The 282,011-nt window shown below is 37.8% G+C and overlaps 3 protein-coding genes across 10 annotated transcripts; all 3 read right to left on the reverse strand.

Annotated features, from left to right (window-relative positions):
* Positions 1–4,589: 4,589 nt before the first annotated feature.
* Positions 4,590–13,716, reverse strand: slc25a6 (solute carrier family 25 member 6). The gene is made up of 4 exons (XM_039744758.1): positions 13,468–13,716; positions 11,564–12,050; positions 9,913–10,053; positions 4,590–5,039 (listed from the first exon to the last, which is right to left on the reverse strand). The coding sequence occupies exons 1-4, from the start codon at positions 13,576–13,578 to the stop codon at positions 4,882–4,884; spliced, it is 897 nt and encodes a 298-aa protein (XP_039600692.1). The 5' UTR covers positions 13,579–13,716; the 3' UTR covers positions 4,590–4,881.
* A 24,571-nt stretch (positions 13,717–38,287) lies between these two features.
* asmtl (acetylserotonin O-methyltransferase-like) lies at positions 38,288–170,424 on the reverse strand. Of its 2 annotated transcripts, XM_039744760.1 has the most exons (14): positions 170,211–170,424; positions 168,355–168,454; positions 163,917–164,048; positions 159,609–159,656; positions 153,197–153,261; positions 140,750–140,814; positions 122,243–122,351; positions 115,118–115,526; positions 112,246–112,420; positions 80,844–81,031; positions 58,818–58,950; positions 56,367–56,507; positions 47,675–47,797; positions 38,288–39,018 (listed from the first exon to the last, which is right to left on the reverse strand). In XM_039744760.1, exons 2-14 carry the CDS (start codon positions 168,445–168,447, stop codon positions 38,822–38,824), a joined length of 1,878 nt encoding a protein of 625 aa, XP_039600694.1. In that variant the 5' UTR covers positions 168,448–168,454; positions 170,211–170,424; the 3' UTR covers positions 38,288–38,821. The 2 variants fall into 2 exon arrangements, with proteins under 2 accessions (XP_039600694.1, XP_039600693.1); XM_039744759.1 differs by lacking the exons at positions 153,197–153,261; positions 159,609–159,656; positions 163,917–164,048; positions 168,355–168,454; positions 170,211–170,424 and adding an exon at positions 146,956–147,031.
* A 39,358-nt stretch (positions 170,425–209,782) lies between these two features.
* p2ry8 (P2Y receptor family member 8) lies at positions 209,783–258,589 on the reverse strand. 7 transcript variants are annotated; one of them, XM_039744761.1, is made up of 2 exons: positions 258,424–258,589; positions 209,783–211,423 (listed from the first exon to the last, which is right to left on the reverse strand). In XM_039744761.1, exon 2 carries the CDS (start codon positions 211,379–211,381, stop codon positions 210,320–210,322), a length of 1,062 nt encoding a protein of 353 aa, XP_039600695.1. In that variant the 5' UTR covers positions 211,382–211,423; positions 258,424–258,589; the 3' UTR covers positions 209,783–210,319. The 7 variants fall into 7 exon arrangements, with proteins under 7 accessions (XP_039600695.1, XP_039600700.1, XP_039600696.1 ...); XM_039744766.1 differs by lacking the exon at positions 258,424–258,589 and adding an exon at positions 256,974–257,090; XM_039744762.1 differs by lacking the exon at positions 258,424–258,589 and adding an exon at positions 256,865–256,951.
* Between the last annotated feature and the right edge of the window lie 23,422 nt (positions 258,590–282,011).

Below are 282,011 nucleotides of genomic sequence, written 5' to 3' on the forward strand. Positions count from 1 at the left end.
AGAGATAAGGCGCAAGGTGAAGTGAGAGGTGGCGGAGCCTAAAGAAAAGGCGTATGATGAGTTGTATGAGAGGTTGGATACTAAGGAGGGAGAAAAGGACCTGTACCGATTGGCTAGAAAGAGGGACCGAGCTGGGAAAGATATACAGCAGGTTAGGGTGATAAAGGATAAAGATGGAAATGTACTCACAAGCAAGGAGGGTGTGTTGAGCAGATGGAAAGCTCTGAGCCCTTTCTTGTTTGCAATGGTGATGGACAGGTTAACAGACGTGATTAGACAGGAGTCCCCATGAACTATGATATTTGCTGGTAAAATTGTGATCTGTAGGAAGAGTAGGGAGAAGGTTGATGAGACCTTGGAGAGGTGGAGATATGTTCTAGAGAAAAGTGGAATGAAGAGTAGTAGGAACAAGACAGAATACATATGTGTAAATGAGAGGAAGGTCAGTGGAATGGTGAAGATACAGGGAGTAGAGTTGGCGAAGGTGGATGAGTTTAAATAATTGGGAAAGGGACGGTGTATAGGATGATAATGAGACCAGCTGTATTATATGGGTTGGAGACGGTGGTACTCTGGAGATGGCAGAAATTAGGGTTAGGGCTTGTTTGTACTTCACTCTCAGAACATGTACGTGCATGCATCATGGCTGCCATGCGTTCCCAGCATTCATTTGACGCATCCTTTGAGCAGGTCCTCAGAATTCAACGTGACACGTGCGCGAGTTGCTGTACCAGCAAAAAGGCAGGGGGCGCAATGTGATAAAAGGAATGCGGCATCAGAGTCTGTTTACTATCTACACGTGACAGAAAGTCGCCATGCAGATCCTACGGGATCGATGTGCGCGCTTTGATGTTTGATCAATGGTTCAATGGAGTGAAGCAAAATGCCGAAATACAGATGCATCTGTGGTGCTTTTATATTCAAGAGTTGCATATTCCCGATCGTAATGACACAATACATTTTAAAAGTCTCACATACCATCTTCTGTGCCATCTTTTTTTCTGGGGCTTCCTCCTGATCTGACAGAAGCAGCAAACAGCAATAGATCACCACACAGAACACATTAAATGTATGATATTTCTACTCTCTGCACATTTAGAATCCTTAGATTTATACTTGATATCACTTTCATGATGGAATGCATTAAAGTATGTTACATTTTACAGATAAATTGTTAATTTCATTTAAATAATGAATACTGTTAATAATTACACACATGGGGGTGACACAGTGGTTCAGCGGTAGCACAGCTGTCTCGCTGGGAGTCATGTCACTGGTGTTCCCTGCCTGGAGTTTGCATGTTTTCCTGCTGGGTTTCCATCCAAAGATGTGCAGATTTAGGGATTTGGTGCCGCTAAAATGACAACAGTGTATGTGTGCGCTTGTATTCACCTTGCGATGAGCTGAGGCCCCGTCTAGGATATTTACCTTCCTTGTGCCCAGTGCTAGCTGGAATGGGCACATCCCTGGATTTAATCATTAAACATCCTTTTTAGGGATATTGCGATAAGGTTTCATCAGAATTTAATGGGTGTCCAATGCAATTCACAACACAGCAAAGCCGAATCTATTCTCACCATAATATCTCGCACTGACACCTGCTGGATTCCTCCACATTTACATAAAGTAAGCACACAAGTATAAACAGTAAAACACATAGAAGGAACGTCTGCTGGAACATGTGTCACATGAAGTATAAACCTGGCCTTAGGATGTGATGAGAATGGACAGGATTAGAGAGAAGTATATTAGAGAGTCAGCTCAAGGAGGATGGTATGGAGACAAAGCTAGAGGTGAGATTGCGTTGGTTTGGACAGGTGCAGAGGAGAAATGCCGAGTATATTGTGAAAAGGATGCAAAGAACAGAGCTTCTAGGCAAGAGGAAGGCCCAAGAGGTTTATGGATTTGGCGAGAGAGGACTTGCAGGTGATGGGTGTTAACAGAGCAAGATACAGAGGACAGGAAAATATGGAAAAAGATAATCTGTTGTGGCAACCCCTAATGGGAGCAGCCAAAAGATGAGGAAATGAATAACGATGTTGCTACCAGATATAAGCAGCAGCTTCTAGTTCCCATCTGTTTGAACTGATTAACTGCATAGGTGTATGGTATTTACCATGGACCTTTACTGTGAACTTTCACTTTTATTCCTGACTGGCCCCCAAAATCAAAACGAAGTGGTGCTGGTTTATTTGAAGCAGGATCAATAGAATTTCAAACGTGAGCGTGTCTTTTGGATTCATCAGAATCACTTTAGTTTCACTGTTGCGTTTCAATTTCACTGCCCGAAGACAGATTCACTTCCATCACTGTAGCAGTGTGCCAACATCTGGAGTGCTGAAAAATATTTCTTACCAGACACCAGTTATTACAAAGACACTCCTACACTATTACCAAGGTTTAACGATCAGGCGTAATGCTTATGTGAGACATCTATATGGCTGCCCGATTGACACTAGGGACAAATGTTTTTAGGACTGTTTTCTGAGCCCGAATTGTGCGGAGGTCCAATGCTAGAGAGGTTTGTTACCCAACTACAAACCTAGATTTTTAGATCTGCAAAGTATTCCGAAGCAGCGAGCAGATCAATTCATATGCCTCTATTGTAGGAAAGATGACCACTGTAAAGCCCAATGAGCGAAGGACATTTGTGGCTATTAAAGCTGTATTTCCTACATAAAGCTGTGTTTTCTTTTAAACTGGCTTTTATATGCACAACATAACACTTATCGCTGAACAGCAAAATCTACTGGGTTGATTTTGTTCAAATAAGAGGCGGCTTCCACCATTTCACAATGCTGATAACTTCCAGTAACTCACAGCATCCACAGACTTGCTTCCCACTGCCCAGATAACATACTGAAGGTGATCACATCATGCTCAGAAATACTCAAACAAGGAGGAAATAAGTAACATTTTTTTTTACCCTTTTCAATACTGGCAAAAACTGAAATGTATTAGGGATGTGCAATATAAATCTATTAATTAGCGAACTGTAGAGAATAAAGCACCAATCACAGGCACCCAGTCAAATAGTCAATTTAACTTTCATTCTTCAGAAAAGCAAAGAAAAAAAAAATTATCCTACAGGCTTGTGGCATATAACTAGTACTAAAGTAATCAATTCAATTCTCTCAAGCACATATTCAAACAATAGTTTACACATTTTTTCCAAATTGATATTTAGTATGGCACCAAATATCTAATTTAGCTAACTTTACACTTATGTAGAGTGTTTTTGATGGTGAGACGTTCACTGTTGCTTTTGATATAAACACACAAATGTATCCCTTCTCTGAACCCTTCCACTGGTCCACACACAAGTCAGAGCTTATGCTCAACATAAATAGGATATAAACAACCTTGGAGAGAGAGACAAAGAGGAAAAAAAAAAAAAAGTCTATTGCAGTGCACACAGTATCACGACAATCAAGACATCAACCAATTTATAATATATGTTTAATCTAAATGTTAGAGCAGAGGACCAAAGTAAATCTAGGCAAAGAGCAGGTGGAAAATTTGCATGCTTTAAGACAGAGACAATAACCAATGAATGAGTGTATACTGGCTAGGTAAAGTTCAAATGTCCGTACCATGAAGTGATTCCAACAGTACGTCATACTAAAATTCAGTATGCAAAATGTACAGAGGAGTATTTTGTTTGACACACTTGCTTAAACTAAGAATTATTACATGCAGCAAAACACAAACTGACAAACAATACATTTAATATCCCTTCAGAAAATGATAGCCCATCAGGTCAGACAAATGTAACCTCTTGTCTAAACATACTATACATGCTAAAGATCACAGATTAATACCTTATCAGGTTCAGGCAGCTGGGTAACGCAACGAAGGCTCACAGCATTTTTTCTGCCAGTATTGTGTTTTTTTTTTTGAGTCAAAGAAAAAAAAATATATGTACATGCACTTACATAAAAGTAGACATGCCTTATACTTTCTTAATTTCCAAATGGTCTTAAATGTGCAAGTGAATATTTTGGCACCAACAAATAAACATCAAAAAAAGTTTGACAGAAGAATATTTTAATTCAAATGAGTGACATACATTTGGAGGCATCAATACAGAAAACTATTATTCTACTCTTAAGACAACATTGATGGATGGGTTTCAATGTGTCAAAAATGGACTTGCAAGTGCAGCAATAAAGAAGTTCAAATATATACAGCTTAAACTGTACCTTCAGAGTCATTTAACTTATTTAAAAAATAACCTGAAAATTCTCTATTTATCCATGTCCTAAGTGGAAGATTAACTGAAGTTTCCCATGACAACTTAAAAATTTCTTCAAAAGCATAGAACTCTAAACATATATTCTAAATCTGAACCCTAAAAGCAAGACATACTGAAGCTAAAATTATGAAAGAAAAAAAAAATGCTTTACTGGGTAAATTATGACCGTTCTGAGATTATTCATATAGTAATAACATTAGCAGCAGCATAACATCCATATAATTCCATAAGAGTAAAGTTTTTCTAAAATACTGCAGATTAAATATTTAGAAAACTAATTTTACCAATCAGCAACAAAACCGGGTTTAAAAAAAAAAAAAAAACCGACAAAACAGAACATGTTAAATTCCTTTATTTTTAAGGAGAATGTCCCAATTTAAAACAAAACCGCTACACACACAGCTGTGCAAAAACAGTACATAATGTTTAAGTGGAAAAAATACATGATTCATTAAGTTAAGATATCTTGGACACTATATTTCAAGTGATAGACATGTTCTGGACCCGGCACACATCAGGCAGGAAGGAATCTGAACACGATTAATGGTCCTTATTTTATATTCTAAATGGTCGAATTTCTTTTAAATTGTTCCCACCTTCTACTGGAATGATGTAATCACTGAAATTTACACATACTTCTTAAACTCATCATAAAGGACAAGCACAAAAGCACCCCCCATGCCTCTGAGAACATTGGACCATGCACCCTTAAAGAAAGCCTTGCCACCTTCATCTCTTGCAATTTTCCTCCAGCAGTCAATTGTTCCAGAATACATAATATCAGCTGCGGAGAAAAAGAGACAAGACAGAAGATTAAAAAATTTAAATCTTCAAATAATGCCTAAACAAAAAACAATGCAACATACTATGAATGTTAATATCACATCAGCGTTTTAAAATATTTGGAGCCTACTCTGAACTACAAAAAGTGTTCAGAATGAGATAAGAATATTGTTGTAAAAGGCATATGTTCATTAAAAAAAAAAAAACCTGACACTAGAAAATGTTAAATCAAAAAAAGTCAATGGAACTTAAGTGCTAGCCAATTTAATACTTGCTTAGTTATCACAAACAAAAAAGTCAACTGGAAAAACTTTTCAACCATTACATGTTTGTGATCAATGTAATTCTGCCTTGATGTACTATTTCTATTGCCAACACTGGTGGACAAATCTGTTACAGGAACTGATCTCAAGCATGCTAGAGAAAAATAGTTGCTAAGGCAAAAATGCAACTTTTGTAAGTGAATGGCAAAAAAAATAAATGAATAATGCAAATAATCCATTTACAAGTCTCCATTAGTTCAGATGAAAATCAAAACACTACTAACCCCAAAAAGTCTTCATGTGATTTAGGAACAAACCCAAACGATTCAGTGTAACAAAAGAATCAATGCTGTGAGGTCTATTTTGGCACTTTTTAAAATTAAATTAAAAAAAGTGGATGGTTTTGGGGGAGACAAAATGGCATGTATTTTTCCTCAGGCTTTTTTAGAACCACTCATGCCATTATACTTCACAATTTTCTGAGGAGGAGACCATAAATAAGGTCACTACAAGCAGAAACAAGTGAAATTCACAAAAACATGTGCAAAAAAAATGTAAAAAAAAAAAATAAGCTCTGTTCAGCCAAAAAACCGCAGGGTCTCTTTTGGTTTGCATCTATGTTTGTTCAACCAGTTTAATATGACAAATTTGGATTCTTACTAATCAGTCAGTCTTCAACAGTATATGAACTGTAGACTGGTATACCAATGCTAAATGGAAAGTGACAGGATAATAGCTAGCTCAAAAAAAAAAAAATCTAGAAAGTTCCAAAAAGCTATTTGCCATGTGCCAACCATCTACTCTCACCTCTTAAGGTTCAGTAATGATTCTTCCAATGTTTCACCTACATAAACCTTTTTACTATTTTCACTTCCTTTATAGTCAAGATTGTCCTCTTGGGATTCTGCCACAGGTCACAAATCATTTAGGCAGGTCCAGTCTAATGACCTCTATAAACTATTTAATCAGTAGTAGCAATGAGAGGTGTGTACAAAGTGCAGGAATTTAATCACTGCCAGCTCAAAGGCTAACGGCCTGTTTATGCTGGACACATCCATGTTGCCACAAGAGTCCACTAAGCCAGGGAGGGCATCACGTAAATTCTGTTACTAGTCCTGGTGCACGGACCCTTGCATCAGCAATCACGTGCCTGTAGAATTTTGTAACTGCACAGTCCTGTGCATGTTGACTAAACAAGAAAACATGCACTATTTGGAGGAAGGGTGGAGAGGTGGCTCTGAGGCTAGGGATCTGCGCCAGCAATCCGAAGATTGAATATGTAAACATAAGAAGTGACTGACTCTACTCCATTCAGACTTTGAGCAGGTCCTTGAGCAAGGGCCTTAACCTGCAATTAAATGAAGTTGCAGGTCCTCCAATTTAACAGGGAAAATTTGGAGATTTATGACAGGATTGACACTCCAGCTACATAGTTGTTGCACACTGAACAGATACAGATGAACTGTTGGCATCATCTGTGCATGACTTGGTCTGCAGCGGTCTGTGCCAGAGAATAAATGTGCCTTAATGGGCCTCAAGGATTTTAAAAAATAACTGAGCACTTGCACAAAGCAAAAAGTTGATATTTGTGGAAGTGACAGTTCTGCTAGTGCTATAAGTAAAAAGAAGTGACGCCAAGTACACAGGAGGATGTGTGCAGCTAAATGCAAATACGTTACAAGACATAAAAGAAAGACCTGTATATGTATGGGGCAGACCGCTTTGCTCAACCACAGATATAGGAATTGGTGTGAATTATCCAATTGTGAATTTAACTTGGTGAGATGGTGCACGCACCCTAGCAGACAAACTGAGCCGTGTGGTACATGCTCATTGTACGTTCACACAGCAAGGTTCCACTCAATTCCCCCGAGACCAGTTCCAGCCTGTCCTGCTCAATACGTGCTAAAGCTGCATTTGACTACACATCCTTCTCACCCAAGATACAATAATAAATACATATTATTTGTAGGCATTTTTCTAAAAATTCAAGGACAATGAACAATAGATAACAGATTATAAACAAAACTAAAATACAAAAATTAAAATCAGTCAGAGCAATTGTAATTAAAGTGAAAAAGCAGTCTTAAACAAATGAGTTTTAAGTTTAGATTTGAAAAGTGAAAATGATTCAATATTTCTAAGCTCAGATGGTAGCGAGCTCCAGATCTGTCCCAGTTGCAGAGAAGGGTCCATATCCTCTGCTCTGGATAACTCTTAACAGTTGGCAGACAACTCTGCAAGTTCACCAATATAGTAAAACTGCTAAGAAATGTTTGGGTTGTTTTTTGGTCCCGAAGACCACACTCAGTTAGTTTACATAAAAGACTACAGCATGTGAAGATTTTGGTATCTGTGGGAGTCCTGGAACCAAACCTCAGCAGACGCCAAGGCCCAACTGTACTCAGAGTAGGAGTTTCATGCATTTGTGTACAAAACCTTCAGCATACTGGAATTAGAAATTCAACTGAAAAAAAAAAATGTCATGCAAGCTGGTAAAGGTTCTTAAAAGTTTAAAGTGTGAGAGGTGTATTTGCTTACATAGCTGTCTCAAAAAATGTCAAGCAAAATACACTCCTCTCTGTGCTCTTGCACCATCTTGTTTGCCCTTGGGCACAATAGTACAAGAAAGTGTGACAGTCCTCATGTTTGCAAAATATATAGCATGTATAATTTCCCAGTATTACTTGCTGTCAAGCATTGATGTCAACTGCCCAAGTGCCATCTTTGTAAAACAAAGCACCATCTACATTGAACTGAAACACTGTCTGCTTTAGATGCAATTAATGCATGGAGCTCAAATTGCCTACAAATTAATACTGTACATGGGTATGCTACATTAAAGCCACTGATGCGTTATTACTGATGTACATATATGACACTGTGAAACCTATCCTTTGCCCGAGACTAGGCTTTCCTCTATATTAAAGGGCAGAGGAATAAATATACAGCATGACAGTCGCTGGTACCAAGTTTTGGCAACTGAACATAACCAAAAACCCCACCTCTTAATAAAACTTCCAGCTATAAGTCAATAATCATGAGTTTAACCATATGGTTTCCCTATGGAAAAAAAAATTCAGAACATCAATTAAAAAATGGTTGTTTCTTCATTAAAAAACACTTTACAAACCTAATTTTTTACCTTTAAGAATTGGGTTTATCATTAGAAAGTTAAAAGTGATTCTACAAACAAGGGAAATTGCTACCGATTGCAGATCTATGCTAGCAATTTAGTCATCTACTATATTTGGGATTTCATTTATTCATTCTCGTTCAGTTTTTTCTATGCAACTGACATCTTGTAAATCACATTCTTTTTATGAAAATGTACGATAGAAATAAATGTTATGGTTAAAGCCTAACGAATGCTTTCAAATGGGGAGGCGAGAGATAAAGAGTATGAACAAAAATGACTGTGTGCGCCATGGACAAAGCACAAACTGAATCTTACAAATTACTGTAGGTAATTTATTATTACACTGAACTCCAATGCACATTGAGTCACATCTGTGTAGAGATGCATTAACACAGGTATACAATCCAAGCATTTTGTGTTCAAGTTCCTTAATTGTGGTGAAAATACTAGAATTGTTTTCACACATGTATTTGATTAAGCCTTGTACAGTGCAGTTTTTATAATGCCCCCTTTACCAATTATGTTGGTGCTTGCAATGACATAACTACAGAGGAGACAAATGATAAATGTCGAGTGTGCACATGCTCAACATCATTTGAAGGATTCAGAAAACCAGAAAAGTGGTTGCTAAAGAGCAAAGTGTGGACTATCATGATGTGCACTTTCCTGCAAGAAAGGAGAGGGAAAAAAAAAAAACCTTAACGTGCACAATTGTTCACTTTGGTACAACTTTGCACAAAACATATGAAGGATGTCATAAAAATGCACTGATCTCCACTGTGGTAATCTGAACAGTGTCCATTAATAGGTTTTGTTGGTGTGTGTCAGTTTACATGCATTATGCCAATGGGGTCAATAACCCATTATGTGAATTTCCCCTTGGGATTAATAAAGTATCTATCTAGAATAAAGCCTACCATACACCTGAAAATGTTAAAAGCAGCCACACCAAACTAACAAGACACACAAACCTTGTTTTGTGCCCACAACTACTAAGACATAATAAAGTACAGTCTTTATGGAAACAGATCACCAAAAATTAATACTTAAAAAAAACTAAGTCTAAGCTTTATGACAAATTAGTGACAATTTGGACTTCTGGAACCTGGCGTAAAAAGTAAACAATGGAATAGAGTTGATAGACATTATCAGAAAGATTTTTTCAATGTAATATATTCTGGCTACACCTAGTAGCTGGTATTTTCCAAATTGGAAAAACAAAATGTGTTAGCAGACAAAGTATGGCAGAAATGTCCACATCTTTGAATAGTTTTCAAGTATGACTACATCCTTAAACTTTACTATCTTGGCACTCTATTCCAATATAAACAATTAGTTACTTCAAACTATACTAATAATTAAAACTAAACCTTTCTAAAACACTACTGATAAAAAAAAGCGACTTTAAGCAAAAATTACAATTTAACTAGGACACCAGTATGCTCTACAAATATATCAAAACCAAACCTTACCTCCTTTACGCCCAGACTGCATCATCATACGCCGACGAACGGTATCAAAGGGATAGGAGACTACACCAGCCACTGCAGTGACAGTCTGTGCAATCATCCAGCTGATCACAATATGGGTGTTCTTAGGATCTGGAAGCATACCTAATAAAAGGGAAAAAGAAATGCAAACACTTGAGATATTAGAAGAAAACTTTAATCCCCAGCATGTTACTTTATATTGACAGCCATGTGAAGACATTACATGCTTTCAGCTCAACTGTACCAAACCTTCAAAACATGACAAATTTAGATCCAAACTTCAACTCAATGTTAATAACTAAAAGTTTCTCCACACTTTACTAAAACCAAAACAAAGTGGTTATTCACTGTAATATGCATCTATTCCTTATGCCAATAAGAAGTGCAATGTCACCCCGTTTTCAGGTCAAGGACCATGCACAGATACAGCTTGCTGCCACACAACGAAACAGCTTGGGATTTTGGTTGGCAACACAACCCCACCCCCGACACGGTTTAGTCCCACCCTCCAAAAAATGACTATCTACCTGCCACAGACAGGTGCGACATGGGCATCCCCTTGGCCTGGTACAGCCACTCAGATCTTCAACAGTGAGGATCCTGTGAGCCGGTTCACTCTCAGGGAATCGCACCCCATGTCCATAGTGCTGTAAACGATGCCCCTTCACAATGCAGGTAATGTTCCACATTTGGAATTCCATGAGCAACCGCAAGTTTGACACAAAGTAGAACCAATGATACCCAGGGATGCTCAGAACAGTACTGAAGGAGTCCAGTCTTCATCTCAAGTCACTGCATAATGTCCATGTCTCACAACCATATAGCAAAACGGACACCTTAAAAAGCCCTCAATCACTACTCTGCCAATAAAGATCTATACATTTTCCCCCCTATTATGTGTTCAAGATAAACATTTCTTTTACACACAATAATTTGTTGTACTACATGTGCGTAAAAATTAAGAATAACTATGCTACTCAAGTCTTCACACTACCGAATCAACTAAACTTCTAGTAACTAACAGAGGAAGGAATTATCTATTGGCCATCTTGTCACTTGAAAGAACAAGTCAGAGTCAGCACTTTCATTTAACAGGAGTCCAAAGTCTGCTTAGAAACAAATCACAAATGATCAGAGTTCATACAACTCAAGAAAAACACCCATAATATATAAGATGCTGAAATGCAAAGGTTTTCTGTGTGTCATACTCACAGAATATAGAGCATAAAACCCTTACATTTTCTCTGCAAAAAAATGCCAAATTTTTAATGGCTCCATGTGGGCCAAGGCACATTATAAATACAAATATCGTTACAAATTATGTGAGAAGATGTGCTTAAAATTTGAAGAACTCCTAAATGTTAATACCATGAAAGGATCATGAATCAGTTTAACCTAATAGCTAATCAGAGCTAGAACACGTTCAAATTCCTACCATCAATTCTATATTCAACTCTGTCCAAAGTCTGTTATGACCACATAATCTGAAATCAGATTTGAAATAGTGTCTTCAATAAAATGTTTGCTTGCTGCATGAGACATTCTGCATAAAGCCTGGGAAAACTTAAACATTAAGGTTCACTTCTTTGAATATTTTTTTTTGTTAAATCACAACATATATTTTACCACTTACCTTTTGCTGTATCATAGATGCCAAAGTAGGCTGCTCTGTAGATGATGATTCCCTGCACAGATACATTGAAGCCCTGGTACAAGCCTCGAATGCCATCAGATTTGGTAATTTTCACTAGGCAGTCACCTAGACCATTGAATTCTCTAGTTGCACCTGCTTTGCCCACATCAGCTGCTAAACGGGTTCGGGCAAAATCAAGGGGATATACAAAACACAAAGATGTTGCTCCAGCAGCACCGCCAGATGCCAAGTTACCAGCGAAGTAACGCCAGAACTGAGTGTGCTTGTCAACACCTCCTAAGAAAACCTGCTTATATTTGTCCTTAAAGGCAAAGTTTAGGGCCTGTGTAGGGAAGTATCTGATGACATTTGCTAGATTTCCACGCCAGAATGAAAGAAAGCCCTGCTCCTTGGGAATTCGAACGACACAGTCAATGATTCCTTTGTACTGTTTGTCTGCTGCAATCTGTTTGCTGGCATGTTGCACCTAAAAGGAGAGAGGAGGGTGGATAAAAGAGAGGAAAAAACAGAAAATAATATTTAGGGCTTGACAGCAGATTGTGTGTCTGCTCCAACAGCTTTAACGCAAGGGCTTCTCATTTTACCTAAGGGGCATCACTCGTGATCTTAACTTAATCTTTTCAATATGTTAGGTAAAGCCCAAAAACTGAATAAACCTAGCATTACCCGGGTAAAGATCGAGTTATCCAACAAGAGCTGGATTTAGAAATAACATTTTGTTAAAATCAGGCTCTATCCGAATGGATAAAATTATGATTACCCAGGTAAAATTAGAAAGTCATTTTATTCCAGCTTTACCCGGGTCTTTTAGATATTGTGCGCTTTGCTCCAGTAATGCTAGGTTTATCCAATTTTCGAGCTTTAGCCCTAACATATGCATACACACACATTACCACAATTGTAAGTGTTTTTCAGTGGACAGTGTACATCATATAAGGAACCACATAAATCGCCTTGGCTTATAATAACTAACGTATCCTGGATACACGCGTTTGGAATTTTCCATTAAACCTAGATGAACAGTTTCTTCTGGAGAAGTACCATACTGGTAAATTCTAGTCTATCAGAAAGTAGTATCATACTGGTAAATTCTAGTCTATCAGAATCACTGATACCCACAATATGAATATTAAAAAACCATTTAACACCGTTTAAAAAAGGAATATATCGAATAATTAACATTTCGCATTAGGCATATGTCAATTATGTTCCTATCAATATTACCCATAATTTTAAATAAAATTCAACAAGCAAGGTAACGCTTCAGGAATTGCCTAAATTACTTGGTTACGTAATGTACTACTTTTCGGATTATCGACCATAATACAAGTAACAATTGTTTTTTAAGGTCATACGCGTAAAATGAAAATCAGTCGAGTCGCAAATAGACGTAAACCGCAATGCTGATCACAAGCAAAGCCTTCTGGTCGAAGAGTAGGTTTGAACGTACGACACTGCGGGTTACCGCTTCAGAAGCCGTAAAGCAGTGTACCAACATGGCTGGGCCATTATGAAAAAAATGATTTTAAAGCCTGAGCAGGTCGATTTATAAAAGTGTTTACCAGTTTCTTAATTAACTGATAACCTAGATTTTGCAAGTAATTCAAAACACATTAAAACGACAGCAATCCAAAAGTAACGTATTATACGACAGAAGGCATACAGTAAAACACACACAAGACGTAGGAACAAATAGCCGGGAGACTCTCGTCAAGATCAATATGGCTGCTTCAGGAGGATACTCAAGGTTGCATCAGAAGACACAAAGGCGTGCATTCCTTAAAACAGCAAATTCAATATTTAGAAGCGTTCTAAACACGAAAACACAGAAAACCCACCCCCTCCGATCCACGCTCAAATACTCTTTAAAACGTTTAAGTTACCTGTAACAACAATTTGACTCTCTCTATAGGAGCCACTGCGGTTTTCGATATTGCTGCAGCAACACCACCTGCCATAAAGTCCTTTAGGAATGAAATTGCTTGGTCTGCCATAGTAATACTTATCGATGTCAAATAGAGCCAAAAAGTTTACAAAGAAAAACAGAGAACAGGGTAAAGAGAACAGAATACGGCTTGTTTCTGTGAGAGGACGATTTTCCGCCCACCACGACTTAGGACAAAATGGACGAACACTTAGCCGCGCCGGGGATAAATTTGCCTGCGTATTATCGCGAGAACTGCGTGGTTTGCTCAGCAAATGGTTGCCCCATAGAGAGTTCCTATAGAATCAACTGCTTATTCAAATACGCAAACTTTCAATCTGATTGGATGTTGTTGTTTGCCAACCAATAGAGCAGAGGCACTGCGCAGATGAGCGCAGTTAGTTTTCGAGGAACACCGCAACCTTCACGAACTACTCAAAGGACACTTTGGAAACGTGTCAATGAATGATTTACAGGGTCATGTGCGGAATATTTGTAATTGTATGACCGGATACTTTCTGTTGTTACGGTACACCTAGTTTTCTTATAAGCTTGCATCGGAAATTACCGCATTGCTTCGTAAAATGCACTTTACAGTGAAAATGTCTTTCAGAAACTGTAAGAACCACACTTTGCAGCTTTCTAAGTAATTTATCTTGCTTTTTAAAATATAACGAGCATAAATGTTTTATTATATTATTTAACGTTGATTGGCTGATTTTTACTATGCTTTTGATTGTTATATCTCAAGCATTCATTTAGATTTTCTTATACAACAGTATGATTTTTCCTGGGCCTACCATTTTATTAATAAAGCATAACCCAAAGCAGAGAATGAACGTACACTTTTCTGTGCCATCTTTTAATGAAGCGGGATAGAGATAAGAGCATTGGACACATGACCTTGTACTGGGCATCAATCCTTCATGGTGTGCACACGTCACAAACACTCAGTATCGGGGTTGCCAGATTAGGAGGAATTTCCCCATTTTTAGGAGGACATTGAGGTCATGGGGGAAGATTAGGAGGATCAGTTTCTTGGTAAGAAAAAATGGGGCAACAAAAATATAACATGGGGAGTATGTTTTATATGACTTATTTTCCTATGGACATAGACTTCTACAGTGCATCCGGAAAGTATTCAAAGCGCATCACTTTTTCCACATTTTGTTATGTTACAGTAAGGTGACCATCCGTCCCCGTTTTCCGGGGACAGTCCCAGTTTTCGGACAACTATCCCCACTCAGAAACATGTCCCCGTTTTGTCCCCGGTTTAAGATTTCGTCCCCGGATTCAGCTGGTTCACTTTTTGTACTGTATCTCATCACCACGATAATTTGAACTCGGCGCGCGTGCACGGTGTTTTGACGGAGGTTATGCTTTACCACATCCTGCAACTTTGTTGAGAAATCACGTGATAAGCTTTCGCTTTGTACTCTGTAGTGTTTAGAGTCCCTATTCGTGATCTGTTGATTCCTCTAGCCCCCATCCATGTCCCCGGATTGGCCCAAAAAATTCTGGTCACCTTAGTTACAGCCTTATTCCAAAATTGCTTCAATTCATTTTTTTCCTCAGAATTCTACACACAACACCCCATAATGACAATGTGAAAAAAGTTTACTTGAGGTTTTTGCAAATTTATTAAAAATAAAAAAACTAAGAAATCACATGTACATAAGTATTCACAGCCTTTGCTAAATACTTTGTCGATGCACCTTTGGCAGCAATTACAGCCTCAAGTCTTTTTGAATATGATGCCACAAGCTTGGCACACCTATCCTTGGCCAGTTTCGCCCATTCCTCTTTGCAGCACCTTTCAAGCTCCATCAGGTTGGATGGGAAGCGTCAGTGCACAGCCATTTTAAGATCTCTCCAGAGATGTTCAATCGGATTCAAGTCTGGGCTCTGGCTGGACCACTCAAGGACATTCACAGAGTTATCCTGAAGTCATTCCTTTGATATCTTGGCTGTGTGCTTAGGGTTGTTGTCCTGCTGAAAGATGAACCGTCACCCCAGTCTGAGGTCAAGAGCGCTCTGAAGCAGGTTTTCATCCAGGATGTCTCTGTACATTGCTGCAGTCATATTTCCCTTTATTCTGACTAGTCTCCCAGTTCCTGCCGCTGAAAAACATCCCCACAGCATGATGCTGCCACCACCATGCTCCACTGTAGGGATGGTATTGGCCTTGTGATGAGCGGTGCCTGGTTCCCTCTAAACGTGACGCCTGGCATTCAAACCAAAGAGTTCAATCTTTGTCTCATCAAACCAGAGAATTTTGTTTCTAATCGTCTGAGAGTCCTTCAGGTGCGTTTTGGCAAACTCCAGGCGGGCTGCCATGTGCCTTTTACTAAGGAGTGGCTTCCGTCTGGCCACTCTACCATACAGACCTGATTGGTGGATTGTTGCAGAGATGGTTGTCCTTCTGGAAGGTTCTCCTCTCTCTACAGAGGACCTCTGGAGCTCTGACAGAGTGACCATCAGGTTCTTGGTCACCTCCCTGACTAAGGCCCTTCTCCTCCATTCGCTCAGTTTAGATGGCCGACCAGCTCTAGGAAGAGTCCTGGTGGTTTCGAACTTCTTCCAATTACGGATGATGGAGGCCACTGTGCTCACGGGGACCTTCAAAGCAGCAGAAACTTGTCTGTAACCTTCCCCAGATTTGTGCCTCGAGACAATTCCTTTGACTTCATGCTTGGTTTGTGCTCTGACATTAACTGTCAATTGTGGGACCTTATATAGACAGGTGTGTGCCTTTCCAAATCATGTCCAATCAACTGAATTTACCACAGGTGGACTCCAATTAAACATCTCATATCAGAGCACTGCCTTTACATATTCAGAGTGGCAAATAAATTTATAAATTCAATTTTAAAAGAGATTTATATGCAGAAAGTTCATTACATGTTAATGTCATTAAAGAATACATTCACTATTTTTTATTAGTGTTATTTTTTTTATCAAGTGAAATGTTTTAACCTGTTTTAGATAACAGAAGGTGCCCATCATTTCCTACTATCCTTCACGTACTGCAAAATATGTCATTCTTTTGCAGATGTTATACAGCAGTGGTTCCCAGCCTTTTTCATGCCCCACACCCCTAGACAATGTTTGATTTATAGTCACACCCAATACAAAAGAAATATCATATTTGAAGATAAAGTCAAATTTCAAATTTTTGAATCACAAACTGAACCACATAAAGTACTGAATGAACAAACTGAGCTCAAAAGATAAAATTTAGCATAACATTGAAATATAAATTGAGCAATTTACCTTCATAAATCTCAATAATGTTGTAAATGTGTCCCCTGTGAAGCCTAGTCATCCGATTGATGATCAAGGAGTTGAGATATACCGCAAAGTATCAAGCTCCTAAAGGAAATGACACATGGTCAGCGATTGATGGGTTTTGGGTATTGCAAACTCCCATGAAGTAATGGGTTCTGGCAATCCACTAAACAATGAAACACAGTCAACAAGCTTTGTCCCCTGATAACACCTGCATTGCAGTTCAGAAACAGATGTGCTGCACAGTTAGAATTCTTGCGCTACTGCCAGGATCGCCAGTAGGAGAGATGGGCTGAATGTGAGCATTTAATTCAGTCCCCCTTGCCCCCTCCAGCAAAAATGTCAATCAAACCTCGAACTCAGTAATGTTTCACGATTATGGCTGGCACAGAAATCAATACTAGACCTGAACCTTCTCTATGGATCATTGCATGGTCCAAATTCGATTCTCTTAAAAAAGCTATTCACCTTTATGAATATGAAAACACACTACAAGACACCGATTACACCACAATCAAGTTGGACAATGCACCTCAGTCAAATTTGGTGAATTGCAACGCAGTCTTTCTCTTTCTTGCATTACCCTGGGGGTGGGGGGACCTAAGGTTGGGGACCCCATTATACAAAAATGCACATTAGAAGTCGGAAGATATTTTTCATCAGAAACATTTAAAGTATTTTACTGCAACTGTAGCCAGAGTTAGTTGTACTTGTACTTGTACAAGTGAAAAAAAACGTTTTTACAATTTGACAGAATTCCATTATTTTGAAAAAGTGTTCATAAAGCATGTAAATTGCCAAACAATACTTAAGAGATTTAGTTGTTTTAGTTTTTCAGAATGAGGGAAATACTCAAAATGGGGAGATAATGGGTTGCTGATGGGACTAGAGCACCTGACAGCCCTGCTCTGTATACATTATTCCTTATTACTCAAAAAAGGGAAATCACTATGATATTGTCTCACTTCATACATAAAAATGTATAAATTTACATAAATTCTTTTGAGTGACATCTCAGTGGGCTCAACAATTTTTCTTGATAACTGTATGAATGAGTTGGGGATGATGTAGAATTTGAATTTGGAATGAAATATAGTATCATGCTGAATTGTGCAATACTATACTAATTGTAATGCAATCTTAAAGAAATAATCAGGGAGAAAAAAGATGTGTAATTTTACATTTCATATCAAAGAGTCAGTAACTTAAAACATCTATATTACGTGTTTATTTGTTTCCTTCCCACTAGTTACTAACAGTGCCATGTCCTGAATGCGTAGAGAGAAGTTTTGGGAGAGCATAGCCTTTCAGAAGAATACTTATTGAGTAGGTGTGACTCTTCATTGAACATTGTTCTTCTCGACTTATCTGCTGCTTTCGACACAATCGACCACGACATCATGATCTCCCGACTCGAATCCTGGGCTGGTGTATCTGGCTTAGCCCTCGACTGGTTCAGGTCATATTTCTGCAACAGGACTCTCAGAGTCATGCTAGACGATTTTTCATCTGAATCAGTCCCACTCCCATGTGGGGTCCCCCAGGGTTCCATTTTAGGGCCACTACTTTTTTCAATCTACATCCTGCCTTTAGGTGCAATTTTTAGAAAACATGCAATTTCATATCACCTATATGCTGACGACTGCCAAATGTATTTCTCCCTCAAGCCAACTGACTCCACCAAACCTCTCCTCGACTGCCTATCTGACATTAAGGACTGGCTGGCTGTAAACTTCCTTCACCTGAACGATTCAAAAACCGAGGTCATTGTTTTTAGTCCCGACTGCAAACAGGCTCCACCCCTTGGCCTCGTTTCTCTTCCCATTCCAGTAACTTCGTCTGTCTCCAATCTTGGAATCAAAATGGATACGTTCCTGAAAATGGATGCTCAAGTCAACAGCACAGTAAAATCCTGCTTTTTCCATCTAAGGCGAATCGCCAAACTCAAGCCTATTCTGTCTAACCACCTCCTGGAATCAGTAATCCATGCATTCATTACGTCCCGGCTTGACTACTCCAATTCCTGCCTTTTTGGTATCAGTAAAGCCACGCTTTCTAGACTCCAACTGGCTCAAAATGCGGCTGCAAGGCTTCTAACTGGAAGTAGCAGAATCCAACACATTTCACCGATTTTGAAAACCCTACACTGGCTGCCGGTTAGATTCAGAATCGATTTTAAGATTCTCCTTCTAACCTATAAGGCATTAAACGGTCTAGCCCCCGCCTATTTGAGTGTCTTGCTCCATTGTCACAATCCCCCTCGTGTTCTTAGATCCGCAGATCAGCTGCTCCTAACCGTTCCCAAGGCACGTTTTAAAGCTCGTGGTGAAAGGGCTTTCTCCGTCTGTGCACCCAGGCTCTGGAACTCCCTGCCCTTAGTGGTTAGGCAAGCCGCCTCAGTCGCCACATTCAAATCTCGCCTAAAAACGCACTTCTTCACATTGGCTTTTAATTCTTAACCTGTTTCATTTTCCACTTGCCTTTTGCTATTTTCTCTATTTTATTTGGTCCCCTGACCTGTTTTTAGTATCTCTGTTTTAATTCTCTCTTAATGTTTGTTTTTAATATTTTGCTTTTAGTCCTGTTTGTTGTAACTGTACAGTGCTTTGGTCAGTTGTAATGCTGTGTTTTTAGACGCTCAACAAATAAATATGGTATGGTATGGTATTGTTGTTTTAAAATAATGAGGCTTTATCTTTTAGACAAAATTAAATGCATGGTTTGGCAAATGTAGTGCCCAGTTGCACTGCTTACTGTACACAGAAATAATTAAGAATGTGATTTGGAGATATAAAATTGGTTTATTGTCAGTGTTATGTTATAGTGATTCCCACATGTCCTTGAACAGAAGATATTAGAATATTGTGTACAATTTATGTTAACCCTCAACGTTTTTTGACATTCTTGCTACATTTGTACTATTGAGGATCTGGTGGACCCAGAACAATATTTGGATTTTTAAATAACCCAACAATAAAATAACCATTAATTAAAAAAAACAAAACAAACATATGTTCACTTTATCTCAACAACAAATAATGTAAATAATATACATTCTTCCTTTACTCTCTGGTAGATCACATTTAACTAAAAACATGCTATTCACTTATTGTGCAGCATATTAACTTTTCCTTTTCTACACAACAGTATAACTACAACTATACATAGCTACAATTGTACACATTATACTGTAGGTGCAGCAGGCCAAGATAAGACAATAAGACATACACACACATACTCACACAGATAAATAATACCATCATGCATACTTAGTTGCGGTGCTGGTACTGGTTCCTCTTTGGATTGAGCTGGTAAGGCATTTACTCACATTTACCTCTTAATTCATTTTCATGACATCAGCAGATGTTGGGGTCCTTGGCACATGCTGTTTCAGTTGTATGTCAGGTCTCACTAATGTTTTGTCCAGCTCCTCATGAAAGAACTTCATTTTATAACACTTCTTTCGGTTCCAGTCCTGGTTCAAAGTTGTCCAGATGACAAAAGCATTGTATTCTGAGTAGTGTTTAATTTTTGCAGATGTAGCAAGTCACCAGCTTGACGAAATTGCCTACTCTTACACTTGTACCATTGTAGTCCATGATTATTTCTGGCTTTTGATGTTCCTGACTACAGTATATCCCATCTCTGTGCAGCTTACTCATCAAGATCACATTTTTGCATTTCTTTTACAAATAGAATAGCAAGAACATGTCAGCTGTATAGCCAGACTTAAATGACTTCACTGGCCTGTTCCGTGTGAGCTGAGGTGGGAGCTATGACTTATTTTTCCTTATAATGCCAAGCATTGTTAGCTGTCCTAACTTGGTTGAAGTAAAAAAGTTGTTGCGTGAGACAATGTAGCCATTCAGTCCCTGTGTCACGTCCAGAGCAGCCCACTTGCTTTGATTTCTCTCAGGAGTTCATCCATCCAGCTTCCTTACGTTGACTTGTTATGTCTCAGGCATATGATGAAGCAGCATCACAAGCAACCCAGAAGTTGATGCCATATTTTTCAGGTTTACATGGCATGTATTACCTGAATGACACAATTTGCTCGCCCACTATAATGTAGGCCCAGGGGTTGTAAAATAAGGGAAGGTGCTCCCCCCACTTGTCCTATGCTATCCTAATTGCAGCTTGCTTGTCTCTCAGCTGTTGAGCTGGTCTGGTGTCACAGTTATCAAAACAGATAACCTTGAAACTACAGTAATAATAAAGATTGTCCAAGGCATTGTTGTCCAGAAAATATCTCTGCCACTTTTTGCATCCCACTAGGATTCTGTAGATTCCCCTCAGAATCTTAAAACATCAGCAAGAATGGCAATACCAATGCATTCATGCAAAAGGGTCTGATACACCATGATCTTCAAATTCTGAAAATGTATCTTCTGAACTAGAGAGTCATCATTTAAATCCTTCGGTCTCTTCTTCAATAATTTCTCGCACCCTGGTCCAGGAAATTTGGGGGTGGCACATTTTATAACACTGCAATTACAAAGGTTTCTCTAATAACCAATTAGCATTTAAATATGACTAATTAAGGATAAGCTAAGAGAGTTTACCATTAAGACCCTTAAAGGAATGTCTACAGAACATGAGTCTTTGCAGTTACATGTGAAAATTTAAAATCAGTCATTTCAAGCAGTAATAGATATTAGCAACACTAGTAATGTCTTTGCTATATTTTTAAATCAATGTAATGATATCCTGATCAAAAAGGTTGCAACTTCTAAGACAGAAAAACAATCTAAGACAGAAAACAAACAAACTGATACCATTCAAGATATTTTAATTACCTGCAATAGTAGAGTATTAAAATTAAGAAGCAAGCTGCTTCCAATACTTTCTACTCAGTGGTGTCTGGCAATAAATACCAGAAGTCACATGATGGTTTGCTGTTACCTAGCAACTGAAAATGTGTGATTTCAAACATGACACACATTTCAGAATTTACATGGGCAAACAGGACAGGAGCTGCTTACAAAGTAAGTGGCTCCTGATTTGGTAGGAGTGCGCATCCTGCTAAGATACATCCTTCATTTTATTAATTCCCTTACTGAACTGATAGTGTCCGTTAATCTCCTTGTGTCTATTAACTTATATGTATTTTTTTAGAATAGACATGTAATTTCTGGCCTGCTATTTAAGACAGGGGTGTCAAGACAGTTGTTGTCAGGGTTTGGAGAGAGGGTTTGATTGTTAATAAACATCAGCTTGTACTCTTTTCCAGATGTCCCTCTTGTTCAGTTACAATATAAACCTGTAAAGGCAATTATTGAGCCATGTTTGTTCCTGGAAATCCATTTGCTATATTTAGATGGTGAGGAATTTGGATACTAATAATAAAAAAATTACCATTTTTTGGTTACTAATAAGCATATCCACATTATTTTATGGTGGAAAAAATCCACAACACTCAGAATAATCCTAAATATAAAACATCATAAAGAGCATTATTCCGAGTTTAGAAAAATAACTTATAACATACTATAACCTTCTCAAAACTGTCTGGTTCAGGGTCGGGTCATTTGTGGGGGCTACTCCATCTGTACTAGACCCATATCAGAAAGCACTTGTCATCAAATTCTGATACAAAATAATTATATTAATTGTCAGCGAGTATCATCTTACTACACAATAAGTTATGCATCCATCCATCCATCCATCCATCCACCTTTCAAACCTGTTTATCCAGGGCAGGGTTACATAAAAGCTGTAACCTGTCCAGCAAGCATCGGACTCAAGATAGGAACAATCCCTGAACACAATAGGCTATGACACTGGTAATAGGCTATAACAATATTTATCCTTGCGATGCTGATTAAATAAAAAATAAAATAACAAGATATGAAGATATGATATAATATACTAAGAATCAAATTCAAACAATTAAACTGTGCATTTATTATTAGTAGAACATAGCGTGGCACAAAGACTTGACAAAGCAAGAGAAGGGAGAGCTGGAAATCTGTTTGTGGAAAGTGAAAGAGAAAGAATTAGACAAAACTCAAAGTGATGAACTGCATTTATCAATTATTCTACATTTCCTTGAAAGGCTTTTCAAGATAAAATAATGTGTACAAAATCACCTTAAAAGGCAGTAATGCACAATGGCACTATATACCATGACGTTCAGGAGCATCTTCTTATTTTTGGACTATTCAGAATGATTCCCATTTGGATTTGAGACATATATGAATAGTTTGGATGTCTGGGGAGGGTGTTGTTAAACTGAAACTTAGGAAATACTGTAATTTTATTAAGATAAGTGAATATTCAGATGCCAAATGTACCTAAGGACTTGAGATTATGATTAATAATACTAGGGGGCTTTGCCCCCTGCCCGCTTTGCTCGCCAACCCCTGTTTTTGTTTTTCCGGATACACACTTTTAAGATTTTTTTTTCTTTGAATTGTTGCTATTTCATTAGTTTCACTTTTATTTCAGAACTTCGGTAAAAACAATATTTGGAATATTTCCAGTCCCAACGTGCTGAATCTTTTTAATGAGGTCAGTGAGACATGTGTTTAATGACTTTGTACCATAATTCAGAATAGCTGTCTCTATTTGGAATTTCTGCACAGACAAAACGATCTACATCATCAGCAGTTAATAATTTTTTTTTTTGCAAAGCAACCAATAAATACATGTGAGGTAAACTCTGTTTTTTTCTTGACTTAAACTTCAAAACCTTACAATATTTACATACTTCTGACATATCACCTATGTCCATATATTCGATCTCTATTCGCCATTTCGTCATTTCTCTGAGTAATAATTTCTCTTTCTTTGCGCTAATGCGATGTTTACTTTCTTTTTTTTTGACACTGTCATTTTTTTTCTGCCTTCATATTCTGTATCTTGCTCTGCATGTGTTTTGCACCTACGTTTTTTTTTTTGTCTTATGAATTCCATTTTTCATTATCTCTAACCTCCTCTGCTTGTGTTTGGCCCCCTTGTTTTTAACCTTTTTATGACGTTTTACTTTGTTTTCTACTCTGTCTTTTATTTCTGACCTATCTTTATCCTACATTTATTAATGACACCTTGGCCGTGGTGATTATTTTCCCTTTTTCAAGTAATAATTTCCTATTGTTTGTGCTCCTGCAATCTTTACTTTCTTTTTTTTTATACTTTCTAACTTTCCTACTTTCATATTCTTTAACTTTCTCCACATGTGTATCGTGCCAACTGTTTTTTTTTTTGAGCCTTTTGAATTCCACTGCTTTCATAATCTCTATCCTGCTCTGCATGTGTTTAGCGCCAACATCCGGATTGGACATCCTTTTTTTTTTAATTCCACTTGTTCCGGGATAATAATTACTTTCCTTATTTTCTAAATTGTCACCTAGATTATTCTTTTTCTTTTTTGTCTCGCCAATGCTTTTACGTCTCTTTTCTCCATGCTGCTTTCTTCTTTGCTTAGTCGTTTACATTTCATTTATAACGTATTGTCCTTATACACTTTATTTGCGCTGAGAGCCCTGGATTTGTGTGTGCTCAAAGTCAAAACACGACTGAGTGTGTTGCTGGCTGTCCTTGCTCTTATTTATTTGTAAGTAGGACATGTCTTGCAAGAATCTCATGTTCTACGTTATCGCAAGATGGTCCTGGGTCAATCTCTTGGCAAAAAGTCTCATGTTTAAGGTTTCCGTGAGACGCTCCGTGGCCAATCTCTTTAGTCTCGCGGGTCTTTTAAGTGTCTTCCATGATCATAACGTGAAGTTGATGTATCGTCGCCCTACTGTTTCTCTCCAGGTTTTTTTTTTATAATAGAGAGAAGAGATATGATTGATACATTGATGTCAGATGTACAATTTGTCTTTCAAAAATTACATTTAAAATCTGAAAAAAGTAAATTAATATACTGACATGCTAAACTGTCTTCTACAGGAAAAAAGGGAAAATAAATGTAATTTTGATCAGTTTAACAACACAAGCTTAAAAATAACATCTACTGTATTGTAACAATCTTAGTTTGAATAAAATTTGGAAAATGAATGATGGTCCATGTATTTCACCAGAGGAATTACAGTACTGTATTTACTACTGCAATGTTTATTCCAAAATATGCTGTATTCACTTTTGACAAAAGCCAATGTGCCAAATTAGCAAGGTAAAACATTGTTTTGGTTGAATAAATAAATTCATATTTATACATGTGTGTTTGGCCTTTAATTTGATCATCTGCTGCTAAGTAATAAAACAAAATAAGACAAAAATACAATATTTTGAAATTTACAGCTAGTAGGTTGTGTTAGATGTAATTTATGTTAAAGGCACTGCTCTATCACAGTGAAAACTTGCCATATTTAAAATAGTGGTTAATGTTAAGAAAAATAAAGCTTTACACATGTGTACTATGTCATAATAGTTAAGATGCAGGTAGTAGCTTCAAACATTATCAGGTTTTTCAAAGTATTGGTCTCCTAGATAATCTAAGGCAACACTAGGAACAGCAATTCGCAATTACATTTTTAGACCATGTAGGAAATCAACTATTGGAAAAAAATACACTTACGTAAATGTATGCAAAACATACTCTAATGCATTTCAGGACTGAAACATATACCTCAACTCACATTATTGAAAATGTACCCTGATCAAGACTCAAATTGTCAGTGTTATTGTTGGCACTACCTCTTTTGATCATAGAACATCTCATCACAAACCATAGGATAAAATTTTCACTTATATTTCTCATTGAATTCTCTGACCCTTTACTTTCCAAATAGGTTGGGAACAATTGTCAGATCTGACTTGAATGCACTTTCTGTCTAACTAATTTGTACACTTTATAAAACAAATAAAAAAATCTAAAAAAAAGGATCCTGATCCTTATAATAATGAGAGCTAAAAATCAGCATGTAGTATTTTCTGTAGGATTAACTTTGAATATTTTACAATTTGAAAACAACTTTTGGCAATATGTATTATTAAATCTCTACATTCATTCTCACACCTGCTTAATCCAGTTCAGGGTCAAAGGAAACAAGAGTGTGCATATCAGAGCTGTTCAACACTTCATTCAACTCACTCCAAAAATCTTCCTTCTCACCCACTGCACACCCAACTTGCGGTGCATATGCTTTAACAACATTCATCATCACACCTCTGATTTCCAGCATCATAATCATTACTCTGCCTGACACTCTTTTCACCTCCAAAACACTCTTGACATACTGTTCCACCTGCCTTACTCCCCTTCCATTTAGTCTCTTGCACGCACAATATATCAACCTTCCTTCTCTCCATCATATCTGCTAACTCTCTCCCCTTACCAGTCATACTGCCAACATTCAAAGTTCCTACCCTCAGTTCCACTCTCTTTATTTTCCTCCTCTCCTCCTGCCTCCAGACACGTCTCCCCCCTCTTCTTCTCCTTCTTCTTCTTCGGCCAACAGTAGCCCAATTTCCACCAGCACCCAGAACTACTGTAATTTAATTTCCTGCTCTGACTTAACCCACATAAAAATTGTTAGATTCGACTTGTCTGTTGTGAATGTGTTTTAAGATTAGTCCTAAGTTGTATTTATGCCTATTGCAAAACTGATTTTAAATAGGAACTTTTTAAATATGAATGGAAAGTTATAAAGCAGTGTAGTATTTCAGTTTCTGTTGCTTTAGTTTTTCATTTAAGCACACATAGAGACAGCATGAACACTTCTAAAGCAGGGGTTCTAAGTTCAGTCCTGGAAGACCACAGTAGCTGCAGGTTTTTTTATTCCAGCCCAATTGGTTCATTAAAAGCTGATATTGCTGCTGAAGCAGTTATGGCCCAATCACTGTTGTTATGGTTAATTTTAGTTAACTTTCTTATTAAGATTCCCAAACCTTAATTACTTCTTTTAGTCTTAAACAGATGTATTCTGTCTTTCAATGCCTCACTTTTTCTTAACCAGCTGCCAGATAGCAATAAGATGGAAATGACAAAGGAGTCAGCAGCTCACCTCTCTCTGTGTTGATCCCTGTTACTTGTGTGTGTGTGTGTGTGCATGTGTGAATGATGAATTATCTGATTTACTGTAATAAAATATTGGGAAATGAGCTGAGAATTACGTATCTGCTCCTTGCCTCAAACCATTTCAATAATACCCCTACAAAGGAAAAATCTACAATTTTAAGATTGACCTAACATAGGAGAATGAAAACAACTTTCATATCAGAAAGAATTGGACTGCAAGAAAAACCGGAAGCTACTGTGGTTCTTCAGGACTGAACCTGGGGACCACGGTTCTAAAGCGCTTAAAAGAACAGCAAGTGGTCTCTTCACCGTCTATCATGATATCACCTGACGTGCAGTCTTTTGAAATTCGAGGAATGTTTTCTAGATTAGCTTAAATTCAGATTTTTGCTCATTTGTACAATAGGCTAATATCATAACAAATTCATATATGAAAGATTCTTGTGAAATAAAATGTTTCAATATAAAATTGAAAAATAAAATATTAAAATATAGTATATTTTACTGGATATTAGGCTATTTTTTCTTATGATAAGAAAAATACTTTCATAAAAATATTGAGAATTTATTTCAGGTAAACATTTCAAGAAATAATCAAAACCCATTGCGTAGATCCCTATAGATTTATTATTTGCTTCATTAGAACAGAAATTCTCAGCCTTGTCCAGTTACATTTAAAAAGCAATATTTTTATCTGTTGTCTGGGTGTAAAGATAGATAGATAGATAGATAGATAGATAGATAGATAGATAGATAGATAGATAGATAGATAGATAGATTGTATTTGTACCTGAGTTGACAAATAACTGTGAAGAGCATTGTGACATTTTGAGAGAGAGGCAGAAAAATTCAAATGCAAAACAGTACAAATGTACAACATAATAATTACATTACAAGATAGCATATTATTGGATGTTACACGTATGTTATTGTACAATTTACCTATTCTAATTATGATACACATTATTGAGAAAACAGGCTGCAGGGGAGTAAAAACTGTTCTTGAACCAAGAGGTGATAGCTTTGATACTACCATACTTAATGCCTGACCTTGTTTTGTGAAACTGACTGTGCCCATGGTGAGCAGAGTCACAAAAAACTGGAGCATTTGGTATATATGGACTCTGTTGTGTAAAGAGTATAGCCAGTGATATACTCTTCCAGCTTCGCCGGCCTTTATAGTGACCTCTTTTCCTCAGCTGTGCTGTTCCCATACCAGACTGTGATCCCTCCTGTCAGTACACTCTCAACAGTGCTGCAGTAGAAGTTCACCAGTAATTGTTTCTGTATACTACACTTCCAGAATCATCTGTTGTGCTTTTTTAATGATGGCAGTGGCATTTTGTCACCAATTTCATTTTCTCTGAGATGTGCAGACCGAGAAATTTGAAACCATTCACTTTCTCTACTATTGCCCCATCAATGCAAACTGGTGAGTGGTTCACCTGTCCTCTCCAGAAGTCCAGAATCATTTCTTTAGTTTGTTTTTTTTCCACGTGAGGTTGTTGATGTTGCACCAGTCAGCTGAACTGTTAATCTCCTGACGGTATTCAGTCTCATTTTGGCTCATAATGAATACTACCTGCTAAAAAGTTCAGTATACAGTTATGGGTGGAGTTGGACAGGCACAGTTCTCTAAGTTTTGCAACCAGTTTGAAAGGAACCATGGAATTAAATGCTGAGCTGAGCATCCTAATGTACATGTTCTGACTATCCAGGTGTTGCAGAGCAGTGTGCAGGGTCTGTGATACAGCATCATATACAAATCTCTTTAGCTGGTACTGTAGAGGGTCCAGAGAAGCAGGAATAATCTTGTTGATATATGACAACATTAGCTTTTATAGATACAGAGCCCTCCACTATTATTGGCAACCCATGTAAAAATAAGTAAGAATGGTTAGAAAAATCACTTTTTGCTGAAGAACCATCGTCTTGCACTGAAAAAATGAGAAACATCTGACTTTTAATTGAAATAAGTTCATTCAAAGAAAAACAAAGCCCTCATGAAGAAATAAGTATTTTTAACAAAAACACGTGTCACAATTGTTGGCACCCCTGCATTTAGTACAATATAACTGAGTCGTCTCTTGTAACCTTTTATAAGGTTGGAGAGTGCAGCGCATGGCATCTGAGACCATTCTTCTTTACATAATCTCTCCAGATCATCCAGAATCCTCAGTCCTCTCCTCTTCAGCTCACTGCACAGGTTTTCAATAGGGTTCAGGTCAGGGTACTGAGATGGCCATGGCAGAACTTTGATTTTGTGGTCAGTTAACCATTGTAGGGTTGATTTGGACATGTGTTTCAGATCATTATCCTGCTGGAAGATCCAATGATGACTCAGTTTTAGTTTCCTGGCGGAGACAACCAGGTTTTGATTTCAAATCTTTTGATATTTCATGGAGTCCATGATGCCATGTACCCTAACAATGTTTCCAGGGCCTTTGGAGGAAACCTCCACCATATTTCACAGTTGGGACAAGGTTCTTTTCGTTATAGCCATCCTTCTTTTTACACCAAACCCACTTTACATGTTTATTCCCAAAAAGTTCAGTTTTTGTTTCATCAGACCATAGAACACGGTTGCAGTCAAAATTATAGTAACATTTTACAAACTCCAGGAGCTTACATTTGTGGATAACTGACAGAAAAGGCTTCTTTCTGGCATACCTTCCAAATTATCTGTTGGCATGGAGATGCTGTCTGATGGTGGTTCTTGAGACTTGATAACCCCAGGATTTCACTTTCTCTTGCAATTCCCCAACAGTGATCCTTGGAGATATTATTGCCTTTCTTACCATCCTTCTCACTGTACGTGGAGGTAAAATAAACTTGGCTCCTCTTCCAGGCAAGGTTGTCACAGTTCCAGTTGATGTCCACTTTTTTCATTATTGTCCTAACTGTAGAAATGGGCATTTTCAGGCGAGTAGATATTTTTTTATAACCATTCCCTGAATTATGAAGGGCAACACACGTCTCCCTCATTTTATCGAGTGTTCTCTTTTCTTTGCCATGATGATGGCGGGCTAAGGAAATTTGATTCTGTGTCTCCTTACATTTGTATCCCAGTTCATCAGGAAGTCATTGATTTCAGCTGGAAAGTTCCTATACACTCCAATCACTTAACAATGTCCAATCTAAATGGGAAACATGCTTAAGTTACATTGTTTCAAATTAGTTTTATTTTTCTTTGAATGAACTTGTTTCAATTAAAAGTCAAATGTTTCTTGTTTTTTCAGTGCAAGATGATGGTTCTTTAGCAAAAAGTGATTTTTTTCTAACCCTGCTTACTAATTTTTACAAGGGATGCCAATAATAGTGGAGGGCACTGTATTTCACAGCCACTTAGATGTGGGAAACTGTTTGGTAATAATTTAGATATACAACTCTGGGCCTTTTGGGCATGGGAACAATGGTGGTCATTTTGAAAACCTATTGGGATGGTGGACTGATTTTGGGATGAGCTGAAGATTTTAGTAAAAACTCCATATAGCTGCAATGCAAAGATATTTAGCCTCTGTAGCTGTAATTCATCAGGTCCTGAAGCTTTGCAAAGGTTAACCTCCTGGAATGCTTTACAAACTTCTCGCTCAGATCTTGAAGAGTGGAATCACCTGCAAACCTAGTAGGTGTTGGCTTTCAATAAGAGTTTAAGATAGTTGAAAGTGAGGCATCGACATTGAGAGTATCTGTCATGGAGCTGTTATAATTTGTTAAAGTCTGCAAGCCTTGCAACATGCATATGGAATCAGCACTGTTGTACTGCAGCTCAAATTTGGCATTATGGGCCCTTTTAGCTCACTTAATAGCTTTTCTTATGCATATCTTGATAATCTGTACAGTTCTGTATCACCAGATATAAAGCCATTTCTCCGCTCTCTTAGTCTATCACACATATCTCTTTTGACCTACGGTTTTTGATAGGAAAAACCACATTAGTTTAGTTGACACACAGTTACAGTTATTTGTGCAGATTGTGATACAGTCTGTCGCAGCCTCTGTGTGCTCCCTAATGTCTGTAGCTGCTCCCTCAAACAAGTCCCAAACTTTGCCTCAACAAATTCACTTTCAGCAATTTAAAATGGAAAACACGTTTCACCTTTCTCCAGATCTGTCCATTTTGCACAAACATCCATCCCGCTATATCCTAATACAGGGTCACGGGGGTCTGCTGGAGCCAAGCCCAGCCAATACAGGGCGCAAGGCAGGAAACAAAACCCGCGCAGAGCGCCAGCCCACCGTAGAGTACACACATCAAGCACACACTAGGGACAATTCAGGATCGCCAATGCACCTAACCTGCATTTCTTTGGACTGTGGGAGGAAACCGGAGTACCTGGAGAAAACCCACACAGAGAGAATATGCAAACTCCATGCAGGGAGGACCCGGGAAGGGAACTCGGGTCTCCTAACTGTGAGGCAGCAGCGCTACCCACTGCACCACCGTGCCACTGCACAAACATTAAAATCTATAACTTTATTCAATTTGGAGATATCATTGCTACAGGCCCAGTGTTTTATATTTGTATCACACCTTGTGAATATACATGGATTTGTTTGTTTTTATTTATTTATAATGATTATTTGTTTTGCATTACTACAAAATTTAGTACAAATGTTAAATATCATTTATGTGACAAAATGTATATTTGTATAAGAGGTCATGAATTGTTAAATGATTAAATTCAAGTTGTAATTTAGGGGTCTCCCCATGTATGCATGTTGAATTCTCTTTATTAATCATAGTAAGTATGAATTGATTTTAAATTTGAAAATTAGTTGATACAGGCATTGCATTTTTTTGATCACCAAATATTTTTTTCCAGTCCATTCCACTAGCACACATTTAATTATTTAATGTAAAAGATATACAGTTTAATCCATCTATCCATCTCTTCATTCATACTTTCATTTACCAAATTCACATATTCTAAGTGCAGTGTCATGGGAAGAAAAAACTCTGGTATTATATTGTACCTGAGTACCCAAAGACTCCATCTATATATATATAATTCACTAAGGGCACGCAAGACAGTGAAAGCAAGACAGAGAGCCCCGCCCGCCAACTCTAAGACCATGGGATACGCTTGACAGTGCCCCGCCCGCCAACTCTAACCCTCCTACTGCGTCATAGGATACGCACGCCAACTGTAACCGTCCTCCCCGCATCCAGTGTCGCTCTCGAGGCATGTGCACTGCCTACTCATGTGCCCACATGCAACAACTCACCAAATACAGCCTCAGTCGCTTTTGTCTGTGCAAAAGTTCACATGCACCTCTGAGCCACGTTGACTTTTCACCGCATGCAAGACAGAGAGCCACAACCGGCAACTCACAGAGCCCCGCCCATGGGTTACACACGAAAGAGCCACGAATGCCCACTGTAACCCTACTCCCACGTCATGGGGAACGCAGGACAAGGCCCCGCCCACCAACTCTCACCCTTCGGAGGCTTCCAAGATTGTTCTCGAGGCAATTATATGGCGACTTCTCATCTGTCACTCTGGAACAACTCAGTATGCGAGCTACATTAAGCATCACCAACGAAGACACACTACTGTACATCTTAATGAACAGGTGCTGAAACTTTTCCCTAACGATGAAGTAACTTTCATCAGTGTTGACTCCATCGTCACAGACGATCCTGCAGATCAACTTGCTTTCCCCGAAGAATTTCTTAATTGTCTTACTCCCACTGGCATGCCTCGGCATAAACTCAAAAGTGTTCACTTATCAATAAATAATTATATGTGGTGTATGCTACGCCGTGGGTTGGCTAGTAAAATTATAAAACAGAAGTGAAACTCTTGACGCCCAATTCTTTATACTGTATCGCTTCCTGTGTCACATATAGGGTTAGTGCAATTTTCTTCTACTGGAAGGGAACCAAGTTTCCCTTTGTAATGCTGCTGGAAAATTTTGCTTTTACAGTATGCTGAATATGACTCATAATATTTAATTTGTGTTTTATTTCAGTATTTTATTACTTTATAAATATTGCAATGACTCTTAACTTCACTCATGTGGGAAATGTCCTGTAACTGAAATAGCAAGCAGGTATAAATCTACCTCAGTAGATCATTAATATTCATGAGGTAGTTTCCAAGAGTGTCAAATTCTGGGGTGTATGCAAAATAGACATAGGAATTCTGGGAAAATAAGTATAAAATTGTTAAACGTGTGGCATTGTTTATTAGAATGTATATGTTTAAGCTTAGATAAAGTAACCAGTGTGGGGTTGCTTGTAAGAGTAGGTGAAATGGAGGCTTGAAATGAACATGTTTCAAAAATAAATGAATTAACAATTAACCAGACCATACCGGTTTTCCTTGTTTTTGACTGAATCAGTATCTTGCATAAGGCATCAAGCATGACACTATAAAATCAAAGGATTTTTTTTTATTGTTCTGGTTTTATGTTTCCATAGCTATCATTTACACCTAGTTTCAAATAAATATAAGTAATGATTGAAATAGTAAGAGTATTGCTTTGCAAAAATTGCCGTGTTGTTGACTGACATTACTGTAAGAAATGACTGATGATTTGTAATGAAACAGACTGTTTCCATTTAGGTTAAGTACTGTCAATGGTAGTGATTAGCCCTTTGCTTCTGTTAGATTGTGTAGCCCTTTCAAAAGCAGCCATCAAATGCAAAAAAATGACAGGAGTTGTGGGCCCTTTCAGGGGAAGCAATCTGAAGATTGATCAACATGTAAGCGAATTCCGGCAGAAATACCTCATGAGTGGAGCGGCTTCCAGCCCCGGTAGCTAGCCTTGGCCATTGTTGAAAGATTCTTGCTTTGTATTTGAAGTTATCTGTACTGAGTGAATGTCGAATAGGTATGTTTTACAGGACATATGTGCTCATCAAGGCTAACAGTTTAGGCATTTCCAGTATTAACTTGTCCACCAATATAAAAAGAGCCTCTGAGATTAATGTGCCTTTCCTGGACACTTTTACACCACAAAACACCCTTTTCTCCAATGGTCTACAAGGGTCAGTCTCTATAGCTACTCATCAGCTATTTACCAGTATGCTCAACGAGAAAACAGGAAAAAAAAAAAAACAATGACAAGTCTATTAGGATAAAAATATATACCATGTTTGCATTGTGAAGGATTTGATTAATTCATTTTTAGCTATCAAATCAAAAGTAAAGAGAAAATACAAATCAATTCAAAACAAAACACCCATCCCCCAGTGCCCACTCCAACCTACTGGCCACATCCTGCTTTGTACCCCACCCCACTGCCTCAAATAGCAGAAAGTAAATTAAGGAGGAGAGAAGGCACAGCTACACACAGGGCAGAACATGTGGTTACTAAGTAAATCTCCCATCCATGTAAGTATATAATAAGTTGTATGTAAGTTTGCCACAGAAATATTTGATCCAGTAACACCATTAATTCTAGCAGAAGACAGTCCAAGAAGTATAAGGCTGTAGAACGAGAATTTCCAGAAATAAGATTTCCACATTAAAATTAGGGCCAATTTTACAGTGATAGTACCCAAACAGGAAAGAGGAAAGAGAAAGAGCAGAAAGATCCAAAAGAAGGAAAACCTGAGGGCTAAATGAGATAGGACAGGACAGAAGAATGAGACTTTGACACAGCTCAGCAAAAGGCTAAACATTAGGACATTTCCAGTACATTTGTAAAAAAAGTACCTGGAGATTTAGAAGAGCAAAGAGAGCAAAAAGGATCATTAGAGGAGACAACAGCAAACCATTAACAGGGAGTGATAGACAGGTGATGCACAAATTTGAATTGTGCATTTTGATGGGATATCTGGAGGCAAAAGTATCTGATCAGAGTTAAGAGAAAAATTATGAAATAGAAAATGTGGACCTCAGCGATCAAAAATGTCCTGAGGTACCAAAAATGTCATAAAAGGTAATGGGTCTGACTGATTATCTGGAATTGACACCAGGGCTGCTCTGACATTCAGCAATCACCTTAGATGCACTGTATGAGACAGTAAGGTGGTATGAAACAAAGAAGATGTAGAAAGAGCCATATGGTTAGAGGAGCTATAGGTTACGGAGTAAAAGAAGAGAGATTCTCCATAGGTCACTAATGCTGTGGCATTAACACCAGGTAGTAAGTGTCCCCTTTATTTTTGCAGGACACCTTGGAAGTAAAGTAAGCTTTGTAAGCTTGAAGGTGACATCAAAGGATTCTCCTAGTCAGAGAGGTGCAGTCCTGACACTAATTAAATACACCCGCCAATCAAAAGTATTTAAGAGTACTTAAGGGCTGTTGTGCTTTCTTCAGTGACAGTGTTAAGGGAAGCAGATGTTCCAGGCCACTAGAGGGCACTCTGGCCTAACGGCCATGTTTGGAACAACCACAACTTTTTTTTTTTTATAGCTGGCCACCCAGGGAAATGTGTAAGAAAGTAAACTGGAACTATATTAAAGAAATAAAAGTAAGAGGCCTAGGGCTTAGCATGAGCCAGGATAGAAGTTGCAGGACATCAAAGAGTTCTCCTAGTCAGAGAGGTGTAGTCCTGACACTAATTAAATACACCCGTGCTTAAGAGTACTTAAGGGCTGTTGTGCTTTCTGCAGTGACAGTGTTAAGGAAAGCAGATGTTCCAGGCCACTAGAGGGCACTCTGGCCTAACAGCCCTTGTTTTGCAGGATTTCAAATATCAATGAAATGAAAATTTAATTTAAATACATTGATGAAGCAAGTTAGAGATATACCAAAATTCTAAAATTATAACAAAGGTTTTATTCTTGATGCCCACAGCATGCACACTGTGGCACACATCAACAGCATTTTGTTAACTTTTAAAGTATGATGTTTACACTCACCTGCCACTTTATTAGGTACACCTGTTCAACTGCATAACAACACAAACATCTAATCAGCTAATCACATGGCAGCAACTCAATGCATTTAGGCATGTAGACATTGTCAAGACAACCTGCTGAAGTTCAAACAGAGTATCAGAATGGGGAAGAAAGGTGATTTAAGTGACTTTGAACATGGCATGGTTGTTGGTGCCAGACAGGCTGGGCTGAGTATTTCAGAAACTGGTGATCTACCTGGATTTTCACACACAATCATCTGTAGAGTTTACAGAGGACGATCCAAAAAATAGAAAATATCCAGTGAGTGCCAGTTCTCTGGTCTGTCTTGTTGATGCCAGAGGTCAGAGACGAATGGTCAGACTGGTTAGAGCTGATAGAAACTGTAACTCAAACAACCACTCTTTGCAACTGAGGTATGCAGAACAGCATCTCTGAATGCATAACATGTCAAATCTTGAAGCAGGTGGGCTGCAGCAGCAGGAGACCACACCAGGTGCCACTCTGGTCAGCTAAGAACAGGCAACTTAGGCTACATTTCACACATCCATCCATCCATTATCCAACCTGCTATATCCTAACTACAGGGTCACAACGGTCTGCTGGTCTCGCAAAAATTGGACAACTGAAAATTGGAAAAACGTTGCTTGCTCTGACGAGTCCTGATTTCTGCTGCAACATTTTGATGGTAGAGACAGAATTTGACGTCAACATCATGAAAGCATGGATCCATCCTGCGTTTTATCGATGGTTCAGGCTGGTGGTGGTGGGGTAATGGTGTGGGGGATATTTATTGGCAAATTTTGGGCCACTTAGTACCAATTAAGCATTGTTTATATGCCACAGCCAACCTAAGTATTGTTGCTGGTCATGTCCATCCCTTTATGATCGCAGTGTATCCATCTTCTGATGGCTACTTCCAGCAGGATAACACACCATGTCACAAAGCTCAAATCATCTCAAACTGGTTTCTGGAACATGACAATGAGTTCACTGTACTCAAATGGCCTCCACAGTTACTAGCCCACAATCCAGTGGAGCATCTTTGGGATGTGGTTAAACAGGAGATGTTCATCATGGATGTGCAGCCAACAAATCTGTAGCAACTAGGTGATGCTCTTATGTCAATATTCGCCAGAATCCTTGATGTTTCCAGTACCTTGTTGATTCTATGCTACAAAGAATTACAGCAGTTCTGAAGGCAAAAGGGGATCCCACCCATTACTAGTAAAGTGAAAGTGTACCTAATACAGTGGTCGGCAAGTGTATAGATTAATGATGATACATTAAAGTATGTATTGCCTAACATTTAAGAAAACAGGATGGTGGGAGAAAAACTAGTAATATTCTAACTTTACAAAAAGGATCAGGGCCATATCATTTAAGAAATTTTGAAAATGTACCTACACAAAAAAAAGCGTAGGGAAAAGATGTAATTCATATTGAATCAAATAATACAGAAGCTGAACAGGCTGTTAGTATGTACAAAGGGATTTAAAGGGGAGGAAGGATCACCTTAAGCTTTTAAAGGTATATAAATTTGTGCAAATACTGTATGTATATAAAATAGTTTGGGAAATCATCCATGGCTCTTTTTAGCTGTTACAAAAATAGTATTAATGGTACTGTCATGTGCACAAACTGTAGTAAAATGTCTGGGGTTCCTTAAACGTATTTTTTTTTGTCGTGGCCCAAGCTTGGTCTTTGTAAGATTTATTCCTTTTTGAATACCCAGACTATCATTTAGTGGTTAATTAAGGATGACAGTCAGTAATCAGTATGTAAGAATTTTTGAAAATTCCTTTTAATTGACAGATCCAATATGGAAACACTTGTTTTGAACATTATTGTTTTCATTTTATTTGGGCAAGTGTGTGACAAATATATTGAATTCAAGTATTCAGACCCTTTGTATTTTTCACTTTTTGTTATGTTGCAGCCTTATTCTAAAATCATTTAAATTAAATTCCTCTCATCCAACAACACGCAATACCCCAGGATGTTCAGGACCTATATTATGACATTTGAAATCTGGTTCAGGTGCATCCCATTCTATTAATCAGCTATGAGATGTTTATATAGTTTATATGGTGTCCAAGTGTGGTCAATTCAATTGACTGCACAATTATAGAAAATAGATTACAGTTGACAATTTGTAACAGAGCAAAAACATAGCCATGAGAAAGAAGGAAATTACTGCTGAACATAGAGACAGGATCATGTTGAGGCAGGGATCTGGTTACTGCTACAAAAAAAAAAATACAAAACAATCTGCAGCATTGAAGGTTCTCAAGAGCACGGTGGCCCCCATAATTCCTAAAGAGAAAATGTTTGGAATAACCACAACTTTTTTTTTTTTTTTTATAGCTGGCCACCCAGGCAAATTTATAAAAGAAAAGTAAGAGGCATAGGGCTTAGCATAAGCCAGGATAAAAGTTGCAGTATTACCCTCAACAAGTCAAGCAAAGCATTTCACCATTCTACACACAATAAAGCACGGCATATCACCTGCTCTGGGTCTTGCTTCATTTTAATTTTATGCAGATTTTGCCTCTTTTATGTAGGTTCTCCTGCACAATATGAGTGGGGCTTTGCTATTTCTGACACATGGTAGGGGTCTTGAGATAATGTTTTACTCAAGTGATCAGATTCTTGAAAAATGGTGAGTGAATGGAGCACTGCGAAATGTAAGAAAGGACACAATCACTTGCTTTTACTCTGACAGTGGATGAACCTTTATTTAATTTTAAGTTATCATTTGTTATATGAAGCTGATGGACAGACGCTAATGCTTAAATCATGAGATGTAATTAAACCTTAAATATTTAAACTGAATGCTGAATTGAATCATCTATGACTAATGGTTGACACTAGTAGTTAAATATGGTTATATGTTACTAACAGAAAATTGTGTACTGACTTACAAAATAAAAGCAAAAACATGTTTTCTTTTAGCAAATATAGTATCAATTTCGAACATTTGCATGATCACACGCAGTCACATGATCTGCTTAACATTTGTGCCTTTTTAAATAAAAATGATACATTTTAGGTTTACTGAATGATACAAACTGACCAGAAATGAACTGTAATTTGGCATTCAGTATACGTATATTTAAAATAGGTGACTATTACTAGTGATGATGCGAAAAAATTAGCGTTGCTTGCAATTATAGCACTAAGACATTTATTACATATTCTGATTATTCAATGTCTTGTTTTAAACAAAAATATCTCACATTTCCTTACTTTTTAAAACATAGTATGAAATCAAGAAAGGTTCCATGTCTTTTAATACAGATATTGGTGAAACTATGCTTTTCTAATAGTTGCTTATATTGAGAAAAATTTCTTTTCTTCCTTTCTTGAACCAACAAGTAAGTCTTTGGAGAACAAATATCTTCTTCATCCGGAACAATTTCAGCAAGCAGAAGTCCAGAACCTAGAAAAATATAATATAGTTTATTGATTAGACTTCATACTGTATATTACCTTATGTTTTAAAAAGACATTTTTTTTCCAAGAAATCAGCCTTTTAAGTAGGCAATTCTGCAATAGTTATTACCTAAAAAATTGTTTTAGGAGTCAATGATTTGATGTGTTTTAAGAACACACGATAATACTCTACCAGGCCTGACTATTTTTGTCTCATAAAAGACAAATGAGCACATTTTTACGATTCAAACTTTTGGCACTCAGAATGTTGTGCAGTTTATTGTCTTTTAGTTTTTTTTAAATGTGTTTTGTTTCACTGTCCAATACACTGTGTCTTATAAGAAAACTCTAATAACACAAAAAATGTGCATGAGGAAAGTTATTGGGAACTAAAGAACAGAAATACCGATTTACAAAATGTACTATATTAAAGGTAAATAATGTAACAAGTCAAAGGAAACCAAGAGTTCATTACTTAACATAAAAGAGTACAAATGTACAGTGCTGTGAAAAAGTACTTGCCAAATTCCTATATTATTACAAAGTTTTGTTTTCAGGTCTTCAGTCAAAATCTAACATTAAAAAGTACCTGATTAAACAAATATTTTTTTAAATAATATAATTTATTGAATTAAGAAACTCCTACATCATCTGGCACCTTCAGCTACAATCAGACACTTACAATTCAGTATCAGTCTTTCACATCACTGTTTAGGTTTAGGTATGGAGTTTGGCTAAGCCAGTCCATAACGTTTATTTTCCATGTATTCAGCCTCTCTGATGTAAACTTATTTCTGTAGTTTAGATGTTGCTACAGTACATGATCCAACTTGGCTTCAGCTTTACTGTACCTCATGGACAGACGACCAGATGTTCTCCTTAGGAACTATCTAATGCACAGCAGAAATCACAGTTCAATTAATTATGTCAAACTGTTCTAAGTCCTGAACAACAAAGAATTCCCATTCCATTACACTATTTCCACCATGTTTGACTGGTTACTTATAGTGGAATGCGGTATTTGCTTTATATTGAACTTAATGAAACTTGTGTTATCTATCAAGTCCAACTTTTGGCTCATCTGCTCATGGAATATTTTACAAAAAGACTTGGGGATCACTGAGATTCTTCATGGCATATGAGGGTCAAGGATATATGTTTTTCTTGGTTACCACTGGTTTAAATCACGCTACTCTCTAATTAAGTCCATTTTTAACTAGTTCTGAGTGTAGAGTCATAAACACTGATCTTTGCTGATACAAGAGAAACCTAGAGATTTTTGGATTTTTTTTAATGATCTGTTGCAACTTCCAGGATAATTTTATGCTGTGCTATTGTAGTAAATTTGGCAGAGGAGCTAATTTCGGGAAAGATTCACTACTGAAAACACAAGTGTTTTCTATTTGGAGAAGGTGGCTTTCATTGCAGTTTGGTGAAGTCCCAGAGCTTCACAAATGGCTTTGTAGCCATAATTCCTTCAACACCTTTTTCCCTTATGTTTTCAGAATTTTTTGATTGTGGAATGATGTGTTTTCTGAATCTTTCTGCTGGCAACTCTCACTCTAATGGCAACAAAATAAGTGAGGTTTATATTGAGCACAGCTGGCTGTGTTCAATCAGCTGACTCTGATATTTATTTTGTATGTCATCTTTCATATTAATCAATTCTCTAATTAAGGATATATGATATGATATTCTGGATAGGATGTGATATTTTTCTTTAGCCATGGGGCAGTTCTCGTGTAATTTGTTTCACACTAATAAAACATAAAGCTGCAAGTAGAATGATAAAGAATAAACAATAAAAAGCAAAGGCACGTTTTTCATACATTATACAAGTGTGCAATGCCAAAAATTCTTAATATATACACTCACCTAAAGGATTATTAGGAGCACCATACTAATACTGGGTTTGACGTTGATGGAGATTTGTGGGATGCACATCCAGGGCACGAAGCTCCCGTTCCACCACATCCCAAAGATGCTCTATTGGGTTGAGATCTGGTGACTGTGGGGGCTGGAAGTAGCCATCAGAGGATGGGTACATGGTGGTCATGAAGGGATGGACATGGTCAGAAACAATGCTCAGGTAGCCCATGGCATTTAAACAATGCCCAATTGGCACTAAGGGGCCTAAAGTGTGCCAAGAAAACATCCCCCACACCATTACACCACCACCACCAGCCTGCACAGTGGTAACAAGGCATGATGGATCCATTTTCTCATTCTGTTTACACCAAATTCTGACTCTACCATTTGAATGTCTCAACAGAAATCGAGACTCATCAGACCAGGCAACATTTTTCCAGTCTTCAACTGTCCAATTTTGGTGAGCTCATGCAAATTGTAGCCTCTTTTTCCTATTTGGAGTGGAGATGAGTGGTACCCGGTGGGGTCTTCTGCTGTTGTAGCCCATCCGCCTCAAGGTTGTGCGTGTTGTGGCTTCACAAATGCTTTGCTGCATACCTCGGTTGTAACGAGTGGTAATTTCAGTCAAAGTTGCTCTTCTATCAGCTTGAATCAGTCGGCCCATTCTCCGCTGACCTCTAGCATCAACAAGGCATTTTCGCCCACAGGACTGCCGCATACTGGATGCTTTTCCCTTTTCACACCATTCTTTGTAAACCCTAGAAATGGTTGTGCGTGAAAATCCCAGAAACTGAGCAGATTGTGAAATACTCAGACCGGTTCATCTGGCACCAACAACCATGCCACGCTCAAAATTGCTTAAATCACCTTTCCTTCCCATTCTGACATTCAGTTTGGAGTTCAGGAGATTGTCTTGACCAGGACCACACCCCTAAATGCATTGAAGCAACTGCCATGTGATTGGTTGATTAGATAATTATATTAATGAGAAATTGAACAGGTGTTCCTAATAATCCTTTAGGTGAGTGTATAACACCAAATGTTGTTTTGATAAGTCACTTGGATGGTATAGTGGTTTTAAGGCCAGCAACACATTCTAACATAATTAATGAATAACAGCAGATGTGACAATTTACTCAAATACACCAAGGACTGGCACATACAATTTTTTGCTTTGAAAACACAAGGTGATTAGAAGACACATGGATAAACCTAAATCTAGAAGTGAAAACAATGCACATGCAGTCAAACTGCGTTAACAATGAGAAAAGTACTTATCAATCAAAAATGAAAAAATAAATCATTATCCAAACCTACTGTCTCAATTTCAGGTTTGGGAGTTATGATTTATGATTTTGACTTGGAAAATCTTAAGTTTTTTACCTTAAATAATTATCTTTTAGACTTATGGCTCTTAGAAGATTATGATGTTGGATCATAACTATACAAAACAGCAGAGGTGTTTTGTATAGTTAATTTAACTACAAAAAATTTAGAATCAATATTTATTGAGTCACCACATAACCATTTTGTAAGCTGTGCTGCACTGTTGCTATGGGCATTACTCCCAAGAAGGCACAAAGCATCACCCTTTATTGGTTCTTGTCTTTATAATCCAAACCCAACATCTTCAGTAGGAGCTCTAATGGTAAATATATTTTTATTGTTTGGTGTGTAGTAGTCCCATCTCAACTTCATTAAAGGTTATCTGTCTAGTTTTTTTGGACACAGTATGTCTTTTGTTTTTGTCTCAAGGAAGTTCACCTTTTGACTTCACTAGTGGTTTTGCTACACTGCATCTTTTAGTAATGTACAGTATTTGCTATTCTCCTAATGCTGTGGCTTTGACAATAGTTTTTCTGACCTTCGATATCGACCCTTGCTACAGCTGCTTAAACAAACATCTCCTGGTATGGCTATCCTGCCCTAGTGGCCGGTTTCCTTCCTACTTTCCAACAGACAATTCGTAAGGGTCTGCTGGAAGTAAATAAGCAGGTGGGCAGTGTACATGCTACAGTCCAGCAGATCATTGACTGGCATAACAAACTGGGAAAACAAGGTATATTATGGCAGCCTCAGGCACAAAGCAAATAGCAAAAATTAATGTGTAAAGAAATGCTACAACTAAGCCCAGAACACCAATACATAAATTATTCATTTAAAGTCAATTTAGACTCCTCAAATAACAAGACACACATAGTACAAAGCCAGAGTACCCACTAGAATTTCAAACAAGCACAAAGACAATAAGCAAATTTCACAACAAAGTGATAAGGACATGATTTACTGTTAGCACCAATTAAGTTAAGAGTAGGCATTTAGTATTTGTGTAGTATTTTACTGCCTAAACAAAAACTGAAAAATAATATTTACTATGGCTAAACTTGTATACTGTTTTAAATAGAAGTCTGCATTAAGAAAAATTCTTAAAATGCAGTTCTTCTCTTTAATGACATTACAATGCCAATGCATTTTTTTATGGACATCTATATCAAATTAGCATTATGCATATTCATCTATCCATTTATTTTTCTAGAACACAGTGACAGTAGATGTATAAATTGTTGGTGTTAAACTGGACTTATTTGTAATTTTTCTACGCTTCCCTCATACATTGGGTACAATCTTTCACCTTAATTGGGGGGTTTCATTGCTGCAGATTACAAATCTGTTGTTAGATTATTTATTTACTTTTGTCTTTGTTATTATTATTGTTACCATTGTTGCTGCCATCTTGGATGGATATGGTTAGCGCTATTTTGTGCCTTAGTTGCAAGTCAGCTCTTGGGTCTCTTTTTGCCTTGTGGTTTTGTTTTCACACAAAGAATCTGAGTGGTTCTGATCTAGTGTTTGTAGTTCTCGACTTTGATTTCTGCCAGCATTCTTGTTTTAAATCAGAATATAGGTGGTTACCTATAAATTTAGATTTCCCAGTATTTACTCCTTTTTTGCCTTTTGACTATGTCCTTTCTTTGTCTTTTTTAAACAAACCTCTTACTAGGATATCTAATATAACAGTTGGCAGACAGCAATTTTCCAGGCCAGGTCATACATTCTCAATTTGATCCAGTATCTTTCTAACAATAACTCCTTTAGTTTTAAGCTGCTCCAGAGCTCGTCTGGTAGTGTGGCTTGTGCTGAAAAGTTAATTTGCTTCTTAGTCTTAATTTTCTCTGAGGGTATGGATTGCTGATTTGAAGAGTACCTGAATTATTGTGGGAATAAGAACCGTTTCACTTACCTTATTTGTAAACTTGTAGCGTCTTACAGAGTTTTTACTGGCCTCTTGATGATGTTTCTATTTAATGCTCTTTCTAATATCTAATAAATGTGCTAACGTGGCCTGCTAAAAGCAGGCAATGATGAATAAACTCTACAACTTGATAAACTGTAATCAAACCTTAGGCCCCTGTGATATTTGTTTAATAGCCCATTTCTGATTTGTTCTTATCAAAAGTTGGTAGTAAAGTTTGGTAAACCCCATTAATAACTTTTCTTTTTTTATTTGTTTTTGTTTCCACCTCCTTACTCCATTATTTTTCCTCTCCATTCCTCTCCTTTTACAACTGATGTATGGAGATGCTTCTTGCTATATAACAGGGGTCCTCGACCCCTTTCACTGAGTGAGTCTCTGTTGCCAGCAGTTCTCTCGTGACCCGGCTATCAGATTAGCGGGCTGCGAGAGAACTGCCGGCAATGGAGACTCACTCAGTGAAGGGCTATAGCAAAATGGTTGCCCCCTTCACTGAGGACACTTCAGAATGCTAGGCAGGCGGGGCTTTCAGCGGCGCAGAGAGAAGAGAGAGTCCAAGGTGAGATAGTATTACAACAAAGTATTTTTATGGTCCCGACAGTTTCCCCATATGACAAGAGTCTATAGAAATTTTGTTACTATGAAGTACATTCAGCAGACACTTTCCTTACAACAAAGTAACCTTGAAATGCTTGAATGAATCATCCACAGAGCAGTTAGTTCTGTGATCGCAGCTCAGTTGTGCACACTTGCACAATGATCCCCAAACAGAAACATTGTAAAAAAATTTTCTTTCTTTGAACTTGTACTGTTTTTTTTGCTGTGGTTTTCAGTGATACCTTTTGCTTATTGCTCTTCAACATTTGAAAAACATCCATTGGAATTTAACTCATTGTCACCTCCTATGGAAATGGCAGACATGAAAAAATGATAACAGTGTTAATGTTTGTGATGTGCAATCTGTTGGAATGACAAATGCAATGCATATGTCTTTGTTATATGCAAAAAAAGAAGAAAAATCTCGGATTGCAAATGTATGCGAACTGCTGCATTTGAAGACAGTTTTTATGTGGTTCAGTGATGCTCGTTCAAGAAACATTCCTATTAATGTGGCACTCATTCAAGAAAATGTAAGGTTTTTAAACTCTCCTGTACTTCCATCAATGGGACAACACGCCAAAGAGCGTCCTGAAGTGCGATCACCGTGTCTGTGGAAGACTGTTTATCTGTTAACGGGGAAACAGCAGGCTCACAGCTCTGTTGCGTCTCTCTGCCAAAGCAAACTGAAAAGATCTTGATGGGTGATGCAAGGGACATTGTAAATGCAGGGAACATGATTACTTGGGACACTAATCTGGTCACAACCCTGCCTGACTGCTGTGTCTGTTTATAGGAGATTGGCAGACCCCGCTACAATAAATAACCATGCTGTTCCTATTTCAAGCTGAATAAAGATGGTTTTGCTGATGTATTGAGACTCAGTCTTGTGTTTTGGGGTGTAAGACAGGGACTTATAAAGCGACGACGATCTTTTAGGAATCATTTCTGTGGCACTTCACTGCAGTACTGTGAGCCTGCTGTTGCCCTGCCCCGGCAACGGAAAAACTATCTTACACAGACGCTGCAATTGCGCTTCAGGACGTACATCAGCGTGATGTTCCCATTGGGTGGGGGGATCCCAAAAGAGTTCAGGAACCTCACAATATGAACAGGTATACAGGCACTATTTGGCATCCCACCTTTACCCACTCTGCAGACTTGGTTTCCAGCCAGGCTGGAGGAGTGCTGGAGGAGCCTGAGGAGGAAAATCTGAGGCAGTGGTGGAGCAGCAGCACGTGGGGCAGAGGCAGAAGATACCCGTTGTTCAAGTAAGCAGATAAAGTGGCTGCCTTCAAAGCCAAATTTGATTTATGGGGCCGACGAGTGAACATTGGGATTTTTGATATGTTTCAAATGTTAGCAGAGGTTGTTAAAGATACCAAGCCAGGGCCTTCTTTCTCCCAGCTGGTGTATGATCACCTATCTCAGCTTTCAACAGAGTTTGAGCATTATTTTCAACCACAAAAGACCCCCAAAATGGGAAAGAATGGATCCGTGACCCATTTGTGAATAAGTCAGGTGAATCAACTTTGTCTGTGCTTGAAAAGGATCAACTGCTTGAGGCTGTAAATGATGGTGGCCTTAAAAGTATGTTTGAGATACCTTCAAATCTCCATACATTTTGGATTAAAGCCAAGGCAGAATACCCTGAGGTTGCCACAAAAGCAATGAAAAGTCTGCTTCCATTTCCAACATCCTATCTTTGTGAGGCAGCGTTTTCTGCAGTGACAGCAACCAAAACGAGATTACGGAGTAGACTGAACATAAGCTACACACTTCATGTGTCACTGTCTTCCATCGTCCCCAGATGGGATCATCTGGTTGCAGGAAAACAAGCTCAGGGCTCCCACTGATTGTGCATTATGGTAAGTTGTATAATTTCTATTGCGATATAACTTAATAACAATAGAAATGTAATGTAAATTGTGTATAAAACTGCCCTATGAACCCGCCCCGAATCCATCAGTAACTACCCACCACCAGTCTCTGGAAAAATTTGCTTTCAGTAAAGCGGTCCTAGGTGTCAGAAAGGCTGGGGACCACTGCTATATAAATTGCATTGAAATATATACATTTCAGACAGGAAAAAATAACGTAACAATGTCTAGAAATGGGTCCAATAGATAGTATGATTTTTGTAAAATGTACATATTTAATCAATTATGCCTTTCAGTCACAAAGAATACCATGGAATATAATTTTAAATGAATAAACTAAATACAGTCATGCGCCTGATTTACAGTCGACCGAGTTAAGGTGATTCTTACTTAAAGATGAGAGCCATAGAAAACGAATAGGGTAATAATGTTCTTGAAATGCAAAAATCAGCTGTAATAATAAATCTTTCGTTATTATTATTATTATTTCACAGGGTCTCATATTTTTTCTAACTCTAGGAGGGTCCTTTAAGGTTTGTTTTGATCCATGCTGCTTGGCAAATTCTTATGCATTTGGTCTTCATCGCTTTCGTTACGCCTATATTTCTCAACCTTTATGGACCCATGATCAGTTTTGCCTTTTTAAATTCATTAATAACCCATCAGCAGCAACTGCAACCCGTCCCGCTTTGTGAAAGAAGGATGACTGGGAATCCCCCATGGCGAAACAGGCTCACTTAGAAATGCAGAATTGGTGATTGTTTAGGACAACCCACTCCTGAACCAATGACGGCAACTTGCAACCCACTGGCGGCAACCAAGTGGTTGAGAGACACTTACATATATGGACCTGGTATACATCTGCTGAATCTCAAATGTTGGTGTGTACTATTCCATGACGGCAAATAAAAGATTTGTACCAGCTGACCTCTCCAGACCCACAGAGCCTCAACTGCAATGACCTGTACACTTTATTACTGACATACCGCCAAATTGCTGGCCCCAAAGTCAGTGGATAACTGTATTCACTAATGCAAAACATATTCATTTATACCTTCCATTACCTGATGTACATATTTGGGACAATTTGCTTAACAAACTGTGAATCTTCTCCTCAGACCAGTCATTTATAGTTCTTGAAAGAATGTAAAGGTCTGCCTTTGGAAGGTCATCCTTGAAAACGTTTCCTACCAAGAAATGAGAAAATATACACAATTAATACAGTGCAAATGTCTATGTTTATTACTTGGATATTGACATACCTTTTTCAATCTATTCCATTCAATACATTAATAGTTACAACATGCAAACTAGTGTGAATAAGATATTCTGCCAAATATTTCATGTCTCTTTCAATGTATTCCACTTATGTTAAAATATTGTTCTTTAACACAAAGGAAAAAAAATGAACACATTTGATTGGAAGTGGTGGTGATGGTGTGGGTAGGGACTTATTACCTGTTCTCTCCATAGCAATTATGTATTAGCCAAGGTTACTCTACTGGCTATGTCTGCGTTTCTTTTTTCCCGTCCCTTTTGCTTATTTTTGAATCATTTATTACAATTGTTTATGTAGTTATTTAGCTTATTATTTGGATTTTTTTATCAGCTTTGTTTATTGTTTTGTGTCTAAATGTGGATGCTTGTTTTGCCATGTCCCTTGTGTTTTGTGAGTGGGGCCCCAAAAGGAGGGGAAACCTGTCAGTCTCCCTTGAGGGACTGCTCCTAGACCTGTAAAGGTTCATGGGAAAAGCAGTCCATCTGTGGTATGCTATATGTGCTTGGAAAATGCTTCTGTTTTGCTATAGCTTTTTCTTTGTTCCTACTAACTTTTTGACTCTTTTGTTTCTCTGTCTGAGATTTTGATTTGTGGATAGTGTTTTAGGACTTGTTTGCTTAGGATTGCCTGGCTGACAAGTCCTTTTGTTGCTCTTTAGAACATTTTGTTATATGTTCTGATTTTTGTGAAATAAATCTCCTTTTTAAAGATTCTTTGTTTGACCTTTACTCCCCTAGCTGAAGGTTTATGGTCATCTTCCCTGTGGTGGGGCTGGGAATATATTTTGAAAACATTACTTATATTTTTGAACTTTTAAAACCAAAGCCCATTTATCCTGGTGTAGGCCAAAGCCAGCTATTGGAGTAGGCAGTCAGGCTGCCTGAAAGTGAGCCTTATCAGGACAGGATAGAAGGGAGTTTGGACTGTTTTTTGGCACCGTTTTAGACACTTCATAACACCTCAGAATAAATCATAGGCAAGGAACAAAGGATTTTCAAACGCCTAGCTATCTGTTCTAATAGTGGGTAACAAATATACACATTATGAGACTATGGAAGACTCAAAAATAAATCAACTTGTACCCTTTTGAGTATCCATTATTCCTCTCTGTAAGCTTTGTACTTCACACCAGTTACCATTAGTAAATATCTGCTCAGTAGAAATCTAGTTATTCACCAGTCACTTACAAAGAATGGCACCACTGCAGGAAACCCATGAATGCTAAGATGATGCAGTAAACTTTCCAGACAAACGACAATAATATATTTTTGTATCATACCTAAAGAACACAATATTTTAACAGAATAATCTCAGTACTGGGACTTTTAAAGTATTGAATATCAACATACTTGGAACTGGTGTGTCACAAATATAACCTTTCGCCAAAACATAACCATTACATATAACTTTCCTAAATTTCATTCAATAACTACTATATATTTTTATAAATTGCATCTCTAGACTGGTCTAGTACTTTCAAAAGAGTACTGAGCTAGATACTTTGGGACAGCTTTGGGAATTGGACCTGTCAATTAGATTTTCTATGGGATGAAAGTCAGAACTTATAATATACAACATTTGTGAATGTGTGAGAAACAGGGTCTAACATAAACCATAACTGTACACTAAATTAACAAAGTTGTTGGCAAACTATCCAGAATGTACCTGGGTCAACATCCTAGTTATGAGTCAACTATTTATCAGTCACCTGCTTAAGTGGATCATGTTTTGGCAATGTTCTGTGCAGACCGTATTGGAATAAAATCTTTAATTTATGTATCAGGTAATAAATCCTCTAAAAGATCCTTTTGGGTTAACACTTAATAGCTACTTCACTGCTTAATGATTAATCCACTGTAATGACTAATACTACTCTACTAGCATGCCATCTTATCTTGCTCTGCTACTATAACACAATGGGAAAAGGATACTCTATTTTACTTAAAATTATAAAACAAATTAACCCTATTTATGAAGTTTTTTTAAATAAATCCATCGTACATTTATTAATATTATTCTGACTTAAAGCATATTGAAACGCTGCTAACCTTTCTGATACTTCAGAACGTTTGAGAAATTACTTCATGCGAAAATAACACTTTTAGCTCTCTAGGGTATTAATGGAGATGTGTCTGATATAATTAAAATAAAATGTAGTAGCAAATGCTTAACTAATTTTAAGTTACTCATTGTAATGGTTTTTTATGTGTGAATATAGTTTTCTTCTTGTTTAGTCTTCAGCCAACAAGAATTAATTTTTCATTGTGGGAGATTTTAACACTCAAGCAGCCAGTCCACTTTCACTGGGCCAATTGTGAATCTCCAATTTACCTAAATGCACATCTTTGGGAATTTTAGAGTAAAACTGTAGTACCTGAGTAAAATCCCAAGCAGACATGGGAAAATGTGTAAAGTTTGCTCAGGCAATGACCATCAGCTGGATTTTAAATCCAGAATGTTCAAAATATGAGGCAGCAGCACTAACCACTACTCACTCACTCAGAGTGAGATTTGTGCTGTCAACAAGGGCAGCGGCAGGTGGTGCGTGTTGGTAGGTAGGAATTTAATTGGACTATGTATATGTGATAATAACTCTGAAATTAACTGATTGCACTACATTTTTGTCAATTTAAAACCTTACATTTTTGAAAAAGTCAGCATTATTTACACCTGCATAACATTACTGCTATAGAGATAAGCTATAACGAAACAAAATGAAATGCGATTTTTAGAGCACTTCGATTTGCTGTTTGGAATATGGTTGAAAGACAACAACTGGAAAAGGCATTAGTAATTTGTACTGTTTCTTGATGATAGGCATTTATTCATGTCCATTTTATAATGAGGCAGTTATAATTTTAGGCTTTGAAAATAATACAGTATTGTGATTTGCAGCATATTTATAGACAGAAAAAAATAATTTAATCACATGACAAGTTACTCTGTGTATACTAACCAAGACCAGGGGCCTTATGTATAAACGGTGCGTACGCACAGAAATGTTTCATAAGAACTTTTCCACATTCAAATCGCGATGTATAAAACCTACACTTGGCGTAAAGCCATGCACTTTTCCACGGTACCTCATGCCTTGTTGTACGCAAGTTCTCGGCTCGGTTTTGCAGACTGGCGGCACCCAGCGTCAAAGCAATGGTATTGTTCCTGTGTGGGTTACTCATTATTTTCCTGACGCGGCTTTATAAATACACTGAAACTAACCTCATATTGTTTATTAGTGTAACGCATCTGATTGTAATTAACTTGTAACAATATAATGGTCCAGGGAACAGCCATAGTATTCCAAATACCATAGTTGCTTTAGTTTTGTTACTCTCACTTCTCCTCCTTCTTCTTCTTCTTTCAGCTCCTCCCGTTAGGAGTTGCCACAGCGGATCATCTTTTTCCATATTACTCTCACTGCACCACCCGGAGTATTTATATCACTGTATCTGAGTGTGAATCACAGCAGCAGCTGATCGGAAAGAGAAATATCGGTATACAGCTTCAAGTACACGCTGTCTCAGCCACGGCAAAACGTTTTAAAGCCTTTCCTGTACAGACCTCGCGGTTCAGAAACAGTTTCATCCCAAGAACTTTAAATGCACTCAATCAATTGCACCTTATAGAACTGTTTGTACTTATAAGTACAATCACCCCACTGTAACTTTGCACTATAGTTATAATATCGCACAACCTGAGCCACTTTATAAAGCGCGTATTTACATATGATGACGATATCATTTTTAAGATGAAATGCAGCAAAATATGTTTATTAAATTATACAGATAAAACTTTAACTTCATTTAAATAATCTATATTTTTCACTGGGAGTGTCGTTAAGGATAGAATAATTAAACATGTACTACGAAGATATTTCAATGTTCCTTAAACGTTTTGAAGAATCTGCGCTAAGCTTACAGATGGCTTAATTCTATTACAGAGCTGATTGTGTGGCGATCAGTTACTTGGGGAAAGAAAAGCACTGACTGCAGTGACGGCTACGCCAATATATATTGAATATAAATCAGAAAGAGAAAATAACAACACAGCTAAAAACGCAGCGACAAATTTCGGCAAAAGTTAAATGCTTGTATCATGAACACGAGGCGGCTATGCAGTGTCTGCAACGGACGTGGCCATCCACCGTGCATGAGCTACCTTACTGACATTGGCGGGCAAAGGAGCCACCGATTCTTCCTCTGCCCAGTGCCACCACAAGCCTAGAGCCGCCCCTCAGTACTGCTGCAATAAATTATTTCATCGAAGTGAAACACATGTTTAATAACGTGCTTTAACTCCTATCATCATGAAAATTATATCACGTATACATCTCAGTATTTTAGTTATTCAGAGAGCTGTAATATCACGAATGTAATGGATTCTGTGTCCAGTTGGAGGGAGAGAGCCGGTTTAAGAAGCAAGTAGTGATTCACACACATAGGCACATAGAAGATCAAATACAAAACAAAGCATTTAACATGCTACTTTAATTACGATGTGATTTGAGAAACTGGTTAATTAAACGATTTTAAGATGGAGTTTATGATGTTCTACTTTAATGACAAAATAAACTACGTGATTAAAGTGGAAATGTCGAGATTGAAGTTGACATTTCGTGCTTTTTCCCCACTGTGTGCCTTTTTTTCTCTGTACCCCAATAAGCTTTCATATGACACTCAGACAGTGGGCTACAACTCGGCTTTTCATGGCGACTTTGATATGTGACTTCTTTTTTTATTTCCGGCACTGTGCGATTTTGTAAACGTGAGCTTTCAAGTTTCTCCAACACGCTATGTCACTCGATCAACTTCCTTTAGATTATTATACCACGGTTTATTCGAACAAATTGTATATTTTTCCTTTGCCTCCACTTGGTATTCGCTGAAATTCTTATATTTTACCCCGTGCTTTTCCCATTGTCTTTTCACAGAAGGCTGAGCTTACGGGCGATTTATATTGATTTGCATATTCAAAGAGGCGTAATTCTGGGAGAAGTTGGGGCGTTACATAAAGCGTGCACGAGCGTTACTTTTCACGCTGATCGGGATTTATGTAGCAGAAGAATGTGGAAGTTGGAGTATGCACAGATTCCTGCATCTGGATTTTTCTGTGCGTAAGCACATTTCGGCTTTTGTGCTTACGCCATGTTATAGTGCGAGTTCTACGCACGGCGTTATACATGAGGCCCCAGGTGCGTTTACATAGTTCTGTTCAATGACAAGGGATCTGGTATGATGTTTTCAATCAGTGCAGACTTACTAACTTAAAGATAAGCACTTGCCCTTACAAAAGCACATTCCCACATTGGCAGGACACCAAAGTTGTTCAAAGTCAAAAGACTCTTCACAGCATCAGTCTCAAGGAAAAGTGTAGATTTTACATACTTTTTTGATTTGTTGTTCTAGCTACAAATAGACATGCTACCCTGGCATACAAAAAAAAATTGGTCCTTCATCTCTTTTGATGGCTTAGTTTTTAACGTTTGTGTTTCGTCAATTGTAATTAATGCTGGGCGGTATGAGCATGTGTGCCTGTCATGGCGGCAATCCCCGAACCCGTTGATGGTGAGAGATGCCGTCAAGCTGAAGGAGGAGTCCTGTGGGACTCTGGAGGCAGTTAATAGGTACCGGCAGGCCAAGCGGATTGCAGCTTTGGTGGTTGCCGAGGCAAAAACTTGGACGTGGGAGGAGTTTGGGGAGGCCATGGAGAACAACTTTCGGACGGCTTTGAGGAGATTCTGGTCCACCATCCGGCGTCTCAGGAGGGGGAAGCAGTGCAGTGTCAACACTGTATATGGTGGGGATGGTGCTCTGCTGACTTCGACTCGGGACGTTGTGGGTCGGTGGGGGGAGTACTTCGAAGACCTCCTCAATCCCACTAACATGCCTTCAAATGAGGAAGCAGAGCCTGGGGACTCAGAGGTGGGCTCCTCCATCTCTGGGATTGAGGTCACCCCGGAGTTCCTCAAGGATCTGGATGTTGTAGGACTGTCTTGGTTGACACGGCTCTGCAACATCGCATGAACATCGGGGACTGTGCCTCTGGATTGGCAGACCGGGGTGGTGGTAACCCTCTTTAAGAAGGGGGACCGGATGGTGTGTTCCAACTACAGAGGGATCACACTCCTCAGCCTCCCTGGAAAAGTCCATTTGGGGGTCCTGGAGAGGAGGGTCCATTGGATAGTCGAACCTCAGATTCAGGAGGAACAGTGTGGTTTTCGTCCTGGAACAGTGGACCAGCTCTACACCCATAACAGGGTGCTGGAGGGTGCATGGGAGTTTGCCCAACCAGTCTACATGTGTTTTGCTGACTTGGAAAAGACGTTCGACCATGTCCCTCGGGGAATCCTGTGGGGGGGTGCTCCGGGAGTATTGGGTACCAGACCCCCTGATAAGGGCTGTTCAGTCCCTGTACTACCAGTGTCAGAGCTTGGTCCGCATTGCCGGCAGTAAGTCGAACCCGTTTCCAGTGACAGTTGGACTCCGCCATGGCAACCTTTTGTCACCAATTCTGCTTATAACTTTTATGGACAGAATTTCTAGGCGCAGCCAGGGTGTTGAGGGTATCCAGTTTGGTGGACTCAGGATTGGGTCACTGTTTTTTGCAGATGATGTTGTCCTGTTTTCCTGAGCCGTAAGGCAAAGCTCTCAATTTACCAGTTGATCTATGTTCCTACCCTCACCTATGGTCATGAGCTACTATTGGTAGTGACCGAAAGAACGAGATCGCCAATACAAGCGTCTGAAATTAGTTTCCACCACAAGGTGTCTGGGCTTTCCCTTAAAGATAAGGTGAGAAGCTCAGTCATCTGGGAGGGGCTCAGAGTAGAGCTGCTGCTGCTCCTCCGTATCGAGAGGAGTCAGATGAGGTGGCTCGGGCATCTGATCAGGATGCCTCCTGGACACCTCCCTGGTGAGGTGTTCCAGGCACGTCCAACCGGGAGAAGGCCCTGGGGTAGACACAGGACACGCTGGTGGGACTATGGGTCCCAGCTGGCCTGAGATGCCTCGGGATTCCCCCGGAAGAGCTAGAAGAAGTGGCCAAGGAAAGGGAAGTCTGGGCATCTCTGCTCAAGCTGCTGCCCCTGCGACCCGATCTCGGATAAGTGGAAGAGGATGGACAGATGGATGGATGGCATGAGTAAAATTCTATATCAAGATATTTTTCAAAATTATACTGGTATTCAACGGTATTTTTTTCCCCCATGCATGAGTGGATGTTAACCACATTTTCCATTGCAATTACTGCAGAAGACTGGCTAAGAATAACCTATTCCACTGTCATGAACATTATACATTGTACAAAAAAAACATTTTAATGTGCACACAAGTATTAATACAGGTTTGCATGGCCCCATAAAATGATAGTTTTCAATGGGGTGGCACTAATGAAGAGAAGGAATCACATTGCATGACAGTTGCAGTCAAAATATAGAACCTTTTTAATTTTGCAAACAACTTAAACTCTAATTTTGACAACATATTTTTAGCTTATCCAGTTTTACCTGAGGACGTGGAGAGGGTACTCCAAAGCATGTTTGCGGCTACGGAGGTGTAGCAATTTGCTTGTGTTGCCGCTTCCAGCGACAACTTTAGCTCGACAGCATTTGCAGTAAATAGTTGTTTGGTCCACATCTGACCTTTTAAAGCCAAAAGTATCTCCAGACAACAGACACTGCCCCTTTTTCGGCAAAAATTCTTCTGTGTCATCATGTTCAACTTTACCATCTGCTACAGCTTCAATTTCGGAATGTTCTCTGTCCATTTCCACCACTCAATACCTCCACTAATGCACGTACTCCATTGCATTTGTGTTTAGTGGTGTAGCAGTGAAAAAGGTCCCTCCTTAAACAGTTTCCCGCTGCGCCACATTCCGAATGTTGTTTAGGCAATTTAAACCGGTATTGCGGTATAAGAAAAATCCATATCATAACAATAAAAAAAAAACGGTTTTCGTTATGAACGGGTATACCTCCCAGCACTAATTATAATGCCATGGTATTCAGGATAGGATGTTTGTATTTAGAATTTATATGCAGAAGGATACTACAGAAGCTCTTATTTTGCCATCATTGCATAATTGGCAGAGCATTTACCCTATCATCAAACCTCCTGAAAGAAGAACAATGCTGTGAAGAACAGAACCATGAAAATGGCCTATTCACAATGCAAAGCTGCCATGTCAGCGTAAAGACACTCCCCTCCAGTGAGGGTCTACTACTTAAAATATATTTGACTGTGATGTTATGTTACCGTTAGGGACTTTCAAAACTCGACTTGATGTTTTCTTGGAAGAAATAAGTGGATAGGACTGGCAAGCTTTGTTGGGCTGAATCGCCTGTTCTTGTCTAGAGTGTTCTAATGTTCTGAAATTAAAAGTATGCTTATTGAAGTCCAATTTCTTAGCTACCATTCTACACTGCTTAGCAGCTGAAATATTATATAAACATTCAATATTCAGTTAAAAAAATTACATACCACTCATGAAGGTTACTCGAGGATTTTGCAGGCCTAAAACAAAGTCAGAAGTGATTTCTGCGATGGCAGGCAGATCAAAGACTGTAACTGTTAGTTTGTCATACATTTTTACAAGTTCAAAAGCCAAAGCTCCTGTAAAACCTAAGAACAGAAGCAGAATGATTAAAACCAAACATGAAGCAGACCTAACATTTTACAAATTATATGAGAAGTTAAAAGTAAAATGTAAAGGTAAAAAATAAATTCCCTCCTATTGTTGTTATCTCATTCTTATGTGAATGGTTACACTGAGTTGATGATACAGTGAACAGTATTACAATGCATGCATTAAGAAATGTGCTTTACTGTTTACCCTATATTTATGAAAGATTTCTGTCTATCATACCACTACATTTGTTATGCAAACACACATCCAGCAACACATGCCTAAAAGAGTGTTCCTTCCAATATTACTCATGAAGCATAGCCATACAACTAATTTCTGCCATGATTTCTAAACCACTCATTTCCATATGACTTTAGCCATCAGTATAAAACTGGCATAAATGGACTCTCTGGTTTTCAGTTCCATCACTATCTTGAATAGCAACTGACTCTGAAGACATCTATGATTATCCACAGTAATTTTACTTTACAACTGTTTTTTTCTCTAGTAATCTCTAAAGCACCTGTATTGTCTTGCTTGAAACCTGGAACTTTGATAGATCAAATATCCATTTACACAATGAATATGAACATTTTTTGTCGAATTAACTGGGATTCTCCCTTTGAGCTGTTAGAACTGTAAATTAAACAATTTTAACTGCATTCACCACTTATGTCTCCATTTAAGTTAGCTTGTTTACCTCTCTATTTTTCTTAGTGTCTTAAGATCTTACTTATTAAATTCAACCATTTTCTAACAACATCATTACCCAGCTTACATTTCTCGTTTATCAGCTTCTCTTTTTACTTAATTCTGATGTCCTTAATTCTATTACTATCTACACAGAATATAACTTTTCAACATTTTTCAAACAAAGGAAAAGTTACACTGCATCCTGTCGTTCTTCAACCAACTGTTTTAAGATACCGCAAAAAAACCCTCTTCACTTTCTTATTCTGCAGCCTTTGTATTACTTTTATTTGCCATTTGTGTATAATGCCTTAAATGTTTCCAAGAAAGCCTTAGTGGAAGAGTTTGAACAATGGACAGATACAAACAGTATTGTTGACACTGACGAATTAGTACACCAGTCATAAAAGACCAATAATGTAAGTCTTAAAAATACAACAGAATATTGATACCTACAAAATTAAATACAGATGAAAAAGTCCATAGTGAACAAGCTACAAAATGTATATATGATGTTATATTCAGATCTTTCCAGGACTGAGTTAATTGCTTTGAAGTTCAAGCATTTCTAATTGCTGTTCCTTTACTTTTCAAAGACAAAGATACCATGTTTTTGCTTATTATTTTTATTTCAGAAAATCATATTCAAAAATAATACTGTTAATATAATGTAATTACACCTAATAGTAGAGCACTTAAATTACATGTTTTTAAAAAGCACTTTACAATATCATGCAGTGAAAAACCGAGCTCACAACATACTTGTACTGGCAGTAATTGCTTACAAAAACATAAATTCAAACTCAAGAGATGTAAAAATTACACCAATTGATGTATTATTGTTATGTTTTGGTTGTGGAAAATCTATGGTTAACCAAAGCTCATATTTTGGAAACATGCAATTTTGAAAAAAGAAGTCCATGAAGAGTTAAAATATATGTTGCAGTGTCCCTGGCTGTGTGCAAGTAGCTTACATGGCAGTGAGTTCCTGGCAATGCATACCACTCTGCTGTCATTTCAGTAACTTGCATTGGTGATTTGTTTTGTTGTCATGTGTAGCTCTCAAGCATGTTAAAAAGGAAAATACAGCAGTTGATGTAAGCTCTCTCAAAGTAAATTTGAAAAAGTAAATTGACAAGTAATTGAGGTCACACAGAATGTTTCTGATTTAAGATAGATGATTATGAAAATTCACCAATCCTTTTCAAACCGGAGATGTTGAAATTTCAAAAGCTGTACAGAACGCTCTATTCTACATACAGTATCTCTAATTGAACTGGACTAACAAATTTCCTTGAAGAAAACGTTTACCTTACTTTACTTACTATCGGTCATGTGGACAGAATCCCTATAAATCTTATAAATATCTTATAAATATCTTTATATCTTTATAAAAATCTTATAAATATTTTAAACATTTTCAAAGTTAAAAAACTTTAAACAGCTTTACATTCCACACAAGGATATACTGTATAATACTATAAAAATTGACATTTTTATGTCAAAATACTTCATTTTGAGCTCTCACCACAAACTACAATTTATTTCAGAGAATAAGAAACATTCCATGTTTATAAATTATGCACAAATAATATGGAAAATCTATCAATACATACCTCCTATATCACATGCTGTTCTAAACTGTGAGAGATCAAATACTGCAGCAATATCTCTTCCTGTTACTCTGGCAATGCAGTGTATAGAATTCATGAAACACAGCTGGAATTCTTTGTTGTTGTAGCAAGCATCCTAAAACAAAAGTACACATATTCCCTTATTGAAAACTAAGTACACAGACAAAAAACATATACAATAATCACAATTTCTACTGTGCAGTAGGATACACTAATCAAGGCATCTGTAATTGGGAATGCTATGGGACAGTGTAGCACCAATCATGTGCATATAACAGCCTGCTTGGAGATTACCAAATGGTGTTTAAAGGACTCTTTACAGCGTGAGGGAAAAGATTCTCTAATCTGATGAAATAAAACACTCTTTGGGCAGAACTGCTATTTATATCATCATACTTTAAACATCTTAAGACATTTACAAACAAACTGGTATGATTTTACAGAAAAGAGCACATGGTAATGGTGTGGGGTGCCAACAGATCGCACATTTTTTGATTATATGTATTCTTCTAAAGACATCAGGGTGTATTGGTGCTTTAGTCATATAATTAATTTAAAATAAATCAGCACACAAAAACATTGAGAACTTTATAAAATAAAAACATTGAAAATAGACCATATAAATTAATACGATAGGTGTAAAAATTGTTAACTATAAATACCATAAATATGAAGAAAAATCAAATACAGTCGATTGAAACCCTTTTTTTCTCCATACTTTGTGTTGTAGATTTAATTATAAATTGATACTCTTGTAATGTTTTCTCATTAACCTACACTAGTAATCCTAAATGACACAGTGAAAACATGTTTTCAGAAAGGTTTGCAAATTTATTAAAAATCAACAATCTCTCATTCATGTGAGTATTCTGACGCTTTACCGTGACTGTAAAGATTGTTATCAGATGCATCCTGTTTGCATTATTCTTAAGATGTTTAAAGAACTGGATTGGAGTCCACCTGTGGCAAACTGAATTGACTGGCACAAAGCTGTGTATATAAGCTTGCATCACTATTACTGCATGTCAGGACAAAAACCACGCCATGAAATTCTAATGAAATATCTTTAGACCTCCATGACAAAAATTGGGGCGAGATGTACATCACAGCAAGGGTATATAATCATTTTAAAAGCTCAGAGTGTTTCTATAGCACAGTGGGATCAAAATTGTGAAATGGACAAAGTTGGGAACCACTAGAACTCTTTCTAGTTTTGACTGTACGACCACACTGTGTAACCTGGCAAGAAGGACCTTGGTAAAGGGAGATGACCAAGAGCCAAATGGTAATTCTGACAGAGCTTCAGAAGTCCTCTACTAAAAAGGGAGAACCAGTCAAGAGTACAACATTTTAAACTTTTGAGACTTGAAAGCTCTATTGAATAGGAAAACTAATGCCCTCAGGTCTGGTGATAAAGATGAAATAAAGCAGGAGCAGTCAGAACTGAAGAAGCAACTCTGAAAAGGGAAAGTCTGCTGCACAGACAAACCTACAACAAAACAACATGAAGGAAGTGTGGAATGGGTTGAGGACTATCACTGGCTACAAGCAGGCTGTAAAACATGGCGAGGAAGAGAACAAGAGCAGAGTGTGGAAAAATAATAAATAGTTTGAGCAGTTTGATCAATCTGGTATACATGATAGAGCCACGCAGAACCTGTCTTTACAGTGCAAGTGCAAACTTGTTTCTCCTAACGAACAAAAAACCACAAGTGACCAACTGATGAACTTAAAGGATGTGGTAAATGCTGATCCAAGCAAAATGTTGTAAGATGTAACGGTTTGAAATTCTTGTGCAACCAAAGTCATAAGACAAAGGCCCTATAAAAGATTTGGGATACCGACCCCTCGAGGCAGATGAAGGGCAGGTGTCCTAGGACTGTGCTTCTCTGTCATCTTACCCTTGCCTGGTGTGTATTTAATAAAAGATTTTTACTAACTTTAATTATATCTCTGTCTTCAGTCACAAGAAACGACACTAGAAAAAGTGTCCACAGTTTTTGGCGCCCAACGTGGGGCAGGAGACGGCCGGCTGACTCCTCGAGCGGGAAGACCTCAGCGATCTGTCTTCTTGAAGCAGACTGCCACTACAGTGTACACCGGCAGCAGAGTAAGCAGCTCCGATAAAAGTTAGGACTGCCCTGTCCTGAGACGGTTCCTGCGTGAGGAGACCCCGGTCTCCTTCTGGTACAACCACGGTGACTGAGAAGGATTTCCTGACAGAGCTGACTAACACCCAGGCTGGGGTAAGTACCATCGGGGGTTTCCGTAAAAAGATAAAACTGGAGGCGGGCTTGCTGTGGAGTATAAAAGTGACTGGGAATAGTAAACGGAAAGAAATACCTTGTTTTAAGTCACTCCTGTTGGGAAAGATAGTATAGAACACTATCCTCTGGGAATTAAAAAAGGGGGATTTAGGACGGGATCCGGTGCGTGGCACACCCATAAACCCGGACAAATCTATGGGACAGAGGATAGAGTATAGAATAGAGGAATAACAGGTTAATAAAACAAGGGAAGAATAAATAAGTGCATACTGGAAATAAATACTTGCTTTACGAGCACTGTGACAGTAACGTAGGAAAAGCTTCGGTATTCCACTTCTGGGAATATTAAGGGGAACACTAGAAACGGGTGAGTGGCACACTCAGAAAAACTAGTAGTTCATTGAAGACAGAAGTGAGAATAGGACACGACAAGAGGGAATAAATCTGTCACAGCAATCGGGAGGAAAAAGCAAGGGAAAAATGGGAACACATAACAGCAAGCCTGCCAAACAGTGCCTCGAGGATTCAAAGTCTTTTAATGCTAGAAGGATTATTTTCGGGGATCAACAGACGCCGAGAAAAAATGGGTCTCCTAGAAAATGAATAGAGAAAAAGACGGGGTTAGATTTTAAGAAGGCGTGTAAGAAATGGTATAAGCAAAGTGAGGGAGATGGACACTGGAAGGACAGGAGACGCAAGTGAAATTCAGGAAATTAGAAAAATATTATGTAGAAATGCACAAGGATGTTGTATGTAGAAATGTACGAGGATGTTGTAACAAAGGTCCGTGTTATGTATGACAGATGGGAGTTGGTTATTAAAGATCGTAATTTAAAGGCAGTACAGAAATGAATTATTGGCTGCAGAAAGTTAAAACTAGAAGGAAAAAAAATAGTTATTTATAGCTTTACAGAAAGTGCAAGCAGATTCGGGACCGCAGTCGAATGAGAAGCGGAAGAAGCGAGCGAGAAAAAAAAAAAAGACCCGTTATATCCCATACTTGTTCCCCCACCTTTCCTACACCATCCACATCCACACCCCACCTTCTCCTCCGCCACCTCCAGCCCACCGCACCAGAATTAAAAGATGATCCCTTGGGGTCTGGTTTCTTTGAAGAATATCATTATGATCCCTCATTACACACTGATCCGGGGAATGACAAAAGTAACGTAATGGGTTCGGCAGGTGGGTTTCACGATCCTAGAACCTCCATTTCACAACGCACTAGAAGTCAAACCCTATTCCTTCAGCCCCTAATCAAAACACCACCTTTCAATCCCCTTAAAGTCCCCAAACCCACAGGCCCCTTATTCGAAGTGCCCCTGATTGAGATCCCAGAACCCCCCGACATGATTCAATGCAACCTGCAGGAGCTAATAACCCCACTACTGTAATGATACATCGTAACTGGGACATTCAAGAGCTGAAGGACGTTGTGTCCGAATTGCCTGATCCCAAAGTCATCGGTGTGTTTAAAAAATTCATAGAACAATTACAGCAGCTGTATGATATGTATAAGCCTAATGCCGCAGAATGGACTCAGGTGCTGTGGAGAAAGCTTGGCACCACATGGGACACTGTCAATCATGGACAGCATAACGGAAACCCGTGGCAGTGGAGCGAGGCGTTGCCTCGGGCCAGGATGAAGGTCCCTTTATTACGCAATGGGAACATGTTAAAATAATATTAAGGACAAGTATAAGAAAGGCAGAGACTGGTCTCTTATCTGGCTATGGACATAGGAATGCAGGGACTCCCAGCCCTTCTCTTCAACTGCCTTTGCTCACCCATAATTCAGAGACTGATCCATTATTGACTTTGCTGGCTGGTGAATGGCACTGAAACTGTTTTCCTCGTGGACACAGGAGCCACGCGCTCAACCCTTTCGCTGAAGGAGGTCCCTGCCTCAAGAGATTCTTCGAGTTCAGCTGCATTCCAGTGATTCCACTTTAACACACCGATTTCTTTTAAATCAGCTCTGTCCAGTTAACCTCTTAGGAAGGGATCTCATGACAAAACTTTCTCTCTCCATTTCAATGAAATGTTTCCCCACACCATCCTTCTTAAAGCCCTTCACTCATTTCCCTCCTGCTTGTTTCCCAATCTCAAGCCCCTGACACCTTATATTGCACTGCTCAATATTTCCCAGAAGTAGACACCCCTGGCTGGAATCTTTTCTTTCTTCAGGTACCTGCCCGAAACCCTTCACATTCCTTGTATTTTCATTTCATCCACAAAGCTGCTGCTTATGTTCATCTCACATACTCACAGAATATTTTCTATCTTGGTGGTTCAGTGCCTCATATTTCTTTAGCTAAATCAAGCACTGTACATTGGGGAAATCGGACCATGGGTAGAACAATGTCTTAATAGAACAGACTGGTTACAGGTGGCATCAGGTATTTTCGAAACCTCAGACCATTTGATAACTAAAGTTGTGCTTCAAACTGATTTTTAGTGCACGTGCATTGTGCCGCACTTCCTTTTCTGTTTTTCATTGCAAACTACTACCCCTTCTTGGCTCTCTATGCTTCCTGATTCACTGTGGGCTCAGGGTAAGAATGATTATGGAAGGATAGCCCATTGTGAGCCTCTGGTGGTCTACCCGAAATCTTCCTTCCGCCGCACCGTGCTCAGTATCCTCTGTCCCCGAAGCAGAGGCTGGCATCTCCGCCGTACATTCTGATCTTGTGAACGCGTGCGATTATTCCGATTAGATATTCCCCTGTCAATTCCCCTATTTTACCTGTAAGAAAGGCTGACGGTTCATGGCGCTTTGTTCAAGACTTACGACAAGTGAATTCTGCAATCTTTCCTAGGGCCCCTATTGTTCCTAATCCTTCCACTATTCTTTCTGCAATCCCTCCCTCTGCTCGTTATTTTTCCGTGATTGATTTAGCCAATGCTTTCTTTTCTGTCCCTGTACACCCTGATTCTCAATTTTGGTTTGCCTTTACTTTCCAAAACCGCCGTTGGACATGGACTGTCATGCCTCAGGGATATACTGAAGCCCCTTGTGTGTATGGACAAGCGCTTGCTCAAAGTTTAGAAGGGTTCTGGCCAGACCGAGGTAGTACATTAATACAATATGTAGATGATATTATGTTATGCAGTACTACAGAAGACGATTGTGAGCAGGACACTAAAAAATTACTATTATTCCTGGGAGAAAATGGGCATAAAGTTTCAAAGGCTAAACTGCAATTAATTCAAACGACTGTAAAATATCTAGGTCATGACATTACAAATGGAACAAGAGCTCTCTAGCGATCCCATTAACACCATTCAAAAGCTTCCTAGACCTGTCACAAAACAACAGGTTATGTCTGTATTGGGCATTTTAGGATACTGCCGGCAATGGATTTCAATTTCACTGAAAGAGCACAGCCATTACAAAATCTAGCAAACACCCCTGACCTTCCTCTTTCTGGTCAAGTGCAATGGGACGAGCAGGCTGAGAAGGCTCTCTGTGACTTAAAACGCACTTTCCTCAGCTCCGGTGTTAGGCTTACTGGATTGTTTTACGTCCATTCACTCTGTTTGTGGACGAAAAGGGGGGATATATGAATGCAGTTTTAACACAGTTACATGGGGATAAACAAAGGCCAATAGCATATTTTTGAAAAATTGGATCCAGTGGCTGCAGCACTTCCGCCTTGCCTTAGGGCTGTGGCTGCCACAACAGAAGCTGTGCTAGCCAGTACAGATATAGTGCTCATGAGCCCCCTAACAGTAAAGGTGCCTCACGCTGTACATTCCATTTTAGTACAGGCTAAGACCTCACATCTCACTACTGCTAGGGCAATACACTATCAGAATGTACTCTGTATCAAACGTACGATTGAAAGATGCTCCACTTTAAATCCAGCCACCCTGTTGCCAACAGATAAGAAGGTGAACCGCATAATTGCCATAAAGAAATAGCAAAGGTTATAAAGCCTCGAGTAGATCTACAGGAAACACCTTTAGAAACTGGAGAAATTATTTTTGTAGACGGATGTTCTTTGCGATTGGAAAACGGAACACCCTCAACTAGTTACGCAGTGGTCCAAGGGGACCGCCTGCTGGAAGCAAATCGAATTTCATCAAGTTTGAGTGCACAAGCAGCTGAATTAATAGCGCTCACCAGAGCATGTCAGCTGTCTGAAGGAAAAATCATAACAATTTATACAGATTCTAGATATGCCTTTGGAGTCTGCCATGATCATGGGGCATTATGGAAATTGAGGGATTCAAGACCAGTACTGGCAAGCCCATCCAACATCAAAAGTTAATCGAATCCCTCTTAGAAGCCATAACTAAACCATCAAAGCTAGCGATTGTTAAATGTCAAGCTCACACAGGAAAACAGGATCCTGTCAGCAAAGGAAATGAATTAGCAGACTACTTTGCTAAAAAGGCTGCACACAGTAACACACCAATCTCTTTATTCCAACAGAGAAATGACCAGGACCCTGATAATCAAATTATTTCTTTACAGAGTGCAGCCACGGACATCGAAAAGAAAAATGGTCCAAAGAAGGGTCCCTCTCTGATGGAGTCTGGACTCATAAGCAAACTAACAAACCTTTTCTCCCAAAGGCTTCTTTTCCAGGTATGGCAAAATAGCCCATGGCCTCGACCATGCTGGGAAAGAGGCCAGGGTCCGGGATGTTGAAAAACATTGGGAAGCTGTAGGCTTCTATACATATGCACAGCAATTCTGTAGACGCTGTGCATTATGTCAAAGGTTTAATGTAGGAAAAGGCACACAGGTAAGTCCCACCGTTACTCCTAACCCGATGGGTCCATTTGAACACCTCCAAATGGAGTTACAAACAGACAATGGTACTCACTTTGTAGAATTCCATTATAACATGAATTAAAGAAATTATTCCTGGCTGCAAATCAATGTACATCATTACTGCAAATATCACCTGGCAAAGTACATCATTACTGGTCCACAAAGTGGGGTATCGAGAACGATGCAATGGCACCCTAAAGACTAAACTTGCAAAAAATTTGTGAACAAACCAATTTATCATGGCCAGACGCTCTGCCCCTGGTCCTAATGGGATTGAAGGGACGGACACACCGACAATTGGGACTATCGCCGTTTGAAATTCTGACCGGACGACCCATGCCCGTTGGCATGGTTATAGGAAATGTGAACCTGCATACCGTGGACAATGATATTCTTTCTAGTCTTACAGGTCTCCGAGCATCCCTGAAGGAAGTCCACGAGCAGGTTAATCAGGCCTGGAGAACCAGCCCTCCATCTGAAGACTCGCCGATTCCCTTGGGCACCTGGATTCTGGTTCGAGATACCCGGAGGAAACATTGGCATCAGCCTAGGTGGAGAGGACCGTTCCAAGTTCTTCTGTCTACACCACACGCCGTAAAGGTTGAAGGATTGCCTACCTGGATTCACACTTCACACTGCAAAAGATGGCACCCTTAATATACATAATCTTATTGTTTTCCATTCCATTATCCACTTCACGGGTGACACTGACTTTCCAGGTGGAAGAAACTGCCTCATTCCAGGTTGATTTTTGTGCAATTGCCCCCTGTACTGGCAGACAGGAACAATGGGAATGGCCTGACAAATATGTTTGTGTAAGCTACCCTTGGTATGACTCTGATTCAGGTTCCTCCTCAGAGGACTCTGAATGTGGATTTTGGAGCGATGTGTTTGCAAATACAGGACCAAATGACTGGGGTTATGAACCTTGGCAGGCTACACAGCATGGCCTGAAAACTCGATTCTCTATTTTAAAGGGACACGCCCCTCATGAGTGTGCCGAGAATCATTGTAATCCATTAATCATTACTCTGAAGAATCCTTCTCTGCATGATTCAGGAACTTATGTCTTAGCTGCATATGCAAGTGGTTATGATCCCCGAGGATTTTTTCAAATTAAGGTTAGGACACCTTCTCTCTCTCCCTCGTCCCCCTCTCTTACTCAGTTTCTCACCACTGTATCTCCACATGATGAATCACCCCTGGTTCAGATTTTGCATCTAAATACCTTAACCAGCACTTTCTCTGTGGAGACAGGCTATGGGGATCAAAATAGATGGTTGCAGTGGGTAATCTATTCAGCAAAACAGGTTAACCGTTCACATTGCTACGCTTGTGCAGCGACGCTCTCATTTAGCTACAGTCCCTTTCCCACTATCCAACATTTCTGACCCCACTGGGTTACCTTGTCTTCTCTACTTGTTTACTAGCCCCAAAATCCCCACTAATTCGAATGTGCTAATCTATCTTCCCTTTTTCCCCCCACCCATCATATGATTACCCCCATGTTTCAATCTCACGAAGGTAATTTCACATGCTTTAAATCAAATGGAACTGCTTGGGTAGGAGAATTACCTTCTTCCTTCTGCTCCCAGACCTTCCATGTTGACTCCTCCTCTTTTAATTCCACTCTTTCAAAGTTTTTGCTTTCCCAAACTACCCCTAGGTCTGATATTTGGTGGATGTGCCGCAGGTCAAAACTATTTGATATCTTGCCTTTCGATTGGTCTGGCACTTGTGCCCCTATACAGCTGGTCATGCCCTTCCGATTACTGACCTTACCCTCTTCACACTCTCCGTATCACCCCTCTTATTCCCAGCTCTCCACTATTTCCCGCCGAACCCGTTCTCTCCCAGATTCTTCTTCCAGTTTCTCCCTACACGGCCCAGGAGTATATATTGATTCCATAGGAGTCCCAGAGGAGTCCCAGATAAATTTAAAGCCAGGGATCAGGTAGCTGCTGGGTTTGAGTCCATAATACCTCAGATCACCATCAATAAAAATGTCGATTGGATCAATTATTTGTATTATAACCAACAACGATTCCTCAACTTCACAAAAGATGCCGTTGAAGGAATTCATGAGCAGTTGGATCGTACCTCTCTAATGACCTGGCAGAACAGGTTGGCCCTAGATATGCTTTTAGCAGAGAAAGGTGCAATGTTTGGAGACACTTGCTGCACCTACATTCCCAATAATACTGCTCCTGATGGCTCTATCACTCGTGCATTAGCCGGTCTCACTGCCCTTTCTAATGAACTTGCCGCTAACTCTGGCATCCCTAACCCTTGGGATCATTGGTTTACTTCCACTTTCGGGTCCTGGGGCCAATGGCTAAAATCAGCATTTATTTCTTTGGCAGTAGTATTTATTGTTCTTCTCCTTGTAGGCTGCTGCATTATTCCTCTTATTCGCTATATAATATCCAAATATTTCACTGCTTCTATGGCCAAGGCCTATATGCTACACGAAGAACGTATACTCTAATTTGCTTCTTCAGTTTCCTCGTCCCCTTCCCCCTTCCCCACTTTTTACCTCCGCTGTCTAACTTTCCTTTATTCCTTGTCATACCCAGATTGTTCAAAAGGGGGGAATGTGGAAAAATAATAAATAGTTTGATCAGTTTGATCAATCTGGTATACATGATAGAGCCACGCAGAACCTGTCTTTATAGTGCAAGTGCAAACTTGTTTCTCCTAACGAACAAAAAACCACAAGTGACCAACTGATGAACTTAAAGGATGTGGTAAATGCTGATCCAAGCAAAATGTTGTAAGATGTAACGGTTTGAAATTCTTGTGCAACCAAAGTCATAAGACAAAGGCCCTATAAAAGATTTGGGATACCGACCCCTCGAGGCAGATGAAGGGCAGGTGTCCTAGGACTGTGCTTCTCTGTCATCTTACCCTTGCCTGGTGTGTATTTAATAAAAGATTTTTTACTAACTTTAATTATATCTCTCTGTCTTCAGTCACAAGAAACAACACTAGAGAAAAAGTGTCCACAAGAGCTAATGAACTGAATCAGTTCTTCAACAGATTTGACTTGTTCTTGTCAGTATAATTTTCTCCCAACACTGCAAGCCCCTATGAACGAACTGTAGAAGCTCTAGAATCCCAACTGCCATCTGCACCCTGCACAACCTTCCCCCACAATAACATCACACCTGTGGTCTCCAGCTCCTCTCCACTATCTGGACTTTGTGTCTCTGCTGATGAAATAAGGAGAGAGCCGAGACAACTCTGCAGAAGCAAGGCTTCAGGGCCAGATGGAATCAGCCCCAGGGTGCTGAAAACATGTGCTAACCAGTTCTGTGGGGTTCTACAACACCTGTTGTCCCTTTCCTTGTCTTCACAGAAAGTTCCTCAGCTGTGGAAAACATCCTGTGTGTTCCCAGTGCCAAAGACATGTCATTCCAGTGATCCCAAGGACTTCAGACCAGTTTCTCTTAGATTAAACATCATGGAGATCTTTCAAAAGCTTGTCCTACAACAGCTACAGATCCTAGTTTCAGAACACCTGTATCCACTGCAGTATGTCTACCATACACATATAGGTGTGGAAGATGCTCTCATCTATATTCTCCACAGACCCTACTCCCACTTGGACAAAGCCAGCACCACAGTCAGGAAATTCTTCACAGTTAGCAATATAAAAATGCAATCACAAGGATATAAATATTATCATTGACCACAAAAATGGACTACACTAGTACTACCTTCTTTAAAAATAGTTTGCATGTTCTATGAATATATTTTTGTATTGTCCACAATTTTTTTATGTTTAATGATATTCAGATATTCAAAAGCAGAAAATTAAAAGTTTTCAGAGTATCAATCAAAAAGTAAATTGGAATTCTACTTCCAGTGACAGTAATCATATATCACGTTTTAGACCTCTTGTTTAATATTACTTTTAGGACTATCTGGCTGTCTCCTTCAGTTAGGTCCATAAGTATTTGGACAGTGATACAATTTTTGATTTAAAATAAAGCAATCAAGATGTGATTGAAGTGTAAACTTGCAGTTTTAATTTAAGGCATTTAATGCATTGTATGAGCCATTTGGAAAAGACAGCCATTTTTATACGTAGTCCCCCCAATTTTCAGGGGCCGTAAAGTATTTGAACAAATTAACATAATAAATAATATAATGATGACTTTCAATACTTGCTTCAAAAATGTTTGCAGTCAATGACTGCCTGAAGTCTAGAAGCCATGGCATTCTCCAAGTGCTGGTTTTCCATCCTACCAATAACTTGCCAAGCCTTTAACTGCAATTATCTTCAGGTGCTGCTTGTTCATTGGACTTTCTGCCATCAGGTTTGGATTTACTTTCGTGAAGTCTTTGCTTGATTGTAGACTTTGGCAATGACAGGTCTACCTCCTAGAAAGTGTTCTTGGTTTGGCTAAATGTCGTGAATTGTTTTTTCTTCACCAAGGAAAGAATTCTGTGATAATCAAGCACAGCTGTCTTCCATGGTTGTCTATGCCTTCCGGTGTTGCTGAACTTGCCACTGAATTCCTTGTCTTTAAGAATATACCAGATGGTCAATATGACAACTCCTGGGCCCTCATGTATAACGCCGTGCGTAGAACTCGCACTATAACATGGCGTAAGCACAAAAGCCGAAATGTGCTTACGCACAGAAAAATCCAGATGCAGGAATCTGTGCGTACTCCAACTTCCACGTTCTTCCGCTACATAAATCCCGATCAGCATGAAAAGTAACGCTCGTGCACGTGCTTTATGTAACGCCCAACTCCTCCCAGAATTACGCCTCTTTGAATATGCAAATCAATATAAATCGCCCTTAAGCTCAGCCTTCTGTGAAAAGACAATGGGAAAAGCACGGGGGAAAATATAAGAATTTCAGTGAATACGAAGTGGAGGCAAAGGAAAAACATACTATTTGTTCAAATAAGCCGTGGTATAATCAACAAAAGGAAGTTGATCGAGTGACATAGCGTGTTGGAGAAACTTGAAAGCTCACGTTCACAAAATCGAACAGTGCTGGAAATAAAAAAGAAATCACATATCAATGTCGCCGTGAAACGGCGAGTTGTAGCCCACTATCTGAGTGTCATATGAAAGCTTATTAGGGTACAGAGAAAAAAAAGGCACACAGTGGGGAAAAAGCACGAAATGTCAACTTCAATCTCAACATTTCCACTTTAATCACGTAGTTTATTTTGTCATTAAAGTAGAACATCATAAACTTCATCTTAAAATCGTTTAATTAACCAGTTTCTCAAATCATATCGTAATTAAAGCAGCATGTTATATGCTTTGTTTTGCATTTGATCTTCTATGTGCTCTATGTGTGTGAATCACTACACTGCAAAAAAATCTGCCAATGGGGTAAGCAAAATGTACTTGACAAGATTTCTCAAGACATGCTAAATAATTGTAAATACAAGTTTTTTGACAAGTCAATAATTCTTACAATAAGGAAAAAAAGATTTAATGTCCTGATATAAGTACATTTCACTTGCTTAAATTTCGTTTTTTGCAGTGTACTTGCTTCTTAAACCGGCTCTCTTCCTCCAACTGGACACATAATCCATTACATTCATGATATTACAGTTTTCTGAATAACTAAAATACTGAGATGTATATGATGATGATATCATGATAGGATTTAAAACACGTTATTAAACATGAGTTTCACTGCGCAGTGATTGTGTGCGACCTTCGATGAAATAATTTATTGCAGCATTACTCAGGGGTGGCTCTAGGCTTGTGGTGGCACCGAGCAGAGGAAGAATCGGTGGCTCATTAAGCCCGCCAATGTCAGTAAGGTAGCTTATGCAGGGTGGATGGCCACGTCCGTTGCAGACACTGCATAGCCGCCTCGTGCTCATGACACAAGCATTTAACTTTTGCCGAAATTTGTCGCTGCGTTTTTAGCTGTGTTGTTATTTTCCCTTTCTGTTTTATATTCAATATATATTGGCCGACACTGCAGTTATTGCTTTTCTTTCCCCAAATACCTAATCAGAATTGGGGAGCGCCGATTCTTCAAAACGTTTAAGGAACATTGAAATATCTTCGTAGTACATGTTTAATTATTCTATCCTTCACGACACTCCCAGTGAAGAATATAGATTATTTAAACGAAGTTAAAGTTGTATCTGTATAATATAATAAACATATTTTGCTGCATTTCACCTTAAAAATGATATTGTCATCATATGTAAATACGCGCTTTATAAAGTGGCTCAAGTTGTGCGATATTATAATGTAATGCAAGTTTACAGTGTGATGATTGTACTCATAAGTACAAACAGTTCTACAAGGAGCAACTGATTGAGTGCGTTTATAGTTCTTGGGATGAAACTGTTTCTGAACCGCGAGGTCTGTACAAGAAAGGCTTTGAAACGTTTTGCCGTGGCTGAGACAGCGTGTACTTGAAGCTGTATATCGATAATTCTCTTTCCGATCAGCTGCTGCTGTGATTCACACTCAGATACAGTCATATAAATACAGTGGTGCAGTGAGAGTAATATGGAAAAAGATGATCCACTGTGGCAACTCCTAACGGGAGCAGCTGAAAGAAGAAGGTGCAGTTAGAGTAACAACACTAAAGCAGTTATGGTAGTTGGTATTTGGAATACTATGGCTATTCCCTGGACTATTATATTGTTACAAGTTAATTACAATCAGATGCGTTACACTAATAAACAATATGCGGTTAGTTTCAATGTATTTATAAAGCCGCGTCAGAAAAATAAAGAGTAACCACACAGGAACAGTAGCACTGCTTTGACGCTGGGTGCCGCCAGTCTGTAAAACCGAATGGAGAACTTGCGTACGACAAGGTATGAAGTACCGTGGAAAAGTGCGTGGCTTTATGCCAAGTGTAGGTTTTATACATCGCGATTTGAAAGTGGAAAAGTTCTTACGCAACATTTCTGTGCGTATGCACCGTTTATACATGAGGCCCCTGGTGTTTCTGCTATCTCTCAGATGGGTCTGTTTTGTTTTCTCTGCCTAATTATGACCTGTTTTTACTTACATGGACAGCTCTTTGGACCTTCTATTCAGAGTTCACAGCAACAGCTTCCAAATGCAAATTCCATACTTGGAATCAGCTCCAGACCTTCTACCTGCTTAATAGTTAATGCAATAATGAGGGACCTACTCACACCTGGCTATGAAACAGCTTGTCTGTCAATTACTTTTGAGCCCCTGAAAGTGATTGTACAAATGGCTGTCATTCCTAAATGGCTCATAATATATTTCTGTTAAACCTATTGAATTAATGTTGAAAGTCTACACTTCAATCAAGTAATTATTTCTTAATTTCAAATCGACTGTGGTGGAATACTGAGGCAAAATTATGAAAACTGTGTCATTGTCCAAATACTTATGGACCTAACTGTATGAATTATTGATCAGATCTTAAATATAGTGTGTAAGGGACAACCGGCACCCCAACCCAGCCGGGACACCTAATAAATGAAAGGATAGGGAACGGCAGCTTCTTTAGGACACTACCACCCCCAGAACGCTAGATGGGAGCTCCCCTGGATTGCAGCGGTGCCCCGGATTCCCACATGGGACTTGGAGTTCTATATCTGAGCCCTGTTGGGTACTGTGGGTGCTGTGAAAATGTAGAAGCCGTATGGTATGAGGTTCTGCCTGTCCCTGAAGTTCTTGCAGATCACATGGGCGGAATAGCAGAAACACTTCCGGGTCGGCCAATATAAATGGACTTGCCGGCCTCACAGGGAAGAGCCAGAGTCAGATGTAAAGAGGATGATGCTAGCTGGAAGGAGTGGAGAAGAAAGAGACCAAGAGACAGAGAGAGAGAAAAATGCCTGGTTTGCTGTGCCAATTATATATTTGTGGCTGTGATGGTGGGAAACGCTGGTATGAAGAGTTTTACGAAATAAATAAGCTCTTTGTGCTTTTAACTTGTACCTAGTATCTGTTGTGTTGGGTTTGGGGAGGTGGAGTGCCCTCTAGTGTCCACAAGTGCTAAATTATTAAATAACTCTCAAGCAAATGTACAATAAATACAGTTATATGAAAAAGTAAGTACACCCAAAGAAATGTTTTTTCTTTTTTTAAATACAGTATGTGGACATACTGTATCAAGATGTGATCTTCTTTAAAAAGTATCTGTTGATAAAGATGATATAACAAACATTTAATCATGCCACAATTACATTTTGTAGTCCACTATATATCTATACTAATAAAAGGCAAAGCCCTGACTGACTGACTCACTCATCACTAATTCTCCAACTTCCCGTGTAGGTAGAAGGCTGAAATTTGGCAGGCTCATTCTTTACAGGTTACTTACAAAAGTTAAGCAGGTTTCATTTCGAAATTCTACGCATATCGGTCATAACTGAATCCTACTTACATATATATATATATATATATATATATATATATATATATATATATATATATATATATATATATATATATATATATACGGCCATAGCCTGCAGCTCGGTCGCCGTATGAGGCAGAGTTGCGTCCCACATCACCATGCCTCCCACTCTGTTGGGTGCCTGCCTATATCGTGTCTCCCATCCCCAAGCCTCCCACGTAATTGACTGCCTGCCCATATGAGGCCATCCATCAGCAGCAATCCAAGCTCTGAGAAAACAGTAAAAAGGAGGCGTGTCAGACATCGTGCTACATTTTCTGATGCAGTTAGACGGAAACAACTTCATGACGCTGTCGCTAAATACTCGCAGAAAAATCCACAAGTTAATAGACACGCTGCTGCTAAATACTCGCGGGCTAATCCACAACTTCATAGAGACGTTGTCGCTAAATACTCACGGGCTAATCCACAAGTTCATAGAGATGCTGTCGCTAAATACTCGTGGGCAATTTCACAAGTTCATAGACACGCTGCCGCTAAATATTCGCAGGCAAATCAAAAAGTTAATACCGGGAATGCCTGTTAAACATAGATTCATGAGTATCGATTTGGGTGGTGAGATGTCTATTGAGGTGATCACTGTAATATTTATATGTCATTGAAATGTATTATTATCAGGCATGCTTTAGGCACCTATGTCATCAGGAAGGCACCAGAAAAAGGGACCTCAAGGTTACTATTATGGAAGTTAATTTACAGCACGGATGCCGTGAATGTAAGAGGTGTAAAAAATAAAGTTCCCCTGCATACTTTAAAAGAAAGTCTCGCCATCATTTCATTTTTCACAATTTGTGAAAACAAGACATGGTGTCAGAATAGAGGACAGTCATGGATTTTGTTGGAGTTCCCTCGCCACGAATTGACTGGGATTCTCTTAACCTGCCGGGAGAATGGAAAAAGTTCTGACAGCACGTGGAGCTGATGTTTTCTAGCCCGCCAAAAGGCAAAGATGAGAGTGACAAATGCAGCTACCTGCTCCTGTGGACTGGGGAAAAAGGAAGAGACATTTTTAACACATGGACTCTCACCCAGGAGGAAGCCAAGGTACTGAAAACTTATTATGACCGTTTTGAGGTGTTTGTCATGCCTAAGACGAATACGATATTTGCGAGATACAAGTTTAATGAGAAGACGCAGGGTATAAACGAGACTTTTGATCACATTGTAACCAAGTTAAAATTGCTGGTGAAGGACTGTGCTTATGCAAACGAAGATGAGATGGTCAGGGATAGAATAGTGTTTGCCACAAACTCAGCGAAAGTGCGAGAGAAACTTTTAAGCGCCAGGTCTGAGCTAACATTAAATAAAGCCATGGACATCGCAAGATCACACGAGATAGCACTAGCACAGCTGAGAACCTTCGATGCATGGACTTCGAGCGGCTAACGTGAATGACTGTGAACGCAGTACGCAGACAACAAGCAAGAGCTCCAAAGAGCGCTGAACAAAAAACGCATTACACAATTGAGACGGCAGCAAAAGAATATGAAGCGAGTGACGTATACAAGCATATTCATAAGTGCAGCTACTGCGGAAACAAAGCACGGTGTGAACCGTAAGTTTAAATTAAGCTTATAGACATGCTGCTGCTGGCGTTTGTCTTGCCTACGATGAATACGATATTCGCGAGATACAGGTTTGATGAGAAGACACGAGGTATAAACGAGACTTTGGATCACTTTGTAACGGAGTTAAAATTGCTGTAACGGAGTTAAACTTGCGGGTGAAGGACTGTGCTTATGCAAACGAATAGGAAAGCAAGGTGTAAAGCTTAACTTTAAATTAAGTTCATAGACACGCTGCCACTGGCGTTTGTCATGCCTAAGATGAATTCGATATTCGCGAGATACAAATTTACTGAGAGGACACAGGGTATAAATGAGACTTTTGATCACTTTGTAACCGAGTTAAAATTGCTGGTGAGGGACTGTGTTTATGCAAACGAAGATGAGATGGTCAGAGATAGAATAGTGTTTGGCACAAACTCAGCAAAAGTGCGACTGAAACTTTTAAGTGCCGGGTCTGAGCTAACATTAAATAATTGTTGGTGAAGGACTGTGCTTATGCAAACAAATAGAAAGCAAATGTTACGTTATTTTTAAAATGTTTCCTTTTCTTTTTCATAACTTCTTTAACACACTTCTTCTCCGCTGCAAAGCACGGGTATTTTGCTAGTGATAAAATAAACTACGAGGTTAAAGTGGACATTTCGGGGTTAAAGCTGAAATTTCCACTTTAATCACAAAACAGACAAGTTCACCATGTCCTTAATTTTTTTCTCTGTGGCTCAAATACGCCACCGTACATTCCGATACTATTGTGAAGGTAAAAAAAAAAGATGGCACAGAAGATGGTATGTGAGATTTTTAAACTTTATTGTGTCGTTACAATTGCGATTATGCAATGCTTAAATATAAAAGCACCACAAATGCATTTGTATGTCAGCATTTTGCTTCACCACATCAAACCATTCCTCAAAACTCGAATCACGCACATTGATCCCGTAGGATCATAAAAGCGTCTGAAGTAGCAAGAAATTCAGGCTGGAATTCAGAGTTTGAATGTGGAGAGTTATGACAGTATTCCAGAAGAAGATGACATGGCTGTATTTGGATAAATGTTGTGAGATATGGCTGGCCGTTCATCCCGGCCAATAACCCCACGCTGCTAGATGGAGCCCTTCCAGCAGCATGAAGGTGCCCCAAATTCCAGCAGGGCATCATGGATATTGGAGTTTTCCTTCACAGCCCTGCTGGATACCATGGGGGCCGCAAGGGAACGGCTGCAGAGAGGCTCAGACACTTTTATGTGCCCTATAACCCGGAAATACGTCCTGGTCACAGGGACAGAGGAAATTACGTACTTCCGGGATGAAAAAGAAGAGCTTTTGATCTGACCCAGAGGTGCTGGGGAGTCACATGGACTGAGGGTTCAGAAGCACTTCTGGGTCAAGGACTATAAAGGACTCTGGGAAATCCCAGGCGGACGAGCTGAGCTGGGAGGAAGGGTGGCAACGCGTCTGGGAGTGGAGGATTGTATTGATTATTGATTTAGTATTGTGATTTGTATGAGTATTGTGGATTGTAGGGTGCTTTGTGCACATTATAATTGTAATAAATTCAATTATTGGACTTTTATCTGGTGTCTGGCATCTGGTCTGAGGGTTCGAGGGGACGAAAGCGCCCCCTACCTGTCACAATGTATATTGTTGTATATAAATAAATATAAGACATCTCCTATAAAATAAGCCCCAGTGCATCTTTTGGTGTAAAAATTAATATAAGACCTTGTCTTATTTTCCGGGAAATAGTATGTTAACTAAAAATAGCAATCTGTAATGTTGAGAAAAAAAAGGGTGCATGGGTATACTTTATAGCCCTATATAGTATACTAGCCAACCCGCGGCGTACCATACGCCGCATAATCGGGCCGGTTTTTTTAATGAATTTTAAGCACAGGGAGGAAATTAACATCTGAAAAATCGGTAATGTAATAAATCGGCAAGAAAAGCAACATTGTAACAATGCACGGAACGAACCAACACACAATCGTCCGTGACTGAAAACCGGCGGATCGTCCTCGCGCCTTCTGCTGCCAGACGGAGGGATGGGGGTTCACGGCGCGGAGAGTGGAACGGGAGGAGAGAAGGACGTCCATTCAGCTCCGTCCGTCATGCTAGTCTGCTGATTTCTCGTTCAGTATGTACTGCCCGGTCATGTGCCCACCTCCAACTTGTCACTTGAGTCATCGTCTTTACACAGTCCAGATGTACATGTGACTGACGTGGACTTTTCATTGCTCTGTGCGGTTTTGGCCGCTTTTCTATATATAATCCACCAAGACACCTGACCACGGTAGTAGCGAGGTGGGAGGGGGGTGTGTACAAAGTGCAGGAGCATCTAGAAGACGCATGTTTGTCGCGACGCAACCAGTGGGAGCGTCAGGGCCGATCCTGGGTAGACGGCCGCCTTTGTGCGAATGTGGTTTCGCCGCCCTACGTACCTATTTTCTATTATGATATGACGGATATTACTATTACATGTACTACTTCAAACAGGATTAAGACGGTGTTAGGGTTAGAGTCGGGATGTATAAATAAAATTTAATTTCAAGCGATTAATTTCAAACCAGCCTAGATTAGAAAGCGGTTTATTTAATCGTTCTAAGCGACAGGCAGCTCTGCACACAGTGACAGTCAATTCAGAGATCGCCACAGCCCCGCTGTCTTTTGCCGCTTCTCTTTACTCGCAATCCCGTTGAGGAACGAACGCGTCTCACATGAAATCTATCACCTTCGCGACGCAACTATGAAACACGCAAGTTGAACGTTGACTAAGGGACTACACACATTTAGAGAGCGTGTCGTAAACACATGGTAAGCAATGGAACCATTCAGACAGAGCGTGCGATGAGCGGCGACCATCAAAGGCTTTTGCCGCCGCTCGAGCAAATCGCTATGTATGTGGAGTCCCTAATAGGCATCAACGCATCGACTACAATACACGCCACACGCAACTTTGTCAAACTTTGCTCACTGAAAACGCCGCCGCTGCTATAGTCGTCGGCAGCTCTCAGACTTTAAAATTCAAAGGCGGACAGCCGCCCGTCGCAGCGTCGCCGGCTGCTGCGTCTCCTCAATGGCCGCCTTTGAGTTTGGCGCCCGCGTGCGGCACGCTTTTGCCCGTCGCCAGGATCGGCCCTGGGAGCGTATGAGTCGCGCAGTGGGAATTCCACGGTTTGCAGCCGAATGGGGCTCAACGGCTTACCCACACCGGGCAGACACACGGTCAATGTCATGCATAATTATTTATTGAATGCTTAACACTTCTGGAAAGACACAGTTGTCTAAAAAGGGAGGGTTTGAGGATACAACAGAAAGTGAATGAAAAGATGGAACTGTAGACTTTTCATTGCTCTGTGCGGTTTTGGCTGCCTTTCTATATATAATCCACCAAGACACCTGACCACGTTAGTAGCGAGGTGGGAGGGGGGTGTGAACAAAGTGCAGGAGCATCTAAGAAGACGCATGTTTGTCGCGGATGCGAATTGCTGTATGTAGCGTGTAAAACAGTTTGCCATGGAGCACGCGGTGGAGCGTCGTAACCGAAAACTCAGTTTTTAAAGACTGCTCACTTCATTGTGTTTTAACCTCAGTTGTAAAGGATTGTTTTAAGGATCCCATGGGATACCCTCGAAACCGTTTGACACGCTGCACCATAGAGTCGGACATATTCATGTAATCAGCGTATTGTTGAGCAGACTGTATAACAATGCCTCTGTGACTAAGAACAACGGACATCACGTTACGAAGTTATCCCAATGTTGGCAAACAAAGCTAAGAGCCATGTCACGAAGTTTGAGAGCAACAGTTTCGTCAATGACATTTCACCAAAAAAACCCGACTGACAGAAACAAACAGTTACCTGAAGCAGGAATTTCCATAACATTGAAAGAATTGTTGTTTCCATGAAATACATTTGAAGCGGCAGCCATGGAGGGCAAAAGAATAGTCAACGTGGCTCACAGCTGGGTTTGGACCGGAGCACAGACCAATGCGAGTGAGTATGTGTTTGATGAGCTGTTTGATTTGGGGGGCAGTGATCTGAGGTGCGTTCCTGAGCACGTGGGAGGAGGGGTAGAGTTTCTGGGGAGCCGTTGTTCCTTTCGCATGGTTTTTCATGGTGTCGAAACCAAAAAGAATAATGAAAAGTCAACGTGGCTTAGTCGTGCATGTGGACTCCTAGCACAAACGAAAGGGGCTAACTGGGTGGTCGGTGAGTTTTTGCGTCCGGGCACATGGGCAGGCAGTGTGAATGCCTAGAGAGCGAGGGTAGACGCGGGCGGTGAAAAGGAGTGTTGGTGGGCAGGGAAGCGTCTTCCGTGTTCCTGCAGGAGCATCTAAGAAGACGCATGTTTGTCGCGGATGCGAATTGCTGTATGTAGTGTGTAAAACAGTTTGCTATGGTGCAAGCGGTCATGCGTTGTAACCGAAAACTCGGTTTTTAAAGACTGCTTACTTCATTGTGTTTTAACCTCAGTTGTAAAGGATTGTTTTAAAGATCCCATGAGATACCCCTCACATGCTGCATATGGCAATTCACCTCCGTGAGAAACATGCCTCTATGAACAGTCAACGTAGCTCGGAGGTGCATGACATGAACATGACATTAACCTGCCCTGCACCGCATGTGGCCTCCACGACAGACGAATATAAATGACGGCACTTTTTCTGTGTCCTCGCGTCCGACTTGGTGGGCGTGGCCCTGCGAGTTGTCGTATCCAATGGAGTTGGTGGGCGTGGCTCCTTCCTTCGTGCGCCATAGGTGTCTCACTTGTCGGCGGCTTAGTGAATCCACGCCCCTTCCGGCGTGCTTTTCATGGTTGTCTTGCCTTAGTGAATTATATATATAGACAATATAGCAATGGTATACTGTATAGTCATACTAAATACATATAGACACCAGCAGAAAATAAGCTCATACAGTATAAAAATATCAAATTAGGCCCCATTTTAGCCTATACGCTCTTTGCACAGTAATTTGTTTCAGTACCTGAAGTAGATCCTCTGTTGTCTTTCCAAACACCTGCTTATGCTGACATTTGCCATCGTTAAGAGCTTTCTCCAGTTGTGTGAAAAGAGGCCAGATATAATCATTTGAAAACTTCACATATCCATGCAGGGAATATTCACTTGTTGTCAAAAGATAAGAGTTTGTATCGTCTGTATTCTTATAAACACCTGCGTCAACAAATAATATAAAACAAGACTAAAATATTATATTGTTACACTACTGTTTTCTGTCATTATGAAATATAACTAATACATTAACACCAATAAGCTAAGCAGTACTGTAAGTGAACTGATGAACGAAACACAATAATTATATAAAAGATCTCAATTTCGCTTTTGTACTGCTAAATTTGTGGAACTTATACATACAATATAGGAGCCTGCCTGGTCAGAATATGCAAAGTAAACATCTGCAGGAAAACATTAATTGAATACAACTTGTTTATAGCTCTAATACTTTTTTAACACATGCTAAAATAAGATAACTATTTGGATACTATGTGCTGATAATTTTGATTTTAAAGCTTAATATACACCCAACTTTTAGCTCACTAATTGTATTCCAGGAATGCACGTTTTTCAGCTATTCACATGGTCATTTTTACTAACATAAAAAATAACCTGAGTTACCAGCATTTTTCTATGAGGCAGTGTGTTGTGGAAAAAAAAAATTTTTCTGACAGGTATTGTAATATTTTGTCAAACAGAAGATAGAAAAAATCCATTGCATGAAATGTTGCTGCAATGATTTCTATGGCACCACACTCCAAATAATGCTGTGCTTTAACTATTTTGAATATTATCCACTTGTTTATTTGCATATCTGTAGTATTAACCATAACACTATTATCACACCTAACAGAGTAAAAATGGGTTCATTTTGGTGACAATTAATAACAGATGAACTTTAAAACAGCTGCCATAAGGTGATGTATTTGAAATTTAAATTCAGCAAATTTGTAACTTTATCCTTGTATAAAAAAATCCTTGTTAAGTAATAAATGTTTTCAACCATTTGCTGAATATCTTCCCTTAAATGTCCTTTAAATGTTTCACTTTGTTATTGTAGAAGAAATTATATGTTAAAAATAAAAAAGCTCATTTCCACTTTGAAATTTCTTTCATAACAACACTATATAAACATTCATTTATGGTTACTTCTTTTTATTCTTAACCTTCTTATTAAATGTTTAATCCATCATTTTCTAACCTGCTTAGTCCTAATCCAGGGTTGCTGGGGGATGCTCAAGCCTATCCCAGTTAACATAGGGCTCAAGGCAGGAACAAACCCTGGATAGGGTTCTAGTTCATCACAGGGCAAACAGACAGACACACACACACACCAACGACACACTCAATTTGCTATTGCCAGTTCACTTAACCTGCATGTCTTTGGACTGTGGGAGGAAACCAAAGCACCCAGAAGTAACTGATGCAGACACGGGGAGAACATGCAAACTTTTTTTTTGTTTTTTACAAGAAAAACAAAATGAAACATAAGATAGTGAGTTTATTAATATTAATCAATATGTCAATAGAAGGAGATAACCTCTAGCAAACCTTAAGTTAGGAAGCAAGGGAGAGACACTGCGTATCACAATAAAAAAAAAAATGAAAAAAAAAATCAACATCAATACAGTGTTATACATAACAAATGTTGAACAACGAAATTTGTTGAAGTGTTTTTCACTGCTAACTTGCAGTTTTCACCTTGTTCGCCATTTTTTTCCCTGGAAATTTGCCCTGTGGCCAACTTAGGCATAATTTTTTACCCAGTGCCAGATGATGTTTTGCAAGGCTAGCCTGATATCATAGATCTGTAGTAGCCAAAGCTGGATGGGGATTCTGCTACCTGATCTGCTTTACATACACTATTTGCATTGCGCATGCACATAACTTTCACTCATGCATACTTTAAGCACAGTTCACCTCAAACTTTAAGGCACTGTCCAATGTGCTTCACACATGCATGAATAATTTGAAGTGTATACAGTAATCACTTGCTATATCGCGCTTCGACTTTCGCAGCTTCACTCTATCGCGGATTTTAAATGTAAGCATATCTAAATATATATCACGGATTTTTGCTGGTGCGGATTTCTGGACAATGGGTCTTTTAAATTATGGTACATGCTTCCTCAGTTTGTTTGCCCAGTTGACTTCATACAAGGGACGCTATTGGCGGTTGGCTTAGAAGCTACCCAATCAGAGCATGTATTACATATTAACTAAAACTCCTCAATGCTATAAGATATGCTTCCCGCGCGGTGCTTGATTGTTTGCTTGTCTCTGCCTCTCTCTCACCCTCTCTGACATTCTCTGCGCCTGACGTAGGGGGTGTGAGCAGGGGTGCTGTTTGCACAGAGGCTGTTTGCTTAAAAGATACTGACGCTCCTCTAAAAAATGCAGCTTTATTGCAGTGCTTCGGCATATTTAAAAGCACAAAAGCACACGTATTGATTTTTTGATTGTTTGCTTTAATCTCGCTCTCTCTCTTTCTGACGTTCTCTGCGCCTGACGGAGGAGATGTGAGCAGAGGGGCTCTTTGCACAGAGGCTGTTTGCTTAGAAGATACTGACACTCCTCTGAAAAATGCCGCTTTATTGCGGTGCTTCGGCAAACTTAAAAGCACTGCGTATTGATTTTTTGATTGTTTGCTTTTCTTTCTTGAGCTCTCTCTCTCTGAAATTCTCTGCTCCTGATGCAGACACTCCTTTGAAGAGAAGATATATTTGCATTCTTTTAATTGTGAGAAAGAACTGTCATCTCTGTCTTGTCATGGAGCACAGTTTAAACTTTTGACTAAAGGGTGTTATTTCATGTCTAGAGGGCTCTAATAATGTTAACAGTGTGGGAGAGTTTATAAGGGCTTAAAATATATAAAAATAACTATACAAACATATGGTTTCTACTTCGTGGATTTTCATCTATCGCAGGTGGTTCTGGAACACAACCCCCGCGATCGAGGAGGGATTACTGTATATGAATGTGTGATATCACTACCCGATTGATACTCTAGCCAGATTTGAACCCCACATGTGTTTAAACCTTTTCTTTTTATTTGCCAGTTTCCCATATGGCTTTTTCCTTAAAACTCTTTTAAGGACAGCATTACAATCATACTTTCCCTGTTGCAGATGACACTAGCATGTATTTATTTGGCATATATTTAAGGAAAAAGTAAAATGAGGACCTATTAAGGCAAAACTTACAAAAATAAAAAAAAGGTTATTATCAAAAGACTAATAATTTTACAATTTACATTTGGTTGGAGTTTGAGTCAATACATTTTTACCAACCCAGACCCCAGTAACCCAATACCTGCCTCCAACTCCACAGCCCTCGGGCCTCATGTATAAACGGTGCGTACGCACAGAAATGTTGCGTAAGAACTTTTCCATGTTCAAATCGCGATGTATAAAACCTACAATTGGCGTAAAGCCATGCACTTTTCCACGGTACCTCATACCATGTCGTACGCAAGTTCTCCTCGGTTTTGCAGACTGGCAGCACCCAGCGTCAAAGCAGTGCTACTGTTCCTGTGTAGTTACTCTTTATTTTCCTGACACGGCTTTATAAATACACTGAAACTAACCGCATATTGTTTATTAGTGTAATGCATCTGATTATAATTAACTTGTAACAATATAATGGTCCAGGGAATAGCCATAGTATTCCAAATACCATAACTGCTTTAGCGTTGTTACTCTAACTGCACCTTCTTCTTTCAGCTTGCCCAGTTAGGAGTTGCCACAGCGGATCATCTTTTTCCATATTACTCTCACTGCAGCACTCGGAGTATTTATATCACTGTATCTTCAAACTGTATGCTTTGAAGAATCAGCGCTCTAAGCTTACAGATAGCTTAACGTCTTTTACAGAGCTGATTGTGTGGGGATCAGTTACTTGGAGAAAGAAAAGCAAGAACTGCAGGGGCGGCCATGCCAATACTGTATATATTGAATATAAAACAGCTAAAAACGCAGTGGCAAATTTCGACAAAAGTTAAACGCTTGTGTCATGAGCACAAGGCGGCTATGCAGTGTCCGCAACGGATGTGGCCATTCACTGTGCACAAGATACCATATTGACATTGGACTTTCTCTATTGGACAGAGCCGCCCATGAGTACTGCTGCAATAAATAATTTCATCGAAGGTCACACACAATCAATAACATGCTTTAACTATCATCCTGAAAATGATATCACGTATACATCTCATTATTTTAGTTATTCAGAGAGCTGTAATATCATGAATGTAATGGATTCTGTGTCCTGTCAGAGGAAGAGAGCCGGTTTAAGAAGCACGTAGTGATTCACACACACAGAGCACATAGAAGATCAAATACAAAACAAAGCATTTAACGTGCTACTTTAATTGCGGTGTGATTTGAGAAACTGGTTAAACGATTTTAAGATGAAGTTTATTATGTTCTATTTTAATGACAAAATAAACTACAGTGATCCCTCGCTATATCACGCTTGGACTTTCGCGGCTTCACTCTATCGCGATTTTTTTCTCATACACACTTATGTCACTACGCATGCGCTTTCATAGAACTTTTATCTAAGCCCTATGGTGGCTCCTAAACGTGCTGCTTTTTCTAAGCCTTCTGACAATAAAACTAAGCGCCGGAGGAAGATGCTTACTATCCAAGAGAAGGAGAAACTCTTGGATATGATTAAAGATGGCAATACCCTACAAAGCCTCTTCACGCATATGAAAAGACAGCGCCAGCAACTGCCTATCAAGATGTTCTTCAGCCGCGCACCCAGACACCCACTGTCTACTCCTAGTACTCCTTCAGCGGAAGAAGACAACAACGCACTTGCTGAAGATACTACACCACCCTCTGCAGACTCTCCTACTGAGGTCGTGCCTTCATAGGTTAGTGGTTGTGTGTAAGAACTGTGGGTGTTTGTGTGCAATTAAATGTACAGTACAATAATCTACTATATAAAAGCGTTCGGGATTGTTCGGTATTCCGCTTATTACAGACTTACTACTTGCGGCTTGAGGTGCAAGCGACGCGATGTGAGCAGAGTTCTGGTGCTCTCATCATTCCCTTGCTTTTGTGTGCGATGAGCTGGAAAAATAGACAAAATTATGTCTCTGGAAATATTTAATGTTGATGGAGTACAAATGCCTCACCGCGTAGTAAATATCAGGGGAGATGGTGCTTGCTTATGCTCATCTATAGCTTATTTAGTGCATGAAACTCCGTCTTTAGCGGTACAGATTCGGGCTGACATTGTACGACTTTTGACAGGCACTTGAGGGGATAAAAAAAAAACTTAGGTTTTCGGGAGATGTTATGAATGGGCACTTTGATGTTCTCATTCCCTACACTTACATGCCTGATGTACACATGGGCACAAAATTGAGGATAAAAGTCGGTTGCCTTAAAAGGTGAGTGCGCCTAGTAATATGATATTTGTAACGTCTAATATGTCTTATTTTCTCTTATTTTGTCTAATATATTGGGTAATACGAGTGTAATGGTGACTAAAGGGTGTTATTTCATGTCTAGAGGGCTCTAATAATGTTAAAAAACGTATTTAGAAGGTCATAAACAGGTTTTCTATACTCTAACTGCGAAAATATTCGATTTATAAATAAAGAATCCTACTTCGCGAAAATTCATTTATCACGGTAGAGTCTGGAACGGATTAATCGTGATAAACAAGGGTTCACTGTACGTGATTAAAGTGGAAATTTTGAGATTGAAGTTGACATTTCGTGCTTTTTACCCACGGTTTGCCTTTTTTTTTCTCTGTACCCTAATAAGCTTTCATATAACACTCAGACAGTGGTCTACAACTCGCCTTTTCATGCCGACTTTGATATGTGACTTCTTTTTAATTTCCGGCACTGTGCAATTTTGTGAACGTGAGCTTTCAAGTTTCTCCAACACGCTATGTCACTCGATCAACTTCCTTTTGTTGATTATACCACGGCTTATTTGAACAAATAGTATGTTTTTCCTTTGCCTCCACTTCGTATTCGCTGAAATTCTTATATTTTCCCCCGTGCTTTTCCCATTGTCTTTTCACAGAAGGCTGCGCTTAAGGGCGATTTATATTGATTTGCATATTCAAAGAGGCGTAATTCTGGGAGGAGTAGGGGCGTTACATAAAGCGCGTGCACGAGCGTTATTTTTCACGCTGATCAGGATTTATGTAGCGGAAGAACGTGGAAGTTGGAGTAAGCACAGATTCCTGCATCTGGATTTTTCTGTGTGTAAGCACATTTCGGCTTTTGTGCTTACGCCATGTTATAGTGCGAATTCTACGCACGGCGTTATACATGAGGCCCCTGGTGACAAAGGATATGAACTTCTAAGATTATAAATTCATTTAAAGGGGAAATTAAAGTCAGGTGTTTCAATCAATTGGATGAAAAATCAGCTGAGTGTGGGAGCCCATACAATATTCAAAGAACATAGCTGCACTAGTTTCTAGAAGTGTGTCATGCCCCAATCAAAGGTAACTTCTGAGGACCTCAGAAAAAAAAGTTAATGCGTAGTATGCTGGAAAATGTTACAAAACCTATTTAATGTGATTATTAATATCCTTTACATATTCTAAAACTCTGTGATGATCAGTGTGATTTTCTATGCTGTGGTGTACTGGGCTAGTAACATCACTTCAAAAGAGGCCTACCGAATCAACAAGCTAAATAAAAGGCAAGCTCACTATAGGATGCACTCTTGACCCCCTGGAGATAGTATCAAAGGAGAGAATGAAAACAAAACTGAGTACCATTTGGAACAATGCTGTACATCTTCTTTATGGCAAACTAACATTAAGTACTTTAAGCCAATAAATTAATCAGCAGAACTGTGTAAAGAAACACTAATAGGGCTCCTTAATACCAATGGCATTTATATTGCCTCCTTGTGATTGTGACTGCAGTTTTAATTATTGGGCAAGTCAAATGTTTTCTTTCTTTTTAGTCATTCTGGTGTGTATTTAAGAGGGGGGTTGTTGTTTGTCATAACATAATATATAATATAAATAATAATATCTCTCTATTATATAAAAAAAAATCCTGGGATGAGATGAGACTTTTTGCCAAGAGACTTTGTCAAGTCACGCCCTCCTCTCAACCATTTTCAAACATGCCTACGGTCCACTCAACTCTCATTCATAGTAATGCTTTTGTCAGACACAGTTCCTGTGCTCTCAGCTCTTATAAAGTTTTACGTTTTCCTCATTTAAAGTCATTTATGAAAAGTCCTCAGTTTCATCCTTTAAAGAAGCTTTTCTGGACAATAGTTTTAGATCTACAATCTAATTGTTTCCTTCGATTTAGTCCTTTTCTGGACAATAATTTTATACGTTTTAGATATCACGTCAACAACTAATCGAAGAAGAAAGGGCAGTTCATTGAAAAAGAGGCCCAAAAGCGTTGGAGAGAAAAGAATTCAAAAAAGAACAATAATAATCTCAGTGCAAATTCAGAAAATAAGGAAAGTAATAATCAGCCCAGACCAATTTGAACTGAAAACCTAGCAGGTCCAAGCAGGGTCAGAAATAAAAGACAAAAAGTAGAAGACAAAGTAGAATGTCATAAAGAGGTTCAAAAACGTTGGGGCGATACACATGCAGAGCGATTAGAGATTATGAAAGTCTCACTGATAGTAAAGTTATGAAAACTGTTATTAAAGATCACGTTGTACCGCTCTTAGAACCGGCACGATTATAATATGCGCTGCCCCCTTAGAGTGGCAGCAAAAGAAAAAGAAAATAAATAATCCGGGGCACGAGTGACACTACTTTCAACCTACACCACCTCAAGTATAGAGACACACCAGTAAAAGCAGGGTTAAGTAAAAAATGATTATTGTAAGAGAATACACACACTTACTGTAACAAAAAACCCTATATACATAATATTGTGCTGCAGCACTCCACCCCACACCAATACAAATCACGGCACGAAACACTTTAAAAAATACACTACTAATACAGAAATTTGAGCAAAAGAAACAAACAAAAAATTTATTTATAGTCCTTTAAATCTTATCTGTACTGAATTGTTGAGCTCAGTCTGGGGAAGGGAATGAGGCACCGACCATACTTCCTATTCCGGGAAACGAACAGATTAACAGTTCCTTGTGCGTCAGGTCCTCTCCCAAATACCTTTCACACGAAAGTAAAAATAATTCGTCTAGAAATGAACCCGGGTTCACCTAACGTTATCCATGAGGTGTCAATCCTTTCCCTCTTTCCTTTTTCTGTGATGGCGTTCACCTCTCTCTTGGCTCTGTGCATTTCTTCTTTCTTTTTTCCTGCTACCCATTTACATACTGATAGCTCCTCCCCATCTGTTGGCTCTCCAAGCTAGGTGCTCCACTCCCCCTGTACAATTGGCCGGCCTCACAAATTAAGGCATCCCCCTAAGAACAGGAATAGGAAAAGGTACAAACTCCCAGTGACTTACACATATTCTACATGACCGTTACAGCGTTAGCACTAACAAACAGAAATTATTACTTGGTGAAATAACAGAACAGCGAAAAGAGATTGTATATATGGACATAGGTGATATGACAGAAGTATGTAGATATTGCTCGGCTTTAAAGTTTAAGTTGGAGACTTTTAGATTGTGTAATTCGTGTTGCCATGAAGGAAAAGTGGTGTTTCTTCCCAATGAAGAGGCATATCCACGAGAATTAAAAGATTTGTTGTTTGGTGAAAGTGAAATCCACAAACACTACAGGTAAAATATCACAGCCTACAATAATCTGTTTGTGTTCAGATCATTCAATGCTCAAAACGTAGATTTACATGATTCTGGACCATACGCTATGAGAATCTGTGGTCCCGCAACAATTAAAGCTACTACAAGTTTATATTTCGAAGAAATCACAATTCGGTCAGGTTTATATTTATGATCACGGAGAAGCGATGCAACATAGAATCGAAAAAGTTAAACGATCAGATGTATTAGTAATTCTACAGCCAATAATGGATACAAATCCATACGTCCAAAAGTATTGCACTTTACACAAAATTTATCTGCAAAACATGGAGAAAGAAGTTTTCTTGGATTTCAATATGAATCTGAAAGATCACGGTCGCATTTATAATAAACCAACATGTGACGAATTGTCAGCGATAAAAGTTTTGAAAGACAGAAATATCAAAGACAGAAGTTTAAAGAGTATTTGCGTGTTAATTTCAAAGCCAAACAGAAAGAAAACATATAACTCAACGAATACCTCTAACGCAACATGAAACAATTTTATTTCAATTTATTACGTTTCACTATTTTTAACTATGGTTAATTACTTGCCGTAATGTAAAATAGTTAGTTCTATCATGCATATGTAACAGTTCCCATGAAAATAACAATCTGTTTAAATTGTACATCCGCTCACCCATATGTAAGCGGCAGCGGCAGAAAATTTAAATTGTATATCTGATTATCCAAGCACAGGGGTTGGCGAGTGAAGCGAGCAGGGGGCACAGCCCCCTAGTATCATATAAATATTTTTTTAGCTTACATAAGAAGCTCAAAGTCCCCAACCATCTAGCTATGATGTTTTGTCTTTCAACTGCTGTGGTCTAGAGTGTGTATGTCTGATTCATGGCATATGCTGGAAGAAGTGGCTGTATCTCTATAAGTTTATTTTTCTCTTTTTGTTAATTTTTCTACCTTTTCAATCTTATTTCTCATTGTTAAAAGTTTTTCTTTGGTTAGATAAGGCACAGCTTTGGTGTTTATGGCCATCGCTGATTCCAAAGGGTTGTTGCCTGGATTATTACCAAAATTTTATGTAAAATTTATTATTATTAATTAATAATAATAATTATTAATAAATTATTCATTTATGCTGCATTAGAGGTAAATCAATTTTAGTAGAGCCAGTGGTTTCTGGTGAAATATGGTGGTTTGGAAAGTAATTGGATATATAAATGTTCGCTCCATGTCAAGGATAAAGAAATTGGTGGCAATTTTTATAAATGAAGAAATCTTGCTGAGAAGCTGATAGGAGAAGGGTTGATTGTAAGGGCCGGTTTATACTTCACGCTCAGAACACGTATGCATCATGGCTGCCGTGCGTTCTCTGAGCAGGTCCTCAGAAATTAACGCGATGCATGCGCGAGTTGCAGTACCAGCAAAAAGTTGGGGGGGCGCAGTGTGCTAAAAGTCGGAACGTGACGTCAGAGTCTCTGTTTACTATCTACATGTGACAGAAAGCCTCTGGTATCGATTTGTGTGCTTCGCTGTTTGATGAATGGTTCAATGTAGTGAAGCAAAATGCCGGCATACAGTTGCATTCGTGGTGCTTTTATATTCAAGCGTCACATATTCCCGATCGTAATGACACGATACATTTTAAGTCTCACATACCATCTTTTGTGTCTTTTTTTTTTTTTTTGCAACTTCACAACGGCAACATAACGTATAACGCTGTATTTGAGCCACTGAGAAAAAAATAAAGGACATGGTGAAAACGCGTATTTTGTGATTAAAGTGGAAATTTCGGCTTTAATCTCGAAATGTCCAGTTTAACCTCGTATTTTACTTTATCATTAAGGCAGACCATCGTAAACGTCATCCCAGTTTTTAATCGCTGCAAGCTTCTTGGACCTGACAGCAGCGGCAAGCAGCAATAGATCACCACACAGAACACATTAACTGTATGATATTCCAACTCTCTGCAAATTTAGAATCTTTAGATTTATACTCGATATATCACTTTTACATTTTACATATACTTTCGTTTAAATAATGAATACTGTTAATAATTACACAAATGGGGGGAATAATTACACACATGGGGGTGACATGGTGGCGGAGCGGTAGCACTGCTGTCTTGCAGGGAGCTATGTTGCTGGTATTTCCTGCTTGTATTCCACACTGTGCTACGGTTTCCTTCCAAAGATATGCAGATTTGGGGATTTGGTGCCGCTAAAATGATGCTAGTGTATGTGTGTGCTTGTATTCACCTGGCAATGAGCTGAGGCCTCGTCCAGGGATTGTTTCTCACTCATGCCCAGTGCTTGCTGGAATGGACACATCCCTGGATTGATGGATTTAATCAATAAACATCCTTTTCAGAGATATTGTGGTAAGGTGTCAACGGAATTTAATAGGTGTTCTAGGCAATTCACAACACAGAGAAGCCGAACATGTTCTCACCGTGATAATATCTTGCACTGCCACCTGGTGGATTCCTCCAGATTTACATAAAGTATGCGCATAAGTATAAACACTACAATGCTTGCGCAGCAGGAGCATCCGATGCAACATGCGTCGCGTGAAGTATTCTACGGCCTAAGTGGTTCACTAGTTCCTGTTTTACCCTGATAATTTCAAAAGTTCATCCTTTTCTAAAAAAAACAATATTCAGTTGAATGAAATGAAATACTATGGACAGATTATGTTCGATATTATAATGATGCCTTTAGGATGTAAAATGCAAGAACTGAAACATGTTTTTTTTTTCTCAGAGAGTATATATGTATAGTATATATGATACTAAACAACATGAAGATTTTATTTATTTATTTTTTAAACTGGACAGCAATGACTATGCTGTTTTTGTCACTTCTGAATAAAGTAAATGTTTTATTAGTGCCACTGCGGGACAAAAGGATTCACAGTGCAAATATGAGTCAGTTATGTTTGTAGGGTGTTTTGCATGGCAGGGAGAATCTTGTTGAGGAGAACAAAGGAAACAGTGAGATGGAGTCCAAAAGTGGAGAGGAGGTTGAAAGTATGGACAATTACCAGACTGGTGCAGATGAGCCTGTGGCTGATGCAGGTGTTGTGCACGATCAGCCCCCACATCAAAGAGACAAAGATGTGTCAGCTGAGGCCTCACAGTTTATGCTCAAAGGCAATTATAGTACTTGCCTGCATAATAATTCTTGGAGTTTACGTAGGGGGAAAAAAAAGAGTCATTAAGGGCGTAAGATCATTTTTCAAATTTATACTTATTTGTAATGTCTGCACAAGGAAATGAGCAGAGCAGTTTAGTTAGGCAGGAAACAAAGGGAGACTAACAGAATAAAAAATGACAACAGTAAATTTTGCAGGTCATTTTACCAAAACTAAAGGGTCTGTTGTATTGTTTTCTCATCTACTTGGTGTGGTTTACTTTACTGTATACTCTCTTTGGCATCCTTCCATGCAGTCTTTACAGTCTTTTTGATGGGAGTATTTTTGGGAGTTTAAATGTGAATGATAGAGAGAGGGAAAACGGGCTACCATTTTTGAAGTTTTAGAACAGTAAGCTCTACATGTCAGACTGCTTTAGGCAAACCATTCACATCTTCAGAATCGACTGGACTAGTTGCAAGAATGTTGCTATCAGGTTTTTTTTTAGCCATGGTTCTCATATTAGTGCTGGATTAAATCAGGGAATTACAGGTCACTAATAATATTGAGATAGTGGCAGAGTGCTTATCAATGGTTCAGGTAAAAGATGGAGACCAGGTTCTTGTATTTATAAATGTCTAAGCTCCAACCAATAGGAAGCAGAAGGATCTCTTTGTAGCTTTTAAAGAGGGTGTTGGATTCTTGTGTTAATAGAGAGAGTCTGTTAGTGGAAGAATATCTTAACTGTACAGACAGTTAGATTATAATTGTGCTGAAACTCATATTGGGTTTCACCAAATGTTACAAGCCCTGTTAAAACAGACTGATCTAGCTGATGTTTGATGAAGTAAGTTCCCATCAGTTAGATGGTACTCCTGGGTGAAGGGATTCAAGATTAGAATGGTTTCATTGTCCAAATCACAATCTAAATACTGTCACCACAGCTTACACCTTTCCCGTTGCTTTTTCTGACCATTCTTTGGTTGGATGAAAGTCATTATTCCAAAAAACTTTCATTCAACTCTTTCTCTGCAAGAATACACTCATTTAATTGTTTTGAATACTTTCGATAGCAGTGTGCTTTTACCAAACTTAAATCTGATTTACATAAACACTGGTAGGACGTTCCCAAAACTCAGATGAAAGTGTTTTGCCAATAACATATAGAGAAAATCACCAGAAAGTGGCTACTAATTATAAAAGCAATGGAAGAGGACATTTTCAAACTACAAGATAATCTGTAAAATGGATTTCATGAAGAGACTTCTTCAAAAAAAAACACTTTCTGAACTTTTGAAATAAGATGCTCTAATGAGGCAGTTCTTTCAGAACATAATTGATTTTTATGCACACTTTAGTATTGATCATGACGATGGCTGAGACCTGTGCACTACTGAGGGCAGCAGATACTTTGCTAAAAGTCAATTATGTTAATACTTCTGCAATAGTTGATTTTGCTGGATGGATTTCCTTTGATTGTGAATGATTTAAGCTACAATTGGACTCTCAGCTAGTCTTTCTAGAGATGCCAGATTCACTTTTTGACTTAAACACTGGATAGGCTCTTCCTGTTGAATTTTACAGATAGGTCTAGCCACTGATGTTTTTAGTGTTTTTAGCAGTGTTTTTAGTGAGCTTAAAAATGGCAAATTATCTTTGAGCAGCAGAAGAGCATTGATTAATTTTCTTCCAAAAAGGGCCATCCATGCAAAATAAAGAAGTAGCATCCTACGAGTTTCCTTTATACAAACTATAAAATCTTCCCCAGAACCCTGGTAAACCATCTAAGGACTGTTATGGACTTGATTGTAAATTCCTGTCAATCTTATTGTATACCTAAAAGGTACATTTATAATAACATTTACTTATATTATTTCAGACAGCAGAATTTATGGTATCAATTTAGTGATTTATCTATTGATCAAGAAAAATCATTTGTTGATTGGATCATAGATATCAGTTCATTAGTTAGAAATGTTTTGGGCTAAACTGCTGTATACCAATGGTTTTAGTATTTTAAAGGTTAATTGCACTTTGTGTGCCCCCTTTTTGGTTAAGTGAAGGATTGGATAGGATATGCCTTATGAGGAATTCTTTATTCTTTGTCACACTTTGTTCCTTTATCAAATAAGTCAAAAATTATAGGGTGTAGAAATTCCATCTTGTCCAAACGTCACTGTTAAGTATTCAGCCTATGCTTACATGGCCATAATTTTAAAATCTAAATATATTAAAGTGTTAAGTTTCATACCAAAGAATCTTTGAATGTGGCAGATTGGTCTCATCCATTGTGAGAGATGGACGTCTGAAGTGGAGCTCCGTTAGCAGCTGTGTTATTTTTAATATTATTTCCTTATTATCCTGAGATTTCCTGCATTTATCCAACCCGAGGGTACTACTACAGTATATGCAAGCATATATAAACATGGTCGGCAAGAAAGGGGCTCAGAAAGAAATGGAAAAGAAAACTAAAGCTACATCCAAGCCCAGACCAACAAGTCCAAGTTCAAGCTCAAGGTACAACCTTTCAAATCTGGAAAAGATGGGTGAAAGCCCAGACTCCTCGGGACCACGGCATCGTCTCCAGTTGAGAGTGAAATAGGGAGTGAATGTGCGAGTGACGCAGGTCACAATAGCTCACCGATTGGAGAAGATCATTTGAACTTGGAAAAGGCCTTGCAGTCCGTGCTTTCACCTACTCCACGCAAGCCGGGAACATTGGCTGTAATAGGGCCAGCCACTTCACCCACGGTGCACGAAAGCAGAAATGATCTGTCTGAACTGAAGGTGAGGATCGCTGAGCTCAAGCAAGAGATAAAAGAATGATATAAAGAAAAGCGAGAAGGCAAGTGAGAAGCTGCGGTGGGAGCTAAGCAAGAACTGCGGCAGGATAATAAAGACTCGGAGAAACGTGTATATATTCGCCTTGAGGCAGCCTTTAAATGTATGCTGGATAAAATTGAGGAGCACATTCAGGAAAACGTGTCTAAACTGAGCACACTTGACGATCAACTGGAGGATGTTAAGCAGACATTCATGACTCAAATTAAAACAGCCGAAAATCTAGCATCCACAGCTGATGGAAAAGCAACAGTTTCCAATTCAGAATGCAAAAAACTCGGAGACAGACTTGCTGCTCATGAAGATGGAAGCAGAAGGAATAATATTAGAATCGAAGGTCTACCTGATAATCGTGAAAGTCCAAACTCAGTGAAATTCACAGCTGAAATATTCTCTATAATGATTTGAGAGGATTTTAAATCAGATACAGAGATAGCAGCAGCTTATCGCATACGCAGATCAAATACCTTTAGACCTAGGTCTTTTATTGTCCGCTTCGAGAGATTGTTATGTAAGCTAGATGTGATGGCACTACTCAGACACAAGCAAGAGATTATATTTGAAAATAACCACATTCGCATTTTCCCCGATTTCTCTCCTGCAACAGCTGCTAAAGGTGCAGCCTTCTACAACATTAAACAGCGGTTACGGCAAGCCGATATCAAATACAGCCTCTTGTATCCTGCCAAACAAAGTGGATGTTCAAGGCCAATACTACGTCTTCTCCAGCAAGGAGGAAGCAGAAAAGGAATTAAGAAAGCTGATCCCGACACTATTCTGAAACACAATAGTGAATCGCATCCTGTCATGACATGGCAAGGAGATATCACCTGCTGTCTGATCCACTTGTAATGATACGGGTATTATAATTATATATCCTTTTCATTACTTGGACGTTTTCTGTTTATGTTTTAACTAGCAAAATACCCGCGCTTTGCAGCGGAAAAGTAGTGTGTTAAAGAAGCAATGAAAAAGAAAAGGAAACATTTTAATAATAACGTAACATGATTGACAATGTATTTGAGTTGTCATTGTCATGAGTGTTGCTGGCATATATATACATATACTCACCTAAAGGATTATTAGGAACACCTGTTCAATTTCTCATTAATGCGATTATCTAATCAACCAATCACATGGCAGTTGCTTCAATGCATTTAGGGGTGTGGTCCTGGTCAAGACAATCTCCTGAACTCCAAACTGAATGTCAGAATGGGAAAGAAAGGTGATTTAAGCAATTTTGAGCGTGGCATGGCTGTTGGTGCCAGACGGGCCGGTCTGAGTATTTCACAATCTGCTCAGTTACTGGGATTTTCACGTACAACCATTTCTAGGGTTTACAACCATTTCTAGGGTTTACAAAGAATGGTGTGAAAAGGGAAAAACATCCAGTATGAAAAGGAAAAACATCCGGCATTCCTGTGGCGAAAATGCCTTGTTGATGCTAGAGGTCAGAGGAGAATGGGCCGACTGATTCAAGCTGATAGAAGAGCAACTTTGACTGAAATAACCACTCGTTACAACCGAGGTATGCAGCAAAGCATTTGTGAAACCACAACACGCACAACCTTGAGGCGGATGGGCTACAACAGCAGAAGACCCCACCGGGTACCACTCATCTCCACTACAAATAGGAAAAAGAGGCTACAATTTGCACGAGCTCACCAAAATTGGACAGTTGAAGACTGGAAAAATGTTGCCTGGTCTGATGAGTCTCGATTTCTGTTGAGACATTCAAATGGTAGAGTCAGAATTTGGCGTAAACAGAATGAGAACATGGATCCATCATGCCTTGTTACCACTGTGCAGGCTAGTGGTGGTGGTGGTGTAATGGTGTGGGGGATGTTTTCTTGGCACACTTTAGGCCCCTTAGTGCCAATTGGGCATCGCTTAAATGCCACGAGCTACCTGAGCATTGTTTCTGACCATGTCCATCCCTTCATGACCACCATGTACCCATCCTCTGATGGCTACTTCCAGCAGGATAATGCAACATGTCACAAAGCTCGAATCATTTCAAATTGGTTTCTTGAACATGACAATGAGTTCACTGTACTAAAATGGCCCCCACAGTCACCAGATCTCAACCCAATAGAGCATCTTTGGGATGTGGTGGAACTGGAGCTTTGTGCCCTGGATGTGCATCCCACAAATCTCCATCAACTGCAAGATGCTATCCTATATATATATCATGTCAATATGTCATGATATGTCAATCAGGTTCGTATTTGTAGGATGTGTTGTGTTCAAGTTACATTCCGTGTTTGTCAATCGTTGTAAAGATAACAGGTTTCATTCATAGATTCGTTTCTTACTGCATCAATAAACAGCTCGTCTTCCTCTTTATCTGAGACGTTACACACTGCATTCACGGGTTTTTTTTTTACACTGTCTTCCTTTAGCGGGACATTGACTTTTTCCACCCCACAGCTGTATTTAATGTTAGGTAAGACCCGGCACTTAAAAGTTTCTCTCGCAGTTTCGCTGAGTTTGTGCCAAACACCATCCTGACCATCTCATCTTCCTCTGCATAAGCACAGTCCTTCACCCGTGAATATTTAGCGGCAGTGTTTCTATTGGATTGCTGCTGACGGACGGAATTATAGGGGCAGGCACTAAATTACGTGGGAGGCGTAACTATGACAATTACGCGTAGAATTTCGAAATGAAACCTGCCCAACTTTTGTAAGTAAGCTGTAAGGAATGCGCCTGCCAAATTTCAGCCTTCTACCTACACGGGAAGTTGGAGAATTAGTGATGAGTCAGTGAGTGAGTGAGTCAGTGAGGGCTTTGCCTTTTATTAGTATAGATTACAGTTATAGATGTGTGTGTGGAAGAAATTAACCTTTTTTTTTCTACCCTAAAGGAGACTAACATCATACCCTTGGTTTATTGTTATTATTGCATTAAGACTTGCTATGCTTATCCAGGACCACTTTCGAACACCATTCCCTCGGTTTATGCTTATAGCTTGTTAATGATTATATTTTAGGCATATAGTATTTAGACTATATTGGAAATAGATATCTCTACTTTTTAATCCTAAAACGAGGCTGCATGGGGGGTTGTTTTGCTTTGGATGTGATCAGTCTCTAGGTATGTCAGAGGACTTTGTGAAGTGGGTTCCAGCCTCACTTGGGAAGGCAAAAAGGGGGTTGGAAAGAGAGCAGGCTATATCTAATCTATCTTTTTAATCCTTATAATTTTAATTACCAATGTAACAATAGGCTGCATGACGATAACTCTTGGGGAAATAGGAAATTAAGGTTAAAACTGTCTAACTTCCAGTTAAAACTATAAAATGACATCAAAAATTCAGAATCAATGTCTCCATGATGGGACAGTTAACTTTGTGAGCTGGAATGTTAAAGGCCTGAATCACGAATTTAAGAGAAAGAAAGTATTCTCTCACCTAACAGGTTTAAACGCTAAAATAGAATTTTTACAGGCGACCCACTTACTAAGCAAGGATAAGTTCTGCCTGCAAAAGGACTGGACTGGCCAAATGTTCCATTCTAGCTTTTCAAAGAAAACTAGTGGTGTGGGAATCCTCATACATGGGGTGGGGGTCGACTTGTTTTCAATCCTATTTTTTGTAAAAATTGATCGATTTGTATGGAATGATTACAATAAAATAAAAAAAAAATAAAAGGGATCTTTGAAATGTATATGATCTGCTAAAATCAACTAGTACAAAAACAATGCTTTTCTACTTTGCTCTTGGGCCAAAAGTCCACCACTTGATCTTCCTGCAAACCTTATATGGAACAGGATGCATCTTCGGTACTTTGGAGTGGTAACAGGTCGTGAAATGGGGGATGAAAGTAACTGGCATTTCAAATAAATTAACTGCTCAGTTGAACAAAAGGAAATTGACTGTAGTCAAGCTTTCATTAGGGTGCTGGGTAATTATTTGGTGGCACTGATGCTTTGGCATCAACTCATGAGTAGAGATCATCTTGGAATTTTACATAAGATACCAAAACTCTTGGTTGCCTTTTATCAGGACGGTTTGCATCGACTGCAACAAAGTAAGTATGCCATTTAATCATGAGCACATTCGATACTGACATTCCCTCAAAAGTTGCAGGTTTTCAACTTCGAATAATTCAAAAGCTTTTGTTTCTCGCTATCTGATTTAAATGATCAGGTACTTAGCTTTCTTTTTTTGGGCAGGAGATTTTGGATTTGACCACATTTGGTGATGGAAATAAGCAAAATGGTCCTTTTAGTTTTACCCCAATTCTATGGGGGTTCTTTATTAAAATGTACTAAAGTTTTTCTTGAAAACAAGATGTCATCAGGATGGTTGCACTATGAGCTTTTAATTTTTAACTCTTTATTCTTGTGACTGCCTTTAAAAAGTAACAGTTGATGATGAGGTTTTAACAAAATATTTCCATTGTACTCCATATCTTATCATTCCAACAGCAGTTCTCAAATAAAAATTTAATATTCCAAGTCTTATTTTACATCATTGAGGCATTTCTTTTTCTGTCTTCCTCTATTCCTACCTTCTTCCACATAGCTGTACAATGCTTTAGATCAGGGGTCGGCAACCTTTTAGTAGTATCGTGTCGAAGTAATGTTGCAAAGTCACTCAGTGTACCAACCTAAACCATAATATTTTTATATACAGCAACCATTGAAACACATTAACTTGATCTTGTATTAACAGGTTTTCAGTACATTAAATAACTGTTCTATTCTTTGTTGATTATTCAATATTTTAATATAAATAGGAACAAATACAAAATGTAAGTTCTGAACACATTACTATTATTTTATCATAAATTGTTAAATGTATATGTTGTTAAGACAGAAGGTCCAACAGTTTGAAGAACAATGAAATAAATCAAATATAAAACAGGTTATTAAACATTTTAATGAGTAATCACTGATTATTATTGATCTGAATCATTAATTAATGGGACCCTTGTCCTTGCTTCTCATTATTTAATTGTTCAATATCAGGTGTATATTTGGTCACTTTCAGCTTAACAAAGGCAACTTCTCTGTGGACTCAAAACAGCTTTCATGTGTGATTAAATTTGTTTACAGGTATAAGAGTAGTGGCTCTGAGGCTAAGGATCTGTGCTGGTATCCCGAAGGTTGCCAGTTCGAATCCCAGTCACTGCCAAAAGAGATCCTACTCTGCTGGGCCCTTGAGCAAGGCCCTTAACCTTCAATTGCTCCAGGGCGCTGGACAATGGCTGACCCTACACTCTGAGGGGTATGCGAAAAAACCAAGTAATTTCCTTAATTACTTGGATTAATAAAGTTTAAAAAAATGCTGAAAGCAGAGTAAATGCAACTTTCTTCAAACAGGTGAACAGGGATGTCCAGCAGCTGAAGATGGCAGCTGACTTTTCCAAACAGTTTCCTTCAAGTGTTTTCTGTAGTTCTACAAGCCTCTGATGACTTGAATTTGATGTGTTACATTTCAAAATTGTCAACATTCATCCACTCTAAAAGAGACAGGTCAAATGGGGTGGTAGCAAGATCAATTAAGTTGGGCTAGATGAGGTAAGAAAATATTGGCCCATTAATTTGCAAGTCTTGACCTTGTTTAGCAAACTCTCTTTTGAACACTTCAATGCAAGTTTAAGTCCTTCAGGTTGTTAAAATGACCTGCAAAATTTACTGTTGTCATTCAATTTTGGTAAATGTTATTCTTTTTCATTAAGAAACACCTGGATCGTTTTTAGACTTGATACAAATCTTTTCAAAACATTACCTTGACTAAGCCAACAAGCACTGATGTACAGCGGGAAGTCCATATATGCGCTCCCCATTACTTGTAGAAGAGACTTGAATTGCCTGTGGGTCAATGAAGAACGAGAAACTATGAAGTTAACTATCTTGATAACAGTTTCTATTACAGAGTTCAAGCACAGTGACGAAATCTACGCACACAAACTCTTCTGGTGTATAATGCAATGGAAGCGTAATATTTGACATCCAATATGATCCTGAAGAAGCTAAACAAATCCTTTTTTCTTTCTGACCATTGCAGTGGTGGCACCAGTAATAACACAGACTATATTATTTATGTTAATTTTCTGATTTTCGTGGTTGCTTACAAATGCAGTCATAATGTCCTCTCCCTTGGCTGTATGATACCTCCCTTGGAGGTATCAAGCAGCACAGTTCTTCATAAATTACGGCCATTGTCATAATACTGCGTAACTATCACTAGGCCCACCACATTATTCACATCAACATTTTCATCAAGAACGACACTAAATAAAACAGCTTGTTGTAACCCTGTTGTTTGTTTTATCATTACATTTTTAGCCATATTAGTTACGCATCATCTCACAGAAGCCGGTATTTCTTGAATCCAAGACAGGTACTGTTTTTATATTTCATAAGTCACTAAATAAAATTTCAGCACTGCTCATAAAAGATTTATTGATAATTTATCCATCTGTGTAAGGTTTGGCCTTTGAAGCCACACAGTGAGCAATTTTGTAACTACGTTGAGAAGCCTTATTTTTGGGTGCTTTTACTTGACTAAAAATACTCCTTTCTTATAGCCAGAAACAGCCCTTTTACAACTTCACTTTTCTCCTCTGAGTTTTTTAATATGAACTGATGTTTGGTTTGATATTGTCTTTGTACACTTGACATATAGCATGCAACAGTTACACATATCCTTTTGTAGAATGAAACCATATTTGTTTGTCTAAAAGAGTTGAAACGAGCGAATATTACGTTTTTGCCTTTTTTGAGTCATTTTAAGAACACCGTATTACTTAACACCACCAACTTTTGTGTTACGGTCCATGGGCTGTACTGCCATGAGTATGTAATACGAAATAGAACTCTGGGGGTGGGGGTGGGGGTGGTTGGGAGAGACAGGAAAGATAAGACTGAATTAGAACTCCATCAAGGTCAGTCATTGTCACTCCACACTCACTCAGTCTGCATCAGATTGCACTTTCTTATCTCCACTGCCCAGCAACTTTCATTTTGAAGGAATGTAAAAACAGGAATAGCTTTAAAAGAATTATATGCTTCTATTTAATTAAAAATTACATTTTTTATGGGATCATAATTACTGTAATTCAATTCACTCAGCACGCCATAGGTTGCTGAAACTATGGTGGTGCGGGTCAGCTCCTTGCTACCAGTTGTATCCCGAGAGCCTCTTGCACCTGCTTCCGCTGATAACGTACGCAAGGGATAAGTCAGCGGATGACAACAAAACACACAAACATAGGAAGGGGTAGGTGAAACAGTGCCAGTGCTTTAATTAAAACCAGCAAAAACAAATCAGTGTCCAAAACAGTGCAGTGCTCCAGTTTAATGAATAAATAATTCATAAATAAATACAAATTAATGTCTGTGGAGGTTTAAAATCTTAATAAATAAATCCATTAAAAGTGAGGTTAAAACCACAGGCAGAAAACTGTCCTTTACAATTCAGAGCCATGGTGCCTTCATTTTAAAAGTGATGACTCTCCTTCTTAACCCTGATCAGGTGCACAGCACGGAGAGACGTCCATCCAGTAAGTGCAGACAACCTTTTTTTCCAGACTGTGTCCCTGCCACCAATCACATGGCATTCCATGAGGAGCTACCAAAACCTGGCTCCTCCCAGCAAGAGCATGCAGTACTCCCACCACTGTCAATCGTTGGGTTCTCCAAGTGAGAGCGCTCCCTGAGCATAATCGTCGCTCCTGCTTCATACTCATTCAACAGGATCGATCTCGCAGCCCCCTCCCTAAGCGTCACCCACACACGCATTCGTGGGTCTCCATTCCCGTCCACCTGCTTCCTCCCATCTTGCACCAGGGCAAGAACCCATGAATTCTGTTACTGTCATTTTTGTTGGGTATTGGGACAATGATAGTCGACAAGGTTGACATTCTCTCTGCAGACAGACACACTGCTGATGGCTGTGGCTAAGAGGTCATTAAAGGCCTGGATCTTAGTTTTTATCCAGGACACTCGCATGCCCAGGTGCTCAGACTCCTTGCTCAGTCTCTCAAGAACCCAAATCAGTGCCTCCATTGATTCTGCAAAGATCATAGCATCATCAGCAAAGTCAAGATTGGCAAATCTTTCTTCACCAACAGATGCCCCATAGCCACTGGAACCCACAACCCTGCTCAACACCTATTACAGAACACCCCTGACTAGCCCCAGAACCAACTAGGTACACTGCTATGTTTTTTGGTTGTTTTTATTAACTATAAAGAGAGATAAACATCATTTATCTGTGAAGCAGGAATTTTCTGACCATATACTGTATGTGTATAAATAAATAAAATATACACACATACATACATACATACATACATACATACACTAGCAAAATACCCGCGCTTCGCAGCGGAGAAGTAGTGTGTTAAAGAAGCAATGAAAAAGAAAAGGAAACATTTTGAAAATAACGTAACATGATTGTCAATGTAATTGTTTTGTCACTGTTGTGAGTAATGAGTGTTGCTGTCATATATATATATATACTAGCAAAATACCCGCGCTTCGCAGCGGAGAAGTAGTGTGTTAAAAAAGTTATGAAAATGAAAAGCAAACATTTTAAAAATAACGTAAGATGATTGTTAATGTAATTGTTTTGTCATTGATATTGAGTGTTGTTGTCATATCTATCTATTTATATATATATATATATTTATATATCTGTATATATCTGTATATATATATTTATATATATCTGTATATATATATTTATATATATCTGTATATTGTGGCAGTAGGGGGCAGTAGTGCACCCTTGAACCCTCAGGGATGACTCCAGACACCAGGTAAAAGTCCACGACCCTTTATTGTTTAATAACAATGTGCACCAAGCACCCTCCACACTACTCATAAACCAATACTCTAAGTAACACACAATAAACTCTCCTCCTCGCCCAGACACTTGCTCCTCTACCTCCCAGCTCAGCTCAGTGTCTGGACTGAAGCACCGTCCTTTTATAGCCCCTGACCGGAGGTGTTCCTGTCCCAGCAGTCCACAGTTCCTTATTCCTTCCGGGTCAGGAAATCAGTCTTTACTTCACCCGGAGACGCCATTCCTTCCCGTCCGTGACTGTGGCGTACTCCCGGTCATAGGGCACAACAGATCCCACAAGTCCTCCCACAGCGACTCCTGGTGGTCCCCAAGGTATCCAGCAGGGCTGTGTATAAACACTACAGAGTCCATAAGGCCCTGCTGGACCTCGGGCGCGATCCTGCTGCCGGGAGAGCTCCTCCTGTCGGCCTGGGGTGCGGACCGGCCTGGGAAGCCGGCAGTCTTCCACAATATATATATATATATCTATATATATATATATATATATATATATATATATATATATATATATATATATATATAGCAAAATACCTGCGATTGGCAGCGAGAAGTAAAAGAAAAGGAAACATTTTAATAATAGCGTAACATGATTGACAATGTAATTGTTTTGTCATTGTCATGAGTGTTGCTGGCATATATATATAAATATATATATATATATACATCTATACACATATATATACACAGTTATATATATATACATATACACACATACATATATATACATACTGTATATATACATACTGTATATACACATATACATATCTACATATATACTGTATATACACATTTATATATACAAATCTACATATATATATCCACATATATATATATATTAGGGTGGGACTCGATTAAAAAATTAATCCAATTAATTAGAGGCTGTGTAAGAATTAATCTTGATTAATCGTATGTAATCGCACGTAAATTTGCCCCAAATCGCAAATGGTTTTTTTTTTTAATTTAAAAGTGTTTTAGTGGGCGACAGAATCAAATAATAGACATGTACATGAATATTGTAAACTGAAGCTGTTTTAATTTCTGAAAAAAAAGCCTTTAAACTGCATTTGAATTCAAAACAGAAACAAAAATATCATCCCTGGTTAAAATTGGGCAGACTTAAAAATAAAGTGGTAGTTTAAGTACTTTAAGTAGATTTTCAGAATAGTATTGTCTTTAAATAATAATAACCAAAATTTCAACATAAAGTGCAGTTTTTCTTCTTAAAAAATAAGTCAGAAACATAAAAGGTAATTTGACCAACTTAATCTTTAAACTCTGAGTAACCTTAGCCAAAATTATTTTGTACATTAGGCTAAAACAGTGTGATCATTGAACATTTTGTAATTAGATGTAATTAGAATTACTAACGGTCACGGAAGTCCAATGATCCCCAGTAAGAGCCACAAAGTCCGCTTTCTGTAATGCATCTAATTTTGCTTGCTTTTCATTGTGCACAAAACCATGCTTTTATCAAGGCTTCGCTGGAAGTCGAAATGATCAGTCGTAGGAACGCGCTTTATTCCGACTCTAACATTTTTGTAGCTGTGATGTGTGCATCAGTGTAATGGATGTACCAGGAAATGATGCATTGACAAAAGTTCCGTTTGCTTGGAATTGAAAGTGTGATTAAATGCGTTATTTTTTAGCGCGTTATGGAGTACATGCATCGAAGCTTCTCAGCTGTGCTTGTGCTAATAAAGGGAAACATTTTAAAAATAACGTAACATGATTCTGCGTTAACCGAATATTTTTCATACGTCCCAAACCAAGGAGATCGAAGGTAAAATGAATCAGTAGCGCGTACATACTCAGTGCATCCCTCTCGGGAATCAACCTCGAATGTCGGCATTAGAGGCGAAGACTCTACAATTGAGCCACAGCATGTGGCTTGTCTATCTGAGTATGTACTGTAGATAGGGGTATATATATACATTTAAATATATACCCGCGTATCGCAGTAGAGAAGTAGAAGTTATGAAAAAGAAAAGGGAACATTTTAAAAATAACGTAACATGATTGTCAATATACAGTAATTGTTTTGTGAGTGTTATTGAATGTTGCTGTCATCAAGGATTTGATTATCATTATTTCTTTCAATCAGGGTCGTATTTGTGCGATGTGTTGTGTTCAAGTTACATTCCGTGTTTGTCAATCGTTGTAAAGATGACAGGTTTCATTCATCGATTCGTTTCTTACTGCATCAATAAACAGCTCGTCTTCTTCTTTATCTGAGACCTGACACACTGCATGCACGGGTTTTTTGTACACTGTCTTCCTTTAGCGGGACATTGACTTTTTCCACCGTGTGCTTTGTTTCCACAGTAGCTGCATTTATGAATATGCTTATCAGGCGCTTCATATTTTTGCTGCCTTTTCAACTGTGTAATTCGGTTTTGTTCAGCTCTTTGGAACTGTTGCTTTTATCTGTGCACTGCGTCAGTTCCGTGAGCCACTCGGTGTACTTGCATCGAAGGTTCCCAGCTGTGCTGGTGCCATCTCGTGCTATGTCCATAGCTTTATTTAATGTTACCTTAGTCCTGGCACTTAAAACTTTCTCTCGCAGTTTCGCTGAGTTTGTGTCAAACACCACCCTGACCATCTCATCTTCCTCTCCATAAGCACAGTCCTTCACCCGTGAATATTTACCCGTGGCAGTTTGCTATTGGATTGCCGCTGACGGACGGCCTTCTATGGGCAGGCACTAAATTACAAACGCCAGCGGCAGCCTGTCTATGAACTTAATTTAAAGTGTAGGTTTACATCGTGCTTTGTTTCCAAGTAGCAGAACTCGCTTCTTATTGTTTAGCTGCCTTCTCAATTATATAATGCATGTTTTCTTGAGCGCTTTTTGAGGTCTTCCTGGTTTTCTATGTACTGCGTGATTACGTGGGAGGCGTGATGATGTCACACGAAACTCCGCCCCACGGCGTTGAAGCTCATCTCCATTACAGTAAATGGAGAAAAACTGCTTCCAGTTATGACCATTACGCGTAGAATTTCGATATAAAACCTGCCCAACTTTTGTAAGGAAGCTGTAAGGAATCAACCTGCCAAATTTCAGCCTTCCACCCACACGGGAAGTTGGAGAATTAGTGATGAGTCAGTGAGTGAGTGAGTGAGTGAGTGAGTCAGTGAGTGAGTGAGTGAGGGCTTTGCCTTTTATTAGTATAGATATATATATATATATACATACACACACACACATAAACATATATATATATATACATATCTATACATATACACATAAATATACACACACACATATATACATACATACAGTATATATATATACATATATACACACAAATACATATATATATATATATATACACACACACATATATAAACATATATATACATATACATACATATCTACATATATACACACACAGCTATTTCGTATCAGTGCAATACGCTGCTTGTTAAAACGGATAACTCCAGCTCTTACGTGCAAGTCTGCGTGGATATTATGAACTATCGTATTTGTTCAAGTTCTATTTAAATTTTAAATAGAAGGAATTTTTATTTAGTCGACAGAAATATCTTTGGTAGGAATGGTAAAACAGACAGGAATATTATTCTGAATAAATCAACTCAAACCTTAAACAACTTATAATATTTTGCTCTCCATAAAAATATATCCTGTCTAAATTATACAAGTTAGAAATAAAGTAAGCGTTAAAAGAACAAACATTCAAATTTCTTTACTCTTATGTAATTTTATATAAAAAATAAACTTAGATTTTAAATATCCCAAAAGATTTTGCTCTCCATAAAAATATATCCTGTCAAAATTATACAAATTCAAATATGAACATGCTGCATAACAAAACCTGGAAATATAAATAAAATGTGTTCCTTTCAGCAATAACAAATCAAATCATTCAGTTGTCTTTGCTCATATGTCATTTTAGAGCTGGACGCCTGGCATCTTTTTGGCACAGGTTCGTTTCTGTTTGGTGTGAGGTTCTGTGTTGTGGAGATTCTCAGGATGGATTGCAGGTGCTCATCAGTGAGGCGACTCCTGTGTGCTGTTTTGTTAGTCTTTATCACTGAGAAGAGCTTCTCACACAGATATGTGCTACCAAACATGCACAAGGTTCGAGCCGCATGTAGACGGACTTTTTGTTCTTCAAAGTCACCAAAGCGCCGTGCAAACTCAGTGCGCTCAGTTTATCAGCAAAGTGCGATTTGGGAACACCGTAGTGACGACTTGGTTTAACATTACTTGGCAACAGGGAAAGTGGGGCAATTGCACTGGTGCATTTGTGTCTCCCATAAAAGCAGCTTCACTTGAAATCACTTTGTGATTGTGCACGGGTAAAAACGTCCGCTGAAGTGTCAGATTCTTATTTAATTCTTCTGCATTGCATTCAGGTTACCCTGATGTTTTGTCTCATAGTGCCGTCTTAGATTAAATTCTGTAATTACAGCCACATTAGCTCCACAAATGAGACACACGGGTTCAGTAAACATATACTCAGCCTCCCATCGGTTTTAAAGGCTCTATTTTCAGAATCAACTTTTCTCTTCAGCATCGTGTGAGCTAGCTTCGCAATAACTTGCAGCATCATAAGCTAGACTTGATTAACGCGGTAAGTGTTAGGCAAGGCAGCTGAAGCGCTGCATTATGGGATCTGTAGTTTATTGTGTTACCAGCGCTTCATATACCGGGCCATTAATAACAATAATACAGTATATAAAATGATCTCGCGGGCGGATATAATTACGCCGGGCGGATGTGGCCCTGACCCTTGAGTTTGACACATATGGACTAAATAGAACTTGAAAAGATATATTTTTCAAATGTGATCGCAATTCAGATAGAGTTGACGCAGCACTACAGCCTCAATAAGTCATCCTCCCTGCTCTTACTTTTTACCGTTCATCTAATGAATACACTGAGTATGGCTTTACCAAAACAATCATTGATGGCGAATAAAGTATCCATTATTGAGTATGTAGATCGGGATATATATATATACATATATATATACCAGCGTATCGCAGGAGAAGTAGTGTGTTAAAAAGCTAGAAAAGAAAAGGGAACATTTTAAAAATAGCGTAACATGACTGTCAATATACAGTATTTGTTTTGTGAGTGTTACTGAGTGTTGCTGTCATCAAGGATTTGATTATCATTATTTCTTTCAATCAGGTTCGTATTTGTAGGATGTGTTGTGTTCAAGTTACATTCCGTGTTTGTCAATCGTTGTAAAGATGACAGGTTTCATTCATCGATTCGTTTCTTACTGCATCAATAAACAGCTCGTCTTCTTCTTTATCTGAGACCTGACACACTGCATGCACGGGTTTTTACACTGTCTTCCTTTAGCGGGACATTGACTTTTCCAACGTGTGCTTTGTTTCCGCAGTAGTTGGATTTATGAATATGCTTGTATGTATCAGGCGCTTCATATTTTTGCTGCCTTTTCAATTGTGTAATTGGTTTTGTTCAGCTCTTTGGAACTGTTGCTTTTATCTGTGCACTGCGTCAGTTCCGTGAGCCACTCGGTGTACATGCATCGAAGGTTCCCAGCTGTGCTGGTGCCATCTCGTGCTATGTCCATGGCTGTATTTAATGTTACCTTAGTCCTGGCACTTAAAACTTTCTCTCGCAGTTTAAGCTGAGTTTGTGTCAAACACCACCCTGACCATCTCATCTTCCTCTCCATAAGCACAGTCCTTCACCCGTGAATATTTAGTGGCAGTTTGCTATTGGATTGCGCTGACGGACTGACCTTATATGGGCAGGCACTAAATTACAAGCGCCAGCCTGTCTATGAACTTAATTTAAAGTGTAGGTTTACATCGTGCTTTGTTTCAGTAGCAGAACTCATGAATATGGTTGTATATGTCACTCGCTTCGCTTCTTATTGTTTAGCTGCCTTCTCAATTATATAATGCATGTTTTCTTCAGCGCTTTTTGAGGTCTTCCTGGTTTTCTATGTACTGCGTGATTACGTGGGAGGCGTGATGATGTCACACGAAACTCCCCCGGCGTTGAAGCTCATCTCCATTACAGTAAATGGAAAAACTGCTTCCAGTTATGACCATTACGCGTAGAATTTCGATATAAAACCTGCCCAACTTTTGTAAGGAAGCTGTAAGGAATGAACCTGCCAAATTTCAGCCTTCCACCCACGGGAAGTTGGAGAATTAGTGATGAGTGAGAGTGAGTGAGTGCCTTTTATTGTATATATATATTATATATATATATATATATATATATATATATATATACTGGTTTATATACATTCATTTGGATATATAGGTCGGTTCAAATTGGGCAGAACTTGAAGTTAGTAATTTGTTTTCTTTTCATCTTTGTGCAATATATGACAGAACTTGTTTACAAATGCTATAGTTTTTTTCCTGTGCAGTATTTGACAGAACTTTGGATTTTTGCATTATAGTACAGCACATTAGATTTTTCTTCTTACTGTATGCTGCACAATTAACCTTACAGAAGAACAGTTTGTTTATCCAGAATGTAATGTTCAGTTATGATTAGTATTTTATTCCATTTAGATTAATATCTTGTTTACAATGAGAAGTGAAGCAAAATTACACCTTTTATTGAGTAACTAAAACGATTACAAGCTTTTGAGGCAACTCAGACCTCTTCTTCAGGCAAGATGTAATCATCTTGCTTACTTTATATGTAAGTGTCTGTTTAAAATGACCTCGTAATATTTTTGTATAAATCCTGTTGGCTGCTTTGAAATGGTTTACTCATACTTACACTGTTTGATCTTAGTAATACTTTGACTGATGATTTTAATGTTCTTGTGTTATTTTACTTGAGTTTTAACTAAATAAGTAAGACCTGTTTTCCTTAACTGTTGTTTCCATTAATATAATTAGTAAGCTTTTAAGAAACCCTGCTCCAGATGATAACATTTTAGGATGCTTGTTTACTAAACTTCATTCATGTTTCTCCTTTCTTAATAGTTTCTAAAAAATTATTGCTTCATTATTCTAGCTAATGTGGTGTTATTAAGGTGCTGCACTACGCTTTGAAACTGTAACAGCAAGCTGGACAGTAAAGCTTGTTTCCTTTGTACACATTTCCTATTAGTCAAAAGTTTAAATTAATGAATGACTGATTGCTAATATGCCCTTGACATTTGTACAGTGCAACTTGGTCAAATTCTTTACAACATTTTTGCATGCACTCTCTTTTCTGTCTCCTCCTTACCATCTATTATTGAGGAAACTCTACTAATCTTTCGTCTCTACCTTGACACATACTGTTGATTTGGTAGCTTTGTTCAAGAAAAAACTACTTCTAAAGAATCAACCATGTCTCTGGTAAATGGAAGAACTATGAGGATTGGACTACAAATAATCATCATCTATTCTGTCTACATAATAAAATGTGGTTCTCTTGTCTTTGACTATATAGACAAGGAATTTATGCTGGTATTTCTCTGGGGATGATCAGATAGTGATCAGGGAGGGCCAAGGCAACTCTGTTCTATTATCATTGACACTCAATTACATTCTGTGGCCTGAAACAAAAAACAGACTTTGCATACTCTCTGACTTGCTATATCTTTGCCTTCTTCCACTCCCTTACTGCACCATTAATCCTGAGAATCCTATTTCTCCACCTGCTCTTGCTACCTTGTGACCATTTTCTACATCTGATATTTCTGAAGAAAAAATTCTGAAGAATTAAACTAAAATCTATTTCCATGATGAGGGAAAATTTCTTAATTTACATTTTTTTCAAAATAATATATAATGAAGAATCTTAAAATTACCTGTACAAAAAACACATTTTATTCTATATTTGCCTCATCTAATTATTAATACTAAGTTATTTAACTTTATTAATTGCACACTAACAGTTTTATTACCATTTGGTCATAAACTTACCACAACTGTCCTTCTGCTGTGATTTCTCCAACAAGCCAAGTGATACGCAGGCATCAAGAAGTCTTTCTGTTCCCGCAATTGAGTTCTGAAGTTTTTCAGCAATATCTTTTGCTGACATGCCATCACAGCTTTTCAGGATATCAAAAATCTTAAATTTTGATGCTGTTAACAAACACTGCAATTGAAAATACAAAAGTCAATGTAATATTTATAATCTGACATCAGCAACTATGTGAGGTCTTTGATCAAGTCCAACCCAGACAATAGTGCTTTCTGGCATTTCTGCATATTTTTTTTTATCTTTAACTACATATTAAACATTTTATGCAAAAGCATTTCAGAAGTTTTATGACCTTGTGTAACAAAATTTGTTATCAACCTCTCACAAGGTTAATTAATCCATTTTTTTCTGGATTACTCTGGAAATTCTAGACTCGATTTATGTTTACTGTATTGTATTACTTAGGATATAAATGCTTACATTTTTGTGTAACTATGACTCAACCATTTAACTAAAATGATCATATAAGTTTTATCTTTATAGAAACAGAGTGTTCCTCATTTTAGGGTTTAATGTTCTTTGAAACCTAACAGGCAAATAAATAAAGCCAAACTTTCTGAAACAGGAAACAAAATAGTAATGCTCCGAACAAGCACTGGCTCCCTCAAATCATGAACTGGGAGGCAAAATACAATTGAGAGCATATATGCTATCTACAGTAGGTCAACTTTTGCTTGCACATTTTTTTTAATTTATATACAGGGTGTCCCAAAAAGAATATCAGAGTTTTAAAGAGCTGTAGCTTGGCGCCCATTCATCGGAGACAGCAGAGCAGCCTAGTGGCATTTTGAGGAATTAGTCTAGTTTCATTTTGTATATAAAAAAAGAATATCAGAGTTTCAAAGAGCTATATTTATTGAATTATACAAGCATATACAAAAACTGTTATTTTCACGTGTTTCCCATGCAAAAAACATTAGTCTTGGGGGAGTCTCGTTCATGTTTGATAACTGCATGAGGGTTTTCTTCACCCCAAATTCGTACATTATGATGATTTACCTTCCCACGATTGTGAAACATGGCCTCATCACTGAAGATAATCAAGGAACAAAAACCTTCATTGGTCTCCAAATTTTGCTGGATGAAAGTTGAAAACTCAACTCGACGCGTCTTATCCCCTCGTTTAAGGGCCTGAACCAACTGCAGACGATACGGTTTCATAACCAATTCACCATACACTTGACTTTGGTGTCTGTAACTCATGACTTGCTCGTCGAACTGATTTTGATGGGCTCCGAGTGAACGCAGTTTGCAGTCGAGTGACATTCTCAGCAGAGGAGGAAGTTCGAGGTTGCCTGATGCTTTTACCTTTGTAGATACACCCAGTATCCCGAAATTGCTGGTACCATCAATGGATGTTATTGTCATTCGGTAGGTCAGTCCCATATTTTTGATGAAATGCCCGCTGCACAGTAACAACTGATTGAGTTCTGGCAAATTTGCAAACACAAAAAGCTTTTTGTTGTGGCACAGCCATAACTGCAAACGTAACTAATCGAAACAGCACACTGTTAGCTTTTTGATAAGCACTAGAACCATCTACCAGCAATGAAATGAAACTAGATTAATTCCTCAAGACGCCATTAGGTTGCTCCGCAGTATCCGATGAATGGGCGTCAAGCTACAGCTCTTTAAAACTCCAATATTCTTTTTGGGACACCTTGTACAGTAATCCCTCGCTATATCGTGCTTCGACTTTCGCGGCTTCACTCTATCGCGGATTTTAAATGTAAGCACATCTAAATATATATCACGGATTTTTCGCTGGTTCGCCGCTTTCTGCGGACAATGGGTCTTTTAATCTATGGTACATGCTTCCTCAGTTTGATTGCCTAGTTGATTTCATACAAGGGACGCTATTGGCGGATGGCTTAGAAGCTACCCAATCAGAGCATGTATTACATATTAACTAAAACTCCTCAATGCTAAAAGATATGCTTCCTGCGTGGCGCTTGTTTTGTTTGCTTCTCTCTGTCTCTCTCTGCCTGACGGAGGGAGTGTGAGCAGAGGGGGCTGTTTACACAGTGGCTGTTTGCCTAGAAGATAGGACGCTCCTCTACAAAATGCCGCTTTATCGTGGTGCTTCTGTATACTTAAAAGTACGTATTGATTTTTTGATTGTTTGCTTTTCTTAGCGCGCTCTCTCTGACATTATCTGATCTTCACGGTGCTCCTTTGAAGATAAGATATGTTTGCATTCTTTTAATTGTGAGAAAGAACTGCCATCTCTGTCTTGTAATGAAGCACAGTTTAAACGTTTGACTGAAGGGTGTTATTTCATGTCTAGAGGGCTCTAATAATGTTATCAGTGTGGGAGAGTTTATAAGGGCTTAAAATATATAAAAATAACCATACAAACATATGGTTTCTACTTCGCGGAAATTCATTTATCGCGGCAGAGTCTGGAACGGATTAACCGCGATAAACGAGGATTGACTGTATAATGTTTTAAAGGCACACAACAATAAGATTGCAAAAATTTACACAAAGGTACAAAGAGGAAATATGCATATTGTTAGCCTTAAATGGTAAATACATACAGTATACCACTCTATAAAATGCTTCTTCTTATAAAATAATGGACATGGATGACAACAAGCGTGTCTATAATAATATGACTAAAGGACTAGAACAACATTTTTATGTCACTAACAAAAATGTAAAAACACAACTTTCACATTTTAGGCAATATACAGTAAGCAATTATGTTAAATATTACAAAAAATGAAAAAACTAGTCATCTTTTAATTGTTAAGACACACACTGATAGCTGAATTTCAGTTTTATAAAATATAATTTAGAATACTGTACCTTTGAAGCTTTAAACCCATTTATAAGATCCACAATTTTTTGAGGAAATTGTTTGGATTCTTTCACAACAGAGCTTTCAATGTTAACTGATGCCAGAAATGTTTGCTGTGACTTGCCACTTTCTGATATATTTCCACTTTCTTCTGTAGTTTTTATACCATAATTAAACACATTATTGTCTTCCATATGCTCCAGGTGATTCATGCTGAAACTTTCAAAGTTTTCCACGTATGGAATGGAGTCATGCTTTACACGTTTGATTTCACTTTTACATGGCTGGCCATATATTGCTGCTAGCTTTCTGCAGAAGTGGTTCAGTGGAAATCCTACCACATTAAGAAAATCTCCATGTACGTACTCCACAAGCATTCCTCCTAAGGCCTGAATTCCATATCCTCCAGCTTTATCCCTATTCACAGAAATTCCAAAAAGGCACTAGAGGTTAAACTACATGACGAATGATAATCTATATAGAAAAAAGGCAGTATTAATAAATAAAACATATTTTCATTTAACAAAAATGCAGAATAGTCTAACAAAATAATTTCTATGATTATATTTCTTTATTTTGGACTTACTTTCATCTTCTCCATGATAACTATAGCATTTATATGAGCAACACAAGTAATCAGTCACTACATAAATTCAAACACATTATTCTTCCATTTATAATCTGATGTATTTCTCAAACTCAAAAACACAAATTCTTAAGGAAAATATTAACTGTATTTAAGAACAGACTGACAATGTCACACCTCTGTAAATTTGTTACTTTTATTATATTACCTTTTTCTTCATTTGTGTAATACTGAATGTTAGCAGAGTTTTTTCACAATCTCCTTTATTTAAGTACTAGCAAAATACCCGCGCTTCGCAGAGGAGAAGTAGTGTGTTAAAGAAGAAAAGAAAAGGAAACATTTTGACAATAACGTAACATGATTGTCAAAGTAATTGTTTTGTGTATTTGGCCGCAGCGTCACAAAGTAGTTTTCGTCTAGCTGCATCAGAAAATGTACCACAACGTCTGACACGCCTCCTTTTTACTGTTTTCTCACAGCTTGGATTGCTGCTGTTATAATCGGTTTGAGTCTACATATATATTTATATATATATATATATATATATATATATATATATATATATATATATACACACATACATACATATATATATATATATATATACACATATATATCTTCATATATATATATATATATATATATATACACATACATACATACACACACACAAATTATATATATGTGTGTGTGTGTATGTATGTGTGTGTATATATATATATATATGTATGTGTCTATATGTGTGTGTATAGCTTTGGTCACTGAGTGCAAGGGAAAAATAATAAAATGTAGTCTATAAGTTATTAAACAGTAAAACATTAACGTTTTAAGAAGTAAAGCTACATTGAGCATTACTGGAGTGGTTTCAGGTAAACTACATTTTAAAGACGGTGTAACACAACAGGTAAGTAGTACTAACAGCAGCTAAAATGTATATGGATGATCTCTCGGTAGTAGATCCCTTTTGAAAGCTACGACGGCTGTGGTATAGAAATTACATTTTCTATGTGAACGTCCAAATTTCTGCCTCTGGTAATGTGCCTTACCAGCAATTAAAGAAAATTAGTTTTGTGTCCTCTGCAGTGTTAAGAGAGAAAGGCTTTGGTTTGGGATAAAAGGAAAAAGGTGTAAAGAAAGGAAAGTTGCGTTTATCTTTTATATAGTGTAGAGAGATGTCTTCGCTGACAATATGAGCGCCTTTTGGGGACAGTCGTGGTGGGTCTTGTGTAGACTGGTGAGACGTCCCTGCCAATAATCGGCTGTGATGGCACTGTTGGTCCTCCACTCCTGTGCGTGTCGTTATAATCCGAGCTGACGACCTCATAATCGTATACATGCAAAAGAAAGTGCGAAGCGCCTTAATATTAGTTTGCCGCAGGGTGTAGAAAAGGGATCCCGTGTTTGCACTTGTCTGGACTATTGCTCAGAGGGAGGAGGGAAAAAATTAAAAGCGCTCACTTTGACTTAAGGCAGAAGCGCAGTCAACGTCTCAAAGGCCGGCACAGCTATGCGCGCGCGCCGGCTGCTCGAGTTTTGCAGGGCAGGAGATGCCACTTTTTGCAGACACGTTCAGGTGATCAAAAGTCTCCGCGGTCTTTGGAGGTCATATATATAAACATTTTAATAATAAAGTAACATGATTGATATTCTCATTGTCATGAGTGTTGCTGTCATATATATATATATATATATATATATATACACACACACACACATAAACATATATACATATACACACATATATACATATACATGCTTTTATCAAGGCTTCCGTCGGGTAGTCTTTTGAAATGAAATTTTCCTCCAATCAGTCGTAGCGCGCTTTCTTCCGACTGTTACATTTTTGTAGCTCTGATGTGTGAATCTATCTATCTATCTATCTATCTATCAATCAATGTAATCGGTGTACCAGGAAATCATGCATTGACAGAAGTTCCCCTTTGCTTGGATTGCAAAGTGTGAATAAATGCGTTATTTTTTAACGCGTTATGGAGCACATGCATCGAAGCTTCTCAGCTGTGCTTGTGCTAAGAAAAGGAAACATTTTAAAAATAATGTAACACGATTGTCAATGTAACCTTTTGTAAGTAGTGCCTGGAGGATTCAGAGTGTGGAGAAACTCTAGAGACAGCGTTTGTATTAACTTGTGGATTTTTCTGTGAGTATTTGGTGGCAGTGTCACAAAGTTGCTTCCGCAAGACTGCGTTAGCTGCGGAACTCAGCTCAGAGCGAAATCAGGTGAATGAGAGGGGAGATGATGATGTGACTCCCCCACACGCCTTAACTGTCAATCCCCCCACAAAGACAGTCTCAGAATTTGCATAAGCACAGCCCTTCACCAGCAATTTTAACTTAGTTACAAAGTGATCAAAACTCTCGTTTATATCCTGCGTCCTCTCAGTAAACTTGTATCCCGCATTAACAATGGGCATGACAAACACCAAAGGCAGCCTGTCTATGAACTTAATTTAAGCTTTAGGTTTACACCGTGCTTTTTTTCCGAAGTAGCTGCATTTATGAATATGGTTGTATGTGTCAGTCGCTCGCTTCTTATTGTTTCGCTGCCTTCTCAATTGTATAATGCATGTTTTCTTCAGCGCTTTTTGGAGCTCTTCCTTGTTTTCTACATACTGCGTTGACAGTCAGTTCACGTGATTACGTGGGAGGTGTGATGATGTCACACGAAACTCCGCCCCCCACGGCCACCGAGCTCAACTCCATTACAGTATATGGAGAAAAATAGCTTCCAGTTATGACCATTACGCGTAGAATTTCGAAATGAAACCTGCCCAACTTTTGTAAGTAAGCTGTAAGGAATGAGCCTGCCAAATTTCAGCCTTCCACCTACACGAGAAGTTGGAGAATTAGTGATGAGTGAGTGAGTGAGTCAGTGAGGGCTTTGCCTTTTATTAGTATAGATGAGCCAGAACCTTGGTCAACAAATAAACCAAGTATCAAATCAGAAATAATATACTGAAAAAATAAAATGGAACGTAACATGCTGTATACCCCTACAGAATAGACTAAGTATTGTTATTTTATCTGAACTGAAGACAAAACAGACCAGATTTCAAAACCTGACCCACCACTTTTAACACTGCCAGTAATTCAACTAATAACAAATTCATAAGATTACAATGACAACCAATAAAATAAATGCAGTCAAGCAGAAACAAGAAAGAAACATAATGAAAAACAAAAGGAAAGAGAAATTAATCACGGCAAATAAAAATATGAATATATAAAATCAATTATACAGTATATACTCAGAATACTACATGTATAAGTAGACTTAGAAGTAAAATAGTTTGTAATAATTAAGAGCACACGAGAGCAAATAGCTAAAGCAATTATACAGTGTTTCAGTGGCATGATACAGTAGCTCTGTATTTTATATCTCATGTAAATATTTTCAGTCTGATTATTGAAGAATTTGTTTTAGACGTTTGATGTTTTCCTCATTATTGCATTATGTTCGTAATAAGCAATTCACTGATAATTAAATAGATCTGTTTTCAAGGATAGAAATACATCACCTATATTAATCAGACAAAAGTATAATTTAGTTACTTTAGGAGGAAACCGTAACATACATACATACTTTAATGCATTTCACCATGAAAGAGACATCAAGCATAAATCTAAGGATTCTAAATGTGCAGAGAGCTGGAATATCATAAATTTAATGTGTTCTGTGGCGCAATTGCTGCTTGCCACTGCTGTCAGTTCAGGAGGGAGCCCCAGAAGCATGTAGAAATGAACTGGGTCGGTTTTAAGATGACGTTTACAATGGTCTACTTTAATGATAAAATAAACTATGAGGTTAGAGTGGACATTTCAAGATTAAAGCCGAAATTTCCACTTTAATCACAAAATAGACCTTTTCAATGTGTCCTTAATTTTTTGTCTCAGTGGCTCAAATACGCTGCCATACATTCTGATACTTTTGTGAAGGTGCAAAAAAAAAGTCGGCACAGAAGATGGTATGTGAGCCTTTTAAAATGAAGTTGGGGAATATAAAAGCACCACGAATGCATTTGTATGGCGGCATTTTGCTTCACCGATCAAACCACAAAGTGTACATATCTATCCTGTATGATCCGCATAGCGGCTTTCTGTCACATGTAGATAGTAAACAGAGACTCTGACATCATGTTCCAACATTATCACACTGCACCCCCCTACTTTTTCCTGGTACTGCAACTCGTGCACGTATCTCGTTAATTTCTGAAGATGTGCTCAGAGGACATGTCAAATGAACACTGGGAACATGTGACAGCCATGATGCGTGGGAGTATGTGTTCTGACCGTGACGTATAAGCCAGTCCGAAATGTGCTACATAAACTAAATATGTTCATCTTTGATTTGTATACTCCAATTTTCATTCACATTACTGACAATCAGTGAACAGATGACAGGGTCATGGGTGCCCAAGGCTTAATGATGCACATGGTGGAGCAATGGCTAGCCTGTTTGGTCTGACCCACTGAAGAGCAACTTTAGCACAAACTGCTGAAAAACTTAATACCAACCATAAGAGAATGGTGTAAGTACACAAATTGCATTGCAGACTGCTGCATATGGGGCTGCGCTGCCCCAGACTGGTTAGAGTGACCATGATGACTCTTATCCACTGCTGAAAGTGCCTACAATAGGCTTATGAGGGTCAGAACATGGAGCAATGGAAGAACGTGGCCTGGTCTGAAGAATCATGTTTTTGTTTAAATCAGGTGGAGGGCCAGGTGTGTGTTCACTGTTTACCTAGGGAAGTGATGGTAGCATTCATGTGGATGTTACTTTGACGTACCACACACCTAAACGTTGTTGAAGGCCACATACACCTCTTCGGGGTAATGGTATTCCCTGGTGAGAGTGACCTCTTTCAGCAAAAATTATTCAGGAAAGGTTTGAGGAATATTACAAAAAGTTCAAGGTGTTGAGAAGGCCTCCAAATTCCAGAGATCTCCATTTGATCAGATGTCTGTGGGATATGCTAGAAAAATAAGTCAGATCCATGGATGCCCCACCTCACACCTTGCAGAACTTAAAAAGGATCTGCTGCTAACATCTTAATGCCAGGTTTAATGTTGTGGCCGAATGGTGTATATAAGCTACCACATCTTAAACTGCATGTTAGAATAAAATCCAGACCATCAAGTCCACAGAATTCTCTGTAGACATATGTGATCAAATTGTGGTGAGGCACAGATCAGGCTAGAGATATTAAAATATTTCTAAACCTTTGATTGTTTCCATAATAGTAATGGCTTCAATGATTGTGAAATGGAAGACATTTGGAATCACCAGCAATTTTCCTAGAGTTTGTCATCCGATCCAACTGAATAACTGGGCAGGAATAGCCTTGGTCATTGTGGTGACCAAGAATCCAATAATCACTCTAACAGAGCTTTAGACATCCTCTACTAAGATGGGAGAACCTGTTGGAAGGACAACCATTTCAGCCGCTTCTATCAATCAGGTGTTTATTTATGGTAGCATGACTAGACTAAAGCTAATGTACTTCTAAGTAAAAGGCATATAACAGCTTGCTTGGAAGTTGCCAAGCAATTTAAAAGAATCTGAGAGCATGAGAAAAAAAAGATTCTCTTGACTGATGAGCCAAAATTGAAAATAAAACTGATTGGGTCAGAACTCCAAGCACTATGTCTGGCTTAGAACAGGCACTGCTCATCATTTGCCTAATGCCATACCTGCGTTGAAGCATGGTGGCAGCGGCATCATGTTATAGAGGTGCTTTTCAGTGGCACAGACAGGGAGCCTGGTCAGAATTGAGGGACGGACGAATGTTGAAAAATATAGAGAGGTTTTTGAAGAAAACCTGCTCCAGACAACACACAAACTCAGACTGTGCTCTGACTGTCCTTGAGTAGACCAGCTAAGTCCAGACTTGAACCCAATTGAAAATCTATCTGTATACCTGAAGATGGCAGTTTACAGACACTTCACAATTAGCCTAATGGAACTTGAGTGCATCTGCCAGGCAGAATGGTGTAAACTGCCCAAAACCTATGGATGTGCAAAGTCTGTAAAGACTTACCCAAGTAGATTCAAAGCTGTAACTGCAGCCAAAAGGGTCTCTACAAAGTACTGAATTAAGTTTCTGAATACTTGCATGAAATGAGAAATATCATTTTCTTGGTTTTTAATAAATTTACAAACATTTCTGAAAACAGGGTTACTGAGTTAGAGATTGATTAGCAAAAAAAAAAAAATCACACATTTATCTTTAAAAATTAAATCTACATCACAATTAAGTGTGCCGAAAGTTAAGGGTTCTGAATACACTATCCATGAAAAATAAAATAACTCTACTTTCATGACATAATGTTAATTCTATGGGTGCTGTAAATTTCTATATACAGTATAATGCATTGTATTAATATGTACTAATGCCAAGGACAGTATCAGTAGTGTTGTTTATTCAGAGTGCTTTTCAAAATAAATCAAATAGAAATTTAGAAATTCAATAAATAGTAATGTACAAATGAATATTTGACAATTTTTAATTACTGAAATTGTACTTACATTGGCTCTCCACTGTCAATATACTCCCAAAGTAGCTCTTCAGATAGTTCAGAAAACTTAACTTTGGTTGCCTCATGAAAAATATCAACTTCATATTCCACTTCATTCACTGTGGAAATAAGAAATGTATTATTATTAATTTTCTAATAAAAAATATACTACTCAATGGTTTTTTGGTGTAATTATAATTGTCTATACAAAGAAATTCTTGTTTTATATTGCAAACACTTTTACGAGTGAATAAAGCAATCATCCCTGCTCTGACATTCTTGTTTCAGGATATCACTCAAATTGCAGTTTGTGGTTAGGCTGAGGCCAGGTAAACGTACTGAATGTCTGTACGCACTAAATACTAAAATCTCCAATGACTGTATTATGTTTTGCATATTTAGAAATTAACCTTGTGAATACTAATTACATACATACTTTTTGCTTTACTTACACATACAGTACTTTATCCTGGCACATTATATATTTGACTTTTTGACACTTTCTTTATGTTAAATGAGGCATTTTACCATTTTGTAAGTTATATTTTTTGTTACAAAATTATCACTATGTCCGGTAAATATAACTCTAATGGAGGGCTTATCATCATAAAACAGTATGCTAGTAAAAATGCATTTTATTATATTAACTACTTTTTAAAAAAAATTTATGAAAATTATATAAAAAATAACATGCAATATAAATTAACAGGAATACATTTTCAAACATACATTAGTCATATGATGTTAACCAGGGTTAATGAATGGTTAAAATTCTTAAGCTCTAATTTAGCTTTTTTCATACTAAGAATATCCTGAAACCATCCTGTATAACAGCTTTACAATAAGAAATACATACACATCTTAAAATATTTACATGTAAAATACAAGAGTTATACCATCTATCCATCTATTGAAACTCCTTAATCCAAATTTATAGTTACTTGGAGCACAAGACCCGCATTTTAATATTTGCTGTGTAAATGAATAAATGGAAGGCAGACACCAGATGTGAAAAACAAAGTTCATAGTAAAGTTTATTGTCATATGCATACAGTACTTAAATTCTTCCTTTTTTGTCTACCACAAATTAGTGATAGTTATACAATATACCAACATTGTCGGTTTTGTAAAAAATACAATGAAAATACCATCACACATATGCAGATTGTGTATGTCTATAAACATATGTTTTGTATGCAAAACTAAATAAAATCAAATTTTTTTACTATAAAATTTTCTTCTATGATTATCCTACATTGTTCTAAAAATTCACATCCTTGTACTGAGGGTTCTCATCAGGGGCAAATACAAATATCAACAACAGACTTTCTTTGCAACCTTTGTCGATTTTCGTAAAGCTTTCAACTCAGTTAATCGAGCTGCCCTGTGGGACATCATGAGACTTTGTGGGATCCCCACAAAGTTGATGGATATCATGGCCGGCTGAACCGGATGAAGAATGGCGGCAGAACCTCTGCAGTTGATTCTGCAGTTTGTTAGGGGTGTGTTCTTGTTCCTACTCTGTTTATTGCTTGCATGGAATGGGTGTTGGGCAGGGCCATGGGGTCCAGTGGCTCTGGGGCATCTGTTGGTGAAGAAAGATTTACTGATCTTGACTTAACCGACAATGCTGTGATCTTTGTAGAGTCAATGTAGGTTCTGCTTGGGGCTCTTGAGAGACTGAGCAAGGAGTCTGAGGGCCTGGGCTTGTGAGTGTTCTGGATAAAAACTAAGATCCAGGCCTTTATTGACCTCTTGGGCACAGCCATCAGCAGTGTGCCTGTGGAGGGAATTATATTTATATTTTCAGTAATGTATTTTCTTGTCATTTAAACAGTCAGCCTATCTGGGAAATGTTGCTTTCTATATGACATCCACACAAAATAATCAAACCAATCCTGCATTTACCAGTATGAATGATATTTGAATAACCTCATAACCTGTGAATGCAAACTATATTAGAATCTTGCAAATCAGTTCCAGATAGTCCTCCAGAACATAGATGGATGAAAAAGTACTGTGCAGTTTCCCATTCAAAGAAAATGTGCCTTAAACTGTACAGGTGCTGGTCATAAAATTAGAATATCATGACAAAGTTGATTTATTTTAGTAATTCCATTCAAAAAGTGAAACTTGTATATTAGATTCATTCATTACACACAGACTGATGTATTTCAAATGTTTATTTCTTTTAATTTTGATGATTATAACTGACAACTAATGAAAGTCCAAAATTCAGTATCTCAGAAAATTAGAATATTGTGAAAAGGTTCAATATTGAAGACACCTGGTGCCACACTCTAATCAGCTAATTAACTCAAAACACCTGCAAAAGCCTTTAAATGGTCTCTCAGTCTAGTTCTGTAGGCTGCACAATCATGGGGAAGACTGCTGACTTGACAGTTGTCCAAAAGACGACCATTGACACCTTGCACAAGGAGGGCAAGACACAAAGGGTCATTGCTAAAGAGGCTGGCTGTTCACAGAGCTCTGTGTCCAAGCACATTAATAGAGAGGCGAAGGGAAGGACAAGATGTGGTAGAAAAAAGTGTACAAGCAATAGGGATAATTGCACCCTGGAGAGGATTGTGAAACAAAACCCATTTAAAACTGTGGGGGAGATTCACAAAGGGTGGACTGCAGCTGGAGTCAGTGCTTCAAGAAACACCACGCACAGACGTATGCAAGACATGGGTTTTAGCTGTCACATTCCTTGTGTCAAGCCACTCTTGAACAAGAGACAGCGTCAGATGCGTCTCGCCTGGGCTAAAGACAAAAAGGACTGGACTACTGCTAAGTGGTCCAAAGTTATGTTCTCTGATGAAAGTAAATTTTGCATTTCCTTTGGAAATCAAGGTCCCAGAGTCTGAAGGAAGAGAGGAGAGGCACAGAATCCACGTTGCTTGAGGTCCAGTGTAAAGTTTCCACAGTCAGTGATGGTTTGGGGTGCCATGTCATCTGCTGGTGTTGGTCCATTGTGTTTTCTGAGGTCCAAGGTCAACGCAGCCGTCTACCAGGAAGTTTTAGAGCACTTCCTGCTGCTGACGAACTTTATGGAGATGCAGATTTCATTTTCCAACAGGACCTGGCACCTGCACACAGTGCCAAAGCTACCAGTACCTGGTTTAAGGACCATGGTATCCCTGTTCTTGATTGGCCAGCAAACTCGCCTGACCTTAACCCCACAGACAATCTATGGGGTATTGTGAAGAGGAAGATGCAATATGCCAGACCCAACAATTCAGAAGAGCTGAAGGCCACTATCAGAGCAACTTGGGCTCTCATAACACCTGAGCAGTGCCACAGACTGATCGACTCCATGCCACACAGCATTGCTGCAGTAATCCAGGCCAAAGGAGCCCCAACTAAATATTGAGTGCGGTACATGCTCATACCTTTCAGTTGGCCAACATTTCTAAAAATCCTTTTTTTGCATTGGTCTTAATTGATATTCTAATTTTCCGAGATACTGAATTTGGGACTTCATTAGTTGTCAGTTATAATCATCAAAATTAAAAGAAATAAACATTTCAAATACATCAGTCTGTGTGTAATGAATTAATCTAATATACAAGTTTCACTTTTTGAATGGAATTACTGAAATAAATCAACTTTGTCATGATATTCTAATTTTATGACCAGCACCTGTATATGTTCAGGACAGAAGAGAGTTGTACATTAGTAATATCCTGTGCCAACGGTCAAAACAGTCCTTTTTGATCCTAAGCCAAGCAGGTGCTATACCATGTGGTATGGGAGTGACTGAGTATGGAATCCAGTGGGCACAAGTAGACGTTGGCGAGCATACATACTGTATTTGATGTTACCTCAGATATCTAAGGAAGTAAGAGTGTTTGTGAGCCATCTTGACTATAACCAAGATATGCTGTGTCCCAATTCACTTTGTATTATCCTCTTAAACCCAAGGTTATTTAGGTGCAAGAGGCTAAACGTTTACAGAAAGGGACATAAAATGTTTCCAAAACATGACAACTTGTGCCATACAGTATAATTGCAATGCTATGGGATATGAAATCTAAACTTGGAACAATGATAGCCAACAGATTGGGACACAAAAGAAAATTGGCAAGAGAGATATACAACATAAAATGTCTTGGTTATCTACTGTAAAATCTTTTTTGTGTTGTATCTACTTGATACTGGTGAGAAAAAACACTCTTATTTATATAAATACTTTCTTTTAAAAATGTAGTGTGTTACACTCACTACTCTTAAACTATTTGCTCCTTTATTACAGAAGCAGTATAAGTGCTATGCTTGGACCCTTTCCCAGCTGTGATGCCATAAAGGAAGGATGGTGTGGAAGGAGGCATACCCAGCCAAGATGCAACTAAAGCGGGGATAAATGAATGGATAATGTGGGGGAGTTGGTGCATCCAAGGCAGTTCCTCCCCAGTATGACAGCTGGTGGTGCTCAGCTGGCATGGACCTAGTAAGGATGCCCGCAGTCATATCTGCATTTCTTGCATACTTCTAAATCACTAATCTTATTCTATTTATTCCATAATTGCAGTACTTCATTTAATAGTTCTGCCTGCTTCTGTCTCTGCTTGTCTCTGGGTAAAATGTTGATCTAAAGTTTTAGCACCCTTGGTGGGGCAGAATTATCTCTTAAATCTGTTTGGTAAAGTATTCCATAGTGTTGTGATGTGGGATTTTGCATCTAACTTGATAAATGTTTTGTATGTCTTTATTTATAATTTAGGCAAACCAAGTGGTGAGAGGTATTTGTGTTTGCACAACCCCATTCCCAACCCCTTTTTACAACAGTCTCTTTGTAATTTTTTTGACAGGATTTGGGGGATGTGTCTTAAACCAGTTTGATCCCCCACACAAAGCCAGGTTAGCTTAACATATGGTCTGAGATATGGCCGTTTGGAATTGGCTTGTCTCAGAGGCCTTTAAGTACCATGATGTCCTATTGGTTCTAGGAATTGAAGAGAACATCTATACAGTGGTGTGAAAAACTATTTGCCCCTTTCCTGATTTCTTATTCTTTTGCATGTTTGTCACACAAAATGTTTCTGATCATCAAACATATTTAACCATTAGTCAAATATAACACAAGTAAACACAAAATGCAGTTTTTAAATGATGGTTTTTATTATTTAGGTAGAAAAAATCCAAACCTACATGGCCCTGTGTGAAAAAGTAATTGCCCCTTGTTAAAAAAGAACCTAACTGTGGTGTATCACCACGGAGTTCAATTTCCGTAGCCACCCCCTGGCCTGATTACTGCCACACCTGTTTCAATCACGAAATCACTTAAATAGGAGCTGCCTGACACAGAGAAGTAGACCAAAAGCACCTCAAAAGCTAGACATCATGCCAAGATCCAAAGAAATTCAGGAACAAATGAGAACAGAAGTAATTGAGATCTATCAGTCTGGTAAAGGTTATAAAGCCATTTCTAAAGCTATGGGACTCCAGCGAACCACAGTGAGAGCCATTATCCACAAATGGCAAAAACATGGAACAGTGGTGAACCTTCCCAGGAGTGGCCGGCCAACCAAAATTACCCCAAGAGCGCAGAGACGACTCATCCAAGAGGCCACAAAAGACCCCAGGACAACGTCTAAAGAACTGAGGTCTCACTTGCCTCAATTAAGGTCAGTGTTCACGACTCCACCATAAGAAAGAGACTGGGCAAAAATGGCCTGCATGGCAGATTTCCAAGACGCAAACCACTGTTAAGCAAAAAGAACATTAGGGCTCGTTTCAATTTTGCTAAGAAACATCTCAATGATTGCCAAGACTTGAAAATACCTTGTGGAATGATGAGACAAAAGTTGAACTTTTGGAAGGCAAATGTCCGTTACATCTGGCGTAAAAGGAACACAGCATTTCAGAAAAGAACATCATACCAACAGTAAAATATGGTGGTGGTAGTGTGATGGTCTGGGGTTGTTTTGCTGCTTCAGGACCTGGAAGGCTTGCTGTGATAGATGGAACCATGAATTCTACTGTCTACCAAAAAATCCTGAAGGAGAATGTCCGGCCATCTGTTCGTCAACTCAAGCTGAAGCGATCTTGGGTGCTGCAACAGGACAATGACCCAAAACACACCAGCAAATCCACCTCTGAATGGCTGAAGAAAAACAAAATGAAGACTTTGGAGTGGCCTAGTCAAAGTCTTGACCTGAATCCAATTGAGATGCTATGGCATGACCTTAAAAAGGCGGTTCATGCTAGAAAACCCTCAAATAAAGCTGGATTACAACAATTCTGCAAAGATGAGTGGGCCAAAATTCCTCCAGAGCGCTGTAAAAGACTCATTGCAAGTTATCGCATAAGCGCTTGATTGCAGTTATTGCTGCTAAGGGTGGCCCAACCAGTTATTAGGTTCAGGGGGCAATTACTTTTTCACACAGGGCCATGTAGGTTTGGATTTTTTTCTCCTAAATAATAAAACCATCATTTAAAAACTGCATTTTGTGTTTACTTGTGTTATATTTGACTAATGGTTAAATGTGTTTGATGATCAGAAACATTTTGTGTGACAAACATGCAAAAGAATAAGAAATCAGGAAGGGGGCAAATAGTTTTTCACACCACTGTAAATGTACTTGCTCAACCACATTCTCTCTCTCTAACCAACATATGATGAAGAAGCATTTCTCTTGCTAACCTGTGATGATGAAGACAACACCATAAAGAGCACAGCTCAGCAGACATATTGAACAGACATGTGGCTGAAAGCTGAGCACCAACGATGCCTTAACTAGAGACATTTCAAGTAACTGCAAGTCTGTGTGCCACCTGAATTACACACCACCATTTTATCAGGTTGTATGGTCGCCAATATTCAAATGTACTTTGTATTTTGTTATTATTTATGAATATTATCAGTAATACATTATTTTATGTGTAACTTAACTCCTGCTTGTCTTTTTACTACATCTAATTGCCTGAGGTTATAGATATAGAAGGGAAGGTGGGGATAAGTTATATACAGTGGTAAGTCTGTAAGATTAGGCATTCTAAGGCTACATATTAATAATATAATAGGGGAAAGTAGAGCAATATATATTACTCTACCAAGATAAAACACATAGCAACAGTAAATAATCACTCAGGATACATATGGTCATATTCCGCAGTAATGTTTTAAAGATTGCTAAGCACAGCATGGGTGTTGGCCTGCAAGGGTATACAGCAATCTGTAAAACAGTGGAGAACACTTGGAAGATAAAAGAGATTGTACTTGGTCATTAAGTACACTGTGCCAGTTTAGAAGATATTGATAAGGTTATAACATCCTTGGTTTACGGCTGGTTTACCATAAATCACACAACATCCCTCTTATTAAAAAACAAAAACAAAAAAACCAGAATGTTCCAAAAAGCAAAACCTATGCTGAATCCACACATATGAAGTGATGTGTAGGCATACCCTGCTGTAGCCTCTCACCTACCCCTACCACTGCAAAATGTGACTGATAATGCAAAGAAAAAGAAGGAACAGCTTCATATAATTCTAACTAAAGCATCAGCAATTTTGAAGCCTCAACCTTCAATGTGTAAAGATCTTCACCCTCCACAGATCTTTGATCACATGTACCAGGTGCATAGCCCATTGGACCACACACTTGGCTGCCAGTGAGTCTTGGATTTGGACCCTGAGCTTGGGTTTACTCACAGAGTTGGGAAAACAGCGACATGCGGGTTGCCTCTGACCTGCATAGTGAGGCAGCGTGTATGAGGTTACAAAGGGACAATGCAACTAGGAGTGTGTGGCACCGATTTAGACATGAGTGGCATGGCAGAAACAGCACTCTGCTGAAAAAGCCAAACTGTCCTTTATAAGGCAACTCACCAGCAATCAGTTCAGAGATGCTAATTTTATTCCTCCATCTCTCGTACCCCCATTACAGTAATATTGAGCATCTTCCAAAGAGTCAACATTTGCACTGTACACTGAATAAAATCATTACCAAATAAAATATTCTGTAGTTGAAAGCCTGAAAAGGAAACCTTAAATTATGAAAATGATAATAATCACATTTTTTTTCTTTCCTGTATTTGAAAATAGAAAATAAAAAAATACTCTTATAAAATCAATATTGTTGAAGTAAGTTTGTTTTATTGTTTCATTTGAAAAAACAAAATAAAACCAATATAGCTCATATAGATAATATTTATTATTTATTATAGGACTTCGCTCACCAACCCCTGTGCTTGGATAATCAGATATACAATTGAAATTTTTTTTCTTTGGAATTGTTTCAATTTCATTATTTGCACTTTTACTTTAAAGCTTCATTAAAAACAATATTTTTTGGAGACACATTGTGACAATGCAACGTATAACTGCCCGTGAGTGAATATTGTTTCTGTTTCTCTAATAAATAATCTGAATTTTTCTAATGCTTGTCCCTGTGATTTATTGATTGTCACAGCAAAAGTTATTCTCACAGTAAACAGTAAACATTTTAATACGAATGGCATATCACAATCTCTATTGGTGTGTAATGTTATTCGTGGAATATATACATTACCTTTCTAAAATTTGCATAGCTTCTCCGTGATCATAAATATTCACCTGACCGAATTGTGTATTCTTTGAAATTCAACTTGTCCTTCCTTTAACTGTTGCGGAACCACAGTTTCTCATAGCGTATGGTCTATTATTGTGTAAATCCACGTTTTGTGCATAAGAATGATGCAAATGCGAAAAAACTCTACTCTTTGCCTTTTATTTCTGACCTCGATTTGTCCTGCTCTTTTTTCAATTACACCTGGTTCCGATGATTAATCATCTTTTGTTTTGCAGTAAAGTGATCTTTTTTATGATACTGTAGTGACTGACATGATAAAGTGTCACAAAAGTTTTACTTGAACAATCGCTGACTTCGTAACCCCAAACACAACTTTCTAGCACCCTCTCCAATCCCTCATCCCCTGCGTCTCGCCCACCCTTACCACATCAATCAATAACCCCACTATCAGTCTTCTGAGCTGTGCTCCACCCTCCCTCAATCGGACCGAACAGTCACTTAAAACCAAAAAGGCCGCAACCTGGCTGGGACACTGCAATACTTTAGAATTTTACTGGTTTCATATTCTGTACCTTTCTCTGCATGTGTATCGCGCCATCGTTTGTTTGGGCCTTTCGAATTATACTGCTTTCATAATCTCTTATCTGCCTTTTTTTCTCTCCAACGCCTTTGGGTGTCTATTCTCTGTGTTGTCCTTATATGCTTTATATGTGTTGAGAGCACATGATGTGTGTGCATTACGTGCTTTTACACGACTAGCTGTTTTTTGATGGATGTGCTCTTATATGATATCTGTTGTAAGTAGGGCGTGTCTTGCAAGAATCTCACGTTCCCCGTCCCCGCGAGACAGCCCTGGGACAGTCTCTTGGCACCAAGTCTCATGTTTACGGTCCCCGCGAGACGCTCCGTGGCAAGTCTCTTTTGTCTTGTGGGTCTTTTAAATGTCTTTTGAGAACTTCCGAGAAAATCACGTATTGTCGCCTTGCTTTTGCATTCCAGGATTTCTTTTTATAATAGAGAGATATACACACTTTGCATGTTCCCATAAATCATCTTGGAAGGAAAGTTTAGAAGGCTTATGATGAGTAGGTCCAGAACACTTTTAGATAGAGATTAAAAAAAATTATATATATGTATGAAGAATTCTTTCAGAATTAGAGTTCCATTTTTATAAATCACTTCTTATATTACTTGAGATTTTCACTAGTTAACTGCTTAAAAACAAAAAGACATTTCCAATTATCTTTCAAAGGGACTATGCTGTTTGATGACGTTTGAGAAAGCATGAATACCTACAGAATATTATTCAACAGCTTAGAAGATGGCAAGATGCATAACAGAAAAAATCATATTATTTAACAGTTTCAGCAGTTCCCTCATATGCATAGATTGTGCCATATACCTTCAGTTATTATAGATAAATTACAAAATGTGTTATGAGGCAATTAAATGAAAACTCTAAATTAATACAGTGTATATGAATTATATTAATTAGCACCCAACATTTTTGATTTCATGAAGTTTCAGCACTGTGATCAAAACTGCTGAAAACTACACATTTGCATTTTAGGTGACTGGCTGAGAACCACTAGCCAGATACATAATTCAAAACTGCTTCAATATTACAACAAGTTACCGAGCAACAAAGTAAACTATATACTGCACTATAATTTGAAAGGTTTTGTTTTCTAAATGTATCATAAAGCATTTTGAATTAAGATGCATCTTTAATAAGAAAGAGTCAATATGTCAGATCAGTTCATGAAAATATCAACCATGTATTTGCATGAATTCTATCCTTCTGCAATAACATTTTGCTAGCACACAATGGAACTAAAAAACTATCTTTGGTCAGATACTATATGGCCACCAAGAAAATGAAGAAACGATTTACTGAATAAATAGAGCAACTGGCGCTATCACCACAGATATTTATTGTTTCTGACACAACCATTTGAAGGCAAGTTTGAAGGTAAACATATTCACTGCATTAAAAGAGTAACGTTTTAAAGACTGAGAAACCATGGAAGACAACTGTGCTGAATAATTGCAGATTTCTTTCCTTGGTGAAGGAAAGGGTAAAGAAAAACATCTTTACAACATTCAGCCAAGCCAAGAACACCTCCGGGAGGTAGGATAATCATTGCCAGAGTCAACAATCAAGAGAAGAACTCATTAAAGTAAATACAGAGAGTATACTAAAAGGTGCAAACAAATGGTAAGCCTTGAGCATAGGAAGGACAGATTAGACTGTCAGAAAACATTTTTTAAACCCCACTCCAGTTCTCAACAGTTTTTCTTGGTCAAAGGAAACTAAGATCACTATGGACCAGAATGATGGGATAGAGAAGAATATGTAGAATGGAAGGAATGGCTCATGATCTGAAGCATACCACATCATCTGTGAAACATGGTAGAGGCAGTGCAATAGCATGGGCATGCATGGCTGCCAATGGAAGTGGGTCATAGTGTTAATTAATGATATGATTGCTGAAAGAAGTAGAAGTATGAATTTTGAAGTGTACAGGGCTATACTATCTTCTCAGATTCAGACAAATGTTGCAAAACTGATAGAACGTAGCTTCATGGTACAGCTGGACAATGAGCCAAATCATACCGCGAAAGCAAATCAACTGCTTTTCAAGGCAAAGAAGTGGAATATTCTTCAATGGATAAGTCAATGAACTCACCCCAACCTAACTGAATATGCATTTCACTTGCTGAAGAAAAAACTGAAGGCTGAAACTCTAATGAACAAGTAGCACCTGAAGACAGCTTTAGTAAACTGGCCTAAACAGCTCATACAATATTTTTGTTAAAACCCTTGAATTAAAGCTGAAAGACAACACTTCAATCAAATAAGGAGTTATTCATTTCAAATTCATTGTGGTGGTGGTACAGAAACAAAATTATGAAAAATTAATCATAATATTTTTAATTCCTGGGAAATCACAATTTTTCACAATGATTTGGAAAAATTATGTTCTAGTTTATACAATACCTGCCAAACAAATTTCACAAGTAAGTCAAGTTATGCAGCAGTTGTTGCAATTCATAGTATTAGCATCATTCAATCAAGGTCATAGCAGTATATCGAGTAAGCCCTCCTCTCTTGGCAGAAACAACAAAAACAGGCAGTGATAACATCTAAGTGCTCTGAACAAATCTTATCTGATCTAGTCAGTTGTTTCCATTGACACCCAGGAAAACAAATAAACATATGACTTTATTAATTATAGGAGCGGTGTGATTCTGTCTCTATATTATATAATAAAATAATTTATAACATTGTTATTTTAGAGTGTATTTTACCAAAATTATTAAAACTATTTTTTTTAACTTTCTCTGTATTTATTCACAGTTAATGGTCAAGATTCTAATCATATTTTCTTTTTGGTCAGAATACCATGTATTATTAATTGACCAACAGGCACTACTCAGCTCAGTACTGGGAATACAGTGTATCCTCTATATACTGCATAGGAGGCACAGGACCTTATGAAAGGGCCCAATCCATCCCAAGGAGGGACAGGAAAACAGCTCTAGGAAATGGAAACACAAATCTACATTGCAATGTAGAATAAAAAAAAATGTCATTCGGTAAAAAACTCAGTTATTGTAGTGTGTGTCAGAACTGGTCCAGACTCCAAGTTGCCTCTACTGGGCTTAAAGGGGTACAAAAATCTTTAAATGGATAGTTTTATAAGCATTATGATATACACTGAATGTTTTAACGTTTTGAATATGTGTTTAAATGTCTTTAGTCATTTTATTATGACATATTGTTATTGAAACAGATTTCTACACAAATAATGAAATTGCTTAACTCTGTTCCAGTTAATGTAATATTTTACAAAAATTAACCAGAACTTTGTACTTAAACTTACTACATAAGGATATCATAATGTGAAAAATGCAAAAGCATTAAAAGGCATACACAATTCTACAACTTTTATTAACATTTTTTAGATAACCATAAACAGAGTATGTTTTTTTTGCATATTTGTGTTTTGTTTCTTTTCATTAATAACTGGGTATGTATATCATGTGATTTGTATGTCACTTCATTTTAAGATAGTGAAGGACATTGAGCTTTATTGAGAGGTGGCTTAGGGAAAAGACCACCACAGGGGAGGAGAAGTTTGGTTTTATGCCAGAAACAAGAACAACTGATGTAGTCTTTGCACTGAGACAGCTCATAGTGAAGCAAAAAAAAACAAAAAATCATATACTGTTCATTGAATAGGAGAAGGCTTATGATAAAGTCCCACGTCAAGGGGTCTGGAGGTGCATGAGAGAGAAATGAGTACCAGAGAAGTATGTGAGGATTGTCCAGTATATGCATGACTGGAGTGAGGAAGTGGTATGGATATGTAACGAGGACAGACAATGAATATGTGGGCTCAAGAGTGTTGGGAAAGGAATTACAGGGTATAAGAATGTGAGAGAGTCCAAAGAGGAGATGAATGGATAGAATAAAAGAAGATTTGAAGAAAAAGTGTCTGATTGGGGAGGAGACCGAACTGTGCAGGACCAAGCTATATGGAGAAGACTGATTAAGCACATTAACCCCACAAATAAATGGGAATACATGAAGAGAAATAAGAAGTAAACTTAAAAAGATAAAACAGAGGTATTTAGAAGTATTTCACGGGTTTCTTTACACAAAAACAATACAGTTCTATGAACATTAAAGAAATTCAAAGGATACATTTCTTGAAGTACAGTAATGTATCATTTGTCTTAGTGTTACTGAAAATGCTACTATTATTACTACAACTACTTTTTTTTATTTAGATCGGGAGTTGGCACTCAACCTTTTATTAACTGAGGGAGGCTGCACTAACTGTCAACAAGTGGGCTGCACGTTAAAGAACCAGCATGCTTCCTTGTAAAGGACACTACATGTTAGGGTACCCCATAAAACAGAACATATATATTAACCAGGTAATGACAGAGTAACAAATGATATTAGTATTAGAGTAACAATTTTTTAAGATCAAATCTTTATTAAAAATGCACAAATACAGAAGAGCACTGAACTAAGAGAAGCTGAAATACCTTTTTAGAATTAGCATGAAGAATATAGTTAAGAAAGTGTAGGGACATGGTACAACAACTTGCAAACTGTCTGTGGTGGTGTGATATGTTGCATATACTTTGACAAATATTATGTATGTCTTTATTTGTAAGCTAGACAAAGCAAATGTAAAATTAGATAGTGCTTCACCAGGCATGTTTTACTTTTTTGATGAGAATAACAGTGCTTTTCTTAGATGTTTGCCTAACCATCTCTCCCCCAATCCAGTCTTTAGGATGTACCCAAGATGTGAAATTTATGGCAAGGAGGGGATGAAGAATGTATCACACCAGTTTGGCAAGGATGACTGTGCTTGGACTTACATGAGCCTATAAGCCATCCTCTGCAGGAAAGCCATAAATTGCCATAACAAAACAACTGGTGGAAGATTTGTAATTCAATAGATGAATGGGCTAAGCAGGTGTGTTTGTCAGGAGCTACACAGGGACAATAAACAGAGAGGCTGGCAAAGATATGCTCTTTCTGCCATGTCGCATTCTGATGAAAGCAGATCAGATGATGACCTGAAGAAAGCAAGCTGCTTGGGCTTTCTTGAAAAAGATGGTGATAAGCTGACCAGGAAGAATCAAATGCAGTAAGCTACGTAAGCTACTGTGCCACCCAAAGCCACACATCTAGCATTTTCCGGTTGAATGGTCCTGGTTTAAAAGCCCCATTCCATTTTCTTGTATGGCACCCACTGGTTATAATAAAATGTCTTAACTATGATACATAGTTAAACATATAGCTCTTTCTCCTGCATGTTTTTCACTCTGTCTGAGGTTATAGATAAAGTAGAAAAAGGGGGAGGAAGTGCTGAACTTAAGTAGTGTATCTGACCACAGAGTGGCAAGTGTATGGGTTTTGATGCATTTTGGTAAAGTCTATACAATGAAGAGTATTAAACAGGAAAATTGGGTCACCAGAAGACCCTACACAACAAAACACTCTCATACAACCAAGATTATTATAGTTAACGAAAACTAAAATTGAAACAAACTATTATTAAAAAGACATTTTCGTAAACTGAAATAAAACAATTAACAAAACCGAAATGAAAAACTAAAACTAAACGAAACTATTAAAGTAGCTGGAAAGACTAACTGAAATAAAATAATAATTTACTAAAAATATTTTTAGTTTTCGTTTTTGAATGAATATTCTTGCTGTTCATCTTTAACCCTTGTAACTTTTAACTCTAAAACAGAAAGTCATCCACCACGAGCCACCCGCATATATTCATCTAGTGAACAGTGGCTGTGACGAAGGGCAAGTATCCACACAGCATTTGCGCCAACAGAACAAACTGAATACGGGCACGTAAAGCATGTGAAATAAAAAAAGATTTATGTGCCACCTATCTTTGCGCTTGTTGTATATCAAGATGCAATTCAAACGGCTGAAATCAGAATGTGCTGATCAACAAAACCTTTACCATATGGACAGAAAAATCACTAGTAATGTTCCTGTTTATTTCCCAGGTGACTGCTTTTTGTTGACAGTACTTCATCTGCCACTTCGCACAAGGATAAATCGTTTTTACTTTAGTACAGGCAGTCCCCAGGTTATGTACGAGATAGGGACTGTAGGTTTGTACTTAAGTTGAATTTGTATGTAAGTCAGAACAGGTACATTATTTTAATAAATGCTATTGTTGACCGACTGTAACCAAGTGCTCTGCCAATGAATGATGGAGTTTCACCTCTCTCTGACCTTTTTATTATTTCTACTTTATTTTCAATGGTGATGCTTTTTCTCTTCTTCACTATATCACCAGCACTTGCATCAGATTTGTGTTTCAGAGACATTCTTGAAGGGTGAAGACAAAACGTTAAGATAAGCTCTTCTGCACAGCACTGTACACGTTATCACAAAAGGAAGGCACCAGTCGTCAACACGTCTGATGTGCTGACAAGAGACAACTTCCTGCTATTTACGTAACAGAACAAGTAGGCTTGCTATTGAGAATGAATGGGGGCTGCGAGGGGCGGTTCATCACCAGCCCACCTCACAGTCACCTCCACTACAGTATGCTTCCTGCAGCCTCTGCCTACCGAGAACGAACACAGTGCGGCCAAAGGCGAGTAGTGAATCACTCACCACAGCCCCCATTCAACAGGCAGCCATCCGAGGCACACTACAATGCTACCCCGTTCACCCTTAATGGTCTATGTTCAGCCACAATCGGGTCAGTGCTTGCAGCATTACCAGCCGCCCAATGAGAATGAACGGGGCAGCCATGTGCGGTGGGAAGGCAGTGAAACCGCTTGGCGCTGGGAGCCGCCCGAAGGACACTACACTGCGCGAGCAGCGAAATCACCCCCCTCCAGTCTCTGTCCAGCCACTGCTTGCAGCGTCCCCAGGCCAAAGATAATGAAGTGGCAGTTACTGAGGCGCATGCGTCGCACCTGCGGCCCCGCTTGTAAGTTGTAGGTTGGATGTCTGTAACCTGGGGACTACCTGCATAGAAAAAGTATAGTAATCATGAAAAAATTTGACTTTGAGATTTTGATGAGATTTTACCTGAACGCATAGTTGATTTTTTTTTTTTTTTAATTCATGCAGCTGCAGAGTATAATTTATTCAACTTTAATTTTATAATAATTGTTCAATATATTATTAACTTGATTTGTTGTTGATGGTTCTTTAATGTACATAATATAAAAATATAATCATTGTCTTACAGTTTACTCCTCAAATATCCATCCTCATATCTGAGTATATGAAAAAGTCTGGGGGAAAAGTCTAGTTTTTGAAAATAAAATGGCACTGATCGAGAGACTGACTGGTCAGTAACAATATGCTGATCTTGTACTGTATGATGACCTAATCACTTTTGCTTTAAAAACATTGTTTAACAACGAAGCAATACAAACTTTGCAAAAATCCCGAGTTGGCAACATCTCTACTGAACTACAGGTAGGTAGGCGAAAAGTGTCTGCCAAGTGATGAAAAACTAAACATATTAATGTGTTTTTGTATTTATTCTAGATTTATTAATCTTTTTTCGTTCATATTCACAACACAGAATACATGATATTGAGAAAATCATCCAGTAGCAGAATTATTTTTTAAAATATTTGTCCCCCTTTTTTCAATGTTTCCTCTATCTCAAAACAGATAGTTGAAAAACCATAATCTTTTTGTTCTTAACATCAGCCATATCATACATATTGCATACCAGGGATTTTTCCTGTCTTGCATCCAAACCTGCTGGGGTAGGCTCCAGGTTTCCTGTCATCCTACTCTGAAAAACAGGTTTAGATAGTAACGTATGTATTGTTCTTAATCTCACATGCTGTCTCTGTTGTTTTGTGTCTGTTCATACTCCTATTACATGCTCATACTCTGCTCATTAAGGTTTACTGTTCATATGGTGGGCTATTTAAGTCAAAGCTATGCGGGGTCTGAACACTGATTCAAGCACAAGACCCCTGTTCTCCCTAAGTCCTCATGATTTTCATGATCACACCTGTCAGAACACAGTAGATTCTGTTTTATGATTTTTGGTATCTTTTCAGGCCTGCAGGTAGCAAAATTCTGCCTAAAAATTATATGTGCCTAAGATCAGTGTTGCTGATAGAAAATAAAAAAGCCCAATATGGCATTCAATTTAAGCACTTTGTCTTGGAGTGAGATATGTTGTGTGCTTTAGACATTTTGAGTAAAAAAAACCCTCAAGCCTTAAAATTCACCTAAATTTCATTACAAATTGCCCCATTCTGGGCAATAAAAGAAAAAGATAAAAAGTGCCAACAGTCAGCGCACATCTGTTCAGCACAAATGACATAGAAAATATTTTCCAAAATTATAAAAATTGTGTAAAATTGTTCATATTCAGTATCTGGTTTTGATTATGCTTGTTTTTATCAGACAAAAACAGATAGTAAACCAAGTAGTGTAGTAAGCTTCCACTAACATTAAACTCATATCCAAATCCGTTAAGTGTACACTGTCTGATTGTGACACAAAACTAAACTCTGCAGGAGTTCCATGGCATAATTACTAAAACTGAAACAAACAGATATAAAAATAAAATGGAAATGTCTTTGTGAAATAAAATCTAAATTAAAACTAAAAATACACGATGAAGAAAAACTAAAACTAAACTGAATTTCCAAGCAAGGTCAGAAAAAATATAGAAATAAAAAATACAAAAAGGCAAATCTATAATAACCTTGCATACAACCGCTGCACAGTGTACATAAAAACGTGGAATCATGCAAAATTTGAAATTGTATGAAATCACAACATATTACATTTTTTACTGATTTAGAGTTGCAAAAGCAAAAGAGTATTGGTTCGACAAGAGGATGGTTATCAAATTCTCAGAGCAAATAAGTGGAGTGGTTGCAAATTAATTGCCTTAACACAATTAACATTTTGCATGTAGCTTGCTTCATTGTTTAATTTTCTGACTTTTAGATTTAAAACACACATCCTCTTGATTGCTGTCATCACTCCTACTTTGCATGGCCCAATTGCTAATTGTATTCAGTTAAAAGAAAAAGATACAATTACAAGTACACACAAAGCACCATAAAATTTTCTAACAAACATATTTGACAGAGATATACATTACAAGACGATTAGGAGTTTTATGTGTATTGCACTGTGAAACACCCAATAAACATGTGGAAAAATGACAAATGCAAGTAAGATGGGCTGCATATTGCCCTTAAACCACAGACTGAGAACCGCTGCTTTAGGCATTTGTTGACTAACTTTTTATTAAGTAGTTCCAAACTGAAAAACAAATTAAAGGATGTAAGATTATAGCAAGGTTTTGTTTTAGAGTAAATATATCAGGAAAGATAAATACAACATCTATTTAGAAAGCTATAGTATACAGTATACAAAATTAACCAGTAGACATTGTTACATTTTACGTATACATAAAGAAAAAGAAAATCACATACCAGATTGACAGCTACAGTGAATTATTGCAACTCCTGTGTAGACACTGTGCTCTTTTCCACTTAGCCTAAGAAAAAAAGGGAAACAATTAGCTTAAATTAAAAAAGACAAATAATTTAAAGAAAAAATAGATTTGTAATAATAAAAGTGCTTTATTTCATAAGTAAACTGGTTGTTCCAGAGAATTTTGTACCTTTCAGTCAGATGACTCCTTTCTTTGTTGTGAATTCCATGATAGTTAATACTGTTGTGGTCTATATTCTATACTAAGACACTTCCAACCCCATTACTGTAAATAAGAACAGAATTGTAGCACAGTATAATTTAAGAAAATCTTTAAATTAGTGGACTACATCAACCAGTTTGTTCACTGCCATTTACTTCTTTAAAAAATCATTCTAGTAATGTAAATATTTTGGTAAAATTCTTAACAAGCAAAGGTACTATTGGGAGACAGATAAGGTGCCACCAGCTTATCACAACATCAACATAAACATATTTGAAGTTTTCTCAGTTATCTTTCAGTATCTTGTTATTTGTGGTAACTATGATGTTACAATCTAGTAGCCATTTTGCAATTTGAACACTGCTAGAAACAAAAATACAAAATGCATGGCAAAACATATATTTAATTATAATGATGCTAGGGAAGAAGCACTTCATAACTGTTGAAAATAACTTGTTAAAAATAACTTTTTGTAAAACATATTCTATTACATAGTTGATGCCTACAATTTTATTTTAGAAAAGGCAAAGCCTATAAAAAAATTAAAGATATTGCAGCTGATATAGATTTTGCACTACCTATGGCTGCTGTCGGATCACAATTAGCATGTAACAAACATGTTCCAGGCAAAAGTAACTGTAAAGTCTTATAAACATGAGAAGACAATTGGTTTAAGCTTTCTAGAAGCTGCTTAAATGATTAACACACAGTGAAGTTTTCCTGACCTATGGAAATGAAATACAATCTAACCTGTACTAAACAATACAAGAATATTATCTATGTTCAGTTGCTCCCAGTATTTTGAGCCGATTATAATAGAAAATCCTCTTAGATTATACTAACTTTAGACCTAAAACAATATGCATATACTGTAAAGCAGCACATTAAAAGGTGTAAATTACAAATATGTAAGACTTGCAGTATTACATTTTACTTAAATAAATCATACTCCACATCAACTACACAACTAAAGAACAAATACAGATGTAATGTCAGTAACAGTATGTTTTGATGTTATCACACAAAGAAAATCTGAACTATCCAAAAGGTTAGCAATAGCAAGCTCGATTAATTTAGGACAAATTAATAAATGTCTTTCAAACTCTAAATGACATTTTAAATTTTCCTTACTAAATGAGTTTGTTTTTTTTCTTTTAATTAAACACAATATTTTTTTCCCGAATTGTGCTTGTTTTGTTGCACTATAAAATCAAAGGATGTCCTCAACTGTAGTGACAAATGTCTTATTGTGGGAAAGGTGCTTGGGAACACCTTTACTGTTTGTTTGTTCTTACACTTACCTACCTTTTAAAATACCATACAGTACACATGTCACACCTGCAATATACTTGTATCCAGGACTATAGCCTGCTACCTTAAGATTTCTCCTAGGTATGACTGTCGCTGTAGCTTCTTTATTGACTGACCTAGGTGAGTAAAGAACTCAGTTTTTAGCCCTCAGTGATAAAATACAGACTAATGTTCAAGCAAGAAAACAGGCTTAGTAAATTTTAATCAAATAGCTAGTGCCATAAATAAAGGCAAAGAGAAATGTAGCATTTCATAGTGCATAAACTGAATTATCCCAAGTTCTTAAATCAGTTCATTTTTCTTCTTTCCCAAGTTTTTATTCCACATTACTGTACTATATTAAGTGGGTTATAATGCATCAAGTTAAACAAGATAAAACACTATGTAAGCACAATAGTTAAGACAATAGGTTATTCACTAGGCAGCAATGTCCCATCAAAGGTAACGCATACAGGATTAGGGTTTATTGTGAACCCAGGTGTATGGAGTAAAGAGTAAAGAACTGGAATTCTACTCTCTCTGCTTGAGGAGGAAATAGAGAAGGGCTCCCTCTCCATCGCCAATCAATCTGGTACAAGTTAACTTTTTTCTTATTCCTTACACACACACATATAGATCAATGCGCGTGTACAGCATTCCATGCAGTTCGTGCTCAGCGGAATACATTGGACAAACTTCAAAAAGAATCGCAACACGTATACAGGAACACTGCAACACTGTCAGAAGAAAGGACTCACTATCATTGATCTATACGCACACTAAATCAACAGGATATACATTTAACTGGGACGATGTACAAGTAAAATTTAAAGCCAATAATAAAAGTGCCAGAGAGCTGGCTGAATCCTGGTTATCAAATGAGAACGCCATCAACAGACACTTGGATGTAAATCCAGCATATGCAAACTTAAGAAGAACTTATTCATAATAAACAAGACTTTACACCCAATAACCATATATATATATATATATATATATATATATATATATATATATATATATATCTATACTAATAAAAGGCAAAGCCCTCACTGACTCACTCACTCACTCACTCATCACTAATTCTCCAACTTCCCGTGTAGGTCAAAGGCTGAAATTTGGCAGGCTCATTCCTTACAGTTTACTTACAAAATTTGGGCAGGTTTCATTTCGAAATTCTACGCATAATGGTCATAAGTGGAAGCTATTTTTCTCCATATACTGTAATAGAGTTGAGCTCAAAAGCCGTGGGGGGTGGAGTTTCGTGTGACATCATCACACCTCCCACATAATCACGTGAACTGACTGTCAACGCAGTACGTAGAAAACAAGCTCCAAAAAGCGCTGAAGAAAACATGCATTATATAATTTAGAAGGCAGCGAAACAATAAGAAGCGAGCGAGTGACATAAACAACCATATTCATGAGTGCTGCTACTTCGGAAACAAAGCATGGTGTAAACCTAAAGTTTAAATTAAGTTCATAGACAGGCTACTGCTGGCGTTTGTCATGCCCACAGGTAATATGGGATACAAGTTTAATGAGAGAACGCAGGATATAAACAAGAGTTTTGATCACTTTGTAACTAAGTTAAAATTGCAGGTGAAGGGCTGTGCTTATGCAAATTCCAAGAGACTTTGTGGGGGATTGACAGTTAAGGCGGGTGGGGGAGTCACGTCATCATCTCCACTCCCATTCACCTCATTTCGCTCTGAGCTGAGCTCCGCAGCTAACGCAGTCTTACAGAAGCGACTTTGTGACGCTGCCACCAAATACTCACCGAAAAATCCACAAGTTAATACACACGCTGTCTGTAGAGTTTCTCCACACTGAATCCTCCAGGCACTACTTACAAAAGGTTACATTGACAATCGTGTTACGTTATTTTTAAAATGTTTCCTTTTCTTGGCACAAGCACAGCTGAGAAGCTTCGATGCATGTGCTCCATAACGCATTAAAAAATAATGCATTTAATCACACTTTGCATTCCAAGCAAAGGGGAACTTCTGTCAATGCATGATTTCCTGGTACACCGATTACATTGATCAGCGCTTCCCGATTCATTTTACTCGCACCTTGGTTTGAGAAGAAGTATGAAAAAATATGAGGTTAACACAGAAAAACAGATCACCAATTGAAGCTTTATGAATAATCGATACTTTATTCGCCATCATTAATTGTTTTGGTAAAGCCATACTCAGTGTAATCCTCCTTCAATTTTATAATTTTTCCAGTAGCCACGGTAAAAAGTAAGAGCGAAGCTCTGTAAGTGGATTCATGTCCATCCTGCAAAGAAAGGAGCACTCCTGAACCTGTCCAACTGTCTTCACCATGTCAGGAACTAGCGGTAGGACTATCTTTACATTCCAATTCAATGTGCGGATCTCTGGACTATCTATTTTCATCAATACATTTGAAGTTTATTTGATGTTTGATTACCAGTTTGCTTTGTTTTTGTCTCTGTTTGTGAGTGCGTGCAGGTTGAGCCAAGGCTGGGTGCATCCCTGGACTCTTTTCTATAAAAATAAATAAATCACTGTCTTCTCAATGGTGTGAATCTTAGTGGCACCGGACCGCTACAGCGTTATTCATTTCTCCTTGCTGCTGATAGACTGTGACGCATTTCCAGCTGAGTGTTCTTGTGTTTTCCGCTTTGTTCTTCTTAACCCTTAAACCGCGCAACCGCTATAGTTGTTTCCAGTGCCATTTGCAAGTGTATTCGTGCCGCACATTCATTAAACGCCTGCAACCGATTATAGTCGGTTCCCAGTGCAACTTACTAGCTGATCAGTCAGTGCCGTACATTCGTTGAGCAGCCAGCTCATGACCACTGACACCGCCTGCAGCCTCACTGTCTCTGGGATTCAGCCACAGCACTAGACTAGCCTGCAAGCATCAGCGTTTCCCTCCGTGTACTTGCGTGCAGCCAGTTTAAATGCAGTTGGCTCAGTGATTTACTGAATTTCATCAATGGCGTCAGTTGCACCTTGTACATATTGTTCCAGTAGTTTTTTTTAAATAGTTTTTACAGTTCATTGGCAGTGTGTAAAATGATCTGTTTTGCAGTAAACGTGATGCTCCTTGCATGAAAAAATGTGTTCTATTAAAATTTCACTTTTCTTTGTAAATTATGACATTTACTTAAAAGGTGCAGCAAAAAGTATCTAGTGTCCAGGGATGCATTAACCCCAAGTATGTGGCAGTTTAAGGGTTAAAGCCTCAAGATGCATAAATTCCCTGCACCTTCTAAGACTTCTGCCAATGAAAACGCATTTGCATGAATTACAGTACATATAGCGGTAACATCGGTATTTTACATTCTAGCACTGCTGGAGACATAGCAGTACAGTATACAGGTTTACCTTTACATTTTTTTAGGTAATGTATTAAGCGGAGTTTGAAATTAAATTAAAATGTTTTGGGGCATATTTAGGGTTTAAACTGCAAAAATATGCATTTTCAATCACATCCAAAATTTGGGGTTTTTCACAATTTGAGTGCTCCAGGAACGTAACCACGCTGAACTTCGGTGTGTACTGTACTAAGTAAATAAAAAAAACCGGGAGTGGTCTCCCCTAAACTTTCTCGTATACTCAGATATGGGAATCAACATTTGAGAAGTAAACCGCAAGACAATGATTATATTTTTAAATTATGTACATTAAAGAACCATCAACAACAAATCAAATCAATAATAAATTGAACAATTATTATAAATTAAAATTTAACAATTGGACTCTGCAGCTGCATGAATAAAAATGTACCACTTCCGGTTAGCAGAAATAACTCAAAAGTTGATAGACATCTACATTTTTTTACCTAATACTTGTAATCAAAATATGCTTGACCCAACTGAAAGCGTACTCAATTTATCGTGTTCACACACACACACACACTGTCAACAGACATAATTCCAAAATTGGTATTTTTGGAATCAGGGAGGTCTAAAACATCAATATTCATCAAAATCTCAAAAATTTAACTTTTGGACGATCACAATACTTTCCCTTTGAGAAAGTAAATTGGACTCAGGGAGGTCTAATAAAGTAAATTGGACTCAGGGAGGTCTAACACATCAGGAATCGTCAAAATCAAATTTTTGGATGATTACAATACTTTCCCTATACATCATATATGAGAAAGTAAAAAGGGACCAAAGCTTGTCCTTTTATTTAGTATATATAGTATTTCATGTTAACTAAAACTGCAAGACTCCTTCAAAATTCTATCTACTACTATAATTATGTTATTATATAATTTCTCTCAAGGTTTATGTACTATAATTACGTAAAAAAAGTTATTTTTGCTGAAGAATTATACTTTCTATATTTCTTTATGTAATGTACTTGGAAATTTAACACAGGCTTTTTAAATGCCTAATCCTATTAAATCATGTGTTACTCAATATAGAAACTCAAATAACAAAAACTTCAATTCTACAAATGGTAATTTCAAGTATTTTATAACATATTAACTTAGCTTGTCCTTAATGTGGGTGATAATTATGGTTCACTTTATTATTGTTATAAAATATGTAAAAAATAAGGATTGTCAATAATCTCAATAAACAATTATGACTGACAAACTAAAAAAATAAACATTTGTTATTTTCTTCTGGAATTTAACAAGATGAATTTATGTTTTGTCTGGCAAAATAATTTAGGCTAATCATATAAATAAATCAGATCTAACCTGGAAAGCATTCTGTGAGCATCTTGTTTGTCTATTGGCTTCTCAAGAATGTCTCCATCCAAAGTCTAAAATACAAAGACAAAATGTACAACTTGTGGAAGTTTAAGGACAATTAAAATAATCTTATTAATTAGTATCAGGAAAAATAATTACTAATTAAACTAAATACAGATCCAACCTTTTTGCAGAAACACTTAATCCAAACCCATGTGCTCGAGAGGCTGACGCCTATCCCAGCAACATTAAATACAAGGAAGGAGCCATGAGTATGAGGTACTAGTATATCAAAGGACAAACTTGCATACACCCATATTCATTAATAATAGGCTAATTTAGAGTTGACAGGTAACACTAACATGCATAAATTCGGATTGTGGGACTAAAACAGAAGCTTTCAAAGTCATGCAAACACAGACAGAGATATTTAGAGTGACTATTGAATTTCCAGATTCCTGCTAAACAGATTGTTATTATGCATAGCAGTAGCATGTACGATTAGGAGAACAACTGGTTCCCTCCAAAATCTTAGATAACATTCAGTCACAGCCCAGTAATAGAAGTGGAAATTCGGTAGTGCCAAACTCTCTTTTTCCATTTAATTATAATGCATACACAGTAGTCACATATGTATGATATATAGAATGTATATATGATATAGTAGTACAGTATAGCTGTCCCCCATGGCTCCACCAACGCAGTAGTGAAACAGGACAAACTTTAAAAATCAATAAACAAACAGGTATCGCTAACAAAGCGGAGGCAACATATGCTCCAAAACGTGGCCAGAGGTAGACCAATTCGAACAGAGGCTGTCACGTGAGTGATGATGCTCCCCACTCCTATCGTCATGCTTCCACCTTCCCTCGGCCCGTAGCATTTCTCCAATTACAATGAAATTATTGCTCCTGCAAGCAAACTATGATACATCGCGCGATGAAAGAAGTCGCAAAATCAACCAGAATGTTCAAACAAATTATAGAAAAAACCCAATCTAAATTTGTTAAGTAGTTCTCTCATTCACTAGCTTAGCTGGAAGCAAGATAGGTTATATGTGTGTATATATATATATATATATATATATACAGTGCATCCAGAAAGTATTCACAGCAAGTGGTAATTTCAGTCAGCTGATAGAAGAGCAACTTTGACTGAAATTACCACTGTTACAACCGAGGTATGCAGCAAAGCATTTGTGAAGCCACAACACGCACAACCTTGAGGCGGATGGGCTACAACAGCAGAAGACCCCACGGGTACCACTCATCTCCACTACAAATAGGAAAAGAGGTTATAATTTGCACGAGCTCACCAAAATTGGACAGTTGAAGACTGGAAAAATGTTGCCTGGTCTGATGAGTCTCGATTTCTGTTGAGACATTCAAATGAGTCAGAATTTGGCGTAAACAGAATGAGAACATGGATCCATCATGCCTTGTTACCACTGTGCAGGCTGGTGGTGGTGGTGTAATGGTGTGGGGGATGTTTTCTTGGCACACTTTAGGCCCCTTAGTGCCAATTGGGCATCATGTAAATGCCACGGGCTATGAGTTCACTGTATTAAAATGGCCCCCACAGTCACCAGATCTCAACCCAATAGAGCATCTTTGGGATGTGGTGGAACGGAAGCTTCGTGCCCTGGATGTGCATCCCACAAATCTCCATCAACTGCAAGATGCTATCCTATCAATATGGGCCAACATTTCTAAAGAATGCTTTCAGCACCTTGTTGAATCAATGCCACGTATAATTAAGGCAGTTCTGAAGGCGATAGGGGTCAAACACCGTATTAGTATGGTGTTCCTAATAATCCTTTAGGTGAGTGTACATACATACATACATACACACCATATTGAAAAACTATTGTTATTTCTACACAGTTTGATGGAAATGTAAATGTAACACCCTTAATGTCTGCAATATGCACATTGATCACGTCTGGATTGGATTTCTAATTTTAAACTATGGAGCAGAGGGGAATCACGGAAAAATGTGTGTTGGTCCCAAAAATTATAGATGGCACTGTATAACCACTAACACTGCCAAAGTTACTGGGAATGCAATAGGAATTTCTGATCTGGTTCCAAAATAGAATGTTTTGAACATGTCACTACTAATCTAAGACTCAAGTGAGCCAGATCTCTCACCTCCTTGCTAAAATCAGAAAAGCTGTCACCTTCTTTCATAAAAAGCACAACAGCAGCCTATGCACTGAAGACAAAACTAGAAAAAATACTGCAGTTTTTCCTTCACAAATTTACCCAAGATTACCCAAATAGATGGATTTCAAGCCAAGGCGTGGTCGAGAGATGTCTTGAGGAATAGGCTGCAGTGTGGTCTGAACTGCCTGACAAAACACTAACGAAAAATTTGATTTCTACAGTCCTCGGTTTGAAAGGAGCTGCCAGTATGAAGTTTGCACATTTTGAGTGAATGTGATTTGTGCATGAGTGTATCCTGAAATTGACTGGTGTACCACTTAGCTGTGGCCCTGCCTTGCCCTCAACCTTTACAGAAAACAAAATGGTTCCAACATTCCGAACTGAATAAGCAGGTACAATAATAGGTGGATGTATAATATTTTGTTTGTAGTTTAATGGAGTATGTCATAACTTAAAACTAATATTTTCATAATAATGTTCACCAGATGTGGGTTAAAATACACAGCATATCCTTATATTACTTAACTTGTGTCCTCCCATGCTCGATATCAACAACGGTTGCCACAACTACTATATCCCTCCACAACAACAGCGAGGAATCTATGTTCCTGGCAGAGTTTTGGTCTTACAATTATCTTCCAAGTCTTCAATCCTTTAATGTGATCAATTATCGACTGTGGTATATGACTGTTTATTCAGTGTATACTTTGTTACTGACCGAAACTGCATTATGACTCTACCATTTACACCTCTTTTTTCATTCACTTTAACGTAAGCCTTCCAATAAAATGAAAAGGCACATACAGCCTAACTGTGACCAACAGAAGCGGTATCATCGGCCTACATACTCATACCAACGGACAGAAGCAGAAACATCTACATCACGCCAGACCAACAACAAAGACAAAATATGACAAACCACAGAGAGACATTATCCGAAGATCAGAGGCAGTCTTACACCAAGACAGTGAACGAAAAACAAATTACACATATAACTTTTCTGAAGAGCAGCGACAAACTGTCAGAAAACAAGAAACATTACCATGGAAAAACTACAGGGATTCCATAACATTGACAACTCAAAACAAGATATGACCTTTATATTATGGCGTAGGCAATTCCCCATTTGTTTAGCATATTGTACGACTATCACCAAGTCACAACTACAAACGTTTAATAACGTCAGAGTTTATTTACCAGGCCCTGTTTTTACCCATGGCCAGTTGTACACTACATTTTCCAGAGTTACATGAAACCGGGTTAAACGTACAGGCACTTGCTGGGTTACACACGGGGGAATATTTTAGCTGACAATAATGTTTATACAACAAATTGCGTTTTCTGACAATTATTATAGACGTCAATATACTACATTACCTAATGGCCACAATTCACATACTGACTTCCATGTGCCCTGCATTTCCCTTCTTATCCAATATGTTCTGTTAACCTGTTCATGTTACAACAGCATGAATATTTATAATACAAAGTGTAAGTGACTATAATAACATCCCATACTAATCATGTGACTATTCTAATACTGAGTCCTCTCACGAGTCACTATTATTAAAATGATCTCCTTTCTTAATGCAACATGTGATGTTCTTCTCTCTTTCATCATCATTTAAAAAAAAGTGGATTCATGTCCATCCTGCAAAGAAAGGAGCACTCCTGAACCTGTCCAACTGTCTTCACCATGTCAGGAACTAGCGGTAGGACTATCTTTACATTCCAATTCAATGTGCGGATCTCTGGACTATCTATTTTCATCAATACATTTGAAGTTTATTTGATGTTTGATTACCAGTTTGCTTTGTTTTTGTCTCTGTTTGTGAGTGCGTGCAGGTTGAGCCAAGGCTGGGTGCATCCCTGGACTCTTTTCTATAAAAATAAATAAATCACTGTCTTCTCAATGGTGTGAATCTTAGTGGCACCGGACCGCTACAGCGTTATTCATTTCTCCTTGCTGCTGATAGACTGTGACGCATTTCCAGCTGAGTGTTCTTGTGTTTTCCGTTTTGTTCTTCTTAACCCTTAAACCGCCGCAACCGGCTATAGTTGTTTCCCAGTGCCATTTGCAAGTGTATTCGGTGCCGCACATTCATTAAACGCCTGCAACCGATTATAGTCGGTTCCCAGTGCAACTTACTAGCTGATCAGTCAGTGCCGTACATTCGTTGAGCAGCCAGCTCATGACCACTGACACCGCCTGCAGCCTCACTGTCTCTGGGATTCAGCCACAGCACTAGACTAGCCTGCAAGCATCAGCGTTTCCCTCCGTGTACTTGCGTGCAGCCAGTTTAAATGCAGTTGGCTCAGTGATTTACTGAATTTCATCAATGGCGTCAGTTGCACCTTGTACATATTGTTCCAGTAGTTTTTTTTAAATAGTTTTTACAGTTCATTGGCAGTGTGTAAAATGATCTGTTTTGCAGTAAACGTGATGCTCCTTGCATGAAAAAAATGTGTTCTATTAAAATTTCACTTTTTCTTTGTAAATTATGACATTTACTTAAAAGGTGCAGCAAAAAAGTATCTAGTGTCCAGGGATGCATTAACCCCCAAGTATGTGGCAGTTTAAGGGTTAAAGCCTCAAGATGCCGCCGAAATTCCCTGCACCTTCTAAGACTTCTGCCAATGAAAACGCATTTGCATGAATTACAGTACATATAGCGGTAACATCGGTATTTTACATTCTAGCACTGCTGGAGACATAGCAGTACAGTATACAGGTTTACCTTTACATTTTTTTAGGTAATGTATTAAGCGGAGTTTGAAATTAAATTAAAATGTTTTGGGGGCATATTTAGGGTTTAAACTGCAAAAATATGCATTTTTCAATCACATCCAAAATTTGGGGTTTTTCACAATTCGCGAGTGCTCCAGGAACGTAACCACGGCGAACTTCGGGGGTGTACTGTACTAAGTAAATAAAAAAAACCGGGAGTGGTCTCCCCTAAACTTTCTCGTATACTCAGATATGGGAATCAACATTTGAGAAGTAAACCGCAAGACAATGATTATATTTTTAAATTATGTACATTAAAGAACCATCAACAACAAATCAAATCAATAATAAATAAAATTTTAATTTATAATAATTGTTCAACAATTGGACTCTGCAGCTGCATGAATAAAAATGTACCACTTCCGGTTAGCAGAAATAACTCAAAAGTTGATAGACATCTACATTTTTTTACCTAATACTTGTAATCAAAATATGCTTGACCCAACTGAAAGCGTACTCAATTTATCGTGTTCACACACACACACACACACACACTGTCAAACAGACATAATTCCAAAATTGGTATTTTTGGAATCAGGGAGGTCTAAAACATCAATATTCATCAAAATCTCAAAAATTTAACTTTTGGACGATCACAATACTTTCCCTTTGAGAAAGTAAATTGGACTCAGGGAGGTCTAATAAAGTAAATTGGACTCAGGGAGGTCTAACACATCAGGAATCGTCAAAATCAAATTTTTGGATGATTACAATACTTTCCCTATACATCATATATGAGAAAGTAAAAAGGGACCAAAGCTTGTCCTTTTATTTAGTATATATAGTATTTCATGTTAACTAAAACTGCAAGACTCCTTCAAAATTCTATCTACTACTATAATTATGTTATTATATAATTTCTCTCAAGGTTTATGTACTATAATTACGTAAAAAAAGTTATTTTTGCTGAAGAATTATACTTTCTATATTTCTTTATGTAATGTACTTGGAAATTTAACACAGGCTTTTCAAATGCCTAATCCTATTAAATCATGTGTTACTCAATATAGAAACTCAAATAACAAAAAAACTTCAATTCTACAAATGGTAATTTCAAGTATTTTATAACATATTAACTTAGCTTGTCCTTAATGTGGGTGATAATTATGGTTCACTTTATTATTGTTATAAAATATGTAAAAAATAAGGATTGTCAATAATCTCAATAAACAATTATGACTGACAAACTAAAAAAATAAACATTTGTTATTTTCTTCTGGAATTTAACAAGATGAATTTATGTTTTGTCTGGCAAAATAATTTAGGCTAATCATATAAATAAATCAGATCTAACCTGGAAAGCATTCTGTGAGCATCTTGTTTGTCTATTGGCTTCTCAAGAATGTCTCCATCCAAAGTCTAAAATACAAAGACAAAATGTACAACTTGTGGAAGTTTAAGGACAATTAAAATAATCTTATTAATTAGTATCAGGAAAAATAATTACTAATTAAACTAAATACAGATCCAACCTTTTTGCAGAAACACTTAATCCAAACCCATGTGCTCGAGAGGCTGACGCCTATCCCAGCAACATTAAATACAAGGAAGGAGCCATGAGTATGAGGTACTAGTATATCAAAGGACAAACTTGCATACACCCATATTCATTAATAATAGGCTAATTTAGAGTTGACAGGTAACACTAACATGCATAAATTCGGATTGTGGGACTAAAACAGAAGCTTTCAAAGTCATGCAAACACAGACAGAGATATTTAGAGTGACTATTGAATTTCCAGATTCCTGCTAAACAGATTGTTATTATGCATAGCAGTAGCATGTACGATTAGGAGAACAACTGGTTCCCTCCAAAATCTTAGATAACATTCAGTCACAGCCCAGTAATAGAAGTGGAAATTCGGTAGTGCCAAACTCTCTTTTTCCATTTAATTATAATGCATACACAGTAGTCACATATGTATGATATATAGAATGTATATATGATATAGTAGTACAGTATAGCTGTCCCCCATGGCTCCACCAACGCAGTAGTGAAACAGGACAAACTTTAAAAATCAATAAACAAACAGGTATCGCTAACAAAGCGGAGGCAACATATGCTCCAAAACGTGGCCAGAGGTAGACCAATTCGAACAGAGGCTGTCACGTGAGTGATGATGCTCCCCACTCCTATCGTCATGCTTCCACCTTCCCTCGGCCCGTAGCATTTCTCCAATTACAATGAAATTATTGCTCCTGCAAGCAAACTATGATACATCGCGCGATGAAAGAAGTCGCAAAATCAACCAGAATGTTCAAACAAATTATAGAAAAAACCCAATCTAAATTTGTTAAGTAGTTCTCTCATTCACTAGCTTAGCTGGAAGCAAGATAGGTTATATGTATATATATATATATATATATATATATATATATATATATATATATATATATATATATATACAGTGCATCCAGAAAGTATTCACAGCGCATCACTTTTTCCACATTTTGTTATATTACAGCCTTATTCCAAAATGGATTAAATTCATTTTTTTCCTCAGAATTCTACACACAACACCCCATAATGACGTGAAAAAGTTTACTTGAGGTTTTTGCAAATTTTATTAAAAAAAAACTGAGAAATCACATGTACATAAGTATTCACAGCCTTTGCTCAATACTTTGTCGATGCACCTTTGGCAGCAATTACAGCCTCAAGTCTTTTTGAATATGATGCCACAAGCTTGGCACACCTATCCTTGGCCAATTTCGCCCATTCCTCTTTGCAGGACCTCTGGTTGGATGGGAAGCGTCGGTGCACAGCCATTTTAAGATCTCTCCAGAGATATGCACTCGGATTCAAGTCTGGGCTCTGGCTGGGCCACTCAAGGACATTCACAGAATTGTCCTGAAGCCACTCCTTTGATATCTTGGCTGTGTGCTTAGGGTCGTTGTCCTGCTGAAAGATGAACCGTCATCCCAGTCTGAGGTCAAGAGCACTCTGGAGCAGGTTTTCATCCGGGATGTCTCTGTACATTGCTGCAGTCATCTTTCCCTTTATCCTGACTAGTCTCCCAGTTCCTGCCGCTGAAAAACATCCCCACAGCATGATGCTGCCACCACTATGCTTCACTGTAGGGATGGTATTGGCCTGGTGATGAGCAGTGCCTGGTTTCCTCCAAACGTGACGCCTGGCATTCACACCAAAGAGTTCAATCTTTGTCTCATCAGACCAGAGATTTTTGTTTCTCATGGTCTGAGAGTCCTTCAGGTGCCTTTTGGCAAACTCCAGGAGGGCTGCCATGTGCCTTTTACTAAGGAGTGGCTTCCATCTGGCCACTCTACCATACAGGCCTGATTGGTGGATTGCTGCAGAGATGGTTGTCCTTCTGGAACGGTTCTCCTCTCTCCAAAGAGCACCTCTGGAGCTCTGACAGAGTGACCATCGGGTTCTTGGTCACCTCCCTGACTAAGGCTCTTCTCCCCCAATCGCTCAGTTTAGATCGCCGGCCAGCTCTAGGAAGAGTCCTGGTGGTTTGGAACTTCGTCCACTTACGGATGATGGAGGCCACTGTGCTCACTGGGACCTTCAAAGCAGCAGAAAACTTTCTGTAACCTTCCCCAGATTTGTGCCTAGAGACAATCCTGTCTCGGAGGTCTATGGACAATTCCTTTGACTTCATGCTTGGTTTGTACTCTGACATGAACCGTCAACTGTGGGACCTTATATAGACAGGTGTGTGCCTTTCCAAATCATGTCCAATCAACTGAATTTACCACAGGTGGACTTCAATTAATCTGCAGAAACATCTCAAGGATGATCAGGGTAAACAGGATGCACCTGAGCTCAATTTTGAGCTTCATGGCAAAGGCTGTGAATACTTATGTAACTGTGCTTTCTCATTTTTTTTTATTTTTAATAAATTTGCAAAAATCTCAAGTACATTTTTTTCACGTTGTCATTATGGGGTGCTGTGTGTAGAAGTCTGAGAAAAAAAAATGAATTTAATCCATTTTGGAATAAGGCTGTAACATAACAAAATGTGGAAAATGTGAATCCTTTCCGGATGCACTATATATGTGTGTATATATATATATATATATATATATATATATACACACACATTATTATTTATATATATATATATATATATATATATATATATATATATATATATATATACACTCACCTAAAGGATTATTAGGAACACCATACTAATACGGTGTTTGACTCCCTTTTGCCTTCAGAACTGCCTTAATTCTACGTGGCATTGATTCAACAAAGTGCTGAAAGCATTCTTTAGAAATGTTGGCCCATATTGATAGGATAGCATCTTGCAGTTGATGGAGATTTGTGGGATGCACATCCAGGGAACGAATCTCCCGTTCCACCACATCCCAAAGATGCTCTATTGGGTTGAGATCTGGTAACTGTGGGGGCCATTTTAGTACAGTAAACTCATTGTCATGTTCAAGAAACCAATTTGAAATGATTTGAGCTTTGTGACATGGTGCATTATCCTGCTGGAAGTAGCCATCAGAGGATGGGTACATGGCGGTCATGAAGGGATGGACATGGTCAGAAACAATGCTCAGGTAGCCCGTGGCATTTAAACGATGCCCAATTGGCACTAAGGGGCCTAAAGTGTGCCAAGAAAACATCCCCCACACCATTACACTACCACCACCAGCCTGCACAGTGGTAACAAGGCATGATGGATCCATGTTCTCATTCTGTTTACGCCAAATTCTCACTCTACCATTTGAATGTCTCAACAGAAATCGAGACTCATCAGACCAGGCAACATTTTTCCAGTCTTCAACTGTCCAATTTTGGTGAGCTTGTGCAAATTGTAGCCTCTTTTTCCTATTTGTAGTGGAGATGAGTGGTACCCGGTGGGGTCTTCTGCTGTTGTAGCCCATCCGCCTCAAGGTTGTGCGTGTTGTGGCTTCACAAATGCTTTGCTGCATACCTCGGTTGTAACGAGTGGTAATTTCAGTCAGCTGATAGAAGAGCAACTTTGACTGAAATTACTTCTTCAATTCTTAGTCTTCAATCCTTTAATGTGATCAATTATCGACTGTGGTATATGACTGTTTATTCAGTGTATACTTTGTTACTGACCGAAACTGCATTATGACTCTACCATTTACACCTCTTTTTTCATTCACTTTAACGTAAGCCTTCCAATAAAATGAAAAGGCACATACAGCCTAACTGTGACCAACAGAAGCGGTATCATCGGCCTACATACTCATACCAACGGACAGAAGCAGAAACATCTACATCACGCCAGACCAACAACAAAGACAAAATATGACAAACCACAGAGAGACATTATCCGAAGATCAGAGGCAGTCTTACACCAAGACAGTGAACGAAAAACAAATTACACATATAACTTTTCTGAAGAGCAGCGACAAACTGTCAGAAAACAAGAAACATTACCATGGAAAAACTACAGGGATTCCATAACATTGACAACTCAAAACAAGATATGACCTTTATATTATGGCGTAGGCAATTCCCCATTTGTTTAGCATATTGTACGACTATCACCAAGTCACAACTACAAACGTTTAATAACGTCAGAGTTTATTTACCAGGCCCTGTTTTTACCCATGGCCAGTTGTACACTACATTTTCCAGAGTTACATCGAAACCCGGGTTAAACGTACAGGCACTTGTGGGTTATACACAGGGGAATATTTTAGCTGACAATAATGTTTATGCAACAAATTGCGTTTTCTGACAATTATTATAGACGTCAATATACTACATTACCTAATGGCCACAATTCACATACTGACTTCCATGTGCCCTGCATTTCCCTTCTTATCCAATATGTTCTGTTAACCTGTTCATGTTACAACAGCATGAATATTTATAATACAAAGTGTAAGTGACTATAATAACATCCCATACTAATCATGTGACTATTCTAATACTGAGTCCTCTCACGAGTCACTATTATTAAAATGATCTCCTTTCTTAATGCAACATGTGATGTTCTTCTCTCTTTCATCATCATTTCATTAATGCTTTTATTCTTGCAAAATTTTTGGATACACAATTTGCTAGTCCTATTTAAGCAGCAAGCAAAAAGAAATTATCTAAAGTATTGTAAAGTGCAGGTCTAGTACTTTACAAAATGAGAACTGTAATGCTCATTCAACAGTGTCAGCACTTGGCCATTACCCTTTGGCACAAATCACCTTCACCAAATAAACAAAAACACATTCAGAAACAATGTCACATTAGTTTTTATGCAACAACTGAGGTCATGTGCATAAGAAGAGGAAGTTATGAACCAAGGGTTTCTACATAGCTTCCAGCTTACATGAATCACTTATTAAGCTGCACAACGCTAAAAGGTCCACACTCCATGGCCTATGGTTCACCTTTAGCCTTAGTTTTAGTCATGTTTTCACATTTACACTGTTCGGACGCTGACATAAAAATAGAAAATTTTAATCTGTAGTTAGGATATAGCGGGTTGGATAATGGATGGACTCTTTAATGGAAAAAGTGAATATAGATCTCTGCAAAGTGAATTAAACTAATTACAAATTGTGGCAAGCGGCTGGGGGTGGCACCCAGCCGGGATGCCCGGAAGGACCGGAGGAGGGATTACACCTCCTCCAGACCACGAGGGGGCGACCGTCCTGGTGGCTTTGGGGACCATGGGAACAGAGCTTAGAAGCTCAACCCTATAGGGGCCCATGGTCACTGCCAGGGTGTGCCCCAATGCCTGAGGAGCCCTGGCCCTCAGCACTTCCGCCACCTGGATTTGCTGGGGGGAAGAAGACCAGGGACACCCGGAATTCTTCCGGGTGCGCGGCCGGTACTTCCGCCACACTTGGGAGTGCTGGAGAAAGCTAATCGGGGGGCACCTGGAGCACGTCCAGGTGTATATAAAAGGGGCCGCCTCCCTCCATTCGATGGCTTGAGTAGGGAGGAAGATAGACGGAGCTCGGGAGTATAGGAGTGGAGGCGGCCTGAAAAAAGAAAGGCATTGGAAGGGTCTAGACTTTGGGGAAGTACTGGGGTTGTGTGTGGCACTTTACTATTGTAAATATGAAAATAAAGTGTAAATAAACGTGTGTTGGGTGATGAACCATCAGTGTCCACCTGTCTGTGTTCGGGCCAGTCACCACAAAATATAAAACAAAATAAGTTATTGCATAAGTATTCACCCCCATTTAGAAGATACACCTTCTAGGCAATTCCCAACTTGAATTCCAGGCCCAGAGGCCTCATGCATAACGCTGTGTGTAGAATTCACACTATAACATGGCATAAGCACAAAAGAGGAAATGTGCTCACGCACAAAAAAATCCAGATGCATAAATCTGTGCGAATAACATCTTCCACGTTCTTATATTACATAAATCCCGGTCAGTATGAAAAGTAATGCACGTGCATGTGGTGATTTGTGAAACTTTGTTTTGAAACCAGTTAAGGTACTGTGATACTTGGGACTGTGTCCATGGTGGTTGTGTTTGGTGTTCAAGGCTTACTGGCTCCCTCTAGAGTCCACAATAGACAGAAAAAGAGAGCATAAAGAAAAATACAGTCTTCCAATTATTGGGTTGCTGAAGCACAAAAGGCATTAACTCACATCACACATATTAATATTAACAAGGTTACAAAGGTTTTATAAATATACACAAGGCTAAATACTTCTCCAAACAAAATATAGTAAAAGTTACTATAACAAATAAAAAACTGGTAGATCAAGTGGAAATTTCTAGCAGCTTACCACAATAGTGTCAGCACCAATGACAATATCTGGCATTTTCAGATGCTTCTGAAAATAATGAAAATTAAGAATGTTAGAACAATATAATTATGATTTGAAATATATGAGTTACCTTATGATGCTATATAGATGCTGAAAACCATTAACACTACCATGAGCTACAAAGAAAGCAAACAGAGAAAAAAAAATTACACTTTACTAGTTAGCTGTGCTTAACTGCAACACACCACTAAAGTAAGAAGTTAAGGAATCACTGGACATAGTCCAAAATAACCTGCAACCTCCATTGTATCATATAATTTAAACTAGGGTGATGTATAAGAGCCATTGATGTTAGTGTAATGGAGTTTATGAAAAGTACAGAATAAGAATGGAGGAAGCAGACAATAAAACCTGTGAGATCATGATGAACATTGCTTCTAAAATGGTTGTTACTGCTCATTCAGCCCTCAGTCTCCAGATTTATTTCTTATAGAACAAATTTTGTATAATAAATTCTGGCCAACAGAAAGTATATGTCTATTTTTGGAATGAAATGTAATGAGAGTTCCAGCGTTATTGAAAATATAGCTGCTGAAATGGATAGATCAAAGTGATCCCATTGGACTCCGCTAAAGACAGGCATAGAATCTTTGATGACCCCAATGAAATAATTTAAGAAGCTTTACTGTTCATAGGCTTCCTTCAGTGGTTATTAGACATTTCTGTTGAATATCTAGGAGTGATAGTTACATTTTAAAGCAATTTAAAAATATCTTTTCTTTTGTACCATAGTTCCTTGTCTTCATATCTCCACTGTGGTCACTTGGGAAGGTTATAAGTCTCTAATATGACCGCAGTTCTAAAAGAACACATTCCCAGGAAATATGCACAGCCATTGGATACATATTCCATGAAAAAAAAAATCTTTTCTGAGTACTATATGGTTGCACTAGACTTTTCATGCCATGTGCCACAGCCATGATACCGGAAAGAGAACCAGAAAATATATGGGTCAGTAACAGTTAATTAAATTTGTATTTTTAGTGCAGAAGAGTAAGAAATAAAGCTGCAAGATAAACAGCTAATCAGCAGCTCTAAGCCTGGTATGCTAGACTAAAGTTATTAGTCTTCAGCCTGAATTTAAATCCAGAAACTGATTCATCACTTACACAAGCAGGAAGTTAATTCCTTGGCTTTGTTACCCTGCAGCTCAAAGTTTACTTTGTAATATTTAATTGACTTATGTGGGCATGCTTCTAATTTCTAAATTGGGATGTCATGATACCAGAATTTTTGTTTTTGATTCCAATACCAGTTAAATTTTACAATACTTGATACCACAGCTTTTTATTAAAGTACCTCCATTATTAAAGTAAGCAATATTGTGCCTTTAAAATTATGGATGCTCTGATCGATCATCTCGATCTGTGATAGGTAAAAAGGCCAATCACAAAATCAGATATTTTCAGCCTCTGCTATGCTAAGCTTTGTGGTAATTTAGTTGCAGTGCTCATTTACACAAAGTATTACAATAGTTGAGCCAGTGCATGTCTTCTTTTTCTTTGCAGAAAACTTCTTACAGTGTAAACAAAGAGCAGCAAGTGGAAGCTTGTTTTATCAGTGAACGAGAGGTGATTGGTACTTTCAAAGTGGACTAATAAACTGAAAAAAGTAATTGGAGATGTTGTTCTATGAAACTACAAAAATGACAAGAAAAGCTAATTTAATGAATTAAAACCTTTTTTTACTTTGTCCTTTAAATTAAAACAGACACAGCTTGAATTTGGACAGCAAGCCTGTTTAAAATGCAGCAGCTTACACTTTTAATCGGGGGGAAAAAAAAAGGATAAAGACAAATTTCAAATTGCTGCTTAGTAAACAATAGGCTTTTTTTAAAGATTTGTGCTGTGTTTATTATTTGTTGTGATGTGTCATACAACATAAGCTTTGGTAAGAAACAAGTACAACTATATTTTAACAGCAAAAAGCTGTAGTGCTATTAATGATTTAAAACTATAAAAATTTGTAAGTGCATGTATATTTATATGTAAGCAGCATTTAATTGCCAATATCAGTAAATTGATTGCATGCGTATATATACATTTTTGTTGTTAAGAGAAATGGTAAAAGCTATTTTTTTTAATTAAGTCTTGTTTTAGACAGGTACATTACAGAAAAAACTAAACAATATGATAGCTTGTAATTATGAGAAGTATTTTATTTTTATGCCATATGCATAAATGATAAATATTGTTGTACATAATTTAAAGTATGTATTTTAAGATTTATTTATTTTAGTATTTAATGGTCACTGAACTATAAGTCTACAACTGTTCATTTTTTAATAACAAAATGAAATTCTAACACTTGTGGTCTATAGTTTAATTATAAAAATACACTTTAATATATGACATAAGACTTTTATTTGTCTGGTTATTCAGGAGATTAGTGTAAAAATGTATTTGAAAGAAAGAAAGATAGAATCGATATCAGAACTGGCAAATCAAGTAACATGAAATCAGTGATCGCTATTGGCCTTAAAAAGCCTGACTGGAGCATCCCAATTTAAAATATTAATATAAAATATAAAAATATTACCATTAGGAACAGTTTTAAAATACTGATAATATCCATGGAGTATTACCCGACTATCATTTAAATCAAAATTTACTGGCATTCATACATATCAAAATACAATGTAAGGTTTGAATTTTAATGTTGTACAGAAATATCAACAAATGGGTTTGTAATCTTGCGAGACATTTGTCCCAACTTTAAGGCTTCCTGTATGAAATCAAGCTTGTCAGTTTTACATGAATCCTTCGAAGAACTCCTGTAAAAACAGCCTTTGTCTGGCTGTTTTCAAGGTTTCTTATTTGAGCATTCAGACTTTGTTTTTGTGTAGGCATATGTACAAATCCTGAATTAGATAAATTAATTGAGCTGTCGTTCTGTACTCAATAAATTTATAACTGTGAGACAGCATTACATTCTTCAGTTTACCATTTAAATATATGACATGTGCTTTTATTTACTGTATGTGTTATACTAATGAACATTTTTTGCATTCAAAAGTCAAAGAAAATCACACAAATTCAGTGCTTGCAGATTCATATTTAGCAATGAACTATGCTGCTTTGGTTGCGTTTCGTCGATTATGGCAGTACAATAAGCGGTCTATGGCGAAGCGTAAATAAATAATCAAGTCCCAGAGCGTGCAGGCTCCAAAAGAATGTGAGTGTGCACATGCAGGTGCTTGTTCCTGGGTTGTTTGGGGTGCTTAGCTGTTTGCATAATTATGTGCAAATGCAAGCAGATCAGTCAGGTGTTTCATTCACACCTTGGAGTGAGTGGAAGACAACACCTGTACCAAATTAGGTAGTATAATGACAGCCTGCGCAACAGAGATGAGAAAGACAGCAAATCGAAAGATGAGAGAATCTGAACAAAAAGATCAGAAACAACAACAGTAACAAGAAAAAAAAAAATATCAATGAAAGAGGATGACAGAAACAAAGGGAGGTTAAGGAACGAGGACAGAGGCAGTGAGGAGCCTGTGTTGTCTGAAAAGGAGGCAGGTGATAAGGAGAATTCCCAGAGGAAGCAAACATAGTTTTGTGTTCGAGTGCAGTGCTGGTGTAAGGGTGCTCCTTAGAGCAACTGTGGGAAGGAGCAGGAGCAGCCCTATCGTGCAGCGTCGCCTGGGTGACGCCGATGGGCTGGCTAAGGTAGATGTCCGTGGGGTTTGGCAAAGAGTACTACCATCCTCAATGGACAACAGACCCAGAACCCAGGACAAAGGGAAGACTGCACCTGTTGGCAGACATCTCCTCATGCTTCAAAATTCTGATGGGATAAGCCGAGGAGAAACCAGACTTTAGGGACAGGCATTTTAGAAGAAGGAACTTGCTGTGATTTTAACCTTGTTTTTAGTGGATTATTTATTTGGAATATTTTTAACCTCCTTTTTGTTTGGTACAACATTTTGTAGATTATTTATTTATTTAAGATCTGTTTTTTCAAAACTGCAGTATTTGCACTTTTGTTTGGATTTTAAATAAAAGCAATGAACACTTTTGCAACAACCACTGCTGAGGGTGTGTGTCCTCATTTGCCTAGCTCATTGCAGATCATAGCTATTGACAATTCCGGGTTCAAGAAGCTCCTGAAAGCAACCAGGGAGTGTAGACTGAATTTTAGACTGCATTACTGCTAATGTTACAATAATACTTTTATGAAAGTGCTTACTCACACACACACACACACACATATATATATATATATATATATAGATAAATTGACTAATTAGTTTATATGTAAACTCACAAGCTGCATTCTTTTTGCGACTTCTAGAGCCTTTTGTTTTGCTGTCTCCACTGCATAATCATATGGGTTTTCAAACAACGACTTGTCCAACGTCTCTTTGAACCATGAGGGAACAACTTCAAAACGTAAGCCCTGTAAAAAATTAAAAGTGGAAATTGATTAGTTAAATCAATTTAATAAAATTAATGTAATTATTTTTTCTGATACATGCTAGTAAACCCTCAGGGAAAATTGTCTTTTTGCTTGAGCTTTGTGAGACAGAGTGCAGGGTCTGCCAATGTACAGTCACACAGAGCAATTTTCAGGTTAAGGGCCCTGCTCAAGGGCCCGGCAGAGTAGGATAGGATCCCTTCTGACAGTAAGGGGATTTGAACTGACAACCTTCCAGATACCACTTGAGATCCTTAGCTACAGAGCCACCACTCTGCCTTAATTATAGTAATGTTTATATGTTTATATCAAATGGATCTTTAAAATCAAATGAAATGTAAAACCTTGTACTAAGAACTATCAAAAAAGGAAACACAACAGTGCTGTTACTAACAATTATATTGATGTTATATAGATTTATTATATATTATAGTTTTATGATTTAACAAGCAATACATTAAAATCTGAAGTAACTAAATGTTATACTTGATGTACATAATTTTCTTATTAAGATGAATTATTAAACGCTTTCCTACTGCTTTTCTTTATGTCTACCCCTTGCCAAAATGTGTGCTGCACTCTCAAATCTAGGGCAGAAGAGAACAGGGAGTTTCTGCTATATAATAGATTCTTATTGACTAAAAAGGCAAGGTTTAGCTTTCAGGTCAAGGCACATTCAAGATTCAACTTCTTGTTACAAATGATGAACACAGTTCTCCAAATATCTCAAATCTAACCACAGCCTGTCAGCCTTCAAAACAACCCAAAAGTATGTAAATAATGAGCATGTTCTGTGACCAGTAAGCTCTCAGAAGATGGGTACACATGCTTCCTCATATTCACCAAAGGATTATATAACAAACCAAGCTAAATGCTGCACTTTTGCATACTGGTGTGTAAGATTACCAGAAACTTATATATATATATATATATATATATATAGTCACAAAACGAGACAAAGACAGATTAAGGTTTGGGGCAGCCATCCATATAATTTGGTATACTGGCTGCAAAAGTCATTTTTTTAAAGCAACTAGCACTGAAGTGCATACAATGGAGTCTAAAACCAGACTGCGGGAGAAGAGAAAAGGGTAGGCTTTTAAAGGGGAAGACAGGAAGTGAGGTCATAAGGATTGGGCAAGTGTTCATTATTCATTGGATCAGGCCCGGATGTGACATCAGGGGGGCCGGAGCTGGTAAGGTCTGTTTCCATTGGTTCGGTCCCAGAAGTGATGTCAAGAGAGCCAGGTGGAGCCTCCCAGGTTTGGTCTACAGGGAAGTGAGAAAGAGAGTTAGTGCACTCTGCCACATCCCAGCATGCCTCAGAACTGCCTTCACTCGAGCCCTTTAGCTGCCTCCCATGCACGCGTGCGTGACAATATATATATATATATACATACACACCTTGTACACAAAGACAAATAGATATTGTGTTACCAGCTCCATATATTGTATTCTATATAGATTAAGCACAGCAGAAGCTCTATTTACCAGTTTATAGGAAAGGGGTTCTCAAGCTTTTTTTAAATCAAGGCTCCACCAAAATATTATACAGTCAGGTCAGGGCCTCCCACTAATCTAAAGTCAATGTTGCAAAGTAGACCATGATCTTGATTACTGCTTACAATAGTGACATATCATGATTTACATAATAGGAGACCTGCTAATGTGTTGGTGCCAGATACCATAGGACACCTTCAGATGTGTTTTAGTGGGGTACCTACACATTATTAGGCAGGTAGTTTAATTGTGGCCGATTGGTATATGAAGCCAAATCAAAAGAAGCACTTATTGTTTATACGAAGCACTTGTATCCTGATTATGGGTAACCTGTAAATGAGTTGTACATGTACTGCACTTACACTCAACTTTAAAATACAACAGTCAAAATACAAATCTGATTACATTTTTTCTTTTAAAATGGAAATTATCAGTCTGTCAACCTCCTTTATTGTGGGGTTTTAAATGGTGGGTATGGCAGATTTTTTTATGCCTTCTGCATTTATACTGAGAATTGAGGCATGTGGAAGAAGCTGTCTGTAGTATATTAATTACAGAAGGCAAGAGAAAGGGGTTTTCAATGATGCTGCAATTGCTGCATGTCTTAACAAAGTCCCAAGTATGATGTGGTCAGACTAGATGCGTAGACTGATCATAACCGGTTTGAATAAAATTCTGTATAGATCATTTAACGACAGCAAGGAGCTGTCCAGTCTCTGTATGCATTGCTTCACATTTTTCTGTATTTGCAAAACACTGCAACGTCTGCTGAGATGACACGAGATTTCGATTACTGAATTTGCATTATGAAATCTTGCTACTGATGCCAGCTTTAACACCTTATCCAACTTTTATAGAATGAGCAAACCATCAGTAAGCCAGAGCATTTGGGAAGAGTGTTGACTGTACAAAATGTTTAGCTAATCTTATATATAAACGTCTGCGCATGGAAGTGTGTGTGTCCGGCACGGAAGTACGAGGCTACAGCATGAAGCTCAAAGAAAGCGACTCTATCACCAAAGTGAAATCGCCGAGAAAAGAGAGAAACTCGCTTAGCCATTAATGCACAAGCGAGACGAGCACATCGCCAAAACGGAATCCCTTTTACATTTCCTCCCACTGCTAATACACAAGCGAGGCGAGCACGTCGGCAAAACGAAACCTCTGAATAAAAAGACACTCACTTAGATGCTAATACAAAAGCGTGGCAAAGACATCGGCAAAACAAACCCTCCTAGGAAAGAGATGCCCAGAGTAGTTACTTTCAGTTGCCCGAAATATCTACATTTCAAATTTTTTTATGACAAATTCAGTAGTTTCTAGGACCCTGGGCTTTTTACAGCATGGGCTTACACAGCTAGTAGATAATAATCTTTTATAATTTATTACAAGTATATGCATGAAGCCATAATAGAATGAATTACAATACACAAGGAAAAGGACTGAGTGTCACTCGGGGTTAACTAAATGTAACTTAAAGCTAAAAGCGCAAAAGGTACTCATATCTGCCTCATCTTAGAGATGCTACAAATTAAATTTTCTATGTTTACAATGAAGTAAATGAGTAACAAACACCCCACCAGAAAGTAGCGATAAAGTGATGGGCAAGACCATACACCCTTCCTATGAAACAGTGCTACGATCAATAGGCCAGTTTGCAAAACACCCCCCTTAAAGAAGCGACATTCACAGTAATGGGAGAATCTACATGAGTCAGTGATTACTGCTAGTATTTAGTTGATTGGAAAAGGTAATAAAGTTTTGCACAGATAACGCAATGTATTAGATGAAGTGATGTAAACAGAAAAAAACTGTAAAAACAAATGCTTTGTTTAACTTGTTGCTCACTCCATGGACTGAGAGATTTGTGCATAACTCTGCGGAAATAAAAAAATGTTCTGCATTCTCATCTGGGCTTCATGACTGCCTTCTCTGAAGATGGAGGAAAGTTTTTTCAAAGACATATCCTCCATGAAACTGTGGGTGGTGTTGAAAAAGACCTGAAAAGGGATACCACTTATTTTAACTCCATGCTATATAACTCATCAACTTATGTACAAGTAAGTTTGCCATTTGGGATGAGCTGAAGGCTGATGTTATGTGGCTTAACAATTAAAAATATCCTTTAAGACTGTATTAATTGTTCCAAATTTTTAATTTTACAGTATAATTAAATATTTTTTGTCAACATAAGAGACAGGCTTTAGCTATTAATGCACATTAGAGTAAATATCTGGATAAATGGCTTTTATTTCTGAGCCAAAATGCCATAGTGAAACATTTATCTGCTTTTGTTTAACTGGAAAACACAGCACTTAAAACAGTTTTGTGCCACTTCCAAATTCTAATCACATATTGCTATGATGTGCTTGTCTGTTCAGTGCTTGTTGAAATGTTTCTACACTCTATACAGATGACAAATGAATTATAATTAATTTTTTATTCGAAGCTTTACAGGAGTTTTCACATACTTGATAATAAATATAATGAAGATATTACTTTAAATGTGGAACACAAATTACAGGAATGTAAAAAAACAAAGTACCTTCTTAATCCTGTTTTTTTTTTTATTATAAATGGAATCCTATTTTTTGCAAACTTACTTTTTTTCTGTTTAATAATTAAAAGTAAAACTGTGTATTCTGCTCTAAAGAAGCAATGTTGATTAATAAATAACTTGGTCTCTTTAAATTTAAGTCTAATAACCTTGCACAATGAACAGATTTAAAATCGAGACTTTCTTTTCTTTCCAAAACACAGATTAACATGATTAAAATGATTTTCTCACCACATTCCTTAGTATCTCTTGTCTTCTTGGAGAGGCACTTGCCAAGACAACAACCTTTCCAATGAGTTTTGATATCACAGGATGTAGTAGCATTTTAAAGCTGCAAAAACAATTAATGTAGATTAAACAATATCATAGGAGAATAAATGACATATCTGTCCATTAATAACAAAAATTTACTGAAAGGGAAGCATTCAGGATTATAAGTGGCTACAGTTAAAGTTTCACCTCCAAGACAGTACTGTTAAATTCTCACTTTAAATTAATTCACCCTACACACAAATGTTCATTAAGCTCCAGGTAGATGTTTGATGGTGTTTAATTGTGAATGATGACAATGTTACTGCATCCTCATAATGATAACATTTTAACTCTGAAGGGAATCCAATGATTTCCTCTCAAGTTGACTGGCAACTTTAACTATCCATAATGTGTGAGAAAAATCTGCAGTTTACAGGCTTCCCAATCTGTTTTCCTATCTACCTTGCTTCCTTTGCTGCTGGATCAGTGTACTTATAACCCTTTACTGGAAAAATGGATGGACTTATCAGTTTAATACCATTCACACAAATAATTAACAGCTGTATGACCAAGTACACAACAGAGAATCAATAAAGAAGAAAAGCACTATAAGAAATTTTATGTGCATCCATTTTCTAACCCACTTTCCCAGTTTGTCAGTGGTATGCCTGTCCATTTTCTAGATTGGTTTGAACTGGAGGGAGGAAGTTCCTATTATGCTAGTATTGGGTGTATAGTGGGGGAAACAATAGTGGGTCATTCCATCACAGGGCACACCAGTACAGTAGGGAAAAATATATACAAATCATTATTTGTTTGTCATACTGTAAATCCATCTATGATGATTATGAATTCTTAATGTGTTCCCAGGTGTGTCTTATTCTGTTACACATTCATTTTCACAACCCACTTAAGTTCTAGAAAGTGTCTCCTTCATTTACGACAGGAATGTCATTTTCTCCAAAGAAAATATTATACAGTGATTACATATGCAAAATGCTAATTGCCTAGAGACACAGGACACGGTTGAGATTGACTCCAAGACTCGGGAACCATTTTAACGACAAAGCACAGGCATTAAAGTCTTCAACTTTATTAATGCTTACGGTTGTAGTGAGAAGTTAAGCAAAATTACACCTTTTATTGGCTAACTAGAAGGATTACAAATATGCATGCTTTCGAGAAAACTCAGGCCCCTTCTTCACTTACCTCAAATGCTTGCATATTGTAATCTTTCTAGTTAGCCAAAAAAAGATGTAATTTTGCTTGACTTCTCACTACATCCATAATGGCTAACACGGTACAACACCCTAGTACTTAACGCTTACGGTAGGTAGGTAGGAAGGAAGACAGATAGTCTGCTACCGTATCTCGAACAATTTTTGCAGATTCCTTATTTGTACCGGGGAACCATAGGCTATGTCTAGTAACTGCCATAAATTCTATTCTACTTATATCTACAGTACGTAGCAATCAATACAAATGAAAATAACACTTTCAAGTCTTCATCCTGCAATAACAATTTACATGTAAACGTTACACTAATTGTACATCACTTCTATACGATATGTTTAATTGCTACAATGAAAATGTTAATGTAGGCGTCTAATCACAGGGATATTTCTAAACCCCACTAATTTAAACTTCTAAATAACTAATAAAGAACACGTTCCACGTGCATAACTGCAGTACACAGTTTAACGTCAGCAGGCGTTAAAAACCAAAACCCCTTAAAGTTGCGATATGCATGTTTGGTTCAACTCATGATCCTCCCTTTTAACATTTTTATATCAGTATCTCAAAATATGACAGACATAAACAAAGCTGTACTGTACCTATATCTCACCCGAGCCACTTCCGTCTGTTCAGGGTTACCGCTACGATTCAGTGGGCAGGCGCAAGCAGAAGAGTGTCACACTGCGCATGTGCATTGTGCAGCAGGTCTCTCCACGTGTCGTGATGTGTGTTGGTGAATTCAAAAGGGTTAACTAGCTGCGCAGCTCAGCTTCGCACACATTCTAAAGTTTTCAGGAGTGAAAAGTACAGCCAAACCACCGGATGCCCTCGTTGTTGCTGTTTGCCTGAAAGGCACACAAATCATTTCACTTGACACTGTAGCCCCATGCACTTGCCAAAGTCGATTCAGCGTATTTCCGAGAATTTGTCAGTAGCAAGGACAGCAGTTGAGCAGACAGTAAATTATTTGGGGTTAAATCAACATTGACAAATAGAGTAAAAATGTGCATTGCTACACGAATGTCTGAAGATTATATCATTCTGTTTATGTAAAGTGGCTACAGGGGAACTTTTGTATGAATTATTAAAACTATAAAATCCTGATGATCATTAAATAATAAATGTATGTTTCATGCCATATTTACAGGTACCTCTGTGACTTGCTTCATTTACAAGTTTCTGTGCAGCTCAGCCATATAATTGCAATCTGATATGCTTGGTACTTTTAGTCAGGCTGTATTTCTTTACTTAAAATAAAATGTGTTTACAAAGCAGTTATGTCTCCTTTCCAAACGTATCATCAGAGTCATTTTAGGATTGGAGATTGACTGGAGTTATACCAGATTATACATGGATTTGAAGTTAAAGAGACATAGGCAACTTACTTCACATTACCTACATACTTCAAATTCCTAGCAGCAGGCTATAGTAAAGTACCAAATGAGGGGATTCCTTCACTTCAGTTTTATAAATTTATGGAAAAATATGAAATAATTATGGAGATACAGAGAAATGTTTAACCACAGACTATAGAATGTTTTCTGAATGGCAGTATCGTTGAAGTGGCTACTGTATGTGTAATTCTAAGACACTGAAAGTAAAGGCAGCCAGATATCTTGAAAACTAACAGTGGATATTAATTAGACCCTATGTATGAACAGTGTGCAGGCAGCCAGAGCCTGTCCCAGCAGCATCAAACTTAGTATTGTGTAGGTCCCCCTCATGCCGCCAAAACAGCTCTGACCCATTGCGGAATGAATTCCACAACACCTCTGTAGGTGTCCTATGTTATCTGGCACCAGCAGATCCTTTAAGTCCTGTAAGATGAAATGTGAGGCCTCCACGGATCGGACTTGTTTTTATAGTACATCCCACAGATGCTTGATCGGATTGAGATCTGGGGGATTTTGAAAGCTATAAGCACATTAAACTGTTTGTCATTTTCCTCAAACCAATGATGCACGGAGCATCCTACTGCCATTTCTTTCCCAGGTAAACAACATACACACACACCCGGCTGTCAACATGATCTAAAAGAAAATGTGATTAGACCACCTTCTTCCATTGCTCCATAGTCTAATTCTGATGTTCAGGTACCCATTGTTTAGGCACCTCCAGAGATGGATATGGCTCAGCATGAGCACTCTGTCCAGTCAGTGGCTATGCAGCCCCATTTCCAACAGGTTGTGATACACTGTGCATTAAGTTTTTCAGAAATTTGTGCTACAGCAGTTCTTCTGTGGGATCAGAGAAGATGGGTTTGCTTTCACTCCCCATTTGCATCAATAATCCTTGGGCCCCATGACTCTGTCATCGGTTCACCAGTTATCCTTCCTTGGACCTGTGGTGTTATGGGTCCACAGCTCGCTTAGCAAAGGCCGTTTTTTAAATAAATAATCACCGCGCTCTTGGCTTAGTGAGGGGGCGTTGGGCCATAGCAAGCCACGGGGCAATCTGCGGTGGGCGTTTCTCACCGAGTGCACAGGTGAGGGACTGCCCACATCTGTGATTGTTCCCGTGGTTAATGTGCTGCAGCTGCTATGGCCCCTCGCTGTATAAAAGAAGCGAGAGTCGGTTGGGAGAGATCAGGAAAAGAGAGCGAAAAACAAAGAGAACAGAGGTTATAGGGAGCGAGGAAGCAAGTCGGTGAGAGAGACAAGGAAGGTGTGGGCAAGCGAACGAGCGCTCGTGGGCAGCTGCGAGGAAGCCTGGGTGTTAGGCCTACACCCAGGGGTTGTAGTTGATGTCGCTCCCGCTGAGCAAACAGGTAGCGGGAGTGACCGGACAAAGGCGACTGCCCGCAGAAGGGTGGAAAGGCAGCGGGAGTCGGGAGGCTTGGTGGTAGAGTCCCCAACGTGAGCGACCTGGCCGTTGGTGGGAACCAAGTCTCAGGACTGGGATAAGTGCCAGACCGAAGCCAGGGATCGGGAGGTCTCCAGTCTCGTGTGTGTGTGAGTTGAGGAGGGCAGCTGCAGAGAGTGTCTCACCTGCTGCTAAGCCCAAGCGGGATAAGCAGGTGAGACGCTAGCACAGAAGAAGTTTTTTTTTAAAGACTGCTTCCTAAGGAACGTTTTAACCTCGTTTTTTAAAGGATTGTTTTATCTATTGTTTTTAACCTCCACATTTCTTTTATGGATTATTTATTTATAAGACTTTGGATCACTGCACTTTTTATTTGAACACTGGTTTTGATTGTCTTTTTAATAAAAGCACTTTTGCACTTTTTTTCACCATCCCCTTGCTCAATTGTTTATTGCCTCAACTGTCTAGCTCATCGGTGACATTACCAACGGTGTTGGGATGAAGGGCTCCTGCATAGCGATGGGAGCGTGGAGCCAAATCCCGCATCGTCACAGGACCACTTTTGTTAGGGACAAACCACTGCATACAGGGAACACCTTACAAGACCTCCTGTTCTGGGGATGTTCTGACCCAATCATTTACCCATTACAATGTGGCCCTTGTCAATAGGAACACTTTGAAAACACATCAGATCTCAATGGGAAAAAATCCTGCTGGATATCTATACTGATATGGACTGGGTAATATGTTATAAACGAAAGAATGCCACATCATTTGATGGAAATAAAAATTATCAGCCTACAGAGGGATGAATTCAAAGACACCCCAAAAATAACAAAGTGAAAAAATAATGTGGAAGGCTAGTCCATTTTGCTGAAATTTCATTGTAACAACTCAAAATCATACTCAGTAGTTTGTACGGCCCCCACATGCTTGTATGCATGCCTGACAATGTTGGGGCATGCTCCTAATGAGACGACAGATGGTGTCCTGGAGGATTGCACAAGCACAGGGTCTGACAGTGGGTCCAAGGATTTCATCCTGATACCTAATGGCAGTCAAGGTGCCTGTAGAGATCTGTGCATCCCTCCATGGAAATGCCTCCCCAGACCATCACTTAACCCATCACCAAACTGGTCACACTGAATGATGTTACAGGCAGCATAACATTCTCCATGGCAGTAGTGACACTGACCATAGCCAAATGAAAAACTAGTGAAAAAACAGACCGAAAAGATGAGGAGGGAAAAATGTCAGTGGCCTCCACATGTTAAACCATTCCTGTTTTGGGGGCCATCTCATTGTCACCACACTAGTGCACCTGTTGTTAATTTCAACAGCTTAAACTGATTAGCAACCCCTTTGCTACTTAATTGACCAGATCAATACCCCAGAAGTTTCCTTGACTTGATGTTATACACTGATTAAAGTGTTCCTTTAATTTTTTTGAGCAATATATATATATATATTTATTTTTTTTTTTCAAAAACAAATTGCATCACTTTTCTACATAGTCACTTTCACTTGCGATGCAAATTTTCCAGTGTCGTACCAACTTTTTAATGCCCAATTTTGAACGCCCCTCATATAAATATATACATCTTTGGAGAATAGGATGGGTTTGGCATCTTTTTGAATCCACTATTTCAAAATGCAACATTTGCAGTCTGTGAAGTATGAGAGGAGGCATTGATAACAAAAGTGAGGCCAGCACATCAGCAATACGAAACCTCAGAAGAAAGACAAAGCCGCTTAGTTGCTAACATCGGCAAAACAGTATCCCTTTTACTTTTCCTCCCACCGCTAATACACAAGCGAGGCGAGCACATCGGCAAAAAAAATCCTCCTATGAGAGAGATGCTCAGAGTAGTTCCTTTCAATTACCCGACATCTCTAAATTTCTATTTTGTTTGTGACGATTTCAATAGTTTCTAGGACCCCAGGCATTTTACAGCACAGGTTTACACAGCTAGCATATACTCTATATATAAACACACACACACTGTACATACAGGATGTTGTAATATTACCAGAAAGAAACACCGATTGCAAAAAAGAGTCCCATCAGTACCAATGTACAGAACAGGTGACTGACACAGAAATAAAAAGGCATTGTGTAACTTTTCCTCCAGGGAGACGAATTTGCAGTATTGGTGTCATAATAACTCTTGTTACTTATTCACTCATGGTCAGAGCCATTACCCAAAAATTAATAGATGGTACCACACCCATGTAGATTCTGGAAAGAATTAGGAAGACCAAATGAATGCAAATTGACTTCAGTGAACAAGTTAAGAAAAATAATGAAGTGGTAAAGACATGAATTCTCTTTTACTGTTTCAACATTAACAAAATATAAATCACATCCTGTCCTTTTATGTGGTTTGTGTTTCTGTGTTACGATAGATAGATAGATAGATAGATAGATAGATAGATAGATAGATAGATAGATAGATAGATAGATAGATAGATAGATAGATAGGATGCATACCGGGAAGCTAAAGGCCACAGTCAAAATTATTTTATTGCTTGATCTCAAAATCCACAAATTGCATTTTATACCATTTAATCCACAAAGAATTTCTGAGTAGTCTCTAATCAGGGTTTTTGATGCAGGTGATTACACATTTATAGGGTGAAATTCTGAGAGGAGATTTTATTATTAAAAGGTATAGATACTGTAAACTTGAAAGTACACCATCTGTTTTTTAAATACAAAATTAGACCACATTCTATTTTTCCCTATCCGGTTGCTTCCACAACACCTACACTAAGTATCTATCTATCTATTGTGAACCTGGCCCGGGCACAGACAGGCAGACATCTTGTTTTGCACAAACCACCACACGTTCATTTACAATATTTACAGTTAATTGGTCACCCAGACCCCAAATAATGGTCACAAAGACCCAGTTCAGTGCACAGTACCCCAAACAGTCCTGGCCACAAATGCCTTTCTTCGGCCGCCTCCACACTCCTCTTGCTTCGTCCTCCTTCCACCCGACTCCAGCCTCAAATGAATGGAGACGGCCCCTTTTATAGATGACCCGGATGAGCACCTGGTGTTCCCGGCATTCCTCCGTTGGCCACGCCCCAGCGTGGCGGAAGTGCCGGTTGTCCTCCCGGCTGCTCTCCGGGCGCCGTTATAAATCTTCCCCCCAGCACTTCCGCCACAACAGGTCCCCAAGGCACTGGGGTGCCTCCTGGTGGTGACCACGGGCCCCTACAGGGAAAGGCTTCCATGCCCTTGACCCGTGGCCCCCAAAGCACCCGGAAGGCAAACCCACGTGATCCAGGCGGGCTCTGACTCTCTTCCGGTCCCTCCTGGCGTCCCGGCCGGGTCATGGCCCCTGGCATCCCTGACACTATCTATCTATCTATCTATCTATCTATCTATCTATCTATCTACAGCACTACTGAGAGATTAAAGATCCCAACAGCCTACACTCTGTCTTACATCTTTTATGTTATTTTATTCTTTACAGTATTTTATTTTTAATTGTAATTTTGTAAAAAAATAATTGAGATCCAATAAAACACTTCTTTTAGAAATATTTTGCAGACTGTATTTTACTGCATATTCATATAACCAAAAACATATTTGAAAGGCAAAACTAATACATTAACTACTTGGTACTGTAGTATTAACTTTGTTTTTCTTTAAATGTATGTTATTTCATATAAATGTTCTGAGGGTAAGCCTTACATACCATCAAACCACTGAAGATATTTCGGATGTTTTCACCATACCACAAGATGTTCTAGTTTTTGCTTCAGGTATGACATTTTGCACTGATTTACAGCAATGCTTAATTTGTTGTTAAGTTTGACACGAAAACCCCTTGCTTAGCTGTGACAGTGGTGCGCCTGTAGCTTGTCTTGCCTCTTACTTAATGTAGGATTGCTTTTATACTAGGTGTAGAAAGAATGCATATCAGTTGTGCTTACACTGTAAATAGTCTTAGACTGGGATAAAACGCTCATGTGTATTTCCTAACTCTTCTCATGTGTGCAGTGATTGAAGGAGTTGTGTAGGCTGGAATTTTTCTGGTGTCTTGTAATTCAAGTTACAGTGGCGGGGCATGACCAATAATTTGTAACACATCTTTGCAATCAACCATAGGATCACTAGACACTAAACAAAAGAAATATTTGATCTGGAGTGCAACATTAAAATTGTATGAGAATTTCTCATTGTGCATGATGAAAGGTGGTCAGAAAGCTTGTTGAAATGTTATGTTTTTGTATATTTTACATCACTTTAAAGATTTTAAATCTAATGTCTATGTGTCTACATATAGACACATGCTTCAAAATTTAGATCTGTGCTGCCTCAGAGGAACCTGACGAAAGAAGGTAAAATAGTGTATACTAGGAAAAAAGTATTAATTTTATTATAACTTTATTTCAGTTTGGTTCAATTAAATTTTTTCTTATAAGGTAGTTTTTCATTTAAAAATGCATTATGCTATACCAATATTACCATCTATCCATTTTCTAACTTACTAATTCAGTTCATATAGACATTGGGGAATTTACTTCACAAGCAATGGCCAGTTGCAGGATTTGAACCAGTACTCTGGAGCTGTAAGGCAACAATACACTTCTACCTACAGTCTGTAATGGTTGATACAAAGAGCATGATGAGGAGACAACACAAAACAAAGAAATCCATATTCTCAAATTGGGCAGCCATGACTGGTTGCAACTGCAGTAATTACCAAATTAGCAGAAATCTAACATAAAACTATTTGTCTGACTAAGCTGAATGGCTTATGAACATGACAATATTAAGTTACATGTCCACTATTATAAAACCCAGATGAGGCAGGTTCAGAAAATTTATGGATTGATCCTAAGAACTTCAGATTCATAACTAAGTCTAATTTGGTTCAATTTGTTGGTCATACAAATTACAGAAAAAGTCCATCTATTCCTTTTCACATCTTGCTAATCCCAACCTGAATGCAGTTCTCTTTGTCCATACAGGATACCACTTAGTCACTAAGCACACTAATATGCAAACTTCTTAAATTAATAAAAAAAAAAACTTAAAAAAAAACAAAGCAGGTCTCCAATTTTACACTCCAAAGGGTTTGTATATGCAATATTATTTTTGAAAGTACAGCTAACTTCTCCAAGAGGAAGAATCCAGACTGGTTTGAGGAGGCCATAGACAAGATTCTCCCCTTCCTGTAGGCCAAGAACGGAGCATTCCAAGCTCATCTTGAAAATCTGTCATTAGCTTCCCTCCTGTAGAAGTGGAAAAAAACTAGATCTGTGAAATCCAGAACAATTGGTGGGTTAACAAGGCCACTGAAATCCAACGCTCCACAGATGAAAACAAGACCTATGAATTCTACAATGCCATGAAAGGAATTTATGGTCCTTCATGACGTAATGTAGCTCCAGTCCCGACCGTAGATGGTGCAACACTGCTCAAAGAAAAGCAACAGATCTTGGATTGTTGGGAAGAGCACTTTCAAGAACTGTTGAACCAAATGAACCCAGTAAATCTTTCAGTACTTGAGAGGATCCCCACACTCCACCAGGTCCCTAATCTAGATGAGTGTCCAACTCTCTAAGAAGTCCAAACTGCCATCCAAGCCATTAAGAACAAGAAGGCTGCTGGTCAAGATAGTATACCTGCTGAAATATATAAATAAGGAGGACTTAATCTTCTTGCCAAATTGACTTCACTCTGTTCTGAAAGCTTTGCAAAATTCCTGATTCATGGAAACATGCTAACATTGTCACCATCTACAAGAAGAATGGGGATTGATCAGACTGTAGTAACTTCTCTTCAGAAGTGCTTTGGATGCCACTGAAGGAGTACTGACTGGATAGCAATATGTTCAGTCTCTGAATATTATCAGCCCACTCAAAAACCTCCTCGACAATCATTTATGAGCTCCTTTATGCTGAGGATGTTGCTGGTGTAGCTCTTCACCAGGAAAGCCTTCAGAGGACCATTGAGTCTTTACACTCAGCCTGTTCTTGGATGGGCCAGGAAATCAGCACCTCCAAGACACTGACACTTCAGAATGTCTTCCAGCACACAGATCCTCCAGTGGACATCAAGACTGGCTACTAGACACTGGAGAACACACAATCCTTTCCCTACCTTGGAAATATAATATCTAGTGATGCCTCTGTGACTGAAGAAATTGTGGACCGCCTCTGACTAGCCTCCTCTGCATTCAGCCACTTACGCAAGCATGTCTTCTTTAACCAAAATCTCTGCATGGCAACCAAGTTTGTTGTATATCACGCGGTATGTATATCAACACTCCTTTACGAATGTGAGTCCTGGACTCCCTACCTCAACTTAAACCACACACTAGAAGCATTCCACATACATTACCTCCAGAAGATCCTGGGAATTACTTGGGAGGACAGGGTTCCACACACTAAAATTCTGGAATGCTGCTCAAACATGTCTGTGGTGTTATGTGTCCACAGCTCGCTTAGCAAAGGCCATTTAAATAAATGATCACCGCGCTCATGGTTTCGTGAGGGGGCGTAGTGGTCATAGCAAGCCACGGGGCGATCTGCGGTGTGGGCGTTTCTCACCGAGTGCACAGGTGAGGAACTGCCGACATCCGTGATTGTTCCCGTGGCTAATGTGCTGCAGCTGCTATGGCCCCTCGCTATATAAAAGAAGAGTTAAGGGAAAAAAAAGGAAAAAACAGAAAGATTGATCAGAAAACGAAAGTAAAAGAACAGAAGTAAACGGAGGTTGGAGCAGGAAGCAGTGAGGAGGGAGAGAGCAAGTCGGTGCAACAGAAAGCAGGCGAGCAAACACTCGCAGGCAGCTGAAGGCAGCCTGGGTGTTTGGCCAACACCTGGGAGAAGTTGTGGTCACTCCCATAGAGTTAGATATGAAGGGCGGGAGTGATCGGAAGGCGCAGGACTCTCCCTGGAAGGTAGCGAGAGTCGGGACTAGGGACGTGGTATTCCCTGTATGAGAGCCTTGGTCGTGGGGAATTCCCAAGCCGCTGTCCGGAGGGGTCGACCGGAGCCATGGATCGGTAAGGCAACTGACAGCAGAAGCAGGTATAAAGAAGGTCAGCTGCAAAGTGAGCGTCTCACTTTTTGCGGGGCCCAGATGGGTGAAGCAGGAGAGACGCTGGAGTGAAAGACACCGGGCTTGCTAATGATTTTAAAGACTGTTTTCTGTTGAATGTTTTAACCTCGTTGTTTTAAGAAGATTTTCTTTTTATTGATTTTTAAACCTCCATGTTTTTCTTTTTATGGATTATTTATTGAACTATTTTTGAATCACTGCACTTGATGAACACTTTGTTTTTGGTTGACTGTTTTAATAAAAGCACTATGCACCTTTTTGAACCATCCCCTTGCTCAAATGTTGTCTCACTGTTTAGCTCGACTCGGTGACATTATCGACGGTGTTGGGTTCAAGTGCTTCCAAACAGCAATGGGAGTGTGGAGCCGAACCCGCATCGTCACAGTGTCCTCGACTGGATCGGGCACACTAACTGAATGGAGGAGTCTCAGCTTCCCTGGATGGTCCTGTATGGTGAACTCACTGAAGGATCCTGACCTCAAGGTGGACCGAAGAAATGCTGGAAGAACTACTTGAAACGTTCTCTCAAGCCCTGCTTCATTTCACACATGCAGCTTGAGAAATTTGCTGAGGACTGCATGCTTTGTAGGTGTTTAATAAATGAAGGAATCCATCACTTTGAACAACAACGAACACATTAAGAAGAAGAGACAAGACATCAAGCGATGCTTAAAACTTTTTCAACATGGGCCTTTGTCTGGGTAATTTGTTTTTTCCCATAAATAGATAAGTAGATAGATAGATACATACATACATAAATACAGATAGACAGATACAGATAGGCAAAACATTACTAATACTGAAGGAAATTTACAGCAAGAATGATATCACATAGAACATTTTCAGAAAGAAGTGTCAGTGGAAAGTCCAAGCAACACCTCAGTACACTTCAAAGAGTAAAATATCAACATTACCATGTCAATAAGGGAGTTACTGTTTTATGTATTGCTTGCTGTACTTTGCATTTACATTATTCATTGCTGAAGGTGTCCCTCAGTTGAGCCAGAGTGGCATTCAGAGGATGTTCCTTTATCAATCACCCTGTCCAGAAAGTTCAAACTGATTCTCAGAACAGAACCAGCCTTCCTTATCATTAAACTGTATTTGATGACATCACCAGCATTAATGTTGGTACCTCAGCAGACTGCAGGCTTTGAAGACTGCACAGATATCTCAGACTGATAAACATCTTTAAACATCTTATAAGCTCACATACTTTCAAGAACAAGAACAACTCTGGAGCTTCCTGAATAGAGTCTCACTATTAGTAATAGTACATTCAAACATGCTATTCATGCACCCCCATGTACTTGAAAATACTCACCCCCTCTGTGTGAACTCTACCAATATTGAAAGATGGAGGGACCATGGACCTTCTGAAATATACCAACCATCAGTATTGTTTTGCTAATGTTTAGTTTAACCTGGTTCTGCAGGAACCAACACTGGCAGGCTTAAATATCAGTTTTGTTAGATGAAAATAAGTGATCAGTATAGAAACAGTACAAAGTTACACAAGTAAACACATAATACAGTATTTCTTCACTATGGGAATTGCCCAAAATATTTACAATTTTCTGATTTGACAGTAGCGCTGCTGCCTCGCAGTTAGGTTCGCTTCCCGGGTCCTCCCTGCGTGGAGTTTGCATGTTCTCCCCGTGTCTGCGTGGGTTTCCTCCGGGCACTCCGGTTTCCTCCCACAATCCAAAGACATGCAGGTTAGGTGGATTGGCGATTCTAAATTGGCCCTAGTGTGTGGGTGTGTTTGTGTGTGTCCTGCGGTGGGTTGGAACCCTGCCCAGGATTGGTTCCTGCCTTGTGCCCTGTGTTGGCTGGGATTGGCTCCGGCAGACCCCCGTGACCCTGTGTTCGGATTCAGCGGGTTGGTAAATGGATGGATTGATGGATGGATGATTTGTCAGTAAAAAGATCAAGTTATCTGGATCTATCCATTGTTCAATATTCTGAAGATTTCTCAGCTGATCCAGTTCTTATGAAGTCTGGTAGTATTGAATTTTCTATGCAGTTTACTGGCTGGGGTGTACACCTGCTTTCTTTTATAAAAGTGTTCAGCTACAGCACTGAAAACCCTAGAACCTTGTGAAACAAAGGAGGAAACATATTTAAATAATCACTGCAGCACCCTTTAAGATGAAAGATTCTCTCATTTAACAACTGTTAGTGCTAGGAATGCATAATATCAAAACCAAGCAGTGCTGTTTTAAGCCTTCTCAGTACATACTTGACATCAGCTTTGACAAAGGGGGAGTTCCAAATACTGGTTTATGAGAACTAACAAATACAATTCATACTTGTGTGTGTGCATGTGCACTTTTTTCATCTCTAAGCATGAATCTTTAAACGAAACAAGGTTCTTGGTTTTAACTTGATTGATTTTCAATTTTTGGTTTCATCTTGAGTGATACTGCAATATTGTTCTTTACAGTGCAGAAAGTCTGGATCCTAAGCATTTTATTATTACTTATATTTTTTCCGTAGTGTTTTAAACTTATAATGTTCATGGTAGTTTTGAATCATAATGTTAATTTAATTAAGACTTTTCCCAAAGGTACAATACACTAATCTTGCTACTTGATATTTTTAGTAAACAGTAATGCCATCTTGCCTTGAAATGACTTAGACTGCACAACTCTTTGGGGCCCTTCAATTTAATTGTGGCAATGTTCAGTTAGTAAACGTTCTTTCTGTTAGTCCATGTTATAGGCAGCCATAATACAGTGTGACATATAGACATATAGCGCAGATTAAAACGCGCCGTCAAAATCTCGCCAACAAAATCGCCCCGACAAAATCACAAAAGTTTCATTAAATATGAATTACTAGTTTAAAGCACATATAATAATGTTTATTTTAGAAGTCAATATTATGAGACGTGGCATGCCATCAGCACGGCACGCAGATAGTCCTTAAGATCACGCCCTGCATATGTAGGAAGAATTGCAGCAAGGGCGTCCCACTCTCTTGGCCTCTCTCGCGATTTTGTCGGCGCGCATTTGTCGAAAAAAACAGTTAGTGGGATTGTCAGCGCTCATTTGTCCGTCGTGGTTTTGTCGGGGCGCATATGTCTATCGTGCTTTTGTCGGTGAACCATTATACAGTATAACCTGATAGCAATAGGTTGAAGAGACGAAACAGTCATGAACACTTACAGTATATAAGCACATACTCCAAATCTGAGCTGCAAATCTTTTATCTTTATTCTCTTTTCTCTTTGTATATTCTAACAAGGGTAGCAATGGCAACACACAGAGCTGGACAGAACAAGCCATTCTACTCTAACAATTTTTCCAGCTGCTCTGAGGAATTCAAAGATGCTCTCAGATCAGATAAATAAAATAATTTGTTTTCTGTCTGAAAAAGCTTCAGTTCTATTTAGAGGTCATCTCATACTGCTATAACACACAGTGTTCACCAATGGATTCTAGGGTTGCCACTATGACAGGTACTGTATCTTAAAGGGGACACACCCTTCCTGAATATTAGGTACTTTATTCTTACACTTCTAGCACTTAACTTTTTTGCAGTGTGTCTCTGGAAGTTTGTATTTCCTAAAGGTCTTGGGCCTCACATATAACACCGTGTGTAGAATTCACACAAACATGGCATATGGACAAAACTGGAAATGTGTGTACAAAAAAATCCAGATGCATAACACTGTGCGTATGTCAAGTTCCACGCACTTCCCCTTTATAAAACCCAATGAACGTGAAATTTAACATACATGCAGCGCCTACACATATTTGAATTTGTAAATCAATATAAAAAGCCCATTTTGTTCTATGTTTTATTAAAAGGCAATGGCAAAAGCACAGATAAAACCAAATGCAAAATGGAGGCCCTACTTAATGAAATCGAGGCAAGAAGAAACATACTTTTTGGTGGCTTTTATAAGTATAACTAGTATAAGCAACAAAAGAAAACTGATGGAGTGGCACTCAAAAGTTCAAGTTCCAAAAATTGCACAGTGCATGAAATAAAAAAGTGTCAGATGTCAAAGTTGAGGTGAAAAGGCAAGTCATAGCCCACAGTCTGAGTGTCATATGGAAGTATATTAAGGCACAGAGAAAGGAAAAAAGAAATAAGGACACATTCTCAAATTCTCAAATTTCTCAAATCCCATAGTAACTAAGGTAGCACATTAAATACTTTATATTCTATGTGTTCTAAGTGTGTTAATCACTGTGTTCTTCTTAAACCTACCATTTTTTTACAAACAAGGACATGTTGGCATTGATCACCACACAGAATACATTACATTCATGATATTACATCTCTCTGAACAGTTTAGAATACTGAAATGTATACTTGATGTCATATTCATGTTCAAATGCATTAAAGCATGTATTAAACATGTGGGAGCATGGTGACGCAACAGTTATGATGAGCTGATGCTCTATTCAGGGACTGTTTCTGCCTCCTGAAAGATGCTTGCTGGGACACACACGACCCTGAATAGAATAATTTATTGCAGCAGTACTGTGTCTGTCAAATGTACCAACCCCCCGTTCCTGTCCATTCGTTTTCTTTCTCCATTTAACCAATTGCCACACAATGAGCTCTGTAATAAATGTAAAACCAGCTGTAAGCTTAGAATGCTGATTCTTCAAAACTTTTATGGAATATTGAAAAATCTTCGCTATACGTAATTAATTATTCCATCCATCTAGGGTCACGCTAGTTCCAGCAAGCATCAATTACAAGGCAGGAACAAACCCTGGACAGAATGCCAGCTCATCGTTACCGGTGCACCACCATGCTCCCAAATGTTTAATTTTCAAGAGTATACATTACTTAAATGAAGTTAACGATTTATCTGTAAAATGTAATATACATATTGTAATGGATTTCATCATAAAAATGATATCAAATATACATCCTAATATTCTAACAGCGCACAGCTCCAAGAGGATAGCTCTTGGAAATCTAAATTGACTTAGAATCCAGTCATCATCATCATCTGTAAATCAGCTCTCTCTTCAATTGAACTGAGTTGAATTCCTTTATTGTCATTGTATGAAACAATGAGATTTAATATGCAAATCCTTCATAAACTTATTTTCCTATAAAATAATAAAATAAAAATAAAAATAATACAATAAAAACAATGAAAAATATATAATATGAAAGCATAATTACAATAAACATGTACGTATAGTGCAGATAGTGCAAATGATTCATAAAGTGGCTCAGGTTGTGCAATGCTACAGTTGTAGTGCAAGTTTACAGTGAGGTAATTGTAATTATAAGTACAAGCAGTTCTACAGAGTACACTTGATTGAATGATTGAGTGTGTTTATAACTCTTGGAATGTAACTGTTTCTGAGTCTTGTGGGCCGTGCAGGAAAAGCTCTAAAGCATTTGTCGAATTGGACAAGTGCAAATAGACTGTTTGCATGGTTGAGGCAGTGTGTACTATAAATGTTCTCCAGGGTGGATACTGTATCCTCTGCTAATCCTCTGTGACACAATCCGCCATAGAGCTTTCCGATCAGGTGCTGTACAGCTGTGATTCCACACTCAGATACAATGGGTTAATATACTCTGAGTGGTGCACTGAAAGTAACAACACTAAACCAACTATGGTATTTGGAATACTCTGGTCATTATGTGCATTATTATATTGTTTCAGAATGATTACAATCAAGTGAACGGTATGCAATTCATTTCTCTCTGTGTTTGATAAATCCTGCGTCATGTGAATCTGAAAAAAGAGAGACCACACAGAAACAGTGGCACTGCTTTGTTGCTGGCTGCTGCCAGATTGTAAAACCAAGCAGAAAAGTGTGTATGCATGGTCTGAGGCTGCCGTAAAAATATGCATGGCTTTATGCAAAGTTTAGTTTTATTATATCTCAAAGTGAGTGTAGGAATGGGCTTACGCAACATTTTTGTATGTATGCACCGTTTATATATGAGGTCCTTGTCTTTAAGTTTAAAGATCAGTCGTAATGGAGTCTAAATACAAATAGAACTGTTGCACCTCTACATGACAACCACCTTTACCACCCTCTAAAACATATACAGTATTTAATGTTTGGAAAATGACTGGGATTAAAACATTTAGAGATTTGTGCATAGATAATCTTTTTACATCTGTGGTAGTTCAGCCTAGGCACAGACAGACACGGACACAATGTTTCAAAAAACACACTCTTCTATACTAATAAAAGGCAAAGCCCTCGCTGACTCACTCACTCACTGACTCACTGACTCACTCACTCACTCATCACTAATTCTCCAACTTCCCGTGTAGGTAGAAGGCTGAAATTTGGCAAGCTTATTCCTTACAGCATACTTACAAAAGTTAAGCAGGTTTCATTTCGAAATTCTACACGTAACAGTCATAACGGTCGATAACGATCGACAACGTCCACCATGTTGAACTTTCTTATTCATAACCCCCATCTTCACGAAATTTGGTAGGCGGCTTCCCTGCGCTAACCGAAACCGAGGTACATACTTATTTCGATGGTATGACGCCACTGTCGGCCACCATATTGAACTTTCCAACGTCACTAATTTTCCAACTTCCCATGTAGGTAGAAGGCTGACCCTATCTTCACGAAATTTGGTAGGTGGCTTCCCAGCGCTAACCAAAACCAATGTACATACTTATTTCGGTGGTATGACGCCACTGTCGGCCGCCATATTGAACTTTCCAACGTCACTAATTCTCCAACTACCCGTGTAGGTAGAAGGCTGAAATTTGGCAGGCTTATTCCTTACAGCTTACTTACAAAAGGTTTCATTTCGAAATTCTACGCATAACGGTCATAATGGTCAACAACGTCCGCCATGTTGAGCTTTCTTATTCATGGCCCCATCTTCACGAAATTTGGTAGGCGGCTTCCCTGCACTAATCGAAACCAATGTACGTACTTATTTCGGTGGTATAATGCCACTGTCAGCCACCATATTGAACTTTCCAGTGTCACTAATTCTCCAGCTTCCCGTGTAGGTAGAAGGCTGAAATTTGGTACTTATTTTGGTGGTATGATGCCACTGTCGGCCGCCATATTCAACTTTTCAACGGTCTTTGTTACTTATGAGCCCATCTTCAAGAAATTTGGTACACGGGTTCCCAACGCTAACTGAATCCTACTTATGTACATATATACGTCCATAGCTTGCAGCTCGGTCACCGTGTGAGGCGGCGTTGGGTCCCCCATCCCAACGCTTCCCACGTTGTTGGCTGCCTGCCTATATAAGGCCGTCCATCGCTCCAGTCTCTACATTCCCTTCCTTGCTTCGCCAAGGGAATCACGTCTCCCTGCTGATAACTACAGCCTTTTTATTTAATCCATGGCTTCTCCGCTGTTTTATTGTTCATTTATTATGATTATAGTTATTGTTTAGGTATTTTAGACTTACTTTACATTGTTCAGGTACCCACTTCCTTTATCATTCCAACCGTACCCCCATTAACATGTCTATCAAGGTGATCACCGTCGATCAAAGAACTGTCACTTACCGAGTGGTTTCCATACCCAGACATGGCACCTACCTTTTCCATTCTCTTTGTTACATATTGCACGGCCATATCAGGCTCACTCTTGATATCCGTATGAACATTGTGTCTTATGTATTGAATGACTGGGACAAGTTCAAGATGTGGACTGATGATGCTACAGGAGATAATTATACTACACAGGAGCACTATAAGAGTGAAATGCTTAAGCCCTTCACCTATGCATCTGCATGTGAGTTGATGGCTGCCGCTGAATTGTTGGGTTGTCACTTTCAAGTGTACCGAAATGGCCAAATATTTTACACCGATCGACAACTGCCAATGTAAACATCTTAGATTGACAGGTGACAATTTCAGTAGTGGACACTTTGATGTTTATGAATGTTTAAACTCTCAAAAGCTGGATGTGAAGTTATCGATGAAACCAGTTGTATACTTATAACGCTTGACAGATGCCGAATGTCTCTTCAGCACAAGTCCTACAAATACTGTCGTAATTGAAACAAACCATGAAACTCAAACCGATTATGACAGCAGCAATCCAAGCTGTGAGATTTGAAACAAGATTACTGTTCACATGGCCAACTGTACATTGCATGCTCAAGAGTAAGCTCAGTGCACAGCTTGGTAATATTATAACCAGAGGGCCGAACTCACAATGTGGTACACAAAGAGATCCTTAACAAATAATTATTGTTATCTTTTCCCTCAGTTTAAAAAAGTTTAATTTTCTTCTTAATAAAAATTTTAAGGCAGTAAGTACTTTGCCGTTGCGAAGCGCGGGTATTTTGCTAGTTTACTAATAAAAGTCCAGCACACAGCATAGTGCCCCTGCACCAAACACCCTTCTTCCGTCCTTTTCTCTACTCTCCGAACTTCTCCTTCCGCCTTTCCACCTCTCCTCCTGAGCGTTACATTCTTCCTCCTGACTTGGCTCCCTCACTTGGAGGAAGCAGCCTCTTTTATAATCACCTGGATGTGCTCCAGGTGCTCTCTGATGATTTTCCATGGTGTGGTGGAAGTGCCACATGAGCACCTGGAAGCACTCCAGGTGTCCCTGGAATCTCTTCCGCCAGCACTTCTGGATGTGGTGGAAGTGCTGACACCCAGAGTTCCACATTCCTCCGGGCACCCCATCCTATGAACAATTACACTTCAAATTTACTTCTCATCAACACAATTTTTCTAGTATTTTCAAAGCAGAAACTTTGCTAAATGGAACCTGTCCAATTTTCCTCACCTCCCACCTATTTCTGAACCAGAAGAAATATTGATTAGTCTTGAAGACAGATATAATTTCTATAAATAATAAAACATTTTAAAGTCCCTTCCTTTCAAAGATGCCATGGTATAGTGTGGAAAAGACCTTTCTCTTAAAATTTTAGAAAAGGAGTGTAAGGCAGCCATGCATAGAATACAGTACTTTCTAGCTCCATAGCCTGAAAGCACAAATCATTCAATCATTCAACTTAAAATCTTTATTCAAGCGCATTTACAGTATCTTGTTTAAAATTTGCCAAAATTTATCATGGGCCACAGATTTTGGATGTGCATGAAATGAATATTATTTTGGACAGAAATCTTTCAATGCATATCAGACAGCCTTGGTGTTACAATGACTCCTAGCTCAGTGGTTCACAACCTGTGGGACGGGCCCCCTAGGGGGTGCGAAGTAACAAAAAGGGGGATGCAAAGATGTGAAAAAAAGAAAACAAGAATCAAAAATATGAAAAAACATCTGTTGAAACCAAAACAAATTAACTTAAACTACATTCTGATTACTGGAACAATAAATGTCGATAAAAGTTAAGTAGGTATAATAAAATATACATCTACATTTCAAAAAAATGTTGGGAGGGTGCGATTAAAACTGTTATGAAAACTCGGGCCGCAAATACTTAAAGGTTGAGAAACGCTGTCCTAACTCATTAACAGCTGTGTTTGGTGTACTCTGGAAACTGGATTTTCAGCAGTCGCTTAACTGAAAACAAAGGACAGGATCTCAACATTGAGCACAACTATAGAAAGAAAGTAAACATGCGGTTGCTATTCATATTATTTCAATTTAATAAAACAAAATCTGGCCCATTTTGAAATATATATATATTGTGCCTCCTCCAGACCGCGAGGGGGCGTCCGTCCTGGTTATGTTGGGGGCCTCGGGTACAGGGCTTGGAAGCCCAGCCCTGTAGGGACCCGTGGCCACCGCCAGGCGGCGCCCAGGTGCCTGAGGAACCCTGGAGCCCAGCACTTCCGCCACACCAGGGGTGTGGCTAGGACTGATTGCCGGGAAGCAGCTGGAGCCCATCCGGGTTCCCATTTAAAGGGCCGCCTCCCTCCAGTCAGGAGCGAGAGTCGGGTGGAAAAGGAGGAGCCGGAAGTGGAGGAATGCTGGGAAGGAGGCGTGAGGGATGATGGGACTGCTAACATCAGGGAAGATGGCGGAGGAAGGGCGGAAGTGGACGTACTGCGGGAAAGTTCCTTATGGCGGAGCGTCTTTAGTCCTGGAAAACAAAGGAGAAAGGTTAGTACCCCGCCACTACCTGCCGGTGAACGTCTTTCGGTGTGGTTTAAGGTCCATCCGCGGACTCCTACTCAAGCATTCGTGACAATGTATATATATATATATATACTGTATATACAGTATATATCTATATATATATATATACAGTGTATATATTGTCACACATGTGCGCATGGGAGGCAGGTAAAGGGCTTGAGTAAGGGCAATTCCGAATCAGACCAGGATGTGGCAGAGTGTACTGACTCTTTTTTTCCCTTTCCTGCAGACCACTCACATGAGATTCCACCTGGCCCTCATGACGTCACTTCCGGGTCCGAGCCTATGGAAGAAGACCTTGCCGGCTCTGGCCCCTGTTATGTCACGTCCGGGCTTGAGCCTATGGTTGAACACCCTTATGACCCTGACCAATCTGACCTCATTTCCTGTCTTCCCCTTTAAAAGTCTCCACCTTTTCCCTTCCCTCAGTTCTGTTTTGGACTCGGTTTTGTGCACATCAGTGCGGGTGGCTGCCCCAAACCTTTTTATGACTCTGAGTAGAGTTTGTGAAAAAAATTATATATATATATATATATATATATATATATATATATATATATATATATATATATATATATATATACAGTATAGTGACAAGGAAGGACACCAGACATTGCAAAGGATTGGGGCAGCCACCCGCATAATGTATTCCTGGCTACAAAAGTAAAAGGTTTGGTAGCGAGTAATGTTTACAAGACAGAGTCCAGAACTGCCCTGCAGGGGAAGGGAGTGAGGTTTTATAGGAGGTCTGGCGGAAGTGCTGTTGTCTTCGGGGCCGGGGCCGGGACCGGAAGTGATGTTGTCCTCGGGACCGGGGCTGAAAGTGATGTCGCCCTAGGGGCTGGGACCAGAAGTTATGTCATCATTGGAGCCGGGACAGGAAGTGGCAGTGGTTCCTTGTGGGATTTCCTGGGAAAGGTCTGTAGGGTACTTAGAATGAGCACTAGTGCACCCCGCCACGCCCTAGGTGTAGTGTTACCATTATTCTCCAAGCCCTTCAGCTGCCTCCTATTCACATTCAGCCCTCTGAAGGTTGATAATTTTCATTTCCATCAAACGATGTGGCATCCTTTTGTTCCTATCACATTACCCAGTCTGTATCAGTATAGATATCCAGAATGATATCTAAACAAAACTAACTGTATTTCAAGCAATTCTCAGTTTCCCAAATCATGATAATGCTGTACTGGAAACATTTTTGGTATAAAATGTCACAAAGATGCAGTTTTGAAGTGTTCAGAAAATATTGTGACTACCTAGCTCCTAGCCACCCCTTCCCTCAATACAATAGTCCCAATACAATAATTGCAACTGAAATGAACAATTGGGAGTTTTCACAAAACAGGTACAGATGTGAAATAATCTTTTAATTGAATAAAGATATGCAGATTCACTTTCTCTAATGAAACAAAAATGTCTTTTTATTAAACATAGTTTGGGAAAAGTGTTCTTTCTATTATTGAATAAAAGTTTAAAGACAATGAACATTATCCTCATCCTTATTGAAGATGGCTCCAATTAAGTAGCAGCAGAAGTGTATGCAGAATCAGCTAACCAATGCAACTACTCAGAAATACATGACAAAACATGACAAGAACAAAATAATATAATAATAAAACACATTTACAAGAGCTGAATGATCAAAAAAGATGTCTTACCAATGCAAAATCTTGTACTGGTACTTCCTAATCATATGTCATGAATATTCCCCAAGGAGAGTGGAGACTGCAAACTAACCAGAAGAATTTGGGAGTTGGAACCTGACATTACAGAATTATGAAGAACTGTCATTCTTGGTCACAAAAAAATCAACCAGTTCCTTATTTCTAAAAGATTTTTAAGTCTATAGTGAATATGCCCTTCTACTATCTACGGTCAGCAGTGGTTCTCAACTTCAGACTTTGGTTACCCTATATGGCTGCAGATTTTCATTCCAACCAACCTCTCTTTACATTTGGGCTGCTTTCTGATTAAGAAAGCTGTTTTTTACCTGTTTCTGTGTTTTGTCTAAGTTTGGTAAATTTTTATTTAGTACTAATTGAAATACTTGGCAGTGCCTAAGCATATTTGTAAGATGGGTTAAGGTAACAAAAACAAAGTTTTATGTATTATTGAATTCCATTATTGCGGTAATTTCTTGTTAGATAACCTTCATGATCGCTACTTCTTTGTATTTTCTGGTTAACTGTGGTTTCATATATACAGTAGATGTTTAATCCCACATTAATAAACTAAAATACTTTCTGAATAACTGTATAATCTATATGGCATGTAATTTGGGCATAATTACTGGTGTTTGTAGAGTTCCCTACATTAAACCCTTATTCATGATTTAACTTTAGGAACTCCATAAGCTCTATATGTTAAGTTAGGTTAACTGTAATATATGTTCAAAAAAACATCCACTGAGCTGTTTTGGAGCAATGCACGGATTTTGTTGTGTTTTCCCTTCTATTATGACTCCCTATTGAAATTCTTGAAAAACTGTTTATGAAAGCATATGCAGATGTACTACTAACTTCAAAAATGTGAAAGGTAACATACCACAGAAGCCAGTGCCAGTGAGAGCACATGTTCCTCTGTATGAACTCTTCAAAACAAACATTTGTGGCCCCTCTTCACACATTTGTAGTTGACTTAGTTGCCACCCATGATGTAACTCTTGACTGCCATTAGTTTTTATCAGTACAGACTGGCATCAACACCATGAGACATCATAGCTACGCTGCCCTCGTCATTACCCTTGTAGGCCACCTCTGCAGTTGTTTGGTCACCATATGCATACGCGCTGTGCTAAACACCTCGGTTTAGAATTAGCCCACTTGTCTTGTGCCTGTACCACAGCTGACAAATGCAGCAGAGCTTCCGTGTTTTTTCCCAATTAGACAATACCTAAACAACAGAACCTGCTTGTTTTGAAAAGTTCACATATTTGCTCAGTATATTTCTAACTTAATAATAGTATTATATTAATTATCCCAATTAATTGAATATCCAGAATCTACACTTTAGAAGCTCAAAACTATTGCCCTTAACTGTGGTATTCCTTATGAGCTCAAAATTATTGCTCTTATTTTTGGTTTTCGTAACAGGTTTGCACAGTTTACACCTCATGGAATGTTAATTGACTGCTATTATCCTTTGTTTGAATTCCCTTTTAATGGAATACCCTAGGCCCTTAGTATACGTTTCATATCTATTACTATTCGATTAATCTCCATATTGTATGACTTGTGGACATGTTACTCACTTAAACCCCAGCAGCTATTTTTCCTTGCTCTGTGTCTTCATTTCTTTTTCCAAGTCTTTGTTCTTTTTTTTCTGGCTCTGTCTTTGTGTCTTTTCTTTGTCTTTAGTTTTTCTCTTTATCTTTCTTCCGTAATTTTGTCAAGTCTGCAAACTAGAAGGTGCTGAAGCAGTTTCTGTCCATCTCATGCTTCTCATTTGTTGATCTGGTGCCAATACTCAAACTTTGATTCTGGGCACCCATTGAAACAGCTTGGCCTCTAGTGTCACTTCACTCCAGCGCTTTAGTTGTAGTCAACTTCTATATGTACTTCACTCTGTCTGTCACCCTCACTGTTACCTGTTCCAACTCAAGATAGATAGATAGATAGATAGATAGATAGATAGATAGATAGATAGATAGATAGATAGATAGATAGATAGATAGATAGATAGATAGATAGATAGATACTTTATTATTCCCAAGGGGAAATTCACACCTGTAAAAATATAAAATAGAAGTAACATTGTTGCAAAAGGTCAGGAAAAGGAAAGAAATAATAGAATTATCCTTATTTTGTCTTTCTTGTCTTCTTGCATTATCCTTTCATTTTTCTTTCAATGCCTGTGTGTCTTTTTCTTTTTATGTCAGACTGTGGCCTGAAAATGCGGGCTACAACCTCTCCAAAATCCAAGTAACCAAATCCAGTATCTTTCCTAAACCTGACGTTTGTTCTTAGTTCAGAGTCATCTTGCTTCTCTCCCTTTTAGTTGCAGTGACTTTTACAAACTGTTCAAACATTCTTTTAGCTTGGCTATACCATTCCCTACAGCACACACTTTCAGACATGAAACAAGACCTGTTTTCCTTTTACTTTTTTGTCCTGTTTTGTTCAGACCAGACCAACTGCTAAACCAGTGCACTTTCTTTCCAACTCACTCACTCTTGCACTAATTGTTTCAAAAGTATCAGACACAAACACTTGAATTTATTATTATTTCCTTTCTGTTTGATTTCTTTCTCATAAATCAGCTAAATTAGTTGCTGTTTCTGTACTAGCAGTGGCTACCTTTCCTAACAGTAGTGAATCAGTGATTGGTATAACATATTCTTCATGAAAAATTTAGTGCAGTGGAGAATAATTGAAGGAAATGCTTTTGCCCTTTTTCCTTCCTTTCAGTCTCCTTTTGCTCACACTGAGTTCTAATCAGTCTCAGGTAAGTCACCCACCCATGTTTTAAAGTTCCAGTCAGATTCCATTACTACTACCCTAACTTTTATTATGGGCACCTTACAGTTCTTATTCCCCTGCTTTCTCTGCTTTCTGCTTTAGCAGTGGCTGTTTTATATACTACTGCCATGCATTTTTCTTGATAATCTGTCTGACACTAACTTTTCACTTTTTACTGCTTTCCTGTTTTCTGCTTCATACTGTTCTTCCTTATTTCCAATAATAGAAGCCAGTAAATCTCTGATAACAGCAGATGTCTTCTTTACATCTGATCTCCATTTTACTATTTAACCCTTCCAGCCCCTTTCCATTTTGAGGACTGCCTGGCTCAGTTTCTGCTGAGGTTTCAATTTCTTAGCTTTAGCCTGCTCACCCCTGCCACTCCACTGGAGGATGGCTGGCTTTAAAATGAATTTAGACATTTCTGAGTCTATAATGCTAATCTAATAAAATTTGTCAAATTCCTTATGGGTTGACCACTTTTACACCTATAAACACCCATACACACACTGCTCCTATCCACACAAGCACTAACTATGAATGATGCCTACACTACTAGTCATTCATTACTTTGCATAGGGTTCATTAAGATTACATACATTTAGGTACAAGTGGGTGATACCTGCCCAGCCTATTACCCCACAGTACTCCAGTTACACACATGAATATTGAGATGTTATTCAGACAAAGAGTCGAATGATGCCCAATTAACAATCAACTCACAATATTCCCCATATGATCCCCTACTCTTAAATACATATAAGAATGATACCAAATGCCTGTCACTCTTAGTACTTGTACTGTGCATAAAATATGCACATGCAAACACTAATCAAAAAAGCATTTGCAAACAGAGCACAAAATGTGGTTACACAAAAACCCTGCCGACTACGCCAAGTGTTTTATCGTGTAAGGTTCTATTGTGACCCTATTTTTCCCTTTTATACTCTTTATTGTGTGGACCTTAATAAAATGTCTAAAATCCCATACACTTACTACTCTGTGATCAGGTACCTTAGTACTTCCTCCCCCTTCCCTTCTACACCTGTAACCTCAGGCAATTAGACTGAGTAAAGAAACAGGAAGGAGCTAAGTTGCATACAATGTGAATATTGGCAAACCATCTCCTTACAATCTAAGTAGCAGTGCATCTTGCGTCCATAGGCAACTCTCCACTTATCTTCAGTCTGGCTTTCTTTGCTACCACATGGCTTTTGAATGGAGTGTTGAAAGAGACCACATACCTGTCTCAATATGGCTGCCAAGACAGAGTTATCTTTATCATGGTCTTCTCTTCATGGTCAGATGGAGTGAGATTAAGAAAGAGGTAAATTCACGGTGACCAACTTTGTACCATTCTTAATCCAGTGTGGTGTTGTAGTACAGAATGGCCTCTGATTCAAAACCAATAATAAACAGCCACAATTTAGACCAATAAAACTAGTTTACTTGTCTCTTCCTGGGTTATCTACCAATAAAAGCACTCAGGTACAACTCGTTCCCCAGTTGCTTTGTTTAGTTGTTTTATGGGATTCCTGCAGTTGATGGCATATAGGCTCTATCGCATATAGCTCTGTCAAGCTGGTGTGATGCCCCATCCCACCTCACCATAACTTAATCATCCTGCGTCAGTCCTATAGATTGGTGGGGTTGCTTAGTTAAACATCAAAGCACCTCTGTTCTCATCAAACTAATATTAAGTTTGCTTTGTCAAGTTTACAGATAAAGACATACAAAATATTTATCAACTTATATACTAGAAATCACGCCATTAAGGTATTTGGCCCTTTGAGAAAGGGACATTTTCTTTGTGAACTTTGCTATAATCTGGTTGTGCTCACTCTTTGTCTTTCCTCAGGATCTCTTCTTCCTCCTTTTCCTATGAATTGCTCTCCTCATCCAGATTAGTATTTGCTGTCTAAAGATAATTTAGCTAATGTGTTGTTATGTGTCTCTTAAAGTTAAAAAAAAGTTATGCTTCTCAATCTGCCATGATCCTAACCAATCATATTGTAATGGATTATCATGGACATAAGAGGCAGGTGCTATTAAAGAATTTAACAAAGTCCATCTATGTCTCACCTAAACAGATTCAAATATTGCACTGAGTTTAGTAATCAATATCTCCTTACTCTAGTGTTCAGTAAATTGATCATTTTCTAGTTTTTGCTCTGTAAAACATATCTCTAATATTTATGGAGTTTTAGAATTGCTGAAGATATAAAAGCTATTGAATTCCACTTCCAATTTTAATCTTTTGAAACTGACTGGACAGAAATGATAAAACACACCAAACAGAATAACTACTAACATAACTACATAATAACTACAACTATAATAATAAAAATAATAATAACTACAGAACAATTATATACATTGAGCACATTTCATTTGTTCTTTCATAAGTTTTTAATGTTTGAGTGACCAAAATAAATATATAATATATGCCTATGTAGAGTACCCATTTATTTTGTGGAACTGCTTTTATTGTACAGGTTTCCTGGGAGGTATAGCCTATTCCTGCAGCATTGGGGACGAGACAGAGATGATGCTCACTCTCATACATTCATTACTTGGTTCAAATTCAGAACCACCCATTTCAAATACAATACACAATGTGTATTCTCTCACTCACTCAGTCATTCACTTATGCCAAGGCAATGTTTAAATCACAAACCATCCTTACCTTTACACCTTTGGGATGTGAAAGAAATCCAGAGTGCCCAATTGAGACACAGGCAGACAATGACCAGGCAAAGAATGAACCAAAATTTTAGAGGAATGTAACAGCTGTTCAGTATTATGTTCAAAAGGTGAAAACCAATCAGCTTGTTCCAGTTGGACAGTTGATTAAAGGTCTGGCAAAAGAGAGAGACAAAAGATTAAGTAATAGAACAGTTGAACAAACTAACAAAAAGTCCAAAAGGGCCGGTGAACAAAAGCAATGCATAACTCAAAAATCAAAAGTTAATAGAAGCCTTTGCACAGTTCCTCACAATTATTAAATATCTTTTCCCCTAGCTAAACTAAATTCATAATCAATTGTCAAAATGTTTTGTTATTCAAAAACTTGAATGCTGCATGGTGCACACCTCAAACCAGAACAATGTGAGCCTGATGATGTCATGTGCATCAATGGTATCTAATCATTTGGCTAACAATGAATTTTGCGTTTAACAGCAACTTGATGGTGAGCAATTGCAAATACATCAAATTAGTGCTAAAACAAGACAAAATCATAACACTAAAAAACAAGACTAATTTAAGCAAAAGCTACAACAAAAAGCATGCATGATCCCTAAAATCAGATTATAGCAGTCAGGAGAAGTACACTCTTGTGAATTCATGTGTAGACTGTGGACTAGGTTCCTGTTTTTGTAGGACTGAATTTGTAATTTCTAGCATGTAATGCTACTTTTTTTAGTACAGCGTGATAGAGTGGTTCCCCCTCACCTCAGAATTATCTGCCAATTTTGCAGTGTGATCATGGGATTGTGACAAAAGCAGCTGACCTTCTAAACTGCACCCCATCTAATATATATATGAGTGTGGTATGCCTTCTTATGTTTCTTATGTTTATAACTAGGCTCAGGTATTACTGAAATTAAAGAAAAGGCAGTTGCACTGACACCAGCTTGTTAGTGATCTGGCCTACAAGGATGGTGTCATCATCAAACGTATCAACAGAGTACAGCTCTATCAGTCCACACACTCAGAGATGATCAAGGAATACAGCAGTGTACTTTAACAGTAGGTCACTACCAGATTTTAACACACGTCCTGAAATCCTGAGCTCTTTATAAATTTTAACTTATTTAAAAATGATGTGCTGCAGGAACTCACATGGGAGGAACATACCGTAGTTGTTGTGATCAAATTGGGTGCAAAAAACATTCAGCTCATATAGCAAAGAAAACATACATGTAGTCAGAGACTATAGTTTCTAATCTGTAAGAATCTTGTCATTACATATGTAAATCATAGGTGATATTATAATCATTTCTATGTTATCCTGATATTGGCTTTTAGTTAAGTGGTAAAACATGTTTATTGGGAAATAAAGGATATTTTCATAGGCAAACATTTTGTTTAAATAAATCTGGTAATTACCCATGCATACTTATCCAAATTTCATAAATTTCCAAACCTACAGGTTCAAGCAATCCTACAGTTTTTCCTCTGCTTCTTTAGTCTACTATTGTGCTGGTTTTGTTTGACTTCTTACACTTCCGTTTCTGCCTGTAAACAGGTAGCAGGAGTACTGAGAAATGACCTGATTGTGAAAGGTAAAGGTGGGGTAGAAGGCAGTGTTTTCCTCTGCATTTCTTTTTGCCAACCTGAAATGTGTTAGTGTGATCCACCAGAAAAATAATGGGTGTCATTGGTGATGTATAGTTTATTAGAAAATGAGTTTATATATATATATAATCATGTCAAAACTACTCGTTAGCTTTGAAACTCATCGAATTTGATATTCATCACATTTTGACGAGAAAAAATCGACACAGTACCCATCATTTGTTTGGCACTCATCATGCTTCCTAGAACTTGTATGAATTGAGCTGCTGTGACACCGTAACATGCATGCCCCTTTAAGGATAAACAAAGTACCATGTATTAGTCTCGGCGTAGCTCTCACTCAGTGCAGAACCCCGCATGGTCTGCTGTTCACTTTTTTGTGTTTTTACTTTGCTCTATTCCATGTGAAAGTAAGTACATTATAATCATGGGTCCTAAAAAGGTTGGTCATAACAGTGAATGGAAAAGAAAATTAGTTAGAACCACAATAGAGCAGAAAAAAGAGATAACAGAGAAATATGAGAGTGGTATCCGTGAGTCTGATTCTCGCAATAAAGTACCAAATGCCAAGCACAACCATCTCCACCACTGTGAAAAATAAAAGGGCCATCAAAGTAGCTGATGTTGCTAAAGGAGTGAAAGCTGGGATGAAGCAAAATCACCAAAGGAAGTGGAAAAATTGTTGATGTTGATTAATGAAAAACAGTTATATGGTGATATTATTTCCAAAGGCCATCATTTGTTAAAAAGCAAAAATGTTACATGCTAATTTGTTGAAAAACAAGTCTGGAAGAAATGCTGGTAGTAGTGAATTGTTTAAAGCCAGTCATGGGTGATAACTTCAAACTGAGAAGTGGCATACATAGTGCAGTGAGACATGGAGAGGCACCCAGTGGAAACAAAAAAATTGCAGATGAGTTTGTTCATGAGTTTAAGCACTATATAGAGGCTGAGGGTTTTATTCCCCAGCAAGTGTTCAATTGTGATGAGACAGGCTTGTTCTGGAACAAAATGCCCAAGAGGACCTCACTTGACAGGAGAAGGCATTACCAGGGCACAAGTCAATGAAGGACAGGATAACTCTGTTGTTGTGTACGAATGCAAGTGGGGATTTAAAACTTAAGCCTCTGCTAGTCTACTATAATGAAAACCCATAAGTTTTCAAGAAAAATAATGCAATAAAAAGCAAGTTACATGTGATGTCGAGGGCTAATAGTAAAGCTTGGGTCACCAGACATTTCTTCATGGAGTGGATGATCAAAGTGTTTGGCCCACCTGTGAAAACATATTTACAGGAGAAAGATTTCTCTCTGAGGGCTCTGCTTATTTTGGACAATGCTGTTGCTCACCCTCCAAGCTTGGAGGATGACATGTTGGAGGCATTTAACTTCATCACTTTGAGGTTCTTGCCCTCTAACACAACTTCTCTGATGCAGCCCATGGACCATCAGGTCATCTTTGATTTAAAAAAACTGTACACTAAGGCACTTTTACAGAAGTGCTTTGAAGTGACCTTAGATATAGAGTTGACCTTGCAAGAATTCTGGAAGAGCTACTTTCATACATTCCATGGCATAAATCTTATTGATATGGCCTGGAAGGATGTCTCTAAAAAGGACCATGAACTCTGCCTGGAAGAATTTGTGCCCATAAGCTGTAACTCAGAGGGACTTTGAAGGCTTTGAGACTTACCCTATAAGCCTACAAGTATTGTGGAGGATATTGTGACTTAGGGGCAGTCTATGAACCTGGAGGATAATGCTGATGTTGTGGAGGAGTTAATTGAGGAGCATAAAGAGCTCAGCAAGGAGGTGCTGCAGGAGTTTCAGAGGGAGCAGCAACAGATAGTGGCTGAGAAACTGTCTTCAGATGAGGAGGAGGTACCTGTAAGAGAGGATGTTTTGAGTTTGAAGCACAGTTCAGTGGTAATAAGAGACAGAAAACAGAAAGAGAAAGACACCCTGAAGGGTAGTTGCCCAAAGCTTTTATAAAAGGAGACTCTCCTTTCAAACAATAACATTTCTCCTCCACAGCACCTACCTCATCACCATCTATTTAGGCCATCAACTTCTCTCAGTACAGGTAACATTAAGTTAAATTTATTTAATTTAACCTAATTATTGCTTTTACTGGTAGTATCATGTCCTTCCATTCGGGTTACACGGGGCGTCTGGTGGACAAAGTGCTCCGACCCCATAACACATATAGTTCTGCCTACCTAGATGACATTGTCATCTATTCTAGCACATGGAAGACACATGTACAGCAGGTAATATCTCAATCCCAAGAAATATTTTTTTGGACTGAGAGAAGCTAAATATTTGGGCTACCTGGTGGGCCGGGGTAATGTGAAGCCACAGTGTTTAAAATTAAATGCCATTCTGACATGGCCCCATATGCGCAACAAACGTCAGGTCCGATCATTTCTCAGTTTGGCTGGGTACTACCACCAGTTTGTGCCTCGCTTCTCTGAGAGAGCGGCACACTTGACCGACTTAACGAAGAAAAAAGCTTTCAACCAAATGGTATAGTCTGACAAGACGGAAGCTGCATTTGGTGACTTGAAAGAGGCTCGGACTTCAGCACCTGTATTAATAGCCCCTAACGTTTCTCTTCCATTTGTCCTCCATACGGACGTGTCAGACACAGGCTTGGGAGCCATGTTGAGCCAAAGCGTTAATGGTGTTGAACACCCCATCATGTACCTAAGCTGGAAACTGTTGGACCAACATCACTTCCCCCAGGCCTCCTATAAAGCCTCACTCGTTTCCTCTGGAATTCAGTTCTGTTTTGGACAGATTTTACGGGTGGCTGCCCCAAACCTTTCCCATGTCTGAAGTCTCGTCTTATTACATCACCTTTGGTCTGATATGGTTGAGAACTAGTCTTCCAGTGTTTCCATAATGTTAAATATTAAGACTAAGTCTACAATCATTCAGGTTTCAGGGGTTGCAGAGGGGGTATAGAGATTAGACGTTACTGAGGCTGCAGTGTGGGTTGATTAGCTAAAAATGTTGTAGAACTGAGGAAAAGCTGATACATGCAGCTCTGAGAAAACAGTGATGACTAGCATGATCCTGGTGGAGAGAAGTAAAGAAGACTTTGTTGAAAATATTTTTCAGCACATTAAATTGTCAAGGGTTACATTAGCAGATGGTTGAAAATAATTTGCAACACATTAGCCTGCCAAGATTTTCATTTGTAGATGGTCTACCCTGGTGCTTATAGCCAGTAATCCATTCCATACACCTACTTCTGTACATACTTTAACCTCTCATCATCAGTCTCCTAATTGTCCTAGTATTCAGAGTCTAGCTGCCCTGTTAGTTTTATAATAGAACAAGCTGTGCTCTGACCCTCTTTAGGGTGGTACCACTGTTGAACATTGTGCGTTCTTAACATTAGCATGCAACAGGTCTAAAGTTTAATTACCTTTACTTGAGTGCTTAACAATATGAAAAAAAACATTGACAGAAGAGAGAGGCTGTTATTTGCTATGTCTGCAACATGTGGGGGTGACAACAACTGAATACTGCATGTGACATTACATATGACGAAACCTGAAGCTCCATTGCTCTTGGAGAGAACATATCCTTGAACTCTTCTAAAGGAATCAAGAAAAAGTGTAGCATGAGAGAGGCGTGAAGAGGTAGTGTAGTGTAATTTTTGTGTGGAGAAAACACAGTAATGTGCTTAATGGGGTGTTTTGATATGGAAAATATGCAGCATACCCCATTTTTTCACTTCTACATGGTGATAAGTGGCATACATACAGCAACAATGAGGCATACATAGAATTGACTTTACAGATGTGACACAAATTACATGCATCGTACAACAGAAGAAAAGAACTGAATTAAACATGAAAGTTTTAAAGAGGCATTAGGAAGTATTATTCCTTGTTTTCAACAGCAGAAAAAAAAACCTCAAAACGTTTCTATGCTCATATTAGTAAGTTTCGTATTTCGCAAAAGGGGAATTGCCAGCAAAATGAATTTAAGTGTCAGTTTCATCAAACTGTATGCAAATTGAAGCTCACATGAAAATCATGTGTATTGTAATGCTTCAATGTGAAGTGTCAGGAAACACATAATGGCCACAACTATTCAACAAAATATGGGTGCAAAGAAAAAAAAAAGAAAGAGAAAACAAGCAAAAATTCTAAAATCATGACAGAGGCATGTACTCCAAGTTTCACTCTGTATGTGTGCTTTTTAATTCACCAAGAATTGCAATTTTTTTTCAAATACAAATGCACCTTCAGTTTTCTGTAAGAAGATCAACTGTTCCATTGCGTAAGCAGAACATTTGTTGCCACAGAAATAAAACTAACTAATGAACAAATAATGAGCAGACCACCATGGCCAGATAAAATAAAACATACTACAGAGTTCTGCTGCATCAAGCAACCACTAAACACAGAATGATAGTCAATAATTTGTTTTTCAATTTATAATAAGAGAATTCATTAGACAAAAATCCGTCATGCCATGTAATATTAACTGGCTATGTGAAGAGTATTGATAGTCAATTTGTCTATTAAAAATATTAGAGTGGCTTTGGTAGGCAGGAGTTTGTTTCTTTTGTTATTTCAGAGTAAAACAGAGATACAGTCATGGGCTGATGGGGTTCTTTCAACTAGCTGAAGGGTATCTAAAAACAGAATTCTCAAGAATAAAGCACACATCATGTCTCACCTGAATAAGACTACCCAGCTAAAAAAGGCCAGTTCAATAGGAAAATCTAAATTTGTGGCCAGATTAAATCTTTTTTCAGAGAGCCGCCTGTAAATCACAGTTATTAATGACTACAGGTTTCAGGCTGAGTGTGCAACTCAAAATCAAACTAACCAACTCGGCAAAAACTGTGCTGTGTATAAGAAGTGACAAGAAGCCAGAAAAGGAATGAGTCACTTTGTGGAGGATGGCATAAAGAGAGAGATGGAATCCACTATGCATTTCTAAAGTGAAAGCACTGCTGGCTAAAATGGAAACTATCATACTGTGGGTTGTGGGTAGCAGTGTTCTTTTTGAAATTGAACTATTCTGCCATACTACCCATATGCTATTGACCATTGAGGATTAGGTATTACACTACACACATGTTTGGTCTAAATGCATATCCAGCTAAGTGCAACTGCTATATGGTTTTGCAGCCTTATCCATTTTGGCAAGATAGTCTGGTCAAGAGTGGTAACCATGTTTATCAACCAAAATATTAGTGAAAGAATTCCAGAAAAATAAAACACTTTACAAGTCTGAGAAAAACTAGAAACAGTGAATAATGATTCACCAATTTCTATTTGAGTTACTCAAAATAACCTAATAAATTACTGAATAGGCTATAAATGAATGTTGTTCTCCCCGTGTTTGCATGGGTTTCCTCCGGGTTCTCCGGTTCCCTCCCACAGTCCAAAGACATGCAGGTTAGGTGCATTGGTGATCCTAAATTGTCCCCAGTGTGTGCTTGGTGTGTGTGTGTGCCCTGCGGTTGGCTGGCGCCCTGCCTGGGGTTTGTTTCCTGCCTTGCGCCCTGTGTTGGCTGGGATTGGCTCCAGCAGACCCCTGTGACCCTGTAGTTAGGAGATAGCGGGTTGGATAATGGATGAATGGATGAATGTGCTATAATTTCTATTACCAAATAGGACACACAGTTTCCTGAGGACATTATGGCAAAGGACATGCACAAGCGCAAGATTAGTCAGTACCCTCCTCTGAAGATCTGATCTCCTGACTTCCTCTCTGTTAATAAACTTCCAACTAGTAAGGGTCACGACAGTAAGGTGGAGATCCAACTGCATTCAAAAAATCTCAAAATAGTGTTCCTTTTAATATAACAAGAAACATGCAAAACAGGAATCACTTTCAATTAAAGATTCTGTTTTTAGCATTCATATTGGGGATTTTAGCATGGTTTTTGTTAAACAGAAAAATGTAATAAAGGAATATGGTAAGTTTAACAGGGTAAATTGCCACCAACTGTTCTCTTGTAAACAACAGAAAGTACTTCTTGTAACTAAGGGATATCTTTTTAAACGTATTATATTCTATTCACGCAATGGGAAAACAGTAAAAATATCTTGATCTTCACTTTTGCCTGGATTGAAAGCTTCCGTCTGTCATTAAGGCCAGTACTGTTACATTGCATTGTATTATCATGCCAGAGGGTGTTGAAGCTGAACCTGTGACATAGTCTAACACATTATGAAATGCTTTCTCTCTCCCACTCTCCTTCGTACAAGGTGTGCTGGAGGCCATGTCTTTCCTCGGCCTCCCTGCTTCAATCCTAAACATCTCCTTCCATGTGAATCCAATGACCATTTCTATACCATGTCTATTGCCTGCACATTCATGTTGCTAGCTCCGCCTTACGTGAATCACTCAGGGTCAGAGGACACACCATCTGCACTCACTTTCTCCAGCTCTATGAACCGGTGCAAGCCAGGAACATTCCCAAGATTTGCCAGCGGCATATGCTCAGGTTGATGGATTTAGGCAGAGGAGCAGGGCTCATAAATTCTGTTCTATAAATTACCTCTTTCTTTTGCTCACTCATCTACACACACACACACACCGTCAGTATGACTTGTCAAGATGGCTGCGTCCCTTCTGACAACATCTTTCTCCTAGGTTCTCACCATATTCTTTATGCTAAAAACAACACTTTTTTAAACAAATATTGTTGTAGTAATAGAACTGTGCTTTGCTCTGGAACCAGACTGACAAAGACTCAGGACAGAGTAAATTGAAAGAAATAATTTAAGATGATTATTCACTAAAGTTAGGTGGATTGGCGATTCTAAATTGACCCTAGTGTGCGCTTGGTGTTTGTGTGTGTACTACGCTGGGTTGGAACCCTGCCCAGGATTGGTTCCTGCCTTGTGCCCTGTGTTGGCTGGGATTGGCTCCAGTAGACCCCCGTGACCCTGTGTTCGGATTCAGCGGGTTGGAAAATGGATGGATGGATGGATATTCACTACAGATTCTAGAATTCCCAAAAGACGTGACAATTTGGAAATTGCCTTTATAATTATAGAGCTCACATGTTCCACCTTCTTTATGTAGAGTAGTCATGTGAACATACTTATTAATTTTAGGAAGTATACCAGATTATTTTAATCAAGTGCAACATGGGATGATTGGTTCCTTACCCAGATGGGAGGCTCCATGTGGACAGACAAGCAACCTGGCCAAGACAGAGAGAGAAAGGTGCCATACCAGAACGAGACTCTGCAGGTGGATGGACAAATCCCAGCCAAAGTAGAAGATTCCTTACCTGGATAGGAAGCCTCAGGCAAATGGACAGACATCATCCCTAGACATATTTGTAGTACCTTCCTTGGGCAGGAAGAAAGAGAAGAACAGGGAGGGACTGGCTTTAAGGGATGTTCGTTCCCCCAGGACACTAGATGGTAGCAGCCCTGGATATCGGTGCCCATTTGGACACCAGCAGGGAATTCCAGGAATTGTAGTCTGATAACGCAGTCCTGATGAGGTTCGTGGGTGCACTGCAGGGAGACAAGTCTCCTGTTATTCAGAAAGTGCTTCAAATGGGCAACAGCCCTAGCACCAGAAATACTCCTGGGTCCTCAATAAAAGGCCAGCCGAGTTGTAGCTGGGAGGCAGGAAGGCAACACACGACCGGAGGAGAGCAGTGCGGTAGAGAGATGAAGTAGGGCAAGGGAAGAAGAAATGACTTGGTTTGTGCTTGTTATTACAGGGTATTTGTAATAAATATCATTTATTTGAACCCGGGAATATCTTGTGTGTTCATGTTTGGGGTTTGAGGCTCACTGGCACCCCCTAGCCATCACAATAGAAAGAATAAATATATGTTGTAAGATATTAGACATTCTACGATAAAGATGGGGCAACACCCGGTGATGCTGTATAATAAAAAAAAAAACAGAAAAAAAGAAATAATTGTTAGGACTGTCTTTTCAGAAGGGAGTTAGATATCAAGAAATTACTGAGTTTGTAATGGGCTAGAATTTAATGTTTTAAAGAACAGGAGATTTCTGTGTGATGCTTTTAGGAAAAACACATGTAAATAATAAATGTACAGTAAAAGTCAAGAGTTGAAAGGCCAATAGGCACCCTTTGTTTGAGACTGGAATGATAAGTGAACAGGCACATTTCCTGAATAATTCTGTTACAGGTTATTGTTGATAGATAGATAGATAGATAGATAGATAGATAGATAGATAGATAGATAGATAGATAGATAGATAGATAGATAGATAGATAGATAGATAGATAGATAGATAGATAGATAGATGGCGGCACAGTGGCGCAGTGGTAGCGCTGCTGCCTCGCAGTTAGGAGACCTGGGTTCGCTTCCCGGGTCCTCCCTACGTGGAGTTTGCATGTTCTCCCCGTGTCTGCGTCGGTTTCCTCCCACAATCCAAAGACATGCAGGTTAGGTGGATTGGCAATTCTAAATTGGCCCTAGTGTGTGCTTGGTGTGTGGGTGTGTTTGTGTGTGTCCTGCGGTAGGTTGGCACCCTGCCCAGGATTGGTCCCTGCCTTGTGCCCTGTGTTGGCTGGGATTGGCTCCAGCAGACCCCCGTGACCCTGTATTCGGATTCAGCGGGTTAGAAAATGGATGGATAGATAGATACTTTAGTAATCCTAAGGGGAAATTCGCATAATCCAGCAGCAGTATACTGATGGCTATTTACAAGATATAAATATTTACCTGTCCTGTAAATGAATCATTTACTTTGAAGATCAGACCATTTTTATTGGTATCTCATCAATATACAATATTGTAATACAGAACTGCCTTCTTCCTTTAAAATAACGAGTTATGGGAACATTGGTTTTTAATCAGCATACAGTTGTATATGTACTTCTTGATAGCTGACAACAATGCCATTGTTTAATCAAAGAAAATGTGTTTCACTATTTTTCAGCATAGGAAATTGGTATGTACAATTGTTTAACTGATCGTCGTATTGCTCTAGGCAGAGACTGAAGCAGTTACAGTATATACCTCTGGGTAAATCTGAATAAAGTGAAGTATGGTCCGTGATTCCTAGCTGCTGCCTTCTTCTTGTATGCTTTTGGCACCATATCACTGTGGCTACTCCCTGTAGCAACAGTGGCTTGCACATAGACCAGGTTTCCCTAAGCGTGAGGGTAGTAACAAGTTCAGTATGAAGAGGAAATAGTGATAGAAGACTTGTGGATAAAATAGTATTAACTGCTTTCCAAATTCGGACAATTCTGGATGGGCCACCCTTCCATCATATGGAATGCTCACACTTTACTCATTCACTCAGTCTTAAAATGTAATCCGTTTAGTTTATTTTAAAAGGGCAGCATGATGTGGCAGGAATTTACATGGTTACTTCATGGTACTAAGGACCCATTTTATAATCATCTTCTGGTCATCTTCTCTATGTTCTCTTTCAATATGCATTATTGTCCTTAGGAGGCCTCTTACGTCACTCTGTCACAAAATGGGAAACCACCTTAAATAGAGCATCAGTTCATCTTAAGGCACAACTGGGCATGCATACACATTTAACCTAAGAAATAAATCTATTGGACATGGAGAAAAATGGGAGTACCCAAAGGAAAAGATCAATGTGGAGAGAGGGAGCATGGGAAAAAAAAACACTTGCAGTATAACCATGCTGCCTCCTGAACTCTAGAGGAATTGCCAATATTCTAAAGCTTCTCTTTTTCATTGCTTCCTACTGGTACATTGCACCAGGTTGCCCTATACCTCCCTATGCCTTACCACATTGGCATACTGAGGTGCACTGATTACCAGTTTCTCAATCACTGTGTGACCTTGAATTAATTACTTAACCAGCCTGTGCTCCAAGTGAACCACAGTTGTGCACTTGTAAACCACCTTGAGATGATGTTTACTATAGAAAGGAGCAATAAAACATTTCAGTGGTTTGTATCTAATTTACAATAGTACAGTGGGATAGTGCTGCTGCCTCACAGTCACAGAGTCCTGGTTTCAAATCAGCGGTTGGCCTCTCTTATTTTAAAGACATGTATGTTATGTTGATCAGTAACACTAAAATGGTTCTATCTGGATTTGTCCATCAGTGTGCCTTATAATAGACTGTTGCCCCAGCTAGTCTTGTAATCAATGCAGCCAGGATGGGCAACTCAATTGAATCTAGAAAGAGGCAGGTCTAGGCAATGTCCATCCAAATTTATACTCTGCCACCCAATTGGTTCAAGATATTCTGCAGCATTTGAAAATGCCAAACACATTTATTTCCTCTGCTCTTGTCACGGTTTCCGAATTTCTAATTCGCTGAATGAAGAGAATAAATAACGATGCTGCCTTGACCCTACAATGTCATTTTGTGGAGCATTTGTTGGGGCCTGCTATTTGCAGGAGAATATTTGCACATTCTTAATAAAGCTTTTTTTGGTTAAAATGTCTGTTAATGTTGCTGTAATTCGTTTTTGTGTTCGGCTGAATATGAATATTTACTTTAAGTTTTAATGTTATTGTTAGCAATGTAGCTTACTGGGCCTCTATTTAAGTATTTAAAATTACACATTTACAAAAATTATTAGTGCTCAGTTTAAACAAAATTACCTGATTTGAGTCCATGCTGGGCATCCCTTAAAGAAGCCATAAACACCATGCACTGATTTTTGGTTGCCAAATCAAAGCTTCTTACCAGCAATTCGGGCACCGCTGCTGTTAGCTCTAACATCCAGGCTTCGGGACAGTTCAAGCAGTAATGTTACACCTTCCCTGCCCATTTTGTACCAACACAGTGCAGGCAATGGTGTACCTCTTGTAACTGGAAATTATCCAAGTGATCTGAATAATAGTGAACCATCCCGACCAATACTATTATTCACTCTCTGGTCACAAGCTGTTACTGCGCTGTTGTATAGTCAATTGTATGCAAAGGTTCCCACTCAAAATCTCTTACTGCACCCCAACGTGAGCAGTCTAGATCAGGGCTTCATGGGTGACAGTTTCCTTTGACATTCCTAGTCTTCTTACGTCTACATAAGGTTTTTTCTGGTTTACTTTCCACATTTGGTTGACAACTCCAACATTCTCTGACATTAAGAGCACGGGAACACAGTTGGAAACTTGTTAAGTTTAAATTTTGGAATAAACATTAAGAAGTTTTCCTTCACACAGGGAACCACAGACACCTGGCATAAAATAAAAAGTAGTGTGGTAAACAGTAGGACTTGACTACTACAACTAGACTTGATGTTATTCTGAAAAAATTAAGTGGACAGGACTGGCAAGTTTTGTTAGGCCGAATGAACTGTTCTTGTCTCGATTGTTCTAGTGCTCTAATTTGTTTTGTTAAAAGCTCCACCAAATTAGTTAGTTAAGGTGGACAGGCTGGTAGGAGGCTTAATCCTAATGCCAGTTTGGTTAAGAATATGTATTTTTAGATTACAGAATTTGTTTTCCTGCACAGTCAACTAATACAAAAAGACCCCAATATTAATATACAAGACACAATGTCAATAGAGCTGCTTTATTCAAAAATTGTAACTTTAAATATAATACAAATTTTGTTGCATTATTTACAAGACAAAAAATAGTTTCCTTATTTTGTATGAGTTTAAAGTCACATTTTACGTTTAACTCCTGAAGTAGATATTTGTTGTTGCATAAATGCTTTTAAAAAGTTGTTTAACTTTCACAATTTCTGTTTCACACTCCACTTAGTACATTCAGCCATGGCGACAACATGCATGCTAATAGATTGTTCTGCTTATTAGGACATCTTGCCAACAGGAACTTTTTCTTCCTTCTAAAACAGATCAAATGAAGTGCCAATTAGTTCCTGTTTTTAACAAAGTAACTGAAGTCAGAATGATAAAAGCAAAAGACACTTAAAGTAATGCAAAAACAAGACTTTTCATTTTGCACATATGGGTACATAAAGTCTCACATTGTTCTCCACAAATGTTCCAACTGGCAATTTCCAGTCCTTTCACATTTTTTTAAAAGTACAGTTCACACTGCTCTGCTCCCCAACTGAAGACATTGAGCTCCTAAATGGTGGATTCTTTTTTTTTTAATGTTGGAGACAATCCATTCTGTTCCTCATCTGCTTCTCCTTGGGAAAGTGATCTCGCTGAGAACAGGCTTTCTCGAAAGTGTTGCATTGTTATGAGGTCACTATTTGAAACTGGAAGTCCAAATAATTTTCTGAACTTCCTTCTGAAATCCTTTGATGCAAAATAGTAAATAAAGGGGTCGAGGCAACTGTTCACGCAGCTGAACGAGAGTGATAATTTGTAAGCTGCATAGTAGGACTTGTTATAGTAAATTTTGTTAATAATATGAAGCAAAAAAATGATATTATTAGGAGCAAAACAGGTAACAAAAACTAAAACCACCAATATTGCTAGCGAAATGGCTCTTCTTTTATGTATAGAACAGGTTTCCCTTTCTTTAATTAGACAGACTATAATTGCAATGTAGCAGAATACTGTTATAATAAAAGGAATCAGAAAGAGGATAAAAACTAACACAAAGAGGAAAGCTGCCCAGTGTTGCATTGTTGGTAACATATCTTTTTTGAGTACATCAAAGCAGGTGGTAATATTAAGTTCTTTAACCCTGTATGTCAAATCAGTGCTTTGAATAGGATACATAACTCCCAAGACTAAGGCCCACATCGCAAGGCATGCCCCTATGGCATAGTGGTTTCTTCTACAGTCATATTTCATCGGATGTACAATGCCAAAATAGCGCTCAGCACTGATAGCCATCATGGTCAAGATGGAGCAGTACATATTGGCATAAAACATTACTGATACTACGCTGCATAGTGTCTCCCCATAATTCCAGTCATAGCCTTTTATATGATAGTTAACTTGGAATGGTAGGAATGAGCCAAGTGCCAGATCAGTGATGCTCAGGTTGATCATAAAGATGATGGTTGGAGTTTTGGGTTTGGTATGAAACACCAGTAACACCATTGACAGGATATTGCCAGGAAAGCTTATCAGTATAACCAGAATATAGATGACAGAAAGAGTGTTGCTGAGAGTTCTGTTGGTGAACATTTCCAGAGTTGCATTATCCAGTTGTGTGACGTTGGAAATCATGGTGGAGTTCGTTTTGTATTAAATCATTCCACGGTGAGGCAACTGAAAATACAAAAAAGGATATGATATTAGTAATCTTGACAGATTTTGGTTTATTTTTAAAGGTCTGCTATGAATAAGACATACTAGCTAAACTTAAGTCCAATTACGGTTCCAAGTTCACAGTTTTATGAAGAGAAAAGAAAAATAAACATTTGATGTTAGTGCCTTGCAACCAAAACCCTAAAATTTGAAAAATCTAATCTAATCTTAATCTTTTTTTTTTTTTTTACTAGTTATTTAAATATAAAAAAACACAACCCGATAAAATAAAAATAAGATAGCAAGGAAAAGGATTTGTTTAAAAATCACTCAACACTGAACAGCCTGAGATAATCAGTCCTCTTAAAAGTGCATTCACCGTTTTCCCACAGAAATCTCTGGGGAAGAATTGGAATCTAAGCTAGCATTAATGGATTAAGTGGCCACTTGTAAGTTGCTTTTAATTAGAAAATCCATCCATCCATCCATTATCCAACCTGCTATATCCTAACTACAGGGTCACGGGGGTCTGATGGAACCAATCCCAGCCAACACAGGGCACAAGGCAGGAAACAAACCCTAGGCAGGGCGCCAACCCACCGCAGTAATTAGAAAATGACAACATTAAAAATTTTAAGATAAGAATGGGCTATAAAACTCAAAAAAGTTTGCCAATCCTAACCAGCTAATTTCCCCAAAATAATAATATGTTGATTTCTGAAGTACTATGGATAGTGCTACTGTACCGCAGCACCAGGAAATGTTACACTGGCTGATGGCATGTTCTCTCTGCATTCCAGAATTATTGAAATTGTTGCTTTAAAATTGGCCTAGGATTGGTAAGTGTCCATGTCTATACACTCCATAATGGACTGGCATTTGGTGCTTTCACATTAATGTTGAAAAAAGGGATTGAGGAAACAGCAAGAATAATAAAGACTATCTTATCCATCCATCCATCCATTATCCAACCTGCTATATCCTAACTACAGGGTCACGGGGGTCTGATGGAACCAATCCCAGCCAACACAGGGCACAAGGCAGGAAACAAACCCTGGGCAGGGAGCCAGCCTATCGCAGATGACTATCTTATAGTGTGAATATATTGCCACTTGTTTTACTGGTATCAGTCAGAAATGGACAGGTTTTGCCAGCAAATAAGAAGTTCAGGAAATATACAAGCAAGAGAAGGTCATTCAGTCCATTTGGCTTCTGGCTGGGCCCAAAGTTTCATTCAAATAATTATTGAAAAGTTGCATGAACAGCATAGCAAGGTATTTGGTAAAGCATGTATATTATGTTTTACTAACATGCAACTCTACACATTTTTATCTTAAGTGCAAATGTAAGCAATGGGCACCACATTAGAAGATTTGCAGTTGAAGGAATATCAGAGTTGACAAATGCAGATCTTGCTGCCCAAGTTTGCCAGATTACACAACTTGAAAGGGCAGAGAATAACAAACTAGGTGACTCCATGACAACATTTCCAAAGTATCACATGCTCATCCCTTTTTCTGGCAGTTAAGATGCTGCCCAACAGAGCTGGTAGTGTACAAATGCTTTCCAGATACTGTGAGTTCAATAACAAATTTTGCTATTTTTTCATCTTTTCCATTCTGTCGTGGTATTTAAGACTTGAAACATTAAACAGATAAGCCACTCTTCTATTTGTGAGATCCAAAGTATCTCCATTCCCTTGTAGCTGCATTATATGATTTGTGATTCCTGCTGAGTGCCCATTGATTCTTAACTCTCACATACACACAGCATGCCCCAGAATTTGGGGAGATTTGCAGACTTGTTGGATTGAGTAGTGGTTGTCAGACTACATGACTGTTACTAACAGGAGTGGGCTGCAACTGCCCTTCACTCTCATGATTTATGTCTGCGACTAAAGATTGATGGAAAAATCATAAAATGTAAGAATTAAGAATTTCGGTACTGTACTCTGAACATGTGATAATGAAGACCCTATAAACTAGGTTGGTTATTACTGGTATTCTCCAGTATAGTCACAAAATGAGCTTAAAACATAGATACCATAGAACAATCTGTACAGTTTGCTTAAAGTGACTTTGTGCTTTATTTTTTAACCTTAAAAGGCACCCTAAGGAGACACTGAAAATGACAGAAAAGCACTTGGTATGATTTGTATGGTAGTGTCCCTTTAACAAACAAGTGAGTTTTAGAAATCTTTTAATTTGCTGGTCAGTCACATTATGTGTCAGCAGTGGTTGGCATGAGATGACTGTTAGAGGAAACAAGGCCAACGGCAGGTCAGAACAGTCAAATCTAGAAACTAGAAACTGCACCATGGTACATGTACTTAGTTGAGTGCATGTGGGTACATTTTTGGCATTGAGAACTAACGCTGTAATCATTAAAGCAAAAAACAGCACTGAATGAGACATTTGCTGGTTTAGAAGGGATGGGCTGCAAATTGCAAATGGTTGCATACAAAACACCACAAGCATTTTTCCCTGAATAAATCATAGCTTTTACACTAATAAGAGGCATGGTATGGTGGTACAGTGGCTAGCACGGCTGGCTCATAGCTCCACTATGGTCTTAGCTTTTTGGCATGGGGTTTCTCCTGATATGTGTCAGTTTCCTTCAACATTCCAAAGGCAAGGTGGGTGGCATCTGTAAGCAGGCCTGAACGAGTGAAATGTCAGACTGTCCTGCCATGGATTGAGTGTTGAGTGTTTAATTATCATTAAGTCGACTCAGATGAACTGTCTGAATAGGAGTAACTGTCTTCTGATTACTTCATGTAGGGAATTAATTTAACAAAACACTTTCAATAATAATGTAAATGAAAACAATGGGTGAACACGGGCTATTTTTAAATGTAAAATTCAACAAAATGGCTGATTTGATTATTTGAAAAAATAGAGGTTGGAAACATGCACTGATACAGTACATTGCCATACCCACCACACGAACCACCTCAGGATCTCAAATTAGGACAACTGTGTAACAGGCGACACCTCAGGACCACATTAGTTTGAATGGAATGGAACAGCAATGTGAGTTTTTTTTAGAATGGCTAGAGTGCCTATCCTGCCACCAACCCCCCCAAGTTTTCCCTGCAATTTGGAGGACCTGCTTGTGCGGCTGGATGCAGGTTAACATCATACTGAGGACAAAGCAATTGCAGTTTAAGGGCCTTTTTGAAGGGCCCAACAGAGTGGAATCACTTCTGGCATTTACGGGATTCAAACCTACAACCTTTCCGATTACCGGGGCAGATCCCTAGGCTGAGAGCCACCACTCTGCTAAGTGGAAAGATAACAGAGGTGTTATTTTTTATATGTATTGTTCTCAATTTTAAACTTTTCTGCATCAGTAGAATGACCTTGCAAATCTAAACAAGGATATATTACAGAAGTACAGTGCAAACCATGTGTCACTATTGGAGTGATATTTAGGAAATTTAACATTTCTTTTCACTGCTATGCTGATTATACTCAGGTTTATATTCCTGTCTGCAACTCTGCAACAAATCTACTCCACAACTGTCTGTCTGAACTAAGATCCTGGATGGCTAATAATTTTCTTGATCTAAATCAAAATAAAACGAAGGTGCTTATAGTGGGTCCATCACCTAAAGCCCAAATTGGTCTTGGACTTCTCGGCTCTTTCTCTTTCTTTTCCAAACCGCAAGTCTGCAATCTTGGCGTTACCTTTGATAGTAAACTCTCTTTTGAGAAACAAGTAAATTCTGTAGTCAACAGTTGCTTATTCCAACTTCGTCTATTAGGTAAGATAAAGCCTTTTTTTATCTTCGAGGGATCTTGAGAAAGCTACGCATGCTTTTATTTTTTCTCGCCTCAATTACTGCAACTTGCTGTATTCTGGGATTAACAAATCTCTGATACACAGGTTACTGCTGGTCCAAAATGCTGACGCTCGCTTTCTGGTTGGGGCCAAAAAGTATGACTCTGTTTCTCCTATTTTATCTTCTTTACATTGGCTGCCTGTCAATTTTCAAATTGATTTTAAAATCTTGTTGCTAGTTTTTAAATCTTTACATGGGCTTGCTCCTGCCTATTTATCTGAATTGTGTGCTTTACATCAGCCTTCTAGAGTGCTTAGATCTTCTGGTCAGTTGTCTCTTGTTGCCCCTCGTACCAAGTGTAAAACCAAGGGGGACAGGGCCTTTGCAGCTGCTGCGCCACGCCTGTGGAACTCTTTACTTCATCATATAAAGGAGTCGTCTACAATTGAACTGTTCAAAACAAGAATAAAAACTCATTTCTATTAACTTGCATTCCGTGACCTTCAGTAATACTAATGGTTTCCTCTTTGTTATTATATAACATTATTTCTATTCATTATGTATCTTATTTTATGTTCATATATTTTATTTCTATTTATGTTTTTATGTTGTTTTGTTTTTCTTTTATTCTATTATTGTAAAGCACTTTGGCCACAGCATTACTATGTTGTTTTAAATGTGCTATATGAATAAATTGACATTGACATGTGTGAAATCAAATATTGCATAACTGTGCCCAAAAGTGTGACTGTGGAACTGTTCCCTGTTGTCAGGGTACAGTTCAAATAAAATCAATGGGTTAAATGTCAAGCATGCGTAGCTTGAATCTCTTAATACAAGGAGGAAGCATAACCTTTCTCTTTAATACCCTAGCCACACTATGTGAAAATGATTTGCCTTTGACAAATAATGGTGACCACACAATGACACAGTGTGTATTCACAGGTAGATCAGGCTGCATGGCAAACATTTACTGGCAATGTTTTGGCATCTCTAATCATTAAACAGTCTTCTTGTAAAATGTAGTGAAATAGAGATACTTCCCCAGTGGTGGTAGTAGACAGAAAGTATATAATTGGCTGAGAGTCTTGGGAAGTCTTTGTAAACAGTAAAAATATGCCAAAAAAGGCTTGTAGTTATCAGTTTTCTGATATACAGAATCTAGCAGTGTTCATCCCAGATAAGACACTAGAGTCTTAAAAACGTTCTAATAATAATACTGTTAATAAACATACTTATAGATAGATATACTGTAAACCCAAATCAGATTCATAGATAGATAGATAGATAGATAGATAGATAGATAGATAGATAGATAGATAGATAGATAGATAGATACTTTTATGGTGCCAAGGGGGAAATATTAACTGTTAACTAAATATTATCTATCTTACCCTCATTATAAATTCAGGAAACAGATAGTTGTGAGAGATTTTGAGGCACAGGGCGGCACAGTGGCGCAGTGGGTAGCGATGCTGCCTCGCAGTTAGGAGACTTGGGTTTGCTTCCTGCGTCCTCCCTGTGTGGAATTTCCATGTTCTCCCTGTGTCTGCGTGGGTTTCCTCCAGGTACTCAAGTTTCCTCCCATAGTCCAAAAATATGCAGGTTAGGCGCATTGGCGATTCTAAATTTCCATAGTGTGTGCTTGGTGTGTGTGTGTGGGGGCACAAAGGTTAGCTCTGTTGCCTTATAGCCCTTGGAAATGAGTTTGCTACTGTCCCTTATTAGGTTACTATGATTCAGGGACAATTTTTCCATCAAATAGTATTATTTTTTCTTCAAACACATACTTTAACAGCTGTTATCTATAGTACAACTATTTAGTATAATAAATATGCGTAAAAATAAAAACTTGTATTCTGCAAGCCATTTTGTTTTCCTTCTGGAATAGATACCCCATTTATCACAATAGTAATTTAGGAAAAAGAGAAATGTATAAAATACAAACAGTATTCTGCTCTTATGAATGAATATAATCAGTTCAAACTGCCAGCTAATTAATTCTGCAGAAGCATGTTAGACTAATAAATGTGAAATAGCAGAGAACAATGCAGGATAGACAGAGATATTGACAGTTATTATGCAATCATTTTAAATCACTAAATATAAGACAGCAATAAAAAATTACAAATTTTAAACCAAAAGATTCTATTATGATTCCAGACAATTAAACATAGCATAAATGCATATCTTAATACATAAGATATGTATTTGTGGACATGGTATGACGCATTAAGTTTTACCATTGTGTGATTTTTTTTTTAAAGAAACATACAGTATTCTTTCAACAATAAAATATTCTAAAGAGTATTTCACAAAGCTCAGTGGTGTTTTTATCTAAAAAGATGTCAATAATGAATAGGTTAATTGAATTCTTATTTCGCGGTTTGTTTCCTGCCTTGTGCCCTGTTTTGGCTGGGATCGCCTCCAGCAGACCCCCGTGACCCTGTAGTTAGGATGTAGTGGGTTGGATAATGGATGGATGGAAGGAATTCATACTTGTGATTGAATATTGTTGGAAATATATGTAATTCCTAAAACTTTGTCAGCAATGTAAGCTGAATGAGGTGAAAGAATGAGTAAGCAAATTATTTTATATATTGCTTATATAGTGCTGACTTTTTCTTTTGAATTTATAGCCATTTATCACTCATCGCTCCAAAACAACTCCACACACAAAATCTGCACCATAAAATCAAATCAACATATTACATGTAATGTGGACTGTAGTATAGTGGCTAGCACTGCCCTTGACCCCAAAGACTTATTGCCATATCTCAGCCAGGGTTCTTCCTCAGGCTGGGATTCATGTTTAATGTCTCATTCATTTTTGACTCCTTTATTTATGTACTTAATGTTTATTCTTTATTTTTGGTTTTGTCTATGTTTCTAAGCAGCTTGTGTTATGTACCATGTGTGTGAGGGGTGGTTCCCCATGAGGTGGGGCCACCTACTAATCACCACCAGGTACTGCTCTCCACCCTATAAACAGGAGAGCCTTCCATAGTTCCTGGTGGCTCATTACAAATGTGTTAGGGAGTGGAAATGTTTTTATTCGGGGATTTGATGGTAATCCACCCTAGAGAACAATTTTTTGGAAGTTATTTATGGGACGTGTGTGCTTTTGGGACTCCCAGTCTATGCCACATATTTAGTAAATGATTCATCAAATAAAAAACACAATATTAAAGTATGCCTTAGATATAATAAAAGTCTCTATTAATAAACTGTTATATGTAGGACCCGAATTTTTATTGTGGTAGACAAAGGATTTCCCTTAAAATAACAAATGGGGGAAGGGTTAGGGGATTTTATTGGTTTCAGGAACTACCTGATTCATTTTGACATGAGCATATACTGAATTTATTCACTTCCATTTTCTGACCAGTAGTTGAAAAATATGTTTAATACTTAAAATTAATACTAAAATAATAAGTGCTACATTATAGGTTTATGGGGCTATTATTGTCAGAGTATAGTGAAATTCTTACTTGTAAGAACTAATCAACATGTAACACATCTCCACTCTCTGATGATTTGATTAGTGAGTAGAACTACCTACCACCTTATCTTGATATGTGCATTTTCCTTACCTTTAAAATCTCAGAACACTCATTACACATATCCTTGGGATGGCATAGTAAGTTATGTATTTATATGAAAAGCACTGTACAATAGGTAGTAAAATACTTTGTATAAAAGATAGGCTGATAGACAGGAAAGGCACTATAAAATAACCAATGAAAGGCTTTAGATAAAAGGCAAACATGAATGAATACCAGGATAACTCAAACAATAACTAATTACACAAGCTGTTTAAAGTTGGTTCTTCTAGCACATACAAGTCAGGTTTTTCAGAAAATCTTTTTGTCAGATTTGTGATATTTGTTGTTGTGAGATTTATGTCTGCCTTGGTATACTGAGAAGACATTTGCCAGATAATAACACTTGCTGGAGAGTAATTTAATAAACCAATCAAATTCAGATTTCAAATATCACAAGCTACTGATGCTTTAACTATAAACATATCTCAATTCTTTTTAACATTTGTCCCAACTTTAGGACTCTGTGAAATGAAATTTAAGATTAACCCATTATTTTAGAACTCCTGTAAAACAACCTTTGTTTTGTTGCTTTGAAGGTACATCACGTAAGTATGAGGTCCTTTTTTAGGACTTATTAATTCTTAATAGTATGTGCACTATATACTGAAGTGCTTTCACTATATACTGAAATTTTTAAACTCTATAGTACGGTGAAATTAATTGATTATATACTGACATTTTGTCTCATACACAGTAATGCATACACTCTAGTGAGCCATAATTGACTAATGCTGAGATTTTGTCTCAATTAATCTAATGCACCGAAGGGGAAAAGGCAGAGTCAGTTTTTAAAAAAAAGATTAAAACTAAGTCTCAAAATGTGCAAAGGTCAAAACCAAAAAACGTTTTTGTCTGTCATTGCAACTAAGTCACTAAACAAAGAAACAGTCAAAATACTGTTGCACAACCAAGACTATAATAATATAGACAGTCTCAAAGTATATGGGTTTCTATCCAGTCTCAGAAATGTGCATGACCCCTGACCTTCATAACCACTATCTAGTGACATTACAGGTTGTGACCTCTGCTTGTTCTGCATAACAATGTGGCTAGCAACCATACACAAACGAAGTGCAACACGGCGACACTTACAAGAAACACAATGGCATTGTGATAAGAAGTTAACTTTTAGCAAGTTTAGTTAGTGCCTTTAGTGCAAAATAAACCTTAAATGTGAATTCTACATATTACAAACACCCCCAAAGACACAAAGGACATAAAATTAAAGAAAATAAATCCATAACACGTTAAAGAAAAAAAAAAACCAGGAATCATAACAATATATATTTTATTTTTATTGACTGGACTATAAAAGATTTGTAGCTTTCACATATTGCCTCGCCTCATAACATGCAATAGTCTGTTCGTTATTATTTTAGAGATAGGTTCCATTAAACAATTAATTTATATTCTGTTATTTTTTTTTTATATCATTGAATTTCACTCTGCAAACTAATTCCTGGTCTCCTTACTTAAGGAGACGTGGCATTTGGTGGGGTGTCTTGGAGCAAGAAACACATTTAACTACATTCTGCTTACATTCCAGCATGTTTCACTATAGAACAACACATACTTAATGTTTTCTGTTTCAATTTCTACAATGAAGTACACTGCTTCAGCAGTCTAACTGTGTGTGTGTCTCTGAGATTATGTGTGGCCAATGTAAAAAAATAATTCATTTTATTTTGGAATGAAAATATGGAGCAGACCATGTCACCACCACTGATCACTTGTACAGGTACAGAGAGTGCCACTTTGTTTGAAACTTGGCTCTATTATTACTTAATAAAAGTATTGTTTTCCGCACACTTCAAAAAGACATGCAGGTTAAATGATCTGGTTACTCTAAATTAGTAAAATATGGGTAAGTGTCAATGTGTGTGACTGCAAGTTTTGTAGCTCATCCAAGGCTGGAACCCAATGCAGCAGGGATTTTCACCCGATTCCAGCAATCCTGATCAAGATAAGCAGGTTAGACAATGGATGGATGGTTGGACGAAAACTGCAGTTACGTTCATTACAGTCACAGGATGAATGCTATATTCGTTCATTTGTCAGGAGTACGCTATATTAAAAAGGGATTAATCTAGCTATCATTTCAATTCACTTATTCAAATGCGTCATGCTACTGTTTAAAAAGATTCCAATTGGCAGATGACTATTTATATATCATCTATTTCAAAGTATGAACAAATCTTGTACTTTCATTTCTAAATTATTTCCAAAGTGGAATAAAATGTTAATAACAAAAGATTTTCCTGCTTTATTAATTTAAAATTGTTTTTAAATCAATGTTTTAAAATAGCACCAATAATTTTCTGAGTCTCACCGAGATATTCAAGTTTTGATGAGCAAACCCAATCATAACACAATATAATACTAAAGGCATAAATCTTACTTAAATAAAAAGTCTGTAAAAATCAAACCACATTTACATCTAATCTAGTCTGTTGTACAGTGGTTAGCTGTGACATTTAGATATCAGCTCACTGTGTGGAGTATACATTTCTCATTGTGTCTCTGTGGGTTTTCTCTGAGCATGACAGTTTCCTTCATTTTCTAACAATGTGCACGTTTAGTGAATTGGAAGTTCAAGGTCATTTCCACATGAGTCTCCACGTATCCTTTGAAGGACTGGCATCCCATCCAGTGCTAGTTTTTGCTTTGCTCCCTGTGACAATGTTCAGGATTAAGTGCATTTGGAAAAAGGGTTGGAAGATTTAAATGTGGTATGGCTGATTTGTTTTCTGTAAGATCCAATCCAATACCAATCCAAATTTTGGTAGCTGTTTCAATTTTCATTGCTATCTTCACAGTTTTTGGTGCACCAACAGCTAAACCTTTGTGAATTTCTTTCTCATTTCTTATAAATGTAGCAGACTATGAACTCCTTCAATTATATGTATGGCCCAAAGATGGAAAGGAATGTTTTTATAACATTCGTAAGTGACATTTTCACTGCCAAAGTCATCACCTTCCTGGACATTTTAGCTGCAGGCTTACTTGAACTTTAACTGTGAACACATTTATACCCCATACATAAAAAAGGCACAGGAAATTAAATCCCAGAAACCACAAAATGCAGAACACTACCGAATGCAGGCAGCCAGAGTGCTAATTGGATGCTATCCAGAATAATGGGGATAGTGCATGGACTTCGGAACCGGGGGCACTTGAGCCTGGGATCCTTTAAGAATTTAAGGTTATTATACATTGTGTTGGTGTATTGTAACCTATGGAGTGTGATTTGCACAGCCGAGGAGTGCAGATGTGATCGTCAATATATAAGAGTTGCACTTACAGTACATGTGACATCTAAATTGAACTAATTACACTACATGAAATATTAAGTCAGGTTTTTAAAGAACCAATGCAAATGGTCATGTGAATAGACTAAGTTTGCAGTGCCAAACAACAATAGGCATTACAGTTGGATGTGCACATTATAAGAAAAATACAGAGGTAATGAAAACCATCAGAAAGCCATAGAGGTCTTAATAACGCTGATTATACAATATATAAGCTGCTGTTGTTGAGGAAAGGTATGGAGACAGAGAGTAATAGTGGAGAGCATGTTTGAATGAGTAAATCTAATTAATAGTTTTATTTCTTGTTGATAAAATTGCATTACGTCCATACTGTATGATGTATCAATTCTACTTTTAGCTTCTTCAGTTTATACAAATGTATGATTCATTGCAATTTTAAAAGGACATTAAATGATTGCTAAATAATCTTTATAATATTACTGAATACTGATCACAAGCATCACACACTGACACTTGTGATAGCGTATCCTGCTGCAATAGCCATTTATTGTGCTATCTTTGGCAGCAGATGCTTTTTGTGGTCGATGGAATGGGGGATATTGATGCTGGGTTACCTGTGGAAATGCCAGGGATTAGCACAGATAAGAAAAATCAGAATACAGGTAACATTCAGATCAGGATCCTTCTGAGCTATAGGATGAAACAATTTGTGAAAAATATTTTACCTTCAGATAGCATTTCTTTTAATACTGTAAAATATAATACAACAAAGACATTAACATTAGAGGTTGACTGGTTATTCTTAGTGCTTGAGAGTGTGGGGAAGTGCATGCATTTGTTGAGCAACAGTGAATGTTTCTGCCTAGTACCCAAAGCTGCTGGGATTTCCTTTAACTTCAATTTAACCTGTAATGGAAAAGTATGTTCAGAAAATGAGTGGATGGTTTTATCATAGGAGAATGATGTATCTATAACAATTTAAAAATCACTACATCCATTACCTCATAACTGAATTAAAGCTCCTGTGTCTGACTTAAATACGCCACTTCTGGTACTATACATTTAAACTAGCTATCACCTGCTGTGGAAAATAACAACCAGTTTTTATAGAATGTAAATTGTGAATTATCTAGCACAGACACCTATTGTTTTGATGTAATTTAGATAAATATTAATAAATCGAATAATATTAAAAAAATAAATTTAAATAAATTTGTTTATAAAATTAAATACATAATTATGTCTGCCATAGTGTAAAGAATGAGAATTTCTTACATTTGTCTATTGAAGGCAGAGGTTTAGTCATCTAAGATATGCAGTAAATAAAGTAATAAGTCATAGCAGCTCAGGGAACCACCACAATTATATTCATATTCTCTCATTTTTTTCTGAATAGTCAATTCTGAAGGATCTTTCCTAGTTATATAAAAATGAATAAATCTGTAAAAACAGCTATTAGAAAGAAATGTCCTTGTGAGCCTAGAAAATGCTGCAAAAGTTGACATAACTTTTTACTCGTGCTGACCGCCAGGGAAAGAAGGGCGGCGGCTTGGCAAACATTTACTTGAGCCGGTTAAAATGTAAAGATGTTTATTTTGGTGAATTCAAGACCTAAAAGTAAAGGAATTCATGAAACTCCTGGACTCTTTTGATTTGAGACAGCTCGTTAATCAGCCTACACATAAAGCAGGTCATACGTTAGACTTAGTAATTACTAATGGACTAAAAGTTGATATAAAGCAGGTGATTGATACAGGTCTATCAGACCATTTACTTTTACTTTTTAGTATAGAAATAATGATAGAAAACACTCATGAGAAGCATATTGTTAAAAAACACTTCTTTGACTCATCAGCAGCTTTAAAATTTACAAACATTCTAAGCAATCAGTCCATTTATAGTGCCAACTATAATAGCGAGGATAATGTAAATAATAAGGTGGAAAGATTTAATACTAAAGTGAGAGTTGCTGTTGACATAGTTGCACCTGAAAAGACAGTTAAAAAATCTTCTAGCATTGTTATACCATGGAAGACCCAAAGAGTGTCTGATTTAAAGAGAACATGCCGTAGAGCTGAGCATAAATGGAGGAAGACTAAAAAACTAACTGTCCACTATGAAATATTAAAAGTTAAAATAACAGAATACAATAACACAGTCCGTCTTGAGTGGCGCTGCTATTTCTCTAAGATTATAAATAACAATAATAGTAATCCCAGAGTCTTATTCTCGGCGATTGATCGTCTGCTAAACCCAGATAACTCAAAGGAATGCCTCCTAAGTACTTCCAGTAAAACCTGTGAGGCTATTGCTGTATTTTTCAATCAAAAAATTAATGATATTATAAATAACATAGTATATCTCCCCAATACTACGGATCATACTAAACCCCAATCCTCTATTATAAACAAATTAAACTCTTTCTCTAGCATAGATTTACCTGATTTACATAAAATAATTTCTCAACTGAAACCCTCCACCTGTGTCCTTGACCCAATACCAACAAATTTTTTCAAAGGAGTATCAGGTGTGCTAATTGATAATATTCTTGATATAGTAAATTCGGCATTAGATACGGGAATCTCCCCAGACTGTCTTAAGACTGCTGTAGTTAAACCCCTGCTCAAGAAAAATAATCTTGACCCCTCTGCTTTTGAACATTTTAGACCCATCTCCAACCTGCCCTTCTTAAAATTCTAGAGAAGGCAGTCATTATGCAGTTAAATGACCACCTCAATAAACATGCTATTCTTGATAAATTTCAGTCAGGTTTTAGAACAAATCACAGCACAGAAACGGCACTCGTTAAAGTAGTAAATGACTTGTGGGTAAATGCAGACAGAGGCCATTTATCTATTCTCATCCTCTTAGATTTGAGTGCTGCTTTTGACACCATTGATCATAATATTCTTATAAATCGCCTTAATCAATGGGTGGGCCTCTCTGGTAGTGTCTTAAATTGGTCTGAATCCGACCTGGCAGGGATAAAATTCTTTGTTAGTTGTGGGAATCACATCTCAAAGACACATGATATTCTATATGGTGTTCCACAAAGCTCTATCCTGGGTCCGCTGCTCTTCTCAATCTACATGCTTCCGTTAGGTCAGATTATCTTGAGGCACAATGTGAGTTACCACAGCTATGCTGATGACACACAGCTGTATTTATCAATAGCACCTGATGACCCCGATTCTCTTGATTCACTAACACAATGTCTTACTTGTATTTCTGAATGGATGAATAGTAATTTTCTCAAGCTAAATAAAGAGAAAACTGAAATCTTAGTGATTGGCAATAACGGATACAATGAGGCTATTACAAATAAACTGGATACATTAGGATTAAAAGTCAAGACAGCGGTAAAAAGCTTAGAGGTAATTGTTGACTGTAATCTGAATTTTAAATCGCATATCAATCAGATCACTAGGACAGCATTTTTTCACTTAAGAAACACAGCAAAAGTTAGACCTCTTATATCACTGAGAGATGCTGAGAAATTAGTTCACACGTTTGTTTTCAGCCGACTAGATTATTGTAACGCAATCCTCTCAGGAATACCCAAAAACGACATAAATCATTTCCAACTAGTGCAGAATTCAGCTGCTAGAATCCTAACCAGGAAAAGGAAATCCGAGCACATTTCTCCAATTTTGATGTCACTACACTGGTTACCTGTGTCACTCAGGATTGACTTTAAAATTCTGCTTTTTATGGTTTTAAACACATTATTTTAACATGGCCTTCTCATAACCTCACTGTAATTTAATCCTGATACTCTGCATATCCAATTCATTATAACTATTCATGGTGGCTCTAAAATCTGTACTAACCCCTACTCTCTCTTCTGTTTCTTTTGTGCCACCACCATCTACTCAAAGTACCGTGATGTTCCAACAGTGATGGATTAAAAGCCAGAAGTCTGCATGACCATCATCATCAGGAGCGTCCGTGAGAACCCTAAATACAAAGAGGACTGTTTCATTTATGTTAGGTAGAATGCCCAGAGGGGACTGGGTGGTCTCATGGCCTGGAACCCCTGCAGATTTTATTTTTTTCTACAGCCGTCTTGAGTTTTTTTTTTTCCTGTCCTCCCTGGCCATCGGACCTTACTCTTTTTCTATGTTAACTAATGTTGTCTTATTTTAATTTCTTATTTTGTCTTTTATTTTTCTTCATTATGTAATGCACTTTGAGCTACTTTTTTGTATGAAAATGTGCTATATAAATAAATGTTGTTGTTATTATACACTGAAAAAAGTATAACATTGATGTTGTTCATTCAACGTAAATTTTCTCTTTCAAGCAATTTAAGATTAGTCATTTAATGTTGCAACTTGAAATATTTGGTTTCAGATCTCAATCAAAGTAAAAAAAATTGTTTGTACCAAATTAAGTTATGGTGGAGGGAATAAACGTAAAAATCCTATTTCATTTAACTTAATATTTTAGGTTGTTCATGTGCTGTGTTTGAGGGATCATTTGTATATTCTTTCGGTCAAACTTTCCAGTTTGATGGCTTTCCAACTGCCAAAAAAGAAGAACAACTTAAAAAATAGATTTACTTCAGTAAAAAAAACAAGTGAATTGCACACAATCACTGTAAATGATTTGCCTCAACTTAAAAATTGTGGGATCAATAAGCTACAAAGAATTATATTGAGAATTCAGATTGAAAATATTAATTGTGAATCATCACATTATTTTTTTCAGTGTAACTGAAAGTTTACTATTGGTTAAAATATAGGTTAATAAACATGAACTGAAGTAAATCATCACTTTACTGACATTCTGTCGCTAGCTGATGGTTAGCATTGGTTAGATTTTATAGGAGGTTATAAACATAGGTCCATGTGAGAGAAAGCAGAATATTTGACATACACAGCATATGACCGTGCAACATATTTGAAAATTCCATTTCAATAAACCAGTAGCATGACTACCCTTCACTTATTTGAAAAAAAAAGTTTTTGCACATTTTAAGGACTATTAAAAAAAAGAAACATTAAAATTGGTTGTATAGCTTGTATAATGTAATGATGAGTGAGGCAGTGCAACTTTTTTATATATAATACGCTACCCTGGCTGTTCATTTGTAAGTCCAGGATTTTAAATCACCTGCAACTAATGACCTGAAATTTGGTACACATATACTACGTGACATCTACTATTTGCTTTCAGGGCGATGATTGACCTCCAAGGTTATTCCTCTTTTATTTTTATTTTATTGTAGAATCAAATTTTGACAGCAGCCAGCAGGGCGGCCGTGCGGAACAAGAGTACGGGTGCTGTTCTCTTACCTACCACCTTCGGTGTGACTTCCCCTACCTCTTCATATCTTAAATCATTCATGAGGCAGATTGAAGACTTAAGTGCCAGCTTAAGTGAAAAATTAAAGAAAATGTACTAAGTAATTGCAACACAAACACTGACTTAATCAGTTTTAACGTGAAAAGATGCCAACGAAAGAAGAAAAAAAGCGGGCCGATAGGGTGGAGAAACGAAGAGCAGCTCAGGAAGCAGCAAGCACATCAACCTCGGAGCAAACAAATGCTAAACTATGAATGCTCAAGTCAAGTGCATTCACTGCACGTTATCGTGCAGTGCGATGTTACTGGTCTGTGTATATTTAAAAAAAAAATTGTCACACATGTGCAAATTGGTGGTAGCCAAAAGGCTTTAGTGATGATAATGTCTCTCCAAATTGGGGGTGGTGCTGTTTTCTAATGCCTTCTCTATTCTTCCCTCTGCAGAACAGATGATTGATAGCCATTTCACCATTGACGTCACTTCCATTGTCCGCCCTCCTAGACCCTCCCCTTCCTGTCTGGAACTTATAAAAAAAAATTGAACACGGCCATCTTTAATTCAATTCTATTCTGAACTCCTGAAAAGACACCTTCCCAGCATTGCTGATAATTGTGTTGTTTTTTTTCGTACAAATTATTTGTGGGGACCAATTCTTCATTGTAGTCTCTGCTTTTGACCTGTACCTTGGAGCAATATGATTGGTCAGTTTGGCTTTAGTGATATGATCGACACACAAGGAGAAATGGCATGGGAGCCATGTAGAGAGAGTCACCTTCAAGAACAGGAAGTATAAAACTACACAGGAGGCAAGGAAGAAACCTTGAAAATAATGACAGTCTTAGAAGCTAGCTTTACGGGAATATGTTTGGGAAAGGGGAATGCTGGTCAAGAGAGGATCAGATCCACGAGGACACTAAGGAAAGGCACTGAAGGTACACGTACAGCAAGAGATAGCACATATTTTTAAACAATTCTATTACCTGTCTTTGACAGCACAGCTATTATATGTAATAGGATGTCTGAACAACACCCCCATCTTCTGGACAATTTTATGTAGTAGACTATAGGCAATGTACAGGAAGTGACTGTATGACTTTTTTGAAACTTCTATTGTAAGGACTTATTTCGAAAATAAATTCTGATGCATCATTTGCATGTTTTAATAAGCATAAATAAAATCTAAATTGGCTGCTCTCCACCTCTTAACCTAGTAGTTTTGGGGTATCTGTTTGGTGGGGCTGGATCCTGGTTTTTCACGTCCTATGAGCTCTGCGCCTCCCTACTGCCTGAATTTGCTTAAGTTAGGCAAACAATATTAGGACACAGTGCTGAAGCAGCATGGGTGCCACTGCAGCATTCTGTATGCCTAGAATTCAAACAAGTGCAGTTTTGCATTCTTTACTACTGTTTACAAACTCATCAACTTCATATCTATTTAGTTATAAAAATTGCATAATTAAGATCTTCCAAAATTATAAATGTATTAATTTTTCAACTCATTTATGATAGCTAATTTCAATAAAATTTTTAAGAAAAGGATTTGATTTCTTGTAATTGTAAATCAAGAAAAACAAAGGAAGCTGCCTCACCTAATTCAATGAAGTAAAACTGCATTTTATACTTTTTGTTTTGTTAGTAAGTGGTGTGGAAGTTAGGCTATGTGGTACCTTTGCAGAAAATGTAGAAGAAATCACTCAAGTATAATACAAATGGGTATTGCGGTGATGGTCTAATTTCACAAATGATTACAGGTTTTTCATATCCACGAATATGTCAGGGCCACAGTAACAATGAAAAAGTTTAAAAAGGAAATTAGACATCCATAACATACTAAGCAGGGTGCACTGACATTTTTTCCATATCCAAAGTACTATAATGACTCCCTCTTCCTTCTCAGTTTCTCTCTCTCTACATGATTTTCTTGTTTCATCCAATATCTTAATTGATCTCTGTATCAAGTGAATAGTAGTTTTACTATATTTTGTGAAACTTACAAACACTGGCCTGAATCTGTTGTTCAAGCTCTGTGTGTCATCAACATTAACAGATACATAGATAATGAACAACATACTACATAAAAATAATGTCACAACATAAAAAAGAGATCTGCCCACTTATCCTGGTTGCTTATAATTGAATATGAAACTTAATTACAGGCTACACAGTGAAACCTAAATGGATTAGTTACTCTGCCCTTCAAACAGTAAAGAAACGTGATGAGAAACAGAGATTGATTTCTAAAGTCAGATTATTATTTTCAATAAATCCTATTGCTATTCTGGACCAAATGGATACTAAATAAAACCATAAAAGTACCATAAAAACATGCATAATATATTAATATATAAGTCTAGTGTTGAGATGGATTGATTGTCCAGATTGAATATCCATCCATTATCCAACCCACTATATCCTAACTACAGGATCACGGGGGTCTGCTGGAGCCAATCCCAGGGCACAAGGCAGGAAACAAACTCCAGGCAGGGCATAGACACACCAGGGACATTTTAGGATCGCCAATGCACCTAACCTGCATGTCTTTGGACTGTGGGAGGAAAGGGAGGTACCCGGAGGAAACCCACGCAGACACGGGGAGAACATGCATACTCCATGCAGGGAGGACCCGGGTAGCGAACCTGGGTCTCATAACTGCGAGGCAGCAGAGCTACCCTCTGCACCACCATGACGCCCCAGATTGAATAAATATATTTATATTAGATTGATTTAAGAATATTATTTTAACTGTTTCCACATCCCAAGCATTTTTATTAAAGCTAATAGTCTAAACCCACACTAAATGCCACAGTTCACAGGCCCCATTATGTTAGTGGCATATGAGCGGAAGTGGCAATTATGTGTCTAAATATGACCTATTTTTATAGCCTTTGTTTTTGCAAACTCATCCTGCTTGCACATGTTTTACAACAAAATGTGAAGTCCAGATAGTACAAAGTAATTAGTTTCATGAAATAATATTTTGTCATAATGTACAGTAAAAATGACTGTAAGATAGGCTTGTGGTTGAATATTTCAAAATTGGTGGGTCTGGGTGTCAAAATGATGGGAAAGCCATAATTCCTGGGCCACAAAACTAATCAATTCTTATACAGCTGTCATTAGTATACATTATTAAAGTCATGGCACCATAAATTATCAAACAGTTTACTGGGCTCATAATTGGAATAAATTACAGAAACAAACAATGGATGTTTACAACAGAGTCTCAAAAAAGAAAACAGGAAGCACCCAAAATGGTTAGCTTTAAACATCTTCAGTACAGTCTTTTAGTCACAAAAGTAAAATTAAAAGATACATGTTGCACATTCAGTAGGTCAATACCACAGACACTGTCACTAGCAGACATGAATGTAAGGGAGACAACTCATATGCATTAAGCAAATAATTCACTAAAGCAACAAAAACAGAAACAGTCACACATTTAGTATAATAAACAGTATTATAGGTATAGCATAGTACAAAAAGCCAAACAACTCAGACTAGATGGACTGACATCCCATCTGGGAATGGGGATGATGTCTTACCCGGCCATAATGGATGGAGTACAGGAATGGAGATGCAGTCTGTTCAGGATGGTCCTCGGTTTATATTCCAGTCGGGATGATGAAGTAATAGATGAACAATTTGCCCCCTAGCATGAGAGGTGCTCCCTTGGCTGGAGTCCAGTTTGGACAGCCACAGTGTTGCCTTTGAGTTGGACAACTCTGTTGGGATCTATTCAAATTGGACATCCCTGTTTCGGGGAGTTTCTGTATGAATCAGAAGAACACTCGGCAGGCAATACAGTGGCAGCGGAACTACTCCAGGGTGTAAGATAAAAGACAGCATTCTTATTACATTAGGGGGTCAGAGTTGGGAGGAAGGTGGATAACACTTACAGAGGAGACATAAAGGGAGACATAGCTGCATTATTGGTTATTTGTCTGATGCTGGACTGATCTGATAACTGTGGCAAGGTGCTGTTATAAAATAATACTTTTATTTATCTTGAAATCATGTGCAAGTAAGTTGTGTCTGGCGTTTGGGGCTCTAGGGCAGTGGTCACAATAGTATGTACTGTTTGAAGGTATTTAGTGTTGTTGGGAATAAATTGTAATAAACATTAAATTATATTTTCACATGTGTTTCTTATAATTAATCCAAAGGAAGTTTTAGCAACTTATTTTAAGGTTAAGGTTTCTTTATTTGCCATTTGTGCATAAAACCGAGCGTCAAAGCACATTGGAATTCTTGTGCAGAGCTTTTTCAGAGTCATCATAGTAAACATTTTTAAAAAAAGTAAACAATAAAACAATATAAATACATAATATGAATGATACCAACACTATACAAAATGGTGGTAATATCTACACAAAAAAAATACAATTATATCGCAGATATTGCACAATATTTCACATTTATCACTCATTTACATGACATAACAAGTGAAGTGAGGTAATGTGGGGTTATTTCACATGTTCAGTAATTTTGTTTTGCCATCAGGGAAAAAAACTATTGAAAAACCTTGTTCTGTAAGTGATGATGCTGTCCGCTCTGCTGTTTCTCAGATTGTACATACAGTTTTTGTGTCTGAGCAGAGAGTGAGCTAGATGGAATGAATCCCTGATAATTCCATCTGGTCTTTTCTGACAGCGATATGCGTACATAGAGTCCATAGAAGGACGTTTTGTCCCTATGATCCTCTCTGCAGTCTTTATGACTCTTTGCAAAGCCTTCCTCTCTGCCTGTGTGGTGTTCCCATACCAGACAGTGATGCTTGTGGTAAGAATACTCTTTATCAGTCCTCTAAAAGGCCTGAGTGAGAGGGCGATGGTTCAGGCCGGCTTCCCTGCGCAGCCTAATGAAATAAAGCCTTTGCTGGGCCTTTTTCACTGTGGCTGTGGTATTAAGAGTCCAGCTTAGCTCTGATGTAACCTGCAGTCCCAGGAATCTGTGGCTGTCGGCCCTCTCCACCTCAGTCCTTTTGATGATAAGAATCTGTAGAGGGAGAGGATTCTTTCTAAAGTCCATTATTATTTTTTTGGTCTTGTCTGTGTTGAGGTTGAGGTCATTCTCCTCTCCATACACAAGAATGTTGTTTACCAGGGTCCTGTACCCTGACTCTCCCCTCCCTTGATGAGCCCCAGGATGATGGTGTCATCAGAATATTTAATGACAATGGTATTATCCTGGGTGGAGACACAGTCATAAGTGTACAGGGTGAAGAGTTTGGGGCTTCCTGATTTTCTGTTTTATGTCCCCATTAAGCCAGGGTTTTTGGTTGGGGAACATACACATAGTCCTGGGAGGGGAACATATGTACATGCAACAACTAATGTAGTCACTCACAGTCTCTGTGTATTCATGGATATCGTTAGTGGCCTCTTTGAAAATGCTCCAGTCTGTGGCCTCTAAGCAGCCCTACAGACTAGCTTTTGCATCATCAGTCCAGGTATTAATGGTCCTGACTATGACTGGCTTTGTCTTGAGCCTTTTGTTGTAAACTGGACTGAGCCGGATCGCCAGGTGATCAGACTTTCTAAAATGAGGTTTTGGTTCAGCTGAAAAGGTGTTTCTGATGCTGCTATAGCAGTGTTTCGGTGTTTTATTTCCCCTAGTGGGGAAGGTCACAAACTGATGCAGTTTAGGCATGTTTTTCTGGAGATTGCAATGGTTTTTACTCAGTCATTTGGTGGCTAAAAATGAACTGACAAGCTTCTTTAAAACACAACACTACCTTCTATACTAATAGGTCTATACTGCTGTTCACTTATGTCATATATCCCCAAAAAGACAAAATTCTTCTTTTTGCAGCGCTATCCATTTAGCCACTGAATGAATCACTAGGTAAAAATCCTTTTGTGTTGTCTCTATTTTTTTTTTTTTTAATTTAAAGTCAATCCTTGTTTTCACTTCCAATGTCTTGCTTCACCTCTCTATCAGTAATTTCAGAAATGAGTAACAGTGCTGCTTTATTTCGCAAAGTCATATTCCTACAACTGCAGTGGGCTGGCGTCCTGCCTGGGGTTTGGTTCCTGCCTTGCGCCCTGTGTTGGCTGGGATTGGCTCCAGTAGATCCCACTGACCCTGTAGTTAGGATATAGCGGGTTGGATAATGGATGGATATTCCTACAATACTTACAGAAAGACTACACAACCTTATAAAAGTATAGTATATGTAAATAAGAGTAAAGTGTATAATACCACTAAGACTTTGTTGAGATCAGATCATTCCAACTGCATCTTCAAAGGATTCATTTGGACCTACTATTAAAAACTTATCAAAGACTGTCCATATCCCAAGCTCAATATAATACTGATATATATAGGACAACAGAAAAAAGAAACTCACTACTTAAAATGACCCATATTAAGTGTTGTTGGAGGTAAAGAGACAAAAATTTTGCAGAGTGTAAATAGATTTGTAAATGATTGCTAATACTGGCCTGAAGCTGTTATTCAAGCTCTGTGTGTCATAACTGCCACACAGATAATGAACAACACATTATATGAAAATAAAGGCACAACAAATAAAATAGATCTGGCCACTTATCCAAATGATTTTAAGATAAATAAAATATAAATTTTATAACAGCACCTTACTACAGTATCAAATCAGTCCAGCATCAAATAACAAATAAATCACCTTTTATCCTTCATCTCCTCCCTAGGTTTCACCAGTCAGGTCACACTCTACGTTTTCAGCAGAATATCATTTGAGAAAATATTTCTCTAACAAAATTACAGCATACGATTCTTACAACACACTTCCTATTAATGTAATTTTTTTACTATATGACTCTTTGCACTGTTAAAATATTTTAGTCATATCATATACATTTGCTAGGAATGTTTCCAAGTTAACTGTCACTAGTGTAGACACATCTTGTTTCTTTGTTAGTTGTACGCTTAAGTTTTATTTTTCTTACTTTTTAATAGTCTCTCAATCTTGTATTATTAATAGTGACTGAGGGTGAAAGGTCACTTATTTCTCACATTGTGAACCACTGCCTGAAAACCTTTTCTATTCATTTGAGCAAAGGTTTATGGTAAATCACTGTAGTTTCAGTACTGATTTTAATTCAAACAATTCAAATGAAGTTTTCAACAAATCTTTTTACTCAGTTCTTGTTTTGAGTAACACAAGGTTACAGTGAAATCTTTTGCTTTTTGAATAACAGGAAATCATGTTTCATGATTTACGTGAAAAGTCATTAGTTCAACAAAAGAATGAGATGTTCTCTTATACCTTTAAGTGAATAACAAATATGGCAAAGCAGGTTAATTGAGCAGATGAATTAATGGAGACTATTTCTGGTTGAAAATATCCACTTTACTATATGATCTTTTCAGACCTTACAGATGGTTATCTCAGTCTCACTTGAAAACACTGAATAGCCCTGAAAAAAGAAACATTTCCTGTGCTATATTTAAGCTTTTCGGATCCTGATTTCACAAAGTACACAACACAAGGTGAACCAAGACCACGTACTGTGCTGCACGGCATCAGTGCCATTTGATACTTTTCACAGTAATGTACAATTCTTTGTTTTTTTTTTGGCTATGCTGTTGAAAAAGTGTTACTATTACTATTTTATGTAAGGTTTACCCACTTACAATACACATATTTAAAAAAAAATAGTTCATTTGAACATAATGAGGGAAATGCTACAGCCCCTTGTGTTCATCATCATTTCATACCCATCATTCTGGGTGTAACTTTGACATAGGCCATGGCAGAAAGACCTTTGTAAATAGATAGAATAGATAGACAGATGCTCACTAAATACACAGAGATAGATAGATAGATAGATAGATAGATAGATAGATAGATAGATAGATAGATAGATAGATAGATAGATAGATAGATAGATAGATAGATAGATAGATAGATAGATAGATAGATAGATGTTATAGGAACGCAGCCTCCTTAAGAAGAAGAGTCTGCTCTTCCCTTCCTCATTACAGTTCTTCTGTATTCCAAGACCTGTCATAGACGTGAATCCCTGAATATTGATCAGACACAGAGGCCTTTTAGTGCGGCGAAAATCAATAGCCAGTCCCTTGCTTTTCCTGATGTTAAGCTGCAGACAATTCTTTCGCACCAAGAAACAAAGTTCTCCACCTGACTATATACTCTGTCTCTTGCCCCTTATCAATACACCCTATAAGCGCAGATTTGATTGAAAATTTCCACAAGTGACACAATCTTGTAGTTGTAAGTTACCATGCAAACTTTCAAAGAAAAACAACCTCAGAAATTAACACTTTCTGTTGTGGTTGTAACCATATATATTAGAAGGTGGTATTGTGCTTCTCTGTACAAATACACATATAAAATATCTGAATTATATTTATCACTGCACACTTGTGTTCAAAACAGGTAAGGACAAAATACCATAGTGGCCATGAAATGGTGATAAAAGACCATTATTTCACTTCTGTGACATTCCTAGTAACTATAGCACTTATCTATACTCTACCCACTAGAATTATAATATTTACTTGATTTTATAAGATCTAATTTATTACTGTACCTCTATGCCATCTCAAATAAAGCAGTATAAGTTATATGTAATGATTTCTATTACAAGGTTTTGTAATTTCATCTATTTTGTCTCTTTTTGTCTTATTCCATGATTTAACATGCCATGCTGGTAACTGTCATGGCAATATATTGTAGTACGTTTAAAACATAATAATGATATAGTTAGATATTAGTTTGTCTCATGTAAATAATGTTTCTAACATATTCAATCAAATTGACCTTTATAGAGATACGCAAGTTTCTTTAAGTTAAAATATACTGTAAGTACGATTTAAATGGACAGCAAGCGTACTCTGGTTTAATGAAAAGGCAATGCTCAAAGCTATTTCTGTGAAAGCATATGTAGGTGTACCAAACTCAAGAACTGAAAATGCTGAGTAATTTCAAAAAGATCTAAATTACTCTGACAACACAAGGATAACAGTTACTAGTTAGAGGGGTAATGTTACTGGACTGTGCTTTGAGCCGACCACTTTAACAATTCTGAAAATCATTAAACGAAGGAGAGCATTTCAGCTTATTACATGCAAGAAATATATGGTGTGAATCTCATAACCTAATATGATGTAAGTAAACTTTTCTCTTTAAAATTGGCTCAAAATAATTCATATTATAAAATTTCAGTGAAATGAATATCTATAATTGCTGTTGAAATTATACTCAAAATTTATAAAAACATCAAACAATGTATTTAAAATCTTTATAAAAATGGAGTTATAGACTTGCACTAAGCTTAAGTGTTAACATTTTTACAGTAAGGAATGGGGTTCAGAAAGTTGATGGATTAACAGATGAATGAATAGAGATATAAATACAGCAACTCTTAAAATCAGATATTTTTTGACCAGATTTATTCTATGTAAATCTAGGCCTATGCAACTTTTAAGACAGAATTGTATGTGTCAGGAAAATTTCCGTATAGTGTCAACATCACACATCACTGTTAATGTCTTGATAAGTGTACATTTATCTTGCAACATCCTTCCTGCATTAGAGAGAAGTAATTTGGCAACATTACTCATTAAAAATCAGTTTTAGAATTTGTTTTGAATATACATCATCACATCCATTTTCTGAAAATATGAATATTTAACTTTTTTCTAAAAACTACTCATAAAAAGTTATTTTAACTACTTAGCATTAAAACAATATGTATATATTATATTTGGCATAGAACACGTGGTACATAAGACTGCTGCCTGCAGTAAAAACTTTACTTTTATCTATTTAAAGGTTTGACAATTAAGTAAAACTGACAGAGGCTTCAAGAGAACATGTATAGAAATATCAAAGATGTGAAACCTGCAAATACTGACTTTATGAGTAAAGGTACTTTCAATAATAGAAAGATAAAAGTAAGTTCACTGAGGCATAAATTACACTCATAGAGGATCAAAAAAGACGTGCAATCTTAATAGTTTGGCAAGTTTGGTAAGTCATCCGCTAAAAATAAAAACATATTTTTTTGTACATGGTAAAAAATAAACTGATGACTTCCTCAGCTTACATTAACAGTATTACACAAATTCAGCTATTTGTTTACTCTGATATTTTCCACTTTGTGTGTTTAATTTAAATTTATTTTTCATTACAGTCCTCCCAAAAGGTTCTTTAAAGCAAAATACTTATAATACCTAATCAATGTAAAATAACATTATTACCAAATGTCTTTTCTTGCCCCATTGTCTCCCTCTGATGTTTTCATATTAATTCTTGTCTTTTTGCACATGTTAAACATTTTATACATATAAAGTGTTAAAACTTAAAAATAAGTAACAAGATAATAATAGATAGCCAATTTCCATTATTGTGTTTTACGTGCTGTTAATAAAAAGGACTGTACACCCACCTACCTAAACAGTGTAAAAACACCTTGTTTCCGATTTCACAGCTAATACATTCTTCACTTATTAAATATACCAAAGTATTAAATTGTTGATTGGTAAGGCAGAAAACCAAGTTAGTACCAATCATTTGTTTATACTATCATTTTTATACTATTAGTCATTTGGTATGCACCTATGGTGCTTAAAGATTTTTACATTGCATTGCATTTTACATTGTAACTTCATACTGAGACTGCTAATTACATGGTATTCTTGGAAGAATTTACGAATGGAGCTTTTTATGTAGCTGTGTAAGTTTTTGAAATACCATGTGTGATATAATTGCCCTGTTCTTCTTACAGTTGCAGTTGGAGCAAATAGATGTATGGTAAATGGATTTAAATCTTTTGCAAAATTGTACAACATACAGTTTTGATATACGCATCTGTTTACACTTATTGATTTGCTTGAATTAGTTACTTAATTACTATGCTACTGAAATGTGAAGTAGTAAAAACTTCAAATATTTCTTTTGTCATATTTATTATTTTCACTTAATATTAAGAATAATTCTTATCTAACTAAACAAAATACTTCTTAATTATGCATCAATTTTTTTACTAAAAACATTATTTTACCTACATTCCCCTGACTGAAGTGGCTTGAATTTAACATAAAAAATGTTACAGTAAGTTTATAAAATGCATTATAATTTTTCTGATATTTTTGTATTACTATTAAAATGTAATATTCCTTCACTTATATTTCCTGTCTTTTTGAAATATTGTTGGTGAACAGTGTACCTGTTCAGTATGTTACATAAATTTGGCTTTGGATGCGACCCATGTGCATAACTTTCATCATGTGCATTCATGTTTGGTCTGGAAGCAATAACTGATGAAGTTAACGTTTTGTTCCTTTATTTTAGTTTACTCGCTTGTTAAAATTACTAACCCTTAACTACTTCTTTAAGTCTTAATCAACCACATTCACGGCTTTTCTTGCTTGTTTTTTTTAACAAATTTTCAACTAACAATGAAAAGCAAATGCCAAAGGAGCCAGCACCTCAGCATCTAACCTGGCTCTATTTGCACCTGTTAGTCACTAAGCATCTCTTTTGATAAAATATTTAGAAAGAAATGGAAAAGAAAAAAGTAAGAAATTGATAAATGTCTAATTTGTTCATAGCCAAAAATCATTGGAATAATATCCATGGAAGATAAAAGTCAACATTATGATAATAAGCTTACTATACATGTTAGAATGAAAAGACTAACATGATTAAGTTAAACAAGTCTGTTAATGGCAGTGAACAACTTCTTATTAGGCAACTGGGCAGGAGTAAAAACTTGCAGCCACTGTGGCCTTCCACGACTGAAACTGAGCAAACTTGGTTTAAGTTATTATATTCCAGCCCAGAAGCTTCTGTTCATATAAACAATATACATTTTACTCTAAAACGCAGAATCAGACAGGACTATCCAATGTCACTGAAGCTTTATACAGTTTCTATTTAACTCATGGCCACTTGCCTCTGCATACAACTAGAGTTTAAGAAGATTATAAAGGATAGAACTGATCATCTTTAAACTGAGGATAAGGTGCTCTACATTTTGTACTAAAACTCACCACTGGCACATATAGTGAATATCTGGATACATTTTGTAAAAGAATTAACTTTTTAATGTTTCTAGTGAATGGTCTGGCATATCCCATTAAGCTTAAGCACTTTCTTTGATTGTCTCAAAAAAGTTTAAATATCTCCCTGTGTGGAGTTTGAATGTTCTCCTCGTGTCTGTGTGGGTTTCCTCCTACGGTCCCAAGACATGTAGGTTAGGTGCATTGGCGATTCTCAATTGTGCTTTGTGGGTGTGTGTGCACTCTGCCCAGTGTTTGTTCCTTTCTTGTGCCCTGTGTTGGCTGGAATTGGCTCCAACAGACCTCCATGAGCCTGTGTTGGGATATAGCGGGTTGGAAAATGACTGACTGACTGACTATTTATTATAATCTGATGGAAAGCAACAAACAAGATGTTACTGATAGTCATCTCTCCGTCTCTTATTAGCTTGGACAATTGGTATTGTTAAAACGAATATACTTTCTAAGTTTTTACTGTATATCTTTTTTAGAGTATCCATATATATAGCATCAAAGCCTTCTTCTAAAAAATAAGATATAATTGTTATCCTAATTATATGAAATGCAAAAAGGCCTAAATTAGAGATGGTAAACCAATTTTATTACTGGCTTGTGAATATATTTATTCCAATCCCTGATAGCACTATTCAGTGTAACAGCAGAAAGGACAACATTAAGTCAAAAATAATCAATTGTGATATATAAAACTATAATGCTTGCTCATTCTGTTGTCTTGTTTCAATAAAAAAATAGCCCACCATGCATAACTAAATAGAAAAATAACATTATTTCACTGAAAATTAGAAAGAAAAGGAAAAAAGGAATTAAAAGAAAAAATGGAAATGGCTGAAATGTTTCTTTAGAATAACAGTTAAAACAGTGAATTATAAACAAATAATAAAAAATGGTAGCCCTGCATATTTGTTTTACAAAACATGAATTAATAAATTAGCATTTTAATGTTTCTTGAATGTTGTATTTCAGGATTTCCATACTGTTAAAAAGATTCAAAGTAATATAAATATAAAAACTTAAAATACCATCAATTACCAGCTCAGATTAATAGATTGATTAACAAATTACAAACAAAAGAGAATTTTAAAAGTATTTAGAGTCCTGATTATTATTATATTCATATATAATATTTATTTAAAAAAGGCAGGAAAATTTTCAATGTTAGTCCTGTTAAAATGTAGTTGAATAGAACATCATGGAAGTTATTAAACTGGGGTGTATACTGTGAATGTGTGATTCATACATACACAACATAGGCAAAATAGTAGAACATAATAATAATAATAATAATAATAATAAATTATAGTATATTCTATAAAAATATTCCACATGTATGAGTGCATATATCAAAGACAGACATATCTGGTGTCACAATAAGCGTGAGTTTATGCCTGAATTTGCCCCGTGATAGGTTGGCAAGATAGCAGATAATGATGTTTCAGAAGGAGGGCTGATGGATGATATACATAATGAATTAATGTATTGATCGTAGGATTGCATTAAATATAAATAAAATAAAAATATGTTAACTTAATAATTATTTACCATCACTTAATACAGCAACATTTCGATCCATTACACAGAATAAAATAATGCTAGAGTAGCAGAATATATAAAATAAAGTGCTTTAAACAGAAACAGTTAGAAACAAACAGAAGGGCTAACAAAGGGTTAAAATGAACCGTACAAAACAAAAACACCATTTACAGCTTACCTTAACTGGTGTACAGTACCCTAACTATCTTATGTGGGTATTCTGTCTGTTTTCTCTATACAGTACACATATTTTCTCCTTCTGTCACTCTTGCCTTCCTGGCCACCTTCATTTTGGTAGGAGATGTCACCTTCTAATCTAAGTTCAACAAGCCCTGGCAAGAAGCAGCAAACAGTATCAGTGGTTTACCATCTAGTCACTTCATAGTGTTCTCTACATAAGAAGACTACATTTTTTTAAATACTGTGGTTAAGAAAAAAATGTCTAAAGTAAGCAGTAGACATTTGAATCAGAGGTGAGAATTCAGAGTGAAAATGGACATGTTTGTTATCCTCTATTCAATCTGCATAAGCAGTTAAAAATTAATAAATGTTAGTTTATTTAGTAAAAGCTGTTTAATATTAATAAAGAGACATTATGCTCAGACCACTAGTAAGACCAAATCTTCAGTATTACATGCAGTTCTGGTCTCCACGTTAGAAAGTTTGCAGAAAAGAGCATCCATTCGTGGACTAAAGAATATGTTAAACCTCATTCATCTTGAGCAAAGAAGGCTACATGGGGACCTAATTCAGATCTTCAAATTTCTCAAAGACAATGATAAAGCTAACCCAAAAGAATTCTTAAATAGTTAATCACATCCTCAAGGCCACTGGAGAAAATGAAGGAGAGGTACATTCAAGAAGGATTCATAGTTGATCATCTTTATGTAGCCTGTCATGGGAATGTGAAACAAACTACCAAATCATATAATAAATATGAAAGTATCTAGATGAAACATTGAAACAACACAGCTCTTAGCCACATAAAAAAGTTTGATGTAGTGGATGGTCTTCTTGTCAAGCTTATAATGTTTTTATTTTATTATTGTAAACATGATGTGGCCATTGACTCATAAAAATCTAGACAAATGGAAGATGCCGGGGTAGGAACTACCATTTTCTGATGATTTATCTGGATAATTGTAATTGGGTGTCAATTTAGGATTTCTGTTCACTCTCTGGACTCTCTGAGCCGCCCTGCAATTCCCTTAAAGGAGCCAATCTGCCTGTCTGGTTCTAAACAAAGCTGAGCTCCACCATTTATTTTTAGGCATTTTCCAGAGAAATGTAGTCAAGCATTTTTCTGGGTTCCAACAAACCTCCATTATTCTGCAATACTCTCGACCCTAATAACTGAGGCTAACATATAACAATAAATCAAATTGGTGATTGAACTTTAATGTAAAATATTATTTGTTCACAAGCGACAATATTTTTCATTCACTTATTTTATAATTCAGTTAAATGGAAAGAGGAAACAAAAACCTATCACTGTAGCAACAAACAAGGCAGGAACAAGTCTCCATAGACTCCAATACAAAATCTCTATTTCATTTAAGAAAAGTGTAAATAAACATATGATAATCACATTTCATATTAGCAGGTGCTGTATACATAAAATTAGAAATTGATGCACATAAAAGGAAAAAAGTTCTAAAAAAACATTGTAGCTTTTATTATTTAAGATATTTAAACTAAGTAGATAACACTGAAACGGATGAAAGGTCAGAATACAACACATACATAAGAAAACCATCAGCTGTTAGTCACTGTCTTCAGAAAAACACTAAAACTGAATTGTAAACTGTTAAGGTCAAGCTGCTATTCAAAAGCAGTAATTACTATACCAAACAAAATTTGTATCCACTCCTCTTTTTCCACTTTCACTCCTAAGTTTGTCTATTTAACAATAATCAGTGAAGTTAAGCTAGTGTAGTGGTTAACACTGCATCCTCACAGAGTCAGGGTTAAGTTCAATTAAAGTTGAAACAATCAACCCACTTGCAGTCCATGTGAAGTTCACTGTTCCTGCTTTGGTGTCCACTGGGTACTGAGCCTTCCTTTATTTGTTTATGTTAAATAAATTAGTAAATCTAAATTGGCCTGATATAACTATAAATGGTTGTGTGCATGGGTTACCCAGCAATGGACAGGTTTACCATCAACATATGGTAACTGTCTTGTGCCCAATGCAGTTGTGATAGACTTCACATTGCTCTGCAATGAAATAAGCAAGATGAAAAAAATGAGTGGTTGAAAAAACAATATAATTAAAAGGGTCTCCTTAAAAAAATCATAATCAATTGGTTTCCTTCTTTTTTGATTATTACAAGCATGCAGGAATGCCTCAAACAAAATAGAATAACAGTGTCATTAATCAGCAGACTAGAAAAGAGTACCCTTTTCAATATTCATGCCTCCCTTATTGCACTTATCCGAAGCTAAAAAAACAAACCGGATAATCATATATTATCATAATTTAGGCAGTGTATTGGTTAGTAATGCAGCCTCACAGCTCCTGAAAAAGGGTTCAAATCCGGTATGGATGCTTTCATGTTCTTCAGGTAGCTGTGTGGGCTTTTCTCCAAAGATGTGCACCTTAGGTTGTTTGGTAACACCAAACGGGTGTAGTATGAGTGAAGGAGAGTATGCTTTGGTATGGACTTGTGTCACACCAAGAGCTGGTTAATGTCTTGTGTCCAGTGTTGCTGGGACTAATTCTAGGTTTCTGCTGTCCTGAATTGATCTAAGAAGATTAGAAAATGAATAACAGGTTATAACAATTTAACTTAAGTGTGAGCCTAATGTCATAAAAATTAAAAAGCTTAGTTTTGCTGATTCACAACTCCAAATTTGTTTAGCACTGTGTAATTTCACAGTGTAAATGTGTTATGAATTTTGTTTTGTTGATTGATTTGACTAGTTTGTATTCTTTAATATTGCATTAGTCAAATGTTTACAGAAAAACATCAAACCCACTCTTATCTGTTCTATAGAGTCCAATGAAATATGTGGTCTTGTTTTAAAAATTTTACTCAGTTTATTATTAAAATAATTCATCTTTCTACAGGAGAAACTTTTTGACCCTTTCACATTCAGATGGGTATTTTACTCTAATTGTGTTGAAATTTGGTATACTTGTTACTCAATGAAGTTTGTAGGGAAAGTTCAATTTTTTTGATGAGACATAACAAATAGAGCGCACTTTACACATTTTTAAAATTTCAAATATCCAATTGCAAAACATTTGCAAATTTGTCCCTCTTGAAATGGACAAATATTCAGTGTGACTACAATTATGGATTAGTTTGCCTTGAGAGAGGTTAACTTAACTTGTACAATTTGTATATTTTCCTTTTTAACATGTTCAAAAGCCTTGCCTGATGGCAAAACAGATAAGCATATCCTCCAAACAAGTTAGGTAAACATCAGGGCAGGAGGGGTGCACACCGCAAGCCATTGGTTTACCAACTCACTTCTTCTACAGCTTGAGATAGATTAATTAGAAAAAAAATATTATAAATGAATCTAAGTGGAAAAGAATTATGTAAGCAGACAGTTAGATTTCACTAATAACAACCTCAGAACTGCATTATCTGTCCATTATAACGATTAAATATTTCTGTGACAGTACTGTATAATGATTCAACAAAGCCCCTGTCTGTATTATAGTCCAAAGCAGCCAACAATTTAAATTGAGAATTCAAAAGTGATTTATATTCTCCACCAGGGTTCCTCTTTCATAAATATTCTGTTTAAGAAGTCTGAACTAAAATTAATCATTCACCCTCCAAAACAAGAGCTAACAACAGGACATCAGTAGATTTTTCTCTTACTTGAGTTGTAATAAGCTGTGTATGAACGCAATTGCGCCACCAGAATCATGCCTGGGCTCTGTTTTTAAATATATGATATTGTAAAGTACTACTAAAATGCATGTATTTAATGTAGTCTACAAGTGCATGTAATTACATTCTATTACTTCCTAAATTATGCACTGTTACAAAAATATACAAAGTTCATAACTATTTAAAGAAGTAACAAAAAAAAATTAAATGTTTCATCTTCCAAATTAGCGAACTGACTCCCCAAATTCAACATTCTCTAATGGTTAATGTAATTGAGACTGGGTCAGAAATTACCCTAAACAGAATATTTGTAGAAAAGCAGTTTTACAAAAATATGAGATTTGACAATTTCATATTTCGCATTTATGTAAACTTTGGGTGACTGTAGGTAAAACCATCCCATTTCTGGATGTAAAGATGATATTCAGGGTGTATTTACTGTTGCTGAATTTCAAGACAAGTCAAATTTACCCTAAACTGTATTTAAGAATAATAACAGTATACTGCTGCTGGATTATGCGAATTTCCCCTTGGGATTAATAAAGTATCTATCTATCTATCTATCTATCGATCTATCTAATAAGATATTCCAGTATTACAGCCACAGTATTTTAATTGTCTTAATGTCAGCTTCCCATAATTCAACTAACTAAGCATACATCTCTAATTTGAAAGAAAAAAAAAGAAATGATTTGCATAAGATCACTGCACACAAAAAACTACACAGACTTTATTTGAAAAGGTCAATCACAGAACCAAATCAGTGTTATGTGAAACCTGAAAATGACTGTCAACACTGTCATAGTATACCACATTATAAAAACCTGACCTCTGCAAAGAAATATTAACTATTTATCCTCTAGATGAAAACACTAAGATTTGAGAAATAGCTTTCAAATAGACCTTTGTACATTTTAAATAAATATTGGAGTGGTTTGAAGTAATAAATAAAAACTTCAAGATGAATGTGTTTTATTAAGGATTTTGTGTACTTCAGAGTTAATCAAGATATCTTGTTTTCTTAAACATTGCTAGGAATTGCCTATTCCTGTCTGAAACAACAAAATCTAAAGGAAAAAAAAAACATAACATGACTAAAGTAGCTAATCTTATTTACCTTTCATTATAACATATTTTTATTATAATTGCAGAAGCCCTTAGATAGTCCTCACAAACTTAAAAATGTCCACATGCGTTGATATTTTTGTATAATTTCTGGGACTTTTTTAAATACTGCATATTATATTAAACAAAATTACATGCATATTAATCTTAGCTGGACTAACTGGAAGTAAATAAAAATTTTAAAGAAAATATGTTGTTTGAAGGTGTGGCATGGAAGCAGTGGTTAGCTCATTGATTCAGCATCAGATCCCGCATAGGTGTGATGTCTGCAGGTTTTTCCTGTTGTTTTTTCTCCAGGTATTCCAGTTTTATTCCCATATGCCTAAAGACAATGATGGTGGTTACTTGTCCAGAGCTGTTTCAACCCTGCACCCAATGCAGCTGGGATATAATACAGCCCCCTCCCATGACCCTAAGATGGATTTAGTAGGTTTGATGATGTTATATTGCTTTAGATGTCAGTGACTGTGTTGAGTTTGTATATAGCAAATGTAGATAAATTATGTATATTAAACTGTACAACACATTTAAACTACTAGATAAAATATGAGGGGTGTTCAATTATAAACAAGAATTTTCAAGCTCTTTTCTTATAAAAAGTGCAAGGTAGACCTGACTCATTGGACAAACACACGCATATACGAACTTGTCGTTAGTAATGCCAGCTGCTCTTTCTCCCCTTCCTGTCAGTTGTAATCAACATGTCGGAGCAGGAGGTACACAATAGTGTTGTGCCGCAAATAATTATTAAATCTTTGACAAATGAAGGGGTCACTCCATCTCAGATTTATTCAAGGCTTAAAAAACAGTTTGGGGATGAATGTCTCTCTCTCTCTCAGTCCAGAAAATATGATTGGTGCAAGTCATTCAGAGAGGGACTATCATCTCTTCAGTCCAGTTAAGGAATTTTTAAGAGGGAAGAAATTCAAGCTGAACGAGGAGGTTATTGACGCTGTGAAGAATGGGTCAACATGGAGTCAAAAGATCTGTACTCTTCGTGGATTAAGAAGCTTCCTGGGCGCTGGAACAAGGGTATTACAGTGGCAGGAGACTATATAGAAAAATAGTGTGTAAGTCCTTTCATTGTATTCAAACAATAAAGCATAGCTCATAAATATATTTGAGCGCCCCTCGTATATTATTTTATATGTTAAACTGTAGCATTCTGAATACTTTAAAATAACAAGCACATCAAGCTGAAAAACTACAATTCTATGGCATCCACTCACGTATAGAATAATTAAGCTACAAAACAGGCTGTTGTAAACAAAGCCAAGCCCCACTTACTTTTTCTGGCATTTTGCGGAGGCATATAATCAAGCATTTTTCTATGTTCCAACAGATTTAAGCTATTCTAAAATATTCTCTACCCCATAGGCACTAGCAATACATACAGAACATTTTCAAATTGGTGATTGAACTTTAAAGTAAAATATACTAACTACAACATTTTAATTAATCTCTTTTCTTATTCAGTTAAAGGAACAGTTGAAGCTAAAGTCCATCACTGGAACAACAAACAAGGCAGGAACAAGCCTTTGATTAGACACGAACACAACATTTCTGTTTTATTTAATACAAATATAAATCAATCAATCAAGCAAGCAATCAATCAATCAATCAATCTACATTAGTCACATAATCACAGAAAAGAAAGGATGAAGAATACAACAAAATGTTATTTGCTAGGTATATATTCAAGCTAGGATAAGGATTTGGAACAGAATAAAATTACACATAATTACGTCTTTTTCTCAATAACACCAAATAATATAGAGTAAGACATCTCTTATGCATGCATTCATTATTTATTTTTGCACCCTGGGCCCAGTGCTGCTGAAATATAGTTTTATCCCGAATTAAGCATTTAGGCCATGCTCATGCTACTGTAAACTGTAGCTTGCTAGCAATATTCAATATAGTCACTTCTTTTTTCTTTCCCTTTGAGATCTTTTGTAAGTGAGCACAGCCTTGAAACTATGCATTTCTGACTGAAAAAAGTTCCCTTTAATTAACTTTATTTATTGTAAAAATCAATTTATGTATTTGTTTTTTTTTCTGTCCATATCCTAAACGGATTACATCAGTGAACGGTGAATTATTTGTGTCAACATTAGTATGTTTTTACAATTTTAATTGGCAAAACAGGATTTTATTAAAAATACACAGCAAAATTACTGCTATACTTTTAAGTCTTTTGCTTGATTAGACTACTTTTGTATAAAATAGAAAAATAATGCCAGTATTGAGCAGCTAGTTAATGGAGTAACACATAAATACTTAAAAAAATTTAAGTAAAGCCATATTAAAAAATTGTATGTAAAGTCATATTGCCCTTGTTTGAATCCAATGTATTTTTGTTACAAAAGGCAAAATTTGTCCTAACAGGAGTTTAATTAAAGAATGGTACAGCTGTTAAAATCGATTTTAGTAATTTCACACTCTAAACATTTTTAGTATGTTTTACTTAGTATAGTTATGAAAGAGCATTTTAAATGCTATATTGATTTATTGTACTTCTGTGTTCATTTACATTAACAGTGTGATTTCACCTCAGTGCATCTATCTTTCATGTATCACACATTTTATTTTATAAATAAAGCTGATTATTCAGAAAATTAATAATTAAATGTGTACTACTTCTGTTTATAGATAGCACAGCATATCCATGGTGATGTGTTCAGCACTACTGTCAGACACAACTATCTGCCCATGCTGTACACTGTCTGTGCACAGCTTGCATGTTCTCTCAGTGTCTATGTAGGATTTCCTCTGGGTACTGTGGCTTTCCTCTCACACCCTCAGGAATGTACAAATACGTTTACAGGTAACTCTAAATTGGCCCCGTGTGAGTTTGTGCATGTGTGGTTCTAGCAGTGGACAGGCATCCAGTTCAGGGTTTGTTTCTGCCTTCAGAACCTTGAAAAGGAATAAGCAGGTTTGATCATTTTATAATACTACTACTATATTTATACTTGTTAATTCTTCAACGTATATGGAAAATAGGGCCTCTATCAGAAATATAAGGAAGGGTATATTGAAAATTAAAATACACAACACAAATTAAAAATACCTTATTAGTTTCCACATACTCTACACATCTTGCAAAAGTAGTTTGTCGACTTGCGCCATGCTCACAATTTCCTTCTGTAACTCTTGAATACTCCTACACTGAGTTCAAAAAGTGTGGGGGTGCTGCAAATGACATCACTGGTTGATTTTCTACACCAACCAAGGTGACTTATGCTTTTAGTGTTTAAGAGGACAGTAGCTAAATTAAAGTGTACCTTAATAAATTGGCTAGAGCAAATATTGAGAGAAAATGTATGATACTTTGAACTGCTGTTTGGTGATTTGTATCTACAAACTTGATCGCATTAATCATATTTCTTTCCTAATTTTCCATTGGTTGCTCTCCTTTGGAACCTCTTAATCTGTGGTGGCATGAAAGTGTGCATAATTATGTGTATGATTTATCTGGTGTGCCGATCAGAGCTGGTTTCTGCCTTAAACCTGATGCTGCTAGAACAGCCTCCATGTGATACTGTAATGGAAATATTTTAGGTTAAATCTCTAAAAACATATGTTTAAATGAGAAAATTTACAGGTATGCAGGGATTTAACTAAGAAAACATAAAATATGAATGTGCTGTTAATATATCATAAACATATACATTTTGCTTTTTTTGGGGTATTCATTGAGAAGTCAAGCAAAATGACACCTTTTATTTGGCTAACTAAAAGATTACCATATGCAAACTTTCAAGACAACTCAGGCCCCTTCTTCAGGCAAGTTGCCTTGAAAGCTTGCGTATTGTAATTTTCCTAGTTAGCCAATAAAAGGTGTCATTTTGCTTGACTTCTCACTTCATTCATAATGGCTAACACGGTACAACACCCTAGTACTACTGACAAACAAGACACTGAAATGTACCAATAGTACATGGGGTATTCATTCTAATCTAAAAATCATGATAAAACTACAACTATATTACTACTAACTAATCCATCCATTTTCTAACCTGCTGAATCCGAACACAGGGTCACGGGGGTCTGCTGGAGCCAATCCCAGCCAACACAGGGCACAAGGCAGGAACAAATCCTGGGCAGGGTGCCAACCCACCACAGGACACACAAAAACACACATCAAGCACACACTAGGGCCAATTTAGAATCGCCAATCCACCTAACCTGCATGTCTTTGGATTGTGGGAGGAAACCGGAGCGCCCGGAGGAAACCCACGCAGACACGGGAGAACATGCAAACTCCACGCAGGGAGGACCCGGAAGCGAACCCGGGTCTCCTAACTGTGAGGCAGCAGCGCCACCGTGCCGCCCCTACTACTAACTAATTACAAACGTAAAAAGGAAGCATAGCAATTTTTATTGAGTATGAGCCTGATGTGACAAAAGTTGCTTATTTATTTATTGATATTGATATATACTATTCCTGCTTTAATCATACTCAAGAATTGTTACCAAAAAATATTTTTCAAATATCAAATCTCCTAATAAGACCACCCACAATTTCATCTAAGTTTTAAAAACAAATCCAACCCTGAAAATGTAAATCCTAATTTGCATCCTAACTAATTTGCAAAAACTACACTGAAGTAATCATACGCTCAAACCACTGACATGTGAAATCTGGAAATGGCTGTTACTAACAATATAGGATGCAACTTTAAAAAATCTGCCTGTTTCAAGCAATTATTAACCACAAAAGATCTTAAGGAAAACAAACTTATTTTCAGAACAAGTTAAACATGTTAGGTACTGCATGCTTGTTTTTACTTCGGCATATTTGGTAATTCTTGATAAAAAAAAACAGATGCAAATACTATAGCCAAAAACGAAATGTGCCTTCATTCACAATGAGTAATCAGTTCTATTAATCAGTCTATTAATAAATTGTTTCTTTATGAGACAAAGTGCTTATTTCTCAAACTTTGCTTGCAAATGTTGTTTTTAGTAAAAATAAAAAGAAACAAAAAAGTATTCCTGCTTAAAACATTGAAAACTAAAGGTAATAAAAATACGAATTTATGTACTGGCTCAATGATAAATAGTATGATTAACTTAGTCTCTGCCCTCCTTTTTACATTTTATATCACATTAAAGTACATTAACACCATTAGAAGCCTTACACATCGAAAAGACTTCATAAACTTAAGAACATGTCAACATACTGTATAGTATGAAAAGGATTTTTCCATCCAGGATGTTCTAGGCTTGATGCAGTTTGTTTGTTTGTTTTTTTAAGAAAAACAGAAACAGTTTATTGTGGTCATTTACTATATGTTACTAATTTTTGCATATCTGACAAAGGGCTGTGTGTTGGTTTTTACACGTTTAGGATTACAGAGAATTCTATGTCAGTCTTACATTGTGGGAAATAACCTTTAACTGATGAGTGGTAAACCTTCAGAAGATTGACTTGGGTATGAAAGGATTTTACGTAGCAATCAAAGATATATACAGAAGATACAGCTGTTGCCACTTGCTGAGCACAGCATGTGATTCCTTGCTTGACCGATGATCTGAATGCAACTGAAATATTTTTAAGATATGTGATGGCATATGTGGAGTGTTCTATGTTCACAATTATTAGGATTGTATTGTTAAACTAAAAAATATAATATATAACATTCAGCAGGATGGGTTTTGAACCAGTAATAGGTTACATTCTCTTACTTTTCACTTTTGTATGCCCTCTAGGTAATGCATTTTATTCTTTCATGCTCTTGCATGCTTACATCATTGTTAATTTAACTAAAGAAGTAGTAGCACTGTAGTAAGTAACACAAAACCTCACATGAAAATTTATTTACAGTATATTAAACACTATTTATGTATTGTTTCATTTGCTTCTTAGAAATATATATTTAATAAATATCTTTAAACTAACTACAAATATTTGAAGTCACTTGTACAGTAAATTTTTAATAGCTCCCTGCAATAGTGCAATCTACACAAACTAACACAGGGACTTTTTATAAACCTTTAATATAGTTTGGCATAAGTATTCTCACTACATAACATACTGTGTATATAGATACACACTATAAATGTGTCTTTATTCATTATAGAAAGAGCTATTGAATAAAAGTTATAATTAGATGCTATGCAAAAAAACAAACAAAAAAAAAAAAAAAACATGGGAAACAGAGTGAGAAAAATAATTCAGTGTAATAATATGGCATTAGTAGGAATCAAATATTTTTAAGGCCTCGCAGAGCCTCATATCGCAATCATATCCCTTTTGCTTTGATTTTGTACAATTCCTCCTTAAATATAATTCTGCATTCTGATTTTGCATGGCAACTTCTAAAATTGTATTTTTTGAGGTCATGTTCTTCCACTTGCATTTCTTTTGGTAGAGAAATTTAGATTTTGACTGGTCTATGATATAGTGGAAAATGACCCTTGTTACATTTCATATTCATATACTGTATATTTCAGTCATATTCCATAAGTAAATACGCAAGTTCCAAACATAAGGTTAAGTCTTCAAAGACGAAAAAGGTGACACAAATGTACTAACATTACTGTATAGACTTAAAAAAATGATGTACAGTATCTACCTGGTGAGCTATGCATGGAAATGTTTTCATAACAGCAATGCACAAATGTTATGTTAAACATTATGCAAAGAGGAGCTTAGCAAAGATGAAATGAAAATGGAGAGAACTGCAGCCCGGATGTCACCCTTTGCACAGACAGAACAAGTTCTTCTACATTAATTTCCTTTCCAAGTTTGTTCTCCTAATCCTGTAGTTTTGCAATTTGCAGTTTTATACAACAAAGTTCAATATTGACAATAGGGAAAAGTTAAATAGTAATTACAATATAAGACAGAATATGGCCATAATAAACTCAAAACATTGATCAAAGGATGAAGGGTAATTAGTAATATTAAAAAAATATAAATATCCTGTAAACACCAGAGAATATGATGAAGGTAGTGTATGGTAGTTGCCAACAGTAGACGGGTAATTTACAAATTGTACACTACAGACTGGTTTAATCTTTGGATTACTTTGGGCACCTGCAAAAAACGTTTTTTAGAATTAAAAATGTTAATGTCAAAATTCTTGTAATGGTATTGTTAATGTAAATATATGTCAGAAGAAAAATAGAAAACAGTACAATACTGATAAGGTTCTATAAATTAATAAAAAGCAGTAGTAGACAAGAAACGGAGGTGGTCAACACACTGTAAACTGCTTACAAAAGCCTCCACGTCAGTTAATATGCGTATGACGCCACAATCAGGTTCTGATTTTATCATTTTAAAATTCTCAGTCCTTGGAAAAGTAACTTTGAGTACATAAACAGTGGACTGAATTTCTTAGTGGTGGAAAGAGTACTTAAAGATACATCAAGTAAAAGTATTATTACTAAAAGAATCTAATTACACAACTTACACACAAGAAAAAGTAAAAAATAATGCCAAGAAACAAGTTGCCCAAGTGAAATGTACATTTTTAAACCTTTCTTTAAATGTTTATATTTTTTACATTTACACATGTAAAATAATCTCCTGAGTTGTCTATGGAGTGCACTGGAAAAGTACGAGCAGACATTAGTAACACAACTTCTTTAGTTTTTATTGCCACCGGGCACTTTCACACAACAAAACAATCTATAGTATATATCTATATATGATAATTAATATTAGTCAGTCAGTCAGTCATTGTCCAACCCGCTATATCTTAACACAGGGTCACGGGGGTCTGCTGAAGCCAATCCCAACCAACACAGGGCGCAGGGCAGGAACAAATCCCAGGCAGGGTGCCAGCATAATATAATTTGGATTCTAAAGTAGATAGTTGTTTTTGAAATTACAGTGCAATTAGACTAAAGGTTGAAGGAGCTCTTTAGAATGTTGTTAGCTCAACAGTGAATTAAGAAGTCAATAGTAAACTTACCAACAGGAAGACACAGCTCACTGCTGTTGCCTTGGCATCAGTAATTTTTGTATATGTATATGTTTACTTTGCCTGGCGGTATGGGATGTACAGCAGAAGTATGTATATTTTGCACTGATATGAGTGATTTTTACTGTATTTTTTGTTTTGGGTGGATGCCTCCTGTTGGAACCACAAGATACCTGGCCTTGAATTTTAATAGCAGTTTATTTTAAATTTAACAACAGATTCTAATTTTCAAATATCTCAATGTATTAAAAGGACACAAACTACAAGTTAAAAAAGCATATTGACCCATAAATTTTACTGACCAATGAAGTCAGCCATTATCAGTCATAAAGTACAATATCAGGTGGTTACACAATGAGCAGTGGTAAACTCAGTTAATTTGAATGTTCAACACACTTGAATCTAATCTGTGAAAAAAACAGTCTACTTACAAACATCACCGCGTCAGTTAATATGTGCTCACTAATTTGCAACACCAAGTGCCACTCTACAAAGTACAGTAAAACATTTGCAGTGCTGCAATGACCTCAACACTTTTGCACGTACATAATTATTCATTTATTCTTGCTCACAATACTCAAGTGTTCTGATTATGAAACTGCTCACACAGACACCTCGCTCTGAAAGACACACTTCGCTTTTAAGTTGACTACATGGAACTGGAGTAAAATAAGCTTATCTCTAACAATATACAAATCTGAAGCATAAAAGCTCCTAATTCTGTTTACAACATTCAAATCTGACCGGTATGGAGATTCTGTTATACTTCACTTCAGATTTGACTTATTTTATCTCTGAAAGGGTAAAAAAGATTTCTCCAAGGATACTGAATTTGGAGCAGACAACAAACGGATGCTACCTAGTGAGGCCCGAGGCTGCCAGACTTAACTGTTTCATCAGATGCTATCTGCTGGCACTACACAGCATGTGCCATCACATCGGGTGAAAGAGCGGCTTGTGGTAAGTTCAATTTCTCTCCTGCATACTTAATGTTAACACAGTTACATTTGTACTTTTACAGAAATTCTATTAAAAAGATAGAAAAATGACACACAAAAATAACACAGTAAATGTTAAACTCTGTTAATAACTGGATTTGAATATTTAGTTAACCATCAGTGTAGAAATGACAATCTATTCATTTCATGAACTATATAAATCAAATATTTGATAAAGTGTTATTGTTTATTTCATGATCCTGATTGCATCTGTATATTTTGTTTCATATCCATTAATGATTTGCGTCATTTCATACCACAAATCCTATGCAAAAATTCTAGTAAATTTCATATTAAAATTTTGCCTTTTTGATATGTGTCACCTTACTATTAATCATTGTATAATGTGCTGGTTCTCATTGAATATGATCATCTATTTAGTGTTCAGACCTCAATCCATGTGGTTTGCTGTGTTGGGTACAGCAACGTGCTGTAATCAATGCATGCTCCCAACCTCCTCCTCCTAAATAATGAGTACGAACAGAACTGAATCAAAAGCATACTTACAGTATGCACATCTTTTTCTCTTGCAATGAATATTGACAAAGTATATCCATTTTCTGAGCATTTCACAGATTTTAGAAACCTGAAACCTATTCTGGTGTCTTGAAGTACTGCACAAGGCATGACAAAAAACTCTGGCTTGAACACTATGTCATTGCAGGGCACTCTTAAACACCCACCCACACTTACTCATAGCAGAACAAAGAGAAGAACTCAATTATGCATCCATCAATTTCAAAAATCTACTCATTTCAGTCAATGGCACTGGGAACCAGGCCTGTCCCAACAGCATTGGAAGTATGGCAAAACAACCCTGGATGGGGATTCTAGGCCCCTGCTGGATACGTTTATATACATCTTCTAAAAGGTTAATTAACCTAATATGTGTCTTTAGGATGTCGGGAGAGATCTATGTTGACATAGGGATAACATGTAATTCACATATAGTTAGTACTTTGTACGAGTTTTAAATTCCGAATTCTCGAGATACGAGGCTAAAGCATTAACCACTATGCTGCCTCATTCCTTAACATGCATATCTTTACAAAAATTCATCCATCTGTCAGTTTTCTGAACCAGTTACTTTATTGTAGGTCAAAAAATTAATACCAGGTGGAAAACCACATACTAATTCTACTAGAAAGTGTCCAGGCCAACAAATCAAACCCAGGCATGTGGAGGTCCCTGTTGCAGCTCATTTAAGTTCTTCCCATTTCCTACCAGAATGTGTGTATCCTTTAATGCTTTTCCCAATACTTACTGCCCTGTACTTTATTTTTGGTGAAAGTGCCTTGAGGCTGCATGGTGGAGATAACTGAATTCAATCCCAGCTTATTCAATGGGAATGCAGACAACGCAAATTTACATTGCATCTAAATAGGTGTTTTTTGGGTTTTCTCCTCACTTTCCAAAGACATGCATGTTGGGTTATTTATTACTCTCAGGGAGCATGTGTCTTATGATGAACATGCAGCAAAGCTGCCATAAGTCTTTAAATTGGTTCAAAATTCCTTGCGACCTATGATTTTATTATTTTGGGCTTTGTCAGGTAGCTTGTAATTAGCTTTGTGAAAGATGATGCAACATCTCTCTTTTGTCTTAATGTATTACATTGCTGTTGATTCGACTCTAGTCTATTTTTGAAACACGTTTGCTTTTTATTACTTATGACTCCTACTGTAACTATTCAGTTTTTATTTAATCATCTGGGTGTAGGAATAGTTAGGAAGGCACAATATTAAATTGATTAAATGCCTATTTTCTCTCATTCTTGATAGACTTGCTACACTATCAAGTACACTATAATTGTAAATTATGAGTTATTTACTACATGCTAATGAAGGTTGTGGTCGCATTATGCCACCCATCAGTAGCTCTCATATTGAACACGATGATCTAGTTAGTTTATACTGCCCTGTCAGACGGGGCTTGATAATGTCTGCTTTCTCGTTATCTAACTAACAGCAGTATGGATTTTTTTTGTCTGCCTTGTACTGATCAGCTCTCGAGATGATCCACTTACCTTACTAGGCAGTAACACGACGATGAGCACCGGATCGTCACAGCTACACAAAGTCATCTAGGGTGTGCACTGTCTGTGCGAATTAAGACAAAATTATATTTGTACTCACTATGATGTTACATCCTCCACCCTGAACGGTCTAACGCTTTTCTAAACCGTGTCTCGACCACAAAAAAAAATGCCACGCTTTTCATCTCCTGAACTTTTGGGTGTGTGATAACAAACGAAGACGAGCATCTTTGTGGTATACGGCGACACGCGATGCACCACTGGTGACGTCTAGCGTCTCAGACGGGTTATTTATGCACAAAGAGCAGACCACCTCTTGACAGTAGTCTACTTAAAGCCCTTAAAGAAAATGTCAGTCACGATACGCACTTCAGTCGGAGTTTTGCACCTGATGTCCTGATTCTCTAAGACGGAACGAACCAATATGCTGTTCTTGCGTAAAATTAAGTCAACGGCAGAGTAAACTTCCTGATTTTTTAACGCCACATAGATATTACGTTATAAAAAGGAAACAATACACACAGAGTACAGTCGTCTAGGTGGGCAACTTAAAAGAGTCATAATACTGTAACTGTATGAACTGAAGAACGATCGAAGTGCACGCTATAGCTGTGGCAGCGGACGCAGAAACTGCGATGCCTACTTATGTAGCCTGCGATATACAGCGGCGCACGTGGGTTATCATTTTCGCTTTCACTGTGAAGGGGGCTTTCTGAAGTTGAAGTCATCAATATAAAGCATGGTGAGTACAACTGCAGGCAAGCCCGGATTAACACCCCAACAGGCCCCCACAGTTCCTTCTTTTATCAATGCGGCGCGCGAACAACCGGTTAAATTAACGCTGCGTTGTATTTCCCACTCTTGAATTTCTTTCATGGTGTCGGGGGGTGGGGAGTAAAAAGCCCCTGGGGGTTCGTCTGGAAAGAGCCGATGGTAGATCCGCCCCTCACGGCAGGTTAATAAAAGTGCAACGTCAAGCAAATGTCTGAAAGCTCTCCACGTGTGAACAGTCCACTCCAGAAATGAAATCGATCATTTTAATTTTTGCAAATTTACTGATTCTAGATGAACACTATTAGGTTGCATTTGTTGCCTTCATCTATTTAAGAAGATATTATTATAAACGATCGAACATATCGTGCACACTTTAAAGCACCAACAGGTTACAGCGGTTCTGTAGATTTTTTTTTGGTTAAACCAGCAATGAGGTTTTCGCTGGAATGCGTTCTTCTACAGCCCGCACATCATATACAGCGCCTTTTATAATCGATCTCTCACATGCGCCTCGCAAAAAAACACTTCACTTTGCCCTGGGTTAAGACGGTGTCACCTCGCCTATTTATTTCTCAACTCCTTTAGAAAGACTTATCGAGATGAAAGATTTCTCCCAATTGCAACCTAGCGCTTGATTTAAGTGCACATCTTTACGAGCTAACGAGTTGCCCGAACTCCACTTGCGTGCGCCCCCCTCAACCACCTCCGCTCCGCTCCATTGCCCACAGGTACTGTAAAACAAAACAGGGTTGTCCTTACTGTAACAGTTCACTTACCTGCGGCGAGGCGTAGGATGCAGGCAGGTTTTGCCTCTGTTCGTTTCTTTACAGTTTTTGTGAGATCAGGAAATGATGATACTGGTTGGTTTCAACGGACGTCTCTCAGGAAAGTTTGCGTCATGTGCTGTTGTTTTACTCTTGAGGGTTCCTGCTTTGTTTTGACCAGTTTCTCTTTTTTTTCATCGTGAGTATCAAAAAGTGACACAACACAAGACGTCAATCGACCGCTGGTAGTGGAGCAGCATATCCCCCTGCAAGTCCTGCTTTTAAATAATATTACTGCATACTTCTAGTAAACAAATGCACGTTTTTTGTTGTCTTAAAAGTTTTCTGTGATACTATCAAATCTCCTTTACTGCGCTGTCAGGGTTCTCTGCATTGACATGATTCATAATGCATTGCAATCAAGATAATTGCTTTATAACTTAGGACCGTTTAGTAGCTCATAATAATCTGATTATATCAATAGCATAATAACCCTTGTGGTGCATTGTAAATCAAATCATGTCCTATCTTTGCCATAAATGTTGAACAATGTCATGTGCTACATTACTCATGAACATTACTCCTGAGAACATTACTTGTGCTATGCAGAAGCTACCAAGTGTTACCACTAGACCATGCACACTTTTATGGTGAATGGTATGTAGTGAAGTGTAATTAGAATTAAAAAGTGCCATTATACTGTATGGTTTTCATGCAAAATCAATATTATTCAGTTTACTAAAATGGACTTAACAAATTTAATTGGGGTGGACCCTTGCTCCAACTGGCTATTCTTTTTTCATTTTTTAAATGCCCTTGCTCCAACTGGCTATTCTTTTTTCATTTTTTAAATGTACAAGCATATTTGTATTGTCACTTAATCTTTTTATAATTTCTCACTTTTTTAACCCTTTTCTGGAAAGTCACAGGCAGGCCTTAATGTATAATTGAAGTTTATAAGAAATGTATAGAAGTTGTACAGAAATTTGATTTCTTTAATGCACCTCTGCCATTAGTTTACATTATTTAATGTATACCTGCCTGGAATTTCTTGTGCTTTGTTGCACAAAATTTTTATTTTATCTTTGCATTCACCTATTTTATGAATCTGCTCTGTATAATTCACAATTAAAGAAATTTAAGAAATTCAAAGCATGGAGCTGAAGGGTGGAAGAAACCGTGAATATGAATATGATATGACATCTCATACTAGGCAACTCTGACAGAAACCAACTCCCACTGATGCATCCACAGAATTATTATTATTATTATTATTATTATTATCCAATTTGGAGGCACTGAATATCGTGAAAAACTACCTGCTTCTGAAATGTGGGAAAGCCAAATGAAAAAAAGCCATTAACACCATGAAAGTGTGCAATCCCCCCAGATAGTGATAGTGGATGGGGTGCCAGTCCACCATCCACATATCCACACTGGGCCAATTTACACTTATCAGTAAGCATAACGCAAGTGTATGGATGGAAAGCAGAGTACCCAGAGAAAAGTTAATACAGACACATGGCAATCATGCAAACTCCACAAAGTAATTCTGAGATTGAACTCTAGTATTCTCTAACTATGACATAGCAAAATAAACCTCTGTGCTATCCTTTTAACTCTTCAGATTTGTACAATTACACAGTGGCCAGCACTACTGCCTCCCACCTTCATAGTCTTGGACTGAAATCTCTGCCTGGGGTCAATGTCTTCTCAATGCGTCCATTCTGGATTTCTACACACACTGTACTTTTATCCTTAACTCAGAATCATACTTGTTAGGATGACTGGCAACTCTAAAGTTTTTTTTTTTTTGCATAAGGGTGTGTGAGTCAGTGTGGCATGTGAAGCGCTGGTGGTCCTTCTAGCAGTGTTTTTAGCTTGCCTCCTTTGCAGCTAACAGCTATTATGTTATGGAATAAGCAGGGAGAATAAATGAATAATTTAAATTATTTACAGTGCTTTAGGCTTGTATAGTACACAGTAATGCACTATATACTGTAAGAATATATTGATTTTAAAAAGTCTTTTGAACAAAATTCAAGCCAGGTCAAAAAAAAAAACTGTGATCTGCCACCTTCGTGCTTTAATAGTAAATGTTTTAAAATAAATAAAAGAAGAAAATATTAACAGATAATCTAATATGTTTACATGAGTAGGTTGTACAAATTATCAGTAAATTCCATAGAAAGTGAAAGAAATCCCAATATACTTCAATATACAGCCTATGAAACAATAAAACATCCAGAATCAGACATTTGTGTCCGGGTGTAGTGTTGTCCAGTGCTCACAAGAGGGCCTGGAGTGTCCGATGAACGCAGACAAAAAAAAAAGGGATATAAGGGCTAGCATATACAGGTTCCTAGATGTGCACTGGAACAAACAATACCGTCATCTGTGCTCATTTTACTTAACCGGCATTTCGCTGTGCTAGTATATACAGTATATAAAACAACAAAACATCCAACATTTGGTGTCTGTGCCTGGGTGTAATGTTTTCTGGTGCCCACAAAAAGGCTGCAATGTCTGATGAACAAAGGCAACAAGAGGTGCAAAGAAAGACGAGTGTAAAGACTAGAATGTCCAACGATAATAGGCAAAGAGACTCACAAAAAAAGAGGGACGTATGGGCTAAAATATCTGGTGAACAAAGGTTCCTACGTGCCAAAATATTCAAAACAGACAAACATCCCATTGTGTTTACTAAGCGGGTATTTTGATAGTATACTGTGTATGCAGTATATAAAACAACAAAACATCCAGCATTTGGTATCTGTGCCCAGGTGTAACGTTGTCTGGTATTTACAAGAGGGCTGCAATGTCCAATGAACAAATGCAACAAGAAGCATAAAGGAAGACAAATATAAGGGCTAGAATATCTGATGATCAAAGGAAAAAAGATGCACAAATAAAGATGGAAGTGCTAGCATGTCTTAGTAAACAGAGGTTCTTAAATGCACAAGGTGATTGAAACATGGACTTACTGTTGTACCATTGTGCCCATTTTGCTAAACAGGCTTTTCATTGTGCTAGTACATTATCTACAGTTTATAATCCAATAAAACATAAAACATTTGGTGTCCATGCACAGGTGTAAAGTTGTCTGGTGTCCACAAGAGGGCTGCAATATCTGATGAACAAAGGCAACAAGAAGTGCAAAGAAAGTCAAGTGTAGAGGCTAGAATGTCCGACGATAATAGGCAAAAAGACACACAAAGAAAGAGGGACGTATGGGCTAACATATCTGGTGAACAAAGGTTCCTACATGCACAAAATATTTGAAACAGACAGACTTACCACTGTGTTTACTAATCAGGAATATTGCTGTACTAGTATAGGAAGAAATTAACAGCAACATGCTCATTTTACAGGGAGGATGTAGCCTGTTATTAGGGCCAATTTAAATGAAAATGAGTAGTTACATTAGTCCTGCATGACAGTTTTGGTACCACTACACTTTTACGATGCAACATATCAACTCAAATCCATAGTGAAAATAGAAGTGAGAATTTATAGACTCTGTGTGTGCAGAGTTTTATGCACAGTAAAAAACACTGCGTGCTCTGTAATTGGTTTGTAACTCCGTTAGTCATCGATCGGTTTTCTGAAACCCCTTATTCTAAATTGAGGCTCCTTAAGATCAAGATCAAACAATACTTATCAGTTCTTTGATGCAAAGTGATAAATTCAAAGCCAAGTTCACAAATTAGTAGCAACTAGCATGCTGGTAGTAAGGTCAAAAAGCCATACAGTACCAAGCTATCACACTCTAAAAATTATAATGCAAAGAAAAAATGATGCTGTTCAGTGGATCCACTGGATTCTCCATGATTGACAGGAGCCTACTCAGCGCCTTTCGCTCCACCACAGATATCAGACTGTCCAGCTCTGTGGCTATAATAGAGCCTGCCTCCCTCACCAGTTCGTCCAGACGTGAGGCGTCCCTCTTCCTTATGCTGCCTCCCCAGCACACCACTGTGTAGAAGAGGGCGCTCGCTACAACTGTCTGATAGAACATCTGCAGCATCTTATTGCAGATGTTGAAGAACGTCAGCCTTCTAAGGAGTATAGTCGGCTCAGTCCTCTCTTGCACAGAGCATCAGTATTGGCAATCCTGTCCAGTTTATCATCCAGCTGCACTCCCAGGTATTTATAGGTCTGTACCCTCTGCACACAGTCACCTCTGTGAAACTAGAAACACCCAACAGAGTTTATTTAGTTTTTTATTTTACAAAGAAAGGGATTATCATTTCCATATTTTTACTCTGTAATTCTTTTGAAACAGTAAATTCCAAGTTACAAAGCACAAGCATGTATTTTTTTTAGAAAATAAAATCAATGTAGTAACATTTATAAGCTTGAGATAACCTCCTACCTTAATTTTTCTGAAAATCTTAACTCATCTCATAATCTAATTCCAATTTTCCTGATGAGGGTAATGTCTTTTTCTGAAACTATTATCTGTTACATTAAACTTTACTCCTGATGCTTCTAGGATAATCCTGCTTTGGAATAAGCAGATCCAGTGATTGGCTGGGCTCGTATAATACTGCTATTGTTATAACAGGCATACTTTTATTTTTTTTAAGAATGTACAATGTACAAGTTTATAGTGCATGCCTAATCACTGGTGGGTCAACAAACATTTAAGCGTTCTTCAAAATGTGCCCATAGTTTATTTTTATATTACATCCATCCATCCATCCATCCATTATCAAACCCGCTATATCCTAACTATAGGGTCGCGGGGGTCTGCTGGTGCCAATCTCAGCCAACACAGGGCTCAAGGCAGGAAACAAACCCTGGGCAAGGCTTCTGAATGCAAGTGAAGTCTGTTATGCACCACTTTTCTACCATGTCATCACCTGCAAACTGGTACCTCTCAATATATCCTTGTGGTGTTGATAGAGAATAAAATCAGAATGCATGAAGTCTGGACAGTGGACAGTGTGGTCAAGTGCTGGCTGCCTATTTAACTTTCTTTAAAAACGAACAGCCATGTGAAGGCACATATTGTCATGCAGAAAAACAGCACCCTTCTCATTTTTGTTTATATAGCTGGCCTCAGTTAATTCCTTAACAATCTTTAACGCCTTCTGCCCCAAAAATTAGACAACACTTTTCAGTTCTTCGGTGCAAATTGATAAACTGAAAGCCATGTTCACATATTGGTAGCAACCTGCATGCTGCCAGTAAGGTCACAAGCCATAAAGTACTAAACCATGACACTATAAAAGTTATAATGCAACATTTCAGTGAGCTACCATACAAAAATGGCTGGGGTACAAAACAGAACAGGGATTTTTAAAATCATTTTTATTTATATAGCACATATTGTGTAACATTAAAATTGACACAGTCCCAATAGTGCTGCATCTTCATGTACCTTTAAGGGAATGAGAATGTCATTGAAAGAATGACAAAAGATTGAAGCACAATCTCAGATTTCAGTCAAAAGAGAGTATGCAAGGTTCAGACTGAAGTGTGCTGCTATTGTTTAACTTTGCTGTCTGCTTTCCATCAACTTTAGAAAAATATCAGTTATCTACAACTGTTCTCAGTGAGAGATCCTGTCGGGCTTGCGCCTCCACCTTAAGACTTAAGATGAGGTGGGATGAGAAAATGTGCAACATACCTCATACCATGATATGAACAGACAAATTTGCAGTATTTTAATATGAGTTGATTGAAAGAGTTGACCTGGTAAGGACAATGTTAAGAAAGAAGAAGGTAAATGTAAGAAGTGTTGGGCGTTCCACTCTCTAAAAACCCTGTTTATTGTTATTGATGTAGTATTGAAAACTATGGATTGGAGAATATGGGTCTAGTCATGCATTGCTGCAGCTATTAATAAGAATTGCTTCTATGAACCTCCTTCAATTCAGGATGATCTGAATATGGCTGCCTAGACCTTTTTATTTGATAGGAACCTGATTAAAATATGTAATATAAGACTTTACTCTTGATGCTTTTAGGATGACTATGGAAAAAGCAGATTCAATGAAATGGTGGATTAATATAACAGAGGCCTGGCTTAGATCAAAATGACAGAGCACAGGGAATTGAAATGTAAGAGTTCCACAAGCTTTTAGGTACGCAGATGGGATGGACAGGTAACTCAGGATGGGAGGGGGAGGCTATTGTCTGACACTTTAAGAGAAGGCTGGGGTCCAGGATTGCAGGGATCCCTTGGTTCCCTAGGTGGAGTTCTAGCAGGACAGTTCTCGTAGTTACTTTTCATCTGAGAAGTGATAGCTGGGCTTTTCATGGAAGTAGTTCCTTTCTGGGGCTTAAAAGGCCCTTGTGGTGACTAGACTGATGAGCTTGGAGTTGGGCATAGAGTGAGAAGCAAGAGCTCATGTGGCAAGTGTAAGAGGGGCCAAAGGAAGGACAGAAATGGGAAACTGTAAACTGAATGAAGTGATTTGAAGTACTGTTTAATATGGCAAGTGGACCAGCCACCATTCCTTATAGATGGGGACCAACCTTTGTTTAAAGAGGTACAGAAAGCCTGCAGATTAGTTTTGTTTCCTTTATTGTTGTGTACCTTTTTTCATCCAAAAGTATGATTTTGTCATGATAACTCCTGTTTTATATACTTTAGTCTCCTTAGTATTTATTTGGATTTGGGGCCAGCACAACAACACTCTTTTGGTCAGAAGATGTTTTATTAAGCAAGCTAAAATAAAAAAAATGTTTTCATATCATTTAAAGGGTCATATGAAATAAGAAATAGTACAGTAACAAGCTTAGGATTATGACTGAGGAAAATTCCAGGACGTGTACCTCTTTAAACCATACAATGAACCTTGAGGCTTGTTCTTCTGGTAGGGTTTTACCTTAGAAAATTAATCTAAGGGAAAGTGCCATGCAAAATCTGATCCATGATTGTCTGTAAAATCACCCATCTGCATTGTGATGTACTTAGTCCGAAGTAATCATTAGGCTCATGGCAGCAACCACGCCTGGGTGCTAGGCTATCATAGGGCACACTTACACCAGACCAGTCTAGTGAATTTAATCAACCGAGTATATACATTGTGGAGGTATGGGAATAAAATCATTTTAGCTATCAGAAAACTATACAGACACTGGGACAATATACAAATTAAATAAATAGCGACCTTACCTGCTGGAGCTAAGACATAACAGGCCCCTCCATGATGGTTCTATGTCAAATTTAATGTTATTTAGCATATCTGAAGCTTTCAGTGGGTGTTCCTGACTTCCGAAGTGATTCTGAGAACTGCCAGAAGAAACACCAATGTGTTTTAAAAGCTGCTTCCTTTAAGCATAGACCCAGTAGCTAAGCTGGAGTTAATCTTGAACATTCAAGAGAAAAAAAAATGTCTGTTTAGGAACAGAAAGATACAATGTTAAAGAACTGTTCATGTTGTAAATTGACATGGAAAAGTAGAAGAGCAAAGCCACCTGGTAGACAGAGATAAAGACCTGCAAATGCTTTCTCAAAGAGGCTACAGAGTTTGTTATTTTACGTTTGGTTTACTTCATTATTTTTGTACTCCCTGTACTCATACTTCCTATGTATATATTTAAATAGTACACATTTTTTCGCATCTACTTAGCTTCTGTTGAGTTGTAGCAAGTGTTGACTGCTGTTAATGCCTTTTATGATCATCTGGTTGACAATTACATGCATACAAATGTTTTGTGTTATATGTTAAACATATTTGTAAGTTTTTAGAGCTATAAATATTGAACAAAAAAGAAAAAAAATCTGTATCTAGTGTATACATATACTCTACCATAAAAAAATATTTTGCAGTATTGTCTATCAGTGCTCTTACAATAGAATACAAAATATAAAATATTCATTAATACTGCAACAGTGAATGGACTTGAATGGAGATGAATCAGGAAGGTTGTGGAGGACATTGCCTTGTGTTGCAGAGACAACAACGTACAACTTAACATTAGTAAGACAAATTGTGGTGGAATTCCGGCATGCCATGGACCCTCTGAGACCTGTCACCATCCAGGGGAGGACATGGAAGTAGTTCAGAGCTACAAGTACCTGGGGGTTCATCTAATCAACAAACTGGACTGCTCAGACAACACAGTGGCATTGTACAAAAGGGCCAAAGCAGACCGTACTTCCTAAGGGAAACTCATGTCTTTTGATGTATGCAGCAAGCTGCTGGAAATGTTCTATCAGTCCATAGTAGCCAGTGTGGTGTTCTACACTACAGTTTCCAGGAAAAGCAACTTGAGCTCAAAAGAATCAAAATGCTTGAACAAAAGTATCAGGAAAGTCTTCTCCATCACAGGGCATACCCTTGACACACTGGAAGCTGTTGTGGAAAAGAGGATGGTGGCAAAACTGAATGCCATCGTGAAAAATCCCCTCCATCCCCTTCAGCAGGTGCTCTCTTGGAGCATGTTTAGCCACAGGCTTATTCTATGTTGGTGTGGCAAGAACTGTCTATGGGGGTCTTTTCTGATGACTGCTATCAGGCAATTGAATGGTTACTTCTGACATACTCTTTAAATTCATTTTGAAATTTCTGCACAATAATCATTTATTTATTTATTCATTTTTTCAATTGACTAATTTTGTCCTGTGAGTTTGTTTTTTATGTTTTTGTTACTGTAAGCATCTGAGGTTCCCCATGAGATTAATAAAGTGTATCTAATCTAATCTAATTAAGAATGTACTTTGGGAAATGTTTTTGTTGGTCTTCTTACAGAACTATCATAGGAATAATATTTATGACAGTACTGTGAAGCTGGGATACTATATAACAAAAGAAAGATTGACTGCAAAAAATGGAGGTTAATGAAAAAAAATGTGTTATGTTGGCTTGTAAAAAGGGTGTGCCTAGCACAGTAAATGAGGTAGCGAGGGATAAAAAACCCTGCATTTGTTACGTTCATGACATTTACAGGTAAGTGAAACATTAAGTGATATAGCTTTTTTTTTTTTTAAAGCAATCAGTACAAAAGTAGTTGGAGCAGTCTGGCTATAGTATATCTATTACATTTAAGAAAGACACTGAAACAATAATAAATAAGTGTTAAAAAAGTAAAATAACATTTATTTTAAGGTACAAAACTTATCCATTAACCTTTCAAGAGATGAGATCCAGTGTGATGCGTTTTTCAGTTAAAATTAGGAACTGTTTAGATATCATATTTTGTTGGATTTCTGCCAGCTCACAGCACCTAGATCTCATTTTGAAGCATCACTTCTCGTGTGTTAAACCTTCATTTTATGCTCTGACTCTTGTATGTTTCTGCTGATTATTTATTTTTCCCCTGCATTGAATTGGGAGTCCCACCCTGGTTTGGTTACTGCCTTATGTCTGATGCTACTGAGATGAGCCACTCCTTCCTGTGACCCCATTTATCAAGAAGCAAGATGTCAAGATGTTTGCTTTTTTTTTTTTTCTTTTTTTTTTTTAAACATAATTAAAATGGTGCTCTGAAAAAAAATCTTGGGTGCTTCAGTGACACCAACATTGGTTGTATCTCATGCAAAATAATAAAGCACAGATGTCAGTTTTATAAATGGTTCTGCAACAGTTTTAATTATATAGTATATGCTGTCATAGAATATGGAACTGTTTCAATGGTTTTGAATATTAGTGTCTGTAAAAGATCAGCCTCGGCACAGACAGACATGGGCTCCAAATGTACAAAAACACGCACAGTTTATTTTCCCCAACACACAACACCAACACAGTGCACAAAAAATACCACACTCTACTCAGTCCTTTCTCTTTCTTCAGGCCACCTCCATTCCTACTCGTAAGCTCTGTCCTCTTCCACCTGACTCCGGCTGTCAAATGGAGTGATGTGGCCCCTTTTATCACACCCCAGATGTGCTCCAGATGTTTGGTGATGGTCTTCCGGCAGCACTTCCTGGTGTGGCTGAAGTGCTGTCCTCCAAAGCTCTAGGACCGTCCCGACGCCCCCTGGTCCCCTACAGAGTTGAGCTTCCCAGCTCCATTTCCATGGCCCTGATAGAATCCTGGGGCGCTGCCCTCTTGCGCCTAGGGAAGATAGTGCCCGTCTCCTGGTCCGTCCTTCTTCCAGGCGTCCCGGTGGGGCAAGATCCATGGCCGTCTGCCACAATGCCAAAAACTGCAAGCTTGTTATTCCATACAGAATGTGGGCTCCATCTGAGATTTTTAAAAGGGACAGTTTTTTTATTCTGCTACTATCTAAATTAGGTCAGCCATGAAGAAATAAATTACCTTCTTTTTTTTGTTTAGCTAAACTATTTAGTTTCTGTTAATAGTCTCAATGAAATAAATTATACTTAATTTTCACTGGTGTCTTTGAGCATGTAATGTACAATTTAATTTGAAGAATTTATTAATTCTTTTCAGAATGTTTAAGATCTGAATTAGGTGTTGTGGCGGGCGGCTGGGGGCAGTACCCAGCCGGGATGCCTTGAAGGACCAAAAGAGGGACTACGCCTCCTCCGGATCACAAGAGGGCAGCCACCCTGGTTGGTATGGTGGCCACGGGAACAGACATTGGAAGCTCAACCCTATAGGGGCTTGTGGTCACCACCAGGGCGTGCCCAAATGCCTATGAAGCCCTGGATGTCAGCTGGTAGAAGGAAAACCAGGGACACCCGGAGTGCTTCCTAATGCTTGTGCGGCACTTCCGCCACACCAGGAAGTGCTGCAGGAAGCTCATCAGGAGGCACCTGGAGCATTTCCGGGTGGACTTAAAAGGGACCGCCTCCCTCCATTCGTGAGCTGCAGTCGGGAAGAAGAAGACAGAGCTTGGCGGAGAGGAGTGGATGCAGTGAAGACTTAAAGAAGTGGGTTATTGGTGCAAGGGCACTGTGTGCTGTGGACATTATTTATAATAAAATGTGTGCTTTATCCAACTTTCAGTGTATGCCTGTCCGTGTCTGGGGCTGGACTTCCACAGTGTCTACAAATTGATCTTTGTTCAAGACTTAAAGAATAAAGAGATTTAAGATGGAAATCAAAATCTTTTATAAACACAGGTAAATATCTGGGAAGTCTGATGTAAAAATGAGTTGATATAGCAAAAAAAAAAAAGATGATCATCACTTGAGTACATTAAGACTGTGAAATAATCTTACAGAAGGGGATCTACAGATAAAATTTCTTGGATAAAGGCCGGGATACAAAATCACTAAAGTAGCACAATAACTAAAACTAAAAAAACTAAAGGAGCACAATGCAGAAACTGTAAACAAGAGAAAGGCCAGAGGTCAGAAAACCAGGAAGTCAATAGTAGAATGGATCATCAAAACCATTAATGCTAGAAAAAGAAAAAAAAAAATGAGCAGAAAATAATCCATTCCATGAGGAGTCACTAGCAAAAACAAAGATTTAAATTAGATTTCTTTCCCCAATCCTGGTGGTGAATTATGCCAGAGGTGTGACATTCAATAGACTCATCAACAATTAATAATATGTCTATCTCCATCAAAGCAATCCCATACAGGCATCATACTGACATCAGAAATATAATGTTAAAATGTATTAATCATCAGAAAAATGGAAATTAAGATAAACAACATATTCAGAATCAATCTATGTGAAGAAATGGAAATTAAAAGATTGTAGACAATGCTGGCTAAGTTTTACATGAAACATGATAACAACAGAATGTGTTACCCACAATGTGTGACATTTGTGGTCTGCATTGATCCTTCTGGGTGTTCTTGCTTGGTGTATACTTTGGAGATTCTCTTTAATCCACTAGCTAGTCTTGCACATCTTCATTTAAATGATGATATGTTTTTAGCTGATAAAACTAGGTTAGCCACGAAGACAGAAAAGAATAGTTTGATCTAGAAATGAAGGGCTTTCTTTTTAAGGGAATCCAGAACTCATCATCAAAATAAACAGGCATGGTTCATGATACCAGGAATGAAGAGAAAAAAACAAGCAATTAAAATCCAAATGAGAGTCAAAATCAAAAGAAATATTGCTCTTTCCCTACACGAATAAGAGTTGTGTGAGAGTTTTAAGGCAGTAAATCCAGGGATTGGAAGCATGGCAGAGTGCATCATCATCTTAAAAATCAGTGTTGCAATGACATCTTATGCCCATATGTCTTCTCATGCCATCTCAAAGTAACCAGACAAGTCTTTTGATACCGTAAATAAAATGGTGGTGTTTATGCTTAAACATTTTAAAATGGAGACATTAAAGAGAAAGAAAATAAATTAAACAGTAGTAACTGAATTTTAAAATATTCTTCAATAGTTAAAGATAACCAGAATATAAAGCTAAACCTGGGCAGCTGTTCTAGTTAAAATTTTAGACATCTCTACTAAAATCCTACATGTATTTGCTTTGTGATACTGGTTGTTTTGCATGTGTAGTAAGTGTATAAGTTATACTGTAGCTATACTTCTTATTTTGACTATTCAAAATGTTATTTGGAATAATAATGACGCTGAGTTTGCAATAGTTTTGTTTTATTAATATAACTGTCTGTCTCAAAGACTAATCAAACTACTCCACTTTACCTGAGTGAAAGCCACAATTATGTGTTGAATTTACCTTCTCTGTAGTGTCTAGTGATGCCCTCTTCTAATGGATACACTTGACTTTCTCTATGTAACTCATCAATTCCAACATATAATCTTGCTTGGCACTCTGTAATGTTGTCTCTTCACTTTTTAATGTATTATCTAACTAGCTCATTCTTACTATCACAATTTCCTGTTCTCCGATAGCTATCTCCGGAGTTTCTCTAGTTCATGTATGGTGAGTTTAAACTCCTCCAACTTACATTTGTAAAGACTTTACACAAAAAAATATGGCTTATCTTTACTATAAGGTTTCCAGTGATACTTTCCATTTGATCCCCGTAACTGCTGAGCACAGTAAGTGTGATTTTTGCCTGTTTGCAGTTATGTCATGTTGATTTAATATATTTGTGTAGGACTTTGCCAAAGGTGCATTTTGCTTCCTCCCCCTTTTGTGATTTTTCAAGAACAGGGCATCAAAGTGCAGCCAAGGTTTGAAGAGTATTCACTTTTTAGAAACTAAGAGTTGCATGTCTGCTGTTTGTAGATGACATTATCCTCTTGGCTTCATCAGACTGTAATCTCAAGAGTGCACTACAGTGATTTGCTTCTGAGAGCCACAGAAGAAAAAAGGAGAATTAGTACTTGCACATTTAAGGTCATGTTCCTCTACTGGAAAACAGTGGCTTGTTTCCTGGTTTTACGGGTAAAGAGCTGTTCCAACTGGAGGAATTCAAATACCTCAGGATCTTGTTTACAAGTGAGGGCAGTCATTAAAACAGAATATGGTGGTAAAACAGGGGAAGCTTTCTGTTTACTCATTACTTTACACCTCCAACCTCACCTGTGTTTTTGAGATTTGGGTAATCTGTGAAAAATATTAAATACTAAGCATTGGCGGCCAAAATGACGGAATAGCATTCTGTGACAGGTTGAGGAGCTGAGCAATATCGGAGGCCTTCAGAGTAAAACTGATGCTTCTCCATATTGAGGGGAGCCACTTTGTAATTTTTTGGGCATCTAGTTTATATATATGCCTCAGAGAACAATGTTTGGCTTATGTATGATTATGTTTCTTGATTAAAGTTAAATTTTATTCTTAATAAAATTATAGAATCTATCTATCTATCTGTGTGTTTAGTGAGTATCTGTAAAAAGGCACAGTTTCCCCAGGAGGTTCTATCAATTTACAAAGGTCTTTCTGTCATGGCCTATGTCAAAGCCGTGCTCATCTATAAATTATAGCTTTTTACTTTGACTGTATCTGTCTATGTTTTATCTATCTGTGTATCTGTCTATCCATTTACTTTGCTGTATCTGTCTTTGAAAAATAGTATTCTTGCTAGGAGAACTGCTGAGACCATTCTTTATTCACAGAGATTTCTAGGAAATTGAAATGATTTGTTAATTGTGCCAAAGCAACATTATCTTAAAATTACAAAAGGTATTCTCATATCCAGTACACACTGGAGCTCTACAACTGCTGATCTGCTCTGCCCTGGAACTTTTAAACTGCATCCCTACATAACCTTTCACCCTCCAATCCTAAGTATGCTTTGACAAACACAGCAAAATGGGAGTGAGGCCCCCTAAAAAGACACCATAAAGGCAGGTTCACAAACTAAACAGAAAATAACAAAAAATATTTAAAAGGACGAAAAGGAGTTGCCTTAAAGATAATCCAAAGCAAAATGGTCTGAATATATTTTACTTTAAAAAGTAATCCAAGAAACAAGGCAAGAACAATTAAAAAAAAATTACAAACAAAATGCAAACTATATAAAATGTGAAAAATAGTTGAAACACAATAATAAAACATAAAATACAAATTAATTCAGGCATGTTACATATAAGAGACATCACCTGGACAAGATAAAGACCGGAGCACTGAGAGCACATTAGCTGACTGCTGCATTTTACTTTATTTACTGTGGATCTGACATGGATTGTATGCTGAATTATCCTTTAACACAAGCTAAGTGAAAACTATTATTAGTGTCATGATTTGGTTTTTACTACGGTTTTAGTTATTTTGTCACTATTGTGGTTTTGCAGAAGTACTGTAAGTGGAACTGCTAATCCATAGTGCCTAAATTTCATGGCTAAAGCAGAATTCTAAATTGAGAAGTATTCTAATTTATCTAAAGAAAATCAAAACCTAAACCTAAATATGTTACCTCATATCAAAAAAACTATAAAACAAGACCTGTATTACAAAGCAAAAATGAATAACTAAGAAGTACATCTGAAAGCTAGACAACACAGTCTTAGAAGGGCTGATGAAAAAGTAGAAAGCTCTCAATGCCTTTAATAAATAGCTGAGGCTTGAGTTGTCCTTTTTATTTTCTGTTAGGTCACTGCCATACCAAACAGCAACACAAGTAATTAGCAATAATTGGAGACTATTGCAGATTAAGATCCATTTTTAAAAAGGGAAGGGGAAAATTATCAATAAAGAGATCCTTAAAGGAAAGAAAACTGAAAAAGAAAAAAGAGAGTATACTCATGAGCAGTGCTTCAGTGAAAAAAACAACATTTATTTATATAGCACCTTTTCATACAACTGGTGTATCTCAAAGTGCTTTACAAGATGAAGAAAGAAAAATTTATAAAAATAAAAATAACATTAGGCAATACTATCCCTCAATGGCCAGTGTACCTAACACAAATGATCTAAAACAGTCCTCATGGTTTTCAGGCTTCATGTAAAAGAATTAGACAACGATAGTCATGCGGACATCTGGGTCTGGCTGTCACTCCATCAACGTAGGGACTTCATGGTGCCTTCGTGAGGTGGTGGTGGCGCAGAAGGCCACCTCAGAAAAAACGGGAAAAAGAACAACACAGAAATATAGGTATTAGTATGAATTGCAGAGCCATGATAAAAATGATAATTCAATACATATATAGTTTATCAGGATTACGCTAAATTGTAGCAATGAGCAAGCCATGTTAAAATAATGAGTTTTTAGTATTTTGCTTCACTGTATTAGCCTGGTGAATTTCTATCGCTAAGCTATTCTAGATTTTAGGTTCATAACAACAGAAGGCTGCCCCACCACTTCTTTTAAGTTTAGCTCTTAGAATTATAAGCAGACACTCAATCGAAGATCTAAAGTTACAATTTGTAGTGTAAGGTAACAGGCATTCCAAAATATAGGACAGAATGAGATTATTTAAGGCTTTGTAAACTATAAGTAGTATTTCAAAATCAATTCAAAAACATGACAATCATGAGTATGCTGACAAATTAAAGATGAAAGCACTGTTTGCACTTTTAAACTGTTCTTTGAAATAAAATTAAAACAAGGTTAACAACAACATGAGTCATTGCTTGGGTTCATTGTGGCTTATACATTAAAACCAACACTGTCCACTTTACTTGTTCCACATGAGCTAAACGTGACACAAAACTACTATTTCCTCTGTAGATTTTTACTCTATTTTAGATATCTTTTGATGAGTTCCATCTGTCCATTGTACACTGGCTATCACCCTCTTGCAGCACTGCTCAGTACTTGTCAGCTTTGTTATAGACAGTAGCATCTTGCTCCAGACTTTATTAACTAGTGTTTCCAGATATATACAAACTAAAAATGCTATTATGCAACACATACAGGCACAAAACTACTGTTAACTGTATACGGACAAGACCCCCTGTGGGCTCCCTGTAATAGGGCTGTCCCTGGCAGACTCTTTGTAACAGGAACCCCCTTAAACACCATCCATCAAAACCTGTGTGACTCCTGCTTACACCCCTTTCAGAAGCTTCTCTAAAGCAAATAGCTAGCTGAGGCATGAGACCTAGAGGATGTAAACTGGTGAAAGCTTTGCAGAATCATTATCCACTCTAATTTACTATTGAATCATTTTATTTATACACTTTTGCACAGTGGGTTACATCTAGAGATAGATTTTAGGTTACAAGAAGCTGCTGAGTCAAGGACATCAACCAGATTTTGCAGGACAGCCACTCAATGCCTTGATATCACACATAGAGAAACATAAATACTTGATTCACTGCTTAATAGAAGAAATTCTGCTGGATCAACTTAATCAATGTCATAGAGAATTTTGATAATCTGGATTAGACCTTGACATTGCTTTCTCTTCTCAAGACTAAAGAGGTCAAACTCCCTGTGATGTTCTGCTCCATGCTCCCATCTGCTGTTCCGGAGCCCTTGAACCCTACACCGTCGGTAATGCTACTGATGAGCTAGGCAATGAGGCAACAACAAAGTAAGGGGATGATGTACAAAGTGCAATGTGCTTTTATTTAAAACAACAAAACAAAAACGTGTTCAAAATAAGTAAAGTGCAGTGGTTCAAAAAGTTCAATAAATAAATAATCCAATAAAAGCAGAAGTGAATTGTGGAGGTTAAACTCAATAGAAACAAGGTTAATGACGAGATTAACAACGAGATTAAAACCATGCTAGAAGCTGTCCTTTTAAAAATCTGGTGCATCCTGCTTCTACTACTGGCAGCTCCCTACTTCTTCCGTCTGGACTTCTCAATAGGGAAGTTGCCCTACATGCAGCTGACCTTCTCAATGTCTGCTTCTGCTGTCATGATTGCCTCATCGATCCTTGGCTCCGGTCGGCTCCTCCGGACAGCGACTTGGGAATTCCCCTGTGACCATGGCTCTCATGCTGAGGACACCAAGTCCCGATTTCTGCTGCCTTCCGTAGCCTTAAGCGGAGAGTCACTCGCCTTCCGGTCACTCCCGCTCTCCAAAGCAAACTCTGCAGGAGCGACCACAACTACAACTTCCCCAGGTGTCGGCCAAACACCCAGGCTGCCTGCTCAGCTGCCACGAGCCTGCTCTCACTCGCTCTCCTGCACCGACTTGCTTGCTCGCTCGCTTGCTTCCTTCCTGCTTCCTCCTGCAACCTCAGTTTCCTTCTCTTCTTTTTCTCTTCCTCTTTTTCTACCTCACCTAGCCGACTCGCGCTTCTATATATTGAGAGGACATAGCAGCTGCAGCACATTAGCAGCCTCAGGAACAGTTACGGATGTGGGCAGTCTCTCACCTGTGCACCTAGGTGAGAAACGCCCACACCGCAGATCGTCCCGAGACCCGCTACAGCCACCGCGCCCTCTCGCTAAGCTGTGAGCATGGTATTTATTTAAAGAACAACTAGCCTTTGCTGAGCGAGCTGTGGACCCATAACACCACATTCCACCCCCCAGAAGACTCTAGTTGCACGGGAAGGCTCCACATAACTGCCGACCATGTGCAACTGGAGCCCAGATCCACAGCTCGGCCACTCTACACTGCACTAAAACAATAAAAGCACTAAAACAAATAACCCCACAATAAAACCAACCCAAGCCCCCTTCATAAAATCAGGACATTAAAAGAATAAGAACTTTAAAAGACAAATAAAACCAGCAATAAATAAATGTCCATAAAAAGCTCCGTCTCTAAAAATGTCCTCCTCCGGCTTGGGTACGTGGGTTCCTCAAAAAGTCTGGCACCAATCCCGCTTACTGCTCTGTCTCCTATTCTGGCCCCACTGCTAGCTCATCCCACTGCTGCCACCAAATTTGACGATGCAGGTTTGGCTCCATGCTCCCATCTGCTGTTCCGGAGCCCTTGAACCCTACACCGTCGGTAATGCTACCAATGAGCTAGACAGTGAGGCAACAACAAAGCAAGGGGATGATGTACAAAGTGCAATGTGCTTTTATTTAAAACAACCAAACAAAACAGTGTTCAAAATAAGTACAGTTTTTCAAAAAGTTCAATAAATAAATAATTCAATAAAAGCAGAAGTGAATTGTGAAGGTTAAAATCAATAGAAAAAAACAACCTTTAAAACAATGAGGTTAAAACGATGCTGGAAGCTGTCCTTTTAAAAATCCGATGCATCCTGCTTCTATTACTGGCGGCCCACTACTTCTCCCGTCTGGACTTCTCAATAGGGAAGTTGCCCTACATGCAGCTGACCTTCTCAATGTCTGTTTCTGCTGTCACGATTGCCTCACCGATCCTTGGCTCCGGTCGGCTCCTCCGGACAGCGACTTTGGAATTCCATCGTGACCATGGCTCTCATGCTGAGGACACCAAGTCCTGATTCCCGCTGCCTTCCGTAGCCTTAAGCGGAGAGTCACCCGCCTTCCAGTCACTCCCGCCCTCCAAAGCAAACTCTGCAGGAGCGACCACAATGACTATTTCCCCGGGTGTCGGCCAAACTCCCAGGCTGCCTGCTCAGCTGCTGTGAGCCTGCTCTCGCTCGCTTTCCTGCACCGACTTGCTCACTCGCTCGCTTCCTGCTTCCTCCTGCAACCTCAGTTTCCTTCTCTTTTCTTTTTCTTTTCCTCTTTTTCTACCTCCCCTAGCCGACTCACGCTTCTATATATTGAGAGGGCATAGCAGCTGCAGCACATTAGCAGCCTCAGGAACAATCACAGATGTGGGCACCTAGGTGAGAAATGCTCACACCGCAGATCGCCCGAGACCCACTACAGCCACCACGCCCCCTTGCTAAGCCGCGAGCGCGGTGATTATTTATTTAAACAACAACTAGCATTTGCTGAGTGAGCTGTGGACCCATAACACCACACTCCCCTATCCTAATTCCCTGAGGTGCACATGGGAAATTTTCACTGAATGACCACAGCTGCTATGATATTTATTGAGGAACAGAGACAACAACTGAACACAATTCTCTGTTTGCGGTATCATTAGCGCATCTAAGTGAAGATGCTTCCTGGCCAATAGAAGGCAACTCATGACACCAAGAGACCCATCTTCCTGTTGCCCTTTTTTATAGGTTTTCTTTCCATTAGGAATAAAAAAAATCAAAAAAGAGATCTCCTAAATATTTTTTTGGTTTCTTGTAGACAACAATGAGATCAGAAGGAAATACAATGGAGACATTTTCTTTTTCTTCACAGATTTTTCTCCTGAGAAAATAATACCCTGGTGTTCTCATCAAGTATCAGCGGAGACCTCAGCAAAGTCATACAATGGGCTCAGATCTTTCAAGTAGTCTTGACATATTTTTTTAATTTGCTTTGCTTTGTGTGTTCTGTAATTTATGTTAAATAAACAGTTGTTTATTTTATTAAAACACTTTTCTATCATTACAAAACTGTAACCCTTGCATCTAAATACTACTCTTACTTACTCTAATTTATATTGCTGTGTTCCAATTTGCTCATTATAGAAACTAGTACAGCATAGTGCTTAAAATTGTGGACTTCATACCCTGAAGATGTGGTTTCAAATCCCCCTACTGACACTTCTGTGAGACCATGTGCAAGCCACTTCACCTGCCTGTGCTCCAATTGGAAAAACTAAAGAAATGTAACCAATCATATCTTAAATGTTGTAAAGGCATCAATCTAACATTACGTGAAAAATAGGAAGTCATGAAAGAAATTAAAGCAAGACATATTTTTCAAACCAAATTCTCAATTTTGACTCCTTTTACTTCAGTTGCATTTCATGTCTCCTTTCCGTCTAAAGGTATTTCTTCTAAGGAATTTTAGGAGAAACACCTGTGACAAAGTTGATTCTTAAGTGAAACATAAAGGAAAATCTCTTTTAAGTCTTATGAGCCATCAAAGAACAACCTTTGAGCAGTAAAATTGCCCTACTGGTAGGGTTTCATGTACAGAGTACAGTGAAACTCTTTCTGGTGCCCTGATTAATGAGTATAACTATCTTGCCTTGAAACTTCTGACTTTCTTACCTGAAGAATCTCAGACTATGTTTGTCATTGCAGGATATATTTAGGCCAACATTTAGACCTCTTAAGGTAAGTCACAAATTAGTAGAAAACTAAGGGTCAATAAATAAGTCATTTATGATAGGGCCTGGATATCTACTTGTTCCAAGTAGTCATCATGACTGAAAGAAAAAAAACAGATTTACTGACAGATGTTAATAAAATGCCTTCTCGCATTAATATTCTATATATTCTACACTTAAATTCAAATATTAATTAACAAAAATGAAATATATTTTAATTGCATAAAGCTTTATCATTTAAGTAGATGTTTAATATGATTTATAGATATTTTCCTTTATATTTGTTTTGATATGCAGATCAATATGTTAACAGTAAAAATGCATACAAGCAGGAAGACAGTAACACATTTCTATCCCATTAGGAGAAAGCACATAGTTGTGGCCTGGAAGTGCTCCCTGGAAGGAGTTTAAAGCCATCTTATGACCAGAGTCCTACTGAGTCTAAAGATGGGAAGTGATCTGAGGGAAAGCCTCAAATGATCAAAGAATGACCAGTCATGGATGACAGAGTAGAATGAGAGATGAAGTAGCACCAAGGAGGTGTTCCTCGCTGATCTTACTTTATCCCCCCTTGTCTCCTGGTGAAAGCAATGCATAGAGTGATGGCTCTGAGGCTAAGGATCTGCACTGGTATCCAGAAGGTTGCCGGTTCGAGTCACTGCCAAAAGAGATCCTACTCTGCTGGACCTTTGAACAAGGCCCTTAACCTTCAGTTGCTCCAGGGGTGCTGTACAATGGCTAACTCTGTGCTCTGACCCCAAGGGGTATGTGAAAACTAACAAATTCCTAATATGTGAAATTGTATAAGGTGATATAAGGAACAAAAAAAAGAAAAATTATACAATGTTCAGAGAGAATGAGACAGAACGAGAGATAATAAAGTTGCAAAATAAACCTCCTAATTATATTACCTTATTACCTCCTGGGTGCTACCTCATCTCTCATTCTACTCTGTCATCCATGACTGGTCATTCTTTGATCATTTGAGGCTTTCCCTCAGATCACTTCCCATCTTTAGACTCAGTAGGACTCTGGTCGTAAGATGGCTTTAAACTCCTTCCAGGGAGCACTTCCAGGCCACAACTATGTGCTTTCTCCTAATGGGATAGAAATTTGTTACTGTCTTCCTATTAAGAATAAACCTACTAATAATAAAATTTTCTCTTTCTTTCTTTCTTTCTTTCTTTCTTTCTTTCTTTCTTTCTTTCTTTCTTTCTTTCTTTCTTTCTTTCTTTCTTTCTTTATAACAGACTACAGTGCCTATGATACCACCAAGCTCACCACTCTTTCTGATGCTGCAGCAGCAGTGTTTTACTTTATCTTATAACACAACCATATTAAAATTTCTCAAGAGTTCTCTTTTCTATGTGATAAGGCCTTCTGCTTTTTAGGGTGGTCAGGAGAAGAGTGTGTGTATATATATTGGGTCTAGGAAAGTTAATGCATTAATTTTTGTGATTAATGTGGCCTGTCTAACGCATTAAGAAATATTGTCATATCCATGGCAGGCAACAAAGCAAACACCCCAGGCAATGCTTTGGTCAGAGCGGCATTTTCGTGTTATTATTTTTTTTTTTTTTACATCATGAAAAAATAATGTAATAATCAGGCTGGAGATGCAGAGGGCCATGTGGCTAGACAGCTACTGAGCACGATCCCTTCAGAAGGCACAGTGCGTTATACTTATGAAACATCTGAGTGAGTGGAGGAAGTCCTGGGAAAAAGGGTGGAAGGAGTGCAAAAGACGGGTTTGAGTGTGAAAGGTGCTGGAACAGAAACACAGGAATCAATCACATGGGGCGGCTGTGGCACAAGTCCGAACAAGAAAGAGCAGTGCGGTGTGCGTGAACATTATGGAGTGAACGAGAATAGGGGAATGACAGTGAAACAGCGTGCTTCTGGGATGTGACACTGAAGCGGATAACAACATAGAGGGTTAGACAAGTTTGAGCGCGATTAAAATTAAGGTGATCACAGAGCTACTTTTATGTCAACTTCTCCAGGTAGTCCCATCCTCCTTGGACAGATGTCGACGACCTGGGAAGTTTGTCTCCCTCAGGTCAGGACCCAGGGGCACTACTCTGTTGTTTTCATGGTGCACCAGTTGAAAAACACTTGTGTAGAGTGTAACTATCAAGTCATTGCTGCTGATGAGCAATTGAGGATAGTATTTGCAGAGTTTTAACAGAAGTTTTAATGTATGCCCATTTAAGAGATGCTTATTTTTTTTTGTGTGAATCGGGCTTCAGCAGTGCATTCACAGTCAACAGTCATTTTGATAGTTCAATTTTTATGTTGACAGGTCTGTGTCACATATGCTGTGCTATTTGATAATTAATATATTGGCCTCATTTTCATTTTGCCTTTTTTTCAGCTTGCTTTTCAGGAAGGCTTTCAAATTCAGGTTGTACTTTCTCAAGTAGTATTTTGTTAAAAGTTCTGATTTAAGGTCATTGCTTAAGTTTAAACTAGACCATTACATTTTTTTAATTCCTTTGTGTTGATTCTGCATTAAATTGTGATTCAGTGTGTATTAACTTCATGATTCATGTATTAATTTTATAATTACTTATTTTAATGTTGGATGTGATTAATTACAATTATTTACATACAGTTATGTGATTAATCAGTTAATTGTTTAATCAATTATATATATATACAGTATATATATATACAGTATATATATATAGTATATATATATATATATATATACAGTATATATATATACAGTATATATATATATATATATATATCTCCATCCATCCATTATCCAACCCGCTATATCCTAACTACAGTGTCATGGGAGTCTGCTGGAATCAATCCCAGCCAACACAGGGTGTAAGGCAGGGTGTCAGCCCACCGCAATATATATACTGTATAGAAGGCGCTGAATAAAAAAACTGCAGTGATTTCAAAATACTCATAAGTAATTCTTATGAACACAAAAAAGTTCAAACTTGTCTCTAACCATTTAAATAATAATTGAATATTACAGAAGTATAAAAACACAAAATAAATATTCCAAGTAATGCACATTATGACAGTAATTATTTTAAAGTCAATACCATAAAATGCTTCTACAAAAAGTGGGAATTGAAGGTAAAAACTGTCATCATTTTTATTGCTGTATAATGTTAAAGCATCAAAAAATATTGTCTTTTTTCAGTCATAGAATATGTAATTTAAAATTTGAAAAAGGAGTTTTCCGAATATTTATTTCCATTACATTAGACATTTGGTGTAGGGTTAATCAATTTTAGATTATAAGCATTTGCAATAATGAAATAGTCATTTTAGCATTGCACAAACTGTGTATGTATGTCTAATCTAAAGAGGCTATTTTTTGAT

The sequence above is a fragment of the Polypterus senegalus genome, chromosome 2 (genome assembly GCF_016835505.1).
Source record: "Polypterus senegalus isolate Bchr_013 chromosome 2, ASM1683550v1, whole genome shotgun sequence".
NCBI lineage: Eukaryota > Metazoa > Chordata > Cladistia > Polypteriformes > Polypteridae > Polypterus > Polypterus senegalus.

Coding starts and splice junctions, on each gene's coding strand:
- slc25a6 (XM_039744758.1), bottom strand. CDS start 13,578: ATGGCAGACCAAGCAATTTCATTCCTAAAGGACTTTATGGCAGGTGGT. Junction 12,051..13,467: donor GAGTCAAATTGTTGTTACAG/GTAACTTAAACG, acceptor CTCTCCTTTTAG/GTGCAACATGCCAGCAAACA. Junction 10,054..11,563: donor CATCTATGATACAGCAAAAG/GTAAGTGGTAAA, acceptor CCCTTTTATTAG/GTATGCTTCCAGATCCTAAG.
- asmtl (XM_039744760.1), bottom strand. CDS start 168,447: ATGCTACTACATCCTGTGATATCAAAACTCATTGGAAAGGTTGTTGTC. Junction 112,421..115,117: donor ATGGGTTTAAAGCTTCAAAG/GTACAGTATTCT, acceptor TTTCAATTGCAG/TGTTTGTTAACAGCATCAAA. Junction 56,508..58,817: donor AACAGCATGTGATATAGGAG/GTATGTATTGAT, acceptor TTCTGTTCTTAG/GTTTTACAGGAGCTTTGGCT.
- p2ry8 (XM_039744761.1), bottom strand. CDS start 211,381: ATGATTTCCAACGTCACACAACTGGATAATGCAACTCTGGAAATGTTC.